At 41.3% G+C, this 256428-nt stretch overlaps 1 protein-coding gene and 1 non-coding gene across 2 annotated transcripts; both read left to right on the forward strand.

Moving 5' to 3' along the window:
- Nucleotides 1-6962: 6962 nt before the first annotated feature.
- On the forward strand, nt 6963-229823 carry LOC132899192 (A disintegrin and metalloproteinase with thrombospondin motifs 7). Its single transcript, XM_060940894.1, has 24 exons — nt 6963-7302; nt 11067-11434; nt 16953-17130; nt 17302-17480; nt 29176-29259; nt 32234-32358; nt 38777-38926; nt 61091-61234; nt 92430-92574; nt 107126-107218; nt 107432-107577; nt 110870-111039; nt 113505-113638; nt 118951-119071; nt 119297-119541; nt 130041-130188; nt 153928-154054; nt 155071-155284; nt 160188-161525; nt 164547-164699; nt 169849-170022; nt 170589-170735; nt 183117-183288; nt 229600-229823. Exons 1-24 carry the CDS (start codon nt 7194-7196, stop codon nt 229746-229748), a joined length of 5013 nt encoding a protein of 1670 aa, XP_060796877.1. The 5' UTR covers nt 6963-7193; the 3' UTR covers nt 229749-229823.
- Nucleotides 49150-49242, forward strand: trnai-uau (transfer RNA isoleucine (anticodon UAU)). The gene is given in 2 exon segments: nt 49150-49187; nt 49207-49242. It is a non-coding gene; the product is annotated as a tRNA-Ile (tRNA).
- Nucleotides 229824-256428: the final 26605 nt, after the last annotated feature.

Here is a 256428-nt window from a genome sequence, read left to right on the forward strand (position 1 = left end):
CATGTATGACTAGATTTCGTGAAATAACTGTTAACTATTTTGGCGTGCTGTCAGCGTTAGCTCCAACTACAAGTGATGCAGGTACATTTCTTAAGCCAAATTTGATTATATATAACCAGTTAATTTCTCCCAGTCACATTAAAATATGTTAGCTAAGGTTTGCATTTAAAAAAAAAAAAAAGAAAGGAAAGAATTATTACAGTGATGAAAGGGCATTGCAATTTACTTTTTTATTTTTATCATATTTATTTCATGTTTTATGTTTCATATATATCATTAATGTTTATACATCAGTGGCAGCTGGTAGTCTTTCAAACAGGGGAGGCTGGTCGGTTACGATATTTCCAGATTTTAAAAGAAAAAACATCAATTTTGCCCATACTCTTGCCTCTGATCTGGCTGATTGTTGGCAGCGTCACAAACTGTGAAATAACAGGTTCTTTTGGCCCATTAGCCTACTGTCCAATATACATGATGGTGGTGTTGGGGGGGTATATTTTAACATTTTATATTTTAAAATTGTGGCATGTTGTTTAAAAATTGATCATTATTGAAAGCAGCTCTTTGTCAGGAACCCCAGCAGTAGAGCTGGGTGCCACACATTTCATTCAATGACACTTTCCCTATATTTTACTTATTTTGACTGAGAAATGTTTTATTGACAATTTTGATAACCCTTCACTTTTAATCCAGGTCTGTAGTGTGAAATGTTCTCAGCTGTGTTTTTGTTTAAAAATGTTTTCCAAATTGTAGCTGTGTTTAATTCATATCCAGAAAAATATATATTCCAATATAATATACTCAGCATAAACATTTTAAATAGAGTCTATATTTTTGGTCCATCCATGACATTTTACTAAAGTAGCCTATTTACTGTTGTTGATGTGGGTCACTTGCTGTTAGCCAATTCACTTTCCCGTACCAGGAGAGCTGAAAGGAACGAGTATTATTCCCTACCTTTTTCACCAAGTCAATTTGAGGCGTTGGTCTACCCTGCTCTTTAATTTTAATTTTTTCCTCGAAAGGAAGACTGGCAAATGGCTTCGCCAAAATTAAATCAGCAATGCTTGGCATCCGTGCGCAGCTTTCTTGCTAGCTGACTAGCCCCCTCAAGTTCAAGTCCAGTCACTCAAATAAACGAAATTTCTGGAACTAAGATAGCAAACTTGACAACGCTATATTTACACTTTATTTACAATGAAAATATATACAAACTAAAAAAGCTGGTAGAAACCGTATGTAATGAATGAAATCGAAATGTAAGCTGATCTCTTACAATAGAGTGCTCCGAGATGATGCTTAAAATAGTAACACTGCGGTCCGCGCGGCCATCTTGGAAGTCACTCGCTCCAGAGCGCGCATAGAGTACACATCATAGAGTACACATTCACCCATTCGTTTCCGTGTTAGAGGGCTTAGAAGCTTGGATTTTTTAAGAATTTAGACATCTGAAGTGATGGAGCACTACTGTGAAAGTTTGGATAAGCAGGCACGGGAGCGTTATGCTGAGAAGGTACGTTTCATTGGGAATGTAGATCCATACACTGTTAGTGAGAAGGAATGGAAAGCTGACCCCAGCTTGTTGCCGCATGTGACATACATCGATCTTGTGAACTATCTAGTGTTTCACCCAAGTCCATTTTGTGAACTAAAGGATTTCCAGAACTACAAGAGTATGGAAGCATACGATAGATTTGTGTCCGGTTGGGTCCGCGATGTGTCGGTGTTGACTGCTGAAGACGGAGAGACAAAAGTGATCAGAGGGAAAGTGTTACACTCGCAGAGACTATCCCAGCCTAGTCTACACCCCTGGATAATAGTTGACAAGAGACATGCTATTTTGTGTGCACATTGCAACTGCATTGCTGGACTTGGGGAATGTTGCTCCCATGTTGCTTCCCTGTTGTTTTATGTTGAAGCGGCCACGAGACTGAGGGGAAGAACGACAGTCACACAACAGCCGGCATACTGGATGCTACCGGTAACTATGAAATTAAAATAACTATTTTAGTAACTATTTTAATAACTATTTTAGTAACTATGAAATTCAAGACAATATTAACCTACCTGTCACAAAGTGATCAGAACAAATCCGGATACAGTCAAGTTGTCCTAAATTTGAGCGGTTGATGGCAGCCAGCCACTGTCGTCTCCTCCGCTCGCTTTTCTCCTGTGCTGCAATTCCCTGGTTAGTCATGACTTTAGGGAGTCTGTGGAAGCTTTTGCCACCCTTTTCCCCCCGGCTACTACAGCCAACAATGACGCACGTATTCGGCATTGTCACCCCTTTTTGCTTCGCTGAACAACAACAATGCACTGACACAGCGACCTTTGACTTCCAATATGGCCGCCGCTGGGTTCGCGCTGACCTCGAAGCACTCTATACACCACAGCACTTACAAATCCGCATGGGACTGAATTGAGATTCACCGCTGCCTGTCTATAGTTGAAACGAGATGTCAATCAAAGAAAATATCCGGCCGCTTTCACCAATCACCAGTCTCCTCGCGGAAACTGCCATGTCCCTCCCATGTGAGGCTGGGAGTCCGTAGGCGGGCATTTTCGCAGTATTTGTCCAATAATCGTCTTGCATTTTGAGACTGAAAAGCGCAGAGCTCCCAAATGCCATTGCAGTCCACTGAGGCTGGGCTGCATCGCGCTGTCACGAGGGGGAGAAACTCACGCACACATTAAAGTTATAAGGCAATGATTTCGCACTGTAGTGGGTTGAGCACATATATTTCTATGATTCTGGACCTGAAATAGCAATGTTATAAGGTCGGCTATAACATAAGCCTAGCGCAATTCATCCTACACGATGTTCGTCATTTTTAGAGGAGGCTGAGCCTCCCTCGTTGTCTTAGAGCAATCGCCCGTGTTATACATGTACATGTTTTTAATTTTTAATACACATTTTTGATTTAACAAATGGTGCTGCAGTGGTTAGCGCTATCTCCTCACAGCAAGAACCTTCTGGGTTTAAACCTCGCGGCCAACTGAGGCTTTTTTGTGTGTAAGTTTGCATGTTCTCCTCATGCCTGTGTGGGTTTCCTCTGGGTGCTCTGGTTTCCTCCACTAAATCTAAATCACACTCTAAAGGTGTGAATATGAATGATTTCTGTGTTAGCCCTGGGGTAGACTGGTGACCTGCCCACCAACCAGCAAAGGGTTGTCACACCACATATTGACTTTGTTAAGTTTCTTACTGTTAACTGCATGCTTTCTTTGAAGAAGAAAGATTTAATTAAAATGTTTTAATTCAACTTGACTTTACAGCATTTCTTTGCATGTGCCTAAGATTTTTTTTTTTTACAGTAGTGGAGAGCAGGGAGACTTGGGACAGGTTTTCAGCTTTTGTAGATTGTGTGAAATTCTTTGCAGGTAGCGTCACATTCATATTGCATTGGAGTATTTACTGTATCCTCTTGCCACAACATTAGTTACTCAGCTTGTCTCATATACTGGCCTTCAGACTTCACTTTTTCTGTCATTCTTTTTGCAGGGAGACATGAGACACTGAGGGGAGACATGGGACATTATGTTGGGAGACTTGGGACAAAAATAAAATACGCAGGCCTATATGTTTAATTTTATTTATTATCAAAACTTGTAAGATATGGACTGGATGAACACACAATGCTGGTACAGCAATAGAAAAATGTCAGTTTACCCAAAATCTGACTCGACAAAACAGTTCCATTTTCAAGAAGGAATGAAATCAGTTTTACCCTCATGCAGGTACACGCCCACATTTTTAACAAACATTTTAAACAATTTTATATTTGTAAAGCACAAGAAAAAACCTATACTGTTGAACTGTCCCAACTCTCCCCATCTGGCCATGTTGAGAAAATCAAAATCCTTAAATGGTTTTCCCGGAATATAAGTATAATAAACAATACTATATTTGGTAACTCTAGGCTACATAGTTTTATTCCTAACAAATCCCCAATTCAGCATAGAATGGAGGTGAAGGCGAAGTAGAAAATACAAGTTTTGGTTTATAAAATATTGAACCGCACGAACCTTACTGCAGTCTCCAGCTTCATGGCTCCGAAGGAAGTAGGTTACTCTAAAGGGAAACATCTAACGGAATCTGAAACCTCCTTCTTCTTTCTCCAGCACTGTTGCCAGGTCAGGGTCCATTATTGGAGCATAGTTTTACGCCAGATACCCTTCCTGTAGCAATCCTCCCATTTCTGAGTTTGGGAAACAACCATTCACACATGGACAATTTAGAATAGCCAATTAATCTAACTGCAGGTCTTTGGACTGTGGGGGAAACCGGAATACCTGGAGGAAACCCACACAGACATGAGGAGAACATGCAAACTCCACACAGTAAGGCCCCTGTCAGCCACTGGGTTTGAACACAGGACCTTCTTGCTATGAGGCAACAGCACTAACCACCCCACCACCATGCTGCCTAATGGAAGCTAAAACCTGATTGGTTGAAATTAATTTATGGGAACGCAACAAACTGTCCCAAGTCATCCCTGTTCCAAGTCTCCCTGCTCTCACCTACTGTATATTGTTGGTCATATTGCACAGTGCCAGTAAGCTTGAGAGTGAAATTACTGTATGTATTTTAGATCGAGGGCGGTGTAGTGTTGCCTCACAGCAAGAAGGTTCTGGGTTCGAGCCCAGTGGCTGACGAGGGCTTTTCTGTGTGGAGTTTGCATGTTCTGCATGGGTTCCCTCCGGTTTCCTTCAGAGTCCAAAGGCATGCAGGTTAGGTTAATTGGTGGCTCTAAATTGACTGTGAGTGTGAATGGTTGTTTGTCTCTATGTGTCAGCCTTGTGATGATCTGGTGACTTGTCCAGGGTGTACCCTGCCTCTCACCCACAGTCAGCTGGGATAGGCTCCAGCTTGCCTGCGACCCTGTAAAGGATAACCGGCTACAGATAATTGATGGATGGATTTTAAATTGAGCCAATTATACATGCCTTCATCTCTAGTAGGGTTGACTACTGCAATTGCCTTTTCACAGACCTGCCAAAAAAGACCATCAAACGACTTCAGGTGATTCAAAATGCAGCGGCTAGGGTTCTCACACGAACAAAAAGAACAGAGCACATTACTCCAATTCTAAGGTCCCTTCACTGGCTTCCAGTAAGCTACAGAACTGACTTTAAAGCATTGCTGCTGGTGTACAAATCTCTAAATGGTACAGGGTCCAATTACCTCTCTGATATGTTGCAGCGGCCTAACCCAATCAGATCTACCAGATCGCAGCAGCAAAATTTACTGGTAAAATCTGTTGTTAAAACAAAGTGTGGTGAAGCAGCTTTTAGCTACTATGCAGTACAACTATGGAACCAACTCCCAGAGGACATTAAAAATGCTCCTGCTGTTGGCAGCTTCAAATCTAGATTCAAGACCAGGTTGTTTTCAGATGCTTTCTGCTAACTGATAAATATCATCATCTTTACATGTTTTAAACTTTACTTAACTTTTACAGTCTCTGCATGTTTTAAACTTTACTTAACTTTTATTCTATTTTAGTTCTGCTGTTTTTTTTACTGAACTTTTACTTCATTCTATTATTTTATTTCTACTGTTGTTTCCCTTACGAAAATCTACCATGGTTTACTATGGTTTTACCATGGTTTTTATGTAGTAACCATGATTCTACCATGGTATCTCATGGTTATTCTAAGTACTATGAACCAACCATAGTATTACTATGGTTCATCCATGGTAGTAACCATGGTTCTACTATGGTATTTCATGGTGATTCTAAGTACTATGAACCAACCATAGTATTAATATGGTTCATCCATGATAGTAACCATGGTTCTACTATGGTATTTCATGGTTATTCTAAGTACTATGAACCAACCATAGTATTACTATGGTTTATCCATGGTAGTAACCATGGATCTACTATGGTATTTCATGGTGATTTTAAGTACTATGAACCAACCATAGTATTACTATGGTTCATCCATGGTAGTAACCATGGTTCTACTATGGTATCTCATGGTGATTCTAAGTACTATGAACCAACCATAGTATTACTATGGTTCATCCATGGTAGTAACCATGGTTCTACTATGGTATCTCATGGTGATTCTAAGTACTATGAACCAACCATAGTATTACTATGGTTCATCCATGGTAGTAACCATGGTTCTACCATGGTATCTCATGGTTATTCTAAGTACTATGAACCAACCATAGTATTACTATGGTTCATCCATGGTAGTAACCATGGTTCTACTATGGTATTTCATGGTGATTCTAAGTACTATGAACCAACATTGCATTACTGTGGTTTATCCATAGTACTGCACTAGCTGTGGTAGCATCATAGTTGTATGTGTAATAGGTCATAGTAACTACGAAATTAGTTTAAAAAGGGATAGTATGGTTTTTAAAAGGATGCACTAACTGTAGTATTACCATGCTTTCGTCCAACAGTCAATGCTGTAGAGAAGGATCTCGATTAACAGCCCAGATACATTAACATTTACTTAGAACCTAAAAATTTAAGTGAACATTGAGGTAAAATGCACCATGGTTTTCATGGTCACCCAAAAAACCATGAAAACCATGAATAACTATAAACCATGGTTAAACCATGGTTAGTTTTCATAGTAAAACCATGGTTAATTTTTGTAAGGGTTAAATCTTATTATTTTTTTTCTCTCTTCTTCCCCCTTTATTTTATGTAATTTTATTTTCTATTGTTTACTGTTTTGCTTTTACCTCTGTAAAAGCACATTGAACTGCCATTGTGTATGAAATGCGCTATATAAATAAACTTGCCTTGCCTTGCCAATCTGGCAACCCGGACAGGGCTGGGATTAAAACCTCCTTGGGGACTGGAAGTGAAATTTGGCAAAGTTGCACATGGGGATAGTTCTTAGTGAATCTGGGCGGGTTTCAAGTCGCTACTGTGGGCTGGAAGTTTGGTGGAGACAATCTGGCAACCTCTCCCCCAGCCCTTGAGCCGGGGACTCCCGCTGCTCCGGGTTTGACTCGGGTTCCTTGGGATGGCTCGCGCTGATGTGCGCTGTAAAGTTTCTGCGTAAAAGCGCCGCATCTTGCGCCATGGCGTCACTCAGCCTGCGTGCTCGGTTAATGCAAACAGCTTTAAGGTGTTTAAAATGGCCTAACGTGTGTGTGTGAGAGAGAGACAGAGAGAGAGGAAGACGGTTTAGGCTTAGGAGGTTGCTCAGATTTGAGGATGCACTCGAAGCGCGGATTTTGCGCCTTTGGGTCGGCCTTCTTCCTCCCAGCTGTGCTCCTGACCCTTCTCCAGAGCGCAGAACCTCATGGGCTCAGTGACATTACAGGTGAGTTGGAGCAGCTTGATAGTTTTTGACCTTGAATGAATGTGTTTCTGCAGGGAATCAGTTCTGCTGTCAGGCTCTGAGCTGAACTGCTTTTTGCAAGCAAGAACATATATATATTTTTTTTATTGCAGAGTTCAAACCTGGAGAACACAAACTCTGTCATGCATTTATTTTGGATAACTGGATCAGCAGTTAATAGGCTGTGATTGTCATTATGTCATGCTCCATGCTTTCATTGATTTCTTCATCATGCAGTGGAGTGCAAAAGTTTGCACCTCCCCGGTTGTGTCTCGATGAAGCAAGCAAATGAATTATCTCATCTCATTATCTCTAGCCGCTTTATCCTGTTCTACAGGGTCGCAGGCAAGCTGGAGCCTATCCCAGCTGACTACGGGCAAAAGGCAGGGTACACCCTGGACAAGTCGCCAGGTCATCACAGGGCTGACACATAGACACAGACAACCATTCACACTCACATTCACACCTACGGTCAATTTAGAGTCACCAGTTAACCTAACCTGCATGTCTTTGGACTGTGGGGGAAACCGGAGCACCCGGAGGAAACCCACGCGGACAACATGCAAACCCCGCACAGAAAGGCCCTCGCCGGCTCGAACCCGGACCTTCTTGCTGTGAGGCGACAGCGCTAACCACTACACCACCGTGCCGTCCGGTAGAGGAGGTTATGAAAGCAAATATCGTGCTAAGAAAGAAAGCCCAACTTTATTCATCACACACTTGTGAAATTCCTCTCTGCATTTAACCCATCTGAAGCAGTGAACACACACATGCACACACATGTGAGCAATGAGCACACACACACATACCCAGAGCAGTTGGCAGCCATGCTAACAGCACCCGGGGAGCAGTTGGAAGTTAGGTGCCTCGCTCAAGGGCACCTCAGCCCAAGGCCGTCCCATATTAACCTAACCGCATGTCTTTGGACTGTGGGGGAAACCGAAGCACCCGGAGGAAACCCACACAGACACGGGGAGAGCATGAGACTTCATTCAATGGTATCTACGCTCACCGGCCACTTTAATAGGAACTTGTTCTTGATTCTAACACTACGTTCAGACTGCAACCTGAAACGACCCATATCCGATTTGTTGTGAAATCCGATTTTTTTGTTAGGCCGTTCACATTACCAATTATATGAGACTTGTATGCGATCTCCAATATGAACGGAAAACGACCCAAAAGTGCCCCGCATGCGCAAATTGACACGTAATAAGCACATCTACGTAATACGTAAACAAAAAAAAAGCGCACTCTTCATGTTTAATGATTTCTTTTTTTTTTTTTGTTTAATTATCTGGTTAGTTTTAAAGTGTGAGGTCTCATGTGTGTTTTTGTTTCTGAACTGAAATGAAAACGTGTAGCCTGGTAACGAGGGTTGACTCCTAAATATGTCTCTAATTTCTATATAAGTGCACTACATGTTACTAGGAAGTAATGGATTTTTAAACTCTATATAGTGCACTCGAGCTTCAGTAGGCGGTCATTTGGGATACGGCCGCTGTATTACCAAACTCTTAATTCAGGCTTAATAATTTGCACATATTTATTTCGTCATATTAATAAACTTTTTCTACATTTTTATAAATATTTATTTAGATTGTTTATAGCCAGCTGAATTCTGCAACTTCTCTCAGCGCTGGCTCAAGGTGCAGAAACACCAGTGCAGTTTGCTATGGAGATGAGGCGAGACCTGGCGATGTGGTTTTTGTGGCGGCGGCGGAACTCACACAATAATCTGATTAATGTGGGCAGCAGACTAATGAGACCGAAGGTGTCAAATTACTGGAAATTTCCAGAACAATCTTATAATCTTGTAATACAGGATGGTTTAAGTTATAAATCAGTTATAGAAACTGTTTTATTTAATCAGGCTAACAGATCAACATCCAGGTCCCTACCAAATCCACCATTAGCTTGATCAATTCTATAAAAGTCTATTTAAATTCTGAAAACTGTACAAATGTTGTTGTTTTCCACCAAAGAGGCGGGATTAGCCAACGCAGAATAGTGACGTTTGTCTCTTGTTGATGACGTGTAGGTCGCATGAATGCGACCTGTCCGGTCAGACTCCAGTCGCATGTGAAAATAACGGATATGCATCGGATTTAGGACCACATATCCAAGCGGCCTGGGTCGCATGTGAAAAAATCAGATCTGTGTCGTTCAGATTGTCAATAACAAATCGGATACAGGTCGCATATGGGCAAAAAAATCGGATATGGGTCGTTTCAGGGTGCAGTCTGAACGTAGTCTAAGATTCCTGTTCTTGGCTGGTAGGACTGGAACCCAATATGGTCATTCAAACTCCACACAGAAAGGCCCCCATCAGCCATTGGGCTCAAACCCAGAACCTTCTTGCTGTGAGGCAACACTGCTAACCACTACACCAGCGTGCTGCCCCTCAAAGCACTCTGCCTTTTTGCCCAAAAACAAACCATGTGTCAACAGTGAGTCAAAATCATTTCTCACCCTAAAAGAGAAAGCTTAAAAGGGGACCTGCCATGAAAAACTCACTTTTTTGGTGCTTGTGCACAAACACTCGCCGGCCACTTTAATAGCAACTTATTCTCCCATTCTTGGCTGTTGTTGCATGCTGAAATGCTTTTCTGCTCACCATGGTTGTAAAGAGTGATTATATGAGTTGCTATATGAGTTCCTTCCTGGCAGCTCGAACCAATCTGACCATTTTTCCTCTGATCTGTCTTATCAACAAGGTGTTTGTTTCCACCCACAGAACTGTCTCTCACTTGATGTTATGTTTTTTGTTTTTCGCACCATTCTGTGTAAACTCTAGAGACTGGTGTGTGTGTGTGTGTGTGTGTGTGTGTGTGTGTGTGTGTGTGTGTGTGTGTGTGTGAACCCCAGGAGATCAGCAGTTTCTGAAATACTCAAACCAGTCCATCTGACTCAAACCAACACCCATGCCACAGTGAAAGAAAGTCACACTTTGAGATCACAATTTTTCCCGTTCTGATGTTTGAAGTGAACATTAACTGAAGCTCTTGATTTGTATCTGCATTATTTTATGTATCGTGCTGCTGTCGAGGGATCGGCTGATTAAAGAACTGCATAAAACAGTTGCAGGTGGATGCATGGGTGTTCCTAATAGAGTGGCCGGTGAGTGTAGGTCATCTTCAAGAAGGAAGATTTAGGAGGAAAATTTGAAAAGATTTTTGCGATAGATACAGTATTTCAACACAGTTCGACAGTGTGAGCATCTTAAACCAGTCTTGTTTATCTTGCATGAATTAATATTTTTCATTTTTGTTTTTCAACCAGCCGACCTTCCAAAGTCTGCGTAAAATGAAATTTTCAAATGTTAGCGCTTGTGTGTGTTGTTTCCTATCTGATGGCCGAGATCGCTACACTCTGGCCAGTTGTGGAGAGGAAACTTCCTTGTCCTTTGTTGCTCTCTGCTAGTTCATGACATCTGGGTCAAAATTGGAACAATGGTCTCAGTTAAAAGAGTTTTATAGACAATGGAAGTTTCTGACTAAGCCTCTGGAGAAATCCATGAATAAACACGACGTCTTAAAGTTCATATGCTTCATTTTTGTTTTTTTAAGTTCGCATTGTTCCAGGCAGAAATGCTTTACTTTGCTTGTGTGGAGCTCAAAGCAATACCGTGGTCTGTTGTTTATCACTGTGAAAATAGCACATGCATGCAGTCTTCATTTATTCTTCTATTTAAATAAAGCAAAGTCTGTAATAACAAATCATAACCATCTGCTTGTCTTCTGCAGGTCTCTCCTCTGAAGGGTTTCTCCAGTATGAGATTGTTCACCCACAGAGAGTAGATTCAGATGGAGATTTTATCTCCAACCTCGTGTCCTACCATGTGAGTCGAGTCCGCCGGAGGCAAACTGTCGACAGCATCGAAAGCCTGCCTCATGTTTTCTACCATTTACAATACAATGGCGAGGACTTGCTTTTCAACCTCACCCTGAACCCATATCTGCTAGCTCCTGCTTTTCTCACAGAACGGCGACATGGTGGTCTCCGCAGCTCCACATTGCATTCTCCTGGCAATTCTCTGTGCTACTTCCTTGGAGAGGTTTGGAGTGAATCAGCTGCAAAAGGTCAAGCGGCTGTGAGCACCTGCGATGGCTTGGTATGCTAGCTGGATATATATGATAGGGTGATGTTTAATAAGGGAACAGCTTTTACAGTGATTCGCTTGCGTTTGTAAAAATACTCCTTAAATGCTTTCTCGTTTCATGACTATAATTACAAGATTATGCTTGTTCCTTTAGATTTCTGTAAAATATGGCAACCTACAGTAGGAAGCTTATTCTTTAATAGAAACGATAGACCCTCACTTTAATAATTGACTATTGCCATTTATACCACAGTGCTGTTGAATTCTCTTTTCTGATTGGTCAAAAAATGTAGGATGAGATTGATCAAAGGTGAAGTTTCCTGTGAGGAAATGTTTATGGAAGGAGTCTCCAGTGTCAGTGTCCGAGGTAAAGTTATAATCATGCAGAAGGGAACCGTCAGGGCCTTCTAGGCCTTCAGAGAAGACTCAAACATATCAGCAATTTCAAATATTATATTTAATTTCTTTCATTCTTTCATCATTTCATTATAATCATTCTCTCCTAATTCTAATTTGGCCTCATTTTCTATCAAATCTGCTTCAGAAATGAAAGGGTTACTGTCCTGAAAACATTAAAATCGAGTTATCCAATGAGATTTTTTTGTTTGTTGTCTCTAGGCTGAAAAGAGTTTAGAGCTGTTCACTCACTGGTTAGGACTTCGTTGCCGGGACAGAAGGCCATGGCGGTGCATGTTTATGTAGGAAGTGACAGATGAATTAATCAATCAGATTTTGATTTATAGTGGATACCAAAAATGTATCACCCTCGGCCTTCTTGAAGGCCAACACAAGCTTACCCGTGAGTTGGCGCCATCAGCGCACCAGTGAAGTTAAATGCAGAGGAGGAATTTCACTGTACTTGAGTGTACATCTGATAAATAAAGGCTTCTACTTCTTTTACCTGTACCGCTTATCCGTCAGGGTCATGGGGGAACCTGGAGCCAATCTGTCAGAGGAACCTGGCGCCAATCCCAGCTGACTTTGGGTGAGAGGCGAGGTAACCCTGGGCAGGTCACCAATCTATCACAAGGCTAACACAGAGGGCATTCCATAATCTCATCTCATTATCTCTAGCCGCTTTATCCTGTTCTACAGGGTTGCAGGCAAGCTGGAGCCTATCCCAGCTGACTACGGGCGAAAGGCGGGGTACACCCTGGACAAGTCGCCAGGTCATCACAGGGCTGACACATAGACACAGACAACCATTCACACTCACATTCACACCTACGGTCAGTTTAGAGTCGCCAGGTAACCTAACCTGCATGTCTTTGGACTGTGGGGGAAACCGGAGCACCCGGAGGAAACCCACACAGACACGGGGAGAACATGCAAACTCCGCACAGAAAGGCCCTCGCCGGCCACGGGGCTCGAACCCGGACCTTCTTGCTGTGAGGTGACAACGCTAACCACTACACCACCATGCTGCCCCGCATTCCATAATATGAAATGTAATTAGAAATGGATAAAAAGTTATTGTTTTCCGAAAACAGCATGCCCCTTCATGTTTTATTTCTTACATGCATACACTAGTATGGTATACACTGCAAGGAAGAAAGGCTTTTATATAGATTATATTAACATTTTCAGACACTTCAAGAAGTGAGTTCTGAAATCAGAACTCACCAGCTTATGTGTATGAAAGTATGGAGAATATTTGTGACATTTTATTTTACCCAAAACAATGTATACAGGAGCTAATAGAAAAGAAAAGATCTGCTTAGGCATCCTGTTAACATCATGAAACACTTTTCTCAGTGTCCTGGGTCTCATCAGGTATCGATACTATTAGAACTGATTTGACTTTAAAATCAAATAAATTCTTGCGAATGTTGAATCATAAATTGTGACTTGTATGGATCATAATACTATTATCATAATATCTTTGCCATATCTCCCACCTTTACAATACACACTGTCTGGTAAAGGTTTATACACATGATATATTTCAGCATGGGCGGCACAGTGGTGTAGTGGTTAGCGCTGTCGCCTCACAGCAAGAAGATCCGGGTTCGAGGGCCGGCGAGGGCCTTTCTGTGCGGAGTTTGCATGTTGTCCGCGTGGGTTTCCTCCGGGTGCTCCGGTTTCCCCCACAGTCCAAAGACATGCAGGTTAGGTTAACTGGTGACTCTAAATTGACCGTAGGTGTGAATGGTTGTCTGTGTCTATGTGTCAGCCCTGTGATGACCTGGCGACTTGTCCAGGGTGTACCCTGCCTTTCGCCCATAGTCAGCTGGGATAGTTTCCAGATTGCCTGCGACCCTGTAGAACAGGATAAAGTGGCTAGAGATAATGAGATGAGATATTACATCACTCTACCCAATTGAATATGTTTTTTGCGATACTGCATGGTTGTCAAGACAATATGACGTCACATGTTGGAGCTGATGTAATATTCAATGAGAGAGTTTTCTGCTGCGCATGTGTAGAAGCATTTCTTTTTTTGCCAGGAAAGAGAAAGACGCATTGAACAACCAAGGCTACCAAAATGTCATTAGATATTCTTCATGCATATTTACAAGCAGTGGTGAACCGTAACTATTAGAGCTGGGACTTGAGCCCAGCCAAAACTTAGCTGGACACCAAAAAAGCAACAGGGCAAAGGATTTTGCAAGGGATTCGCAGCAGGCTGTCAGGTCGCTCTGTTGTGTGCAACTGTTGATGATGATTTTAAAAGTAATTCAGTAAATTACACAGGGAAATGAATATTTAAGTCTGAGTGAAAAATATTGTAGCGAACGTTCAGCGTTGAAGAAGAGTCTGGAAACAGAAATCTTAGTTTCTCGGTCGTTAGCCTGTGCTACTTGCTCTTGATAACACTGGCTTGACCGCTTTATTTGCATTTGCTAACACTACTGATAAACGCTACATCGGCTGGAAGGTGACTTCACTGCTGCGCTGACGGCTCCTACTTGTGGTTAAGCTTGCGTTGGCCTTCGAGAAGGCCTAGGGCGAAAAATTTTTGGTCCCTCCCACTATAAATTAAAATCTGATTGGTTAATTCATCTGTCACTTCCTACATAAACATACACTGCGATGGCCTTCTGTCCCGGCAATGAAGTCCTAACCAATGATACCCCTTTTCCACCAAATCCGTTCCAGGGCTGGTTCGGGGCCAGTGCTGGTGCTGGTTCACAACTCGTTCAACTTGCGAGCCAGCTGAGAACCAGTTTGCTTTTCCATAGCTCGCGGTGCTAAGGGAAGCCACGTCATTACGTCGCTGTATACGTCAGTTATGTCATTGTATACGTCAGTTACGTCGCTACGTTTGCATAAACCTTGGCGCGAATATCGAAGCAAAAACAACACGGAAGAAGCAGCAGCAACAACTACAATAATAATAATGGATGACTTCGCGTTTGTACAGCTGCTGCTTCTCGTCGCTTAAAAATGGCGATCTTTCGCGGTCTTGTTATTGTTGTTGGTCTTAACAACTCCGCCCCCCTGCTGACGTAAGCGGTTCTTTCTTCTGGCCCAGCAGAGAGTTGGTGCTAGCCTGGAACCGGTTTTTCTGGCCGCAGAGCCAGTTCTTTGTCAGTGGAAACAGAAAACCCGGTTCCAAACTAAGCACTGGCCCCGAACCAGCCCTGGAACTGCTTTGGTGGAAAAGGGGCATGAGTGAGCAGCTCTAAACTCTTCTCAGCCTAGAGACAACAAACAAACAAAAAAATCTCATTGGATAACTCGATTTTAATGTTTTCAGGATAGTAAGTCTTTCATTACTGAAGCAGGTTTGATAGAAACTGAGGCCAAATTAAAACTAGGAGAGAATAGTTATAATAAAAGTATGAAAGAAATTTAAAAATGAAAGAAATTAAATGTAACATTTGAAATGCTGATATGTTTGGGCCTTCTCTGAAGGCCTAGAAGGCCCTGACGGTTCCCGTCTGGTGTATCATAATAAGAATAATATTGGCTGGCTTTTTTTCGTGGTATATCAGATATATTCCATTCAGCTACTCGTCTTCGAATCGTTCAATATCATACTAGCTGAATGGAATATATCTGATAGACCACTCAACGCCAGCCAATATTATTTAATTAATATTCAGTGGATTAAGAACTGATCGAAATGACTTTGTTTCATTTTATTGGACCGACCTAAATCTAATCTAGTTACAAAAGGCTGAAATCTTGATCAGTCTACCGGTATATTATACACCTCAGCCACCACATTTTTATGTTTTCCAGTTACTCCTAGTGCCACCTGAGTCTTTTATTTATAAGCTTAATGGTTTTACCCTCTATGTGTAGCAGCCTTTAAAAAGCACATCTAAGAGGAGACAGTTAATAAGATCTACAAGGCTTCAATTTCCACGTTTAAAGGAACAGTCCACCGTACTTCCATAATGAAATATGCTCTTATCTGAATTGAGACGAGCTGCTCTGTACCTGTCTGAGCTTTGCGCGACCTCCCAGTCAGTCAGACGCAGTCAGACGCGCTGTCACTCCTGTTAGCAATATAGCTAGGCTCAGTATGGCCAATGGTATTTTTTGGGGCTGTAGTTAGATGCGACCAAACTCTTCTGCGTTTTTCCTGTTTACATAGGTTTATATGACCAGTGACATGAAACAAGTTCAGTTACACAAATTGAAACGTAGCGATTTTCTATGCTATGGAAAGTCCGCACTATAATGACAGGCGTACTAACACCTTCTGCGCGCTTCGACAGCGCATTGATACGGAGCTCAGATATCAATGCGCTGTCGAAGCGCGCAGAAGGTGTTAGTACGCCTGTCATTATAGTGCGGACTTTCCATAGCATAGAAAATCGCTACGTTTCAATTTGTGTAACTGAACTTGTTTCATATCACTGGTCATATAAACCTATGTAAACAGGAAAAACGCGGAAGAGTTTGGTCGCATCTAACTACAGCCCCAAAAAATACCGTTGGCCATACTGAGCCTAGCTACATTGCTAACAGGAGTGACAGCGCGTCTGACTGCGTCTGACTGACTGGGAGGTCGCGCAAAGCTCGGAGAGGTACGGAGCAGCTCGTCTCAATTCAGATAAGAGCATATTTCATTATGGAAGTACGGTGGACTGTTCCTTTAACTGCTGTTCTGTATCACAGTAGGTGTTCCAGGTGTTCAAAAACTAGTAATGAATAAATACCTTATTAATAAAGCGCTCATTCAGAGTGTCATTAGGACAGGAGAGCTTCCTTAAATACAAAGATTTAAAACATTTAGATGTTTGGCGAAACTATACTTGTGTACAAAATCTGTAAGATATTTTTTATTTTTATCCATGGTGGTAAAAGTGATTCATCTGTAACAAAAGTAATAAAAAGTTGGCCAGGCAGTGTGGAAGGTTCGTGTGCTGCCTGTTTGAGTGTAATGTGTAATTCTTGAATTTGTCATGTGGCTCTGCTTCATGAAGTTCAAAATAGAAATAACACTACAGCCACAGTTTTTTCCCTCGAGTCCTTTTATATAGCCTGAGGGAAAATCCAAGTGGGGAGGATATGTTTTGGATTGGTGAGGCTTGTAATTAGTGTCAGCTTAGGCTGACCTTGGAGTTTTCTGTAGACAGGGCTGTTTAAACTCTCAGAGGAGGAATTCTTCATCAGGCCGCTGGAGCAAACACACAGATCAGAAGAGCCACAAGCTCATGTCATCTACAAGCGACATACTACTGAGACCAAAAGACAGCTGGTGCAGCCTTTATTCGATGGGAAAACATCCAACGGGACCTGTGGAGTCAAAGGTGAAAGACCTTTAGCTATTGTATATTTATCAATTGCTACCACATGTGTAGCAATTGTAAAGTGACTGTATTAATTTATCCATGGAGATAACATTGAGCTGAGGCAAATAAAGCCTAAAAATGTCCTGATTGATAACAGAAAGATACTGATTGAGACGTTTACTCTGTCAGATATTCAGGAAAGAGCAGAGAGGCAGCGAGAGCGTTGGGAGAAACGCCATCACCGGAGGAGACAGCGCTCCATCAGCAGGGAGAAATGGGTGGAGACTCTTGTGGTGGCCGACCCAAAAATGGTGGAGTACTATGGCAAGAACGGAGTGGAGAGCTACGTTCTAGCTGTCATGAACATCGTGAGTATATCCTTAATCTGTCCATTATGACTATTTCGGACTTCATAATTGTCAACCCACTTCGGAGTCCGGCCTTATAAACCCTCACAAAAACCCTTATTGAAGACAAAATATTATTGGATAAGTTAGGGGTTTGAACCCTAGAGGTGTTGGTTGTGTTTATTTAATCTTTTCATAAGGCTAAATGGTCCCTTTGGAGTCCCCTCCACAGTGGCAGTTGGGCCACTCCCAGTGCTACACCACCGGAACATTGGGGGAATCAAAGTTTTTTTTTTTTTTAGACACTATCTCTAGGAAGATTGTCAACCAAGACTAAATAAACCTTCCTCCCCATGAGACATGGTTATCCCCTGCCGGACACCAACCCGGTATTTCTAGACCACGGGGTAACTGGGGTAAAATTGGACTACTCTTTGTCTGGCCTCTTCCCTTCGACCTGTCTGGCTTGGGTGACCCTACCAGGAGCGATAACTCCCACCAGCTTAGCTCTCAGGATCATCAAGACCACAACAAGGTATGGTAGTAGTCTGCAGAGGGCATCCTTACAAACTAAAAATGAAGACAACTATATGTTGTTTTTGAGACATAATATATTGAAAAACAAGTGAGGAAAAACTTCAATAGCACTTTGTCCACATCATAATTTGCAATATGAAGTTCATGATCATGTCCATCCCATAATTCACTTCATGAAGTTCAAGATGAAGTCTGTCAAATCAATGCTCCTGATTGTACTCGGAGGCTGCACATCTAGCCAGATGAAGCTGATGGTACCATGGCACCACCTGGCAACACTGGTCTGTGTTGAGCTTGCACTGCAGTAGGGTTGTCAGTCAATGTGTCAGGTGCCATGGACTTTCTGCAGTCAGTCATAAGTTTCCTGACTTGGAAAACTTGGAAACACTTGTTCTTTTCACCAGGGTTCCCATGGCTTCTCTCTCTGTGTTGAATACTCTTTCAAAACTACTCGACTGGAAAAGCAGAATGGCTCCGGGCCCTTTTGTTCAGCTCATGGTGGCGCGAAATGTTATCCGGTTTCATGCGGACACTTGACTTTCAAGTATGATCTCAAAGTCTGAGTTTTCAAGCGCCTAGCAAACCTGGTCATGGGGTGATAATAGTTAAGATGCTCCGAATGATACCCTCTACCTGCATAACACAATGGTTTTCGGTTTGATTGTCTATTGCTTGTTTCATGCATAATGCACACTGTGACAACATGGAAAAAGTACTTGCAGAATAAAAAGGTTTTGGTGAAAAACTAGGAATCTGTAAGACTATTAGAATACGCCCATAAGCCTGACAAAAGAAAAAAGAAAAATCCGTAAGATTTATGGCTATTCCTTATGGATTGACAGGTATGACAGTTTTTAAACGTTTCCTACTTTTATAACTGAACACATTTGAATGTGGAATAATGTTCAACTTGCAAAAAAGTAAAGTGCAAAAGTTTGGATACCCTTTGAACACAATTAAGATGGATTATAGTTGGGATTGCACAGGGTGATTTTGATGTCATAGACCAAAATCCCACATTGTAAAATAATTTTTTGGTCATGAGTTGAGATCATTGGTGTCAGAACCCGTAATCTGACAAGCTAACCAGCAGCCAGTTAAAGTGCCATAATGATCAAAGATGGCTGATGGAACAGTTCTGGCAGTGTGAAAAAAATTAAATTAAAATAATTGCATTATTAGCATACACTCTTATCCAGAGCAAGATACTCAGAGAAGCTGGGGGTTAGATGCCTCACTTAAGGGCACTTCAGACATTTCTGCTGGTCTAGGGAATTGAACCAGCAACCTTATGGTCCCAAAGCCATGGCTTCCCCCATTGTAAGGGCTGCTATAATTCTTTATGACTTTATTTTCAGAAGGTGAAGCCTTCTAATCTCTCTGGGCTTGAGACCAGCACTAAGTATGCACTGTCTTGACAAAGACAAGTGGCTGAGTATTTTTACCAAATCTGCATGTCTTTGAGCTGTGGAAGAAACCAGAGCACCCAGAGGAAACCCATGCAGACATGGGAAGAACATGCAAACTCCACACAGAAAGGCCCCCATTGCCCATGAGGTTCAAACCTGGAACCTTCTTGCCGTGAGGTGACAGTGCTAACCACTGCACCACCATACACGTTAGATGCTTGCCTAAAATCTACCAATATACGTACTGTATGTGGACACCATGGGATTGTACAAAATTCAACACGATGGTGTCTATGTTGAAACGGAAATGAACCATGCTATAGACCCCTTTCACTGACGTCACCCGAAACCGGAAGTAAACAGACCCTGCGCCATTTTGGAAGACCAACAAACTCGTGATTAGGGGAAAATAACGGCAGCGGTATGTGACCCCACGAGAATAAAGTGGAGTGGCAAACGACTTAAACAAACAAATCTGAGCTGTTTTATTTATGATTTATTGGCCCAACAGTAGACTTGAAAGAAACCTGTGTGAGACTTGGCAAAAAACTGTGGATATAATGGATAAGTCTGTGCATGATCTGCGGACACTTTGAGGTAAGCAAACGCAAGAAATTCAGATTTAAAACATGCTAAATTGGCCTCAAGTTGATAACTGTATGAGGAGCAAGCCTCCCAGACTTCTACAATTTAATAATAATAATAATAATAATAATAATAATTTAGGATGGTTTGGGGCTTGCTCTCCCTCCTATTATATAAATAAAACATAGTTGTTGTGTAGGCATATATCATAAATACATATGTATAATTTGGATAAATTAACCTAAATTATGGATACCTTAATAGTAACAAAGTATTAATTTTTCAACTGAAAAGATATATTATTAAAAGATAAATATCAACAAGATTACCTTGGCCATAACTATGTGTAGGTTATTCTTAATAACAGCTGTAATATCACGAACCAAGCCACTAACAACATAATTGTAAGCCTGTAGCCCTTTGTAGGCTTTCAAGTCATCAGCAGTGTAGGCACTGGGTGTAAACAACAAATAGTTTACAATGTCTGGGTAGCAAACAGATGGCAGAATTGGTGTCCGGTCCTCCTTATGTATCTGACACGGAGAAATAATATAAATTGTGCTGCCTACCAGATTGCAGTCGTCTGTTTTACTGTATCAGTACTAGTATCACTTACTATACTCATCAGTCATAGATTAGTCCAGTACAACGTGACCAGCTTGCTTTTTTCCCATTTGACTGTCGCAAGTTTTTTCAGGCTGGTACAGTCAAAAATTGAAAAAAGTTTTGGCCTACTAAACTAGTCATCGATTCTACTAGTGCAGGGGTTTTCAAAGTGTGGGAGAGTCAGCCCCCCCTCGGAGAGCAAATAAACAACAGCGCCCCCCCCTTACAATTTTTGTTGTTGCTATACTTAATGTTCCATTCGTACAGTGGCGCTTGAAAGTTTGTGAACCCTTTAGAATTTTCTATATTTCTGCATAAATATGACCTAAAACATCATCAGATTTTCACACAAGTCCTAAAAGTAGATAAAGAGAACCCAGTTAAACAAATGAGACAAAAATATTATACTTGGTCATTTATTTATTGAGAAAAATGATCCAATATTACATATCTGTGAGTGGCAAAAGTATGTGAACCTCTAGGATTAGCAGTTAATTTGAAGGTGAAATTCGAGTCAGGTGTTTTCAATCAATGGGATGACAATCAGGTGTGAGTGGGCACCCTGTTTTATTTAAAGAACAGAGATCTATCAAAGTCTGATCTTCACAACACATGTTTGTGGAAGTGTATCATGGCACGAACAAAAGAGATTTCTGAGGACCTCAGAAAAAGCGTTGTTGATGCTCATCAGGCTGGAAAAGGTTACAAAACCATCTCTAAAGAGTTTGGACTCCACCAATCCACAATCAGACAGATTGTTTACAAATGGAGGAAATTCAAGACCATTGTTACCCTCCCCAGGAGTGGTTGACCAACAAAGATCACTCCAAGAGCAAGGCGTGTAATAGTTGGCAAGGTCACAAAGGACCGCACGGTAACTTCTAAGCAACTGAAGGCCTCTCTCACATTGGCTAATGTTAATGTTCATGAGTCCACCATCAGGAGGACACTGAACAACAATGGTGTGCATGGCAGGGTTGCAAGGAGAAATCCAGTGCTCTCCAAAAAGAACATTGCTGCTCATCTGGTTTGCTAAAGATCACATGGACAAGCCACAAGGAAGGAAAAATGTTTTGTGGATGGATGAGACCAAACTAGAACTTTTTGGTTTAAATGAGGAGTGTTATGTTTGGAGAAAGGAAAACACTGCATTCCAGCATAAGAACCTTATCCCATCTGTGAAACATGGTGGTGGGAGTATCATGGTTTGGACCTGTTTTGCTGCATCTGGGCCAGGGCGGCTTGCCATCATTGATGGAACAATGAATTCTGAATTATACCAGCAAATTCTAAAGGAAAATGTCAGGACATCTGTCCATGAACTGAATCTCAAGAAAAGGTGGGTCATGCAGCAAGACAATGACCCTAAGCACACAAGTCATTCTAACAAAAATGGTTAAAGAAGAATAAAGGTAATGTTTTGGAATGGCCAAGTCAAAGTCCTTACCTTAATCCAATGGAAATGTTGTGGAAGGACCTGAAGCGAGCAGTTAATGTGAGGAAACCCACCAACATCCCAGAGTTGAAGCTGTTCTGTACGGAGGAATGGGCTAAAATTCCTCCAAGCTGGTGTGCAGGACTGATCAACAGTTACCAGAAATGTGTAGTTGCAATTATTGCTGTACAAGGGGGTCACACCAGATATTGAAAGCAAAGGTTCACATACTTTTGCCACTCACAGATATGTAATATTGGATCATTTTCCTCAATAAATAAATGACCAAGTATAATATTTTTGTCTCATTTGTTTAACTGGGTTCTCTTTATCTACTTTTAGGCCTTGTGTGAAAATCTGATGATGTTTTAGGTCATATTTATGCAGAAATATAGAAAATTCTAAAGGGTTCACAAACTTTCAAGCACCACTGTATTTAAAAAAAAAAAAAGGTTGTTTTACACATTATTTTTTTCTTTTTCACATTTTAAACATCTGTGCTTTTTAAAACATCTTGTTTTACACATTTTAAACATCTCATAGCATAGTTAGCTAGCACCTCTTGGCAGACAACACACTGTAGCAGTGGAGCATCTTCAGATCCAGTCCATGAAAATCCAAGCTTTAAATAATTGTGGTCATACTTCCTTCTTTTTCCAGTCCCCCAGGATTCCGTGGGCCTTTTTTGTGATTGTTGTGGGCTAAAATGTCTGCTCTTGCGGGGGTTTCCAAAAAAATTGCGATGAAAGTTGCGGTGTTTAGGTTTTTGTTGCGATTACATTGCGGGAGGAAGTGAAAGTTGCGAGAAATTGTTGCGATTTTCTCTTTTTGTGATTAAAATTGAGTGATATGTTAAATATTAAGTTATTACTGAAAAACTATTGATTAAAAAACAAAGACACTGAGAAATGGTCCTATAAACAACTTTACTAATATAAAAGATTACCAGGACTACAAAAATGCAGAAAAATAGGCTTTACTTATCCAAATGCACCTGTTGGTTCAAAAGTTAAAGTGCAGAGAACCTCACAGCACAACATGAAGTTACCTTAAAATATAATATAAATGCCTCAGCTTTCATGTAAGAAAAAAAAAACTATTAATACTAGTAACGTGTGCAGGCAGTTTCTCCTGAAGACTAAATTAAACAATAATTATAAACTAATAAAATAAATGGCTCAGGCTTCATAGAAGAAAAAAAAAACAATTTGAACAGAATCTCACAGTATGATGCTGAAGCTGCCTAAACAATGGAAAATAAAATACCATTTTGGCAAAAATGTTGGCATCCATTAACTTCTTGTATTAAGTAAAAAAATAAAGTGCACACAGTCCTTCACTGTAAACATAACACACTTTCAGTAACAGAATTTAAGCCTATATAAACACTGACTCACACATCATGCAATGTTGCCAGATACTGCTGACGTTTTCCAGTCCAAAATATGTTCAAAACCCGCCAAAATGCACTTGAAACCTCCAATCTGGCAACACTGCGCGCATGCTGCTTCTCTTGAACATAGACATCCGGAAGTAAGGCGGAAGGTAGTTTGTCGATGTCACCTCAAGACGACGCCAACGATTGGTCAAATTTGCGGGAAAGTTGCGGTGATTGGATATAATTGCAGCACCGCCCTGAATTCGTGGGGATTGGTTGAATTTGCGCTGAAGTTGCAAATCGCAACATCCTGGAGGCTCTGTTTTTTTGCTTGGCCGTCTCCTCACTCCCTGTAGCTTTAGGTACTAAAAATAGATCCATTTTGTCTCTCACGTTGCGCCCCCCCGAAGAACTCTGGCGCCCCCCAGGGGGGGCGCGCCCCACACTTTGAAAAGCCCTGTACTAGTGTATTAATTGGAATCGACATGAAAAGGTTAGGTAAAAACTTTAAACCAGTACAATCTCTTCTTCAAAGTTTCACCAAATGGTTTTATTTATGCAATTTAAAGCTCATAATACTGTATAACTTTGGTCGAGTAAAAACACGGAGCAAAAACATGGCTGAATCCTGAATGACTCCTATTTGTTTAAATAGGGGACTACATAGGCGGCAAAATGTAGTTTCTTCTTCCCTGCCATGGAAGCGCACTTGTATACTGAGGAGGAAAGCAATTTGCATTACAGCCGTGAGGCGGCTCGGCTCGGTTTTCCCTTTTGGGCGTTCTCGTTTTCTGTTAGAATTTGGTAAAGAAAAAAAATAAATAAATATTATTTACCAGCTTACCGGGTCCATTAACATAAATCTGACAGCTGACAAGGTCAGGATATAAACGAACTTTTGCGTTAAACTGTGTGCTTGGATTCACATAATTATTTCTGAGTCTTATCATATGGGTCAAACCCATCAATCACAGCCAGTTTCTCCACATACCGTGCCCTTTCTGCAACTGGTAATGTACTCACATAACCAGAATTATCATCCATCGTGTCACTTTACTCTCGCTCGTACTTTGTTTTATATTGTGAGTGCATGTACTTGGTCTTCCAATATGGCGCCTAACAAAATCTCGCGGCGCGGTGACGTCATGTGAAAGGGGTCTATAGGATATAAAAATATCCTGATCACATCAGGTTACTTTGAAGAATGTTTCTGTTTAGTTGATGTTCCTGGCATGTTCAAGTACACAAGTAACATGGATGGCCAGATTGCATATTCTCGCACAGTAATAGTGAAATAGTGCATTACTAAATGCCTCTCTCGCAGCCTTATTTAATTTAACATTAACATTATCATTATTTTTCTGTGAAATGTGTTCTGTGATTTGGATTCTTGCTGTCATGAAAACAAATCCATTTACCATTTTGAAATCCTTGGAATTCTTTTTCATCTTTGGATTAAACTATAAAGTCAATCTGCTATTTTTTTAATTTTTTTTTTTTAAATCAAACTTCCAAAGTGCAGTTTCTTGGCTTTCATGTACCATTTCAAGTTGTTTCCTCTTATTCCCAACACCAGACGTCTGCAGATTCTGCAGAAGGCTATAGACTCCTCCAAGACATGTTTCCTTCTGTTGAACTGGATCCAATTCAGCTGACCTCACTGTAATACAGCTGCAGGCCCTTAGATACATTTTCCAAAATACACTTCGGAGTAACTTTGCCTGGCTGAGCTGTTGCTACTGAAAGCTATGTTAAAGGAAAAGACCTCATGAAACAAAGCGGTTTCCATTGCAGGTTGGCTTGGATGGGCCTGTTGTAAAGAGGAGATGTTCGATATCCACAATTTAATGTGAAGCAGCTTTTTAAAACGACTCTCCTTCCTTTGTACCTCTGGGCAAGTTTTTAAATAAGAACTGTCAGAACCTTGAGTGTGTCTGATGGATGTGAGTGAATGTCCAGTTTCTTGAGTGAGTGAAGACTGATTTGACAAATAACATTCCTCCTTTTTAACCAAGAAGAAAGGTTGAATATTTTCGGTGTGGTTGAGGCTGAAGAATAAACAAAGAACAAAGTCTATTTGACTTTTTAGGTTTGCCAACTCTGTTGGAGGAGGTTGTGTTTTCACCTCTGTTTGTTTGGTTGTTTGTTTATTTGTCTGTTCCCAACATAACTCAAAAGGTAGTGAACAGATTTTGATGAAATTTGGAGGAAAGGTGAGCCATGGGCCAAAGAACAATTGGAATAGATTTTAAGGCCATTATTAAAAAATGTTCTGTTTCCGGTCCACCGGCCGGGTGAGTGCCGTTTGTGCGGGTGAAATTTTTTTTTTTAACGCCGGTTTTTCGACATTTTTTTCGGGTTCGTAAATCTAAAATCGAACTTGACATTTCCGCATTCCCAGGGCTTTCCACTAAGGATCATACTAGCCAGCCATGACAAATAAGTAGCCGGGGGGGGGTAAACACAAAATAAACTCCTGTGCACGCAGTTCCCAGGGTTAAATGTATTTTCCACAGACCATTTATTTATTCACTTTACTCAAATACAAAATAAAATGGCAGTAAATCTTCTTTCTTTTCTTGCGTATTGCATCATGAGGCGTTCCTAGCTTGTAAATCTCTTATTTTGGGTGCATGACACATTCACGCAGCTGAGTGCGCGCGCACACTGCATGTCGGGGCGCGGATGAGTTACTCTCCCTTGATCAACGGTTCAGTTTAACATTATTGTCAGTCCATTAGATAAACATTTAATTTTATTAAAATCGAAAATTAATATTTAGAGCCTGTGGGCTACAAAAATAGTCATTAAAGTAGCCGGCTGGACTTAATTGTATGGCTGGCAGCCGGCGCTTGTGGAAAGCCCTGTCGAATCAGCTCTGCGCATGCGCCGTGCGGCACAAAAAAATGGCAGCCACCATGAAGGAAGGCGATCCGGAGTTTTCAAACATTTGCTGAAGTGTGAAATTGCCAAATGGTATTCTAGCGAACAACAAAATAGTAAAGATTCAGAAAAACAAATCATTCAGTGATCATTTTAATAGTGTAATTTCATCCGAACTAGGCCTAACGGCCGATTTAGAACTACAAAAAGTCCATGTGTCGGACATTTTAAGTACCTTTGTAAAAGTTTTGCAAATGTTGCAGTCAGCATTTAAAATGCTAACTTAAAGTTTTTGTACAAGTTTCAGTTGATTTAACTGTCATATTTTATTAAATGTGTCTGCTTTTGTAATAAAAAAAAAGTACTGAAAGAAAACGCAAACACAGCATTGTGATTTCTTATCTATCCATATATAATAAAAAATAATAATAAAAAAATAAATCCCTCCCTCCCTCCCGAAATTTTTTTTGCCCACCCGGTGGACAGGAAATGGATTTTTTTTTAAGGATGGCCTAATGCAAATCCAGATATGTATGCAGATTCATGCAGGATGAAATTTGGTGTACAGCTTTACCACGAGCTGGCCTAGTGGTTAGCGTGTCTGCCTCTTGACTGGGAGATTGCGAGTTCTACTTGTGGTCGAGTCATACCAAAGACCATCATAAAAATGGTACCTACTGCCGGCTGGCAAGGCACACTGCAATACAGAAGTGAGTGGGGAGTCAAACTCTTGTGGTTACCAGAGGACTAGCCCCCCACTGTAACCCTAGCTGTATAGGCGAGAGGCCAAGGGCTTATAGAAATGGAGATCAGCGTTGCCCAATGTGCCTTAAGGGCCTGGTTGGGAGACTGCCTGGGAAGGGCTTGGACATTTTTGGTGTACAGCTTTAGTATTAGCCCAGATTCAAGTGATTTGATGTTGAGATCTTGCTGATTCTGAAGCCATGGTCTAATGATTAGAGAAGCAACTTTGGGACCAAAAGGTTGCTAGTTCAATTCCCTGGACCAGCAGGAATGGTTGAAGTGCTCTTGAGCAAAGTACCTAACTGCTCCCCAGGCTACTCTGGGTATGTTGTACATCACTCTGGATAAGAGCGTCTGCTAAATGCCATTAATGTAATGTTGATAAGATGTGGCTTGGTGGAGCTATGCACTCTACTGAATGCCCTTCTAGGTATTTATTTATTTATTTATTTATATTTTTGCTCTACTATGGGTTTTTCATTCTTTTATTTTTTTCTTTGTGTGTGTGTGTGTGTGTGTGTGTGTGTGTGTGTGTGTGTGTGTGTGTAAAAACCTCCACTCTTTGCTGCTTGGAATGCTCTCAGAGACAAGCGATATTAAATGAGAACTTTATGTCTCGGGATAAGAGAATGACGTGACAGAGACAACAGCAAACAATTCCTAATCTTAGATAATAGCTAGGAATTCAACAAATAAGACAGTGCATTGAGGATTTTTTTTTTTTTGGTGCATCTAATAAGTAAGCATCTGTTTCCTATTACTAAAGAATTTTGTATTCATTGTTTTTCTGGTGAAAAACCATTGACCATAATTTACAGGCTGCAGAATCATTTGGAAATAATTCCCAATAAAACTTGCTGTTTCCTGACAGCATCTTTTCAAGCATGTCTTTCAATTCATGATCGTCTTTTAGGAATCCGAGCTGATTTTAGCATCACGCTCATGCCGATGTCAGCCTGTTATTGACCAGCGGCAGACATATGCCTCTTTAACCTCTTGTGATTTCTATGTCTTTAAGCCAATTTGCACATTTAATGAGCCTGTGCTGTTTGATCTGTTAACAGGTACTCTCATGAGTACGCTTTTAAGGACCTTAATGTTAATTAGCGTACATAGCCATGCTTTCAGTCAGTGTTTACGAACACAATGTTAATTAAGCTTTGACTGTGAAAGCAGCTCTCCAAAGACTCCAGAGCTCAGGATCTGTCCGCCATCTTATGGCCCTTTTCCACTACCCTTTTTCAGCTCGCTTCAGCTCACTTCAGCCCGACACGGCTCGCGTTTCGACTACCAAAGAACAGCACGACTCGGCTCGCTTCAGCCCTGCTTAGCCCCTAAAACTCGCACGGTTTTGGAGTGGGGCTGAAGCGAGCCAAAGCGAGCCGAGTGAGGCTGGGGGCGTGAGCAGACACTCCCCTGTGCACTGATTGGTGAGGAGGAGTGTCCTCACATGCCAACACACGCCCCGCGAGCACGCTGGGATCTGTAAACACCGTAAACCCGGAAGAAGAAGAATTACGAATTACGAGAATTTCTGAAGCCTTATGCGCCTCGCCTCATCTATACGCTCTTGCCAGTATCTGTTGGCGTTGTCGGTGACAACAAGCCACAGCACCAAGACCAGCAACACTAACGACTCCATGTTTATTGTTTACTATTCGGGTCGTGAGACTACCGCTTAAAAGATCACTGATGTCACTGTTTGTGCTGCTTAACGACATCACGTGACGTCCACCCACTTTCGCTAACTCCACCCAATGTGTCCACCCACTTCCAGCCAGCACGGTTCAGCGCGGTTGTAGTCGAAATGCAACTCCAACAGCCCCACTCAGCTCGACTCAGCCCAACTCAGCACGGCACGGCTCGGCTCAGCCCGACTCAGCCGCGTTTGCAGTGGAAAAGCGGCATTAGACCCTGAGGAGAAATGGTTGATATTCAGCCACTTCTCAGATATTAGTAGCGTTTTTTTAACCTGTCACTATGGGGTTTAACTATTTTAGCTTGTTCATTTTAGCCTCACAGCTTTTGACTGTTTCATGAAGCAGACTTTACTCCAAAAGTGTTAAAATGTTGCAGCCAAAGTGCCATTTTTGTGTTATACTATGTGTATCTTCATGAGTTACTCTACGTTTTTTGCAGGTTGCAGGGCTGTTTCATGACCCGAGTATTGGAAATGCCATCAATGTCGTGGTTGTGCGTCTCATTCTGCTAGAACAAGATGAGGTGAGCCAGCCAGTAAATAAAGAGCCATCCAGTGAATAAAGGAGCTACCCAGTACTGGGTGGATTTATATTAATGGATAAATTTAAAGCAACAAATAGTTATTTTTCTACATGCTAGTGCCTTCAATATTGTGGTTGTTTGTCTTGTACTGCTAGAACAAGACGAGGTGAGCCAGTCAGTACAGAAGGATGCTAGTCAGTAGTGGGTTTCAGTAGTGGGTATATTTAATATGACAAAATCGTGGTTATGCTTATAAATTATAGTTCCATCAATCGTGTTGTTAATCCCAGCCTCGGACCTCAGACCTGCACTGGTGTCCTATATTTGAGAGATGTGGCTGACTGAATGGGATAAATATCCTGAAAACAAATTGCACAAAATTAACCCTGTTATTAAAAAGACACCTTTTCCCCCATTTCAAAATAGACATGACCAAGTTGTATATATCAGGTGTCGGATTGGACACACAAGACCCACCCACGTTTTTTTTTTTTAAATTAAAGTGAGACTGCCTTTCAGTTTCATAAAATCGGTGAAATTTAGTTCCCTCTGAAATTTGGTCTTTGTGATATATGTTTATTTCTGTAATATCTCGGCCATTCTGTGGCTGGGAAGTTATTTAATTTGAGGGGATTCCCGAGCAAATAATGTTCATGAAATCACTCACTTCACGCAGTCGAGCAGACAGAGGAAGTCCGTGTGCGCATGCGCAGGTTTACCTTGACCATGCACTGACAGTTACATCATTCTGTCGCTAAATGAACAGCTGATCACACCGAGGTGCTCGCTGACCGCCGATATTTATTAGTTTGGTCTTGTGTTTCCTTTCCTTCGCAACATGACGTCTTTTCTTCTCACTTTCCGTTACTATAGTCGGTCTTTCATGTTTCATTCACACACTCGTCCTCCATTTTTCTCTCCTGTTTCACATTTGTATCCCACAATGCCTTGCGCAAACAGGGAAAGCCCACCATGTGATGCATGACGTAGTATCTTGAATTGGGTCATGGTGAAGTAGGAAAAAATAGTGAATTTAGGGCCACATGGTCCTAAATTAATTAATTGTTCTATTTTTAAAAAACCTAATAAAATTGGAAGTCTGTGATTCGAATTCGGTGTCGGAAAAATTCTTTTTATGACCTACACTTGAAAAATCTGATAGGTAGTCTACCTATAAAAGGTGAAGAATCACCAACATGCCATGTTTGCAAGACATTGCTAACAATCAAGCATATTTTACTCTGCTGCCCTGGGCTAAACGCCCCAAGAGACCTTTTTTACTCTCAAAATACCTTGGATGATGCTTTTCAGAAGGTGCGCCCCCAAAAGTCCAAGAGTTTCTGTCACGTGTTTTTGAAGCAGCTCATTTAGTTATGTCTCATCTCATTATCTCTAGCCGCTTTATCCTGTTCTACAGGGTCGCAGGCAAGCTGGAGCCTATCCCAGCTGACTACGGGCGAAAGGCGGGGTACACCCTGGACAAGTAGCCAGGTCATCACAGGGCTGACACATAGACACAGACAACCATTCACACTCACATTCACACCTACGGTCAATTTAGAGTCACCAGTTAACCTAACCTGCATGTCTTTGGACTGTGGGGGAAACCGGAGCACCCGGAGGAAACCCACGCAGACACGGGGAGAACATACAAACTCCGCACAGAAAGGCCCTCGCTGGCCACGGGGCTTGAACCCGGACCTTCTTGCTGTGAGGCGACAGTGCTAACCACTACGTCGCAGCATTTAGTTATGTTCTATTTTTAAATATATTTAACGTAATTTTATTTGTTTAAATTGTTTATTTCTAAAGTAATTGTAATATCTGTGAAAAATGTTTTTGCCATGATATAGCCTTAGGTGCTGACATGGCATTAAAAAAATCACTCACTCACTTAATATTGTTGTTATGTGATTCATTCTACTAGAACAAGATGAGGTGAGCCGGCCAGTAAATAGAGAGCCAGACAGAAAATGTAAAGACTGTACCCAGTACTGGTTATTGGTGGATTTACAGTAATGGGTATATTTAATCCTGTAAAATAGTGGTTAGTGTTCTACATGCTAATGCTATCAATATTGTGGTTTTGTTTCTCATTCTGCTAGAACAAGATGAGGTGAGCCAGCCAGTAAATAAAGTAGTGACAATTTCTGGATTTACAGTAGTGGGTACATTTAAAACTACAAGATATTGGTTGTGTTTTGTTAGTATAAATATAGAGGTGATTATAAAGAATCGCATGCACTGATTGGTCGAGAAATTCGGACTATTTCCTGATAATCACCTTGAGCGACTTGGCAAAATGGCGGCCAATCACTTTGTCACCGTAAGTGAGGAAGAATTACACATTATGAAAGAAAATGTTGTTCCTAAAAGCACTAAAGATGCTATGACGTTTAGTCTAAAACTGTTCGAAAGCAAGGTGGAATTGTGATTTAGTATATCGATTTCAAAACAAAGTATTTTATGTGACTCGGCCTAGATAAGTGACACGTCTGTATTGTGCCTTTATTAGATTTGCATGCAGCTTTTGAAGTTTGAAATAAATTATATTTTCAATACGACTTTTAAAAAAAATTAAATAATCACCTGTGTATTTATACTAAAACAATTATCCGCCTCAGGCTCAGTGAATATCGGTGAATAATAACCTCGACTTTGTCTTGGTTATTATTCACCGATATTCACTTAACCTTCTGCGAATAATTGTTAAATATTCTAATGCCTTTGGTATTGTTGTTGTGCATCTATGTTTGCGGTTAGATTATATGTTTTCTATGTGTTGTCTAGTAGCATTTTGAGAAGAAATGTGAAACATATTTTCCCCAAAAAGCTCCAGTAGTCAAGCTTTCATGAAGATACTTGAATCCACAGATTAAATCCTCTGTCTTTAATTTGCATTTTCAACTGTTTTAATAGCTTTAATAGATTGATTGCTATAAATTTTTTTGTATTTCTTGTTATGTTCAATCAGGAAGACTTGAAAATCACTCACCATGCAGACAACAACCTCAACAGCTTCTGCAAATGGCAAAAGCATTTAAATATAAAGGGAGACGAACATCCAATCCATCATGATGTGGCTGTCCTACTTACAAGGTGCTTATATAAATACTCTATATAGGTATTGCTTTATAGTGAGGTTTCCTTAACTAACCTTATTTAACAGGGGTGGGTTTCCCAAAAGCCTCTTAACACTAAGAGCACCTTAACTAGGAGAGAGAGTGTTCATTGTGATGCTCGCTCTACCATTTAACAATGATCTTTGTGCTATGATGCTTTTGGGAAACCCAGCCCAGATTAGCAAACATGAATAAATGATTAACTACAATATTAATACACCATTAGTAACATTATTAAAGTAATTCAAAAGTCCACAGTAACCAACATGAACAATATTTTAATTTTTTTTCAACTGTTAGCAGACAGAATGTTAATATTTACACGTGGCGACCAGATTTCAGGATGTTATCAACATTTACTAACATGCTTTAATTGATGTTTTTGCAAGTATAGATGAATTTACACAGCATGGATTAAATAAGCAGTCAAAAAGTCAAAGTCCCTCCCATGTAAGGACCTGGTCTTCCCAGGACGGCAGTCTCCTGTCCCAGTACTAACCAGGCCCTTAAGGCGCATAGGGTGGCGCTGATCTTCGTTCCAGTAGCCCTTGGCCTCTCGCATATTACATAACTAGGGTTACAGTGAGGGGCTAGTCCTCTGGTAACCAGAAGAATTTGACCCCGTACTCGCATCTGTATTGTGGCGTGCCTCACCAGATGGTAGTAGGCACCATTTTTATGATGGTCTTTGGTATGACCCAACCATGAGTAGAACTTGTGATCTCCTGGCCAAGAGGCAGACAAAATAAAGTCAATGCAGGTATATTTAAATGCCCATTACATTTGTTAAAGTGTTAAATTTGTTATTTTGTTAACATCAATATTGTTAAAATTAGTGATGCTGCCAAAGTTCATGGATTTGTTCATGTTAACTAATGCAGGAGATATATGATGTTATTCAAGGTATTAAGGTATGTATTAATGTATTAATTGTCATGAGAAAGACAAAAATAAATATTTAAATGATTGTGCTGACCACTGTATATTTTCTGTAGTAGCCACGGACTTTAACATCAGACTTAGCTAGTTAACAATTATTCCACGAAATCGAGTCGGACATGAGCTGATAGTCGACAAGGCACGTACCACGGAATCAGCTATAAGCCATGTATGACGAGATTGAGTGGAATAACTGTTTTATTCTATCGACATTCACTGGATTTAGAAAAATAGAGCATTTTTGTTTTTAGTTTTTGCAAATTCAATAAGTAAAAACTTTATACAAAACATCCGACAAAATCATTTCCGCTTAGAATGTAAACAAACCGGCGAAATGACAGTAGGAATTTGTGAAAAATGCGATAATAATAATTCTTGAAAAATAAAAAAAGATATGTCCTTACCATCAAATACTTTCATTCCATATTTTGTTGCTATTTTTTATTTTTGGGGTTTTGTTTTCGAGTAGAGTTTTTATTTCATCCTCGGTTGGTTCAGCAACATGCTCCGCCATTTTGTTTTTCTCTACTCACGGTATATGAGCTAATAGCCTAGTAGTAGAGTAGCCAATCAGAGCGCGTCATTGCTCATATCCAGTGAATGTGGATATAATAAAATACTAATATCAAATATTTTCATACTGCTGCTCATGCTGCATCACAGGTCAGGGTAACACACTCAGAGGAATGCGCTGTCTACCCTCTTCTACATCCAACAAATGAGCTGACAGACATCCATGATTGGGAACTGTGATTAACAAGGGTTTTGTTTAGGCTATTATTGAGTTATAACTCAATAATATGCCAAAAAAGAGCTGACAACTTACTTTTACTCATAATAAAAGCAGCAGATGAGCCAATTGATATATGATATATAAATCAGAAATGACTGACATGTCATTTCAGTAATCTGGGAAGTGGATATCATGAGGAGGAAAAAACAGTTTGTTATAAAGCATTAATAATATAGAAATGATAAATACCCATATATCTAAAATACTTGGTAACGTATGAATGGAATTATGACCAAGTGCAAAAGAGAAGTGTAGTTCTATCAAAAAAAAAAAATCCAGGTTATAATTCAGCTGCTGAATCATAACCTCAGGATTGACTGTTACAGTGCTAAAAGCTGCTTTGCCTTGTACCTGAACATAATACCATATAACCACTCAGGCCTTTTGTGTGAAATGCACTGTACATGTAAAGGATAAGCCTTTTTTATCCCCCACTGGCCAAAAGGCCTAAAGGGGGATTATGTCGTGGCGATGTCCATCCATCCATCAGTCCGTCCGTCTGTCCCAGGAAGGGTGCTCACCTTCTGAAATCAACTCCTCTCACAATTTTTGGAGGAATTTCACAAAACTTGGCAGGATTCTTTGTTATATGTGGGTAATATGCATATTGCAATTTTGTTAAATTGGGTCACATTTTACCAGATTTACAGCCCTTGATTAACAAAATTATACTTTGACAATTTCATGAGCGTATGTTTTCTTTCTGAAATCAACTCCTCTCACAATTTTTGGAGGAATTTCACGAAACTTGGCAAAAGGCCTTGTTATATGTCGGTAGTATGCATATTGTTATTTTGTTTAATTCGGTTGCATTTTACCAGAGTTGTGGCCCTTGATTAACAACCTTGTACTTTCATAATTTCATGAAGGTGTGCTCGCCTTCTGACATCAACTCCTCTTACAAATTTTGGATGAATTTCTCGAAGCTCGGCAAAAGGCCTTGTTATATGACGGTAATCCGCAGATTGCGATTTAATTTCGTTTGTGAAAATTTTCCCAGAGTTTTGACTCTTGATTAAATAATTTGTACTTTGACAATTTCATGAGGGTGTACATTCTTCTGAAATCAACTCCTCTCACAATTTGTGAGGAATTTCATCAAACTTGGCAGAAGGCTTTGTTATATGACAGTTATACGCAGATTGAAATTTCATTTAATTTGGGCAAATTTTACCAGCGTTATGCCCTTGATTATTAACAAACTTGTACTTTGGCAATTTCATCAAGGTGTGCTTGCTTTCTGAAATCAACTTCCCTCACAATTTTTATCCCCCGCTGGCTGAAAGGCCTGAAGGAGCATTATGTCGTGGCGATGTCTGTCCATCTGTCCGTCCATCCATCCCAGGAAGGGTACTCACCTTCTGAAATCAACTCCTCTCACAGTTTTTGGAGGAATTTCACGAAACTTGGCAGGATTCTTTATTATATGTCAGTAATACACATATTGCAGTTTTGTTCAATTCAGTTACATTTTACCAGAGTTATGGCAGAGTTGCCAGTGGGGGATATTGTGCTCTCAGACCACTCTTGTTTAGATATAATGCACTGTAAAAAATTATTTGTTGTTTTAACTTAAAGTTAGTGTCCGGGCTGCCTTAAAATTTTGAGTTCACTGAAATTCATATAGTAAGTTAAACTGTTCGCCTCATTGTGTTAACTTACTATATTAATTTCAATGAGCTCAAAATTTTAAGGCATCCCGGCACTAACTTTTTTAAGTTAAAACAACAAATCATTTTTTACAGTGTGGCAGGAGTGGACACGTGTTTTATACAGTATATATATATATATATATATATATATATATATATATATATATATATATATATATATATATAATGTGTGTGTATATATATATATATATATATATATATATATATATATATATATATATATATATATATATATACACACAAAACCCCAATTCCAAAAAAGTTGGGATGCTGTGTAAAGCATGAATAAAAACAGAATGAGATAATCTGCAAATCATGGAAACTCTATATTTCTTTGAAAATAGTACAAAGACAACATATCAAATGTTGAAACTGAGAAATTTTATTGTTTTTTGAAAAAATATATGCTCATTTTGAATTTGATGTCAGCAACAAGTTTCAAAAAAGTTGGGACAGGGGCAACAAAAGACTGAAAAAGTTGCATAATGGTAAAAAAAAAAATTATAATTTGGTTAATTGGCAACAGGTCAGTAAGATGATTGGATATAAAAAAAGCATCCCAGAGAGGCGGAGTCTCTCAGAAGTAAAGATGGGGCGGGGTTCACCGCTCTGTGAAAGACTGCATGGGCAAACAGCGCAACAATATAAGAATAACGTTCCTCAATGTAAAACCACAAAGAATTTGTGGATCACATCATCTATGGTCCATAATATCATTAAAAGATTCAGAGAATCTGGAGAAATCTCTGTATGCAAGAGACAAGACTGAAAACTGACACTGGATGTCTGTGATCTTCAGGCCCTCAGGAGACACTGCATTAAAAGCAGACACGTGTCTGTAGTGGAAATCACTGTATGGGCTCAGGAACACTTCAGAAAACCATCGTCTGTGAAAACACTTCATTACTGCATCCACAAATGCAAGTTAAAACCAGATATAAACAATATCCAGAAACACCGCCCCTTCTCTGGTCCCGAGCTCTTTTATGATGGACTGAGGCGAAGTGGAAAACTGTCCCAAGGTCTGACGAATCAAAAGTAGAAATTCTTTTTAGAAATCACGGACACCATGTCCTCCAGGCTAAAGAGGAGTGGGACCATTCAGCTTGTTATCAGTGCACAGTTGCACATGACATGAGTAGCTTGTACATCTGGGAAGGCATCATTAATGCTGAATGATATACAGTATACATGTTTCAGAGCAATATGCTGCCATCCAGACTAAATCTTTTTCAGGGAAGGCCTTCCTTCTTTCAGCAAGATAACGACAAACCGCTTTCTGCACATACAACTGCATGGCTCCATAGTAAGAGTCCGGGTGCTAAACTGGCCTGCTGCAGTCCAGACCTGTCTCCCAGTTAAAAAATTTGGCGCATTATGAAGTGCAAAATACAACAAAGGAGACCCCGAACTGTTGAGCAGCTGAAATTGTATATCAGAAAAGAATGGGACAACATTTCTCTTTCAGATCTACAGCAATTGGTCTCTTCAGTTCCCAAACGTTTACAGAGTGTTGTTAAAAGTAGAGGTGATGCAACACAGTAGTAAACACACCCCTGTCCCAACTTTTCTGAAATGTATTGCTGATATCAAATTCAAAATGAGCATATATTTTTCAAAAAACAATAAAATTTCCGGGCGGCACGGTGGTGTAGTGGTTAGTGCTGTCGCCTCACAGCAAGAAGGTCCGGGTTCGAGCCCCGTGGCCAGCTAGGGCCTTTCTGTGCGGAGTTTGCATGTTGTCCGCGTGGGTTTCCTCCGGGTACTCCAGTTTCCCCCACAGTCCAAAGACATGCAGGTTAGGTTAACTGGTGACTCTAAATTGACTGTAAGTGTGAATGGTTGTCTATGTGTCAGCCCTGCGATGACCTGGCGACTTGTCCAGGGTGTACCCCGCCTTTTGCCCGTAGTCAGCTGGGATAGGCTCCAGCTTGCCTGCGACCCTGTAGAACAGGATAAAGTGGCTAGAGATAATGAGATGAATGAATAAAATTTCTCAGTTTCAACACTTGATATGTTGTCTTTGTACTATTTTCAATGAACTATAGGGTTTTCATGATTTGCAAATTATTGCATTCTGTTTTTATTTAGTTTACACAGCGTCCCAACATTTTTGGAATTGGGGTTGTATATATAATGTATATATACAGTATATATCAGTCAAAGTCCTTTCCCACGCCATGTGGCGCATAGGGCAGCGCTGATCTCCGTTTCCGTAGCCCTTGGCCTCTCGCCTATTACATAGCTAGGGTTACAGTGGGGGGCTAGTCCTCTGGTAACCGCAAGAGTTTGACTCCCCACTCGCATCTGTATTGCAGCGTGCCTTATATATATATATATATATATATATATATATATATATATATATATATATATAAAAAGTCCAGTGTGCTGCACAGTCCCATGTTTTAGTTGTCCATAATAATGCATGACGAATTAGTTAGCGATTTAAGTGCATTAAAATAGACTAAGGGAAACTTTGTACAGAAAAAAAATGGATATGAAAATGACCATCTCTGAACAATGTTTTGAATGTTATGCATCATTTTATGCCCTGAACAAAAAGTCAGCAAGAATCCGACCAATGTTTTGGCTAGATTGGACGTGTTCTCACATAAACGATAGCTAGCATCTTTATTTCTTTACAGCAGGAAAGTTATATGACAGCTATACTGCTCGAGTTGCTGAATAAAAACTTGTGCTTTTGTAAAAGTCACCAAAAATATAGTCTCTCTTGTATCATCTGATATTCTATGGTACTAGTGCCTGTTATATGTTTCATTATATATTACTTTCTGCCTTTCAGCAATGTTTTGAGCTATTTCTGCTTGTAAGTTGTTGTTGCACTTGCTCTGCATAGCAATAAGAGGAATAAAGACTTCCAAACTGCTCAGTGTTTAGGGAATGAAATATGGCCAGGAGGTAAGATGAGTTCTAGGAGAGGTTTCTGTGCTTAATATAGGCATGAGTAACACTTCTCTTTGGCACAGGAAAGATATTTGTGCGTCCGCTAACAAGCCCTGTGAGACGCTCGGGCTCTCTCATGTGGCGGGAATGTGTCAGCCTCATCGCAGCTGCAGCATCAATGAGGACACAGGTCTGCCGCTGGCCTTCACCATAGCACACGAGCTGGGACACAAGTACGTCCTCCACTAACACTGATCATGCATTATTAATTACAGTATATTGTTAATCAAAGTGGAATGATACTGAAAATGATTTATTTTTGTACATGGCTCTGTTTCTCCAAGCAGGAAAAGATTTGAATGCAAGTTATTTTGAATAGAAATGGAAGTCAAATTGCAAAAGCTGGAAATCAGCAAGACTGACAGTAGTGATATATTTATACATAGGTATGATTTTCATATGAATTGGACGTGAATCACTTCCTGTCAAAAAATACAGCTTGTCTTGTTACTGAGAATCTGCAAAGCTCTCTGTCATGAGATGGAAATCATGAAGTTACAACTTTACAACCTTTGAGTTTTGACTGTTACAAAGCACTGACACTGGAGACTCCTTCCATAAATGTTAAATAAACATCTCCTCAGAGAAAACCTTGCCATATCCACAGTTACACATTTTTTAATCCCTTTATTACCCCTTTTTGACCAACAGGGAACGGGTTCTTGAACCGGTTCTGTTCAGGATTCTTTGAACCTTGGTACAGCTAGCGAACCAGCCTACGTATTCACCAGTTTTGAACGGAAACGTTGGAATCAAGGATGTGTCATGAATGGAGGGCGTTGCACAATTCGCAACGGGAGTAAACAGGAGTCGCAAAATGGCGATGCGCATTGATTACCTGCAAGCTTTTGTTCTGTTGTTGCAGATATTTGTTTTCGGTCCATTTTTTCTGAAGATGTATCCTTTTCCACTGTGTTCTCCATTACTGTGCTCCACTTCCTCTCCAAACTAATGACATGCCCACTGATGTCATCATGGTTCGTACTGGAAAAAAACAGCTATATTTTGGTTCCAGCTGGGAACCAATTTTTCAGCTTCCAAAAATCAACCAATTGATTTTTGACCGAAATGCTCTGAACGGTTCAAAATTTGATGTGTGAAACAGAACAGAACCCGTTCCCTGTTGGTTGAAAAGTGGTCTCTGTGGCGTATCCACCATATAAGTCCAACACAAGAGTGAGATGTTACTATCGAAACAATAATGTATTAGAACAGCACATGATTTAGTGTTATATACTGTTATTAAAAAAATAATCAGCATCTTCTGACCAATCAGTATGAAGAATTCAGTAGCACTGTTATATTTAAAGTCTAAAGTCCTTCCCATGCCATGCCCTGGTCTTCCCAGGCAGTCTCCCATCCTAGTACTAACCAGGCCCTTAAGGTGCATTGGGTGGCGCCGATCTCTGTTTCTGTAGCCCTTGGCCTCTCACCTATACAGCTAGGGTTACATTGGGGGGCTAGTCCTCTGGTAACCGTGAGAGTTTGACTCCCCACTTACATCTGTATTGCAGCATACGCTAACCACTCACGGTAGCACTCACGGAAGCACTGTTGAAAACCAGTATTAACGCTGTATGCCTTGTTTGAGGTGGGTAAGTGTTAAAAAAAGTCTTAAAGCCAAACAAGACCCAAAAAGTAAACTCCTTTATACTGACAGAAAATATCCATACAAGACATGTTCGAGTGTTCAACTGCGAAAAACAATGTCACTGGGCGCTGCCATCTTACTCTCTCCGAGGTTCAACTCGCCACATGATTTACTGAAACTGGCCTAGTGTATATACAGCGCTTCTAAATTGTTACAAACAACCCTGAAGATGCCCGAATGTCAGGCGTTTGGCTGTAAAAATAAACCTGATCATTGAAACAGTGAAAACACACACACACACAATTAAACAGTGAGCAGACACATACCCAGCCTTGGGAAGCCTTGTGCTGACTATAAACACTCGTTGCTCAGAGTGTTTTTTATTTTTTAAACTTTTTTTCTTTGCATTTTTATGTGACATGCTTTTCTTTTTTTTATTCACTGAGAAAAGCAATCTTTTTAGATGTCAAGAATCGCATTGCGATGACAGCGGACATTGTTTACTAGTATCTGTCAGTACTGCATATGCGTTATCTCGCTGAGTGAGATTTGAACTTCACAAAAGTGAAGTCTGTTGATTTGCGTATTTTGTTGCCAGTAAAAATCACATGATTACAGAAAATTTCTGAGTAGATTTTTAGAATTAGAAGCCATTATTTGTCACATAGACATTACAGCACAGTGAAGTTCTTTCTCTGCATTTAACACATCAGAAGCAGTGAACACATGCACACAGAGAGAGGGAGAAAGAGAGAGAGAGAGAGAGAGCACATAGCAGCACCTGGGGATTTTGTTTTAGAATTCATCTCATCTCATTATCTCTAGCCGCTTTATCTTGTTCTATAGGGTCGCAGGCAAGCTGGAGCCTATCCCAGCTGAGTACGGGCGAAAGGCGGGGTACACCCTGGACAAGTCGCCAGGCCATCACAGGGCTGACACATAGACACAGACAACCATTCACACTCACATTCACACCTACGGTCAATTTAGAGTCACCAGTTAACCTAACCTGCATGTCTTTTGGATTGTGGGGGAAACCGGAGCACCCGGAGGAAACCCACACGGATACGGGGAGAACATGCAAACTCCACACAGAAAGGCCCTCGCCGGCCACGGGGCTCAAACCCGGACCTTCTTGCTGTGAGGCGACAGCGCTAACCACTACATCACCATGCCGCCCTTTTTTAGAATTAGAAGCCTTTATTTGTCACATATACATGACAGCACAGTGAAATTCTTTCTCTGCATTTAACCAATCTGAAACAGTCAACACACATACAGACAGACAGAGAGAGACAGAGACAGAGAAAGAGCGTAGTGGCCCCTGGGGATTTTTTTTTTAAATTAGAAGCCTTTATTTGTCACATATACATGACAGCACAGTGAAATTCTTTCTCTGCATTTAACCAATCTGAAGCAGTGAACACACACACACACACACACACACAGAGAGAGAGAGAGAGAGAGAGAGAGAGAGTAGTGGCACCTGGGGATTTTTTTTAGAATTAAAAGCCTTTATTTGTCACATATACATTACAGCACAGTGAAATTCTTTCTCTGCATTTAATCCATCTGAAACAGTCACCACAGAGAGAGAGAGAGAGAGAGAGTGTAGTGGCACCTGGGGATTTATTTATTTATTAGAATTAGAAACCTTTATTTGATAGCTCTGTGTAACAAAGGCAAACAGCATACTAGTGAACCAGTTCCATCACAGGGAGATATCTGATTTCACTGCAAATGGTTGTGGTCGGGTAAGTAAATTTTCAGCAATATCATAACTTTTAAAATGGATAAGTTTTTGTTAGAATGCTTTATTTTTAATTTAATCGCGTGAAGGACACATCAGGGCACTTGCCATGATCAGCAAACAGAGTTTATTTTTGGGTTTTGTTTTCCTTTAACTAGCAAGCTTCTTTCAATCGAACAGTATGTATTCGAATACATTAACTTTTGCAGGGACTTTACCGTTTTATTTACCTGTTACAAGGGAATAGCAATAGCATAACAGGCATAAAGCGATTACAGTGGAGTGTAACGTGAGGCAAAGAGAGATAACTGTGAAGTGCGTAAAATGTGATTCTCCTGCTTTGATTGTTCTCATTTGTGTACACTGGAAGTACAGTGGGTGTTGTGTTGGACAGAGCGCTCAGATTAAACTTCATAAACAAGCCTGGGTTAAAGGTAATAGCAAGGGATCTCAATGAGTTGCCAATTTCCTATCTGTCTGATAGTGAGGAGTGGTGTCAGTTTCTGTGTCGGAGTCAGTGCCACCTCACCAAGCACATAAATGAGGTTTTAAAAGCGGAATCGCAGCACATCTGTATGCAGACGACGCATCATAAAGGGATGGGGGTGTGAAGTTGAATGTGGTTTTCATCAGAAGGATGCTATGTTATGTTTGATTTTGTCTTGCAAGGTGGTTTTGGAGGCGTGGGTGTTGTGTGTTTTCTTGTAACTCCTGTGATAAGTATTTGGGGGAACAGTCTAGATTAGATTAGATTAGATTAGATTAGATTAGATTAGATTAGATTAGATTAGATTAGATTAGATTAGATTAGATTAGATTAGATTAAATTAGATTAGATTAGATTAGATTAGATTAGATTAGATTAGATTAGATTAGATAGAACTTTATTGATCCCTTTGGGAGGGTTCCCTCAGGGAAATTAAAATTCCAGCATCATCATTACAGGATAAACAGAGAATAGAAAATAGAGAAAACTTCTAGATAAATTAAATTAAATTAAGTATTTACATATACAAATATAAAAAAGAATAAGATATGGAGAGGAAAAAAAAAGTCCAGCAGGAGAGGTATTGCACATTTATATTGCACATTGTCCAGTATTGCTTTTTGTCAGGCTAGGCTACTGCTCCTTCCCATCCTCTGTCCTCCTGTTACCCTTCCTCCCCCCCAGAGAGGAGTTGTACAGTCTGATGGCGTGAGGGACAAAGGAGTTTTTAAGTCTGTCAGTCCTGCACTTGGGAAGGAGCATTCTATCACTGAGCAGATTCCTCTGGTTGCTGATGACGGTGTGCAGAGGGTGACTGGCATCGTGTATATGATGATCATTATCATGGAGTTCCATGTCTCCATGAAAACACAGGAGATATAAATTACAATTAATATTTGCATCAATTAAATTTTCTTAAAAAACCAATCAAATATTGCTTACATCAGCTCTGACAAGTTGTAAGATAAATTACAGGTTTATATTAATGCATGCGTTCACGTATTCAATCCAGATCGTGTCTGGTCCGGTGCTGTGTAAACATTGAGAATACGTGGATACGCTGTGCTGAGCTCTAGCTGGCGTCGTCATTGGACATCGTCACTGTGACATCCACCTTCCTGATTCGCTGGCGTTGGTCATGTGACGCGACTGCTGAAAAACGGCGCGGCCTTCCGCCTTGTATCACCTTTCATTAAAGAGTATAAAAGTATGAAAATACTGCAAATACTGATGCAAATACTGCCCATTGTGTAGTTATGATTGTCTTTAGGCTTGACATCCTTCCACTTGCAAGTGGTAAGTGACGCGCATGCCCGACATGCACTGAGATCACACACACAGCGGCTCAGTCCCGAATCACTGCTCGTGCGCTCCACTCGCGCGCTCTGTGAGCTGCGCAGGGCCGGAGTGCGCACCCTCCAGAGGGCACTCGTTGTTCAGGGCGGAGTGATTTGGAGCGCAGGATGCCTGCGGAGCCGAGCGTATCCGTGTATTGGCGTTGCTGTGTGCACGCAAATCGTGTATTGGCGTTGCTGTGTGCACACTAATCGTTTTAAAAACGTTAATTTGATGATCCGCTGATACGGTCTAATGTAAACCCCACCTCAGTCATCCTGTAGGTGTTAGGGTCACTGGAGGCCAGGTGTGAATTGTTTTAGCAGCCTAGACTGTCATTAAGGTGATCTGTGGGTCACTGGCTCTCTCTGCCATCATGTGAGTCATTGAAGTCAGCTGAGTCTTGGTGTGGATGTGTATTCAGTTTTCTGGGAAGTGTGCCAAGGACTGCATTGTAGGTGGCTGATAAGTAGAAAGTTTTTTGGAAGTCCTCTTATACTCCTGCACCAGTCGAAGGGTTCTCATCCCAAAGTGCATGGAAATATGTCTGTGAAGGAGCTCAGTCATCCAGGTCATAGTAAACCGTACATGTAGATGCTAAAGAAGGCAACTGGACTTGCTTGAAATTCTTGAAGACGTTTCACCTCTCATTTGAAAGGCTTCTTCAGTTCTGTCTGACCACTTATCAGCCACCTACAATGCAGTCCTTGACACACTTCCCAGAAAACTGAATACACATCCACACCAAGACTCAGCTGACTTCAATGACACATGATGGCTGAGAGAGCCAACGACCCACAGACCACCCTAATGACCCTCTAGGCTGCTAACACCATTCACACCCGGCCTCCACTGACCCTAACACCTACAGGATGACTGAGAGGGTCAACGACCCATGTAACCTCAACGACTCTCCTTAGGGTTGCTTTTAGTCCACTAGAGGATAAATACCTGGAACTCCCCACTGGTCAGACAGAACTGAAGAAGCCTTTCGGATGAGAGATGATACATGTTCATGAATTTCAAGCAAGTCCAGTTGCCTTCTTTAGCACCTACGGTTTTCTGTAAGTAGACGTTTATTTATCATTTGTGGAAGGAGTCTCCAGTGTCAGTACTTTGTAACAGTCAGAGGGAAACTTTTCCTGAAACAAGAAAGTCTTCAGGATGACAGACTGCTTTCTAGCTCATCCGGCCATAGGCCAGGCCAGATGAGCCCATGCGATCGCACGTCATCTGCCATCCGTCCACAATTTACAAAAATTGTTACTCCTCCTATAGGATTGATCAGATTTCAATCAAACTCACATACAATGTTCCCCAGGTGGGTGTGCCTAAAAGTTGCCAAGATGGTGGTGCCACCTGCCATATTTACGATTTCATGGGCATCTTGGCCAATATGAGTTATAGCCTCATTGAGGCTATTTTTTTTGTTTGTTTGTTTTATTAACTTCAAGAGAGAAAGAAAAACCTGGTGAGGAAAAGACTAAAAAGTGAATAAACAGGATGATATGTCTTTGTTTAATAAATAATTTACTGGTAATTTACTGTTGTACAAAAGGAACAAAACCCTTCAAGAAATGCTCTTATAGGAAAGTAATCAACTTTAGGGTGCGAACAGGAACTCTGCTTTGTATTGAACTCTGTCGATACAGTGCTGAGCGTAAATGAGTCCACCCCCTTTGAAAAGTAACATTTTAAACAATATCTCAATGAACACAAACAATTTCCAAAATGTTGACAAGACAAAGTTTAATATAACATCTGTTTAACTTATAACGTGAAAGTAAGGTTAATAATATATCAAATCAAGTCAAATCAAATCAAGTTTATTTGTATAGCGCTTTTAACAATAAACATTGTCGCAAAGCAGCTTTACAGAATTTGAACGACTTAAAACATGAGCTAATTTTATCCCTAATCTATCCCCAATGAGCAAGCCTGTGGCGACGGTGGCAAGGAAAAACTCCCTCAGACGACATGAGGAAGAAACCTCGAGAGGAACCAGACTCAAAAGGGAACCCATCCTCATTTGGGCAACAACAGACAGCCTGACTATAATATTAACAGTTTTAACAGGTATAACCCTCAACTGTCCTCATGGGGCCGTCCTTCACAGGAGCGGTGCGATAAAACTCCGACCAGACACAGGGCACCAGGATGGATCAAGCAGGTCCGAGGGGCAGAAGAGGCCAGCATCTCAATCCCAGGATCAGCATGTAACTCAGAGGGACAGATTGGGGGGGGGAGAGAAAGAAAACACAGGTTGTTAGGTATGCCCTAAAAATGACAAGTATTAAATCTGTGTGGTAGGCTCGCAGAGATGAGAGTCTTTACATCAGGCATAACACACAACAATGGCATGTTAATATGGTAAAAAATATCATGACCTGCTCTGGCTGGATGCTTGATTGGGTGATGGGAGCACACTCCTCAGCAATGATGAGATGCAGATGGGACCCTTAGGGCTGGCCAAGACAATTCAGTTACATTTCACCAGGTCTGGGACATGCGACAGAATGTCTGACGGCCGATTCCCTGCAGGCTACGATAGCCAGTCGAGGTCTCCACCCTCTCCACCAAAAGATTTCCTGTTGACTCCATGTAACTCAGAGGGACAGATTTGGGGTGGGGGGGAGGGAAAGAAAACACAGGTTGTTAGGTATGCCCAATGTCACCTGAATAAGTAGGAGCAGTATACATATTGCACCGAGTACAAGCAGGGACTCTGGCAACTAACTATGACAGCATAACTAAAAGGAGAGAGCCAGAAGGTAACACAGGCATGAGGGAGCCCCGGGACATAAAGCAGCCAGCCACTACACCGTCAACAAACTCGAGTGAGCAAGCGAGTGGGGACTGACAGCATCCATACATCCCAGTTTACCAAAACACTCTATGTCTGAGGACCCTCCAGATCTACTCCTTTACCTCATAAACACCATTAACAAAAGGCTTGACTAAACAGATATGTTTTCAGCCTAGACTTAAATGCTGAGACTGTGTCTGATTCCTGAACATTACTTGGAAGGCTGTTCCATAACTGTGGGGCTTTGTAAGAAAAGGCTCTGCCCCCTGATGTAGCCTTCACTATACGAGGTACCAGCAGATAGCCTGCACCTTTTGATCTAAGTAGGCGTGGCGGGTCATAGAGGAGCAGAAGTTCACTCAGGTACTGTGGTGCGAGACCATTTAGTGCTTTAAAGGTCAATAGTAGTATTTTATAATCAATACGAAATTTGATTGGGAGCCAATGCAGTGTGGATAAGACAGGCGTGATGTGGTCATATTTTCTAGTTCTAGTAAGGACTCTTGCTGCTGCATTTTGAACTAACTGGAGCTTGTTTATGCACTTATTGGAACATCCAGACAGTAAGGCATTACAATAATCCAACCTGGAGGTAACGAAAGCATGGACTAGTTTTTCTGCATCATGCAATGACATTAAATTTCTTATCTTAGCAATATTTCTGAGATGAAAGAAAGCTATCCGGGTGATGTTATCAATGTGAGTTTCGAATGAAAGACTGGGGTCAGTAATCACTCCGAGGTCTTTTACTGCTGCACGTGAAGAAACAGAAAGGCCATCCATAGTCACTGTGTAATCAGAAAACTTACTTCTAGCTGTATGTGGTCCTAGCACAAGTACTTCAGTCTTGTCAGAGTTAAGCAGAAGGAAATTAATAAGCATCCAGTGTCTAATGTCCTTAACACATTCCTCAATTCTATTAATATAAACTTAGATTACACATTTTTCAGTTTTACTCAAATTAGGGTGGTGCAAAAATGAGTACACCCCACAACAAAAACTACTACATCTAGTACTTTGTATGGCCTCCATGATTTTTAATGACAGCACCAAGTCTTCTAGGTATGGAATGAAGAAGTTGGCGACATTTTGCAACATCAGTCTTTTTCCATTCTTCAACAATGACCTCTTTTAGTGACTGGATGCTGGATGGAGAGTGATGCTCAAATTGTCTCTTCAGAATTCCCCAAAGAAAATAATTTCTTTGCACCACAAAGGTGAAGGCTACAAGAAGATCAGCAAAGCTTTACTTATCAGTCAGAATACTGTAGCAAAAGTGGTACAAAAATTTAAGAAAGATGGAACTGCAACCGTCTCACAGAGACGTCCAGGTCGTCCACGGAAGTTAACACCTCGACAGGAGCGTCTTCTGATGAGAAGGGTTGAAGAAAATGGCATGCAAGTTCACTGCAGTTATCTAAAGAAGTAGAAAGCCAAACTGGGGTGACTATTTCCCGTGACACAATACGGCGTACACTGCAGAGGAATGGCATGCATGGATGCCGTCCATGAAAGAAGCCTCTCCTAAAGCCCAGGCACAAAAAAAGCCTCCCTAGAGTTTGCCAGGGCCCATGCTGACAAAGATGAAGACTACTGGGACTCTGGAGTGATGAGACCAAGATAAATGTTTTTGGAACTGATGGCTTCAAAACTGTATGGCGTCGCAAAGGTGAGGAGTACAAAGAAAAATGCATGGTGCCTATAGTAAAACGTGGTGGCAGTGTCCTGAGTGCTGCTGGTGTCAGGGAGCTGCATTTCACTGATGGCATCATGAATTCACAGATGTATTGCTCTATACTGAAAGAGAAGATGCTACCATCACTCTGTGCCCTTGGCCATCATGCACTTTTCCAACATGACTAAACACATCTAAGGCCACTGTTGGATTTCTGAAGAAGAACAGGGTGAAAGTGATTCAGTGGCCAAGCATGTCTCCTGATCTGAACCCAATCGAACACCTATGGGGAATTCTGAAGAGACTAGTTGAGCATCACTCTCCATCCAGCATCCAGTCACTAAAAGAGGTCATTGTTGAAGAATGGAAAAAGATTGATGTTGCAAAATGTCGCCAACTTGTTCATTCTATGCCTAGAAGACTTGGTGCTGTCATTAAAAATCATGGAGGCCATACAAAGTACTAGATGTAGTAGTTTTTGTTGTGGGGTGTACCCATTTTTGCACCACCCTAATTTGAGTAAAACTGAAAAAATGTGTAATCTAAGTTATATTATTAACCTTACTTTCAGGTTATAAGTTAAACAGATGTTATATTAAACTTTGTCTTGTCAACATTTTGGAAATTGTTTGTGTTCATTGAGATATTGTTTAAAATGTTACTTTTCAAAGGGGGTGTACTCATTTACGCTGAGCACTGTCAGTAGATTTCTGTAAGAGCACATCCTTAATGTTGCATTTGTCAATTAACGTGCTCCAGTGGCGCAATCGGCTAGCGCGCGGTACTTATACAGCAGTACAAGTGAAGCAATGCCGAGGTTGTGAGTTCGAGCCTCACCTGGAGCATGAAATTTTAAGATCAGTTGACAGTCTTGTCCATGCTAAATGATAGCTTTCATTGTAGCCAGAATTATACTAGAAGGTCAGGTGCTGAATTGTGAGTGGGCTAATCTATAAAGATCTATAAGACTTTGGAATACTTCTGTAAGACGTTTGGGGGTTTTAGTCCGAATGCTGTCAAGATGATAATCTTCACAAAAATGCTGTCATAGTGGAGCAAAGCTCCAGATGGGAATAAATCAACCTGATTCTTGATGGCTTTTGCAACCAAACAATGTTCGTATACCACCACAGGGAACTCAATCGTAAGTGCAAGGCAACTTGACCACTGGACAATGAAATTTGTATCTTTATTGACATAAGATAGTTGGGTTTTTATCCAGCGCTTATTTTTAACTTGCTTTTTAAAAAATAATGTGCGATTACTGGCTAACACATTTTACAGAACATATTGACGAAAAAATTTTTTGTTTTCATAGCAGGCAACGTATCTTTGCACTGTATGCTTTTTTAACCTGAACAATTTCTTACTCTGCACACTCATGTAAACATAATTACTGTATAGTTCAGTAGCAATTATGAGCATCTTTCCTTAGTTGTAGATAATCTAAACCTACCACAGATCGATCTCAATTAGTTCTTATGTCCGTTAATGTTCGATGGTAACTCTATAGTAATGATATAAAGTGAAAGCGCTGGTTCACTGCTGTCCACCAGGCACCCAGCAGAGTCACACCATAATAAATGTCATGGTATTGTTCCTGGCGCATGGCATGCAGTGTCAAAGGAATAAATATGCATTTGTAACTGCGATGCGTATCTCATTAGTGGTATCACGGTAATGTCACAAGACAGTGCAGCAATTTATTGACGCTTAATACGCTACACTACACAAGCGTAGTGGTTAGCGCTGTCGCCTCACAGCAAGAAGGTCCGGGTTCGAGCCCCGTGGCCGGCGAGGACCTTTCTGTGTGGAGTTTGCATGTTCTCCCCGTGTCCGCATGGGTTTCCTCCGGGTGCTCCGGTTTCCCCCACAATCCAAAGACATGCAGGTTAGGTTAACTGGTGACTCTAAATTGACCATGAGTGTGAATGGTTGTCTGTGTCTGTGTGTCAGCCCTGTGATGACCTGGTGACTTGTCCAGGGTGTACCCCGCCTTTCGCCCGTAGTCAGCTGGGATAGGCTCCAGCTTGCCTACGACCCTGTAGAACAGTATGAAGCGGCTAGAGATAATGAGATGAGATACTCATCAGGAGCTCCACTTTCAGGCAGTGCAGAAATATCTATATGACCTTACCCTCTGTTCTGACCTAACAGGCTGGGGATGATGTATGACATACTGTTTATTTGCTTCTTTTGGACCAAACTGGAGCAAAATGTAAACTTATCATTAAAATTATTACATTTGTGGAAAAAAAACCAATATTATACTGTACTGTATGTATATTTCATAATGGCTGCATTTTGAATGTTAACGACATTAAAATCTGTCTAATATTTCGTTAGTTCTCCTTCCATTGCCCAAGAGCCACCAGTCTGGGAGTATAAGGGTGCTTTTTAGCACAACATAAATCTGCCACATACAGCTTTTTAAACTGAGACAGAAACAGTGATCTCCTGACCCCCATGTCAAACACTTTACGAGTGCACCACTCAGGAACTGTGGGGGTTTTTCACTTCTTTTCATATGCTGTCTTTTCTTCTCTGGTCAGTCTCACAAGTAAAGTCAGGTCAAGGCACGTTATATAGAGTAAACTCTATACTGAGACAGTATGTTACACAATGGTGCGAAGATATGAAGTTTAACTTCGAGTGGTAAATGTATATATCACGAGTGAACAAGGGATATATTTTTCATCATAAGATAAACTTCATATTTTCGCGCCACCATGAAATGTTCTTTATATTATATGGACACATCCACAAAAAAATTACGCAAGTTAATCAAAAGAATTTTAATTTTAAACTGCTTCACCATTTTGATAGTGCGCATCTAGTCAGCAGGAAAACACTGGCAGTGATGTGATTGGAGTGAAATATTGGGAATGATTATACATACAGGACACTTTTTTGATGGAATAAAAACGTGTTCTGTTCCCTTCTAGTGGGTTTCATTCATTTGGTTTGATAGCATGTAATATTGTTAGCATATCACTTATCCGACATGTATTAAGTCACTATACGCAATGGAGAATGAGCGTTGAATATGGTTTATGATATTGCATGGTTGTCAAGACAACATGACATCACATGTCGGCGCTGATGCGAATATCCAATGAAAGAGTTTTCTGCTGTGCATGCACAGAACCATTTCCTTGTCCGCTGGGAAAGGGAAAGACGCGTTGAACACCTGAAAGGCTACCAAACCTTCATTAGATATTCTTCACACATATTTACAAGCAGTGGCGAACCATTACTATTAGAGCTGGGACTTGAGCTCAGGCAAAACTTAGCCAGACATCAACAAAGCGACAGGGCAAAGGATTTTGCAAGGGATTAGTGGCAGGCTGCCAGGTCGCTCCATTGTGTGTAGTTGTCAGTGTTGATTTTAAAAGTAACTAAGTAAATTACACAGGGAAATGAATATTTAAATCTGAGTGAAAAATACTACAGCGAGCGTGCAGCATGGAAGAGGAGTCTGGAGACAGAAATCTTAGTTTCTTGGTCATTAGCTTGTGCTGCTTGCTCTTGATAGCACTGGCTTGACTGCTGTATTAGCATTCGCTAACACTACTGATGAATGCTACACTGGCTGGAAGGTGACTTCACTGCTGCGCTGATGGCGCAGACTCACGGGTAAGCTCACGTTGGCCTTTGAGGATGCTGATATGTTTGGGCTTCTCTGAAGGCCTAGAAGGCCCTGATGGTTCCCCTCTGTTTACAAGAGAAAAGCATACTAGCGGACATTGAAAAACTGGAAAAGAGAATGTATAATAATAATAATAATATTGGCTAACTTTTTCGTGGTATATCAGATATATTCCATTCAACTAGCATGATACTGAACTAAAACTCATCTTCGACTTGTTCATATATACACACACACGCACAGTGGCATGCAAAAGTTTGGGCACCCTTACTGAAAGTGTCTGTTACTGTGAATAGTTAAGTGAGCAGAAGATGAACTGATCACCAAAAGGCATAAAGGTAAAGACGACGCATTTCTTTACAGTGTTTTCTGCAAGATTTGTGTATTATTTTTGTTTTGTACAATTGGAGAGGGGCGGCACGGTGGTGTAGTGGTTAGCGCTGTCGCCTCACAGCAAGAAGGTCCTGGGTTCGAGCCCCGGGGCCGGCGAGGGCCTTTCTGTGTGGAGTTTGCATGTTCTCCCCGTGTCCGCGTGGGTTTCCTCCGGGTGCTCCGGTTTCCCCCACAGTCCAAAGACATGCAGGTTAGGTTAACTGGTGGCTCTAAATTGACCATAGGTGTGAATGTGAGTGTGAATGGTTGTCTGTGTCTATGTGTCAGCCCTGTGATGACCTGGCAACTTGTCCAGGGTGTACCCCGCCTTTCGCCCGTAGTCAGCTGGGATAGGCTCCAGCTTGCCTGCGACCCTGTAGAAGGATAAAGCGGCTAGAGATAATGAGATGAATGAGACAATTGGAGAGTGAAAAACGAAAAGGAACACCATGCGAAAGTTTGAGCACCCCAATACATTTGAGTTCTCAGGTAACTTTTACCAAGGTTCCAGACCTTAATTAGCTTATTGAGCTGTGGCTTGTTCAAATTCTTCATTAGGAGAGGTCAGATGATGCAGATTTCAAAGCTGTATAAATTCTCTGACTCCTCAAACTTGTCCCTAAAATCAACAGCCATGGGCTCCTCTAAGCAACTCCCTCGCATTCTGAATAATAAAATAATTGATGCTCACAAAGCAGGAGAAGGCTACAAGAATGTAGCAAAGTGTTTTCAGGTAGCTGTTTCCTCAGATTTTAATATTATTAAGAAATGGTAGTTAACAGAAACAGTGGAGATCAAGGTGAGGTCTGGAAGATGAAGAAAACTTTCTGAAAGAACTGCTCGTTGGACTGCTAGAAAGGCAAATAAAAACCCTGTTTGACTGCAAAAGACCTTCAGAAAGATTTAGCAGACCCTGGAGTGGTGGTGCACTGTTCTACTATGCAGTGACACCTGAACAAATATGAGCTTCATGGAAGAGTCATCAGAAGAAAACCGTTCCTGCATTCTAGCCACAAAATTCAGCGTCTGAAGTTTGCAAATGAACATCTAAATAAGCCTGATGCATTCTGGAAACAAGTCCTGTGGACTGATGAAATCAAAATATAATTTTTTGGCCACAATGTGCAAAGGTATGTTTGGAGAAAAAAGGGTGCCAAATTCCAGGAAAAGAACACCTCTCCAACTCTGAAGCATGGGTGTGGCTCGATCATGCTTTGGGATTGTGTTCCAGCCAGTGGCACAGGGCACATTTCATTGGTCAAGGGAAGCATGGATTCGAATAAATACCAGCAAATTTTGGAAGCAAACATCACACCATCTATAAAAAAGTTGAAGTTAAAAAGACGATGGGTCCTACAGTAAGACAATGATCCAAAACACACCTCAAAATCTACAATGGAATACCTCAAGAGGCACAAGCTGAAGGCTTTGCCCTGGCCCTCACAGTCCCCTGACCTAAACATCATTGAAAATCTGTGGATAGATCTCAAAAGAGCAGTGCATGCAAGACAGCCCAAGAAACTTGCAGAACTGGAAGCCTTTTGCAAGGACGAATGTGTGAAAATCCCCCAGGTAAGAACTGAAAGATTATTAGCTGGCTACAAAAAGTGTTTACAAGCTGTGATACTTGCCAGAGGGGGTGTTACTAGGTACTGACCATGCAGGGTGCCCAAATTTTGCTTCGGGCCCTTTTCCTTTTTTGTCATTTTGAAAATGTAAAGGATGAAAATAAAAAAATGTTTTTGCTTAAAATATAAAGGGAATGAGTCATCTTTAACTTTATGCCTTTTGGAGATCATTTCATCTTCAACTTGCTTAACTGTTCACAGTAACAGCAATTTTGACCAGGGGTGCCCAAACTTTTGCATACCACTGTATATATATAATGTTGTTAAGTATCTCATGGTCACCGCATGCATTCCACCCATCTTCTTTTTTTTTTTTTTTACCTTTTTCACCATTTCTTGTAGTTACTCATGTTCTTTTATTGTTTTTATTGTTTTCTTGATTTATTTAGTGTTTTTAAGGCAGTTAAAGTGCACAGCCCGCATTACCTAAAATATGCTCCTTGATATGACATTTTTACCTTCACTAGCGAGCTGCAGGCAGCATGGTGGTGTAGTGGTTAGCACTTTCACCTCAGAGCAAGAAGGTTCTCGGTTTGAGCCCAGTGGCTGATGGGGGCCTTTCTGTGTGGAATTTGCATGTTCTTCCCATGTTTGTGTGGGTTTCCTCCAGGTGTTCTAGTTTCCCCCAAAGACATGCAGGTTAGGTTAATTGGTGGCTCTAAATTGATCATAGGTGTGAATGGTTGTTTGTCTCTACCGGTATGTGTCAGCCCTGCAATGACCTGGGGACTTATCCAGGGTGTACCCTGCCTCTTGCCCATAGTCAGCTGGGATAGGATGGATCTGCAAAGAGAGTTTTGGTCCCTGAAAAGGGGGTGGTGGTAGTATGTTTTTTTTTTATTTTTTAGTCATCCATCCATCCATCCATCCATCCATCCATCCATCCATCCATCCATTATCCATAACCACTTGTCCTGTGCAGGGTCACGGGCAAGCTGGCGCCTGTCCCAGCTGAGTATGGGTGAGAGACCTTTTTTAGACATATAAATTTGAATACAAAATATTATAATTTGCTTGGTCAAAATGTATATTTTATCTGAACATATTGTTTACTTTGACATATTGTTGTGTTCGATTTACCTCGGTACTGGGAAGTCGGAACTCAGAATTACATCATTGTTGTCTGTGCTTTCGAGTTACGAAGTGGGAAAAAACACGGATATCTCCAAGTACACCTTTTGTATGTGTGTATGATCAGTGTTACGGATTTAACAAGCTACTACATATATCTGTATGTTGATTGATCTCAGGCAAATATTTGTATATACATTATAACTCATTTGAAATCATAAATATATATGAGTTTGTTAACTGTCGACCTTCCCAAGTTTACAAGTAGGAATTCCAAATTGAAGGGGCGTTTTCTTTGGTGTTTCTAGTCCGAGGTTGGACATTCCACATTATATGCTTGGCGCAGCATCAACGCAGCATGAGCAGACCTGAATATTCTATATTTTTAGAAGGAAGTTTCATACTCACATTAATACGAAAGCATCGCAGTATTTTATTCCAAGCCGAGAGCTAAGAGAAGAAAGTAGAGAACATGCCCTAAGGGTGACACATTTCTTGAACCTTGCCTTAACCCACAAGCTTACTTTTGCAGCTCATCAGCCATGCCGTCAAGACAGAGCCCAATATATTCACTCTGCCCTGTATATACACCACAGCTGTGTGTATAAAAGACATGGACAGAGGTTGTAAATCTTCTGAATGTGAGAGACTTTTGATCATCACTTTCATTTATACAATAATGACACAATGAGTCACTCATTATATCACGTCATTCTGCGAATATAAACCACAGTATTAATTCAGTAGTGTAAATACATGCAGTAACCTTTAAACTCCAGTTCTTCAGCCTGGGATTACAGTGTATGGCATAAATATTCACCTCTCTTGGATATTTCCATATTTTGTATTTATGTCTCAGAATTTTAAATTATTACCTCCGTCAACTTTGTGTGAAGTTATGTTTTCACCTCCGTTTGTTTGTTTGCTCACTCAGAAATGTCACTCAAAAATTAGTGAAGGGATTTTGATTAAATTTTGAGGAAAGGTGAGCCACGGGCCAAGGAACAGGTGATTAGATTTTGCTGTAAATCTGAGTTTGTAGCCTGGCAGAGGTATGGACTCTGAGAGCCCTCCAATTTTTTTTTTTAAGTACAGACATCAGGCTAAATATCGAACCTCAGTTTGTCAGTATGGACTGTTTTCTTTCTTAAAAACCTGCTGCATATATTTTGAGAAAAAATTCACAATGTGTCCTGCTACATGGTGCATTGTTCACTTTATTATTGTGCATATGGAATAACTGTCTGTGTGTGTGTGTATATCTCTCATCTCATTATCTCTAGCCGCTTTATCCTGTTCTACAGGGTCGCAGGCAAGCTGGAGCCTATCCCAGCTGACTACGGGCGAAAGGCGGGGTACACCCTGGACAAGTCGCCAGGTTATCACAGGGCTGACACATAGACACAGACAACCATTCACACTCACATTCACACCTACGGTCAATTTAGAGTCACCAGTTAACCTAACCTGCATGTCTTTGGACTGTGGGGGAAACCGGAGAACCCGGAGGAAACCCACGCGGACAACATGCAAACTCCACACAGAAAGGCCCTTGCCGGCCACGGGGCTCGAACCCGGACCTTCTTGCTGTGAGGCGACAGCGCTAACCACTACACCACCGTGCCGCCCCGTGTGTGTATATATATATATAAAATATTTCCATCCACATTCATTGGATATGAGCAATGGCATATACCATGAGTAGAGAAAAACAAAATGGCAGAGCATGTTGCTGAACCAACCGAGGATGAAATAAAAACTCTACTCGAAAACAAAATACAAAACAACAACAAAATATGGAATAAAAGTATTTGATGGTAAGAATATATCTTTTTTTCAAGAATTATTATTATTATAGCATTTTTCACAAATTGCTCGTGTCATTTCGCCAATTTGTTTACATTCTAAGTGGAAATGATTCAGTTTGACGTTTTGTATAAAGTTCTGATTTCTTGAATTTGCAAAAAATAAAAATGCTGTGTTTCTCAAAATCCAGTGAATCTTCTTCTGGCTGCTCCCGATTAGGGGTTGCCACAGCGGATCTTTCGTCTCCATTGCTCCCTGTCTTCCGCATCCTTATCTACCACACCTGCCACTTTCATGTCCTCTCTCACCACATCCATGCATCTCCTCTTTGGCCTTCCTCGTTTTTGTGTGCCTGGAAGCTCCATCCTCAACATTCTCCTTCCGACATGCTCTGCATCTCTTCTCAGGATGTGCCCGTACCATGTCAGTCTCATCTCTCTTAGCTTAATTCCCAAGCTCTCCACATGTGCTGTCCCTCTGATGTGCTCGTTCCTTATCCTGTCCAACCTTGTCACTCTCATCGCAAACCTTAACATCCTCAACTCCGCCACCTCCAACTTTGCCTCCTGTCTCTTTGTTAAGGGTACGGCCTCCAATCCATACATCACAGCTGGTCTCACTACCGTCTTATACATCTTACCTTTCACTTTTGCTGGGACTTTCCTATCACAAATGACTCCCGAAATCCTTCTCCAACTGCTCCACCCTGCCTGCACTCTCTTTCACACCTCACTATCACAGCCCCCATTTTCCTTCCAAATGCATCCATCTCTAAGCACATGTGCTCTTTTTAAGCAAGCTCTCTCTCAGAACTCAACCAAAATGTCAGACTCTGTAGATGATTTACTGGAATTTTTTAATTTAAATATGACCCAAATTATGGATGATATTGCTCCATTCAAAATAAAAAGAGTCAATGATAAGCAGAAAGCACCATGGAAGCAGTACCCGGCTGTTAAACTGCTAAAGAGAGAATGTAGAAAGACTGAAAGAAAATGGCGCAAATCTAAACTTCACATCCATTATCAAATCCATAAAGAGATGCTTTGTAATTATAATTATGAAATTCGTAAAGCAAGACAGTCTTTCTTCTCCAATATCATCAGCAGGAATATGAACAATGCCCGTGTGCTATTTTCAACAGTAGAGAAGCTAACTAATCCCCCACCACAATTAGCACCTGAACTTCTCTCAGTTAATAAATGCAATGAGTTTGCATCCTTCTTCAAAGGTAAAATTGATAAAATACGGCAGAATATTTCTCATAATATATTTCAGTTGCAAAAAATTGAAAAACTGCAATCACCAATGACACAGATAGATAACTTCAACACAATGTCAGAATTTTGTTTAATTGATTATGAGACTCTTGAAAAAACTGTACAAAATCTCAGTTCCTCAACATCTGAACTGGACATTCTGCCCACCAACTTTTTTAAGTCTGTTCTTCATCTTATAATTACAGATGTGCTTCAAATTATAAATACATCCTTGGAGACTGGTGTTGTTCCTGTGTCCCTAAAAAAAGCTGTTGTAAAGCCCCTTCTTAAAAAAAATAATCTGGATCCTTCAGTGTTAAATAATTACAGGCCAATATCAAATCTACCATTCATCGGGAAAATCCTGGAAAAAATTGTCTTCAATCAATTAACTGCCTTCTTGATATCAAACAGCCGTTTTGATAATTTTCAGTCAGGATTTCGTGCCAATCATAGCACTGAAACAGCGCTGATTAAAGTTATAAATGACATACATCTTAATACTGATGCAGGCAAAACATCGGTCCTGGTATTACTGGACCTCAGTGCAGCTTTTGATACTGTTGATCACAACATACTGCTATATCGACTTGAACACTGGGTTGGATTGACTGGTAAAGTTATCAATTGGTTAAAATCATACTTAAAAGATAGAAGCTTCTTTGTTACCCTGGGAAATTGTTCCTCAACGTCAATGCCCTTGACCTGTGGTGTCCCCCAGGGGTCGATTCTTGGACCATTACTTTTCAACCTTTATATGCTCCCACTTGGGCAAATTATCAATAAAAATTCAATTTTGTATCACTGCTATGCAGATGATACCCAAATTTATTTTGCTCTATCACCAAATGATTATGCCCCCCTTGAATGTCTCTACCAGTGTATCGATCAAATCAATAGCTGGATGTCACAAAATTTTCTTCAGCTGAACACAGATAAAACAGAAGTAATTCTATTTGGAAAAAAAGATGAAAGACTCAGGATTACCACTATTCTTGACACAAAAGGGATTAAAACTAAAGAAATGGTTAAAAATCTTGGTGTTTTCATTGACAGCGAGCTAAACTTTGACAGTCACATGAAAGCAATCACTAAAACGGCATTTTATCACCTAAAAAACATTTCCAAACTAAGAGGACTTATGTCAAAACATGATCTGGAAAAACTAATACATGCCTTCATCTCTAGTAGGGTTGATTACTGCAATGGCCTTTTCACAGGCCTGCCAAAAAAGACCATCAAACGACTTCAGCTGGTTCAAAATGCAGCGGCTAGGGTTCTCACACGAACAAAAAGAACAGAGCACATTACTCCAATTCTAAGGTCCCTTCACTGGCTTCCAGTAAGCTACAGAATTGACTTTAAAGCATTGCTGCTGGTGTACAAATCTCTAAATGGTACAGGGCCCAATTACCTCTCTGATATGTTGCAGCGGCCTAACCCAATCAGATCTACCAGATCGCAACAGAAAAATTTACTATTAAAACCTGTTGTTAAAACAAAGTGTGGTGAAGCAGCTTTTAGCTACTATGCAGTACAGCTATGGAACCAACTGCCAGAGGACATTAAAAATGCTCCTGCTGTTGGCAGCTTTAAATCTAGGTTAAAGACCAAGCTGTTTTCAGATGCTTTCTGTTAAATAATTAATATTTTTACATTTTTTATAATCTTTACTTTCTCTGCATGTTTTAAATTTACTTTAATTTTATTCTATTTTATTCTGCTAGTTTTTTTTTCCCTTTCTCTTTCTTTTTCTCCTTTTTCTTTTTGGCATTTTAATATTTTATTTCTACTATTGTTTAATTCTTATTATTTTATTTTAATTCTTTTAATTCTTTTAATTAATTATTTTAGAATAAAGATGAAATTATTTTATGTAATTTTATTTCTCTATTGTTTACGGTTTTTGTTTTTACTTCTGTAAAGCACATTGAACTGCCATTGTGTATGAAATGTGCTATATAAATAAACTTGCCTTGCCTTGCCTTCCTGCACAGTTGACCCCAGGTACTTTAATTCACTTGAATTTTTCTCAAAATCCAGTGAATGTGGATAGATAGTTATTCCACTCACTCAATCTCTCAATCACTCAACGGCTTATAGCCAATTCACAACTTGTTCTTGATTCTAAGATTCCTGTTCTTGGCTGCAGGAGTGGAACCCAATGTGTTCTTCTGCTGTTGCCTGCTGAGATGCTTTTCTGCTCACCACAGTTGTAAGGAGTGATTATATGAGTTACTATATCCTTCCTGGCAAAAAAAACTTGAACCAATCTGGCCATTTTTCCTCTGACCTCTCTTATCAACAAGGCATTTATTTCCACCCACAGAACTGTTGCTCACTCGATGTTATGTCTTTTTTGTTTTTCACACTATTCTGTGTAAACTCTAGAGACTATTGTGTGTGTGAAAGCCCCAGGAGATAATCAGTTTCTGAAATACTCAAACCAGTCCATCTGGCTGAAACCAACACCCATGCCACAGTTAAAGGAAGTCACACTTTGAGATCACAATTTTTTCCATTCTGATGTTTGAAGTGAACATTAATTAGCTGAAGCTCTTGATTTGTTTCTGCATGATTTGATGCATTGTGCTGCTGTCAAGGGATTGGCTGATTAGAGAACTGTATCAAACAGCAGGTGGATGTGTGTGCGTGCAGATTCGTGACATACAATCTGAACTAAATCCCTTTTTTTCTTCATTGTATCAATATAAAATGTACAGCGGATGAATCAAAACCTTACATCAAGAAAATCAGAATTTTTGACTCCAGTGTCAGTGTTTACCAGCCATCTAACTTAAAGCTCTTCTTGTTGACCATTTTATGAAAAAGTGCCTGGAATCATATAATATAACATTGCCTTTAGTCAGTGCCCTGTCATATTATCATCCTCCACTCTGTGCTTCAGCTTCGGGATTGAACATGATGGCAACAGCAACAACTGCGAACCAATTGGGAAAAGGCCGTTTGTCATGTCTCCTCAGCTCCTGTATGGAACATCTCCACCCAACTGGTCGCGGTGCAGCCGCCAGTACATCACACGCTTTCTGGAGTGAGTAGCAATCTGCGTCTCTTTCTCTCTATAAATATCAGTCTTTTCCTGAGCAATCCGTCAGATTTTCCACTTTTTTTTTTTCAACGAAATAGAGTGCCCTTTTTCAGCTCAGCTGTGGATATAATAATCTCGACTTGAGATGGTTTGATTACAGGGTTTCAGATAGGATGCGACACAGGATGTAATTCATATGTTTGAGTTATAAATGGCTCTTTGGAGCACGTGGAGTAAAATGACTTTGCTCGGACTTCTCAAGTGTTAAACTGCAGAATTCTGGTTTGGTCTACGTGTATTATGTGGGTTTTTCTGTCATCTCAGAAAGCGGGTGTAAAAGTCATCTTGAGATCTTGTGATGCACAGGTTAGGTTTTGTTTACTGTGAGTCAGCCATTGGATCTGTTTTTGGGTTGTTTTTAGTCTGATAGATGAAGTTCGACACTGGACGAGTTAGCTTTGTCTATAATGGACTCCGCCAGAGAAGATCCAAACATCTCCGATTTCCCGAGCGACAGCATTGTTGATTCTCCTGTCGATTCTGCTCCGCCAGTTGGAGTGTATTAAGCGTAGCTCAGAATAGGTCAGAGTGGAGGGAGGTGAGATACCTGAGGGAGTATTTTACACAGCAGCCAGTGGCCTGGGACTGGAGCAGGCTGCTCACTACAGCTGGATCAGATCTATCCTGCTCTCCCACACACTACTTTATTCACTGTGGCTTGGCATTTTACAGCAAAAGAAACGAAAGTGATTTTTTTTTTTTTTAGACTGTTAAGCCGTTACTGAATTAACTTGTGAACGCTTATGTGATATTGTCTGCTCCAAATTGACAGTAACTGATCATGTATGCATGATCAGTTACTAATTATTGTATCACAGTGCTTTTGAATTCTCAACCAGGGAAGCTATGGCCTAATGGTTAGAGAAGTAGCTTTGAGACCAAAAGGTTGCTGGTTTGATTCCGTGGACCGCCAGGAATGGCTGGAGTGCCCTTGAGCAAGGCACCTAACCCCAACTACTCCTCTGGGTATGTTGTATGTCACACTGGATAAGAGCATCTTGCTAAATGCCATTAATGTAAAACCTGTGTTCAGAAGGTGTTGATTAATTTTCTATAGTTGCAGCTCTAATAGTTCTGGCTGCAAGAACTGTTAATATTAATGCGCTTATTCAAATACATTAAGGGTAGTATCTCACTGGGTTGCGACTAGTTGGAGACAACAATTGTGATACAATATGCGAATTAGCGACAATTTTCACTTGGAATCACACTGAATTGATATTCGCATATTTTATCGCAATTGTTGTGTCGCAGGCTGTCGCAGCCCAGTGAGATACACTCGCACTTCCTGTCTCACGGAAACTGACTTGAGAAGTGTTCGTGACGGCTTTGCGACACCAGCGACGCATTTTCGGCTATTTTGAGAGAAATTTTGTCGCACAAAGTTTTTGAACATGTTCAAAATTTCAGCAACGAAGGAGCGACACTTTGCGACTCATGCGAGGAAATTGAGAAGCCCCGCGAATGTTTCAAGACACTTTTGAAACTCTCTCACGAATGACGTTCGCAATTTGTCGCAAGCTGTCGCAGCCCAGTGAAATACTGAATTATCGTATCTGTCATTTCCAACAATTCAGTCTCAGGGACGTGTATGGTGGATATTCTGCATAATCGAAGCCTGATAATGAACAGATTAAAAACAAATGTGATTTAAATCACTAGTTGATAATTAATGTGCTCATTCTAACATTAAATGAAGAGTTTGGTTCCAAAAAACGCGATAATTCCACTGTGATAAACTTGAGAACAATAAAAAAGTATTTTCTTTACAAAAAAAAAAAATGGTAGCATGAAAACCAATATTTTCTGTTTGAAACTTTATTATAAAACTATGAGGTTGTAATAACATTAAAAATGCAAATCTAGATTTTGATTTTTAAAATTTTATTTAAAAAAAGTGATTATTTTTCCCAAAATGCTCTAAATCCATTATATCAGTAAAAAACATTTGTGTGTGGGGTTTCCGGTTATGGCCGTGAGCTAGAGAGTCACGTTCAACTCCGCTCCGCTACGAACTTGAACAAATCCTGATGTAAATTGCAAATTAGACCTTGAAAGAGTACAGGCGAACGTTGAATAAGACGAGGTGATGCCGAACACTGGGAAAACGAGCAGGGACAGAGGGAAAACAACAACGCAGGCGAAGTTAATTAGCTTCGGGACGCAAAGCATGGAGCGCAGCGCTAGCAAAGAAGCTAACTCCGACACAGCAGCTGCAGCTGTAGAGCAATGTGGAAGTGAGCTCTGTGGGGCTAAAGAAGAAATACTGATGGCAATAAACAACCTAAGGTCCGACTTTTCGACCAGATTGAATGGAATTCTGACCGCAGTTGAAAAAACGAAGAAAGAACTGGTTGATTGTACTGAAAGAGTAACAGAAGCGGAGATACGGCTGTCCACAGTGGAGGACGAGCAGACTAAGTTAAAAGAGACGGTTCAGATGCTGGAAAAAAGGAATACAACTCTGGAAGATAAAATTATCAACATGGAAACGAGATCGCGGCTGAATAATCTGAGGTTAATAAATCTGATCGAGGGAGCGGAGGTCCCAGATCCCTGCTCATTTCTGGAGAGCTGGCTACCGGAGGCGCTAGATCTGGCCCCTCTGCGAAGCCCAATAGTGTTGGAAAGGGCGCACCGAGTCGGACCGAGATGGGACACTGAAGAGCCACCGAGAACTTTAATAATGAAGTTTCAGAACTACAAGCAGAAAATACTTGTGATGAAAGCAGCCAAGTCGAAGAAAGACGTCCTTTACAAGAACAAGCACGTCCGATTTTACAACGACCTGGCAACTGAAGTGCACAGACAACGGAAAAAATATGACACAGTGCGACAGCAGCTGCAGAGCCTGGGACTCAGACACGGCATAATGCCCCCAGCTAAGCTGGTGGTGACTTACAGAGAGCAAACACACACCTTCAATACGCCGACGGAGGCGCAGGAGTTTGTAAACAAGATCAAAGAAGAAGCTGGAGGAATGAATGAAGAGAACTGAGTGACAGTTACTGAGCGCACGATGTGAGTTAAATAATGGCAGATGTAAGATCACACGCACGGCAAGAGGGACTGTACAGTAAGATAATTTTTTATCTCTTTCCAACAGAGAGTCGCCCTCAATTTTTTTATTTTTTTCATTTTATGGTGCGACTCTATTGAGTACTGCCCTCAGGCTTATTTCCTTATTCATCTACACTACCGTTCAAAAGTTTGGGGTCACTTTGAAATTTCCTTATTTTTGAAAGAAAAGCACTGTTCTTTTCAATGAAGATCACTTTAAACTAATCAGAAATCCACTCTATACATTGCTAATGTGGTAAATGACTATTCGAGCTGCAAATGTCTGGTTTTTGGTGCAACATCTCCATAGGTGTATAGAGGCCCATTTCCAGCAACTCTCACTCCAGTGTTCTAATGGTACAATGTGTTTGCTCATTGCCTCAGAAGGCTAATGGATGATTAGAAAACCCTTGTACAATCATGTTAGCACAGCTGAAAACAGTTTAGCTCTTTAGAGAAGCTATAAAACTGACCTTCCTTTGAGCAGATTGAGTTTCTGGAGCATCACATTTGTGGGGTCGATTAAATGCTCAAAATGGCCAGAAAAATGTCTTGACTATATTTTCTATTCATTTTACAACTTATGGTGGTAAATAAAAGTGTGACTTTTCATGGAAAACACAAAATTGTCTGGGTGACCCCAAACTTTTGAACGGTAGTGTATTTTATTTCAGTTCTGAATAACGTTAATTTACATGTTAAGGCTAAAAGAGATGCCAGTGTATTACATCCTGGTAACTAACGAAGCTTGTACATACACTATACATACCTAGGTGTGTTTATTCTTGCAGGTAAGGAGCAAGGAGGGTTGATTGTTTGTTTTATGTTTTCCCCTTTTTTTCTCTTTTGTGTATTTTATAACAAGAAGGCCAATAGGATTGATCCAGGGATCTATCCATACACTGTGCGATTTTTGGCCCGATTTTGACACGATTTTCACTCGTGCGACTATTTTGGAGATCGGGCCGATTTTTGGCTCAATCGTGCGTCTCGGATCGTGTAGTATACATGGGGTAACGACAAGCGATTAACACCTCACGACCTCCTCCCGATCGATCGGATGAAAATCAAACATGTTTGAAATCCTGGTCACCCATCGTGAGGCTATCGCACTGTTGAAGCAGTGTCACGAGCCGATTTACCTCAACCTGTCACACTACACATGCGCGAACACAAATACGGAAGAGAAAACAAACACTGAGCAGCACTTCCGGTCTCCTCTTCTTCTTCACGTTTAGAGATGGGATTTATGGCTCTTTGATGAGATCCGCCTCTTTGTGATCCGTTCTTTGAAAAGAGCCGTTCAAAAGACTGGCTCATTTGGCTCTTTTTTAAAATATTTATTCAGTTTTAAGAAGACAGCGTCTAAAGAAGCCAGATCCCTCTGCTTAGACAGTGACATCAATATTTCTGGACATACCTTTTATATAAAGCAACCTAGACTTACATTATTGTAACCCCTAAACACTCATAAATCAAATCAAATCAAATCAAGTTTATTTGTACAGCGCTTTTAACAATAAACATTGTCGCAAAGCAGCTTTACAGAATTTGAACGACTTAAAACATGAGCTAATTTTATCCCTAATCTATCCCCAATGAGCAAGCCTGTGGCGACGGTGGCAAGGAAAAACTCCCTCAGACGACATGAGGAAGAAACCTCGAGAGGAACCAGACTCAAAAGGGAACCCATCCTCATTTGGGCAACAACAGACAGCCTGACTATAATATTAACAGTTTTAACAGGTATAACCCTCAACTGTCCTCATGGGGCCGTCCTTCACAGGAGTGGGGCGATAAAACTCCGACCAGACACAGGGCACCAGGATGGATCAAGCAGGTCCGAGGGGCAGAAGAGGCCAGCATCTCAATCCCAGGATCAACATGTAAAACATAAATAACCATTAAAAAACAATGAGGGATTCAATGAATGTCCATGCAGAACGGCTTATCTGTAAAAAAAAAAAAAGAACCCACTCAAGAACATAGTTATCAAGAACGCAAGGATATTTTATAGAAAAACACTTGTTTTACAAAAATATTTAAGTCTGAGATACAAAATAGATACAACTAGACAAACAGATAAATAAATAAAATACACAAAAATAGAACAAACAAAATGACGATAGAATAAATTAAATGAACGTCCGTGCAAAGTAGTTTTCCCACAATATTATCATTAATATCACACAACAACATTATAAACTATCTGAAACACAGTACAGAAAAAGAACGACAGAAAGAACGGCTCCCCCAGCTCGAGACTCGGTTCTCATCGTTCATGCCTAGGAGCCGTTCAAAAGAATCGGTTCGTTCGCGAACGTCACAACACTATTCACGTTGCAGTTCCGGATACAAGAATCTGGAAGTATGGAAGTACAGTGTGAGCAGTCAGATCACATCCGAGCATCGGATCGTATAGTGTGAGAACAGGAATCGTAAGCTGCGTGCTGTTTACCCCTGCGATTCACTCGTACAGTGTGAGCAGCAGCTAAATACCGCGATTGAAAAAATCGCACAGTGTCTGCCCAGCCTAAGTAGCTGGAAGCAGCATAAGCTAAGGGGGGGCTTCTCATTCAGTTGGCGAAATGGGGTTCATTTTTTCTCATGGTTCAGTAAGTTCAGTGTATGTTTTAATGGTTAAATGTGTTGAACTTCTCAGTCACGTTTTACTAAGGGACCATTGTGCTGTAACACTCTGAATGTCTCAAAGGGTAGAACTTAAATGTATATCCTGGAATTGTAGATGTTTACAAAAAACTAAGAAAATCAAACAAGTAATGAATAAGCTAAGAGACATGGATCCAAAAATCGTCTCTTTACAGGAGACTCACACTTTAAAGGAAGACAATATAAGGATAAGTAGGAGATGGCAGGGAAACATCTATGCAGCATCATTCACATCACAAGCTAGAGGAGTTATGACTCTCATTCACAAATCAATACCCTTTCAAGTCTTTGATATAATTAAAGATAAATATGGAAGATATTTAATTATCCAGGGATCTTTGCTCTCTGTAAACTTGAATCTAGTAAATATTTATGGGCCAAATGCAGATGAACCCAACTTTTTTACAAATCTACTTCTCACGCTGGCGTCTCTCCCAGGAGATTACATAATAGCAGGGGACTGGAACTGCACACTGGACCCAATAAAGGACAGATCCACAGGTGTCGACCAAACTCATAAGAGAAGTAGAGTAATTATTAATCATCTTATTAAAGAGTTGAATCTGTTGGACATATGGAGATACTTTAAACCCAATGATATTGCTTACTCCTGCTACTCGAGTACATTTAAGACACACTCACGTATAGACTATTTTTTGGTATCTGCAACACTGGCTTCTAGAATACAAAACTGTTATTACAGTAGCATACTAATATCAGATCATGGTCCATGTTGTCTGATCTATGTGGATAAGAAGCTGGTAAAAGATCCACCTAGATGGAGCCTAAATAAGAAATGGCTACTAGATGAAAACTTTATTAAGTATGTCGGGAACGAGGTAGATAATTATTTTAAGGATAACACAAATGAAACAACAGCAGGTATTAAGTGGGATGCTTTCAAAGCCTTTTTAAGAGGACACATAATTAGTTATACCTCATCCAAAACTAGAGAATCGCGGCAAAAGAGACAGTAGTTAGAATCTAAAATAGAAACTCTCCAAGAACAGGTCTTTAAGAATAGAACCCCTGCTGTAGAAAAAGAATTACTGCTCTCAAGAGCAGAGTATAATCAACTATCTGCAGATAGGGCAGCCTCAGATATGCTCAGGCTTAATCAAACGTTTTATGAACAAGGGGAAAAGCCCGGTAAACTGTTGGCCTGGCAAATAAAACAGTTAGAAACAAGGAAAACTATTGCTTCAATTAAAAATAATAATGGGGATACAATAGTAGACCCTATTGAAATAAATAAGGAATTTATGAATGAATGAACCCTTTATTGTCACTGTTACCAGTGAAATTGACCATCAACCTGTCCTTACAGAGGGGGAACAGGACAGGAAGACAGGGATAAAAGAAAAAGAAACACAGTAGTAACATGAGGAAAGATGAGGAAAAAAAGAACACGCCCCCACTATGCTCCTATCAGGAGTACAGTGTGGGAGCATTTAAAAACCTCCGCACAAGCACACAATAACACAAGTACACTTTAAAACATGGGACTTGAGGGGGGGAAAGGGGGGATGGAGGGGACAATCAGGGGTGGGGGGAAGGGGTAAGGGGGGAGGAGGGGAGGAGGTAGAGGTAACCCAGCGCAAGCAAGCAGCCGTCCACTCCTGCAGCCATGCAAGCGGCGCTGGTCACACACTCGCTTGTCACACTGGGGGTGAAAAACGGCGACCGCGGAAAATTGGGGAAGGAATGTGAAGAATGCGAGAGTGTCTCCCAGCAGTGACCTTCTGGGGGAAATGTTGCCCCAGCAACGGCCTTGATCGAGGCCGGTGCTGTTCAGGGAGCCGAATGTCGATAAGATAGAGATTAATAAATATATTACGTTCATTATGTCTTCTTCATAAATCAAAATAATTAGTTTTTCTTTTGTTTCAGACATGTAAAAGCTTTTTTACCTTTACCTGACATGTTTCGACGTCGAAACATGTCAGGTAAAGGTAAAAAAGCTTTTACATGTCTGAAACAAAAGAAAAACTAATTATTTTGATTATTTTATTTTGAAGATAGAGATTGTTTGGTCTTTTGAACAGACGCAGTCTTTACACGTCCACACCACTCGTCACTATCTGTCCATTTTGTCCATATCTGTCAATTTCTGTTCAATTCAATTCCATTTGGTCTCCAAAATACTTATTCCTTGCAAAGCCAAAAGCATCTCCAAGATGACAACCATGTTGTGGTTCAAGTTCTATAGCCACAGTCTGAGTGCCGACAGCTTTGCCCACCACTTTAATCATATTGGGCAGCTTTGTGGGGCTTTGAACAGCTGTCACCGTTGTCTGATTTCCTCGATATACCAGGCAATGCTAATCCAATCAGCAAAAGTCTGGTAATCATGGTTCCGAATAGGTAGATATCTTCAATGTCCTCCACAGACGTTCCGGCAGGACAGGTGGGTTCCCCCGAACCCAGAAACTGTGTCAATTTCATTAAGAGACCAGTTTATCAAATCCATGCTTTTTTAGTTTAGAAATTCAATGCGGAGAGAGTCTCTCAAAAAAAAAAAGTATAGGCAGACGAGACAAAACAAAGAGCACAAGCAGGAAAAAAAGGAGAGGAGAGCAGAGAAATGCGACCGCCTTCCATGAGAGCATGGAGAAAATTTAGAAGATATTATGAAAATTTATATGAATCTCAAGTAGAATATGACCCGCAGTCCCAAAATTCATTCTTGGATAAATTGAAATTTCCAACTATTTCAACTGAACTTGTAGAAGAACTAGAAGCAGACCTAAAAGAAGAGGAAATAGGCATAGCTATTGATGGTATGAAAGCAGGAAAAACAGCTGGCCCAGATGGATTACCAGTTGATCTGTATAAATTACTGAAGCCATTACTAGAAGTGTTTTTGGAAGCATTCCAAAGTGGCAGTCTACCAAAATCAATGACCGGTGCGGTAATAACATTATTGCCAAAACCAGGGAAGCCCAACAACAGATGTGAAAATATGAGACCAATAAGCTTATTAAATTCTGACCTCAAAATTTTGTGCAAAATTTTAGCAAGAGGGCTTCAAGAAACATTACCTAGTATAATACATAGGGATCAAAATGGGTTCATTCAAGGACGCCAAGGATTCCATAACGTCAGAAGAGTCCTTAATGTTATTCAAGGATTGAGAGACCCCTCTGATAAGGCCCTCCTATCTTTAGACGCTGAGAAAGCTTTTGATAAGGTGGAGTGCCCTTATCTCTTTAATATCTTGGAAAGATTCGGATGTGGCAATACATTTCTAAAATGGGTTCAGTTGTTGTATGTAAACCCTACAGCAGAAATATTAACAAATAAAAATATATCAGAACCAATCACAATTAAAAGAGGATGCCGCCAAGGGTGTCCCCTGTCTCCGCTGTTATTCACTTTAGCGATCGAGCCTTTAGCAATAGCTGTACGAGCACATACTGAAATAGCTGGAATAACAATTGGTCAAACAGAGCATAAATTAGCGTTGTATGCAGATGACGTTATTTTGTTTGTCTCACAACTCTGTGGATCTATTCCTGTGTTGCTGGAATTAATAAAAACATTTGGTGGCATCTCAGGATACACAATTAACAACTCCAAGTCCTCAATTTTATTACTCGACGAGAGAGAGAAAGAAAATCCACTTAGAGAAGCTTCCCAATTTAAAGTGGTAGATCAGTTTACATATTTGGGAATAAAAATTAGGTCCATATTAGCTCCAATTGTAAAATCCAATTATGAATCATTGACTGAGGAAATAACAGAGTCAATTAATAGATGGACATCCCTGCCCTTGTCTTTGATTGGTAGAATCAACATTATAAAAATGAACATACTCCCTAAGATACTGTCTCCACCTGATGGTTTTTTAAAGGAAATTAATAAGTTATTTTCTGGTTTCATTTGGCAAAACAACAAAGCTAGAATTCGACTATCCCTGTTACACCTACCACATAGTAATGGAGGTTTAAAATGTCCAAATATAACATGGTATTATTGGGCAGTACAATTAAGGACTATTCAATTTTATTTTTCAACAAGGGATGTTCCACAATGGAAAGAAATGGAAGATGAATGTTTGCATTTGCCATTACCCCTGTATTTTTACTCTGATACAGTGCCAAACTTGATAAAACAAACCACTAATCCGATTGTCAAGAATATGATGAGTATGGTTTGAAGTACAAAAATTTACTAAAGAAACTAGTCGAATATCTCAGTACACTCCTATTTGGGGAAATCAGCGTTTTATACCAGGAAGAGCAGATGCTGTATTTAGAAAGTGGGCATCAAAGGGACTAGAAAAAATTCAAGATTTGTATTTGCCCAACTCAGATGACATGTTATCATTCGAACAAATTAGGCATAAATATCTCATCTCATTATCTCTAGACGCTTTATCCTGTTCTACAGGGTTGCAGGCAAGCTGGAGCCTATCCCAGCTGACTACGGGTGAAAGGCGGGGTACACCCTGGACAAGTCGCCAGGTCATCACAGGGCTGACACATAGACACAGACAACCAGTCACACTCACATTCACACCTACGGTCAATTTAGAGTCACCAGTTAACCTAACCTGCATGTCTTTGGACTGTGGGGGAAACCGGAGCACCCGGAGGAAACCCACGCGGACACGGGGAGAACATGCAAACTCCGCACAGAAAGGCCCTCGCCGGCCACGGGGCTCGAGCCCAGACCTTCTTGCTGTGAGGCGATAGCGCTAACCACTACACCACCGTGCTGCTGGCATAAATATGATCTAGATAAAAAACATTTCTTTAAATTCCTCCAGCTTAGGAATTACATTAGGACGAGCCAAAACAGTCTTTTAACCAGACCTCCAATTTCTGACTTGGAAAAAATCGTGTCTAAGGACAGCTTAAGTAAAGGTGCTATAGCCGAGCTATATAACTATTTGTTATCAAATTCGGTTGAAAATGCAGATCATAAACGAGAAGCGTGGAAGGAAGATCTAGGCACAGATATATCATTAGAAGACTGGCAATCTATATGTACTAAGGCTCACACCCAATCAATCAACACTCGATTTAGACTATTGCAGTATAAATGGTTGATGAGAGTTTATATTACACCAGTTAAATTAAATAAATACAATAAGAATATCCCAGATGTGTGTACAAAATGTACTGAGGAGAAGGGGACATTATTACATTGTGTATGGCAATGCAGTAAGATATAAAATCTTTTTGGGAGGAGGTTAAAAAGGCAATAGACCCCTTCGCATGTTTGTAAACAAACCGACCGTTGCCAGGATGCGCGCGCAGCCTGGACTCAGAAATAATGGCGCTGCCCATAGACCGGCATTATGAGCTGTCAGATTATGCAAAACAATTGTCGTTACAAGATCGAGAATGCTACATAAATAAGTTAACTCTAACAAGTGGACATCGCCTACCGGATCCGTATTTAATTAAAGAGTGGACGGACAATGTTAGTAAGTTCCCTGGTATACAATGGCCAGATATATACTCGTACCTTATTGACAAGACTTCAGTGTACACCCACGAAAAACTTCGTGCCTACAAGTCTTTAGACGCATATGATTATGTTATGTGCGGGCATGTACAACTTGATTAACAATGGGACATTCATATTCATTTTGTTTTAATCAAATTATGCCAGTGATGTGATGGCAATGTGGCTTTAGCTACAACAGCAAATACCAACACTAAACAGCAATTTGCAGGAGGTAATGGCATGAAAGGAATGATAGTGTAAAGAGTGCAGCTAAGAGAAATCAGAGCTGCGTAAAAAGCGAGAGGCAGAGAGCAGAAATGAAACTGAACGGGGCGGGAGCTAGGTTAGAGCAGTCAACGTAAGTTGGCATTTAGAGTGAGGGCACACAATTTTACCTTTCCATCCTTGCTTTAAAACTGTGATTTTCGTAATACACAAATAACGATGGCACAAAATCTGGACTGCTTGAGTCAAGCGAGACCTCTCCTACAAACAAAATTACATGCAAAGCTAAGTTAACATGCTAACAATATTCATTACATTGTGTAACTATGACCCAGCTAATCAGACAAACGTTACCAAAGTATTTTGCTACATCAATAAACGAAGACTAGAAAGAATAAAAAAGAAAGATTTAATAAATAGCCTGATCTTACCTGTGATGAAGTGGGCGCTGCAAACCCGCGCATTTTTGATGGTGCTTTCATCCCAGTCTACACGTTTGATGGCTTGTAGTCATAGACGTCGGCGATTTTTTTGGAATGGGTGAGATCCTACTGGAATTCTGTACATTTTAACCCCATCACTGCTACGATTCTGACACCCGACAACACAACAACTAGGCATTTCTGAGTCTTTTTTGAGTCCAGGCTGCGCGCACAATTTCCTCTTACGTATGAATGACGTTTACTGTGAAGGGGTCTATAGAAAAAATGATTTAAAAAAATATTCCAATGGATCCTGCACTTTTTGTCTTAGGACTTTATCCAAAAGGTCACAAATACAACAAAAGTGAATGAATATTAATAGATATGTGTTTGTTGCACTCCAAAAGATCCATTGCAATGTTTTGGAAGAAGACCAGCAGACCAAATGTTACGTATTGGGTGAAGCAAATGCTCACAACTTTGCCTTTGGAGAGAGTGACATATATACGAAAAGGAAGGCAAGATATGTTTGAAAAGATATGGGAACAGTTTAATGTGTATGTTAATGGTATTAATCTGGCAATTGACAATGAAGAGGAATAAGTAGTCAGATATGTAAACCTCATAGCAGAATTAATGAGTTCAAATTCCCGTGATTGTATAAAGCCATTAAATTATGTACAAATGTTTTGTGGCTGAGGAATGTATGTTTGTGATGTTTGTGATGTGTATGTCTATTGTTCATTTGTAATTTCGTTTTGTTATGTAAAAAATGTCAATAAATACCTCATCTCATTATCTCTAGCCGCTTTATCCTGTTCCACAGGGTCGCAGGCAAGCTGGAGCCTATCCCAGCTGACTACGGGCGAAAGGCGGGGTACACCCTGGACAAGTCGCCAGGTCATCACAGGGCTGACACATAGACACAGACAACCATTCACACTCACATTCACACCTACGGTCAATTTAGAGTCACCAGTTAACCTAACCTGCATGTCTTTGGGGGAAACCGGAGCACCCGGAGGAAACCCACGCGGACGCGGGGAGAACATGCAAACTCCGCATAGAAAGGCCCTCGCCGGCCACGGGGCTCGAACCTGGACCTTCTTGCTGTGAGGCGACAGCGCTAACCACTACACCACCATGCCGCCCCGTCAATAAATATGTTGTTTAAAAAAAACATTTGTGTGTGTGTGTGTGAAATATAACTAGAAACAAGAAGTAAAGTTCATCTCTCTCTCATTTCTCATTATCTGTAGCCGCTTTATCCTGTTCCACAGGGTCGCAGGCAAGCTGGAGCCTATCCCAGCTGACTACGGGCGAAAGGCAGGGTACACCCTGGACAAGTCGCCAGGTCATCACAGGGCTGATACATAGACACAGACAACCATTCACACTCACATTCACACCTACGGTCAATTTAGAGCCACCAGTTAACCTAACCTGCATGTCTTTGGGGGAAACCGGAGCACCCGCACACGGACACGGACACTGGGAGAACATGCAAACTCCGCACAGAAAGGCCCTCACCGGCCACGGGGCTCGAACCCGGACCTTCTTGCTGTGAGGCGACAGCGCTAACCACTACACCACCGTGCCATCCCAGAAGTAAAGTTGACACATATAACAGTCTACACATATAACAGCCTCTGAACTTGGACCGTCTCTTATACTGGACCACAGATTTTCCCAAATTACATTCATCTTGTCGTCTACAAGCCCCAAACTATTTTACACTCAAAGCTCTGAGGAAAGATAATAGACCCAGGCAAATGTTTACATGGAAACTTTTCCCTGAAAAAAGACAAACTTTTTATTCTGAACAATAGATTTAGAAGTTTGGACATCTTGTACAGCATGTACAGTTAAATTCATAGCAGAGAGAAACTTCATACTTAAGAGAATATGGTACATCATCGACCTGAATTTTGATGGCTTTTGTAACCACAGGGAACCCGACCATAAGTGCAAGGGACCATATCTCATCAACACTTGACCACTGGACAACAAAATGTGTATCTTTATTTCCATAAGATGGAAGATGGATGGGTTTTATCCAGCGCTAATTTTTAATTTGTTTTTTAAAAAAATAAATTGGGATTATTTACTAACACATTTAACACTCATTGGGAACTCTGCTTTTAGGATATATATATATATATATATATATATATATATATATATATATATAGAGAGAGAGAGAGAGAGAGAGAGAGAGCCCTCCACAATTATTGGCACCCCTCATTAAGATATGTTCTTAGGCTTCTAATAAATTCATTTTTTTAAATAATATAGGACAACAATGCAAAAAAAGAGAAAAATCCAACCTTTAATTCAAGTGCATTTATTCAGTGGGAAAAAATCCCACATTAAGAAACAATTCTTTTACATGAAATCATATGTGCCAGAATTATTGGCACCCCTGATGTTAATACTTTGTACAACTCCCTTTTGCCAACAAGACGGCACTTAATATTCTCCTTTAACATTTCACAAGATGGGAGAATACAGGGAGAGGGATATTCAACCATTTCTCTTTGCACAATCCCTCTAAATCATCCAGAGTCCTGGGTCCTCTCCTATGCATTCTCCTCTTCAGCTCACCCCACAGGTTTTCAATTGGGTTGAGGTCTGGGGACTGAGATGGTCATGGGAGAAACTTGATTTTGTGTCTGGTGAACCATTTTTGTGTAGATTTGGCCACATGTATAGGGCCATTATCTTGCTGAAAGACCCAGTGACAACCCGTCTTCAGCTTTCGAGCAGAGGCCACCAGATTTTGATTTAAAATGTCCTGGTATTTCAAAGAGTTCATGATGCCATGCACCCTAACAAGGTTCCCGGGGCCTTTGGAAGAGAAACAGGCCCACAGCATCACCGATCCTCCCCCATACTTTACAGTGGGCTTGAGGTGCTTTTCCGCATACTCATCTTTTGTGATGTATTAGAGTATTTGTTGCCAAAAAGCTCTATCTTGGTCTCATCTGACCAAAGCACATGGTCCCAGTTGAAGTACCAGTACCACTTAGCGAACTCCAGACGTTTACGTTTATGCTTGTAAGTGAGAAAAGGCTTTTTCCGTGGATGCCTCCCAAACAGCTTGTTGGCATGTAGATAGCGCCTGATGGTTGTTATGGAGACTTTGTGACCCCAAGATGCTACTCTTTGATGCAATTCTCTAACAGTGAGCTTTGGAGAACTTTTTACTTCTCTTGCCATCCTCCTCACTGTGTGTGGTGGCAAGATAAACTTGCATCTTCATCCAGGCTTGTTTGCCACTGTTCCATTTGTTTTAAACTTCTTGATGATTCCTCTGACTGTAAATATGGGCAGGTGTAGGCGAGCGGCTATTTTCTTGTAGCCACTGCCTGACTTAGGAAGGTCGACACACATCTGCCTTACTTGAATGGTGTGTTCTCTTGTCCTTCCCATGTTGAAGAGTGGATAAGAGAAATAGGCCTCTGTGTCACATCATATTTATACCCCAGATGAATTACGAATTAAAGGTTCCTAGATACTCTGATCAACTTGATAAACTACAGTAGAAATGACAGAAATGCTTCAATTACATTTATTTTCTAGGAATTGTTATGGGTGCCAATAATTGTGGAACAGGTGATTTTATGAAAAATAATAATTTCTTAGTGAGGGATTTAAATTTTTTTTTTTAATTTACTTGAGTTAAGGGTTACATTTTTCTACAGTTTTCAGTGTGAGATTATGCTTCTGCAATAAAAATTGAATTTATTTTAAGGCTTTTAACACATCTTAACCAGGGGTGCCAATAATTGTGGAGGGCGCTGTGTGTGTGTATATTTATTTATTTATTTATTTATTTATTTAAGTGGCATATCTAGATCCCAGAAGGAATCAGGTGCGCTCAAAGTGGAAAATAACGTCGGCCCACATTCTCTACTGGAATAATAATAATATAAAACTTTAAGATAAGAAATGTTTGATTCCGCCCTGTGATGACCTGGCGACTTGTCCAGGGTGTACCCCGCCTTTCGCCCGTAGTCAGCTGGGATAGGCTCCAGCTTGCCTGCGACCCTGTAGAACAGGATAAAGCGGCTAGAGATAATGAGATGAGATGAGATGTTTGATTCCATCAAAGTTATTCATTTATTTCATTCAGAATCTCAGTAAAAGACAGGGATTCTCCACGATGTTGACAGTCACTGGGAGCTGCTATTACTGTTTCTGTATTTGAATGGTGCGCTGTGATTGGTTCAACAGAAATATCGCGTTCACTGTAAAAAAAGAATAGTTGAGAATACTTGAAATTTCAAGGCAACAGTCTGCATTAAGAATTTTATGTTTTGCCAATGATGTGCCCATGATAATCCAAACTATGATAAAACTGTTATCTTTATTAAGAATTCTTAATTAAGTCAATTTTCAATTCCTCATTCTGCCAACATAGATTTCTCTTTTTGCTGAACAGTGGCATTCACAGTAGTACAAAAAGGCAATTGAGGTTATCAGACTTTTTTTGGGGGGGCTTTTTTCACCTTTATTTGGATAGGACAGTGTAGAGACAGGAAATGAGCAGGAGAGAGGGAGGGATTGGGAAATGACCTCGGGTCAGAATCAACCCCAGGTCCCCGGATTTATGGTATGGTGCCTTATCCACCTGAGCCATGACGCCATACCCACGATGTGGGTTTTAAAAACTTTATTTCAATATTGAAGTTTTGTAATTGTGTAGAACAATGAAAAAAGGCATGTATAGTTTAATGATAAATTGTGATAACCTCAGGGGCATCGTGGCTCAGGTGGATAAGGCGCCATACCATAAATCCAGGGACCCGGGTTCGGTTCCGACCTGAGGTCATTTCCCCGTCTCTCTCTCTCTCCTGCTCATTTCCTGTCTCTACACTGTCCTAGCCAAATAGAGATGAAAAAAGCCCTAAAAAAAAAAATTGTGATAACCTCAATTGCCTTTTTGCACTACTGTGAATGCCACTGTTCAGCAAAAAGAGAAATCTATGTTGGCAGAATGAGGAATTGAAAATTGACTTAATTAAGAATTCTTAATAAAGATAACAGTTTTATCATAGTTTGGATTATCATGGGCACATCGTTGGCAAAACATAAAATTCTTAATGCAGACTGTTGCCTTGAAATTTCAAGTATTCTCAACTATTTTTTTTTACAGTGTTCTGCTGAAGATCAGTAGTGGTGTTTGTCAGGGTTTGGAAACAAAGAGGATGTACAGTGCAGAAAAATATGGCTGATATCACGCTTTGCATAAAATTGATTTTGGAACTTTAAATTGCAATCAAATGCCAAACTTCTTTTGGCGGGAACTTGATTTTTTTTTTTTTAAATGGCGCTTATCGTGTTTTGGAACTAAACTCTTCAAATGTAACTATAAATGTATACAAATTACAATGATTAGTTATTGAACAAAGTGAAATGTAACTCTAATTTGTTTTTTGGACTGTAGAGTTCTGTTACATTATGCAGTTTGTGATTCGGATTTTATACCAAAATTTTGCATGTCAATATTCAGATCTCAGACTTCACTACGGACTTGAGTGAGTTTTTCCTAAAACAGTGGTTTATCTCAGTGATGCTTCTACTCAAGAAACATCTGAACTAACCCTAACAAAATCCTCTGTGAACAGGACCTTCAAGGAGGTATACAAGGGTGATTTGCATAATCTGAATCGGGCTTCCAGAAAGTCAACCTAAACATGTGCATAACCCGACTCTGAATACCTGTAACTTTCCCAGCAGAAATATTGACATGACTTTTAGACTTAATTCACCAATTTAGAATACTGCCACTTTTGGTTAATAGCAAAGGTCCCTGTGCCCTGTGGGATTGGAGCCCCATAATTAAAGATAGACTGCCTTTCAGATTTTTCAAATGTAGGCCATAAAAAGAATTTTCCCTGACACCCAGTTGTTTTTTTAGTGGACCAAAAGCTACTGAATTTGAATCACAGACTTCCAATTTTATTATTATTTTTTTAAATAGAACAATTAATTAATTTAGGGCCACATTGTCTTAAATTCTCCGCTATTTTTTCCTGCTTCACCATGACCCAATTCATGATACTACATCATGCATCACGTGGTGGGCTTTCCCCATTCGCGCAAGGCATTGTGGGATACAAATTTGAAACAGAAGAGAGAAATGGAGGGCACGAATGAAACGTGAAAGACCGACTACAGTAACGGAAAGCGAGAAGAAAAGATGCTATGTTGCGAAGAAAAGGAAACGCAGGACCAAACTAATAAATATCGGTGGTCAGCGAGCATCTCGCTGTGATCAGCTGTTCGTTTAGCGACAGAATGATGGAACGGTCAGTGTACGGTCAAAGGTAAACCTGTAGATGGCAGTAATGCAACACTGTGGATGCCAGCTGCTGTAAAACCCAAAAGAAGAGGAAGATGGTAAACCTGCGCATGCGCACACAGACTTCCTCTGTTTGCTTGACTGCGCGACGTGAGCAATTTCATGCACATTATTTACTCGGGAATCACCTCAAATTAAATAACTTCCTAGCCACAAAATGGCCTGATATTTTGTGAGATATTACAGAAATAAACATACATCACAATGACCAAATTTCAGAGGGAACGACATTTTGCCAATTTTATGAAATTGAAAGGCCGTCTAGCTTTAAGAGAATATGCATTGACCTAATTTTTGATGGCTTTTGACCGTATGACATCCATATATACAGTGGATATAAAAAGTGTACACACACCATTAAAATGGAAGGTTTTTCTGATGTAAAATAATGAGACCACGATAAATAATTTCAAAACTTTTCCCACCTTTAATGTGACCTATAACCTGTACAATTCAAAACATAAAAAATAAAAAACGTACAATAAGCTGGTTGCATAAGTGTGCACACCCTTAAACTAATACTTTGTTGAAGCCAAGTCAAGTCAAGTCAAGTTTATTTGTGTAGCGCTTTTAACAATAAACATTGCCGCAAAGCAGCTTTACAGAATTTGAACAACTTAAAACATGAGCTAATTTTATCCCTAATCTATCCCCAATGAGCAAGCCTGTGGCGATGGTGGCAAGGAAAAACTCCCTCAGACGACATGAGGAAGAAACCTCGAGAGGAACCAGACTCAAAAGGGAACCCATCCTCATTTGGGCAACAACAGACAGCATGACTATAACATTAACAGTTTTAACATGAAGACAGTTTCGTTGATGTTGTAACTCTTCATTGATGGAAACTTGAGTGCAAAACTGTTCATGACAACTGCAGTCCTAAAGTTAGCAAGTCAACTGTAGTCCTCAGCCATAAAAGCATTACTGTAAGAGTCCAGAGCATCCTCTAGGTGTAACCCTCAACTGTCCTCATGGGGCCGTCCTCCACAGGAGCGATGTGATAAAACTCCAACCAGACACAGGGCACCAGGATGGATCAAGCAGGTCCAAGGGGCAGAAGAGGCCAGCATCTCAATCCCAGGACCAACGTGTAACTCAGAGGGACAGATTGGGGAGAGAAAACACAGGTTGTTAGGTATGCCCTAAAAATGACACAAGTATTAAATCTGTGTGGTAGGCTCGCAGAGATGAGAGTCTTGACATCAGGCATAATACACAACAATGGCATGTTAATATGGTTAAAAAATATCATGACCTGCTCTGGCTGTATGCTTGATTGGGTGATGGGAGCACACTCCTCAGCAATGATGGGATGCAGATGGGACCCTTAGGGCTGGCCAAGACAATTCAGTTACATTTCACCGGGTCTGGGACATGCGACAGAATGTCTGACGGCCGATTCCCTGCAGGCTACGATAGCCAGTCGAGGTCTTCACCCTCTCCACCAAAAGATTTCCTGTTGACTCCATGAAACTCAGAGGGACAGATTTGGGGTGGGGGGAGAGGGAAAGAAAACACGGGTTGTTAGGTATGCCCAATGTCACTTGAATAAGTAGGAACAGTATACATATTGCACTGAGTACAAGCAGGGACTCCAGCAACTAACTATGACAGCATAACTAAAAGGGGAGAGCCAGAAGGTAACACAGGCATGAGGGAGCCCCGGGACATAAAGTAGCCAGCCACTACACCGTCAACAAACTTGAGTGAGCAAGCGAGTGGGGACTGACAGCATCCATACATCCCAGTTTACCAAAAGACTCTATGTCTGAGGACCCTCAAGATCTACACCTTTACCTCATAAACACCATTAACAAAAGACTTGACTAAACAGATATGTTTAGAGCCTAGACTTAAACGCTGAGACTGTGTCTGATTCCCGAACATTACTTGGAAGGCTGTTCCATAACTGTGGGGCTTTGTAAGAAAAGGCTCTGCCCCCTGATGTCACTATATGAGGAACCAGCAGATAGCCTGCACCTTTTGATTTAAGTAGGTGTGGCAGGTCATAGAGGAGCAGAAGTTCACTCAGGTACTGTGGTGCGAGACCATTTAGTGCTTTAAAGGTCAATAGTAGCATTTTATAATCAATACGAAATTTGATTGGGAGCCAATGCAGTGTGGATAAGACAGGCATGATGTGGTCATATTTTCTAGTTCTAGTAAGGACTCTTGCTGCTGCATTTTGAACTAACTGGAGCTTGTTTATGCACTTATTGGAAGCACCTTTTGATTTAATTACAGCATTCAGTCTTTTTGGGTCGGAGTCTATCAGCCTGCCGCATCTAGACTTGGCAATATTTGCCCACTCTTCCTTGCAAAAGCGCTCCAAATCTGTCAGATTGCAAGGGCGTCTCGTGTGCACAGCCCTCTTCAGGTCACCCCACAGATTTTTAATTAGATTTAGGTCTGGGCTCTGGCTGGGCCATTCCAAAACTTTTTTGGGGTCATTGTCATGCTGAAAGATGAAATTCCTCTTCATCTTCAGCTTTCTAGCAGACACCTGAAGGTTTTGGGCCAAATTTGACTGGTATTTAGAACTGTTCATAATTCCCTCCACCTTGACTAAAGCCCCTGTTCCAGCTGAAGAAAAACAACCCCAAAACATGATGCTGCCACCACCATGCTTCACCATGGGTATGGTGTTCTTTTGGTGATGTGCAGTGTTATTTTGCGCCAAACATACTTTTTGGAATTGTGGCCAAAAAGTTCAACCTTGGTTTCATCAGACCATAACACATTTTCCCACATGCTTTTGGGAGAGTTGATGTATTTTTTTTGCAAAATTTAGCTGAGCCTGGATGTTTTTCTTTGACCCTACCTCATAGTCCAGACATATGGAGAATATGGGAGATTGTTGTCACATGTAGTACACAACCAGTACTTGCCAGAAATTCCTACAGCTCCTTTGTTACTGTAGACCTCTTGGCAGCCTCCCTGACCAGTTTTCGTGGTGCTTCAACAAAGTATTAGTTTCAGGGTGTGCACACTTATGCAACCAGTTTATTGTATGCTTTTTTTCTTTATGTTTTTCCCCTTAACAGATTTATTTGTTTTTCAATTTAATTGTACAGGTTATAGGTCACATTAAAGGTGGGAAAAGTTTTGAAATTATTTATCGTGGTCTCATTTTTTTACATCAGAAAAACCTATCAGTTTAATGGGGTGTGCACACTTTTTATATCCACTGTATGAACAACCACCACGGGGTACTCAATTGTAAGTGCAAGGCAACATATCTCATAAACACTTGCTCACCGGACAACAAAATTTGTATCTTTATTTACATAAGATAGATGGGTTTTTATCCAGCGCTTATTTTTAATTTGCTTTTGAGGAAAAAAGTAATGTGGGATTATTTACTAACATATTTTACCAAAAATATTCACAACAGTTTCATATAAAGCTTGTTGAAACAATTTTATTAGTTCCACTAACTTGTTGGATCATTGGCAGTTTCTGTCGTGTAAGGGCGATAGCTGGATGTAATCGCAGGAAGAGTTTTAGTGAAAAGACGCTAGCAAACAGATCCAGAACAGAGACAAAGGCAGAGTCAAAAAACAGGCAGTGGTAGAGTGAGGTACAGACAGGATAATACGATACTCACAGTCCAAAAACACAAACAGGGTCAAAACCAGAAAAACGATACAAAATACAAGGCTTGGTAACATCAGACTCAGGGTACAGAGTGTATACTTCACAAAGTCTGTGTGACTGAGAGTCCTTATACAGTGGTGCTTGAAAGTTTGTGAACCCTTTATAATTTTCTATATTTCTGCATAAATATGACCTAAAACATCATCGGATTTTCACACAAGTCCTAAAAGTAGATAAAGAGAACTCAGTTAAACAAATGAAACAAAAATATTATACTTGGTCATTTATTTATTGAGGAAAATGATCCAATATTACATATCTGTGAGTGGCAAAAGTATGTGAACCTTTGCGTTCAGTATCTGGTGTGACCCCCTTGTGCAGCAATAACTGCAACTAAACATTTGTGGTAACTGTTGATCAGTCCTGCACACCGGCTTGGAGGAATTTTAGGCTGTTCCTCCGTACAGAACAGCTTCAACTCTGGGATGTTGGTGGGTTTCCTCACATGAACTGCTCACTTCAGGTCCTTCCACAACATTTCGATTGGATTAAGGTCAGGACTTTGACTTGGCCATTCCAAAACATTAACATTATTCTTCTTTAACCATTCTTTGGTAGAACGACTTGTATGCTTAGGGTTGCTGTCTTGCTGCATGACTCACCTTCTCTTGAGATTTAGTTCATGTACAGATGTCCTGATATTTTCCTTTAGAATTTGCTGGTATAATTCAGAATTCCTTGTTCCAACAATGATGGCAAATCATCCTGGCCCAGATGCAGCAAAACAGGCCCAAACCATGATACTACCACCACCATGTTTCACAGATGGGATAAGGTTCTTATGTTGGAATGCAGTGCTTTCCTTTCTCCAAACATAACGCTTCTCATTTAAACCAAAAAGTTCTATTTTGATCTCATTGATCTCATTGATGTCCACAAAACATTTTCCAATAGCCTTCTGGCTTGTCCACATGATCTTTAGCAAACTGCAGATGATCAGCAATGTTCTTTTTGGAGAGCAGTGGCTTTCTCCTTGCAACCCTGCCATGCACACCATTGTTGTTCAGTGTTCTCCTGATGGTGGACTCATGAACATTGGCTAATGTTAATGTGAGAGAGGTCTTCAGTTGCTTAGAAGTTACCCTGGGGTCCTTTGTGACCTCGCTGACTATTACACGCCTTGCTCCTGGAGTGATCTTTGTTGGTCGACCACTCCTGGGGAGGGTAACAATGGTCTTGAATTTCCTCCATTTGTACACAATCTGTCTGACTGTGGATTGGTGGAGTCCAAACTCTTTAGAGATGGTTTTGTAACCTTTTCCAGCCTGATGAGCATCAACAACACTTTTTCTGAGGTCCTCAGAAATCTCCTTTGTCCGTGTCATGATACACTTCCACAAACATGTGTTGTGAAGATCAGACTTTGATAGATCCCTGTTCTTTAAATAAAACAGGGTGCCCACTCACACCTAATTGTCGTCCCATTGAATGAAAACACCTGACTCTAATTTCACCTTCAAATTAACTGCTAATCCTAGAGGTTCACATACTTTTGCCACTCACAGATATGTAATATTGGATCATTTTCCTCAATAAATAAGTGACCAAGTATAATATTTTCATCTCATTTGTTTAACTGGGTTCTCTTTATCTACTTTTAGGACTTGTGTGAAAATCTGATGATGTTTTAGGTCATATTTATGCAGAAATATAGGAAATTCTAAAGGGTTCACAAACTTTCAAGCACCACTGTATGTATGCACTGTGATTGCACTCTAATCAGGAACAGGTGCTTGGTAATTGGTCCTAATGGTGCTGCATGTGTGGACGTGACGGTTGTAACCAGACAACTGTTTGACATATCAAGTTTGATATTGGATGGTAACTATATAGTAATGATGTAAAGCAAAAGCGCTGGTTCACTGCTGTCCACCAGGCACCCGCAGAGTCACACCATAGTAAATGTCATGGTGTTGTTTCCAGCGCATGGCATATGGTGTCAAAGGAAGGAATAAATATGTATTCGTAACTGCGATGCGTATCTCATTATTGATATCACAGTAATGTTCCAAGACAATGCAGAAATTTATTGACACAAAATACATAACACTACACACTTCGATGGTTCATATACTATAATTATTAGTGCTATTGCCATCATGTGACATCCGGCCGTCTGTCCACAATTCACAAAAATTGCTCCTCCTCCCTGAGTTTTCAATGGATTTTGATTCTGATTGTTTTGTTTGGAAGATCAAGTTGTTCTAATTGTTTTCATGAAGAGCAGCTTAGCTAATTATAAATGAGTCTGGTTTCTCGTGGTACGGCCATGTGAGCTACTGCATCGCTGACGCTCTGGTATTATTATTCTATTCAGATTGATTTTGTGCCCTTGCAAATATTTAGCTCATACACTCACTCATCAGGAGCTCTGCTTTTCGGCAGTGACTAAATATCTATATTTATATTTCTGGAACTGCAAACCATGAGTGACAAATTAAAGGAACCCCATCCCTCTAAAAAAACAACGTGTATTGAGTCACCTTGAGCTCCCAGAACAGATTGTTGCTCCTCAGTATAGATTCTACAAATCTCTGGAACTGTACTGGCACAATGAACACTGTTCTTTCGAAAACATTCCCTCAGTTGGTGGTTGTCGATGGTTCTCGTGCCAGAATCTCATGCAGATGTTCAACTGATAAGTGTGAAGATCATAGCATATGATTTACATCATTTTGATCCTCATCAAGCCATTCAGTGAGCCCTCATGACTTCACGAGGCAGAGCCACCCTGGAAGAGACCTCGAAGGGGACAAGTGAACTCAGACCATGGCGTTAATTAATTAATAAATGCCCCCTACTGCATATCAGAGCCACTGTTTTTTTCCTTTAATTTGACACACATGTATGTGTGAGCGCGGTACAGAATTCTTCAGAAAGCAGTCGGAACATACGTCATGCATTACATCATGTTAACGTTCGGTCAAGTGGTAAAATGCAGAGCCAGGATGCTATCCAATTCCGAGGAACTTATAAATGAGATGATAAAGAGACCAGGGACTTAATAAGCATTTATGTTTCTGTGAATACTTATACGCCAAATATGAATTATGGAGAGATGATTGAAGAGAGCTTATGTCTGGCAGCTTATTCATGATACAGTATCCAAAGCTTGTTACTCTTGAGAGGCCTGAAGGCTTTCCCAGGACTTTGGATTTATGCCACATCCTCCCCCATGTATGATGAAACATCCGTCCCTTCCTCCTTCCTCTAATGAAAGAACAGCATGGAGTATTGCGTGCTGTTGAGTGCTTAGAAGAGATTGTAGCAGAGATCAGAGTTAGAGTAGACGCTGCTGGGTTTTTTTGTTTTGTTTTTTTAAAGATAAGGAACGTGTTGGGGGAATGATTGAGGCTTGAAGCCCTGGGGTTTCATTAAATTAAAGACAATTGCCAGGTGTCTGAACATGGCACCTGCTGAAGAGCCAGCACACAGAGACATATCAGTGTGATTTGAAACCATTTCAATAATCTCATTTATTTATGATTTGGCTAGTCAGCTACATATTTATGAAATCTGCACTTGTTTACTGGTTTCATATGCAACGGCCAAGAGTTTTGCTCTGCCTCTGAAATGTGGATTTGGCCCTTTCCAGATAATCTGATCAGCATTCGGCTCAGGGAAGTCCTTCCTTCTTATTAATTTCCCAGCTGTTTTGGTCTTCATGGATTTCATCAATATGAATTTCTCAACTATTTTTACTTTTTTAGGAGCTTTTTTTTTTGTTAGTTATAATAGGCATATCAGGTGAAATTTTAAATGCAATCCAAGTTGCTTGAAACTGCTCTCACTGAATTCAGAATTGAATGCAGAACAACATACTTTTTACAGAATTAAAATATGTTTATTCGTTCTTGAGATACTACAAATCAAAGATTGAAAAAACTGCTTAATTAAAAAAAAAAAAAAAAACTGCCGTAATATTCTGTATGAGGATCACATGGTCCAAAATGGGCCTCATTAACGAATGAGATCAAATGTTTTTTCTTAATAACTTTTCTATTTTTCAAGATATTTACATGGAAATTGGCAGGCATATAGATGGTTGTATACTGAATACAAAGTTAGAAAAATTAGTAAAAACCTATTATGCAAAGGAGCATTTAATTGGCATTTAATTAGTGTTTCTGGCTTGCAGTTTTTATCCCCCGCTGGCCGAAAGTCCCTAAGGGGGAATTATGTCATGGCGATGTCTGTCCGTCCATCCCGGGAAGGGTGCTCACCTTCTGAAATCAACTCCTCTCACAATTTTGGGAGGGATTACACAAAACTTGTCAGGATTCTTTGTTATATGTCTATAATACACATATTGTAATTTTATTAAATTGGGTCACATTTTACCAGAGTTACAGCCCTTGATTAACAAAATTACACTTTGACAATTTCATGAGAGTATGTTTTCCTTCTGAAATCAACTCCTCTCACAATATTTGGAGGAATTTCACCAAACTTGATAAAAAGCATTGTTATACATCAGTAATACATATATTGTAATTTCGTTAAATTCGGTTGCATTTTACCAGAGTTGTGCCCCTTGATTAATAAACTTGTACAACCCCGATTCCAAAAAAGTTGGGACAAAGTACAAATTGTAAATAAAAACGGAATGCAATAATTTACAAATCTCAAAAACTGATATTGTATTCACAATAGAACATAGACAACATATCAAATGTTGAAAGTGAGACATTTTGAAATTTCATGCCAAATATTGGCTCATTTGAAATTTCATGACAGCAACACATCTCAAAAAAGTTGGGACAGGAGCAATAAGAGGCTGGAAAAGTTAAAGGTACAAAAAAGGAACAGCTGGAGGGCCATATTGCAACTCATTAGGTCAATTGGCAATAGGTCATTAACATGACTGGGTATAAAAAGAGCATCTTGGAGTGGCAGCGGCTCTCAGAATTAAAGATGGGAAGAGGATCACCAGTCCTCCTAATTCTGCGCCGACAAATAGTGGAGCAATATCAGAAAGGAGTTCGACAGTGTAAAATTGCAAAGAGTTTGAACATATCATCATCTACAGTGCATAATATCATCAAAAGATTCAGAGAATCTGGAAGAATCTCTGTGCGTAAGGGTCAAGGCCGGAAAACCATACTGGGTGCCCGTGATTTTCGGGCCCTTAGATGGCACTGCATCACATACTGTACAGGCATGCTTCTGTATTGGAAATCACAAAATGGGCTCAGGAATATTTCCAGAGAACATTATCTGTGAACACAATTCACCGTGCCATCCACCGTTGCCAGCTAAAACTCTATAGTTCAAAGAAGAAGCCGTATCTAAACATGATCCAGAAGCGCAGACGTCTTCTCTGGGCCAAGGCTCATTTAAAATGGACTGTGGCAAAGTGGAAAACTGTTCTGTGGTCAGATGAATCAAAATTTGAAGTTCTTTATGGAAATCAGGGACGCCGTGTCATTCGGACTAAAGAGGAGAAGGACGACCCAAGTTGTTATCAGCACTCAGTTCAGAAGCCTGCATCTCTGATGGTATGGGGTTGCATTAGTGCGTGTGGCATGGGCAGCTTACACATCTGGAAAGACACCATCAATGCTGAAAGGTATATCCAGGTTCTAGAGCAACATATGCTCCCATCCAGACGGCGTCTCTTTCAGGGAAGACCTTGCATTTTCCAACATGACAATGCCAAACCACATACTGCATCAATTACAGCATCATGGCTGCGTAGAAGAAGGGTCCGGGTACTGAACTGGCCAGCCTGTAGTCCAGATCTTTCACCCATGGAAAACATTTGGCGCATCATAAAACGGAAGATATGACAAAAAAGACCTAAGACAGTTGAGCAACTAGAATCCTACATTAGACAAGAATGGGTTAACATTCCTATCCCTAAACTTGAGCAACTTGTCTCCTCAGTCCCCAGACATTTACAGACTGTTGTAAAGAGAAAAGGGGATGTCTCACAGTGGTAAACATGGCCTTGTCCCAACTTTTTTGAGATGTGTTGTTGTCATGAAATTTAAAATCACCTAATTTTTCTCTTTAAATGATACATTTTGCCCTGTGATGACCTGGCGACTTGTCCAGGGTGTACCCCGCCTTTCACCCGTAGTCAGCTGGGATAGGCTCCAGCTTGCCTGCGACCCTGTAGAACAGGATAAAGCGGCTAGAGATAATGAGATGAGATGAGGTGATACATTTTCTCAGTTTAAACATTTGATATGTCATATAGGCTCCAGCTTGCCTGCGACCCTGTAGAAGGATAAAGCGGCTAGAGATAATGAGATGAGATGAGAGATCTATGTTCTATTCTGAATAAAATATGGAATTTTGAAACTTCCACAGCATTGCATTCCTTTTTTATTTACAATTTGTACTTTGTCCCAACTTTTTTGGAATCGGGGTTGTACTTTCACAATTTCATGAAGGTGTGCTCGCCTTCTGACATCAACTCCTCTCACAATTTTTGGATGAATTTCTCGAAGCTCGGCAAAAGGCCTTGTTATATGACAGTAATATACATATTGCAATTTAATTTCGTTTGTGAAAATTTTCCCAGAGTTTTGATCCTCTGGTAAAATAACTTGTACTTTGACAATTTCATGAGGGTGTACGTTCTTCTGAAATCAACTCCTCTCACAATTTGTGGAGGAATTTCACCAAACATGGCAACAGGCTTTGTTATATGACAGTTATAAGCCTATTGAAATTTCGTTTAATTTGTGCAAATTTTACCAGAGTTATGCCCTTGATTATTAACAAACTTGTACTTTGGCAATTTCATCAAGGTGTGCTTGCTTTCTGAAATCAACTTCCCTCACAATTTTTATCCCCGCTGGCTGAAAAGCCTGAAGGGGGATTATGTCGTGGCAATGTCCGTCCGTCCATCCCAGGAAGGGTACTCACCTTCTGAAATCAACTCCTCTCACAATTTTTGGAGGAATTTCACGAAACTTGGCAGGATTCTTTATTATATGTCGGTAATATGCATATTGCAATTTCGTTCAATTCAGTCACATTTTACCAGAGTTATGGCATTGTTGCCGGGGGGGGGGGGGGGGGGGGGGGTCTTCTCACATACCCCTTTTCCACCAAATCAGTTCCAGGGCTGGTTCGGGGCCAGTGCTGGTGCTGGTTCACAACTCGTTCAACTTGCGAGCCAGCTGAGAACCAGTTTGCTTTTCCATCGCTCGCAGTGCCACGTCATTACATTGCTATATACGTCATTATGTCGCTGTATACGTCAGTTACATCGCTACGTTTGCTTAAACCTTGGCACGAATATCGAAGCAAAAACAACACGGAAGAAGCAGCAGCAGCAACAACAACAATAATAATAATAATGGATGACTTCGCGTTTGTACAGTTGCGGCTTCTCGCCGCTTAAAAATGGCGATCTTTCGCGGTCTTGTTATTGTTGTTGGTCTTAACAACTCCGCCCCCCCGCTGACGTAAGCGGTTCTTTCCTCTGGCCCAGCAGAGAGTTGGTGCTAGCCTGGAACCGGTTTTTCTGGCCCCCGAGCCAGTTCTTTGTCAGTGGAAACAGAAAACCCGGTTCCAAACTAAGCACTGGCCCCGAACCAGCCCTGGAACTGCTTTGGTGGAAAAGGGGCATCAGAGCACTCTTGTTTAAAATATCTTTCTGACCACTAAGATCTCAATATTTTTCATCAAAACAACTACAGTTATATTCTAAAATAGTTATTTATTTACAAGAATCAGTTTTATTTTTTTTAAAAAAGTCGGTAAAGCTATGAAAACTCACTTCAAAGTCTCCCATAAATCCTAACGTCAAAACTACCTGACGGAAAATTTTGCTGAATACTTCATCAGAAACAGTGAGAGTGAGAGAACATCCCTATGAAAGTTATCTGATTGATATTCATGAGTAATCCAGTCGGAAACTGATCAGAAGAGAGAGAGAGCCTGACCGCTATCCCGTGACTCTAGAAGCACCGGCAGTTTCCCGACATCACGTGAGCAGAGAGTGGACTCTGTTATACCAACTTCAACCTGCCGTTACTCCCAAAGTACTGAACAGATCTTAACAAGATACATTTCTTTGGAAAGCAGAAATTATAAGCTGTTTAATGATAGTGTTGACGATAGAAAATATTCAAGAGTTAAGCAATGACAGGTTTGGAAACTTAGATGAGCGTCTGCTTGCAGAATTTTCACAGGACGGCCAGCGAGTGTCTGATATGCCTACTTATAATCCTAACATTGCAGTATTGTTATTTAAAAAACACACACACACACACAAGACTTCAATCAGTTCTCTGACCATTGTGAGTAATTGAGCTCTAATCTCTAAAAGTAAAAAGAATAATGTTTTCTTACCAACAGGAAGCAATTTGTTCTTCAGCCATTCAGTGATTCTGCTATGGTTTAAGACTCATTAAAATAAAAACACTTTGTATGCAAATGAATGCAAAACTGATGAATGTTAATAAAGCTAAAATGAGATCACCGTAGGGGATGAATTATGAAGACGTTAATGTCTCCACTGATTAAATTGGGTTGACATTTTTAATGAGATACAGCACCAGGTTTGTCATATAGAGCTAATTTGCAACACAGGAGTTGGTTATAATAATATAACAAATATTTAATAGTTACTCGTATTCCATGAAATCGAGTTGTACATGAGCTGATAGCCGACGAGGCGCGTAGCACCGAGTAGGCTGTAAGCCATGTACGGAGAGATTGAGTGGAATAACTGTTTTATTCTATCCACATTCACTGGATTTTGAGAAACAGCATTTTTATTTTTATTTTTTGCAAATTCAATAAATAAAAACTTTATACAAAACGTCTGACAAAACCATTTCCGCTTAGAATGTAAACAAACCGGCGAAATAACAGTCGCAATTTGTGAAAACTGCTATAATAATAATTCTTGAAAAATATGTTCTTACCATCAAATACTTTTATTCCATATTTTGTTGCTCTTTTTTGTAGTTTTTGGGGTTTTATTTTCGCGCAGACTTTTTATTTCCTCCTCAGTTGGTTCAGCAACATGCTCCGCCATTTTGTTTTTCTCTACTCATCGTATATGAGCTGATATCCTAGTAGTAGAGTAGCCAATTAGAGCATGCGATTGCTCATATCCAGTGAATGTGGACAGAATAAAACAAATGTAACCCATTTTTTCAAAACTATTTGACATGAAACTGTCATCAAATTCGCCCCTGTAAATTCAGTAAGGTGAATTTAAACCAGATGGCAAGAGAAAGGAAGTGTAAGAATGAGTTTTTGCAGGAGTTCTGTCACTGTATAAGGATAAAGTGTGTGTTTTCCTGCTTAACAGTCGAGGCTGGGGCTGGTGCCTGGATGACCCTCCTGGCAGAAACGAGCTGGCTGCTCAGACTATGCTACCTGGCGTTCTCTACAGCGCCACCCACCAGTGCCGCCTCCAGTATGGCTCCAGCTCGCTGCTCTGTGACGACATGGATGTAAGACATCAATTTTCTTTTCACTTTTCACACCCACATGGCCTCAGCGAACCCTGTCCACAGCTGCTCAATGCATTACAGACTTCCGGAAAGCAAGCATCCAAGCAGGGTCATCTGGTGCAAAACAAAATCTAATATTCATAGTCATGGGTGTGCAACTGAGACATGGAACCATAATGTGCATTATACAGAATAAATTGTTCTGGACATGTTTTCAGTAGGCCTAATTTGGTCAAATATGTAAAAATAGAACTAATAGTATATCGCATTCATGACATGCCTCGATAGCTCTTCGCACCATATTCAGGGTGAGCAACAAAGCCCAAGTTCTACGTAAGTATTTACACAAGGAAAAGTTACATGTATTCAGACTTAGGTTCGCAAATTTCCTGTGTGTGGTTTACAGCTCTGAGGCTGCTATATTTTTCCTGAGTAGGAACATTCGATTTTGGTATTAACTCTTCACTATAGTGTCTTGCAAAAGTATTCACCCCCTTGGTGTTTGTCCTGTTTTGTCACATTACAAGCTGGAATTAAAATGGCTTTTTGGAGGGTTAGCACCATTTGATTTACACAACACGCCTACCACTTTAAAGGTGCAAATTGTTTATTTATTGTGACACAAACAATAATTCAGATTAAAAAAACAGAAATCAAACAAAAACAGAAACAAAAAACCAGATGAGAATAAAATTTAACTTTTTGGCCATCATGGGAAACGCCATGTGTGGTGCAAACCCAACACCCTGAGAACACCATTCCTACAGTGAAGCATGGTGGTGGCAGCATCATGCTGTGGGGATGTTTTTCATCTGCAGGGACAGAAAAGCTGGTCAGGATTGAAGGAAAGATAGATGGCACTAAATAGAGGGCAATTCTGAAGGAAAACCTGTTTGAGTCAGCCAGAGGTGTGAGAATGGGACGAAGGTTCATGTTCCAGCAAGATAATGACCCTAAACATACCGCTAAAGCTACACTGGAGTGGTTTAAAGGGAAACATTTAAATGGAGGACGTGAGCGTGCGAATGAAACGTGAAAGACCGACTGCAGTAATGGAAAGCGAGAAGAAAAGATGTTATGTTGCGAAGGAAAGGAAACGCAGGACCAAACTAATAAATATCGGCGGTCAGCGAGCACCTCGGTGTGATCAGCTGTTCGTTTAGTGACAGAATGATGTAACTGTCGGTGCACGGTCAAAGGTAAACCTGCGCATGCACACACACACGGACTTCCTCTGTCTGCTTGAGTCCGCAAAGTGAGCGATTTCATGCACATTATTTGCTTGGGAATCACCTCAAATGAAATAACTTCCCAGCCACAGAATGGCCTGATATTTTGTGAGATATTACAGAAATAAACATATATCCAATGACCAAATTTCAGAGGGAACTAAATTTCACCAATTTTATGAAATCGAAAGGCCGTCTCGCTTTAATCAGCAATGAGCTTTTACCAGATATAAAGTGGTCACCACACACACACACACACACACACACACACACACACACACACACACACACACACACACACACACGTGGGTGTAATTAGCTTTTTTTCTCAGTTAAGTCCTTATGATGTATGTTTTTGATCCACAGTGTATGCATGGCGTTCTCTGGACAGTTCTTCATCTGTTTTGTCACGGTTTTGAATTATTTTGGAAATTTTGAAGAACCGTTTCTCTTTGTCACGAGTAGCATTATTACCGCAATTATATTCCGCACACAAAGGAGGCATTGTCTTTCTTCAAAGGCAATGAAATCAAAAGAAAATCACGAAGTGTTACAGCAGCTCACACGTGAAGCGCCGCTATCTCGGTTGTTGTTATCATCCAACATGGTAGACTTCTGGTTTGGAAAATAAGTGTGACGTCATGTGCACACGAAGAATACACGCAGAGGAAAGAGTTGATTTCTTCTTCTTGTGAACGAGACCCTTTACTTCTCAAATGCTCAGTTATATCCTGCCTCAATTCTAAGTCACTTTGGATAAAAGTGCAGCCAAATGAGTAAATGTTCTGTGGCATTCAAACTTCCCAGTGGGACAGTGAACGCATTTCTGTTGCCCTATTTGGGGACGTGATACTGTTTAAAATTCCACATTTATTATTGAAATTGCTATCATTTAACCATCACATAGTGCAGGGTTCTCCCTGGGTTCTGAAAAATATTCTCCACTTTTTTCCTTGAAAAATCAAGTTGAAGAATTATTCTTCACTTTTTCTGATTCTTTCTTCACTTAGTCTGTATTTTTTCTTAGTTACCAACTTATCAAAGTGGACTTAATACAGGTTTATACCAACCAAACTGGCACAATTCAAATATTTGTACAGGCCTCTTCATTACATATAGAATTTAGGCTCCACTCCAGCCTCTAATAAGAGACTTGATTTTGGGCGCCCCATGCACCATCAAGCTAAAATAAACCTCTTTAGTGTGAGCTTACTTAACCTCCTAGGGCTTAGCGGTCACATGCGTGGACAGCACTTTATGGAAATTCGGAACAAGAATCCACATATGTGGACATACTTTTTCTCTAAAAGTACATCTTATCAAAAGATGATGCTTAGTTTTTATTCTAATCAGGTTCTAATAAGCCCAAATAGCAAAGAGAAATAAAAAATGCATGTAAAAAACAGCTTGGGCCTTAGGAGGTTAAGGTTATTATAGCAGGGAATTATTCAAAAGAGGTATTCGGACTCCCTTTACCTTTTAACTTCAACACAAAACTTGATTTACAATTGAACAGAGTCAAGAAGAGTCTTGGACAAACCAGCAGTGAAGGAATCCGAATTTCCCGTTGATTTATAAGCAAACACAGGATGACATTGCATTTTACATCAAACATTCGCCATGGGAACGCAACATGCCATGCCTCCCGAAACATAGCTCCCTTCAGTCACTTGCCATCTGACAGCACTTTCACTTTGGCATATTTTTTTTTTGCCGACCCCTGTATTAGACACTGCCCGATGTGCTTAGGGATGGTGGTAGGGGCTCTGAGTGCGCTTCCCCCATGCCTGTTTCAGCCCTTAAATCATCTTCAGTGCTTGAAGAAGCCCCGCCCCAAAAAAAACGTCCTCAGCTTAGACTGTGCAATTGTTTGGTTCATGCAAAGATAATTACACCACCACATCAGGCCGATTAAGACGCACTGCGATTGATCAAAAGTTTGGCACTCATTTGGTCATTATGTGTAGTCGATTTTTATTGGTCACAAGCAAGTTGCTCATTGTTTACACTTTGGCTTCCTGCCATCTCTTCACTGCGGTTGGATTTTGGCAAATGGAGGGATTTTCTCGAAAAGACGACTTACAATAATGATAAAGATGACAAATACGTTCATCACTGTGATGACTGCTAGTAATTTTCTCTTCGTCACTGATGGATTATGTTCGTCAATGACGAGCGTGATGAGCGCCAGCAGGAACCCTGATATTGGTAATACTCTTATGTTAGCAAATTTGCACGTCTTTATCGGCCTTACAAAAATACTAAGGAAAAATCTGGACTAAAAGTTAAAGTAAAAGGGAAAAGTCTTTTTAATGCTTTTATTGATGACAGCTTTAATACATACAGCGACACAGCAGAAGCAGAAACAGAAACATGCTAATGATTAAAGCCGATGGGACAATTTGTTTGAGCTGGGATCAGGAAGCTTTTTTTAGCTCACCAGAGAGCGACTGAGTCGTACTCATTTATGACCCATGGTGTTCCTCTAATTCAGTGTTTAGTCATAACTGAGAATGAATAAAATCTCAGCATGACTTTGGCTGCAATTCCATTACTCCTTAATGGCTGCCATGACTGACAGGAACCTGTGGAGGACTGAGATGATTTACGATATCCTGCTGATAATTTCATACATTTCGATTCTCATTAGGAACCACGTAGATGCACCACAGAGCTGTTTCGTGTCATCAAAATGGAAGAGCAGCGATACACATGCCTACAGATTTGGCAGGAAAAGAACTGAGCTTGGACCACACACAGACAGACGTATCTTTTGCCTGACAGGAAGTCTCTGTATCCATTTATACAGATACCATAAGTTCCTCAGCATGATATGGGTTTAAGATTTCCTTTTTTGACCTGTAAACAAATACACCATTAGCCAAATCCAGACCGTCTTAAAATTCCAGTCGTGAAAAAGCAACCAATAAGCCATAAACCTTTTCATAAATCCCTATTTTTATCCTAAAGCCAGTTGACTGCACACACAGAACCAGGCTCAAGGAAAAATTTGGGTGTTTATTTGGACGGATGGTGAAATTGCGAACAAAAGGGCATCAGATCTCAGTCACTGTTTACAACTGAGATGTCCAGAGATGTCGCACAGCATTACCTTTGTGTCCTTCACAACATGAAACAGATTTTTAATGACAGTTTGAAGACCCTGACTGATTGTGCTTTTGGCATATAACAAGCGCCTCCCAATCATTTGTCAAAATGTCACAAATAGCATGCTGTTATCACTTCTGAGCTCATTCTGAAAATTGTCTTGAGCTCAACGGCCTTATCGGAGATGTGAGGTTGCTGTAAGGTTGCAGGTTTGTTCGAAATAAGTACTGTATGCAGTGATTTGGTCACCATCCCTGATCTTTTGGAGCTTTCTGAAGAAATTAAGAAATATAGAATGTATGTACAACTCCAATTTCAAAAAAGTTGGAACACTGTGTAAAACATAAATAAAAACAGAATGTGATAATTTGCAAATTATGGAAGCCCTATATTTGATTGAAAATAGTACAGAGACAACATATCAAGTGTTGAAAGAGAAATTTTATTGTTTTTTGAAAAATATATGCTCATTTTGAATTTGATGTCAGCAACATGTTTCAAAAAAGTTGGGACAGGGGCATGTTTACCACTGTGTTGCATCACCTCTACTTTTAACAACTGAGGAGACCAGCTGCTGTAGTTTTGACAGAGAAATGTTGTCCCATTCTTGCCTGATATACCATACAATTTCATTTGCTCAACAGTTCGGGGCCTCCTTTGTCGTATTTTGCGGTTCATAATGCACCAAATATTTTAAATGGGAGACAGGTCTGGACTGCAGGCAGGCCAGTTTAGCACCTGGACTCTTTTAGTACAGAGCCATGCAGTTTTAATATGTGCAGAAAGTGGTTTGGCATTGTCTTGCTGAAAGAAGGAAGGCCTTCCCTGAAAAAGATGTTGTCTAGATGGCAGCATATTGCTCTGAAACGTGTATATATCATTCAGTATTAATGATGCCTTCTTAGATGTACAAGCTACCCATGCCATGTGCACTAATGCAACCTCATACCATCACAGATGCTGGCTTTTGAACTGTGTGCTGATAACAAGCCGGATGGTCCCTCTCCTCTTTAGCCTGGAGGACGTGGTGTCCATGATTTCTAAAAAGAATTTCTACTTTTGATTTGTCAGACCTCGGGACAATTTTCCACTTCACCTCAGTCCATTGTAAAAGAGGTCGGGCCCAGAGAAGGTGTCCGTGTTTCTGGATATTGTTTATATCTGGTTTTAACTTGCATTTCTGGATGCAGTAATGAACTGTTTTCACAGACAGTGGTTTTCTGAAGTGTTCCTGAGCCCATACAGTGATTTCCACTACAGACACGTGTCTGCTTTTAATGCAGTGTCGCCTGAGGGCCTGAAGATCACAGGTATCCAGTGTCAGTTTTCAGCCTTGTCTCTTGCATACAGAGATTTCTCCAGATTCTCTGAATCTTTTAAGGATATTATGTACCAGAGATGATGTGATTACCAAATTCTGTGCAATTTTACATTGAGGAATGTTATTCTTAAATTGTTGCACTGTTTACCCACACAGTCTTTCACAGAGTGGTGAACCCCTCCCCATCTTTACTTCTGAGAGACTCCGCCTCTCTGGGATGCTCTTTTTAGACCCAGTCATGTTACTGACCTATTGCCAATTAACCAAATTAGTTGTTTTAGCATTACACAACTTTTAAAGTTTTTGTTGCCCCGTCTCAACTTTTCTGAAACGTGGTGCTGATGTTGAATTCTAAATGAGCATGTATTTTTCAAAAAACAATGAAATTTTTCAGTTTCAACATTTGATATGTTCTCTTTGTACTATTTTCAATGAAATATAGGGTTTGCATGATTTGCAGATTATCACATTCTGTTTTTATTTATATTTCACACAGCATCACAACTTTTCTAAAAAGTTCTATTTTGGTCTCATCCTTCCACAAGACATTTTTCCAATAGCCTTCTGGCTTGTCCACATGATCTTTAGCAAACTGCAGATGAGCAGCAAGGTTCTTTTTGGAGAGCAGTGGCTTTCTCCTTGCAGCCCTGCCATGCACATCTTTGTTGTTCAGTGTTCTCCTGATAGTGGACTCGTGAACATTAACCAATGTGAGAGAGGCCTTCAGTTGCTTAGAAGTTACCCTGGAGTCCTTTGTGACCTTGCCGACTATTACACGCCTTGCTCTTGGAGTGATCTTTGTTGGTCGACCACTCCTGGGGAGGGTAACAATGGTCTTGAATTTCCTTCATTTGTACACAATCTGTTTGACTGTGGATTGGTGGAGTCCAAACTCTTTAGAGATGGTTTTGTAACCTTTTCCAGCCTGATGAGCATCAACAACACTTTTTCTGAGGTCCTCAGAAATCTCCTTTGTTCGTGCCATGATACACTTCCACAAACGTGTTGTGAAGATCAGACTTTGATAGATCCCTGTTCTTTAAATTAAACAGGGTGCCCACTCACACCTGATCATCATCCCATTGATTGAAAACAGCTGACTCTAATTTCACCTTCAAATTAACTGCTAATCCTAGAGATTCACATACTTTTGCCACTCACAGATATGTAATATTGGATCATTTTCCTCAATAAATAAATGACCAAGTATAATATTTTTGTCTCGTTTATTTAACTGGGTTCTCTTTATCCACTTTTAGGATTTGTGTGAAAATCTGATGATATTTTAGGTCATATTTATGCAGAAATATAGAAAATTCTAAAGGGTTCACAAACATTCAAGCACCACTGTATGTATGGTATCAAGAAATTTTGAAAAACTAGTGTTCAAAGAAGTAAAAAAATAAATATACAGTATCACAGTTACTTTTAGAAAGAAGAAAAAGAAGAAGCAGAAGAGAAGGAAGCAGGGGAAAATAATGTCTAGATGAATTTTCTGGACTCTGTTCAAATGCTAATGAGACACTGTGCATTTAAACATGTTTTTTGATATTTATTTCCAACATGAATGGGTATACTTTTACTCCAAATTAAAATTCAGTAGGAATTTGTATCTTTGTGAACAACAATAAACAGTTCTACCAAAGTTCAAATGCAAAAATCTGTTTGACATTTCATTTCCAGGTCAAATTACAAATGCTATAAAAGCTATCTGTCTGTCTGTCTGTCTGTCTATCTATCTAAATATCCTTATGTTCCAGCAACCAAAAATGAAACACGTCTGTAATCCATGCATTTGCATTTTCACTGTCAACAATTGACTTTGTCAATCAAATGCTATGGGCGGGACTTTAAGAGGTATACTTTGGTTCATAGCAATGTCTACAGAGATCCTGGTATGTCACTCCATGTCATGCTGGCACGCCTTACAAAAAAGGTAAGCTACAAAAGCAGAAAGAACTCCAAGGAGAATGCATTTTTATTGCATTGGAACACAGATTTGAGGAGCTAACAGACCATTAACAGAAATACAACAGTTCATTGAAATGCAGAACTCGAGGGTGCCTCGTACTGCTGCTTCACATCCAGAGACCCATCCTGATTAAGGCCCACTTCAGTGCAGAGTCCTTACAGCTTGACACTGGAGCAGAATGAAGCTCAGAGTGGAAAGATGGAGGGAGCATAACACATCAGCAGCTGTTGCTCTTTTTCTGGTGTTAAGGCCCATGTATCCATCCATTATCTGTAGCCGCTTATCCTGTTCTACAGGGTTGCAGGCAAGCTGGAGCCTATCTCAGCTGACTATAGACAAGAGGTGGGGTACACCCTGGACAAGTCGCCAGGTTATCGCAGGGCTAACACAGAGACAAACAACCATTCACACCTACAGTCAATTTAGAGCCACTAGTTAACCTAACCTGCATGTCTTTGGGGGAAACCGGAGCACCTGGAGGAAACTCACTCAGACACGGGGAGAACATGCAAACTCCACACAGAAAGGCCCTTGCCGGCTGCTGGGCTCAAACCCAGGACCTTCTTGCTGTGAGGTAACAGTGCTAACCACTACACCACCGTGCCGCCCCGGTGTTAAGGTCTGCCTTGGCAAAATGAAAATAGGAACCTCGACCCAATTCAGCTGCACAAATACACTATCACTACTGAGCACTTTTACACAGCCTGTTCAAGATGGAATTATTACGCCTTTATTCCACCTCACATTCTGTATAAAATGTCCAAATGTGGAACCGGGGGTTTGTGCTATTCTGTCTCAGAGCCGGAATGATTGGTCGTAACAGAGCCGGAATTGACATCTGTGTAGAAGGGACAGCTGGCACAGTGGGACAGGGGTGTGACGTTTTTGATCTTGACATTCTACTTTCCGAGAGCAGCACAAATTCAAAAGTCTCCATCTACAGCGTCTAAGGTCCACACACCTTTCTGCCTCACATAACTTCCTACTCCTGTTCACTTTCTCCTCCAACATATTTCTGATTGCAAAAACATGTTGATCACATGCGTCTTTCCACTTTTCTCTTCCTCATTAACTTTCACTCTGATTCTCCCTCTTTCTCTGTCTCTCGTTTTCAAGTGCAGTTCTCTGTGACACTTTTTTCCCTCGAAAAGCCGGCTCAGTTTGTGCTCTAATGAACACAAACCTTATATATAGAAGCTGTTACTTCCCTTAAACATGAATTACTTTAAAGGGTGCGGTCACTGGAGGAGACACAAACACACATTAACTGACAACAGGTGTAATGACATGACCACTCACCTTCCCTGACTCCGCCCTGCATTCACAGACCGACGCTCGGTCACGCCCCCGCTGCCACATACCCCCACCGCCTGACTCAGGCCGGGGAGCCGTCCAGCCTGAAGCTGACTCCCCCCCAGCCCCTTGACTGGAGAGGAAGTCCGCCACCGCCATCTGTGCCCCCGGCCTGTGGACCACCTCGAATTTAAATGGCTGGAGTGCAAGATACCAATGGGTGATCCGTACGTTGGCATCCTTCATGCAGTGGAGCCACTGGAGGGGCGCGTGGTCCAAACAGATGGTGAAAGGGCACCCCAGCAGGTAGTACCGGAGGGCGAGGACCGCCCACTTGATGGCTAGGCACTCTTTTTCAATCGTGCTGTATCTGCCTTCCCGCATCGACAGCTTCCGGCTAATGTACAACACAGGACGCTCCTCCCCCTCCACCTCCTGGGACAGAACGGCCCCCAGCCCTCTGTCCGATGCATCTGTCTGCAAAATAAAGGGGAGAGAAAAGTCAGGGGAGCGTAACAGTGGCCCCCCACACAGTGCAGCCTTTACCTTAGAGAAAGCCTGTTGGCATTGCTCCGTCCACTGGACCGGATCTGGTGCTCCCTTTTTAGTGAGATCAGTCAGCGGGCTGGTGACATCCGAATAATTAGATATGAACCTCCGATAGTAGCCAGCGAGCCCCAGGAACTGTCTCACCCCCTTCTTGGTCTTGGGCCTTGGGCAGGCCGCAATCGCTGCCGTCTTATTAATTTGGGAACGCACCTGCCCATGGCCCAAATGGAAACCCAGATACCTTACTTCCACCCGCCCAATCGCACATTTCTTTGGGTTGGCTGTGAGACCCGCCCACCTCAGCGATTTTAGGACAGCCCTAAGGTGTTCAAGGTGCCGCGGCCAGTCATTACTGCAGATGATGATGTCATCCAGATACGTGGCTGCGTAGGTGGTGTGGGGGTGGAGGACCCTGTCCATAAGCCGCTGGAACATAGCGGGCGCCCCAAACAGCCCAAAAGGAAGTGTGACGAATTGTTGTAAGCCAAACGGTGTGGAAAAGGCCTTTTTCTCTCGGGGCAGAGGAGTCAAGGGGATCTGCCAATATCCCTTTGTTAAATCCAGTGTCAAATAAAAACGAGCAGTGCCTAATCGATTGAGCAACTTGTCAATGCAAGGCATTGGGTATGCGTCAAATTTAGACACCGCATTGACTTTCCTATAGTCCACACAGAACCGGACCGACCCATCGGTCTTGGAGACCAGGACCACTGAGCTGCACCAGTCGCTGTGGGACTCCTCGATTATGCCTATTTCGAGCATGGCTTCAAGTTCATCCCGGACCACCCTTTTTTTGTGTTCGGGCAGACGGTAAGGGCGGCTGCGCACTACCACCCCTGGGGGCGTCTCAATGTGGTGTTCTATGAGGTGGGTGCGGCCAGGCAGGGGCGAAAACATGTCGGAAAATTCTTTCTGCAACTGGGCTACCTCCGTGAGCTGGGTCGGGGAGAGGTGGTCTCCACAGGGGACCGGAGCGGTGGGCAATGTCAATTTTCTTTTTCGAACCTCCGGCCCCAGCTCCGCCTTCTCCGGAATTACTGATACCAATGCCACGGGGACCTCCTCATTCCAACGTTTTAATAGATTGAAGTGGTACACTTGCAATGCCCCACCCCTGTCCGTTCGCCTCACCTCATAGTCAACATCCCCGACTCGCCGTGTGACCTCGAAGGGCCCTTGCCACTTGGTGACCAATTTGGAGCTCGACGTGGGCAGTAATACGAGTACTTTGTCTCCCGGTGTGAGCTCCCTAAGGCGTGTGCCTGTCGTACAGTCGGGCTTGACATTCTTGCGCCTGCCGCAAATCTCCCGGGTTAAGTGCGTGAGTGTGTGGAGTTTGATGCGCAGGTCGAGAATGTATTGAATTTCGTTTTTACTAGGTGAAGGTCCCTCCTCCCAATTTTCACATAGCACGTCCAAAATGCCACTCGGCTTACGCCCATATAACAATTCAAATGGTGAAAAACCTGTGGAGGCTTGTGGGACCTCTCGTACTGCAAATAACAGGGGCTCGAGTCACTTATCCCAATTACGTGCATCTTCGCTTACGAACTTCCGAATTATATTTTTGAGAGTTTGATTGAACCGTTCCACTAAGCCATCCGTTTGTGGGTGATAGACGCTGGTGCAGATAGGCTTAATCCCCAGTAACCCATACAGCTCGCGCAGTGTGCGTGACATGAATGTAGTGCCTTGGTCTATCAGGATTTCTTTTGGAATCCCAACCTGGGAGATAAAGCGGGAAGAGTGCTTTTGCTATACTGCATGCTGAGATATTGTGGAGAGGCACTGCTTCTGGATATCGCATTGCATAGTCCACCAGAACTAAAATAAAGCGATATCCCCATGCTGACCGATCTAATGACGCGACGAAATCCATCCCAGTTCTTTCAAATGGGGTCTCGATTAAAGGGAGAGGGCGCAAGGGTGCTTTTAGAGTGGCCGCGGGATTTACTAATTGGCATTCGCGGCACACTGCACACCACCGACGGACATCCCCGCGAATCCCTGGCCAATAGAACTGGGCCATTATTCGGGCTAGTTCTTATCCTGCCCCAAGTGTCCGGCCATGGGATTAAAGTGAGCCGCTTGGAATATGAATTCCCGGCGGCTCTTTGGACTTAACAGCTGTGTTATCTTTTCGCCAGTTTGAGTGTCCTGCATCACTCGGTATAGCCTATCCTTAATAATAGCAAAGTAGGGGAAGGCCGGCGTCGCATTTGGCTGGAGAATTTGACCATCGATTACTCTCGCTTGGTCAAATGCATGCCGCAGAATCCTGTCTCATGACTGCTCTAATGGGAAATCCCCAAGGGAATCCCCAAGAGAGGGAGGAGGGGTGGGGCGCTCCTCACTCCGCACATCACCCTGATGCGGTGCTGACATAGATGGCTCTGTGACAGCTTCTCCCGCCAATGCTACTCTGGGGCTTTCCCTAGCTGAATTACAGCAGGACCCACTCTTCACTATGTGCGTCATTAATTCCTTAAACCCCGGCCAATCAGTCCCCAAAATTAGCAAGTGGGTGAGACGAGGGTTAACCGCTGCCTTTACACTATGTTTTTCCCCTCTAAATAGAATGTAGACAGACACTAAAGGGTAGTTGTGAACATCCCCGTGCACACACAACACCTTCACCATTCATGCTCTCCCCAATGCCTCACCTTGCACCAGGCTTTGGTGGATTGAGGTCTGGTTACAGCCGGAATCCACCAAAGCCTGATACGTATCCCCTTGGACACTTACTGGTATTCGATACACTCTAGCCCGATTGAGGGTAATTTCTGGCATGTCGGGGACCCGGACCACCGCGCCCACCTCCATCACGGAGCACTGATGTTGGAGATATCCTGGCTCTCTGCAGCACCAGCACACCGGCCCAGGCTCTCCCTCTGCACCGGTGTTACAGACATCACTCACCTGAGGGGGAGGAGACACAGACAAGGAAGGGGGAAACAGGAGGACACCACAGGCGCGCCGGGCCGGCTGGGGGGAAGCCAGCCCCCACCTCCGCGGTGGGGGAATGGGGCGAGGACAGGAAGTAGAGGGAGGGGGAGAGAGAGAAGAGGAGACATGCCATCCTGCCTTCGGAACGACCACCATGTGGTCCTCTGCCAGCTTGATTGCCTGGTCCAGCGACGCTGGGTAATGACACTGGACCCACTCCGCTGTTCTTTCTGGAAGTCGCGCAACGAATTGCTCCAGTGTCACCAGGTCGATCACTCCCTCGGCGTCGCGGTCATCTGCCCTCAGCTACTGTCGGCAGGCATCCTGGAGTTGCTGCCCGAACGCGAACGGCCAGCCTACCTCCTCCAAGCGCAGCAAGCAGAAGCACTGCTGTTGTTGTTCTGGGGAGCGGCCGACACGCTGGAGGATGGCTCTTCGAAGGTTCTCGTACACAAGCCGGCTGTCGGCGGGGAGCTGCAGCACGACCAGTTGTGCCGGGGCAGGAGGCGCACCGCGCGCTGGTCCACTGGCCAACCCCATGCCTCCACTGCCTGCTCGAAGAGCACGAGGAAGGCTTCCGGGTCGTCGTGTGGAGCCATCTTCGTTAGGGTGAGGTGGGGAGGGTCCGCTCCGGTGGCGGTCGTGGGCCCCTCTGACGCGAGCAGGTGCGGGAACGCCTGGCGGTCCTCCTGTTGGGCCAGCACCAAGACTTTGAACCATTGTTCTTGCTCCTTTCGGAGGGTGACCAGCGCTTGGTGCTGGTTTTGCTGGGCTGTGGCGAGGGCATGGGTCAGGTCCTTAAATGGCGAGGACTCCATGGGGCTGTTCCCTTCTGCACTCTCCCGGGTTTCAGCACCACTGTAGCGAGACTCTGAAGTGGGTGTAGCACAGAAGCATGGCAGGCGGTTGTTTGCGACTTAATTATTTTCTTTATTGCTCCTTTTCAGCACACAACTCAGACTCTCTCTCACAGACACACATATACACACACAGGCTACTAGCAAGCCCTCGGCACCAACCTCCCCTCGCACTCTCCTTTTATAGGGCGCAGTCACTGGAGGAGACACACAAACACACGTAAATTGACAACAGGTGTAGTGACATGACCACTCACCTTCCCTGACTCCACCCTCCATTCACAGACCGACGCTCGGCCACGCCCCCGCTGCCACACAGTGTTTCTCAACCACTGGGCTGTGGCCCAATAGTGCGTCTACCGCCACATACCTGACAGAAAACTTCACAAAGTCTCTGTTAAAACAGTGTCCTGATATGTGCGTGCTGATTGTGGTCAAATCAGCATCAAGTATTTCCCATAATGACTGAGTCCCAAGAGCATGTACAACGTGCTCCGAAGGATCCCTGAATGTAAATGCAGCTTTTAAGTCTTGGCAAAGGTCAGGCTTTGCCGAGCCGCTGTTTTGATGAGGCTCTCGTGAGCATCAAGGATATGTATTTGAGACAAATACATCTCAAGAGGCTTGAAGAAGGTTCTCCGAGCTTTGGGAAGTATTCCCAAACCCATCTGTGAGTATTCGCTGCTTAGTTTGCCAACAAAAACATGGCCACCAAATTTCAATGCATGCATTTTTGGCCACTCATGAGGCGGAGACACAATAAAAAAACAACTCGCGAAGCTCGGAGAACATTCACCATGTATTGCACAACTGGTGGCGATGCTACCAATTTTTCATCGCCATGGATTCGCAAACCCATCGCGAGCTGGAGTGTGACCAGAACCGAACAGCTATCCATTTATAATGTTATGCATTGCTGCTGCTTTCAGTAAATAAGTAAACAAGAAAAGTTGCACAAGGTTTTAACACCTGCTGTCTATCATTTCTTTCAAGATAGTAAACATCTTTAGCAGATAACAGGTTCTACAATGTGGAAAATAAATGTTTTATTACAAAGTCGTACAACCTCGGTTATGTACATAATGTTCCATTTTGCGTCAAAAAAATGTGAACGAGTCTCTTGTCCTACACTACTACCTATTCCTCACACACATTAAAGTGCATTATGGGTTTTTTTGTACTGTCCAGGATGCATAATTTGCACACTATGCTACTGATCAATAGGTCAGCAAATGGTATTGACTTTTGACTGAGTATTTTTTCTTGTTTTGTGTAGAACGTCTGCAGCACTCTGTGGTGCACTGTGGCCTCCACCTGTCACTCAAAACTGGACGGAGCAGTGGATGGCACCAAGTGCGGTGAAGGCAAAGTAAGCCCCTGGATGTGTTTTCTTTTCCCAGCATGAGCCTCGCATGTGTTTTCTACTTCATGTGCTTTTTCTCTCATGATGTAAACAGATTGCTATGTTCAACAGCTGTGTTCAGGTTTTGTTGTGCTTCCTCGTGCATGGTCTGTGTTGCTATCTTGGCTGACTCTGTGTGTGGTGGTGAGGAGTTGTTGTTTTTTTCCCCCCCTTTGTCAGTGGTGTTTGAATGGCAAATGTGTAACAGCTGGATATCAGCCAGAGAAAGTGAACGGTGGATGGGGGCCATGGAGCGAGTGGACATCCTGCACAAGGACATGTGGGGCAGGAGTGCAGAACTCGCACAGGGACTGTGTCAATCCCACGTACGTGAGTCATGCTTATACGTATATGCTTGAGAATTCATTTCAGGTGATTTAAACTGTGTATGAGCCATACGTTTACAAAAAAAAAGTTTAGACATACTAGATAGATATGGTAACCCCATTTCCAGAAAAGTTGGGGTATTTTCCAAAATACAGTAAAAACAAAAATCTGTGATTTGTTAATCCAGGTGAACCTTTATTTAACTGGCAAAAGTACAAAGAAAAGATTTTCCAATGCATTACTAACCAACTTAATTGTATTATCTAAATATAAATAAAGTTAGAATTTGATGCCTGCAACACACTCAAAAAAAGTTGGGACAGAGGCAAAATAAGACTGAAAAGTTTATCGGATATTTAAATAACACCATTTGGAAGATTCCACAGTAAGCAGGTTAATTAGTATCACGATTGGGTAGAAAAGGAGCATGCACCAAAGGCTCAGTCATTGCAAGCAAGGATGGGGCGTGGCTCACTCCTTTGTGCCAAAATTCATGAGAGAATTGTTAATCAATTCAAAATGAACATTTCTCAATGCAAGATTGCAAAGAACTTAGGTCTTTCAAAATCTACAGTACATAATATTGTGAAAAGATTCGCAGAATTCGGAGACATCTCAGTGTTTAAAGAGCAAGGATGGGAACCATTGTTGAATGTGTGTGACCTCTGAGCCCTTAGGCAGCACTGCCTGAGAAACTGTCATGCTAATGTGACAAATATAGCCAAATGGGCTCGGGAGTACTTCGAAAGACCGTTGTCACTTAACACAGTCTGCTGCTGTATCCAGAAATGCAACCTGAAACTGTATTGCACAAGGAGGAAGTCATTCATCAATTCTATACAGAAACATAGCTGATTGCTCTGAGCCTGAACTCATCTCAGATGGACCAAAAGACAGTGGAAACGTGTGCTGTGGTCAGGTGAGTCCACATTTCAGCTTGTTTTCAGGAAAACTGGACATCAAGTTCTCAGTGCCGAAGATGAACATGACCATCCAGTTTGTTATCAGGGAAAGGTGCAAAACCCAGCATCTGTGATGGTATGGGGGGCATCAGTGCTCATGACATGGGTGAGTTGCACGTTTGTGAAGGTACCATTGAAATATTGGGTTTGTAGGGAGACATATTCATCAAGGCAGCATCTATTCCTGGGAAGTCCACGCTTATTTCAGCAGGACAGTGCCAGGCCTCATTCTGCACGGGCTACAACAGCGTGGCTTCGTAGACAGAGTGTGTGTGCTTGACTGGCCTGCTGCCAGTCCAGAGCTGTCTCCTATTGAGAATGTATGGCACATCATGAAGAGAATTAGATAACGGCGTCCACGGACCATTGAGCAGCTGAAGTCTTGTATCAAGCAAGAATGGAAAAAAATTCCATTTGTAAAACTGCAACAGTTAGTATCCTCAGATCCTATATGATTAAAAAGTGTTAGTAAAAGGAAAGGTGATGTAACACAATGGTATTAATGCCTCTGTTCCAACTTTTTCTGAGTGTGTTGCAGGCATCAAATTCTAACTTCATTTATATTTACAAAATACAATTAAGTTGGTCAGTAAAATTATTGAAAATATTCTCTTTGTACTTTTGTCAGTTAAATATAGTTTCACATGAATTAACAAATCACAGATTTTTGTTTTTATTGCATTTTGGAAACTATCCCAACTTTTCTGGAAATGGGGTTAGTAAAATATATGTTTAGTTTGCGATAGCAGTGCTGGCACAAATTGTTACTCTCACTCAGGATCTTTCTACTTTATTATTATTATTATTATTATTACGGTATTATCGTAACGTTTTCTAAGACGCTATTTCTCCTTGAGTTTAAAACCAATCATCACCAAATTTCACATGAAGAATACTTCTGGGCTGAATTATGTTGCTATGACTTTTGGTGCTGATCTGGATCACCAAACCGGAATGATCCATGGAAAACGGGATTTTTTTTCAATCACTTATAACTCTGTCAATTTTCAGGATTTTTTTCAATCAGTTTTTTTTTTTGTTCAGGGCAGCAGGGTACAACTTTTTCTCACTAAGCGTCATTCTCTATCTCTTACTGTTCTGGATCTATAGGGTACAGTGACCAGATGTCCCGGTTTGTAACAGCTAGTGCAAATTACTATGACTTTAGTCACAGTATCTATCTAGTCTTTCTTGTCTTCATCAATGAAAATGTTCTGACAAAGGCTTTTGATTTAATCTGTTTCTCAGGCAAATTTATTTTGCTTTCTTTTTAATTCAAATTAAATTGTTTCCCTAAACAAGTAGTTTTCATTTAGAGCTCAGCTTATTTGGGAATTTTAAGAAAGTTGGACGAAGCTCCTCATGCACTAGTTGAGTGTGCAAATCTTCATGAGCAATCCTGTTTGAAATTTAAGTTTTGATGTGTTTAAGACATTTTTTTGGTCACTGCATAAGTCCGTATAATTCTGTTGCTAACGTCAGGGCCGCTTTCACCTTGTCACATGACATGCTTAAAAATGATGATACAAATTGCAAAAATGTCTGGATATTTTGTTTGATTACCGTATATCATATTCGGCACGTAACCTTTTTAGTTTTTGCAAATTTGTTTTTAACTGTTATACAAAAACATATAAACATATAAATATTAAAATTACACACCATTTTTTTCACATCTTTTTACTTCGAAGACATAATAAGTGCATGTTCACTTAAACACTTAAATGTTTGAGCTCAAACTTGTGCACTTCTCGAAGTAACAGTGAAAAGAGTTGTTTTTATATTGTGTTTTATAAGAGAACATGGGCGACAGCAGGGTTAAATGGTTTGCATTTTTTCCCAACCCAGTCATTTCTTTCCTGATAAGATTATGTGTATGCATGTGTCCATGTGTCCACATGTTTGAAGGACTCTCTTGTTTTTCAGTGTAATGCATGGTAATTGTGGTCGATGGTAGTATTCGTAGTATCACTTTTGGCCAATTTCTCTTAAAATCAAATGGCTTCTACTGAAAATCATAAGCTGCTTGAATATACCAATGGATAAAAAGCTTGTAGAATCTTTGTACCTTGTGTAGATTTTTGGCTTTTGTGTTTAAAACATGGTCCACCAGCAGTATCTGTGACTTTCAATAAGGAGAAAGAAGTCAGTAATGGCAGTGTGTAGAGGATCAGTCTATTCTATTCGTGACAAAAAAACTAATAACAGTGCATTCAAGTGGATTCAGTCTGTAATCTCTGAAAACAGCTCTGTGGTAACATCATATTTCTCATTGTAAGTACAAACACAATCTCAATACAGTGAGATCTCTTTCCTTTGCGTCCTTCAGCCCGAAGAATGGAGGGAGATACTGCCTCGGGGAGCGCCGCAGATACAGGATCTGTAACCGCGAACCATGCACTCGAGGCCAACCCAGCTTCAGATCCATCCAGTGCAGCAAGTTTAACACCATCCCTTATAAAGGCAAATTCTACCAATGGGTCCACATCAATAACCGAAGTGAGCATTATGTTGGTACATGCATGGCTTGTGCTTAATAGAAAATGAACAGCAACAAGATTTCATTATGGACATTATTGGTAGGCTGAATACCATTACATTTTGAAACCACAAATGTTATGCCAATGATCTCATTGAAAAACCGCAACAAGATCTGCCATTTTCTGTGAAAATCAAGTTGTGAAGTTGTATGCAGATACAATGAGATACTATTTATAACAGAGATGGTGACTCATCAAGTCTCAGTCAATTCCTTAATTTGCTGACTTCTTATTGCTGACCTGTGCCTCAAGTTGTGTAGTCATTAAGACCACCAAAACCAACACCAGGTCATTACCAAGATTGAGAGCTTGTATCGAGACCAAGACAAGACCAAGACTTTGAGGGGTTGAGATCAAGTCAAGACCAAAACCAAGGCAGGGTGAGACTGAGTCCAGACCAGTGAGTGTGAAGAGGGCAGGGCAGGAAGGGGTAACAACTGTTAACAGTAATGAAAGTTTCAAATTAGCAATGAGTCACATTATTGGTTGCATTTGAAGCAGGAAATTCCACATCCAATCACAATAACGATGTTAACAAATAAATCAGACAATGCACGGTTAATTGAGTGAAATCTCCACAGTTGTGGTCTTGACCGGTCTTGAAATAAAATCCAGAGTCCTCTATATCTGAGACCAAGTACTACAACACTAGCTTCAAGCGTGTCAGCTTACATCCAGAAAAATGTCATATGTTGTATAAATCATGCATTGTTTACTAGATTGAATTATATATGAGTGAACCTAATCAATTCACACAGGATTAACGTAAACCAGTTACATCATAAAATCTTGCAAGGATGTTTTCATTGACAAGAACGATACTATTATACAGTATCCATCCATCCATTATCTGTAGCCGCTTATCCTGTGCAGGGTCACAGGCAAGCTGGAGCCTATCCTCGCTGACTATGGGTGAGAGGCGGGGTACACCCTGGACAAGTCGCCAGGTCATCGCAGGTTTGACACATAGAGACAAACAACAATTCACACTCACATTCACACCTACGGTCAATTTAGAGCCACCAGTTAACCTAACCTGCATGTCTTTGGACTGTGGGGGAAACCAGAGCATCCGGAGGAAACCCATGCAGACACGGAGAGAACATGCAAACTCCACACAGAAAGGCCCCCGTGAGCCACTGGGCTCAAACCCAGAACCTTCTTGCTGTGAGGCGACAGTGCTAACCACTACACCACCGTGCCGCCCCATTGGGGATACGGTATATAGTATTAAATTAAAACAACTAACCTGTGTGTGGTAGGTTAGTTCAGTGGTAAAGCAGCTGTTCTAAGATGGCAATGACATTTCATTCAGAGCTTTGAAAATACATGATCAAATCATGTTGAATGTACAAAACCAAATTATGTTAATGTAATTCAATCATGTGGAACTGATGTACACATTTGAATTAAAGAGGGCTTTTTTTTGTGTACTCTGGACTCAATTTGGATCCTAGAGCTAGGGACTCAGGATTCAACATGGACTCTAAAGGTACTCTCAACTCAGAGCCTCAAACTAAGATCTATGGACTTTATGAGACTTTACAGTTTGGGACTCTGAACTCAATCTTGATTCTACAGTTCTAGACTTTAAACTCGATTCGGACCTTGTGTATTGGACTTAGTTTGCACCTTGTGTCCTGTCTCTTGGATCTCTGGACTCAGCTCGAGCAAGACAGCTTAGGATTCTGGACTGATAATGGACAACCTGTGACATGACTCAAACCTGTAAAGACTTAGGAAGTTTGCTGAAATATTGTTGTACCTAATAATAATAATAATAATAATTTATTTCAAAGCATTTTACATAGTCTCAATGCTCTAACAATAAAGACAATAATGATATGAACAAATAATAAATTATAACAAATAAAGCATATCTTTATTAGTGTTTACATGTATTCAGAATTATGAAAACAAATTAACCAAAATGAAATCATAAGAAAGATGCTCATAATTAATAATATTGTTCAAAAAGTAGTGCCTTTAGACCAGTCTTGAAAGTTTCATTTGAGTCAGCTTTATGAAAGGACAACGGGAGATTATTCCACGGTCTTGGTCCAGCTGATGAAAATGCTCCATCACTGTAATGTTTGGTGTTGGTCCTTGGAGCAGCCAGGAGTTTCTTCCCATTTGACCTCAGAATGCGAGCATTGGAATATACAGTTCCTCGAAGTATGTCGGAGCGAGTCCATATAACGATTTGTAGACCAGCATAAGTAACTTATACTCGATGCGGGCATTAATTGCCAACCAGTGTAGCCTCTTCAATACATTGATGACGTCTTCACCATTTATGAATTATTCAAGTGAAGCTATTTTTTATTTTACTTCAAGCAAATTATTTTCTCTGTGTGTGTGCAGTGTTTGAGCTTGCAGCATGCAAGAGTGGTACAAGAGAAATCTGGCCTTTTTTTTTCCCAGTAAATCCATGTGAGCTGCACTGCCGCCCGATGAACGAGTATTTCTCAGACAAGATGGTGGATGCGGTAATTGATGGAACCCGGTGCTACGAGGGTAGCCAGAGTCGAGACATGTGCATTAATGGAATCTGTAAGGTTTGTTGAACATTTGACATCCAACTGATGACTCCTGAAAAATCTCCAGTCGAAGGTCTTTGAGAACTTTCATTGTGCAATAAAGGAGAGCAAGCAGAGCAAGAAATGCCATTACTTACAGAATTGTCTGCTTTGGTTCTGAGCACACAATTTTTCAGCCCATTGTGCATTAGGACATTACAGAATGTCAGCAATTAACCCTCAAGTCTGCCAAGTGCCCTAAATGTAAGTTACTTTTATTTTCTTCTCACGTGCTCTCAGAAAAACATCTTATTCATAACTTGTGCATAAGTTGGGCCAGGCTTAAAAAATTTTTTGTTCGTGGTAACCCGGCCGGGTATAAAAAAAAAAGTCAAAAAATTTGCGGGTGAAACATTTGTAGTCAAAAAAACAAAACAAAAAACCTAGGGGCCATTCGGCAGGCCTAAATCGTACACTGTACCCGTATTGACTGTTGCCAAAACCAATACGTGTAGCGCCTAGTGATTGGTCCATTTGACACAGTGAAAGAAAGCCACCGTCTCATTGGTTGTTCAGCGTGTTTGCTAAAATGGCATCCAACGACCATGCCGACTGCAAGTTGTTTTTAATATCTATAACAGTGAATAACGACACTAAAATGCGCAATAAAATGGTGCGCTTTGATTGTTCTAAAACTTTCAAAAGTGTGTTCATGGAAAATGTAGGCAAATATCAAATATCGGATATTTGTATAGAAGAGGATACTGATCTAAGTCACGTACATGTTTTTGTTCGTACACATACTACAAGGGGGGAATGCGAAACCTACTGCCGGTGCTGATGAACTTGAGATTGACTTGACTTCTTAAGTTTCACATTTAACTATGTAGTTTAGATGCAATAACTGCTTCAGTATTACTTTCTGCAGATATTACAATGTCATGTTGTATGTTATAGGTTTGTAACATTTGATACTTTAAAGTTATATATTTCTGTGTCAGTCATAAATTTTTTTCTGGCCCTATGCAGTGTCAGAAAGATTACTGAAGTTGTTCAGTGCAGATCTATAGTTTGATTTAGATATCGAACTTTGTGTTGTGTGTCATTTTGATACTTAACATAAAGTTATGAACTTGTTCTGTGTCGGATATTAAATTTTTCTAAAGCGTTATCAGATTATTTGCATGTCAAATAAAATTATTTGCTGTAAAATGAATTACACTATTGCAAGGCTTGTAATGTATGTAATGTGTGGGTTTTTTATGTGGCCTGTTGGAAAAAATTTTCTCAGAACGGGCAACAAATTTCCTATGCAAATACCTGATGATCTTGAACGAGCAACAAATTTCCTACGCGAATACCTGGTGATCTTGAACGGGCAAAAAATTTTCCTACGCAAATTCATGGTGATCTTGAAGGGGCAAAAAAATTTCCTATGCAAATACCTGGTGATCTTGAACGGGCAAAAAAAATTCCTCCACAAATACCTGGTTATCTTGAAGGGGCAAAAAAATTCCTCTTCAAATACCTGGTGATCTTGAAGGGGCAAAAAAAATTCCTCCACAAATACCTGGTGATCTTGAAGGGGCAAAAAAAATCCTCTTCAAATACCTGGTGATCTTGAAGGGGCAAAAAAATTTCCTCCACAAATACCTGGTTATCTTGAACAGGCAAAAAAAATTCCTACGCAAATACCTGGTGATCTTGAAGTGGCAAAATATTTCCTCCACAAATACCTGGTGATCTTGAAGGGGCAAAAAAATTCCTCTTCAAATACCTGGTGATCTTTAGCCTGGGAAATCCCATGCTGCTTTGCACAATCGTTCCGATCTGAAAAGACAGCATGGAAACTATGGTCTAAAGGCTCGCCTGAGTTAGGGAGCCAATCAGAGAGTGGGGAGGGGTGGAAAGACGGTGACGCGTACTACTCGACAAACGGAAGCTTGTAGTTTATTTGGGACTGTTTACGGATCACATTTAACATGGCAGCGAGCGATACGAACCAAACTTTCGATCAAGCTTTAGACACTGTTCTGAATAGTTTAGAGCAGTAATCGTTCGGTGCCATTGTTTTCCTATTTTTGTTTTGCCTTCTCTTTCTCTTTCCTTCTCTTCTTCACCTCTTCGTCTTCTTCGTCGCTCTAACTACGTCACTGGGTACAACTGCCATGATTGGCCATGGGCTACTTATACGCCAAATGATAGACATTCGCAACGTCTAATAAACGGCCGTTGACAATCGTAAACCACACCTCCCCTACGAGAAATTCAATAGGCGGATTCCAGACCATATTTCACTTGTGATATGGTCTGGTGTTAACCAGACTAGGTGATCTTGAAGTGGCAAAAAAATTTCCTCCACAAATACCTGGTGATCTTGAACGGGCAAAAAAATTTCCTACGCAAATACCTGGTGATCTTGAAGTGGCAAAAAAATTCACTCCACAAATATCTGGTGATCTTGAAGGGGCAAAAAATTTTTTTGCTGCCTACCTACTGGAATTTTTCATACCATGTTACCACCAACAAAGAGTTTATTTAGGCTGGCCTTGTTCAGTATTTATCTCATATTTTGAATCCCTTCAACCCTGTAGTGCATTTATGCTTCTCAGACTCATTCGATAAAGTCTAGGATTTCAAATTCACACCCTTGTTAGAAAGCTGGACACAGAATTCGATACTTTGCTATGAAACTAACACACCCCAGTGTCAAATGAAGTGTGTTTGTTTTGGACAAGAGCTATAGTTTGAGCACAACACTGAGATCATATATTTTTTTACTGATTGAATTTTTTTTAATCATGCACTCAGTATTTTCAGGTGACTTGAAAGAATGTCTTGGCAATGCAGATGGGAACAATATATTCTGCTGGTGCAGTGTCGTGTCAAAGACTTTATCTGACTTGAATTCCATTTCCTTATATAGGCACTCAAACTTTAGGATCAAGGGTTGCTTTTTTGAGAGCACAAACATGCCCAAACTGCTGAGAAATGCAACTGTGGGCAATTTGAAATTCTGCTTGTACTGAAACAGCTCTCCTGAAATTAGCTGTCTGATGTTGGCTTTCCAGTTCAGTCTGTCAAATGGAGTGCGCATATTTTGGCAAGGATAGTCAGCTTCAGAATAAATTACACCCACCCCCACCCCCACTGTAACCCTAGCTGTGTAATCGGTGAGAGGCCGAGGGCTATAGAAACTGAGATCGGCACCACCCAGTGAAAGTTCACGGGACACTGCCTGGGAAGACCAGTGAGAGGGACTTCAGAGTTAATGGTACCATTGGTAAAGATGTGCAAAGGTGATATTCTGGGATAATTTCCTTTTTATTGCCTTTAGGTGACCCAGATGCCTATAAGCTAGGGATTCAACAAGTAACAAGATGCCTGAATTACAGCTATAATTTAAATAATAATTTCCCTAATCCAAACTGGAGGCATATATTATGTTTCAACAAGATAGGATAACAATTTGAAAATGTAAGTATTACATTAGAGGCATTTAGCAGATGCTCTTATTCAGAGCAATCTGCAACAAACCCACAGTAGCCTAAGGAGCAGTTGGGGGTTAAGTGCTTTGCTCAAGTACACTTCAGCCATTCCTGCTGGTCCAGGGAATTGAACTAGCAACCTTTTGATCCAAAAGCTACTTCTCTAACCATTAGGCCATGTAGTGATAAAGCAAGGATCCTAATTAGATAAACCATTGTTACCTCATTTAAGCTATAACAGTAACGGTTTGGCCTTTATATAAACTTTACAAGACTGACCTATCAAGACAATTTCAGAAAAAAAGAGAAATTCTACTTAGAATGTGAGTTAAATAAGTAACATTCCATCTTCCAACTCCTAGCTATTTGTTTTCTTGCCAAAATTATGTTAGGAAAGTGTTACTTTATTTATGCCTTAACTGAGAGAATGCAGTATATATACATTCTATCCACATTCACTGGATATGAGTGAATGTGCTCTACTACTAGGATATCAGCTCATATACCGTGAGTAGAGAAAAGCAAAATGGTGGAGCGTATTGCTCAACAAACCGAGGACGAAATAAAAACTCTACTCGAAAACAAAATACAAAAAAATCAACAAATTGTGCAATAAAAGTATTTGATGGTAAGAGCGTGGTGTTGTCTTTTTTCATTTTTCAAGAATTATTATTATTATAGCACTTTTCACAAATTGCGACCGTCATTTCACCGATTTGTTTACATTCTAAGCGGAAATTGTTTTGTCAGATGTTTTGTACAAAGTTTTTATTTACTGAATTTGCAAAAAATAAAAATGCTCTGTTTCTCAAAATCCAGTGAATGTAGATAAAATAAAACAGTTATTCCACTCAATCTTGTCATACATGGCTTATAGTCAACTCAGTGCTACGCGCCTCGTCGGCTATCAGCTCATGTACGACCTGATTTTGTGGAATAACTTAAATATATATGACCTGACATAATAATTTGTGTAACAGTATCCAAACATTTCAACTCAGAGCTTGTCCATCACTAACATTAGCTAAGTTTGCAAGTCAGCTTGCTAACAGCTAGTAAACTAGCACACATTTGCCACAGTGAATGAAGTTGCATTTGAGTATGTTTCAGAGTCTTGATTTACATCTTCATATTTTTAGAAATACATTTAACAGTTACCAAACCTATCAAATTATACCACAATCAAAAATATTATGTTTTTTCACTAATATTAATTTAATTAGCTAGCTAGCTATCTTAGCATGAATGTTCGTGCAGATAAAAGTTTCCCGGTATCATCAAATTTTCTAATCTGTTTAATACTGAGAAATTTGGATCGAAATTTAAAAAGAAACCTTGCCTTTAGTCTTTTCTTTAAATAACTGGACCTGTATTTAATAAATACAATATAATATTATATTAATATCTATGTAATCAGAATCCACCGTTTGAAAGGAGTTTACCATTACAGTTTTGATTTCATGGGTAAAATATGATCATTATCTTTCCAGTATTGATATGTCATGGTTTTAAGACAGAGATCCTGAGTAAACTTTTAGTATTTTTCCTGGTTAAAGAAAAATTCAAATACAAATTGTGGAAGTCCTATATTACTTTAGCATCACAGTGAGCCCAAAAAAAAAAATAATTACGGATTGAAACTATACTTTATGACAAATTCTAGCATAGCAAGTGACTTTGGTTTCTAAACACTCCTTACAAGCTTGCGTTGAAATGACTGACCTGTACCGTTTCCCAAAAGCATCATAGCACAAAGATCATCATTAAGTGGTAGAGCGAGCAGCACAATGAATGCTCTCTCTCCTAGTTAAGATGCTCTTGGCATTAAGAGGCTTTTGGGAAATCCACCCCTGTCTGTTGTAGAGTATTGGCTGCGATTATGAGATCGACTCCAACGCAGTTGAGGATCACTGTGGAGTTTGTAATGGAAACGGATCCACTTGTGAAACTGTGACGAAGACCTTTGAAGAGAGCGAAGGCCTGGGTATGACATGAATTTTTACTCATTAACATCTCAAGAAGGAGCTTTTGAACTGAATGTGTCATAAAACCTCAAGTTGGGAAATGATGCAGTTTCTGTAACTGCCCTGTGTGTCATGCTACAATTTCTGTCAGATATCTGAATCTGTTATTAGAGAACAGTCCTTTGACACTGAGGTTAAGTTTTAATAATAAGTGTGTGTGTGTGTGTGTGTGTTTTTTTTTCCAGGCTATGTAGATATTGGCTTAATTCCAGAAGGAGCACGGGACATTCGCATCGAGGAGGTGGCGGAATCTGGGAACTTTCTGGCTTTACGCAGCAACAACCCAGAAAAGTATTTTCTGAATGGCGACTGGACGATCCAATGGACCGGAGAGTACAAGGCAGCAGGGACGGTGTTCATGTACGAGAGAATGGGCCAACTGGAGAACCTGACTTCTCCTGGACCAACTATGGAGCCTGTGTGGATTCAGGTAGAGTTCAGATCTTCTGAAAACAGTGCACATTTTTTTAAGTGACAGGTGTTTTGTTTTACACTTACTAAACACTTTATTAGGAACATTATACTAATACTGGGTAGGGTCTCCATTCACTCAATTCTTCATGGCATGGATTCCACAAGTAGGCATATCAGACGCTCGCTGGCTGTGCTGTGAAAACTGTCCATGCAGACGCTCATCTAAGTTTCCAAATCTGTCATTGCTTAACTCTTGAATATTTTCTTTCATGAATACTATCATTAAAAAGCTTATAATCTCTGCTTTCCAAAGCAATGCATCTCATTAAGATCTGCTCAGTACTTTGGGAGTAACGGCAGGTTGAATTCGGTACAACGGAGTAAAAACTCTGCTTTCCAAAGAAATGTGTCTCATTAAGATATGTTCAGTACTTTGGGACGACGGGAAACTGCCGGTGCTTTTTGAGTCACGGGAAAGCGGTCAGGCTCTCTCGCTATCTGTCTTCTGATTGGTTTCCAATGAGATTACTCAATCAGATAACTTTTACAGGGATGTCCTCTCACTCTCACTGTTTCTGATGAAGTATTCAGCAAAAATTTCCATCAGCTAGTTTTGACGTTATGATTCACGGGAGACTTTGAAGTGAGTTTTCATAACTTTACCGACTTATTTTTTCAAATAAAACTGATTCCTGTAAATAAATAACTATTTTAGAATATAACTGGAGTTGTTTTGATGAAAAATATTGAGATCTTAGTGGTCAGAATGAGATTTTAAAAAGCCAGAAGTCAGAAACGCGAGTGTCAGTTTCAGTTCAGCTAATTGGAATTGTTTATTGGATGTGGATCACACAGTTTTTTCGAGGTTCGCCTTGAAAGCTATGAATATTATCATTTATATTATTTAATATAAACACTAGTAGGCCCTGCTTAGAAATACAAAGCCCTATAGAGCACAAAGAGGATATTAGAAATAATATTGTCTTACTTTTTTCTATTTTGATAGAGAATGGTGGATGTGGTGGCACGGTGGTGTAGTGGTTAGCGCTGTCGCCTCACAGCAAGAAGGTCCTGGGTTCGAGTCCCGGGGCCGGCGAGGGCCTTTCTGTGTGGAGTTTGCATGCTGTCCGCGTGGGTTTCCTCCGGGTGCTCCGGTTTCCCCCACAGTCCAAAGACATGCAGGTTAGGTTAACTGGTGACTCTAAATTGACCGTGAGTGTGAATGGTTGTCTGTGTCTATTTGTCAGCCCCGTGATGACCTGGCGACTTGTCCAGGGTGTACCCCGCCTTTCGCCCGTAGTCAGCTGGGATAGGCTCCAGCTTGCCTGCGACCCTGTAGAAGGATAAAGCGGCTAGAGGAGATGAGATATTTTTGATATTAAGAATGGTCAATAAAATCAATCAATCAATTATGCAGTTTTTATAATTAAGATTGATTTCTGCTTCTTTGTGATGTATAAATGAGAGTTAAGATCAGCTTTATATTGCACAAATAAAGCCATTTGGTGAAACTTTGAAGAAGAGAGTGTACCAATTTAACGGTTTTACCCATTTAGCATAATTACGACTAATTAAACACTAATTTGCATAATTCTTTTTTACTAATTTTTCAAACTTTGTATTCAGTACACAACCATCTATGTGCCTGCCAATTTACATGTAAATATCTTGAAAAATAAAAAAAAGTTATGAAGAAAAAACATTTTATCTCATTCGTTAATGAGGCCCATTTTGGACCATGTGATCGTCATACAGAATATTACAGCAGTTTTCTAAAAAATTAAGACGTTTTTTCAATATTTGATTTGTAATATCTCATGAACGGATAAACATATTTTAATTCTGTAAAAAAGTATGTTGTTCTGCATTCTCTCTTTTGTCCTCTTTTCTCTCTGTGCTCTCACGGAAGGCGGTCACATTCTCTCCCTCTCCCTTCCCTTATCTTTCCTGCTTCTGCTGTCTCGTCTGTCTAGTGTCTATATTTCTGAAAGACTCTCTCCGCATTGCTCTCCGAACTAAAAACCATGGAATTGATAAACTGGTCTCTTCACGCAATTGACACAATCTTCTCGACGAGAAGCCTGGGTTCGGGGGAACCAGCCTGTCCTGCTGGAACGTTTGCAGCCAGCTACACGATGGACGCATGGGAGAAGTGGCGGGTCGTATGCCTGGCGATTCTTTCTGTGGAGGACATTGAAGACATCTACCTATTTGGAACCATGATTACAGGACTTTTGCTGATTGGATTAGGCATTGCCCTGGTTTATCGAGGAAATCAGAAAACGGTGACAGCTGTTCAAAGCCCCACGACATGATTGAAGCGGTGGGCAGAGCTGTCATCACTCAGACTGTGGCTATTCAGAACTTGAACCGCAACGTGGATAATATCTTGGAGAAGCTTTCGGCTTTGCAATGAAAATTAGATCGTTTTGGAGACCAAGATGGACATAGTGGACATGCGGCATAGGTGTGCAAAAGAATGTGTCTGCTTGCTAAGACCAAACAAATTCCAATCTTATCTATTTCGGCTCCCTAGCCATCACTGGCCTTGGCCAAGGTTGTTACTGGGACAACAGTTCCCCTGGAGAACACTGCTATTAGGCTCTCTCTCATATTCCTTCCCCCACTTCCCGCGGTCGTTGCTTTCACCCCCAGTGTGACAAGCGGGTGCATGACCAGCGCCCTCATGGCTGCAGGAGCGGACGGCTGCTTGCTTGCGCTGGGTTACCTCTACCTCCTCCCCTCCCCCCCTTACCACCCCTGATCTCCCCCCTTCCCCCCAAGTCCCGTGTTTTCGTGTTGTAATGTGTACTTGTGTTATTTTGTGCTTATGTGGTTTTCATGTTGTAAAGTGTACTTGTGGTTTTTTTGTGCGTATGTGCTGAGGTTTTTTTAATGCTCCCACACTGTGCTCCTCACAGGAGCATAGGGTGGGGGTCGCTTTTTTTCTCCTCTCCTTTCCTTTTGTTACTCTGTAATTTTCTTTTTTCCCTGTCTTCCTGTCCTGTCTACTCCCCCTCTGTCAATTATTTGTATGTATGTAAGGACAGGTTGATGGTCAATTTCACTGGTACAGTGATAATAAAGGGTTCATTCATTAATTAATTCATTCATTCAATAGAGCAGTTTCAAGCAATTTGGATTGAATTTTCACCTGATATGCCTATTGTGAGAACCATAATCGGTCCATGTTGAAATGATTCAAGTCAAAGTCCCTCCCACGCCAGGATCTGGTCTTCCCAGGCAGTCTCCTGTCCTAGTACTAACCAGCTCTTGAGGCACATGGGTGTGGCGCTGATTTCCATTTCAGTAGCCCTCGACCTCTCACCTATTATATAGCTAAGGGGGCTAGTCCTCTGGTAACTGCAAGAGTTTGACTCTCCACTGCCTTGCCAGATGGCAGTAAGTACCATTTTTCTGATGGTCTTTGCTATGACCCAACCGCGAGTAGAACTCATGATCTCCAAGTCAGGAGGTGGACATGCTAACTACTAGGCCAGCATGCGGTCTGTTGACACAGTTGCTTCATGCAAAATTCCTGCAGATTCTCCCATCCTGTCATATCCCAAACGTGTTCTGTTGGTTTCCAATCCAGTAACTGGGAAGGCCAGTGAAGAACATTTCCATGAAACCAGTTGCTTTCTGACATGGTGCATTAACACAACTATCATGCTGGAAGTAGCCATTAGAAGACGGTAAATGTGGCCATGAATGGATACACATGGTCAAGAACAATACTCAAATCGGCTGTGGCATTCACCTGATGATTAATTGTTATTAATGAGCCCAGTGTGTGTCAAGAAAACATTCCTCACGTCATTACACCACCTCCACCAGCCTGGACTGTTGACACAAGTTATGTTGGGTCCATGGATTCCTGCTGTTGCTGCCAAATTCTGACCCTACCATCAGCAGAAATCAAGATTCTTCGAAACAAGCTACGTTTTATCCAGTATCTAAGAGTCCGGTTTTGGTGAGCTTGTGCCCACTGCAGCCTCAGCTTTCCGTTCTTGGCTGCCAGAATTGGAACCTGACATGGTCTTCTACTGTTGTAGGCCATCAACCTCAAGGTTTGATGTGTTGTACTTTCTGAGATGCTTTTCTGTTCAACACAGTTGTACAGAGTGGTGATCTGAGGTACTGTAGCCTTTGTCAATTCAAACCAGTCTCACCATTTTCTGTTGATCTCTTTCATCAACGAGGCATTTACAACACGGGCGATTGCTCTAAGACAACGAGGGAGGCTCAGCCTCCTCTAAAAATGACGAACATCGTGTAGGATGAATTGCGCTAGGCTTATGTTATAGCCGACCTTATAACATTGCTATTTCAGATCCAGAATCATAGAAATATATATGCTCAACCCAACTACAGTGCGAAATCATTCCGTTATAACTTTCCCCAGTTCGCCTAATGTGTGCGTGAGTTTTTCCCCCTCGTGACAACGCGATGCAGCCCAGCCTCAGTGGACTTCAATGGCATTTGGGAGCTATGCGCTTTTCAATATCAAAATGCAAGACGATTATTGGACAAATACTGCGAAAACGCCCGCCCACTGACTCCCAGCCTCAGTGGACTTCAGTGGCATTTGGGAGCTGTGCGCTTTTTAATATCAAAATGCAAGACGGTTATTGGACAAATACTGCGAAAACGCCCGCCCCACGGACTCCCAGCCTCACAGTGGGAGGGACATGGCAAAGCTTTCCGCGAGGAGACTGGTGATTGGTGAAAGCGGCCGAATATCTTCTTTGATTGACAGCTCGTTTCAAATATAGACAGGCAGCGGTGAATTTCAGTTCAGTCCCATGCGGATTCGCAAGTGCTGTGGTGTATTGTAAGAGATCAGCTTACATTTCGATTTCATTCATTACATATGGTTTCTACCAGCTTTTTTAGTTTGTATATATTTTCATTGTAAATAAAGTGTAAATATAGTGTTGTCAAGTTTGCTATCTTAGTTCCAGAAATTTCATTTATTTGAGTGACTGAACTTGAATTTGAGGGGGCTAGTCAGCTAGCAAGAAAGCTGCGCACAGATGCCAAGCATTGCTGATTTAATTTTGGCGAAGCCATTTGCCAGTCTTCCTTTCGAGGAAAAAATTAAAATTAAAGAGCAGGGTAGACCAACACCTCAAATTGACGGTGAAAAAGGTAGGGAATAATACTCGTTCCTTTCAGCTCTCCTGGTACGAGAAAGTGAATTGGCTAACAGCAAGTGACCCACATCAACAACAGTAAATAGGCTACTTTAGTAATATGTCATGGATGGACCAAAAATATAGAATCTATTTAAAATGTTTATGCTGAGTATATTATATTGGAATATATATTTCTCTGGATATGAATTAAACACAGCTACAATTTGGAAAACATTTTTAAACAAAAACACAGCCGAGAACATTTCACACTACAGACCTGGATTAAAAGTGAAGGGTTATCAAAATTGTCAATAAAACATTTCTCAGTCAAAATAAGTAAAATATAGGGAAAGTGTCATTGAATGAAATGTGTGGCACCCAGCTCTATGTTTGGCTCCCCAAGGTCAGTGCTTGTGCCTATTCCAGAACACTCTGCTGTTACTGCTGAGGTTCCTGTCAAAGAGCTGCTTTCAATAATGATCAATTTTTAAACAACATGCCACAATTTTAAAATATAAAATGTTAAAATATACCCCCCCAACACCACCATCATGTATATTGGACAGTAGGCTAATGGGCCAAAAGAACCTGTTATTTCACAGTTTGTGACCCTGCCAACAATCAGCCAGATCAGAGGCAAGAGTATGGGCAAAATTGATGTGTTTTTTCTTTTTTCTTTTAAAATCTGGAAATATCGTAACCAACCAGCCTCCCCTGTTTGAAAGACTACCAGCCGCCACTGATTTACAACCATGGAACTGCTGTTCTCTGGATGTTTTTTTTCTTTACTGCACCATTCTATGTAAACTCTAGAGACAATTTTGCATGAAAATCCCAGGAGATCAGCAGTAAACACAAAATAATCAACCAGCCCATCTGGCACCAACAATCATGCCATGGCCAAACTCACAGAGATTGTTTTTCCACATTTTGATGTTTGATGTGAACATTACCTGAAGCTGCTGGCCGATGTATGCATGATTTTATACATTGCACTGCTGCCATATGATTGGCTGATTATAAAATTGCATGAATGAAGAGGTGTACAGGTGTTCCTAATAAAGTGCTCAGTGAGTGTACAGTGTGAAGGAATGAGATGGAGCGTAGTTGACAATCCTAAAGAAGTAAATACTTTATATATTTATCTCAACTCTATCACATCACACATCACATCACATTATCTCTAGCCGCTTTATCCTTCTACAGGGTCGCAGGCAAGCTGGAGCCTATCCCAGCTGACTACGGGCGAAAGGCGGGGTACACCCTGGACAAGTCGCCAGGTCATCACAGGGCTGACACATAGACACAGACAACCATTCACACTCACATTCACACCTACGCTCAATTTAGAGTCACCAGTTAACCTAACCTGCATGTCTTTGGACTGTGGGGGAAACCGGAGCACCCGGAGGAAACCCACGCGGACACGGGGAGAACATGCAAACTCCACACAGAAAGGCCCTCGCCAGCCCCGGGGCTCAAACCCAGGACCTTCTTGCTGTGAGGCGACAGCACTAACCACTACACCACCGTGCCGCCAGCCGGCGAAATGTCAGTAGCAATTTGTGAAAAATGCTATAATAATAATTCTTGAAAAAAAAAAAGATACATTCTACCATCAAATACTTTTATTCCATATTTTCTTGCTTTTTTATTTTTTGGGGGGGCTTCTTATTCTTCTTCAGGGTCTTTTGGCTGTTGGCAAACCGACTTAAAGGTGCATTACTACCACCGACTGAGCTGGAGTGTGGAACAGAAGCTATTGGGGGGAATACCGATATTCTTTTAGTGAGGTCTGTTTCTTTGAAATACTTGATAACAATTTTTGGAGTTTTGTTTTCAAGTAGAGTTTTTATTTCGTCCTCGGTTGGTTCAGCAACACACTCTGCCATTTTGTTTTTCTCTACTCATGGTATATGAGCTGATATCCTAGTAGTAGAGTAGCCAATCAGAGCGCACAATTGCTCATAGCCAGTGAATGTGGATCGAATAAATTGACAATATACTGGACCAGATGTTTTGTTTTGTTTTGTTTCAATGACTGCCATGAATGTTCTCATTCTCATATTACATTAGACATATAATTAATAGTTATTCTACAAAATTGAGTCGTACATGAGCTGATACGTGCTGAGTCGGCTATAAGCCATGTACGACGAGATTGAGTGGAATAACTCTTTTATTCTATCCACATTCACTGGAGTTTGAGAAATGGAGCATTTTTATTTTTTACAACTTTGATAAAGGTGGCACGGTGGTGTAGTGGTTAGCGCTGTCGCCTCACAACAAGAAGGTCCGGGTTCAAGCCCCATGGCCGGCGAGGGCCTTTCTGTGTGGAGTTTGCATGTTGTCTGTGTGGGTTTCCTCCGGGTGCTCTGGTTTCCCCCAAAGACATGCAGGTTAGGTTAACTGGTGACTCTAAATTAGACCTGGGCATTCTATGGCCTGCAGGCCACATCCAGCCTGTTGTGTGTCCCTGTCTGGCCCGCGAGGCCAATTACAAAATAAATGGGGAAACCCCCATATTCCAAGTGCAATATAATGGTGCAACTTTTATTTTGAAAGCGCTACGTTCAGGTTTACGTTCGAACGTGCGAGCTGTGAGCTGTGCGTGAACGTCAACTGCAACAAGTGAGGATAGCCAGCACATCGTCAGTCAGGCATGTCAGCTAAATTGTATATATAATAAATAAATGTAAATAATAAATTGCACTGATTCAATGACTGGTTTTGTTTTCTTCTTTATATGTAGCCTACACCACAATTCCACATAGCCTATGAATAAATATAATATTAATTATGTATTGACATGAATATATATTAAGTAGGGTGGATTCAGGTAAATTGGGCCATCAGGTAAACTGGGCCACTTACGCACTGAGCTTTTCATCTCTTCCAATTTTACTGACCAATCACCACAACTGTATTTAAATTGTTGCAACATTACTACTTTATTTGCTTTAAGTCATTTGGATGCCATAATATTTCTGTGATGAATGAATGAATGAATCTTTATTGTCCACAAGTGTGGAAACTTGTCTTCAGTTTCACCACATAAAAAACACATATGACTCCATTTCATGTAAAAATAGTAAGGAATACTACTCTAATAAATAGATGATTAAATTAAGTGTAAAAATTTTAAAATGTAAAAATAGTAAGGAATACTACTCCAATAAATAAATGATTAAATAAATAAAACAAGACTCATCTTGGTTTGCAAAAGTCGCCTGTGTGTTGGATACAATTCCCACTTTGTTTATCATATTAACTGCATTGGGAACAAATGATTTCTTGTATAGGTTTTTAATGGCATTTGGTACTCTAAAACGCCTCCCTGAGGGTAAGGGGATGGGCTGGTGTACCCCTAAAAGGCAGGGGGGGTCTTTCCAAGTTTGCAAAAAAAAAGTGGCCCAATTTACCTGAATTCACCCTATATTAAAAAGGTGTGCCTTACATCTGGTCAATAAAATTACAACCTAAATTTATCGTGGCCCTCTGACATAATTTTGGTTTCTCATGTGGCCCCTTGTGAAAAATAATTGCCCACCCCTGCTCTAAATTGACCGTAGGTGTGAATGGTTGTCTATGTGTCAGCCCTGTGATGACCTGGCGACTTGTCCAGGGTGTACCCCGCCTTTCGCCCGTAGTCAGCTGGGATAGGCTCCAGCTTACCTGCGACCCTGTAGAACAGGATAAAGGGGCTACAGATGATGAGATGAGACAACTTTGATAAATAAAAACTTTATACAAAACATCCGACAAAATAATTTCCGCTTAGAATGTAAATAAGCCGGCGAAATGTCAGTCGCAATTTGTGAAAAAATGTTGTAATAATAATTGTTGAGAAATAATTTAAAAAGACATGTTCTTACCATCAAATATGTTCATTCCATATTTTGTTGCATTTTTTGTATTTTTTGGGGTGGTTTTTTTTAGTAGACTTTTTATTTTGTCCTCTGTTGGTTCAGCAACATGCTCAGCCATTTTGTTTTTCTCTACTCACGGTATATGAGCTGATAGCCGAGTAGAAGAGGAGCCAATCAGAGCACGCGATTGCTCATATCCAGTGAATGTGGATAGAATAATAAATAATATATTGGAAAGCTGCTTCAGTGTGCAGTGTTGCTTAGTACAGAATAAATGATCGATAATTTTTTTATCTTTACTCAAAGACTGAACTCCTAAAAGACTGCTTTAGATGTATTTGTAGTGTCTGGGATTTTTTTTTTTTTCTTGTCTAACACGGACAGGGTTTTTTTTTTTTTTGGCACGATGCATTAAATTCTGAGAATGTCTCATCACATTATCTCTAGCCGCTTTATCCTTCTACAGGGTCGCAGGCAAGCTGGAGCCTATCCCAGCTGACTATGGGCGAAAGGCGGGGTACACCCTGGACAAGTCGCCAGGTCATCACAGGGCTGACACATAGACACAGACAACCATTCACACCTACGGTCAATTTAGAGTCACTAGTTAACCTAACCTGCAGGTCTTTGGGGGAAACCGGAGCACCCGGAGGAAACCCACGCGGACAACATGCAAACTCCGCACAGAAAGGCCCTCGCCGGCCCCAGGACCTTCTTGCTGTGAGGCGACAGCGCTAACCACTACACCACCGTGCTGCCTTCTGAGAATGTATAAAACGAATAATCATAGCAGATTTGTGTTTTTCGAGTGAAATCCGTCTATCTTTAGAACGTTATATGATTCTGAGTGTTAGAAGAGGTCTTTAATTTAAACCAGAGTGCTGTGTTCTCACCACATGAAAGCGCAGACAGGATTCATTAGCGCAGCAGGTTCAACGTGGGGAGATGAGCAGGGACCCTGACTTAAAGGGCTTCCTCACACAGAGGAGGCATCTGCAAACGCTTGGCAAGCAGCCTGTGTGTGTGTGTGTGTGTGTGTGTGTGTGTGTGAGAGTGTCTTTGTCTGACATATGAGCCCTGACACCACAGTAATTATCCATCCTTCTTCACTACGTGCTCAGGGCTCCTGAGTGCTTCACATCAGTTTCCTTCAGTGTGCTTTCAGACAATTAATGAGCATTTGAGATCCCAGCATGTTGGAGTGGTTTGTTTTGAACCTACTCGTATGATGTTTTTCATCTCTGGTCAAGAGTGAAGAACAGAACGACTGTATTTTGAATCGAGAATCTATTTGTTATCCACTTGAATTACAGTTTTCACTCATTGGCATTTGTAGTAGCGTCAGATTGGAGCATGATCATCTCCCAGTCCTCCTCCGCACCCATAAGGAGGAACGGGAGTGCCTGGTGTTTTCATTGTCCAGGTTTGGTGTAGGATTGAGGCCTGTGTTTGTGTCTGTTTTGGTTTGACTTTGATGTGTGACGTAATCTAGTGTCTCTGTTCTCCAGCTGCTCTTTCAGGAGACCAACCCGGGCGTGAGGTACCAGTACACCATCAATAGAGATGTGCTGAGTGAATCCAGCAACGGAAGCCTTGTCTCTGATTTCCAGTGGAAACTTGGAGCATGGACAGAGTGCACCACCACATGTGGAACAGGTAGAATATTTAACCCTTTAGGGCCATATTCAGGATTGAACAGTTACTACAAGTCATATATGTATATGAATATCAGTAGTGTACCAAAAGTTACTTCGATGTTTATGGGGAAAGTCCTGTGTATTCATACTCGGCTTACACACATGCTTTCTGGATGGCCCAGGCGTCTCCAAGCCTGCCAGATTTTTATTGAGTATTGCTGTCCGATGCTTTTTTCACTAGTGTTTTTTACTACCACAATTAAACAGAAGCACTTGTTTTTAGTGAGAGTAAATGCCAACTGAGGAAGCAGATTGCGTTTTTCCCTTTTCTGTCAAATATAATGTACTATATTATTCTATCCACATTCACTGGATATGAGCAATTGTGCGCTCTGATTAGCTACTCTCCTACTAGGCTATCAGCTCATATACCGTGAGTAGAGAAAAACAAAATGGCAGTGCGTGTTGCTGAACCGACCGAGGACGAAATAAAAACTACTCGAAAACAAAACCCCCAAGAATACAAAAAAAAGCAAGAAAATATGGAATAAAAGTATTTGATAGTAAGAACATATCGGGTTTTTTTTCAAGAATTATTACTATAGCATTTTTCACAAATTGCTCCTGTCATTTCGCCGGTTTGTTTACGTTCTAAGCGGAAATTATTTTGTCGGACGTTTTGTATGAAGTTTTTATTTATCGAATTTGCAAAAAAAAAAAAAATGCTCCGTTTTTCAAAATCCAGTGAATGTGGATAGAATAAAACAGTTATTCCACTCAATCTCGTTGTACATGGATTATAGCCGACTCGGCACGTATCAGCTCATGTATGACTCGATTTTGTAGAATAACTATTAATTATATGTATGATGTACCGTAATATGAGAATGAGAACATTCATGGCAGTCATTGAAACAAAACAAAAACAAAGCATCTGGTCCAGTATATTGTCAGTTTATTCTATCCACATTCACTGGATATGAGCAATCACGTGCTCTGATTGGCTGCTCTACTATTAAGATATCGGCTCATATACCATAAGTAGAGAAAAACAAAATGGCAGAGCGTGTTGCTGAACCAACCGAGGACGAAATAAAAAACTACTCAAAAACAAAACCCCAAAAAATTATCAAGTATTTAAAAGAAACAGAAATAGGTAAATGAATATAGGTTTTTGGTTTTATTTTTTCCCCAATATCTCCTGTTCCACACTCCAGCCCAGTCGGTGGTGGCAATGCACTTTTAAGTTGGTTTGTCAACCACCAAAAAAAACCTCAAGAAGAAGAAGAAAAACACAAAAAAATAATTTCAAAACAAAGCAACAGAATATGGAATAAAAATATTTGATGGTAAGAACATATCTTTTTTTTTTCCAGAATTATAATTATTATAGCATTTTTCACAAATTGCTACTGAGATTTCACCGGTTTGTTTACATTCTAAGCGAAATGATTTTGTCGGATGTTTTGGATGAAGTTTTTATTTATCGAATTTGCAAAAAATAAAAATGCCCTGTTTCTCAAAATCCAGTGAATGTGGATAGAATAAAACAGTTATTCCACTCAATCTCGTCATACATGGCTTATAGCCGACTCAGTGCTACGCGCCTCGTCGGCTATCAGCTCATGTACGACTCAATTTCGTGGAATAACTGTTAAATATTGCTGCATGAATTTTCCGAACACCTTAGACAATGCAATAATGATTTAATGTATCAGTAGATCTTTCAGGTTGTTTAGAACCTGTCTTTAAAACAGCACGTGCTCCAGTACATCCTATTGTTTTTCAAGATGAACTAGAAGTATGGTGGAAGAAAGCATGAGGATTAGTCAGGGATTTAAAAAAAAAAAAACAAGCTCTATTCAGTGTTGAGAATTGTAGCAAGTGACTGGACAGCCCATGGTTTAAAGGAATATACAGTATATATTTCGGCACTGCCTAAAAGCAGAGCTCCCAATGAATGTAAAACGTGTGTGTAAGTGGCAGCCAGAGCTGTCATTCCATTCATTATTTACAAGCAGAACTGTCAGCCCAGGAAGCTGTATTTGTTATACGGTACTTCAGACGCTCGCTGCTGTGTTTATATTCCCCATGTGCCTCCGTCAGAGGTTCAGCACGGTATGTTATAAAGCTTTGCTGTCTGTCATTCTGATATGTCATTCATGCACAATGTAAAGTTTGTGTGCTGTTTATTGAGTGTGTTTTGTTTGTGTTCGGTGCATTGGTTGAACTGTGGTTTAGCACAGGATTTCGACCGCAGAGGCTAACGGTGCACGTTTGGCTAACTTGTAGAGGTTTGCACGATTCGTTAAGTAGAGCAAGGTGTGTAACGTTCAGAGTAAAGTCTGTACACATTACTCTGCAAAACTGTGTATTTGTCTACGACCATGTTATGTGAATTATTTTTCTTTTCTTTTCTTTAGTTTTCACAGTGTATGGTGTTTGATGTCCGGTGTTTGATGCTATCCTCGTGTTCAAGAGGAATAAAATGCATCTGCACCCGTCAGAGACTCTCTGTTGTTGTTTTTAATGCCAAGGGCTGCTACAGTGTTAGGATATAATCCCAAGTTATTTTTTTAAAATAAGCGCTGGATAAAACTGGGGATGTCCCGATCCGATCACGTGATCGGAAATCGGGCCCGATCACATGGTTTCAGACTCGATCGGAATCGGGCATTGCCTCCCGATCAGGTATCGGATATATATCTATATAATATATTCTCATTTTTAACACATCAATAGCTATGCGTTGGCACAGAGTGAGACCAGACCTCGTCTCAACACAGCAACATCAACACGTGCGGCATGACATCACTTTGTAGCGGAGATGCTATTGGTTATTGGCTGCCTGTTGCCGGCAAAGTTGAACACGGAAGCAGTTCGAAGCGGAAAGCAAAGCATGAGATCTTTTTTTTTTTTTGTTGGATGACAAAAGAAACGGGCTCAAACCTGAAAGGGTAGAAATGCTTGTTTTCATCAAGAAAAACGTTCATTTCCTTAATTGAAATTACTGTACACCACTGTGAGATGCGTTCTTAAAAGCAAATTACCGGCACTGTGGCACTTTATTTTTTTTTATTTGTTTAAATTCCTGCCAGGTATTTTAAGGTTATTTTTTTTAATTTGTTATTTATTGTTCAAACTGCCTCATGTAAGTACTCTGTTTGCTAACGGAGTTGTTGGATGTTAAAATAAGGTGTTAAATAAAAAATGAGGAACATCCTGGATCCGTTTCTTTCCTCGTCTTTATTTTTTATGGATTATAAGAAGTATCGGATCGGGACTCGGTATCGGCAGATACTCAAAATCAAATGATCGGTATCGGATCGGAGGGCAAAAAAACCTGATCGGGACATCCCTAGATAAAACCCCACCTATCTGATGGAAATAAAGATACAAATTTTGTTGTCTGGTGGTCAAGTGTTTATGAGATACAGTACGTTGCCTTTCACTTATGATCAGGTTCCCTATGGTGGTACACGGGCATCGTTCGTATGTGGGTCTGTCTCAGAAACTGGGTACTGTGGGGGTCCCCCACTAAATATACTCACAGTCAATAAACTATACGGTTTTGAATGGTGATGTTGGTTTTAATTTGAAATAAAATGATGAAAGAAATAATACAGATAAAACTAAATCTTTGATGTGAATACTCTGTTCAGAATTTGGCAAAAATTCTGCAAGTTTGTGGAAAAATGGCGGCTTGATCTGGGACATGATAAATCGTTGACTACATTGCATTCCCTTAAAAAGGTTGTAGTCCACTGAAAAGTCTACAGTTATCACTAATTGTATTTTAAGTTGTAACTTTATACACCTAAGGATCGGTGCACTCACAGAATAATCACAACCGTAATAAAACACCATGCAAAATATTTGATCACCTTCGTAACTCCATTTTCTGCAGACCCAAAACCAATACGATCGTGTGTTTTGATCTAAACGGAAAGCCTCAGGGTCGAGGTCACTACCTCACCAAAAGCAGTAACTTAAAATCACTACACCGTATAAACATTTAGTTATAAATCTGCGATTTTTGTTTTTTAAAACGAAAGCTGAAAGTTAGGTATAGAATATGTTTCTTACAGAATATGTTACGATGGTAGCTGGTCTTGTATGAATTTCTGAGCTATAAAATGAGTCGTGGTCTATTTTTTACCGTAGCGTGTTATTTGTGTGCGGGGAAGGACACACATTAACAATTTGCATGTGTAGAATGGAATTTTCCACTCCAACAGTTAGAAGTTGATCGTGGTTCCATTTGCGGTCTTTCTGTTACGCGGGTGATCTGTTCGGACGTTATCGCTGAAAAGGTGAGTTTTGACAGTTTTATTTTGTTTTCGTCTTGCAGTATAAGGCAATAGAATGTTTGTTTCTTTTTCATCTTACTTTCATATTTCGTAGTGTTTGCGTATTTTTGGCCAATATTTTGCAACCACGGTCAATTTAGATCGAACTTTTGATAGAATCTACGGCCAGTCATTTTGCCCCGCCCCCACCTCGCGCTCCGTCCGGTGCGGTAGTGATGTCCCGTTGCTCGCACGCTTTTTTAATTATGTGTCATTGGGGTGTCATGAGTGAGTGTAGTTATGTACATGATTTCTGTAGTAAAGCTTGAAATAAAAAGAAAGGTTCTGTATCTCTACATGGTTCTTATGGTTATTAAAGGAGAACTAAAGGCAAATTTTTTCTTATCAAAATTCTATTTATCTCATTTTATTAAATATCGGAATGCATTTTTGATCGCTACTCTGTCACTGCTGTAGCAACTTATGAGTGTTTGAAATATGCTCTGTAATACATCAGTCCATATGTCAAAGCAATGGCCGTAAACGAGATTCGTTGAGACCTGTGCGAGACATCGGAGGACGGAAGTAAAACGTACAGCGGAAATCAAAGTGACCAACATCTGCCAACGTTGTCAAAAGATGCGCGCGCCCTCTTTCGAATGTTGACGTAATCGAGCCGGAAGTTCTGTTTGTTTTGATAGCAATCAGGAAAGTTTGAAAAAAGTAGGCAGTAATCGTCATTTAAACTCGTTTTTGTGCAATATTTCGTTTGGAAAACAGTTTTCAAAATGGCGGCACTGACACCTGGCTGACACTTGACGTTTCGAAGTCTCGCACAAGTCTCGTGAAGATTGTGCGGATAAGCGACGCCTGCCGTGGACCAAACGAACTAAATTCAACACGGTTAAAAACCGAATAGGCCAATAAGTATAATATTTAATTACAATTAATTGCCAATACGAGTCACGATATAAGGTTACTAAAACCGAAAACGTAATTGAATAACACGTTAATTAAGAAATAATGCAAGTTTAAAAATGACTTCAGTTCTCCTTTAAGGTGTGATATGAAAGCAGCGTGAATCTCAAATAAAAGAATAACAAAAGAAAGGAGAAGAGCAGTGCATGAACTCAGAGTTGCTCACTCTCGTGAGGTTTGGATCAATGTACAATTGAATCAAAGATTGTGAGATGATTTCCTGTTGTTTCTGAGATGTCTGATTTGCTGGAGTCTGAATAAACTGAATTGAGTGCAGATGTTGATTTATAGTTGTCTCGCTATCGTGAGACGTGACAGAAAGCAAAGCTGGGTGTGGTTCAGTTTAGGTCACTTGTGGCATGTCTTTTTTTATTTATTCATTTATTTTATTCCATCTCATTCCTAGCATCAAACACAGAAGTGCTTAATGAGGAGAGACTCTTCGCACAAGAAGATTGACAAGCTGGATGATAGGAGTGCTGTTGAATGATTAACAGGAAATCGAGTTTGAGTGGTTGAACAAATGAGAGCAATGAAATCGGAGACTTTAATGAAGGGGAAAAAAGCTGCACTGGTGTTTTTTAAGCGAATCAACACATGATCCAGTGTAGCACAGAGCGGCGCTCCATACTTAACACAATATGGTGATGCATTGGCCGGATTTTTGATGGCTTTCGCGACCATACGAATGACATCCGTGTAACGCCACAGGGAACTCGATCGTAAGTGCGAGGCAACGTATCTCATAAACACTTGACCACCAGACAATGAAATTTGTATCTTTATTTCCATAAGGTAGGTGGGTTTTTATCCAGTGCTTTTTTTTAATAATGTGCAATTATTTCCTAACACTTTAGCAGCCCTTGGCATTAAAAACAACAACAGAGAGTCTCTGACGGGTGCAGATGCATTTTATTCCTCTCGAACACGAGGATAGCATCAAACACTGGACATCAAACACCATACACTGTGAAAACTAAAGAAAAGAAAAGAAAAATAATTCACGTAACATGGTTGCAGACAAATACCCAATTTTGCAGAGTAATGTGTACAGACTTTACTCTGAACGTTACACACCTTGCTGTACTTAATGAATCGTGCAAACCTCTACAAGTTAGCCAAACGTGCACCGTTAGCCTCTGCGCTTGAAATCTCGTGCTAAACCACAGTTCAACCAATGCATCGGACACAAACAAAACACACTCAGTAAACAGCACACAAACTTTACATTGTGCATGAATGACATATCAGAATGACAGACAGCAAAGCTTTATAACATACCGTGCTGAACCTCTGACGGAGGCACATGGGGAATATAAACACAGCAGCGAGCGTCTGAAGTACCGTATAACAAATACAGCTTCCTGGGCTGACAGTTCTGCTTGTAAATAATGAATAACGAGTGACCGCTCTGGCTGCCACTTACCGTACACATACATTTTACATTCATTGGGAGCTCTGCTTTTGGGCAGTACCGAAATATATTTATTTATTCTATCCACATTCACTAGATATGAGCAATCGCATGCTCTGATTGGCTACTCTCCTACTAGGATATCAGCTCATATACCGTGAGTAGAGAAAAACAAAATGGCTGGGTGCAGATATATCACTTTGTGATCAAGTATTTAAAAGAAACAGAAATAGCTAAATAAAAGAATATAGGGTTTTTTTTTCTTCCCCAATATCTCCTGTTCCACACGCCAGCCTAGTCGATGGCAGTAATGCACCTTTAAGTTGGTTTGCCAACCACCAGAAAAAGAAGAAAAGAAAATGGTGGATGGTGTTACTGTACCAACCAAGGACGAAATAAAAACTCTACCCGAAAACAAAACCTAAAAAAAAAAAAAATTAAAAAGCAACAAAATATGGAATGAAAGTATTTGATGGTAAGAATGTGTCTTTTTTATTTTTCAAGAATTATTATTGTCGCATTTTTCATAAATTGCTCCTGTCATTTTGTCGGTTTGTTTACATTCTAAGCAGAAATTATTTTGTCGGAAGTTTTGTATAAAGTTGTTATTTATCAAATTTGCAAAAAATAAAAATGTTCTGTTTCTAAAATCCAGTGAATGTGGATAGAATAAAACAGTTATTCCACTCAGTCTCGTCGTACATGGCTTATAGCCAACTCGGTGCTACGCGCCTCGTCGGCTATCAGCTCATGTACGACTCGATTTCGTGGAATAACTGTTAAATATATATGACCTGCAGTGTTGAGGATTTTTTTGTTTGAAAATGAAACAAAGGGGATGTTGCGGCTCAGGTGGATAAGGCGCCATACCATAAATCCGGGGACCCGGGTTCGATTCCGACCTGAGGTTATTTCCCGACCCCTCCCCATCTCTCACTTTCCTGCTCATTTCCTGTCTCTATACTGTCCTATCCAATAAAGATGAAAAAAGCCCCAAAAAATATCTTTAAAAATGAAACAAAAGTTATCACTCTGTCAGGAAGTTAAACATATTTGAACATGGCATATTTGACAATGCTTTGATATTAATTAACAGTCAAAGCTGTCAGGTTTGATTTGGCGGAAGATTTCATTTTGCGTATAGCCTCGGTCACAACCAGCCGTACGTGCTCCTACGGCCGGTCTACGTGCAAAAAAACGCAAGAAATGCATGGAGGGCGCGCGTGTGACGTGCTGATTTTCGAGCCGTAGACTGGCCGCAGACCGGCCGCAGAGGTTCTTTGTCATGTCAAACAAACTCTACAGGCGCTTACGTTTTTTTCAGGTTGCAAGACAAACTTACGGCCAACGCGCGTCTTTCTCCACGAACAAAAAAAACGCAGCGATTTGGGAAACGCCAAAAATTGCACGGCCAAAAAATCGTATGTCCGGTTGTGACCTAGGCTTATGTCATGCACTGTCATGGACATGTCCCACATCATCATGCTGACTCTTTAGAAAGAATTCTGACTTCACACAGAGATAGCGATACCAAGTTAGCCAGCTGATGTTACCTATATAGGTGGAAAGCAGTCCATGCCGGATTGGACTAAAGGCCTTAGTGTTTGGATGACTTCCACAAAACATATGATGTAATTGCAGACAAGATGGACATTATGTAATGGTTTCACTAATCTTCTCTTGCACATGACAGCTGGGAGAACTCCACGGAAGAATATGATTCACAACCAACATCTTATTGGTTGTTACAAACAAATCCAGCCCTAGCAGCAACCTCTGTTCCTGGAAAGTGATGCCATTGTGGAAGTGCTAAAATCTGCAGTTCCTCAAATGGCTACTTGAGGCTGGCTCCAAAAGCGAGTCAGTTCCCACAGACCCCCACGTTAACATGTCCAACTTTACAGCAAAAGTAAACATGTTTACAACCTGGTACGAAAAAAGGTTTCGGTCTGTATAGCTAGTTTCTCCCTTCATGTGGTGAATTTTTATCTCATCTCATCTCATTATCTGTAGCCGCTTTATCCTTCTACAGGGTCGCAGGCAAGCTGGAGCCTATCCCAGCTGACTCCGGGCGAAAGGCGGGGTACACCCTGGACAAGTCGCCAGGTCATCACAGGGCTGACACATAGACACAGACAACCATTCACACTCACACCTACGCTCAATTTAGAGTCACCAGTTAACCTAACCTGCATGTCTTTGGACTGTGGGGGAAACCGGAGCACCCGGAGGAAACCCACGCGGACACAGGGAGAACATGCAAACTCCGCACAGAAAGGCCCTCGCCGGCCACGGGGCTTGAACCCGGACCTTCTTGCTGTGACGCAACAGCGCTAACCACTACACCACCGTGCCGCCCATGAATTTTTATATAATTCAAAATTTATGCAACATTTCTGTAATATGGGCGGCACGGTGGTGTAGTGGTTAGCGCTGTCGCCTCACAGCAAGAAGGTCCTGGGTTCGAACCCCGGGTCCGGCGAGGGCCTTTCTGTGTGGAGTTTGCATGTTCTCCCCGTGTCCGCGTGGGTTTCCTCCGGGTGCTCCGGTTTCCCCCACAGTCCAAAGACATGCAGGTTAGGTTAACTGGTGACTCTAAATTGACCGTAGGTGTGAATGTGAGTGTGAATGGTTGTCTGTGTCTATGTGTCAGCCCTGTGATGACCTGGCGACTTGTCCAGGGTGTACCCCGCCTTTCGCCCGTAGTCAGCTGGGATAGGCTCCAGCTTGCCTGCGACCCTGTAGAAGGATAAAGCGGCTAGAGATAATGAGAATGAGATGAGTTTATTTCTGTAATATTTCACAAAATATCAGCCCATTCTGTGGCTGGGAAGTTATTTAATTTGAGCGGATTCCCGAGCAAATAATGTGCATGAAATCACTCTCTTCGCGCAGTCAAGCAGACAGAGGAAGTCCATGTGTGTGTGCATGTGCAGGTTTACCTTTGACCATGCACTGACAGTTCCATCATTCTGTCACTAAATGAACAGCTGATCACACTGAGGTGCTCACTGACCGCGATATTTATTAGTTTGGTCCTGCGTTTCCTTTCCTTCATATATAACATAACGTCTTTTCTTCTCGCTTTCCGTTACTGTAGTCGGTCTTTGACGTTTCATTCGCACACTCACATCCTCCATTTTCCTCTCCTGTTTCAAATTTGTATCTCACAATGCCTTGCACAAACGGGGAAAGCCCACTATGTGATGCATGGCATAGTATCTTGACTTGGGTCATGGTGAAGCAGGAAAAAATAGCGGGGAATTTAGGGCCACATGGCTCTAAATTCATTAATTGTTATATTAAAAAATGAATAAAATTGGAAGTCTGTTATTCGAATTCAGTAGCTTTTGGTCCACTAAACAAAAATAATTGGGTGTCAGGGAAAAATCTGAAAAGCAGTCTACCTTTAAGTGTTGAGTTTGCCTCTGGTGATATAACAAGCAATTGTGTTTGATATTTTGTAAAAGTCATTAACATTTCACACAATGGAGGATCCTAAGGTATGAAACTCACGTGTTATTTACTGTATTTGATCTGTCGAAACAAGTTTGGCATCAAAATTTTGCCCCTCTAGTTTTTCACTGAAAAATGACTGTAAGAATAATGTAGCTAGGTAATGAAATGCTATGTAAAATCACCCAATTAGTGTCTTGCAAAAGTTGATAGAAATTCATCAAAGCTTGTCTCACTTCTCTCACTTCACATCCTTTCTTCATATACAGCCTCTTGTTCTTTATATATACAGTTTCTGTTATCTATAATTCAGGAATTCCCTACTGGAAATATCTCCTCATTAGTAGTGTTCTGAACTTATTAAGTGTGACCTTACTGCACAAGAAGTAATGAAGATTACGGACATTTCTCTAGTCTGATTAAAGGCTCTACAGGGACATGTTGTTTGAAACCAGATAAATGGAAAATTAACAGTCATTGGTTCACTGTTGTCATGAAGCATTTCCTTGGGATTCTCAATGGGAATCAGTTGGTCTTTATGGAAACTCACGGGGTGCACATGAGATTCTAAGGTGCATTTATGGGAAATTATAGGCTGCATACCTCATGGTATTCCCACTTAGCCTTCCAAGGATAGCACGTAAAGCCCAGACTCACATGGGCTTATACACAGTATATGAAAGGACTCGACATTAACTTTTTAATCCACTTGTCCAATCGGACAAGCAGCAAGATTTTTCACTCATCCTGACCATAACCTTTTTATTAAAGGTACCATGGCATGAAATTTTCACTTTCTGAGGTTTTTTAACATTAAAATGAGTTCCTCTGACTTTCTTAAGTCACCCCAGTGGCTAGAAATTTCATAATGTGTAAACCAAACTATGCCCAACATTTGAGAATGGCGCGTCAAAACGGCACGTTGATAAACTCTTCCCTTTACTACATCAGCAAGGGAGATGATCCCCACGCCCCCCCCTCTGGATTCCCACCCACTGTATGAATTGCCCGCCCAGTTGTAGTGAGGAGACCATAGAGGACACAACAACATGGCATCACCTAAGCGAGCAAAACATGGAAATTGCGCTGTACATGGATGTGACAATACAGAAAAGAGTCTGTTTTTACTGCCGACGGGAGAGCCCCTGAAGACGCAGTGGCTTCATTTTATTTACTTCAATAATACGCCATCGAAGGGCGGCACGGTGGTGTAGTGGTTAGCGCTGTCGCCTCACAGCAAGAAGGTCCTGGGTTCGAGCCCCGGGGCCGGCGAGGGCCTTTCTGTGTGGAGTTTGCATGTTCTCCCCGTGTCCGCGTGGGTTTCCTCCGGGTGCTCCGGTTTCCCCCAAAGACATGCAGGTTAGGTTAACTGGTGACTCTAAATTGACCGTAGGTGTGAATGTGGGTGTGAATGGTTGTCTGTGTCTATGTGTCAGCCCTGTGATGACCTGGCGACTTGTCCAGGGTGTACCCCGCCTTTCGCCCGTAGTCAGCTGGGATAGGCTCCAGCTTGCCTGCGACCCTGTAGAAGGATAAAGCGGCTAGAGATAATGAGATGAGATGAATACGCCATCGAGTCTACCTAAGACGGTGTATGTTTGTCGGAAGCATTTTCCTGAGGAATGTTTCCACAACTTGGGACAGTACAGGGCGGGTTTTGGACATCAACTGTCACTGAAGCCTGGGTCCGTACCAAGCATCCCTGCCGCATCAGCCACAAACAGCGACCAAAAGTGTATAACTGTTAAGTCGTTTTGCCGTGTTTTAAAATCAGTGCCATGTTAGCCTTGCAATGGCTACATTAGCTGTGCAGCTAACCGCTTCCTGCAGTTAGCCAGGTACTCTGTGCTACAAAACCAAAAAGCATGCAGCATGCTCTGTTAAACTGAGTTTAGTCTGGAAATTGACTGTAACTTATGAGCTTATGTTTTGCCGTGTTTTAAAATCGTTGCCAAGTTAGCCTTGCAATGGCTACATTAGCTGTGCAGCTAACCGCTTCCTGCAGTTAGCCAGGTACTCTGCGCTACAAAACCAAAAAGCATGCAGCATGCTCTGTTATAATAGCCAATCAAAACAGTTTTTACAAAGACACCCACATTCTTTTTTTTAAGTCACTCGTTCATTTTATTTGTTTGTTTGTTCAGTAAAAACCCAAACATTTGTTGAATTTATTTTATTTCCTCGCGTCGCACCTTAATGACGTCAGCGCGCGGTATTTTTCCCTTCGCGGTTTGTTCCTTCTCTCTCACCATAGTAAGACACCCACATCCGCTTGTTCTGACCCACTGGAGGTAGCGTCACAGTGCTGTTAGCCAATCAGAGGTAACACGTTTACATGTCATGAATATTAATGATAAGACCCGCCCCCACCCTCTACCCTTCCCCGCCTCCTGCTTCTCATTAGCAAAACGACGCACTGGGAAAAGCGCTGAAATGGGGCTTTCTCCCAGGAGGCTATATCTACGTGCCGAGGGTTCATTTCGAGAAAGGCTGCGGATATAACATCCGGAAGCCTCCACGAGCCCGTTTAAAGCATCAACAATTCACCATGCCATGGGACCTTTAATATTTATTTACCAGTTCAGTGAAAGGAAAGTGATTAACAACGTTTATCAAAAAGCAGGTATAGTTATGATAATTATTATGCTTTAATGATTTATAATTTTTCAATCAAACCCAAACTTTAACTGTAACAATAAATAAAAGCTATCCAATGCCCCATTATGGTGCATGTGTTTTGTTATTGTTATAACCTGTTACCTGATCTGCAGTTTTCAGAGTTAGACTCACCCAAATTCAAAGCTTCTGGAGGAAATAAAGTTAAATCCTGATTAATCCAGTAAAACCTGAAGTATAAACTAATTTAAAGAAATTAAACCGAAAACAAGAAAACAAGTCGGACATGACAAGGGTGACAGAATCACGTTGTGAATGAAAACAAATCGTAAGTGAGTTCGGCACAGTCATAAAATTCCCACGAAATATTTTATGACATTTGTGATGGTTAATGTTAATGTGAACCATACAAAAGAAAAATACAATAAAATGTCTGAATGAAATGAAGATTCATCACAGATATTTATTTTATTCAGGTATTTGATCACCATTTCTCCAATTTTGATGAAGTCTAATAATCTATAATTAGATATTACGATGTGGTTATTTTTACACACGCACCTGCTGTATTCGGCTTCCCTGGAATTTCGTAAACAATAACACGGCTGGATCACTGACGGGCTTGAACTAGTTTTGTTGGAACTTTGTTGATGTAACTCTTGAATAATTGCAATAAAAATGGTGATTTTGACTTGTCCGGACCAAACATTTGGTTGTCCTGGACAGTCGGACGACCATTAATATCAAGCGTTGTATGACACAACCCTATAACCTTCTCATAAAACACTTAAAAGTAGACTGCTTTTCGATTTCATAAAATCAGTGAAATTTAGTTCTCTCTGAAATTTGGTCATTGTGATATACTTTTGTAATATCCAAAAAAAAAAAGAGGCTATTCTTGGCTGGGAAGTTATTTAATTTGAAGGGATTCCCTATCAAATAATGTGCATGAAATCCCTCACTTCGCGCAGTCAAGCAGAGGAAGTCCGTGTGCACATGTGCATGCTTACCTTAGTCGTCATCATCTTCTTCATCTTTAAGGTTTTACGGCAGCTGGCATCCAGTGTTGCATTATTGCCATCTACAGGTTTACCTTTGAGCGTGCACTGACAGTGACATCATTCTGTTGCTAAACGAACAGCTGATCACACCGAGGTGCTCGCTGACCGCCGATATTTATTAGTTTGGTCCTGCGTTTCCTTTCCTTCGCAGCATAACATCTTTTCTTCTCGTTTTCCGTTACTGTAGTCGGTCTTTCGTGTTTCATTCGCACACTCACATCCTCCATTGTTCTCTCCTGTTTCACATTTGTATCCCACAATGCCTTGCGCGAACAGGGAAAGCCCACCACATGATGCATGAAGGAGTATCTTGTATTGCGTCATGGTGAAGCAAGAAAAAATAGCGGAGAATTTAGGACCACATGGCCCTAAATTCGTTAATTACTCTATTTAAAAAAAAACTAATAAAATTTGAAGTCTGTGATTTGAATTCAGTAGCTTTTGGTCCACTAAACAAAAATAATTGCGTGTTGGGGAAAATTATTTTTATGACCTAAACTTGAAAAATCTGAAAGGCAGTCTACCTGTAAAATGCCACAGGATTTCCATGACAGAAATTAAAATCTATTATTTATATTATCAAAAAGTCAATATGAGGCTCACATCCTAGAAGCAAGTAATTATTGGCACCCCTTGTAAAGATTAGTAAGATGGTTAGAAAAATATCCAGTTTTGATGAAGGGATGACGAAAGGAATTTGGCCTCTGTGTCACCTCATATTTGTTCCCCAGTTAATCAGGAAGTCATGGATTACAGCTTGAAAGTTCCTACACACTCCAATCAACTCAAACCTGTACAATTTAAATGGGAAACATGCTTCAGGTACATTGTGTTCACTGTAAATTCTAGGGGTTCCAGTAATAGTGGCACATGTGTTTTTGTTGGAAATAATTATATCTTGACGAGGGATTTGTTCTTCTCTGAATAATTGTATTTCAATTAAAGGTTGGATTTTTCTCATTTTTTCAGTGTGAGATGAAGCGACTTCACCAAAAGGTGCATTTTTGTTTTCTAATCCTTTTCATTTATCTTTACAAAGGGTGCCAATAATTGTAGAGGACACTGTAAGCTGTTATTAAGTTCAAGAGAGAAAAAAGACAGGATGCTGACAGAGCGACTGTTTTTAGTTGTTACAACGTACAGTATGTGATGGCAGAAACGTAAAAATAAATGGATAAAAAACTTGTCAGCTTGTTGATCTTTAATAAATAAACAGTTGCTACAAGTCACATTGGTAAATTTCTGTGCTACAAAAAGAATGAAACACTTTGGGACGTTTCATGAGAGGAAAATAATCCATTTCGGTGTGGCGATCATAACTCTGTTGTTGATTATTTGACGATAACAGCATGTCCTGATGCATTTTATTCTTTATCGATGTATTCTTTACTGACTGCATAAAGGATGTCTACAAGAGTGTGTCCTAGATAATATTTAGATGCAGAGTTGCACTTTCACATATGTCAAGATTCAGCATGGAGCATGTCTAAAAAGTAAGAAAAATGTTTGTACGTATAAATGATAAGTAAGGAATAAAACATGACTGGGCAGTCCACAGCATTACCACCTTAAAGTTGATTATTTTCCTTTAACTGTGCATCCTGAAGTGATTTATACCTGTTATACAACAACAGTTTGCCTGTTAAAATTTGTTTAGTTAATAATGAACAAAATGAGGTGCTTTTTTATCTATTTATAGTTACATTTAATGTTGTGGAATGTCTATGAAACAAGTTAGAGTAGCTATAACCGGCCTCTCTTTCTTCTCTCTCTTAAAGTTAGTAAGACAAAAAAATGCAAGTTGTCATGTTATCATGAAATAAAACTTTCTGTCGTGCTGTCTTGAAGATGTTCCCATGCTTGGAAACCTCCTGAGTATTACACAAAACACTAATGACCCTTTCTGTAAACGTTGAGTTACATTACAGGGATTTAGCAGATGCTCATAACCAGAGTGACGTACAACAAGGGGGTACATGACACAGTGGAGCAGAGAGTTAAGGGCCTTGCTCAAGGGCCCAACAGTGGCAGCTTGTCAGTGCTTGTCAGGGGGGAAGCTGTGGCCTAAAGATTAGAGAAGCAGCTTTGGGAACAAAAAGTTGCTGGTTTGATTCCCTGGACTAGCAGGAATGGTTGAAGTGCCTTTTAGCAAGGCACCTGACCCCCCAACTGCTCTGGGTATGTTGTATGCCACGCCAGATAAGAGCATCTGCTAAATGCAGTGCAGGAGCTTGAACCCATGACCTTCAGATCAGTAACCCAGAGCCTTAACTGTTGAGCCATCACTGCCCCTCTATGAAGCTCCCTCTTCAAAAACTTTAGGAATTATACATTTTCCAACACGTTTTTACATTGGTTTATGATTAACCTTAATTTTTTTAAAGGTCGTGTAACATATAAGTCCCTGTGAATGAACTATTAGTGTCGAAACGATAATGTATAAGAACAAGTGCAAATCTGTCATTTGAATTATGGTCGATACTGCTGTACAGTGGTGTAGTGGTTAGTACTGTTGCCTCACAGGAAGAAGGTTCTGGGTTTGAGCCCAGTGGCTAACAGGGGCCTTTCTGTGTGGAGTTTGCATGTTCTCCCCATGTCTGTGTGGGTTTCCTCCCACAGTCCAAAGACATGCAGATTAGGTCAATTGGCTACTCTAAACTGCCCACTGGTGTGTATGTGTACCTGCTGCCAGATGAGGGTTTGGGTCCCTCTGGTGTGCAATAATCACCCAAGAATATTCAGGGAAGCTAGGTGATGGTATCCTGGATTGCTGACCCTCAAGTATGAGGATGGCAACAAACTACTCTTATAGAGTTATTGTAAGTAATAGGTTTTTATGCACTTCTCAGAAACATATTTAGTAGTTGTTGGCATATCAGTATTTTATAGTAGTCTGTTTTGCATCTGTATATGTTAAATGCTACAGTACCATCCATCCATCCAGCCATTATCCACAACCGCTTATCCTGTGCAGGGTTGCGGGCAAGTTGGAGCCTATCCCAGCTGACTATGGGCAAGAGGCAGGGTACACCCTGGACAAGTCGCCAGGTTATTGCAGGGCTGACACACAGAAACAAACAACCATTCACACTCACATTCACACCTACGGTCAATTTAGAGCCACCAATAGATAGTTTTCACTGACGTCACGGCATTCCGGGGAACGCCCTCCAGTCACCATCTTGTGGGGCAAACAAAACGGACCATCGCTATTACCGGCTACGTTATCTCGGACGAATTTATGAAGTTATATAGTCAGTTTTCTAAAATAAAGATCAATGTCGGCAAAATCAAGCAAACGGAAGTATATAGATACATTGGACGACATCTCACGACAACGGTATGCAGCCAAACTGGCCTTGATTGGGGGAATTGACTGACACCTACGAAGTGGACATAGATGCATTTTCAAGTGACTATGCAGGGCTGCCATCCATATTGTACCCTGATATTGTGAACTATTTTGTGAATAGTAAAAGTGCCTACACACTTGACGACCTCAAAGCATATAAGTTGCTGGAGTCATACAATTATTTTGTCTGTGGCTGGGTCCGTGAAGTCCACCATATAAAAACAAGTGACAGTCGTGTCCTGATTACAGCCAAGGTATGTAAACATTGGAATTTTAGAGCTCTCAACACTGCATATAAATATATGTGTGTGTATAATATCGAGTTGATTTAAATCGGAAAGCTGCGCAAATGTGCGCAGCTTTCCGATTCACTGTTTTTTTCTCATCCTTATACTTCCTATGTTTCATGGACTGTAACAGATTTGCAATTGATTGTTTATTTAAACAACTTACCACTTATAAAATGATCGGAGCAGACTTTGCTGTGTTTGGAAGGCTGATAATCCTTGCGGTTGATTCTCGCAAGCCATAGATTTCTCCTTTGTATGCTGAGTTTCTTTGTTTGCTCGCCTTCGTGCTCCTGTACAGTGGGAATTCCATAAAAGCTCCGCTTGACGTCATCATCTGACCTATTACGACAGCTGTGAATACAACAGGTGTGCACCATTGCTAGCTTTAAATAGCCTGCTTGGGTTCTTTTGAAGACTTTGTACTCGCGTGTTACAATGTGTGCTCAGTCACCCGTACGGTAAGCTTGACCCGCAAGATGGCCACCGCTAGGGAATCCCCAACTCTGTGACGTCATGTGAAAACTATGTATTAACCTAACCTGCATGTTTTTGGACTGTGGGGGAAACCGGAGCACCCGGAGGAAACCCACGCAGACACAGGAAGAACATGCAAACTCCACACAGAAAGGCCCCCATTGACCACTGGGCTCAAACCCAGAACCTTCTTATTGTGAGGTGACAGTGCTAACCACTACACCACCATGCCACCCCCTGGTACAGTACCTTTATGCTTTAAACATACAAAGACATTTATGGTAGATTTCAATCCAACACTCTGTACAGTTTGACGTTTTCCTGGTTCTACTTCACCTCATTGAGGAATAAGACATGTTCGTGCAGAGCTCTGAAGACTGTGGGCTTATCAGACACTGGTACTTAAAACCAGTTACCTTATCATATGTCTATTCTAGCCTTTGGGAAAAGGCCATTTTCCTGTTCATGACATAATCATTCTTTTTTCTGCAGTCTGTGGACACTTTAGGAGTTGCTGAAAAAGAAAAATGCCTTACTTCTTTTGTAATTGATTTCCTTTGCAAGTCCAGAATAGGTTACAAAGAAGTTACATTATGAGCATTTTATGAATTATACAGACTCTGGAGATTATTCCATGAATGATATTCTGAGAAAAACGGTTGAATGTAGTACCTCAGAAGGTTTTCTATTGTTTGGCTCTTGGGAAGACTTCATAAAGATCTATGTGCAACTTAGTCTTAGCCTTAGATCCTCTTCCCCTAATCCATTTCTGATTTTCAAGGTTTTGAGCACTCACTCATCCATGAAATTCATATATTTAGTACAGAATTTCCATCCACACACTTGCTTATGGGCTATGGGAAAGAGGTCTGCTGATGTTCACTGGAAGTTTCATTGGAAAGGCTTCTTCCTCTGAAAGTAGCCACTTATTAGAAATATTTATTCCAGAGGATCCAAATGAAACCCAAGAATCAAGAAGAAACCTACAGTGGCGCATGAAAGTTTGTGAACCCTTTAGAATTTTCTATATTTCTGCATAAATATGACCTAAAACATCATCAGATTTTCACACAAGTCCTAAAAGTAGATAAAGAGAACCCAGTTGAGATAAGATAAGATAAGATAAAACTTTATTATCCGTGATCAACAATAATGTTAAACAAATGAGACAAAAATATTATACTTGGTCATTTATTTATTGAGGAAAATGATCCAAAATTGCATATCTGTGAGTGGCAAAAGTATGTGAACCTCTAGGATTAGCAGTTAATTTGAAGGTGAAATTAGAGTCAGCTGTTTTCAATCAATGGTATGACAATCAGGTGTGAGTGGGCACCGTGTTTTATTTAAAGAACAGAGATCTATCAAAGTCTGATCTTCACAGCACATGTTTGTGGAAGTGTATCCTGGCACGAACAAAGGAGATTTCTGAGGACCTCAGAAAAAGCGTTGTTGATGCTCATCAGGCTGGAAAAGGTTACAAAACCATCTCTAAAGAGTTTGGACTCCACCAATCCACAGTCAAACAGATTGTGTACAAATGGAGGAAATTCAAGACCATTGTTACCCTCCCCAGGAGTGGTCGACCAACAAAGATCACTCCAAGACCAAGGCGTGTAATAGTCGGCAAGGTCACAAAGGACCCCAGGGTAACTTCTAAGCAACTGAAGGCCTCTCTCACATTGGCTAATGTTAATGTTCAAAAGTCCACCATCAGGAGAACACTGAACAACAATGGTGTGCATGGCAGGGTTGCAAGGAGAAAGCCACAGCTCTCCAAAAAGAACATTGCTGCTTGTCTGCAGTTTGCTAAAGATCACGTGGACAAGCCAGAAGGCTATTGGAAAAATGTTTTGTGGATGGATGAGACCAAAATAGAACTTTTTGGTTTAAATGAGAAGCATGATGTCTAGAGAAAGGAAAACACTGCATTCCAGCATAAGAACCTTATCCCATCTGTGAAACATGGTGGTGGTAGTATCCTGGTTTGGGCCTGTTTTGCTACATCTGGGCCAGGACGGCTTGCCATCATTGATGGAACAATGAATTCTGAATTATACCAGCGAATTCTAAAGGAAGATGTCAGGACATCTCTCCATGAACTGAATCTCAAGAGAAGGTGGGTCATGCAGCAAGACAACGACCCTAAGCACACAAGTCGTTCTACCAAAGAATGGTTAAAGAAGAATAAAGATAATGTTTTGGAATGGCCAAGTCAAAGTCCTGACCTTAATCCAATCGAAATGTTGTGGAAGGACCTGAAGCAAGCAGTTCATGTGAGGAAACCCACCAACATCCCAGAGTTGAAGCTGTTCTGTACGGAGGAATGGGCTAAAATTTCTCCAAGCTGGTGTGCAGGACTGATCAACAGTTACTGGAAATGTTTAGTTGCAGTTATTGCTGCACAAGGGGGTCACACCAGATACTGAAAGCAAAGGTTCACATACTTTTGCCACTCACAGATATGTAATATTGGATCATTTTCCTCAATAAATAAATGACCAAGTATAATATTTTTGTCTCATTTGTTTAACTGAGTTCTCTTTATCTACTTTTAGGACTTGTGTGAAAATCTGATGATGTTTTAGGTCATATTTATGAAGAAATATAGAAAATTCTAAAGGGTTCACAAACTTTCAAGCAGCACTGTAATTTGGGGCCCTTTACTTCTGTTATCATCGTCACTGTGAACCATGCTTGGTTGACTTGGCCAGAATTGCAGCAGCAGGGTGGCTGGTTCCTTTCTGTGCACTCACACCTATGGGCAATTTAGAGTAGCCAGTTAACCTAACTGCATGCCTTTGGACTGTAGGGGAAACCGGAGCACCCCGTGGAAATGGGGAGAACATACAAACTCCACACAAAAAGCCCCCCGTCAGCCACTGGGCTCGAACCCAGAACCTTCTTGACGTCAGTATAAACCAGTGTACCACCATGCCATCCCCTTTACTCCCAGTAATGCTATACCATCCAAAAACACCCCAGACAATTGGGTATTTCCAACATTGTGGCAACAGCTTGAAAACGAACCACATGGTCTAGTGTCCACATACTTTTGGCCATACAGTGTGCATTGTATAACCGTACAACAGAATATTTTTTCCTTTCAGAAAAGTTTCCAAATAAATTCCTTTTTGAAAATCTAGAACCATCTTGAGGAACCATTTTTAGCCAATCCCAAATACCAAATTGGAAGATTTTGGAAAGTTTTCTTTTGAGATTGTTTATGTACCTAGAAGCAGTCTTGTGCTTTCTATTGACTGCATTGTGACTTTTCCAGTCTTGAATTTGCTCTTAAATTCTTTCAGACTCTCTGTTGACGCTGGACCTGTCTCATTTCTGCCTCAGTAATTTTGTCTGTGGTGCAGTGGTTAGCACTGTCACCTCATAGCAAGAAAGTTCTGGGTTCAGACCTCATGGCCAATGAGGGGCCTTTCTGTGTAGAGTTTGCATGTTCTCCCCTTGTCTGCATGGGTTTCCTTTGGGTGCTCTGGTTTCCCCCACAGTCCAAAGCCATGCGGTTAGGCTAATTGGCTACTCTAAATTGTCCATGACCAAGAGGAGTGACTTGCCAGCTGTACTTACTTAGCCAAGAAACCCTAGGAAAGGGACCTACCTCTCCCACAGAACACACTGGATGGGTGAAGAAGATGAAGAATTTTGCCTGTCAAATGAATTATGAGACATGGCAGTATTCAACTGTATTTGAATGTAGGAGGAATTTGGATTATGCCATCGTTAGATTGAAATTTGGTGCTGCATTCCTTAACTCACTGTTTAAATCACTATGACTTTCACTGTTCATCACTCGAGTTGAGTATGACTATCCTCCATGCAGCCAGCTGTTGGTGGGTAGCATGGTGGTGCAGTGGTGAGCACTGTTGCCTCACAGCAAGAAGGTTCTGGGTTTGAGCCCAGTGGCTGATGGGGGCCTTTCTGTGTGGAGTTTGCATGTTCTCCCCGTGTCTGCATGGGTTTCCTCCAGGTGCTCTGGTTTCCCCCAAACACATGCACTTAGGTTAACTGGCTACTCTAAATTGTCTATGGAGCACTTGCATGTGACGTCACAGCCGATCCAGATTGTGACAGACGCCATCTTGTCGGTCAAACGCCATGTTTCTACTTCTGCTTTTACTTCTACCTTTTCTTCTGGAAAACCCTACTATATACAATTCTACTACAACGGCTGCGGCTACAAGCTCTCCCTACCTGTGCACATTTTTTATGTTTTTTGTGTGTATTTTTGCGTGTTGTTCGTCTGTACCGGACTTCAATATCCACTACAACCATATGGACTTACTGGACATTGGTTTCCAGCAGAAAATGACGGTTTGTAGCGATTTCCATCGCATGCACAACATTCCGGACGAGAAAAAAAAAAACATTCCGGACGAGATAGCGAGACCAGCGGGGTCTCCGTGGATTGTTATCGGAAGCAAAGCGAAGGAGGCGGCGTCGGGAGCGGAAGCAAAAGCAAGGCTGCAGGCAGAGCCGGCCTGTTGACTAAGCTCAGAAAACAGCCACTCAAACCTCCACTGCTAAGCCTCTCTCTCTCCAACACCAGATCCATGTAAAGAAGACGGACGATTTGGAATTACAGCTGGAATTACCTTATTCTATTCTATAATCGGCTGGTCAGTGCATCTAGTATCAGTACTAGTAATACTTAAGTGACTTACCCATCCAATGAGGATTCTTGTTTACAAGATGCCACATCTGAGTCGCTGACAAATCCTGAATTTCTGTAAAGATAACTGTGCAGAGATTTATAAGCATGCAGTGCTTCACCACTGAACAGCGAGGGAAAGTTAATGAGGTAATTATACACGTCTGGGTATTCCGCTGGCAGTTCAAAATCCGGTCGTGAAAACTCCGTCCGGAAAGCCATAAGGGTCACTAATCTGTAGATCATTTATTTTAGACATATATCTAGTTATCTGTTCATTAGAAAAATGAGCCGTGTAGTCCGTCGGTTGAAATCGATCCATTCTGTACACGAGTGCAGCAGTATTCAGCGGTGTTTTTGACCGACAAGATGGCGGTTGTGTACTTTCCGGTCACGTGACTGCAAGATCTCTATAGGTGTGAATGGTTGTTTCCCAAGCCTGGAAATGGGAGGGTTGCATCCAGTGTAAAACTATGCTCCAATTAATAGGACATGTAGATCAATAGGGTCCACATGGACCCTAACCTGGCAACAGTGCTGGACAAGGGAAAAGATGATGAGTCAGCTGTTGGTAGGTCTGTAGATGATGATAGTGGTTGATCTGTGACTCACATGTTCTGAAGCAATGTCGAAAGGTATGAGTGGTTGATGTGGTTGAAAGTTGGACCTTGTTGATTTTCCATTGCTTACAGAGCAGCCATGTTTTCTATGTGGTCATGACTCCTTGGATGGTTTCTTCCAGACTAAAGGGAACTTATTCCCCCATTGATGTTAATTTTTTTTTCTGGTGGTTTCTGAGGTTCCTTTAAAGGGCTTTTTATGTCCCCATGGACATTGATGTCCTCCCTTTTAAGTCATGGTATAAAGCATATCAGTAAATGTTGACATTAGAGCTCTTCAAGATTCTTACTGTCCACACATCTCAGCTAGAGTCTTCAGACTGCACTCATCTTTTGGGTATAGACCTTGCAGCTCTACTGATGATTAATGCAACATTATTCATTACCTCAAGCTCTGATCGTGATTCGGAATACGATTTGCCAAACTACATAGACTAACTGCATTCATATGTAGAACAGAACAGCTTTTAGCATGCAAGCCATGATTTTTAAAGCTTTATTTGCTGCTCTTTAGACTGCAGAAAATTTGGGTTTTGTTCCAGGTGTCAAGAGACAAGTAGTGCATTGTGTCGAGCGAACATTTGGAATTGTGGAGGAGCATTACTGTGACCCGTCAACTCGGCCAGACGAGAATCGAGTAAGCTGCAATGCTGGATTATGCCTGCCCATGTGAGTGTACTCATATCCATAGATTGTACATTTGTTCTTTATTTGATCTTCTAACAGTGTCTTGAAATAGAATTGTCCCTCAATCCAAAAGTATTGGCGCCCCTCTTTTTCTTTTTTTTTTTATGGGCGGGGGGTTTCCCTGATTCAAATTTCACCCTCAGTTGAAATTGGACGCAAGTAGCATTTCTTACAAAAATTATTAACAAAGTAATTAAAAAAAAATTCAATGTATTTTTTCTTTTTAAAAACTTGGCTAAATTGTTCATATCTCATCTCATCTCAAGCTGCTTTATCCTGTTCTACAGGGTCGCAGGCAAGCTGGAGCCTATCCCAGCTGACTGCGGGCAAAAGGCAGGGTACACCCCAGACAAGTCGCCAGGTTATCACAGGGCTGACACATAGACACAGACAACCATTCACACTTACAGTCAATTTGGAGTCACCAGTTAACTTAACCTGCATGTCTTTTGTAATGTCATTATTTTATGTAATTTTATTTTCTATTGTTTACTGTTCTGCTTTTACTTCTGTAAAGCACATTGAACTGCCACTGTGTATGAAATGTGCTATATAAATAAACTTGCCTTTGGGGGAAACCGGAGCAAACCTACGCGGACAGCATGCAAACTCTGCACAGAAAGGCCCTTGCCGGCCACGGGGCTTGAACCCAGACCTTCTTGCTGTGAGGCGACAGTGCTAACCACTACACCACCGTGCCACCCTGTTGTTCATATAGTTTACAAAATATCATTTGTTGCATGTTGTCTTCATTTTTGCAGATTTTTCATGAAGGGTGCTAATAATTCTGGAATGTATCATTAAAGTGTACAATATCATAGCATGATACAAACCAAGCACAAAGATGAGCAGATTGAGCTTTATGAGCTCACAAAATTCGGATCATGAGCTCAGAAATTTATCCACTATCGAACTTCTCATGATGCTTAGAAGCAGCAGATGGGTTTTTAAAGCTTCTCAGGGCTCACCAGGATTCGAATTGCTGTAATATTCTACAGATGGTGGACTGGAGAATGGCAGAAGTGCTCAACGAGCTGTGGAGGATCAGGCCTTACTAAGAGAACAGTGGTGTGTATTCGGAGTTTGGGGCTTGAAAAACATGAAGCCCTTCTGCCGTCTGAATGCCATCACTTGCCGAGGCCTGAGTCGATCTCCCACTGCAACACGCACATTTCCTGTCCTGCTGACTGGACTACAGGAAACTGGTCAGAGGTAAGATTTCATCTGGTGTAGGGAATTGTGTGATAGGGTTTCTGGAATTAGATTGAGTTTTTGTTCTACACTAAGTGCTTCTTGATTGGTTCAACAGTAAAGTGTTTGTCCTGTCATTTGGAGATCGATATGATGCCACAGCCATCCTTAGCCAGGAGTCCAAGAGAGTAAAACTGATTGTGCTATCTTGGTGGGAGGGGTGGTATAGATTCTTCCCTGTCAGTCACAATGAAATTAGCCAATCATAAGTGTTTTTGAGTTCATGTATGCAGAAGAGGGTAGATAGCACCTTTCTCGAGTGTGTTACATTGTTCTGTGATGCAGCATAAGCAGCAGTTTGAAAAGGTGCAGTTGGCTGGCTTCACCTGGCACAGATTAGCCATATTAGTGGATGGGAATTGGCCAAGACCAAATTAGGGAAAAGATAGAGAGGGTGGGGAATCAGGTAATGGCAACAAATCAGGCAGTATTTATATACATGTGCATAATCTGATAAAGAGAATGCTCTCAACATAAAAATATATGCTCATTTTGAATTTGATATCAGCAACACATTTCGAAAAAGTTGGGAGGGGGCAACAGAAGACTGAAAAAGTTGTGTAATTAAAAAAAACCCCTAATTTTGTTAATTGGCAACAGGTCAGTGGCATGATTGGGTATAAAAAGAGCATCCCAGAGAGGCGGAGTAAAGATGGGGAGAGGTTCACCGCTCTGTGAAAGACTACATGGGCAAAAAGTGCAACAATTTAAGAATAATGTTCCTCAATGTAAAACTGCAAAGAATTTGGGGGATCACATCATCTATGGTCCATAATATCATTAAAAGATTCAGAGAATCTGGAGAAATCTCTGTATGCTAGAGACAAGGCTGAAAACTGACACTGGATGCCTGTGAGCTTCAGGCCCTCAGGAGACACTGCATAAAAAACAGACACGTGTCTGTAGTGGAAATCACCGTATGGGCTCAGGAACACTTCAGAAAACCATCATCTGTGAAAACAGTTCATTTCTGCATCCACAAATGCAAGTTAAATCCAGAAACAACATCCAGAAACACAGACACTTTCTCTGGGCCCGACCTCTTTTACGATGGACTACGGTGAAGTGGAAAATTGTCCCAAGGTCTGACAAATCAAAAGTAGAAATTCTTTTTAGATTTCATGGACACTACGTCCTCCAGGCTAAAGAGGAGAGGGACCATCCGGCTTGTTATCAGCGCACAGTTAAAAAGCCAGCATCTGTGATGGTATGATGGTGCATTAGTGCACATGACATGGGTAGCTTTTTCATCTGGGAAGGCATCATTAATGTTGAATGATATATATACACATTTCAGAGCAACAGGCTGCTATCCAGACAAAATCTTTTTCAGGGAAGTCCTTCCTTCTTTCAGAAAGACAATGCCAAACGCTTTCTGCACATATTAACACTGTATGGCTCTATAGTAAAAGGGGTACAGTTTACATAGCTACATAGCGTCCCAACGTTTTTGGAATTGTGGTTGTATTTAATACCACCCTCAAATACAGTTAGGCTGAAGCCCAAATGGCTTTATATTCACTATTTATGTTCCCTACACATCGTATAATATAATGTTTTTGTTTGTTTGTTTGTTTGTTTTTATTCTACACTATATGCCCATAGAATAACCTTTGGTACTTAGATATAAAAAAAAGTAATACTCTTAATGAATGATGATTATGGTCACACTGAATATTCTACATCCTTCAGACACACTTCCTACTGTTAGTCTTTATTCCCTAAAACTAGTGTAATGATAAAAATCCTGTGGCACCCAAAAAAGAATGGATTCCATTTAGAGTCTAGTTCCTCTCAGAATTTCTTCCTCATGCTGTGTCAAGGAGCCTTGCTTTCCCCTCTCTGGATTTTTACATCCAGATTTTTGTAAAGCTGATTTTGTGCAGAGGGGAACCTTGAGGGCCTTCTCGCCCTTCAGAGAAGACCCAAACATATCAGCATTTCAAATGTTATATTTAATTTCTTTCATTCTTTAATTTCTTTAAGTCTTTTATACAACCCCGATTCCAAAAAAGTTGGGACAAAGTACAAATTGTAAATAAAAATGGAATGCAATAATTTACAAATCTCAAAAACTGATATTGTATTCACAATAGAACATAGACAACATATCAAATGTCGAAAGTGAGACATTTTGAAATTTCATGCCAAATATTGGCTCATTTGAAATTTCATGACAGCAACACATCTCAAAAAAGTTGGGACAGGGGCAATAAGAGGCTGGAAAAGTTAAAGGTACAAAAAAGGAACAGCTGGAGGACCAAATTGCAACTCATTAGGTCAATTGGCAATAGGTTATTAACATGACTGGGTATAAAAAGAGCATCTTGGAGTGGCAGCGGCTCTCAGAAGTAAAGATGGGAAGAGGATCACCAATCCCCCTAATTCTGCGCCGACAAATAGTGGAGCAATATCAGAAAGGAGTTAGACAGTGTAAAATTGCAAAGAGTTTGAACATATCATCATCTACAGTGCATAATATCATCAAAAGATTCAGAGAATCTGGAAGAATCTCTGTGCGTAAGGGTCAAGGCCAGAAAACCATACTGGGTGCCCGTGATCTTCGGGCCCTTAGACGGCACTGCATCACATACAGGCATGCTTCTGTATTGGAAATCACAAAATGGGCTCAGGAATATTTCCAGAGAACATTATCTGTGAACACAATTCACCGTGCCATCTGCTGTTGCCAGCTAAAACTCTATAGTTCAAAGAAGAAGCCATATCTAAACATGATCCAGAAGCGCAGACGTCTTCTCTGGGCTAAGGCTCATTTAAAATGGACTGTGGCAAAGTGGAAAACTGTTCTGTGGTCAAACAAATCAAAATTTGAAGTTCTTTATGGAAATCAGGGACGCCGTGTCATTCGGACTAAAGAGGAGAAGGACGACCCAAGTTGTTATCAGCGCTCAGTTCAGAAGCCTGCATCTCTGATGGTATGGGGTTGCATTAGTGCGTGTGGCATGGGCAGCTTACACATCTGGAAAGACACCATCAGTGCTGAAAGGTATATCCAGGATCTAGAGCAACATATGCTCCCATCCAGACGACATCTCTTTCAGGGAAGACCTTGCATTTTCCAACATGACAATGCCAAACCACATACTGCATCAATTACAGCATCATGGCTGCGTAGAAGAAGGGTCCGGGTACTGAACTGGCCAGCCTGCAGTCCAGATCTTTCACCCATAGAAAACATTTGGCGCATCATAAAATGGAAGATATGACAAAAAAGACCTAAGACAGTTGAGCAACTAGAATCCTACATTAGACAAGAATGGGTTAACATTCCTATCCCTAAACTTGAGCAACTTGTCTCCTCAGTTCCCAGACGTTTACAGACTGTTGTAAAGAGAAAAGGGGATGTCTCACAGTGGTAAACATGGCCTTGTCCCAACTTTTTTGAGATGTGTTGTTGTCATGAAATTTAAAATCACCTAATTTTTCTCTTTAAATGATACATTTTCCCTGTGATGACCTGGCGACTTGTCCAGGGTGTACCCCGCCTTTCACCCGTAGTCAGCTGGGATAGGCTCCAGCTTGCCTGCGACCCTGTAGAACAGGATAAAGTGGCTAGAGATAATGAGATGAGATGAGGTGATACAAGGGGATGTCTTACAGTGGGAAACATGGCCTTGTCCCAACTTTTTTGAGATGTGTTGTTGTCATGAAATTTAAAATCACCTAATTTTTCTCTTTAAATGATACATTTTCTCAGTTTAAACATTTGATATGTCATCTATGTTCTATTCTGAATAAAATATGGAATTTTGAAACTTCCACATCATTGCATTCCGTTTTTATTTACAATTTGTACTTTGTCCCAACTTTTTTGGAATTGGGGTTGTAATTTCATGATAATTATTCCCTTCTAATTCTAACTTGGCCTCATTTTTATCAGATTTTATAAATCAGATTTTGATTTATAGTGGGAGGAACCAAAAATTTATCACCCTAGGCCTACTCGAAGACCAGCGCTAGCTTACCTGCAACTCGGCACCATCACCGCAGCAGTGAAGTCACCTTCCAGCCAGTGTAGCATTCATCAGTAGTGTTAGCGAATGCTAATAAAGTGGTCAAGCCAGTGCTATCGAGAGCAAGTAGCACAGGCTAACGACCAAGAAACTAAGATTTCTGTCTCCAGGCTCTTCTTCCACACACACTCGCCATAGTATTTTTCACTTATACTTAAGTATTCATTTTCCTGTGCAATTTACTTAGTTACTTTTAAAATCAACATTGACAACTACACACAATGGAGCGACCTGGCAGCCTGCCGCTAATCCCTTACAAAATCCTTTGCCCTGTTGCTGGTTTGGTGTGTCTGGCGAAGTTTTGGCTGAACTGAAGTCCCAGCTGTAATAGTAATGGTTCGCCACTGATTTGTGACTATATCTATTATTAAAAAGAAAAAATGCTATTTACATAAAATTGAACTAATTTTAATAATAAAAGGATGAGCATATGCTAATATAATGAAGTCAAAGTACACATTATTCTTTTTAACGCAGCTTTTAAAGTACTTTTTAATGACCAGGTTGAACTTCTCCAATTCAAATGATGATGAAGTTCATTCAGAGAAGGATTAGTTTGAGAGGAAAAATCTGACTGCATTTTAAGGAATTAGCCCGAAGCACAAACCTTACAAAGCACCCACTGTTGTACTTCAGTTTCCCAACACTCCTTTAGAGTAATGAGTGACATTTAGCTGTATGCTTCACTCCCTGTGGACTTGCTCAAATGAATTTGCTCGGGTCAAAAAGCTATTTTAATAGTTTGAAATGGTATTAGTCCCAAAAGGGCTTGACAAAGTGCAACATACAGGCTGTTATTTCACTGTTCTCGTTGTGTCTGTGATTTGCAGTGCTCTGTGAGCTGCTCGATTGGCGTGCAGACACGTGAGGTGACGTGCAGCTGGAACACAATGGTTGACTGTGATCCTCAAGCCAAGCCTGCTTCTGTTAAGCCATGCAACGTTCAAGACTGCCCTACAAACATGGATAGTGACTGGTCTGGAAGTGGCTCATCAAGCAGAGAAGTTTTCAATGAGATAAACCCGATACTTGAAGACAACCAGTTACCGAAATCAATTAGCCTTCAGCCACGAGAAGGCAATACTCTCAACAGCATAATCGAAAACGACTTCTCATATCACAATCAAATTGAAGCTGACAAATCAGTCAAAAACAATGTTATAGTTGATGATTTTTACTATGATTACAACTTCATAAAGTTTCACGAGGATCTCTCGTATGATTTCGACAATGAAGGAAATGGTGCATCCGATTACTCAGGAATTCATTTGAAGCAGGAACCCAATCCCAGTCTTAGCACAGTTTACAGGGAAGGAGCAAATCCTTCTGCAACTACCTCATTTGCAAGCCATACTATGGTTCCACCAATCACCTCTACTTCTGAGAGTCCTCGTATTAACCAACCAGATGAGAACGTCTCAGAAGATGATTTAGTTCTTTCCGAGGACTATTTCCTACCTGTTGGTACAACCGCCAAGCCATGCTGTCCCATCACCAGATTCTCTCAAAAACAGAAGGTGTTAGATGTCCAAACTCAGGACTTTGACACGATACAAAGCCTGTTACCAACGGATGAGGTACCATCTGAGGGAACACTAACACCAGATGATGCCATATCAAACATTAATACAAGATCTGAGCCTGATAATGATTATTACAAAGAGATTCAGACAGACAATAATGCAACCGAGATGCCTGGAAGTCAAAAAGACAATAAGGGTGTGACTAAAAGTGATGCAGAGGGTGAGAAGTTGCCTGGTCAAGGGGGTACAAACCAACAGGAAGAGGCAACACAGCAAGATCTCCATGCTTATGAGGATACTTATAAGTGGAATATGGCTCAGACTATTTTACCTCTAAGTACAACTGTTGAACCACTGGCTTCCCAATTGGATGTTGACATTGGTACAAAGCTTGAAACATCCATGGAGCCACTTTCAAACCTCGAGAACAGGAGGATTACAACTCCGGCCCCTTGGCCTGCCTGGACAGAGATCAGCTACAATAGGTTCATTGTTCCTTCATTGCCATGGTTCAAAGAATACACATCCTCTCTTCCATCAGTGTATCCATCTCAGGGTCCTAACAGTCAGCCTCAAGCCACCACTGAGCCGGTTATACCCTCCCTGCTCTCAACTGCCTTCTGGACCACCAGCAACTGGAGCTCTGTAAGTACCGTAGTTCTTCCCTTTATACTTGCAGACTTGAAATGCTGACTATCTAAACTTGAAAATGTACTAACTCATAATGAGATAAGGAAACAGTGAACAATTTGTATTATTATAACCCCAATTTTAATCATAATGTACTACAGGCATCTCGAAATAAGGAATAAAACACGACAGGTCTCATCAGACTATATAAGTGTTTCTGATTATTTTCAACATCAGCACATGTCAAAATGTTTATTCTGGAGCAATTTTATATCCAGTATTTAGTGAAGGCATGTCATGCTTTCCATTAATTTATAGTTATGGTTAATGTGGAAATACGCTGCATGCCAAAAAAAAGTCACACACTATTTCTAATATTTGGTTAGACTGCCTTTAGCTTTGATTACAGCATGCATTCGCCATGGCATTGTTTCGATAAACTTATGCAATGTCACAACATTTATTTCAGTCCAGAGTTGTATGAATTTTTCACTCAGATCTTGTGTTGAGGACGAGAGAGTCGAACCACTGCGTAAAGGCTTCTCCAGCACATCCCAGAAATTCTCAGTGGGGTTAAGGTCGGGACTCTGTGGTGGCCAGTTTATGTGTGAAAATGATTCCTCATGCTTCCTGAACCACTCTTTCACAATCTGAGCCCTAATTTTATCCCCATGCCATTATAGAAGAAAAATTCCATTGATGAGATGAGATGATAACCTGGTCATTCAGTACATTCAGGTCGTCAGCTGACTTCATTTTATTACCCCATAACGTTGCTAAGCCTCGACCCGACCAACTGAAGCAACCCCAGATCATAACTCTGCCTCCACTGGCTTGTACAGTGGCCACTATGCATGATGTGTGCATCGCTTCATGTGCTTCCCTTCTTACCCTGACGCCCATCACTCAGGAATAGGGTCAGTCTGGACTCATCAGACCACATGACCTTTTCCATTGCTCCAGACTCCAATCGTTATGCTCCCTAGCAAATTGAAGCCTTTTCTTCTGATTAGTCTCATTTACAAGTGGTTTTCTTAGAGCCACACAGCTGTTTAGTTCCAATCCTGTGAGTTGTCACTGCACTGTGAGTGTGGAAATGCTCTTAATTTTACGATTAAACATAGCCATGAGTTCTACTGTCGATTTTTTTTTTTACGATTCAACTTCATCAAGCATTTAAATGATCTCTGATCGTGGTCAGTCAGGATCTTTTTCCAACCATGTTTTTTCTACAAAGTTGATGGTTCATCACTATCCTTCCAGGTTTTAATAATGCATTGGACAGTTCTTAACCCAATTCCAGTCATTTCAGCAATCTCCTTAGATGTTTTCTTTGCTTGACGCAGGCTGATAATTTGACCCTTCTGAAACACAGTAACATCTTTTCCATGAACATGGGATACGTCTTCCAACATGGTTGCTAGCTCATCTGGCTGACAAGTGATGAGCTTATGCCGTCATGTATTATCTGTCGTCTGTCTGTCATCCGTCGTTGTCCACATTTCACAAAAATCGCTTCTTCTCTCTCAAGTCTCCACCAATTTTTATTCTTTTTGGCATGAAGGTAGGTCTGCCTGGGGTGCATATAGCTTCTACCCAAATTTGCATAATTGCAATTAATATTGAAGATATGGAGTAATTAAGCCCTAACGAGCAGTTTCCACACAAATTGCTTCTTCTCCTTCAATTCTTCACCGATTTTGATTCTTTCTGGTATAAAGGTAGGGGTACCTAGGATGCATATAACTTCTACCCAGATTTGCTCAATTACAATTATTAATGAAGTTATGGACCAATTAAGCCTTAATGAGTAGTTCAGCAAAAAAAAATTACTTCTTCTCGGTCAATTCCTCACCGTTTTGGATTCTTTCTGGCAAATAGGTCGGTATTCCTAGGGTGGATATAGCTTCTATATATAGCTTGTATATAGTGTATATAGGGCGGCACGGTGGTGTAGTGGTTAGCGCTGTCGCCTCACAGCAAGAAGGTCTGGGTTCGAGCTCCGTGGCCGGCGAGGGCCTTTCTGTGCGAAGTTTGCATGTTCTCCCGGTGTCTGCGTGGGTTTCCTCTGGGTGCTCCAGTTTCCCCCACAGTCCAAAGACATGCAGGTTAGGTTAACTGGTGGCTCTAAATTGACCGTAGGTGTGAATGTGAGTGTGAATGGTTGTCTGTGTCTATGTGTCAGCCCTGTGATGACCTGGCGACTTGTCCAGGGTGTACCCCCGCCTTTCACCCGTAGTCAGCTGGGATAGGCTCCAGCTTCCCTGCGACCCTGTAGAACAGAATAAAGCGGCTACAAATAATGAGATGAGATAGTGTATATAGCTTGCAACATTTATTGCACAAGGTGGCCCACTTTAGATCATTCCTTCTGGATTAGACGGGGCCAGAGTGAGCTACACCATCATTGATGGTTTCGTTTAAGAAATGAGAAGCTACTCACTGCATCAACTAGGGTTAAAAGAATTGCTGCCAGCTGAAACACATTAATCAATGCAGTAATTATCCAGTCAAAGGCTCTCATATATTTGCTTATTTAAATCCAAATGGCGACTTTTGCGTCAGCCGGGCAGTGTAAATTACTTCATGTTATGACCTAGCTTCAGTAAACAGTCATTCCCTGACTTTCTGTTGATGTAAATAAGACAAAAAAAATGCAACTTGGTTCTACAATATTATCTATCAATCACCTTACCTCTGTTATAAAGTGTTGCAGATGTGTTTAAGTAACAACATGTTATAATCTGTTTATTAGAGGTGTAGATTATAATATCCGAGTTAATTAGCTATTATGATGGAAAGAATAATATATTAAACCCAGCGCAGTAATATTAACCTGTGATTTGCCTTGCAGCAGGCACTACTGTCAGAGCTACTGTTATGAAACTTAAACACCACCTTCTGACCCATCAGAATCGAGAATTCGGCAAGGCTGTGGTACTTCTTATCAATCATGCAAATACTTGAAGGAAGGCTCTATGGTTTTGCAGTGGGTCATCTCCTTCAGGATCTACCCACAATGCTCTTGTGTTGCAGTGTTCTACCAGCTGTGGGCTTGGTGCCATTTGGAGGTCAGTGCACTGCAGCACGGGGAATGACTCGGACTGTGATATGGCGAAGAGACCATTACCAGCACGACGCTGCCACCTCCGGCCATGTGCTATCTGGAAAGCAGGAGCGTGGAGCAAGGTAAGGTTATCTACAAGCATAGTGAATTTCTGAACCACATCAATGTCTGATAATGCTGTGAAAGTTGTGAACCTGATGTAATAAATAGAGTTAAAAAGCCCAAATATTTCAAAATGTTATTTGTGGCTGTGGTGCAAACATTAGCATATAAATAATTCTGCCTACTTGGGAATTCGTGGCATTTGGAAGGCATCCATTGAAGTTTTAATTGAATGATTGTGTAGAATCATGCCTTCTGAGTCCTGTCAGTATCTTGTGTATGTCATAATCCTTTGTGTCAGCTTGGACAAAAATTTTAGCAGAAAAAACATGAGATAGAGCAGTTTGTAGACAAATAAATTATCTCTAATAGTTTTTTCCTGAAGATTTTATAACCTCCGCCAGCTTTCTTGGAGGAGGTTATGTTTTCACAATCAGGATATGTCTGTGGATCCAGGATTTCTTTTGTCTCTTCCCAACGGAACTCAAAAAGTATTGAATGGATTTTGATGAAATTTGGTAGACAGCTTTAGTATTATCCTAGGTTCAAGTGATTTGATTTTGATGTTGATAATATCTGGCTTGGCAGAGGTATGCACTCAACCGTGTGCCATACTAGTTTCTAATGAAATATGGATTGTGTAGTCATGTTTGTTCTCTATAACAGAGTTTTGGGGTTAGTGGCCATGTGTATGTAAGTATCTTGACAAAACTGTGAGATATGTTTTCTTAGAATCACATCTGTGACCTCACAGGCACATTTGTAGCTGTCAAGTCACTGCCTGCATCTGGACTCAGTATTTACTAACAACGGTTAAGTATCTATTACATAACTGTAACTGTAGTATACGAGTGAGTAAGGGCCCGGTCCCACAACACCGATAACTATAACTCCAACTATGTCTATACCTCTGCCTGAATTTAGTTCCAGTCTGGAGCAGTCACACCACAACTATAATCCCGACTATAATATCGCTTGGTCCTGACACTCAGGTAAATAAACACATGCAACTTAGGAATAGTCATGGAAGTTTTTTCCAAGTAGTAGCACATTATTCCAGGTCATACTGTACAGCTTGGACTTCAAAATCACCCACACACACACTCCGGTGGTTGATAAAATACGGATAGATCACAGATTACAGAAATATAATAAAAAAGGATACAAAATACGGAGTGGTTACGGATTTTAATACAGATGCATCACAGATGCTAATAATTTACAGATCGGTCACAGACGTTTCAGTGTATTACAGACTGGTTACCGATTTCATACAGATGATGCATCACGAATAAAAAATTAAGAAATCTAAAACAATTAAATGTTTGGACTGTTGAAGTTCATAATTTAAATATCTTACCTGCATTTATATGTTTACTTTATTCATTTATCATTGATATTTCATAGAAAATCACATATCCGTGAGTAAAAGATCTGTGCTTTGTATTATATTTTTTATTTTCCGTGAATCCGTATTCCGTGACTTCATGATGCAACAAGGATGTACAAAGATGCCCAGGGAAAACAGCACGTGCTCAGACAATGTCACATGTAAATACCAATTCCCTGTTTGGTCAGATATTTTATCAGGTCAGGTCCAGGCCTGGAAAAATGGCTCCAGAAGCAATCTCACTGAGACGGATAAACCCAGGCCTGGGCTACAGGTATCGTTATCGTTATCGTTAAAGGTTCACAATCTTTCAAGCACTATTGTACTCTGTTGAAAACGTATCTGTACTCTAACCTAGATGTTCAGAGATAACGTATAAAGGCCTGATGAGGGCCTTTCTGTGTGGAGTTTGCATGCTGTCTGCATGGGTTTCCTCTGGGTGCTTCGGTTTCCCCCCAAAGGCATGCAGGTTAGGCTAATTGGTGGGTCTAAATTGACCATAGGTGTGAATATGCTTGGAGAGGAGATGGGCACCACTAAGCAATCCAAGCCCAGAGAAAAGACATGAGAGATGAGTGGCTATGTCAGCATCTCATGCCTCCCTACAACCGCAATGTGGAATGAACGGAATGAACGGAACAGGAATGAACAGAATGGTATTTCTGCAACAGCGGAAATGTTTAAACAATTCCTGATACATTTGTACACTGCTCCAACAACCGGCTTTGCTTTGAATAGCCATCTTCTTTCTACTTTTCCCAGTGGAATTCTTCCTCTTCAGTTATTCAGAGGCTTCAGTTGAATTATGGGGTATCATAGTGTACTAAATTGTGGTACGTTTGCATACTATGGATGTAGATCATCCAGGTACTGTTTGACTACTATTAAATGCCTACTGAGTATTTGAAAATCCCACATACTGCTTTTTGCGTACTAATAGTACAGAATTATGTGTATTCGGACACAGCCATTGACTTACCAGCAAAGTCAGCATGGCACCAAGGCATATTTAGATCATGAGTCACAGTAATCATTACATCTTGTCACATCCTAGTACGTCAGAGTGTTTACATTTGGACTTGATTAAAACACAAAATGATTAGCTTTTTGTGGCTACTGCCTCATAGAGGCGGAGCCATTATGCCATCATGTTGTACGAACATAAGAATGAGTGTACACTGCGCATATGCATAAGCATTACAATCACCAGAACGGTGAATCGTGATCTCGTGATACGAAAAGTTGATCTCACATTATCAAAGGTACACACGAACGAGTGGCAAAGCCACTTTGTCATTGTGTTGTAAGAATGTAAGAATGCATGTAACAATAGCGAAACTTTATAACCAATCAGCACTTATCTTGATCAAGTTCGATTACCTGTTCCACTTCTTGATAAACTTCGGAACTAATCAGAAGTAGAAACGAAATAAGAGAAACCTCGTTATAACTTCATAGTATCGGAAGATAATCGTCAGATAAAAAGAAACGAAATTCACCTCGTGGTTTGCCAAGGCTACTGATTCGATATAAAGTAAGTGGTGTTTATTTTTTAGAAAATTTACCTTTTGATTATCACAGCTTTTGTTTGGTCCTTCTGAAATGTCAAATGAAAGGTTTTGTAAGTTTTGGGGGGGAGTTTTTTAGCGATCCGCTCGGTTTACAATTACAAAAGTCCCATGTGGGAATAAATCAGCTCCTTTGTGAAAACTAAGAGTAAAAGTTAAAAGTATAATTGGTCAAGCTTCTGCTATTGGTTTTAGTTTTTTAATTAAATTTATTTTTATTTTAGAGTCTTTACACTACACTTGTGAAACAAAATGTGCTCATTAGTACTAAATAATGCTTCGAAGACAATTCATGAACAAGTGCTCATCATCATCATCATCTCTAGCCGCTTTATCCTTCTACAGGGTCGCAGGCAAGCTGGAGCCTATCCCAGCTGACTACGGGCGAAAGGCGGGGTACACCCTGGACAAGTCGCCAGGTCATCACAGGGCTGACACATAGACACAGACAACCATTCATACTCACATTCACACCTACGGTCAATTTAGGCCAAGTTTACATTAGACCGTATCTGTCTCGTTTTCTTCGCAGATGCACTGTCCGTTTACATTAAACCGCCTGGAAACGCCGGGAAACGGGAATCCGCCAGGGTCCACGTATTCAATCCAGATCGTGTCAGCTCCGGTGCTGTGTAAACATTGAGAATACGCGGATACGCTGTGCTGAGCTCTAGCTGGCGTCGTCATTGGACAACGTCGCTGTGACATCCACCTTCCTGATTCGCTGGCGTTGGTCATGTGACGCGACTGCTGAAAAACGGCGCGGACTTCCGCCTTGTATCACCTTTCATTAAAGAGTATAAAAGTATGAAAATACTGCAAATACTGATGCAAATACTGCCCATTGTGTAGTTATGATTGTCTTTAGGCTTGCCATCCTTCCACTTGCAAGTGGTAAGTGATATGCGCTGGGATCACACACACAGCGGCTCAGTCCCGAATCACTGCTTGTGCACTTCACTCGCGCGCTCTGTGAGCTGCGCAGGGCCGGAGTGCGCACCCTCCAGAGGGCACTCGCTGTTCAGGGCGGAGTGATTTGGAGCGCAGGATGCCTGCGGAGCCGAGCGTATCCGTGTATTGGTGTTGCTGTGTGCACGCAAATTGTGTATTGGTGTTGCTGTGTGCACACTAATCGTTTTAAAAACGTTAATCTGATGATCCGGTCTAATGTAAACCCCACCTTAGAGTCACCAGTTAACCTAACCTGCATGTCTTTGGACTGTGGGGGAAACCGGAGCACCCGGAGGAAACCCACGCGGACAACATGCAAACTCCGCACAGAAAGGCCCTCGCCGGCCACAGGGCTCGAACCCGGACCTTCTTATTGTGAGGCGACAGCGCTAACCACTACACCACCGTGCCGCCTGAACAAGTGCTTTCTTACTATTTTGAAAATATATCTAGTTCACAGCACTGTATTTTGAACAAAACACAGTAAACAAAATTGGTAACTGAAATACTATAAGCCCTGATGCTGCTCACAGCTTGGTGATGCTTGCAAGAGATGAGGTGAGTATAACGGAGAACATGTATATATACTATATTTACTGTATGGACATGGTATCAGAAAACAATTTTATTTATAAGCAGTAGCCACATGTACCCATAGGGTACCTAGTTTTATAATTATAGTTATAACACCAACGAAACTGACTTCATGTTAAAACTGTTAATGTTAGTCATGCTGTCTGTTGTTGCCCAAATGAGGATGGGTCCCCTTTTGAGTCTGGTTCCTCTCGAGGTTTCTTCCTCATGTCGTCTGAGGGAGTTTTTCCTTGCCACCGTCGCCACAGGCTTGCTCATTGGGGATAGATTAGGGATAAAATTAGCTCGTGTTTAAAGTCATTCAAATTCTGTAAAGCTGCTTTGCGACAATGTCTATTGTTAAAAGCGCTATAAAAATAGACTTGACTTGACTAGTTTTGAGTTCTGTGGTTCTGTGAGTTCTGGTTCTGGCCCTCATCTCTTGTTTGTGTGCTGATTATGGATCCTGTCTTAAGCCTGACTGCTTGTATATTGATCAATGCTACTGATCTTCTTCTTCTTCTTTTGGCTGCTCCCGATTAGGGGTCGCCACAGCGGAATCAGTGCTGCTGATACTGATTGCAATTTCTGGATTGGCCACACAACATCAATGTGTTATTCAGTACTGTAAAGACCTAACTGAGAACAGGACACAGATTTGATTGAATAGAGACTGTGTTGTCCTAGTGCTCGAAGAACTGTGGAGGAGGCCTGAAGGTGCGAGAGATCCAATGTTATAACATGCGGGATCAGAGGCCATTGAGGCCTTTCCACTGCCAGGTTGCGTCTCTGAGACCCGTCACCCACCTGTCCTGCAACATCCAGATGTGTCTGGACTGGTACACTTCCTCATGGGGACAGGTGAGACATATTTCTCACACCTTTTTGAGACACATCTTTTCCCAGCTCCCTTCCACTGCTCACCAAAAGTACGTCTCGGACACTTGAAACTGAGGCAGTTGATGCTTAAAGTAACCCATAAGCCAGGTGCAGGTGGATGTCCATGTTATCCTTTGCCTAAGTTTGTGACAGGGTGATAAATAACATATCTGTGATGATGTTTAATGTGTAATTGCTAGTGTAGGAAAACAATAGAGCAAATTTCCATCCCAAAATTGAAGCTATGTCAGTTTGAGTAGAGGAACTGAAGGTAATGTTGAGACCAAAGTTTGTGCTCAAACCAACATGTATCATGTAACTATTTAACTTCTATTAAACCCATTAAATGATTTTTTTTGTTTACATTTTGAACATTTTTATAATTAGTACAGCAGATTCATGCACACTCTGACCTCACAAGGGAAAAGGATCACTTGTGCTTTGATTGTACGTCATTCGCAGAGCTCAGATCTCAAACATACACCTGTTTCTTCACATCTTTGATGAATAAATGACACAGCCTCCAACTGCTCCATTTGTTCCTCCAGTGTTCAGAGCTGTGTGGTGGAGGAGAGCAGCAGAGGATGGTCACGTGTCCCGAAGAAGGGAGGTGTGATGAGGAACAGAAGCCCAGCTCAATTCAGAAATGCAATACTCAGCCCTGTGCGCAGTGGATCACCGGATCCTGGGGTCAGGTGAGAATCACATCATGACTCTATCAGATAGTCAGTTTATGACCTGCTGGATGTAAAGACACATTAGAGAATGGAATTCATTTCATTCTTGAGTATGTGTTTGGAAATAAACAGAAGGTTTTAGAATTTTGACAATTTTAAAACAAAGAAAGTGTCTTGAAGATTTAATATTCAAGATTCTGCGCTATTTTTTCAGAAGCACAGACAAATTTATTGGCCGAGTATGTTGATACACGGGCGGCACGGTGGTGTAGTGGTTAGCGCTGTCGCCTCACAGCAAGAAGGTCCTGGGTTCGAGCCCCGGGGCCGGCGAGGGCCTTTCTGTGTGGAGTTTGCATGTTCTCCCCGTGTCCGCGTGGGTTTCCTCCGGGTGCTCCGGTTTCCCCCACAGTCCAAAGACATGCAGGTTAGGTTAACTGGTGACTCTAAATTGACCGTAGGTGTGAATGTGAGTGTGAATGGTTGTCTGTGTCTATGTGTCAGCCTTGTGATGGCCTGGCGACTTGTCCAGGGTGTACCCCGCCTTTCGCCCGTAGTCAGCTGGGATAGGCTCCAGCTTGCCTGCGACCCTGTAGAAGGATAAAGCGGCTAGAGATAATGAGATGAGATGAGATGTTGATACACACAAGGAATTTGGTTCCAGCAGTTGGTGTCTCTCTAGCGATACAAAAACAAACAATTTTAAAAAATGTACAACCCCGATTCCAAAAAAGTTGGGACAAAGTACAAATTGTAAATAAAAACGGAATGCAATGATGTGGAACTTTCAAAATTCCATATTTTATTCAGAATAGAACATAGATGACATATCAAATGTTTAAACTGAGAAAATGTATCATTTAAAGAGAAAAATTAGGTGATTTTTAAATTTCATGACAACAACACATCTCAAAAAAGTTGGGACAAGGCCATGTTTCCCACTGTGAGACATCCCCTTTTCTCTTTACAACAGTCTGTAAACGTCTGGGGACTGAGGAGACAAGTTGCTCAAGTTTAGGGACAGAAATGTTAACCCATTCTTGTCTAATGTAGGATTCTACAGTAGTTGCTCAACTGTCTTTATCCTGTCAACAACAGGATAAAGCGGCTAGAGATAATGAGATGAGATTATACATACACACTCTCTTCATATCAGCATTCTCGAAGGCCAACATGAGCTTACCTGCAACTCGGTGCTGTTAGCGCGGCAGTCCAGTTCCCTTCTAGCCAGCGTACCATTCAGCAGCAGCATTAGTGAAGGCCAACACGAGCTTACCTGCGACTTGGTGCTGTTAGCACGGCAGTCCAGTTCCCTTCTAGCTGGCATAGCATTCAACAGCAGTGTTAGCGAAGGCCAACACAAGCTTACCCGCGACTCGGTGCTGTTAGCACGGCAGTTGCCTTCTAGCCGGCGTAGTGCTAGTGCAGGCTAATGCTAGCACAGTCAAGCCAAATATTATCACTATTTTCCCTGTGTAATTTACTTCATTACTTTTTAAATCAACATCGACAACTACACCCAACGGAGCGACCTGGCAGCCAAAATTCTCTCAAAATCTTCCTCTTTTAATGAAATAAACCTCACGGCCATGTTTGTTTACAAACAGTCACTCGCTCACCTGAAAATTTTACATCTCCGACGTGTCTCTTTTCCAGTTTTCCGATGTCTGTTGGTATGTTTTTCTCTTGTAAATATGCGTGAAGAATATACAGTAAAGTTTTGGTAGCCTTTCGGATGTTCAGCGCGTCTTCAGTTTCCAGTTTGTTTATTTAGTGCTTAAATCTAGCACTGGATTAACCCCGTCTTCTTTCTTATCCGGCTGACAAAGAAATGATTGTGCGTATGTGCAGCATAAAAGTTTTATCATTAGATTTTCGCATAAGTTCTGACGTGCAACGTCGTGTTGTCTTGACAACGTGCAATATTATAACAATATTGCACGCTCATTCTCCATTGGGGAGAGTGGCGTAATATATGGAGGATAAGCGATATGATAACAGTATTGCATGTCACCAGTAAACCCGCTAGAAGGGAATAGAATACATGTTTTTATTCCATGAAAAAAGTGGCCCGTATGTATAATAATCCACAATATTAAACATAAACTATAAACAGATCAAAAGTATCAGGTGCTATTCTTTAATAACTATAACATTTCTGTTGTATGAGAGAAATAAAACATGCTCTTATTGGAAAATAATCAACTTTGGAATAGTAACAGTAGCCTTCCTTTTTGGCATTGTTGATTATTTTTCCTTTACCAGCACACCTGTCATGTTTCCTTTCTTGTTGAACTACTTCTACAGTATTTTGTGTGCAGTTAATTTGCTTTCAGCTAAAAATTTGGTAATGCAGTCTTATCAATACAGCTTATCAATACAGCTGAGCCAAGTTGCATGTTTGCAGAGTTAAGTCCAGAAGAAGAAAATAATTTGATTTCACAACAAAATCAGAGCCAGAGTTTACTGAAGAGATGATGATGGAGACAAACCAAGACAATCTCAGTTATAGTACACAAGTAAATCTACTTTATTATGCTCCAGGCAGCTTTGCGAACCTCATCTCATCTCATTATCTCTAGCTGCTTTATCCTGTTCTACAGGGTCGCAGGCAAGCTGGAGCCTATCCCAGCTGACTACGGGCGAAAGACGGGGTACACCCTGGACAAGTCGCCAGGTCATCACAGGGCTAACACATAGACAACCGTTCACACTCACACCTACGGTCAATTTAGAGTCACCAGTTAACCTAACCTGCATGTCTTTGGACTGTGGGGGAAACCGGAGCACCTGGAGGAAACCCACGCGGACACAGGGAGAACATGCAAACTCCGCACAGAAAGGCCGCCCTACTTTGCTAACCTGAAAGAAACAATTTGAAATGGGTCATTTGTTATCAATTGCCTGTTATGTGTGCCCATTACCCTGCATTTGTGTATCTGCAGGGTGAATATGCTTGAAATTCCTAAAAATGCTTGATTTGTAGTGTTGGATTTGAAATGCACTGAATTATGAATGAATGACTGGAAATTGCTTGACTGTTCCATTTGAAAAAAAGGAATAAATTACAGTCTTTCAGAATTTTGGAAGTTCATTGGGATGTGATTAGCAGCTGTTTGATTAGCAGTTAGCACTTGGCATCAGGCAAATCATTGTACCATTGTGATTTAAGTGAGCCATTGTGATGAATTGATGTAAATTATGAAGTGACTACCATCTAGCAATCTTTCAAAGCTTTCAGAATCAGGACCTAATGTTACCCCATGTTTACATTAGACCATATCAGCGGATCATCAGATTAACGTTTTTAAAACGATTAGTGTGCACACAGCAACACCAATACACGATTTGCGTGCACACAGCAACACCAATACACGGATACGCTCGGCTCCGCAGGCATCCTGCGCTCCAAATCACTCCGCCCTGAACAGCGAGTGCCCTCTGGAGGGTGCGCACTCCGGCCTTGCGCAGCTCACAGAGCGCGTGAGTGAAGTGCACAACCAGTTATTCGGGACTGAGCCGCTGTGTGTGTGATCCCAGCGCATATCACTTACCACTTGCAAGTGGAAGGATGGCAAGCCTAAAGACAATCATAACTACACAATGGGCAGTATTTGCATCAGTATTTGCAGTATTTTCATACTTTTATACTCTTTAATGAAAGGTGATACAAGGCGGAAGTCCGCATCGTTTTTCAGCAGTCGCGTCACATGACCAACGCCAGCGAATCAGGAAGGTGGATGTCACAGTGACGTTGTCCAATGACGACGCCAGCTAGAGCTCAGCACAGCGTATCCGCGTATCTCAATGTTTACACAGCACCGGAGCTGACACGATCTGGATTGAATACGTGGACGCTGGCGGATTCCCGTTTCCCGGCGTTTCCAGGCGGTTTAATGTAAACGGACAGTGCATCCATGAAGAAAACGAGACAGATACGGTCTAATGTAAACTTGCCCTTAGTCTCCTTTTTCATCATGTTTTCATATCGGGCAAAGGGGTGCATTCGGCCTCATACTTTTTTGCTTTTCAAAAACAATTACATGGCATAAAGAATGTAACTTTATTAACAGTGGAATAGAGCAAACAAACACATAATTAGAAATTAACTGGCATCAAATACAGTGAGAAAAGTGCAAAAGTTTTCCAACAAGTCAACATTTTTAGCTCACCAGCCATAGGGCGATGAGCTCTTGCCATCACGTGGTGTCCGTTGTCCGTCCGTCCACAATTCACAAAAATTGATACTCCTCCTTGAGTTTTCAATGGGTTTTGATTCTGATTGTTTTGTTTGGAAGATCTAATCAGTCTGCACAAAAGTTACTCCCTGTTTTTTTTTTTTTGTGATTTCTCATTAACAAGTTGCTAATTAGGCCGGTTAACGAACTTTCAGGAAAATCGCTACTCCTCCCTCAGTTATCAATGGTTTTTGGTTCTGATTGTTTTGTTTTGAAGATCAAATTGTTCTAATTGTTCTCATGAAGAACAACTTAGCTAATTATAAATGAGTCTGGTTTCTCATGGTACGGCCGTCTGAGCTACAGCGTCGCTGATGCTATGGTTACAGTAATCTAATATCCCATGCACTGAGAGGCTCCAGTTGAAATTATGGATTCTCTGACATGACTACACCCCTCAGAAAATGGTACTATGCCAGTTACTGAAGAGAATCCATAATTCCTGGAGCCTCTCAGTGCACGGTATATTATATTTATAACACCTGTCAAAAATTCCAAACTAAAAGTGTTAAGCTTGAATCTCGGCATAAACTCACTGGAGGCAGCCATGTTTGTTTGTTGTTTATGTCGGAGCGACCTTCAACCTGTGCATGTCCAATGTACCGTGCTTTCGCCTGCCTCGCTAGGCATGATCATGATCTGTAGATCTACACACACAGAAATGCTCATGGAGCCACAGCTGTGACTCGAGTCGACTGTATAGCTTGAAATTGTGACATCAGTTCATGGTATATCCAGGATATACCATGACTGACTCACACCATATCCTTTTTTTTTTTTTTGACATCACGAGATACATTGCTGAATCAATGGTGGAACTATTTTATATCAGGTGAGCCATCCTTGGCCAATCCCTGCATGGGAATTTTTTGATAAGGGATATAATCAAGCCTATTCCCCACAGGTGTGGGGGAATAAGCCCCCAGCAGAAGAGGCAAACTTTTCATTTCTATTTCGTTTTATTGGGTATACGCATTCCGATTGGCTCCTGAGTAATCTGCAATAATGCCTGAGATCAGAGTCCCTCCCATGTCAGGACCTGGCCTTCCCAGAAAGTGTCCTGTCCAAGTACCGGTACTAACCAGGCCCTTAAGGTGTACTGGCATGTTGTTTCTCTCGCCCTCAGCCTCTCGCCTATTACATGGGGGGGGGGGGGGGGGGGGGGGGATCCTCTGGTAACTGTGAGAGTTTGATTCAGCGTACCTCGCCAGATATAGTAGTTACAGTGGTGCTTGAAAGTTTGTGAACCCTTTAGAAATTTTCTATATTTCTGCATAAATATGACCTAAAACAACATCAGATTTTCACACAAGTCCTAAAAGTAGATAAAGAGAACCCAGTTAAACAAATGAGACAAAAATATTATACTTGGTCATTTATTTATTGAGGAAAATGATCCAATATTACATATCTGTGAGTGGCAAAAGTATGTGAACCTCTAGGATTAGCAGTTAATTTGAAGGTGAAATTAGAGTCAGGTGTTTTCAATTAATGGGATGACAATCAGGTGTGAGTGGGCACCCTGTTTTATTTAAAGAACAGGGATCTATCAAAGTCTGATCTTCACAACACATGTTTGTGGAAGTGTATCATGGCACAAACAAAGGAGATTTCTGATGACCTCAGAAAAAGTGTTCTTGATGCTCATCAGGCTGGAAAAGGTTACAGAACCATTTCTAAAGAGTTTGGACTCCACCAATCCACAGTCAGACAGATTGTGTACAAATGGAGGAAATTCAAGACCATTGTTGCTCTCCTGGGGCGGCACGGTGGTGTAGTGGTTAGCGCTGTCGCCTCACAGCAAGAAGGTCTGGGTTCGAGCCCCGTGGCCGACGAGGGCCTTTCTGTGCGGAGTTTGCATGTTCTCCCCGTGTCCGCGTGGGTTTCCTCCGGGTGCTCCGGTTTCCCCCACAGTCCAAAGACATGCAGGTTAGGTTAACTGGTGACTCCAAATTGACCGTAGGTGTGAGTGTGAATGGTTGTCTGTGTCTATGTGTCAGCCCTGTGATGACCTGGCGACTTGTCCAGGGTGTACCCCGCCTTTCGCCCATAGTCAGCTGGGATGGGCTCCAACTTGCCTGCGACCCTGTAGAACAGGACAAAGCAGCTACAGATAATGAGATGAGATGAGATGTTGCTCTCCCCAGGAGTGGTCGACCAACAAAGATCACTCCAAGAGCAAGGCGTGCAATAGTCGACAAGGTCACAAAGGACCCCAGGGTAACTTCTAAGCAACTGAAGGCCTCTCTCACATTGGCTAATGTTAAAGTGCATATTCTGGACCAATTTTGTTTTTTTTAATATGAAAGAATGTCCCTTTACACACTCATCCAGAAGGGTAATTTTGCACAAGGCCATCTGTCTACAGCAGAAAAAAATAAAATAACAAAACGCGTCTGGAAAAATCCCAAGGGAGTCTGGAGCCAGATTCGTGACGTTACCTGCGGAAGCACCAGCAGGCTGTGAGAGCTTGCACAGTTTCAGTGTACAGCCTGTGTAGACCAAGCACTCCCATTTCTCTCTCATTGTCCGGTCTTTTGGGAAACGATGAGTACTAATCCCATCAAGATTGGTGTTGCTACACCCTCCTATGATGCATCTGTTAACCATTTTAATAATTACATGATAACATTGAAGAAATTTGCAGAAAACCACCAGGTCGTTTTCTCATAAACAAACCAGCGCTGATGTAGGATTCAGAGGGAGGCGTCCCGCACATGACGTCATGAAAATCAATGTTTGCCGGGAAATCCAAATGCCAAGTTTTTTCAGAGGCGGACCAATTCGCCCCAAATGGCTTGATTTCAACTGAATTTTTCTGGTATTGCGCAAGGTAAAAAATTGCACAAAATGCAAAATGTGACAGATATTTGACCAAAGTTTAATATAAAACAGGAGAATTTTATTGATTTTGCTCCTGAATTTACCCGTGATATGCACTTTAATGTTCATGAGTCCACCATCAGGAAAACACTGAACAACAATGGTGTGCATGGCAGGGTTGCAAGGAGAAAGCCACTGCTCTCCAAAAAGAACATTGCTGCTCGTCTGCAGTTTGCTAAAGATCATCTGGACAAGCCAGAAGGCTATTGGAAAAATGTTTAGTGGACAGATGAGACCAAAATAGAACTTTTTGGTTTAAATGAGAAGCGTTATGTTTGGAGAAAGGAAAACACTGCATTTCAGCATAAGAACCTTATCCCATCTGTGAAACATGGTGGTGGTAGTATCATGGTTTGGGCCTGTTTTGCTGCATCTGGGCCAGGATGGCTTTCCATCATTGATGGAACAATGAATTCTGAATTATTCCAGCGAGTTATAAAGGAAAATGTCAGGATATCTGTCCATGAACTGAATCTCAAGAGAAGGTGGGTCATGCAGCAAGACAATGACCCTAAGCACACAAGTCGTTCTACCAAAGAATGGTTAAAGAAGAATAAAGTTAATGTTTTGGAATGGCCAAGTCAAAGTCCTGACCTTAATCCAATGGAAATGTTGTGGAAGGACCTGAAGTGAGCAGTTCATGTGAGGAAACCCACCAACATCCCAGAGTTGAAGCTGTTCTGTACGGAGGAACGGGCTAAAATTCCTCCAAGCCGGTGTGCAGGACTGATCAACAGTTACCGGAAACGTTTAGTTGCAGTTATTGCTGCACAAGGGGGTCACACCAGATACTGACAGCAAAGGTTCACATACTTTTGCCACTCACAGATATGTAATATTGGATGATTTTCCTCAATAAATAAATGACCAAGTATAATATTTTTGTCTCATTTGTTTAACTGGGTTCTCTTTATCTACTTTTAGGACTTGTGTGAAAATCTGATGATGTTTAGGTTATATTTATGCAGAAATATAGAAAATTCTAAAGGGTTCACAAACTTTCAAGCACCACTATATGTGATAAACAAAAAGTGGGTAAAAAAAAATGTTTGAATTATTATTTGTTTTTAAACCATGACTTGGTTCATTGTTTTGGATAGAGCTCTGTGGATGAACGCAGAATCATTTAAAGATTTAAGAGTGTTTGTTTATGTATTATCCCTAAATTCAAACATCCTTTGCTCAGCATATTATCTGAGTCAGAGACACGGAAAACATTGCTCCGTAGTCATTCGTCTGGTGTTCCGGGTAAATAAAGTGCAAAAGTCGTCTGGAAGATTTAAGAAGTAATACATCATACCATCTGGAATTAAATATTGTAATCTCATGCATATATTTTTTATTTCATTTAATATTGCTTCCAAGAGTGTTGACCTTCCTTTCACTGCTGAAACAATATCTGTAATCCAAAATGAAAGGAAGTACTGTAGATAGACAGTCTGCTAGTTGCTAAATTTCCATAAATAAACACTGGATACGAATGATATACACATAATGCAACATGATGTCTAAATTGCTAGCCAAATCTCATAAACTTCTCCACCTTCCCGCCATGATTTCACAAACTCCTTCAGCCTTCTGTTATGTAAACACACTTGTAAAACCCTCTGCCGAATGAACAATTGGTTTAACGTGGCAGACGTCTAGACTTTAAATCTATACTGTCAGCATTCATCCAACCCAGGAATGTTCACTGTTTAGAGTTTGAGTTAGAATTACAAAAGTCATTCCAGTTCTTGACACGTAACTTAGTTTGCTTTTTACCTCCTTTACCTGGAGAGATTTTGAAAGACCTGGAGCATTTCTGTGCCGTGAATCATTAAAGAGCCCGTCTTTGAGTGTGTGTCGTCTGGCTTGCTTGTTTTTGTAGTTTAGCAGTTTGAAGAAGCCATTAGTGGGTTCATTGCTTTCTGACTCATTGTGCATTCTCAATAAATTTTTCTCATCTGTGCAGATTTTCCAACTCTAATCACGTTTCATTTGGCCATGTTCGCCGTACTGCATAAATATTATCTCCTTTGTGTTCATGCACATGGACTAATTATAAATTAATTAGCTAGATAAGCTCCAGTGTGCTCCCCAGTCCTAACTGACCAGGTTAAAAAATGGTAACTAACAAAGTTATAATGTAGGCAGAGCTAGTTAGCGAGATGCATGCATGAAAAGCAGAGTAGGTCATTTTGGAGAAAGCAGCAAGAGTAAGATAGATTTTAAAAGTATCCAACTGAAAAATCCCACCCCCTCTCTTCAACGCTCCATCCAAAGCCACTCTTCCAAAACACATGAACGTGCACTGCCTGAGTACTGCTGGAGGACAAGTCCATGAGAGAGAGCGTTAGGAAGAGGGGCGTAGCATGTCATTCAGTGCGTTTACATGCACATCCAAATCGAGCTACTGTCGGTAATCGAGCTAAGGGTCCCAGCAGGGGTGCCAGAGAAATCCAATCCTACATGCACACAAGGAACTCAAGCTATTGTGTGAGGTACATTGTGCACCCGAACCACAGGTGGCGCTACACGCCCCATCGTGTTGGTACACTTCTGGTTGTCGTCATGAAGAAGAGCTATTCAAGAGTGTAAACAAAGTTATCAGTTCCGTGTTCACAAGAAGAACGACGACGAGGACAGCAACATCAAGAGATGTTTTTCCTCCTGACCTCTTCTGCTGCTCGCTAGTACTACTGTTGTCATGCCGACCGAGGCTGTTGTGTTTCCCGCTTGTGGTCTCATCACTCATCACTTCCGGAAGGGGCAGTGCTGAAGTAAGTAGCTCGACTACGTAGCTCGATAGGGTTTACATGCACTAAGTAGCTCGGCTACAATCGCATAATCTAGGTCGCGTAGCTCGATTACGAGAAATCCAGTTCGGTTCGATTTCCATGGCATTTAGAACTTTGATTTCAGTCGAGCTATGGCAGAAATTCGATTTTCTCTATGTGCATGTAAACGCACTGATTGTTATATCCAACTACCTCATGTCTCATTCACATGGAAGAAAAAAACGAACATTATCATAATGAATGTAAACAATGACCATGGATATGTTAGTGCTCACAGCTGTGAACTAGGTCACTAGCAATTATGTTTGCAGTATATCTGTATATCTGCCTTGCTTTGTGGAAGGCTCTGATCATACTCAGTACTGTGTTGACTGGTACTGTATATTTAGCTTTATTCTATCCACATTCACTGGATATGAGCAATCACGCTCTCTGATTGGCTACTCTACTACAAGGCTATCAGCTCATATACAATGAGTAGAGAAAAACAAAATGGCGGAGCGTGTTACTGAACCAACCGAGGACGAAATAAAAACTCTATTCGAAAACAAAACCCCAGAAATGATCAAATATTTAAAAGAAATAGAAATAGTTAAAAGAATATACTCCCCCCCCCCCCCCCCCCCCCCAATATCTCTTGTTCCACACTCCAGCCCAGTCGGTGGCGGTAATGCACCTTTAAGTTGGTTTGCCAACCGCCAAAAAACCCTAAAGAAGAAAAGAAAATCCCAAAAAATACAAAAAAAGCAACAAAATATGGAATAAAAGTATTTGACGATAAGAACATATCTTTTTTAATTTTTCAAGAATTATTTTTATCGCATTTTTCATAAATTGCTACTGTCATTTCGCCGGTTTGTTTACATTCTAAGCAGAAATGATTTTGTCAGATGTTTTGTATAAAGTTTCTATTTATCGAATTTGTAAAAAATAAAAATAAAAATGCTCTGTTTCTCAAAATCCAATGAACATGGAGATGATAAAACAGATATTCCACTCAATCTCGTCGTACATGGCTTATAGCCGACTCGGTGCTACGCGCCTTCGTCAGCTATCAGCTCATGTACGACTCGATTTCATAGAATAACTGTTAAATATGATTTTAGATGGCCATTTTGTCCCAAGTACTGTTTATTCAGATATTTGCCGTACAAATATCTGGCAACAATAATAATAATAATAATAATAATAATTTCAACATGGGCGGCATGGTGGTGTAGTGGTTAGCGCTGTCGCCTCACAGCAAGAAGGCCTGGGTTCGAGCCCCGTGGCCGGTGAGGGCCTTTCTGTGTGGAGTTTGCATGGTGTCCACGTGGGTTTCCTCCGGGTGCTTCGGTTTCCCCCACAGTCCAAAGACATGCAGGTTAGGTTAACTGGTGACTCTAAATTGACCGTAGGTGTGAGTGTGAATGGTTGTCTATGTCTATGTGTCAGCCCTGTGATGATCTGGCCACTTGTCCAGGGTGTACCCCGCCTTTCACCCATAGTCAGCTGGGATAGGCTCCAGCTTGCCTGCGACCCTGTAGTGCAGGATAAAGCGGCTAGAGATAATGAGATGAGATGAGAATTTCAACATATATTGCGCCTTTCTCACACAAGGTTGCTTTACATTTACCAAAAAAAAAAAAAGTCCACCAAAAGAAGGTCAGGATGTAATTCCGGTGGCGTAGCTACCCATAATCCCACCAAAAGGTGCATGAAGGTATATCCCACACTACCTGCACAGCCACTGGGCAACATTGCTCGGAACACTACACCATGGATCCAGAAAGCGAGCACAGAAGCACCTCTGCACAGAGCACTGGACAATCCCGATGTTAGAAAGAACAACAAGCTCACTGCTGTCCATAGTGAGGAGCACAGGCATCACCCATGGTGGACCAAGGCCTGATGAAACCAATGCCCAAAACTGGGTCTGGAGCTACACCACAACTGGTGGACAAAAAATTCAAATAAAAGCAAACATCAACCCATACAGTCACAAAAAGAAAAAAAGGGCAAAAAAAGAAAAAGAAAAATCTCCAGTGAGAAGCACAAATGTACAATATCGCAAAGGAGCTGTATATCAAGCTTTACAAAAACTAATGAGGCAGAGAGATACTCTGGGCACTCAGTTTGGTGAGTCATGGTGGGTGTCGACTACAAGCTGGAACAAAACCAAAGCTTTGATTCAGAGGGCAGCCTCTAATCCATCTCCATGTCACCATCCCTGGGAAGCTTTTCTGTTCTTCAGCTCCCAACACACGGTGAACTCACGCACTGCTCAGCATGAGCCAGGTTCCATTGTTGCGTGGATACACTGTGTGCATGCCTATGTGTGTGCAGTTCAGCTTTTAATTAAAGCTGCTCTCTGATGAGTGTAAAATCCTCCCTCAGGCAAACTTGTCACAAGGACATTTTATGGAACACAATCATTTTTATTTTTGCAACTTAAAAATAGCACTCATAGAACCATGCAGAATGGTTAAGTGTTAAGTAAAGTGTGTGCTGTGTTTTGGCAGTGCTCGGCGTCTTGCGGTGGAGGTGTACAGCACCGTCTCGTCAAGTGTGTGAACACAAAAGCAGAGCTGGAGGAGGAAACGGAGCAAGACAAGGAGGCCCAGTGTGATCACGAGCCCTGGCCAGAAAACACACGCCAGTGTAACCTTCACGACTGTGATAGCGACACATCTGGTGAGTCATGCAGTTTATTATAATATCATTCCCTTAAACTGAACTCTGGTGTAAAATGGTGGTGTAGTGGTTAGCACTGTCACCTCACAGTAAGAAGGTCCTGGGTTCAAGCCCAGCGGTTGGCGAGGGCCTTTCTGTGTGGAGTTTGCATGTTCTCCCCGTGTCCGTGTGGGTTTCCTCCGGGTGCTCCGGTTTCCCCCACAGTCTAAAGACATGCAGGTTAGGTTAACTGGTGACTCTAAATTGACTGTAGGTGTGAATGTGAGTGTGAATTGTTGTCTGTGTCTATGTGTCAGCCCTGTGATGACCTGGCGATTTGTCCAGGGTGTACCCCGCCTCTCGCCCATAGTCAGCTGGGATAGGCTCCAGCTTGCCTGCGACCCTGTAGGACAGGATAAGCGGCTACAGATAATGGATGGATGGAAGGATGGATGGTTGTTTTGATGGCAGGCCAGATGAGCTGCTACGTCCTTGACGTTCTGCTTTTATGCATTGTGCTGCTGTCAAGGGATTGACTGATTAGAGAACTGCATAAAACAGCAGGTGGATGGGTGTTGCTAATCAAGTGGCCAGTGAGTTCAGTCAATATTGTCACTTTTTTTAAAAAATTACAGTATTTATTTCCCAAATGGCTCCTTTGTACAGATATTGTTCATTACTATTATCGTCGCAGTCCAGTTAACTGTTTAATGTTTTTTTTTTTCAATCACGGGTGATTTAATAAAGTAGAATGCACACGTGTGTATTTATATTTTGCAGACCCCATTTCTCTTCTATGTTCTTTAATCCCTACGGTGGTTAAAGTTTGCAGAAGCTATCACTGATGCATATTTTCATTGAAGCAAAATACCTCCATGCAGCTTTCATTTACATTTCAAGCAAGTGATATAAATACAGTGATGTACTCTTACCTAACCGTGCTGCGCTGTGCGAAATGTTTGTATTTTATTGGAATGCAAATCAGCCAGCAGAGCAACAACCCATTTCAAAAGCAGGAAATGGCTGAATTATTTCTAATAATATTCAACTTGTATACACTGTTTCAATAAAGCACTCATTACTTTGGAAATACTGATGGGATTTTTTATTGGAAAGTTTTCCGTTACATGTCAGTGTAGTTCCTCAGTCTTGACGGTTTGTGAAAGGTTGTAGTTTGGGCTGTTAGGATAAGTGGCAAGTTCTGCACTTGGCTTTGTATAGATAATAATTTCAAGCTGTCATCAGAGGCAGTGGGCACGGTATCCGGTTATTTAGCACAAAAGTCTTTTAGCACAAGTTCTAAAGTCTCTTAGAACAACTCTAAGTTCTTTAGCATTACTCTGGATTATGGTCACAGTAATTGGAAAAAAATACTCATCTTGTTATAGGAAGGGGTTTATTATCCCCCGCGAAACGGATTCCGTCTGTCTGGCTGTCCGTCTGTCCGGTCACGTTTTCGTTTCTGGGCCATGTCTTCAAGGCTACATCCACACGACAACGGCAACGAGATTTTATTTTAAAAAATATCGCGTCCACATGGGCAATGGATCAGTAAAATATCAGGTACATATGGCAACGCAACGCTTGCTGAAAACGATGCAATACACATGCAACACCACTAGGGGCACTGTAAGACGGCCCCATCGGAGACACCAGAACAATAGAAGTAGTAAACGCATGCGCATAAACCCCTTCTTCTACCTGGTGTGAAGCACTGTCAGGAACAAACACACAACAACAACAAGAAGATGGCTGCGACTACGCGAGGAAATCGTGCCTTCTGTGTGTACAAATTAGTTTTATTAGTGTGCATAGTTTTATATAACTTAATTTTCTTATTGTGTGAACATTTTGAAAAGCATTTTTATATAATTTATATAACTTTTTATATTGTGTGTGAACATTTTGAAAAGCAGTCTTATCCAATAAAAAAAAGAAATTCAAGAAATGGTTCAGTTACTTGTTTATTTAAAAGAAAAGCTGTATACAAAAGTGAATGCAATGCAGTGGTTCATACAAAACAGCGAGAGTGCTGCTTGTTCTAGTCATGTGGTTGTGACGTCATCGTAAACAAATCCGTTCTACTCATCCAGACGACTTCGCAATGGCGCCGTTGCCAGATTTTTCCACTCTGGAACCCGTTCTCAAAAAATATCGTTGTGGGGCACCCAAAACGCCGGTGCCGTGTGGACGCCAGGCTGAAACGATAAACAATTTTATCAGATTCACCTGAATCCGTTGCCGTGTGGACAGGGCCTAAAACTACTGAAGATATATTCATGAAACTTTGTATACACAACAAGCAACATGTGAACTGGTGCCTTTTGCTATTTTGGATTTTTGGAAAAAAGTACTTTTCAAATTTTTACATAGAAAATAGATTTTGACTTAGTTTCTACAGTAAGAGCAATGTCGTTTCCGGAGCATATATCCAAAACTATTCATGATACGGATTTGAAACTTGGTATACATGTTAACAAGGTGATGTAGATGTGCCTTTTAGAAACGGGTTCCGTACATCCGTCTGGCTGTCCGTCCAGGGGATATAAAAACGGGTTCCGGCTGTCTGTCTGTCCGGTCACATTTTTGTTTCTGGCCATATCTTTAAAACTCTTGAAGATATTTTCATGAAACTTTGTATACATATCAAGCAACATGTGCACTGGTACCGTTTGCTATTTTGGATTTTTGAAAAAAAGTATTTTTCAAATTTTTACATACAAAATACATCTTGATTAAGTTTCTAAGAGCAATGTTCGTTTCCGGAGCATATATGCAAAACTATTCATGATACGGATTTGAAACTTGGTATACATGTTAACAAGGTGATGTACAGTAGATGTGCCTTTTCATACTAAGAAATTAGAGAATTTAAAATTTTTCATGTTTCCATGGAAACAATTTCAGACTTAGTCTCTCAGGTTAGTCTTAGGGGTAGGTTTTGTGTCCAGAGCAGAACTTGAAAACTATGAGCGGTGTGGTCTTGAAAGTTGGTATATGTGTTGATTAAGTAATCTATATGTGCCTTTTGATCCTGAGAAATGTGAGAAGTTTTAATTTTTAGCTCACCTGGACCAAAGGTCTGGTGGGTTATGGGCTGCTGAGGTCAGTGTAAAGAGGTAGGGTTGGTTTCCTGCAGCAGAACTTGAAAAATATGACAAATAATATCTTGAAACTTGATATATAGTTGGTATATAGAGCAGGGGATATAGATGACTCTGTCTTCTTGTTATGATTGCTTCGGGACTGGAAGCTGGAATTTCTGCTGCTGTGCATGTTAAGGATCAGTTGTTGATCCATGAAACGTGGACTGAAAATCCGATTCTTTGGTGTCTTTGGATATTTGTAGTTAAGCCGTAACAAGCCTTGAATTGTGGGCACCTTCATAGATAACTTCAGTCACATCTGATCATATCACAAATTCAACTGACTGTCAATACTTACCAGTTTGCCAAATTAATTAACTGGGGGATTATGTCTCTTGCCCTGCTCGACAACGTGTTTTGCCGACTAAGAAGTAACCAACAGTTATGGTATGTAAACAAATGAAAGAAACTTCCACTAAAGTATTGCTTTTGTGCTAAATAACCGTAAGCCATGGGCACATCTTGTGTGCTTTTAAACAGCATGTTGTGTTTTGTATTGTTTACTCTGGAAGGCCTTTAACATTATACAGACACACAAATTGCTGCGGCGGCACGGTGGTGTAGTGGTTAGCGCTGTCGCCTCACAGCAAGAAGGTCCTGGGTTTGAGCCCCGGGGCCGGCGAGGGCCTTTCTGTGTGGAGTTTGCATGTTCTCCCCGTGTCCGTGTGGGTTTCCTCCGGGTGCTCCGGTTTCCCCCACAGTCCAAAGACATGCAGGTTAGGTTAACTGGTGACTCTAAATTGACCGTAGGTGTGAATGGTTGTCTGTGTCTATGTGTCAGCCCTGTGATGACCTGGCAACTTGTCCAGGGTGTACCCCGCCTTTCGCCCGTAGTCAGCTGGGATAGGCTCCAGCTTGCCTGCGACCCTGTAGAAGGATAAAGCGGCTAGAGATAATGAGATGAGATGAGACAAATTGCTGCTAGCTTGTTTTCTTGATGCTTCCCAGGATCTCTAAATGCCATCTACTTTGAGAAATCAAATACCTATATGCCTGAAACCTCTTTTATAGACCTCACTCTGACATTTGACAAAGTATTGAGCAGTACGTTGCATGCTGTGGTGTATTTTCTATTCTATAGTCGCAGTATGTTGGAGTTGAAATTAAATAAGCGTAGCCTTTCAGCTTTAATTTGAGGCAGCAGTATTCACATGCAAATTGGGTGAACGATGTACCGTAGTTGTTTGTTCATGAGGTGTTTTGCCTGCAGTTTTGTCTTCAGCAAGTGAAATGCATGCTCAGGTGATGGACTTGACCATTGCAGAACATTTCACTTCCTTGCTTTAAAAATGTCTTGGGTTGCTTTTGAATTATGCCTCGGATCATCGCCTATCTGCACTTGAACTAGAAAGTGCCGCCCAGTGAGTTTTCAAGCATTTGGCTGAATCAGAGAAGACAGATATTTCACAATTCATGCTTTTGTCAGCAGTCACATCATCAATAAATACAAGGGAAGCAGTTCCACTGGTAGCCATGCATGCCTACACCATAAGATAAGGTGGTATGCTTTTGATCATGAGCTGTTTCTTCTCTTCACCATGCTCTGTTTTCTTAGTATTCTGGTGCAAGTTGATCTTTATCTCATCTGGATCTTTGATCTTTATCTTTATCTGTTTGCACTGTGGGTCAGAGAGGACTGAAATTTCATCTGTGCTGTATGTCGAGCATGTATAGCATATTTGACAATAAAGTTGACTTGACTTGATCTTGATCTTTGTCTCATAGGATGTTGTAGAACTGAAGACATTTTGATATTTTTGGCTAAATCTAATCAGATCTTCGTGTTTCTGAGGCTTCCTAATGGTTTCCATCTTGTGGTATTTACCCTGGTGAAGTCCTCTCTTCATTGTTGATGTTGACACAGATTTGCTTACATCCAACTTTTGTGGCCTTTTGGTGTTCCTGAGCTCGCCAGAACATTTGTTTTTAAGAAGAAGAAGGCGACGAATAAGCCTTTATTTATCACATGTACACTTAAGCACAGTGAAATCCCTCCTCTGCATTTAACCCATCTGAAGCAGTGAACACACACACTCAGAGCAGTGGGCAGCTGTGCTACAGCATCCAAGGAATATTTGGTGGTTAGATACCTTGCTCAAGGGCACTTCAGTCATGATACAGAGGGAGGGGAAAGTGCTGTTCATTCACTCAACTCCCCTCACATTTTTCCTGCCGGGCCTAGGACTCAAACCGGTGACCCTTTGGGCCCAAGGCTAGTTCTCTCACCTTCAGGCCATGGCTGCTAACGTTTCTCTCTGCTGGCTTTGATTTAATTTGATTTTATTTTCCAGCCTAATGATATCTTGATTCACTGGCAGTGACAATTCTTTGGACTTTCAAATGCAAATACAACACTTGAAATCAACTCTAGACCTTTTACTGTATCTGCAATACTTACCTGTAAGGGAAATAACGAGACCATCAATGACGGCGGCGGTCACTCCGGCCCCATCTAGTCCAGAAGGAACAATCTAAAGTGGGCCACCTTGTGTAATAAATGTTGCAAACTATATACACTATATACAGACGCTATATACAGCCTAGGAATACTGACCTATTTGCCAGAAAGAATCCAAAACGGCAAGGAATTGACCAAGAAGAAGTGATTTTTTTTTGTTGTTGTCGTTGTTGAACTGCTCATTAAGCCTTAATTAGTCCATAACTTCAGTAATTGTAATTAAGCAAATCTGGGTAGAAGTTATATGCACCCTAGGTACCCCTTCTTTCATGCTAGAGAGAATCAAAATCGGTGAAGAATTGAGGGAGAAGAAGATATTTGTGTGGAAACTGCTCGTTAGGGCTTAATTACTCCATATCTTTATTATTAATTGCAATTATGCAAATATGCATAGAGAGAAGAAGCAATTTTTGTGAAATCTGGATGACGAACGGATGACAGACAACACATGATGGTATAAGCTCATCGCCTGTCAGCCAGATGGGCTAACAAGGGAATATCATACACTTGGCCATGGAACAACTGAGCAGATGATTGTCCAGTTACTTTTAGCCCCTTTAAAAGGAGTGGGACGACATCTAAAAAGTGCACCACATACCCAATTTGGATGTAAATACCCTTGAAATAAAAGCTGAAAGTCTTATTTTTTAACTCCAGTATATTCTGGTAGACAGCTACAAAATTGAATGAAAGCATGCGAATCATATCTGGTGCCATCAAATCAACACCAGTAGAATGGCTACCAACAATGAGCAACATTGCTCCACCATATCTTCGCAGAGAAGAGATCACTCAAAAACAACATCAGCGCATCTCAAACACAGAAAGTGCCATAACAGTCAAACAAATAATAGAAGTCACACCTACCACCTCAAGATTAAAATCATGAACACCCTTCTATAAGACCAAGAAGGAAAACTTCCTGGAGAGAGGAATGGAACCAAAATGTTCCCAGAGATGGGGAACTAATAGAGGACCCCACCAATCCACTATCTGGCTTCCTCAACCAAACTAGAAGACAGTGGACTCAAGCAAACAGGCTTGGATCAAGACATGCCAGAACAGCCGCCAGTTTGCATCATTGGGGCTATATAGAGTCCCCTGTATGCTCTAAATGTCAGGACTCCCCACAAGACACTGACCACCTAGTGTTGCACTGCCCAGTAACAGCAGTGCCGGGGGCTACGCCACTATACGTGAAGGAGGCGACACCTTTAACAACTGGCTTAGAGATGCTCAACTGGAGGTGTGACACCGTACGAAACTACTAGCTACAAAATAATAAATTTGTTGATGTCTAAATATTTATGGACCTGACTGTATAGCTTTTCCCAGGCTGCCACACACACATAGATATTTTTAGCCTTATACAGCTTATACAGGACCTATGATTTCCATTTTGCCTTTGGTTGACTTAAATAATCACATCTGTCTTTGTGTCCAAAGATCAATACTGGGAAGAGTGTCCAAATGTCTGGGAAAGGCAAGCCTTCTGGTGGCTGAACAGACCGATCCTTTATCTGCATGGTCTGGAACAATTTGGGCAAGGGAAGACCTGGTCGCTACAGGAAGATGTCTAAGTGGCTGGCTCTTTTTGTTGCCTGCACTTTTCCTGGACAGCTCATACTCTTCTCTCCTCGAAGTTCTGGACAGCTCTACTGGTGGAGGACCTCCAAGTACTTCTATCTGTCGCCAGCGACTTCCAGTTGCGGTGATCACTGCCAGTGCAAGCCAGCTGCTGCCTCAGCTGGTCTTTGTAGCGTCTGCGTGGAGCTCCTATGCTGTATTTGCCATCACGCAGCCCACCGTAGAAGACAGCCTTTGACATTCTGAAGTTGTCTATGTGCATGATGTGGCTGGCCCAGCGCAGCTGTTGCAGCATCAACATGGCCTCCATGCTTGGGAGATCTGCTTTCTCCAGAACCTCCGTGTTAGTGACATAGTCATGCCACTTTATACCTGAGAAGGGACAGAGACATCTTTGATGGAAGCGTTCCAGCAGCTTGATGTGCCTCCAGTATAGGACCCATGTTTCAGAGCCATACAGCAGGGTACTGACAACAACTGCTTTATATACCTGGATCTTTGTAGAGAATCTCAGGGAGTGATTTTGCCAAACTCCCGTGGTTACCAGAGTACCAGCCCCCCACTGTAACCCTAGCTATGTAATAGGCGAGAGGCCGAGGGCGACAGAAACGGAGATCGGCGCCGCCTAATGCGCCATATGGTGCAGGAAGGACTTTAGACATTTATGCCGCTTTTCCACTACAAACGCGGCTGAGTCGGGCTGAGCCGTGCCGTGCTGAGTCGAGCTGAGTGAGGCTATTGGAGTTGCATTTCGACTACAACCGCGCTGAACCGTGCTGGCTGGAAGTGGGTGGACACATTGGGTGGAGTTAGCGAAAGTGGGTGGACGTCACGTGATGTCGTTAAGCAGCGCAAACAGTGACATCAGTGAGCTTTTAAGCGGTAGTCTCACAACCCGGATAGTAAACAATAAACATGGACATGGAGTCGTTAGTGTTGCTGGTCTTGGTTCTGTGGCTTGTTGTCACCGACAACGCCAACAGATACTGGCAAGAGCGTATAGATGAGGCGAGGCGCATAAGGCTTCAGAAATTCTCGTAATTCGTAATTCTTCTTCTTCCGGGTTTACGGTGTTTACAGATCCCAACGTGCTCGCGGGGCGTGTGTGGGCATGTGAGGACACTCCTCCTCACCAATCAGTGCACAGGGGAGTGTCTGCTCACGCCCCCAGACTCACTTGGCTCACTTTGGCTCGCTTCAGCCCCACTCCAAAACGGTGCGAGTTTTAGGGGCTAAGCAGGGCTGAAGCGAGCTGAGTCGTGCTGTTTTTTGGTAGTCGAAACGCGAGCCGTGTCGGGCTGAAGTGAGCTGAAGCGAGCTGAAGTGAGCTGAAAAAGGGTAGTGGAAAAGGGCCTTTAGATTTTGCCACACTCTATCCTGAAGGTACCCAAAGGAGCTGCTGGCTTTGGAGAGGCGATGGTCCACACCTTTAGTGACTGTGGTGTTGTTGGAGATGACACTGCCTAGGTATGTGCACTGGTCTGTGGCATTTAGTTGATGACCATCAATGGAGATTTTGGGTGGCATGTACGTTCCTTGAGGAGGTGGCTGGTACATGACTGCCGTTTTCCTCGGGTTGACGGCTCAGCCAAACGCTCGAGCTGCATCAGCAAAGTGATTCATGGCTGTCTGTAGTGCTTCCTCAGTGTGAGCAAGAAGGGCACAGTCATCAGCGAAGAGCAGTTCCAAGATCAGCCCCTCGAACATACATGCATATCTGGATTTGCATCAAAATCTAATCAGTTGTTCCTTGGCCCATGGCTCACCTTTCCTCCAAATTTCATCAAATTCTGTTCACTACTTTTTGAGTTACATTGGGAACAGGTAAACAAACAAACAGAGGTGAAAACATAACCTCCTCCAACAAAGTTGGCAGAGGTACTAAAAGGGTGATGATTTTTCATGTCTGTGTTGACAAGCAGTTGGTTCAATAATAAAAGCGCAGCTTAAATCTGCTGTGCATCAGCATTTAAAATTTCATCTCACATAGTTAAAGTCGGCCTATCATTTTCTTTTGCATATATTAAGTCATACTACAAGTGGCGCAATGGTTAGCACTGTTGCCTCACTGCAAGAAGGTTCTGGATTCGAACCATCGACCAGAGGCCTTTTGTGTGGAGTTTGTATGTTCTCCCTCTGCCTTTATAGGTTTACTCTAACAGTCCAAAGACATGTGGTCAACTGGCTACTCTAAATTACCCATAGGTGTGAATGTGCTACCCTTTTCCACCAACAGGGAATGGGTTCCGTTCTGACACCAAATTTTGAACTGTTCAGAGCATTTAGACCAAAAATAAATTGGTGCAACAAAGATATAGTTGGTTTTTCCATCACAAATCATGACGACATCAGTGAGTTTGTCATTACTTTGGAGAAGAAGCAGAGCACAGCAATGAAGAATGCACCAGAAAGGGATATATATTCAGAAAAAAATGGAACGAAAACAAGTATCTGTAATAACAGAACAAAAGCTTGCAGGTAATCGATGTGTTCCACCATGTTGCTACTCCTGTTTACTTCCATTGTGCATTCACATTTTAACGTGTTTTGCATTCTTTTCTGCTTATCATAACTGTAAAGAGTGGCCATGCATTCTCCCCTGACCTGTCTAATCAAGAACGTGTTTCTGCCTACAGAACCACTGCTTACTGGCTGTTTGTTGCTTTTCACACTATTCAGTATAAAGTGTGTGTGTGTGTGTGTGTGTGTGTGTGTGTGTGTGTGTGTGTGTGTGTGTGTGTGTGTGTAAAAACCCAGTAGTTTCTGGGTTCTGAATTCACCAATCAGATTTTGATTTATAGTGAGCAGGACCAAAAATGGATCACCCTCGGCCTTCTCGAAGGCCAACGTGAGCTTAAGTGCGAGTTGGCGCCGTCAGCGCAGCAGTGAAGTCACCTTCCAGCCGGTGTAGTGTTCATCAGTAGTGTTAGCGAATGCTAATAAAGCGGTCAAGCCAGTGCTATTGAAAGCAAGTAGCACAGGCTAACGACCGAGAAACTAAGATTTCTGTCTCCAGACTCTTCTTCCATGCTGCACGCTCGCTACAGTATTTTTCACTCAGACTTAAGTATTCATTTCCCTCTATAATTTACTTAGTTACTTTTAAAATCAACATTGACAGCTACACACAACAGAGCTACAGTACCTGGCAGCCTGACGCTAATCCTTTGCAAAAGCCTTTGCCCTGTTGCTTTTTTGGTGTCTGGCTAAGCTTTGGCTGAGTTGATAGTAACAGTTCGCCACTGCTTGTAAATATGCGTGAGGAGTACCTAATGAAGGTTTGGTAGCTTTTCGGGTGTTCAACGCTTCTTTAGTTTCAGTTTTCAGATTGTTTGTTTATTTAGTGCTTAATTATAGCATAGCTAATCCTAGCACTGTATTAGCCTCGTCTTTCTCTTTCCCGGCAAACAAAGAAATGGTTCTGTGCATGCATTGCAGAAAACTTTCTCATTGGATATTTGCATCAACTCCGACGTGTGACATCCTGTTGTCTTGACAACGTGTAACATCGTAAACCATATTCAACGCTCATTCTCCATTAGGCAGAGTGACGTAATACATGTAGGATAAGCGATATGCTAACAATATTGCATGCTATCAAACCAAACGAATTAAACCTGCTAGAAGGGAACAGAATACATGTTTTTATTCCATCGAAAAAGTGTCCTGGATGTATAATAATAGTGCATACTTCTTGTTAATACTTAATTATTATGTGCAATATTGAGTATGGAAGCCCTGCATTGGATTGGTGACCTGGTCAGAGTGAACCCCACCTCTTTCTCCTGAAGTCATTTGGGTTTGGCTACAGTTTCCTCCACAACCTTGATGGATAAGTGGTATAGATGGATGGATGGATGTATTGGGTGTGGAGACAACTCGGACTGTTCAAGCACTTACAGTGGTGCTTGAAAGTTTGTGAACCCTTTATAATTTTCTATATTTCTGCATAAATATGACCAAAAACATCATCAGATTTTCACACAAGTCCTAAAAGTAGATAAAGAGAACCCAGTTAAACAAATAAGACAAAAATATTATACTTGGTCATTTATTTATTGAGGAAAATGATCCAATATTACATATCTGTGAGTGGCAAAAGTATGTGAACCTTTGCTTTCAGTATCTGGTGTGACCCCCTTGTGCAGCAATAACTGCAACTAAACATTTCTGCTAACTGTTGATCAGTCCTGCACACCGGCTTGGAGGAATTTTAGCCCATTCCTCCATACAGAACAGCTTCAACTCTGGGATGTTGGTGGGTTTCCTCACATGAACTGCTCGCTTCAGGTCCTTCCACAATATTTCGATTGGATTAAGGTCAGGACTTTGACTTGGCCATTCCAAAACATTAACTTTATTCTTCTTTAACCATTCTTTGGTAGAACGACTTGTGTGCTTAGGGTCGTTGTCTTGCTGCATGACCCACCTTCTCTTGAGATTCAGTTCATGGACAGATATCCTGACATTTTCTTTTAGAATTCGCTGGTATAATTCAGAATTCATTGTTCCATCAATGATAGCAAGCCGTCCTGGCCCAGATGCAGCAAAACAGGCCCAAACCATGATACTACCACCACCATGTTTCACAGATGGGATAAGGTTCTTATGCTGGAATCCAGTGTTTTCCTTTCTCCAAACATAACGCTTCTCATTTAAACCAAAAAGTTCTATTTTGGTCTCATCCGTCCACAAAACATTTTTCCAACAGCCTTCTGGCTTGTCCACATGATCTTTAGCAAACTGCAGATGAGCAGAAATGTTCTTTTTGGAGAGCAGTGGCTTTCTCCTTGCAACCCTGCCATGCACACCATTGTTGTTCAGTGTTCTCCTGATGGTGGACTCTTGAACATTAACATTAGCCAATGTGAGAGAGACCTTCAGTTGCTTAGAAGTTACCCCGGGGTCCTTTGTGACCTCGCTGACTATTACACGCCTTGCTCTTGGAGTGATCTTTGTTGGTCGACCACTCCTGGGGAGGGTAACAATGGTCTTGAATTTCCTACATTTGTACACAATCTGTCTGACTGTGGATTGGTGGAGTCCACACTTTTTACAGATGGTTTTGTAACCTTTTCCAGCCTGATGAGCATCAACAATGCTTTTTCTGAGGTCCTCAGAAATCTCCTTTGTTCATGCCAGGATACACTTCCACAAACACATGTTGTGAAGATCAGACTTTGATAGATCCCTGTTCTTTAAATAAAACAGGGTGCCCACTCACACCTGATTGTCATCCCATTGATTGAAAACACCTGACTCTAATTTCACCTTCAAATTAACTGCTAATCCGAGAGGTTCACATACTTTTGCCACTCACAGATATGCAATTTTGGATCATTTTCCTCAATAAATAAATGGCCAAGTACAATATTTTTGTCTCATTTGTTTAACTGGCTTCTCTTTATCTACTTTTAGGACTTGTGTGAAAATCTGATGATGTTTTAGGTCATATTTATGCAGAAATATAGAAAATTCTAAAGGGTTCACAAACTTTCAAGCACCACTGTATATTCATGTAACAATTGTACACAGTAAGCTTGTACACTCCTGTGCTGGCTGTTTACAAGTCCAAATATTCAGTTCAACACTATATATTTTTCATTTATTCTATTGCCATCCCATCCACTGAAATACTCACAGGTTTTTTTTTTAAAGTTCTATTGTTAATGTTGGCATCTCTGTGAATAATACAGATTCCTTCTCCATTTTTTTCTCTGACGCCATCGGTGAGTCTGCCTCACAGCATGCAGGTGTCTTTTGAAACATCTCAACCTGCTGTCATTCCTGCAGCCTTGAGAGAGTTTTCCCTGTGTGATAAAGAAAATCCTTTGTGCTGTGACGCTGTGCAAATATATACTTTACATTTCACACAGGCTCTGCGTAAGCCAGAAATCCGTGCCTATTCATGCGATAATTCTTCAGGGTTCAGTTGGAACTGATGACGAATGTTTTTTTGTTTGTTTGTTTCTTTCTCAAGGATTTCGCTTCTAAAATTAACTTAATAACAGCTGATGTTTACCCTGTGGATCTCTGTGGTAAAAAGTTAGGAGTAAGTAAGTGAATAGTCAGTACATTTAGCAGCAGTTGCTGGGTTTCAGTCACGTGACTTTTCTTAGCGGTTTTACCGGAAGTAAAATAGCTGGTGGTCTAAACGTCTGCCGCAGTGAAAACAACTAGCGATAACTTATCAGAGTATGCTCGTAATCTAGAAGCCAATGCTGGCTTTAGATATATTCAGAAGATTGCTATGTGCAATGGAATCGACCCCTACAGTCTGGGAAAGAAGGATTTGTCATACGATCTCGAAAACTACCCTTCAGTCGAGTTCCCCGACATCTCGAACTATCTGGTGTTGCAGACGTCCTTCTACACCGCAAAACACATGAAAGCATAGAAGAGTATGGAGGCTTACAACTTTTTTGTATGTGGCTGGGTAAAGGACCTCGGTATCAAGTCGCTGCTGAATGAATCCTGTATTGTTTTTGCCCATCTAAGTATGTGGGGTTTTTTTAAGCTTTTCGTTCGCGTCTTTACAACGAAGCGCTGCAAGTTGAAGTGTAAACAAACAACAGTTGGCTTGATTCTCACTTGTGTTGGCTCTTATCTCTCAGGTAAATCATTCACAAAGATCATCAGAAACCCCTTTAAAGACCTGGATCTTAGTTCAATAAGACGGAGAAGTGATCACGGCGCATTGTAACTGTACGGCTGGGGAAGAATTTTGTCGCGACCTTCATGCATATGGACTTTGTGAGGAGGAAACAAAGAAACAGCTGGGGACTTTAGTGCTTTGTGACTAAAAAAAAAGTACTGTAAAATAATAACACATAGCAAGAAAAGTACAAAAAAGTTGACAAAGTACAAATTGTAAATAAAAACGGAATGCAATAATTTACAAATCTCAAAAACTGCTATTGTATTCACAGTAGAACATAGACAACATATCAAATGTCAAAAGTGAGACATTTTGAAATTTCATGCCAAATATTGGCTCATTTGAAATTTCATGACAGCAACACATGTCAAAAAAGTTGCGACAGGGGCAATAAGAGGCTGGAAAAGTTAAAGGTACAAAAAAGGAACAGCTGGAGGACCAAATTGCAACTCATTAGGTCAATTGGTAATAGGTCATTAATATGACTGGGTATAAAAAGAGCATCTTGGAGTGGCAGCGGCTCTCAGAAGTAAAGATGGGAAGAGGATCACCAATCCCCCTAATTCTGCGCCGACAAATAGTGGAGCAATATCAGAAAGGAGTTTGACAGTGTAAATTTGCAAAGAGTTTGAACATATCATCATCTATGATATGTTGATCTGTTGATCTACTGTTGATCTATCATAATATCAAAAGATTCAGAGAATCTGGAAGAATCTCTGTGCGTAAGGGTCAAGGCCGGAAAACCATACTGGGTGCCCGTGATCTTCGGGCCCTTAGACGGTACTGCATCACATACAGGCATGTTTCTGTATTGGAAATCACAAAATGGGCTCAGGAATATTTCCAGAGAACATTGTCTGCAAACACAATTCACCGTGCCATACGCCGTTGCCAGCTAAAACTCTATAGTTCAAAGAAGAAGCCGTATCTAAACATGATCCAGAAGCACAGATGTCTTCTCTGGGCCAAGGCTCATTTAAAATGGACTGTGGCAAAGTGGAAAACTGTTCTGTGGTCAGACGAATCAAAATTTGAAGTTCTTTATGGAAATCAGGGACGCCGTGTCATTCGGACTAAAGAGGAGAAGGACGACCCAAGTTGTTATCAGCGCTCAGTTCAGAAGCCTGCATCTCTGATGGTGTATATATATATATATATATATATATATATATATATATATATATATATATATATATATGTGTGTGTGTGTGTGTGTATATATATATATATATATATATATATATATATATATATATATAAAAATCTCCTTCTCACCCCCGGCGGGGGGGTGGTATCCATGTCATCCTCAAGCTCAGGTCCTCTACCAGAGGCCTGGGAGTTTGAGGCTTCTGTGCAGTATCTTCGATGTTCCTAGTACTGCGCTCTTCTGGACTGAGGCTTCAGATGTTGTTCCTGGGATTTGCTGAAGCCACTCTCCCAGTTTGGGGGTTACTGCCCCAAGTGCCCCCACTACCACGGGGGCCACGCAACCCTTGACCTTCCACATCCGTTCCAGCTGCTCTTTCAACCCTTGATACTTCTCAAGTTTCTCATGTTCCTTCTTCCTGATGTTGGCGTCAGCTGGGATCGCCACATCTATCACCACCACCCTCTTCTGCTCTTTGTCTACCACCACTATGTCCGGTTGGTTAGCCAGGATCTGTTTGTCAGTCTGGAAGCTGAAGTCCCACAGAACCTTGGCCGTGTTGTTCTCAGCCACCTTCTGTAGTATGGCCCATTGGGACTTGGGTACTTCTATTCCATACTGGTTGCAGATGTTCCTGTATACTATCCCAGCCACTTGGTTGTGCCTCTCCATGTACGCTGATCCAGCTAGCATCTTACACCCTGCTACTATGTGCTGGACTGTTTCAGGGGCTTCTTTGCACAGTCTGCATCTTGGGTCTGATCTACTCTGGAAGATCCTGGCCTCTATGGCTCTTGTGCTTATGGCCTGTTCTTGTGCTGCCATGATTAGTGCCTCTGTGCTGTCTGTCAGTCCTGCATTATCCAGCCACTGGTAGGATTTCTTGATATCAGCCACTTCCTCTATCTGACGGTGGTACATGCCATGTAGGGGTTTGTCCCTCCAGGTTGTCTGTTCCTCCTCCTCCTCTGCGCTCTCATCAGGGTTCTGCTGCCTGAGACATTCACTTAGCAGTTCATCCTTTGGGGCCATCTTTCTGATGTATTCTCGGATTTTCGATGTTTCATCCTGGACCGTGGTCTTGATGCTCACTAGCCCTCGGCCTCCCTCTTTCCGCTTAGTGTATGGTCTCTGGGTGCTGGACTTGGGGTGGAACCCTCCATGCATGGTGAGGAGCTTTCTAGTCTTGATATCTGTGGCTTCTATCTCCTCCTTTGGCCAGTTTATGATACCAGCGGGGTATCTGATGACTGGTGGTGCATACATGTTGATGGCTCGGACCTTGTTCTTACCATTCAGCTGACTTTTCAGGACCTGCCTTACTCTCTGGAGGTATTTGGCTGTGGTTGACTTCCTTGTGGCCTCTTCATGGTTTCCATTAGCCTGTGGGATGCCAAGGTACTTGTAGCTGTCTTGGATATCACCTATGTTGCCCTCTGGTAGGTCAATCCCCTCAGTCCGGATCATCTTTCCTCTCTTTGAGACCATCCGGCCACACTTGTCCAATCCGAATGACATCCTTATGTCATCGCTGTAGATCCGGGTGGTGTGGATCAGCGAGTCTATTTCTCGCTCGTTCCTGGCATACAGCTTGATGTCATCCATGTAGAGCAGGTGGCTGATTGTTGCCCCACTATGGAATCGGTACCCGTAGCCGCTCTTCGTGATGATCCGACTGAGGGGGTTCAGGCCTATGCAGAAGGTGATAGCGCATCTCCTTGGTATATGCCTTGGTACATTTCCATTGAGTTCTGGATGAAGGTCCTTAGGTTCCTGTTGATCTTATACAGTTCCAGACATTCCAGTATCCATGTGTGTGGCATTGAGTCGTAGGCTTTCTTGTAGTCAATCCAGGCAGTGCACAGGTTGGTCTGTCTCTTCTTACAGTCTCGGGCGACTGTTCTATCGACCAGTAGCTGGTGCTTGGCTCCTCTGGTGTTACTGCCAATCCCTTTCTGTGCCTCGCTCATGTATTGAGCCACATGCTTACTCATTTTTGCCGCAATGATGCCTGACAGGGCCTTCCATGTTGTGCAGAGACAGGTAATTGGCTTGTAGTTGGATGGGATGGGTCCCTTCTGGAGGTCCTTCATGATTAGGACTGTCCTGCCTTGGGTTAGCCATTCTGGGTGGGTCTCATCCCTCAGCAGCTGGTTCATCTGTGCTGCTAGGCGTTCATGGAGTGCAGTTAGCTTCTTCAGCCAGTGCTGTCCAGCTCTTCATCTTTGACACTCTTTCTTGGATGTCTGCCATTGAGATGGTTACTGGTTCTTGTTCTGGTCAGCTCTTAGGTCCACTAACCATTATCATATATATATATATATATATCCCGGACAAGCCCCCAATCAGCTGGATGGTACAGTGGTAATGCTCACTGACTACGATGCGGGAGATTGGGGTTCGAATCCCGGTCGGGGCAAAACATCATCCAGTAAGGGTCCTTAGGCAAAACCCCTCATGATATATCAGCCTACCTCAGGAGTGAGTGAAGACATAACTGAGTCATACTGGCTCAGACGTTGCCCGGGTCAACAAGGTCTGCATCAGTTGCTAGGGAACCAGGGCTACTGGAACAAGACAGCAAGACGAGGACAGAAAATACGGATTTGCTGGAATGCTACTATATATATAGGCGGTGTAGTGGTTAGCACTGTCGCCTCACAGCAAGAAGGTCCGGATTCGAGCCCCGTGGCCGGCGAGGGTCTTTCTGTGTGGAGTTTGCATGTTCTCCCCGTGTCGGCATGGGTTTCCTCTGGGTGCTCCGGTTTCCCCCACAGTCCAAAGACATGCAGGTTAGGTTAACTGGTGACTCTAAATTGACCGTAGGTGTGAATGGTTGTCTGTGTCTATGTGTCAGCCCTGTGATGACCTGGCGACTTGTCCAGGGTGTACCCCGCCTTTCGCCCGTAGTCAGCTGGGATAGGCTCCAGCTTGCCTGCGACCCTGTAGAACAGGATAAAGCGGCTACAGATAATGAGATGAGATGAGAATATGCATATTCATCCATCCATTATCTGGAGCCTTAAATATGCATATTCCCATTTGCAGTTCATTAATAATATAATTATAATTTGATTCTAAAAATTTGACTTCATTAGTTGTAAGACTTGATGGCTGATAGGGCAACAGTCTTAAAATTGTTTTTGTTTACTTCATTGGTTATTCATAAGTTCTTCCACATTACTACTGTCCTTGGATAAAAGGAGTACTTATAAACATTATTAAATACACTAAGTTGGTGGAAAGGACGACTGTAATCAGTAATGACTGAGAATGTGAAATTAAATGAGATGCTTGGCTGTTTATCGTCCTTGGCAGCCATCTTTGTAGTGTGTTCTAGGAGATGGAGTTCAGCGCTGATTCCGGCACTAACATGACAGATTTTCACACCAACGCCATTTCGGTTATTTTCCTAGCTGTGCCCTGGCTTGCTCAGAAACTTTATAACTCCGACATCTGATTGTTTCATAGTGAACATCAAGAATGACTTATTCTGGCTCCAGGGTTGCTCTTCACGATACATGCAATTCAGCAAATATTTAGGCAGGCATTGAAACACAGTATTCAAGAAGAGACTTGGAACATCCTGTAACATGTAACCTGAGAATTTTTTTTTTTAAATGGTGGTTTGGTCATGCTGTGTGTCATTTATTTCTGTTGCTAGCATGATTTGACTTCCCTTAGAGCGAAGGGTTACTGCAGTGCAAAGTTCACAATCAGTACCAGTTTTTTTCTCACTGATTATCGTATGAAGAAACATTTCTGATGGGAGTGGCCTCTTCTGGGATAACTCCACCCCCCTCGCACAGGGCACTGAATGTTTTTGATGAGGATGAAAATGATGTCAAACATAAAATATGTTATGGCACACACACATACACACCAGGTTAAGATCTCAATTGAAGTGAACACTTGTGGGAGATTTTGGAGTGACATTGGTAGACAGAGCTCTCCACCACCACCATCATTATCAAAACACCAACTGACGGAATAGCTTTTAAAGGAATGCTAATTGTCGCTCCAGGAGTTTTGGAGATCAGCCAAAACATTCAAACTACTGACATGTAAAGTGAATTACATTGATTATGTTGTTACAATAGCAGTTTGTGCTACAGTAGCCGTTCTGTGGGATTGGACCACATGGGCTAGCCGTCATGCCCCATATGAATCAGTGAGCCTTTGCCACCCATGACCCTGTTGCCAGTTCACCGGTTGTCCTTCCTTGGACCACTTTTGGTAGGTACTAACCACTGCATGCCAGGAGCACCCTACAAGATGTGCCATTTGGGAGATACTCAGACCCAGTCATCTAGCCATCACAATCCAGCCCTTATCAAAGTCGCTCAGATCCTTACGCGTGCCCATTTTTCCTGCTTCCAACACATCAATTTCAAGAACTGACTGTTCTCTTGCTGCTTAATATAGCCCACCCCTTGACAGGTGGCACTGTAATGAAATATTTAAGTTATTCCATGAAATTGGGTCGTACATGAGCTGATAGCCGACGAGGCGCGTAGCACTGAGTTGTCTATCAACCATGTGCGACGAGATTGAGTGTAATAACTTTTATTCTATCCACATTCACTGGATTTTGAGAAATGGAGCATTTTTATTTGTATTTTTTGCAAATTCGATAAATAAAGCTTTATACAAAATGTCTGACAAAATCATTTCCGCTTAGAATGTAAATAAACCGGTGAAATGAGAGGAGCAATTTGTGAAAAATGCGATAATAATAATTATTGAAAATTAAAAAAAAAAGATACAAATCAAAGTTACAATCAAAGATTTTTATTTCATATTTTGTTGCTTTTTTGTATTTTTTGGGGTTTTGTTTTCGAGTAGAGTTTTTATTTCATCCTCGGTTGGTTCAGCAACACGCTACGCCATTTTGTTTTTCTTCTTCTTTCGGGTTTTTTTTTTTTTTTGGCGGTTGGCGAACCAACTTAAAGGTGCATTACCACCACCAACTGGGCTGAAGTGTGGAACAGGAGATATTGAGGGAGAGACGACGGCTATATTCTTTTAGCTGTTTCTGTTTCTTTTAAATACTTGATACCGCCATTTTGTTTTCTCTACTCATGATATATGAGCTGATAGCCTAGTAGTAGAGTAGCTAATCAGAGCGTGCGATTGCTCATATCCAGTGAATATGGATAGAATAATCAATGTTATTCATTTCACCTGGCAGTGGTCATGGTGGTGTAGTGGTTAGCCCTGTCACCTCACAGCAAGAAGGTTCTAGGTTCAAGCTCAGTAGCCGACGAGGGCCTTTCTATGTAGAGTTTGCATGTTCTCCCTGTGTCTGTGCACCAGTTTCCCCCAAAGACATGCAGGTTAGGTTAACATGGGGTGGCCTTTGGCTGAAGTGCCCTTGAGCAAAGCACCAAATGCTCACCAGGTGCTGTAGCATAGCTGCTCATTGCTCGCATGTGCTTGTTCACTGCTTCAGATGGGTTAAATGCAGAGAAGAATTTCACCATGCTTAAGTGTACATGTGATAAGTAAAGTTGTTCTTCTTCTGATCGGTGTATCCTGTATGTCAAGGTTGCTGAGGAATCACTTCACCTCTAATACTGTTCTAGAAGTTTGCTCTTTAGGCCAGTTTGATGTATCTCTCTTTATTACAGGCAAGCCGTGCAGCCTCATATCCTTTATACATCGTGACGAAAACACTTCCATAGAATAGAATATATTCTCAGGAGCTTTGAGTATTGCCTAATTTCCTGAAGTGATGCATACACCCATTGTTCCATGCATCTGCTTCGGGGCCTGTTTCCTGTCTATGAATACTTGATGAGTAAACAGTTTTTTCCTTTTACACTTTTTCTGATAAAGACCTTACTTCCGTCCCCCCCCCCCCCCCCCCCATGGCTATTAATAGCACTGCCACCGTTTCTCTCTGACTTGACAGACATATTCTTTCGATACCACATGTTGAACCTGCGATCTCTCTTCTTTCCATTTTAATATTCACCACACAGTTTCTATCGAAGAGTTTGCAGAAGAATGATACCAACCAACTGTTCGTTTTTGTTTTTTTGTTTTTATTAAAAAAAAGGAATAAAACACGGGAATGTTTTCCATAAAAGTGTTAGTAAATAATCCTACATTATTTTAAAAAAGCAAATTAAAAATAAGCACTGGATAAAAACCCATCTATGTTATGTAAATAAAGACACAAATTTCGTTGTCTGGTGGTCAAGCGTTTATGAGATACGTTGCCTTGGACTTACGATCGGGTTCCCTGTGGTGGTACACCGGCGTTGTTCGTACACTACCGTTCAAAAGTTTGGGGTCACCCAGACAATTTTGTGTTTTCCATGAAAAGTCACACTTTTATTTACCACCATAAGTTGTTAAATGAATAGAAAATATAGTCAAGACATTTTTCTGGCCATTTTGAGCATTTAATCGACCCCACAAATGTGATGCTCCAGAAACTCAATCTGCTCAAAGGAAGGTCAGTTTTATAGCTTCTCTAAAGAGCTCAACTGTTTTCAGCTGTGCTAACATGATTGTACAAGGGTTTTCTAATCATCCATTAGCCTTCTGAGGCAATGAGCAAACACATTGTACCATTAGAACACTGGAGTGAGAGTTGCTGGAAATGGGCCTCTATACACCTATGGAGATATTGCACCAAAAACCAGACATTTGCAGCTAGAATAGTCATTTACCACATTAGCAATGTATAGAGTGGATTTCTGATTAGTTTAAAGTGATCTTCATTGAAAAGAACAGTGCTTTTCTTTCAAAAATAAGGACATTTCAAAGTGACCCCAAACTTTTGAACGGTAGTGTATGTCCGGACATCGTATGTTCAAGCCATCAATAATCAGCATTACTGTATTCTCTGAAGTATGGAGTTCTGAGAATAAGTTTCTTGACTTTTAGCCCAGGAGTAATAGGGTTATACCAGGAACAAATTAGTAACAAGCTGAAAATTTCAGAATATGTTCAGAATACCTTTAGGAATAACATACTAAAAGTCCCCGGAAATCCCCCTTGTGCTCTCTGAGAAATTCAAGATGGCGTCCAAAATGGCCGCCAAATGGAGATCTGCCCATATCTCAGGCCCAAAACAAAATATTAATGCAATTAAAAGGTCAGAATATATGTTTTGTAGGGTAGGAGAGTAAATTCCAACATGTGTGTATTAATTACATTGTGTATTAACATTATATAATAACAATGTACACATTATTATAACAGCATATTTGTGTATAATGTGTTCGCTTGCCATGTCTGGTTAGATTGTCATATTTTTGGCACTTCACCAGTTCACATTTATGAATGTGCACAGTACTATGAATGTGTGTAGGTTTCATCCAGTCCGATCCTTGAATCAAGTATCAATCTTGAAACGCCCTGGCCCATAAATTCACATCCAAGAAGAAATAACAATGACTGTTATGACAAAATAATCGTTATGGTATCATGAAGATATCTCATATGTTTTTGAAATGGCTTCAGTTCTTAATGTTTAGGACTAATAATTACAGACTTATAATTGTAAATCTATACATGTGCTATTTAATGTACAAATCTATACATGTGCTATTTAATGTACACTACCGATTATAGAGTGTGGATCCATTGGTTACTCGTTCACTCCGTATCATCCTATTCTGTTCACAAAACAACAAACACAATTACTAGGGGTTGGAGCACTTATTTTCATTAATATTAATTAAAGTAAATTGGGGGCGGCACGGTGGTGTAGTGGTTAGCGCTGTCGCCTCACAGCAAGAAGGTCCTGGGTTCGAGCCCCGGGGCTGGCGAGGGCCTTTCTGTGTGGAGTTTGCATGTTCTCCCCGTGTCCGCGTGGGTTTCCTCCGGGTGCTCCGGTTTCCCCCACAGTCCAAAGACATGCAGGTTAGGTTAACTGGTGACTCTAAATTGACCGTAGGTGTGAATGTGAGTGTGAATGGTTGTCTGTGTCTGTGTGTCAGCCCTGTGATGACCTGGCGACTTGTCCAGGGTGTACCCCGCCTTTCGCCCGTAGTCAGCTGGGATAGGCTCCAGCTTGCCTGCGACCCTGTAGAAGGATAAAGCGGCTAGAGATAATGAGATGAGGTGAAAATGAAAAATGGCATGTTAAAAGGTCATGCTGAGTTCAGTCATTTTTAAAAGGTCATGCTGAGTTTAGTCATTTTTTGTCCGAACACACTGGCATTGCTAGTAGTAAAGACTGGCGCTAGAAACTCAAAGATTAATTTTTTTCCACCCTTAAACAAGCTTGAATAAATTCCCTACTTCATTGATGGTACAACAAAGGTCCAAGCATTACAACTGAGGCACTGAGAAGTGTTTAAGTCTACTCATTGTTTATAAGCAAGAGCTTTTATTGAGGCAGACCTTTTTGTCATGAAAGTCGCCGGAATGTTGAAGAAGTGGACTGAAACAGCTTGCCATTGTAGTTTTAGAAGATAGAGTTCTCAAATTTAATTTACCTTTAATATTTTATCAAAGCTTAAAGATGCACTAAATATTAAGGAAATTGATGTCTAATTGTTGTCTTACATTATGTTCATGTATGTAGGTAGCCTACTAAGCTAATCTGTCAATCATGTCAACCATCAAATTCCATGTAATTTCCACATTAATGACCTTGTAATCTTGGTTAATTTTAATTTTAACAGTGTGACAATGGTGAATTTGCATTGCTTATATGAGAGAACATATAATTTAACATTTTAATTGCATTTATATTATGTTTTATCCCTGAGATATTGAAAAATCTCCAATCAGCGGCCATTTTGGACGCCATCTTGAATTTCTCAGAGAGCACAAGGTGGATTCCCGGGGACTTTTAGTATGTTATTCCTAAGGGTATTCTGAACATATTCTGAAAAATTCAGCTTGTTACTAATTTGTTCCGGGTTGGACTCAATTTTGAGCTAATGCTCTTGGGCTATTTGAATCCGGTGGCTGTTTGAGTGAAGTAAAATCCTGAATCAACACTGTTAACGTATCACTCTGTCTTTGTGTCAGGTTTGGACTGAACCTTAAACAAAGCGTTTCTAGTTCTAGAAAAATAATATCCGCTAAATAGTTCATATACAAGGTTGGATGTTTACAGAGGAGTTGTTGAATATTAATGTGTTTGACATCGGCAGTTTTTGTGAAATTTTTTTTTCTAGATTACCGAATTTCAGATTTGTGTCTTTCTTCTGTTTATCTTCTGTAAATGAGTAGTGATACAAAAACGATACCCTTGAGAGATGCCTGCATGTACCTGTCACTCATACTTCATTAAAACCGACCCTACAGTGAAGAGTGATCTCTGAAAGGACGGTAGTCACTTTCCACCAGGCTTGTAGTGCCCTAGTTTTAAGGACTTGTGACTTGACTTGGACTTGAGCACTGAGGACTCGGACTTGGACTCGGACTCGTGCATTAACTGCATTCGGACTCGTAAATTGGAAACGAGGACTCTGATTTTTTCTTAATTTTTTGTAACATGCCATAATAATTTGGCGTAAGATATTTATATCTACATTAATTTTTTACACTAATTTCGTGCAAGAGAATGCACATTCACCTGTTCATTCACATGTTCAGGAACAAACTAACATTAATGGCGCTAAAATGCCTGGACAGAAGCCCCTAGGATTGTCCACTTTGCTTACACAGACTTCTCGTGCAGTGGGAAAAAATGCCCTGCTATGTGTTCCATATGTAGAAGAACTATCGAGGAGACGACGGGGACAACCTCGAACTTCAATCGTCATTTGGCGAGACTCCACCCAGAGAAGGAAGTGACACACTATGTTCATTGCTCTGTTGATAGTGGGCGGGGCTTGCTTGCTGACAGATGAACTAGCTAGTGTTAACCCTCTCTCATGTTATTTGCCCTGTTGATGGTGGGCGGGGCTTGCTGAGCGACGAACGAGCTTTTTATCTGTAGCCTGATAACTAAAATGAGGCAGTCGAGCAGGAATGTTAGTCCAACACAGTAGCAGAGACGGTTTCACATAAAGCCAGCAACAGCCACCGTCAAATGGTGCGGGTGGAGTCTCGAAATTTTCTTGAACACTGGGGACTCGAGACTGGACTCGGACTTGAAGTTTAGTGACTCGACTACAACACTGCTTTCCACTTCCTAACAGTGGTTTTGTCAGTACTGTTTGAGTCAAAGCATCCTTACAGGATCCAGCTTGCATTCTGATGTTACAACTCTCAGTACACACTTGATCTGAGGATGTGTATGTTGTGATACAGACGCAGTTGGGGTTTTTTGATGATTATTTATTTCCAACATTATCCCTCTCATAGGCACCAGTCTGCCTTAAAGGAACAGTCCACCGTACTTCCATAATGAAATATGCTCTTATCTTAATTGAGACGAGCTGCTCCGTATCTCTCCGAGCTTTGCGCGACCTCCCAGTCAGTCAGACGCAGTCAGACGCGCTGTCACTCCTGTTGGCAATGTAGCTAGGCTCAGTATGGCCGATGGTATTTTTTGGGGCTGTAGTTAGATGCGACCAAACTCTTCCGCGTTTTTCCTGTTTGCATAGGTTTATATGACCAGTGATATGAAACAAGTTCAGTTACACAAATTGAAACGTAGCGATTTTCTATGCTATGGAAAGTCCGCACTATAATGACAGGCGTACTAACACCTTCTGCGCGCTTCGGCAGCGCATTGATATCTGAGCTCCGTATCAATGCGCTGCCGAAGCGCGCAGAAGGTGTTAGTACGCCTGTCATTATAGTGCGGACTTTCCATAGCATAGAAAATCGCTACGTTTCAATTTTTTTAACTGAACTTGTTTCATATCACTGGTCATATAAACCTATGTAAACAGGAAAAACGCGGAAGAGTTTGGTCGCATCTAACTACAGCCCCAAAAAATACCATTGGCCATGCTGAGCCTAGCTACATTGCTAACAGGAGTGACAGCGCGTCTGACTGCGTCTGACTGACTGGGAGGTCGCGCAAAGCTCGGAGAGGTACGGAGCAGCTCGTCTCAATTCAGATAAGAGCGTATTTCATTATGGAAGTACGGTGGACTGTTCCTTTAAAACTTATTCCAAGGCTGAGAATAAACACAAGGGGAGCTTCATACGGTATATCCGGCCATTTTGGCTTTTCCTACAGGATGTGTGTGAGTGTGTATGTTTGGGTGGGGGTGGGAGTACGCAGCAGTTGGAGATAAATGACCTGTGTCAGTGGCTGAGGGTCACAGGACTGTTATTTTCTCAGAGTGGAATAAATGATGCAAATGCAGGAAGTGTGTGTGGGGGGGGAGATGTGTATGTAAGTGCACTGTAAGTGAAAATCTTTTTCACACACTCCACTACTCCTACATTTCCTACATCCACAATAATCGTTCTCCTTGCCACAAGGAGAGGAGGATGCAAACAGATGCCATTCTCTCAGTTAAAAAAGACAAATCTTAGGTTTTTTTTTCCTCCATCCCATTTGGATTAAGAACATATGAAGCATTCTTCATGTCAAACCAGTATACGGTTAGTTTAAGGCCTTTGTGCATCTACTGTGGATCTTTCTTCCTTCTTCTTGATTTTTCTTTCTCTTTTGTTTTTCCTTTTTCACATTCTTTCTTTCTCGTTATTTCCTTCATTTTTAAAAATTTGCTTTATTTCTATTCTTTCTGCATTATTGCATTTATTTCTTTTCCTTCCTGTTTTTTCCCTTTTGTTTTATATTGTCTTTATTCTCTCTGTCATGCCTGCTTTTTATTTCTTCTTTGCCATGTCTGTTTCTTTCTTTCTATTTTATTTCCTTCCTTCCTGTCATTCTTGCTATTTCTTTATTTTCATCTTTTGTCCTTCCTTTCCTTGCTTTATTCCTCATTTTATTCTCTCTGTCATGCCTGCTGTTTGTCACTTTTCTTTTCCTCCATTTTTCTTTTATTTAATCTTTCTTTCTTTCTCTTTCTTTCTTTTTCAGTCATAGTTTCAATATTAAAGCTATACTGCCTTTCAGATTTTTCAAGGGTAGGTCATAAAAAGAATTTTCCCGCAACGCAATTATTTTTGTTTATTGGACCGAAAGCTACCGAATTCGGATCACAAACTTCCAACTTTATTAGGTTTTTGTTTTCCCTAATAGAACAATTAATGAATTTCGAGCCACGTGGCGCTAAATCCTCCGCTATTTTTTCCTGCTTCACCATGACCCAGTACAAGATACTACGTCATGCATGACGTGGTGGGCTTTCCCCGTTAACGCAAGGCATTATGGGATACAAATTTGAAACAGGAGAGAAAAAGACTGTGCGTTCCTTTTCATCCATTTTTTCTTTTATTTAGTCTTTCTTTCATTTTTTCCTCTGCATTCTTGCTATTTTTTCTTTTCTGTCCTGTTTTTTCTTTCCTTTCTTTTTGTTTTTAGTGTCTTTCTTTCTCTTTATTGCCTGCTTTTTATTTTTATTTTTCATGACTCTCTTTCTTTCTTTCTTTCTTTCTTTCTTTCTTTCTTTCTTTCTTTCTTTCTTTCTTTCTCTTTCCTTTCCTTGTTTTATTCCTGTGTTTCTTCTTTATTCTCTCTGTCATGCCTGCTTTTTATTTCTTATTGTTCATGTCTTCTTTCTTTCTTTCTTTCTTTCTTTCTATTTTATTTTATTTCCTTTCTTACTGTCATTCTTGCTATTTCTTTCTTTTCAACTTTTTTCTTTCCTTGTTTTTCTTCTTTGTTCTCTCTGTCTCTCAGGCCTGCTCTTTCCTTTTAATCCATTTTTCTTTAATTTAGTCTCTTTCATTTATTCATTTCCTCTCATTTTTTTCTCTGCATTCTTGCAATTTTTTTCTTTTCCATCCTGTTTTTCCTTTCCTTTCCTTTCCTTTTGTTTTTAGTCTTTCTTTCTCTTTATAGCCTGCTTTTTCTTTCTTGCTTTCTTTCTTTCTTGCTTCCTTGCTTTTTCTTTCCTTGTTTTATTCCTGTCTTTATTCTGTCATGCCTGCTTTTTATTTCTTTATTTTTCTAATGTTTATTTCTTATTTTTCATGTCTTTCTTTCTTTCTTTCTTTCTTTCTATTTTATTTCCTTTCTTACTGTCATTCTTGCTATTTCTTTCTTTTCATCTTTTTTCTTTCCTTGTCTTTCTTCTTTGTTCTCTCTGTCTATCAGGCCTGCTCTTTCTTTTTCATCCATTTTTTTTCTTTTATTTAGTCTTTCTTTCATTTTTTTGATTTCCTCTCTTTTTTCTCTGCATTCTTGCAACTTTTTTCTTTTCCATCCTGTTTTTCCTTCTTTCCTTTTGTTTTTAGTGTCTTTCTCTTTATTGCCTGCTCTTTCTTTCTTTCTTTCTTTCTTTCTTTCTTGCGTTTTCTTTCCTTGTTTTATTCCTGCCTTTCTTCTTTATTCTCTGTCATACCTGCTTTTTATTTCTTTATTTTTCTCATGTGTATTTCTTATTTTTCATTTATTTATTTATTTATTTCACAGTGTCTACTTCTTGCACAAAGTTTAGTTTCGCAATATAAGTTTAGCAAGTAATAAAAGTTTTTATGCCATAATGATATAAATTACTCAAACCAAAACAAATTAAAGTGTTAAAAGCTCTAAAAGAAGTTTCTGTCAACTGAATGTTTATTGTACAAACAATAAGAGCTGGACAAACTCACGACTGAGATTTAGCTCTGAATGCATCATAATGATCACTTTTGAGTCGTCGTGTCAGTATATTACTGTATAACTTTAGAACTGTGTGATATCACAGGATTAAAGAAATGAGAATGGAAGAGCGATGTTGAGACATATTTCAGTTTCATAAAAGGATGAAGTTTCCAAGCAGCTACAGATTTGTTTTGGTTTGAAACGTCTGTTCATCGGTGTGTATGAGGCTGTTGGTGAGACTTTACGATGAATCCACTTCTCTTTCATATCATCACATCTGTGGGCTTTCATCAGCATCCTGTACTGATATAGATCTGACATCTCACAGTAGACTGGTCCCAGCCGCAGGCGGTCACGTCCCGGAATGTGTGTCACTGGGCAGGAAGGGGTGCATCGTGGGAGCTCGATGTAGCTGTGACCCCAACCCTGACCTCGACCCCAACCCCTCTGCCCTGTCAGCATAATGCATGACTTGGCAACATGGGAAAATTACACTGAGTTTCAAGCCCTGATGTGAACGAATCCTTCTGTCGGAGACTTCAGCAGAACAGCGCTCAGTTAGACATGGAGGAACTCGTTAACGATAAATAAGCCTGAATACATTTCTAAATATGCTTTTTTTTGGGGGGGGGGGGGTAATCAAACACCTCTGGGAAACAACTGTCGATTTGGCTGAAAAAAAGAAATATATATTAATTGAATAATACATTCTTCCTTTTTATTTTTATTTATTATGCTCCCTTCAGATTTCACGGTAGTACAATAAACATTTCCAAACTTGTCTTTCACATTTCTCAGCATTCTTCATCTCATCATCACAACCACATCTGTTATTAAAATGACATCTGTCAGAAACACAAATCTCCAGACATGCAGCCAGCTCTCTGACATATTGCTGCATTTTTTTTAACTTTGGCCTTCAGATTCAGATCACTTAAAACATTGATTTTTTTTTCCCCCCTCAAACCACCCCTCAAGATGATTTCCCTAATATACTTTTTCACCAACAGGGAATGGGTTCTGTTCTGGTTCTCGCACCAAATTTTGAACCATTCACAGCAAAAACAAGTGTTGCCAGGCAAAATAAACCCTGCCCGGTAGCACTTATGATGAATATGAAGGAAGATATTCCAAAAAAAAAAAAGATTTTGACCTTTTTGGTGACCTTGACCTTGATTTTGACCTTGTGTGTGAACATACTTGGGCAATAAACATGGTTCTGATTCTCTGCTGCTGTCAGCCGATCAGAACACACCGTACTGCTCTCAGCCAATCAGAACACACCGTACTGCTCTCACACTGTACTGCATGATTGTTACACTCTTACATTCTTACAGCACGATGACATCGTGGCTACTGCCTCTATAAGAAGCAATAGCCAGAAAAACCTTGACCGGATGACCCCCAAAATGTTGGAGGTTCTATTTAAGACCAATGGCCATCTATCCTGAAAGTTTCATGAAGGTTGGTCTAGCAGGTTTCCCATAACATCATTAACAAAAAAACAAACAAACCCCACCGAAAACAATACTTCGCTCCCTGGTGAACTCCATCCCAGGCGAGGTAATAAATTGGTTCAGAACGTGAAAAGTTGGTTTCCAGCTGGAACTAAAATATAGCTGGTTTTTCCAACGCGAACAATGACAACATCAGTGGGCATGTCTTTTTAGTTTGGACTGGAAGCACAGCGCAGCGATGGAGAACGCAATAGAAAAGGATACATGTTCAGAAAAAATGGACCGAAAACAAATATCTGTACCAACAGAACAAAAGCTCGCAGGTAAGCAATGTGCACCGCCATCTTCCTACTACTGTTTACTCCCATTGCGAATTGTGCAACACCATCCGTTCATGACGCATCCTTGATTACAATGGTAACACAAAACTGGTGAAAACGTGGGCTGGTTCACTAGCAGGCACCACGGTTCAAAGAATCCTGAACGGGTCCAGTTCAAGAACCCGTTCCCTGTTGGACAAAACACAGCTTGAGTCTCAAATGCTGAGGAACAGTGGCGTGCCAAGGACTGGGCTATTAGGCTGAAACCACAAATAAATAAATATATATATATATATATATATATATATATATATATATATATATATATATATATATATATATATTATTATTATTATTATTATTATTTTTTATTCTATCCACATTCACTGCATATGCATATGAGCAATAGTGTGCTCTGACTGGCTACTCTACTTCTAGGATATCAGCTCATATACCATGAGAAGAGAAAAACAAAATGGCAGAGCATGTTGTTGCTGAACCAACTGAGGACGAAAAAAAAAACTCTATTCGAAAACAAAACCCCAAAAATACAAAAAAAGAAAGTAACAAAATATGGAATAAAAGTATTTGATGGTAAGAATGTATCTTTTTTTAATTTTCAGGAATTATTATTATTATTATTATTATTATTATTATTATTATTATTATTGTTAATGGCCTGAAGGGGGGATTATGTCTTGGCGACGTCCGTCCATCCGTCCCGGGAAGGGTGCTCACTTGCTGAAATCAACTCCTCTCACAATTTTTGGAGGAATTTCACGAAACTTGGCCGGATTCTTTGTTGTATGTCAGTAATATGCAGATTGTAATTTCATTCAATTCAGTCGCATTTTACCAGAGTTTTAGCCCTTGATTAACAAAATTTTAATTTGACAATTTCATGAGTGTGTTTTCCTTCTGACATCAACTCCTTTCACAGTTTTTGGATGAATTTCTCGAAGCTCAGCAAAAGGCCTTGTTATATGATGGTAATACACATATTGTGATTTAATTTTGTTTGTGAAAGTTTTCCCAGAGTTTTGACTCTTGATTAAATAACTTGTACTTTGACAATTTAATGAGGGTGTACATTCTTCTGAAATCAACTCCTCTCACAATTTGTGGAGGAATTTCACCAAACTTGGCAAAAGGCTTTGTTATATGACGGTTATACGCAGATTGAAATTTCGTTTAATTTGGGCAAATTTTACCAGAGTTATGCGCTTGATTGTTAACAAACTTTGGCAATTTCATCAAGGTGTGCTTGCTTTCTGAAATCAACTTCCCTCACAATTTTTATGCCCCGCTGGCTAAAAGGCCCGAAGGGGGATTATGTCGTGGCGATGTCCGTCCGTCCGTCCATCCATCCCGGGAAGGGTACTCACCTTCTGAAATCAACTCCTCTCACAATTTTTGGAGGAATTTCACGAAACTTGGCAGGATTCTTTGTTATATGTCGGTAATACGCCTATTGTAATTCTGTTTAATTAAGTCACATTTTACCAGAGTTATGGTATAGTTGCCAGTGGGGGATATTGTGCTCTCAGACCACTCTTGTTCTTTCTTTCTTTCTTTCTTTCTTTCTTTCTTTCTTCCTTGGTCATTTATGTTCTTTCTTTTGACTTCCTTTCTTTCTTTTTTTATTTCCTTTCTTATCGTCAATCTTGCTATTTATTTATTTATTTATTTATTTTCAGCCTATTTTTCCTTTCCTGTCTTTCTTCTTTATTCTCTGTCCTGCCTGCTCTTTACTTATCACCCTTTCTTCAATTAAAAAAAATCTTATTGTTTCTTTCTTTCTTTTTCATCCTGTTTTTTCTGACACAACACTATGGAGCAGGCGGCACAGTGGCATGGTTAGCGCTGTCGCCTCACAGCAAGAAGGTCCGGGTTTGAGCCCCGTGGCCGGCGAGGGCCTGTCTGTGCAAAGTTTGCATGTTCTCCCCGTGTCCACATGGGTTTCCTCCGGGTGCTCTGGTTTCCCCCACAGTCCAAAGACATGCAGGTTAGGTTAACTGGTGACTCTAAATTGAGCGTAGGTGTGAATGTGAGTGTGAATGGTTGTCTGTGTCTATGTGTCAGCCCTGTGATGACCTGGCGACTTGTCCAGGGTGTACCCTGCCTTTCGCCCGTAGTCAGCTGGGATAGGCTCCAGCTCGCCTGCGACCCTGTAGAACAGGATAAAGCGGCTAGAGATGATGAGATGAGATGAGATGAGAACACTGTGGAGCATGCAGTTATAGAAAACTAATCAACAACAGGATGGAGTTATGCAGCACAACACAGATCAGGTTTGAGGCTGATTTCTTTTTCAGTAAAAAGAAAAGGGAAAGGTTAATGATTAGTAATAGTGGAACCGGACCTGTAATGACGGGGCATGGTGTTGTCGGGAAATATAACAGTGCTGTAATAAGTGGGAGATTTTATTCCTGTTAGTCCAAACACACAGCTTTTCATGTTACAGAGAAACCACAGAGCGTCTTTCCTGAAGTTTGGAGGGAAAAAAACGAACAAAATCTGTTCTGAGAAAACTGTGAAAACTTCACCTTCACAACAACAGTTCCACAGTTTTTAGACTATTGTCATGTGGAGCATTCACAGGAACGTCTGTGTTAGTGACGTTTGCAATGAGATGTTTATTAAGCATTTTTGGAAGAAGACTCCAGTGTCAGCGTCAACTTTTTTTTTTGTCTGAATAACTTCAAAAGAAAGAGCTTGGTATAAGAGGAATAAAACACACCTGGATGTGCTGTTATAGGAAAATAATCAACTTTGGGCTGGTCACAGTGATTGCATCAGGCTGCATCACAACATCTTGTCATCGTGTCATTGATTGATTGGTTATTTTTCCTATAAGCCCACCTTCAATAGCCTGGCTAACGCGACTTCAGAGCTCTCCGAGCATTTGGTCTGGCCAAGCTATTAAGCCCAACCGTTTCCCAGAGCCCGTGGTTGACCCGCCTCCCTGAAATGCCTCAGTTTGCGACTGGTCGAAGCCAGAAAAGGCTGTGACGAAGCTTAAACCAATCACATCACTCTTTCCTCTGACGTATGCGACGCGACGGGGCTAACTGGTAGATTAAACTCTTACCGAAGCCGGTCGGGAGCAAGGCGAAAACGTCCTTCCTTTCAATAAATACCTCCAGGGCTGCTCTTTGCTCCGTTTTCAATGAGAACTTCCCGTTGAATGCTTTCAATACAGCATCTACCGCTGTGTTAAAGGCTTGCCGCTGCTCCATGTTCGTGATGTGAATGAAGCACTTCCGGCATAGATTCTGTAAACAATCTATGGCTTCCGGTCGCAGTTCTACTACGTCACTGCCTTGAACACGCCTCTACCCAGGGCCGTTGGAGATGCTCAAAGTTGATTGGTTCCCGATTTTTCGGGAGCTTGGAAATGCTGTAGATAGCCTGCCTGGCCAGACTAAGCTCGGAACAGGCCCTCGTGTTGCGTCACGCTTAGGATGGGCGGGCCCAGGCTACACCTTCAAAGTGTTTTGTTTTTTTCTCAGTTTCCATACATGCAAAGCTGATGCATTTTGTTTCGAATTAGAATAATCTACTTTCTCACGGACACATTTGTTGATTTTATCTTGACTAACTCCGCCCTCCTCTTTACATCTCAGCTTTATCACTGGTGGCAAATTGCTTGCTTGTCATTATCAGCAAATCCCCCTCATTAAAATATTGCCACACTTTCATCTACAGAGCAATTACCAGTCTAAACTTACATTATCACCTCTCCCAATCTGGGCGAGTTATAGGGTCTGGAATGTGAGTCTTGAATTTGAGATGACATTCTTTCTTTTGTATCACAACTTAAAGTTTTTCACTTTTTTTTCTTTATTGAGCAGAGGTGGACAGTAACGAAGTACATTTACTTGAGTACTGTACTTAAGTACACTTTTTGAGTATCTGTACTTTACTTGAGTATTAATTTTTTTTGGCAACTTCACTACGTTTGAAAGACAAATATCGTACTTTCTACTCCACTACATTTCTATCAAGGTCCTCGTTACTCGTTACTATGAAGCAGCTTTTAAAGTGGATGTTTTTTTTCTTTTCTTTTCTTTCCGAAAACGTGATTGTTTTTTTCGCAGGTGACACTGAGACAGCCTATCAGTAACCACTAGGGTCACGTCACGTCCATAGACTGTATAAAATCAAGTTCAATTATTTCTCCGCAGCATTATTTAACACAATCAATTGATGGCAGAATGGAAGGAGGTGGTTCTTCTGGGGAATGCACGCACTCATGGCCATACCTACGGTATAACCCATGTTTCAGTTTTCTGAAAGGAATAAAGAGTTGTTTCATTTTAAATTTTTGCTTTGTTTGCCTAAAATGAACCACATCACGGCCTACAAAAACTTGCCGTCTGACCTGCGGAAGCATATTGACATCTTTAAACGTTTTATTCCAAAAGAAAGCTTGCAGTGAAGTTTTATGAGCTTTTAGAGCTAGCAATAACGTTGCAATAGCTATGCAGTCTGACTAGTCAAATGACTTTCTATGGATTTGCCCACCAAGTTGCCATCGCCTTGTCCACGGCTAACGTTAACACATAGCTAGTTAACTTGGACACTGTTAGTTAGCATGTAAAAACGGAGTTAGGTTAACATGAATAACATTAACTTATCTGAAGTGCTTTCAGAAATGTTTTAACATCTCATCTCATTATCTCTAGCCGCTTTATCCTTCTACAGGGTCGCAGGCAAGCTGGAGCCTATCCCAGCTGACTACAGGCGAAAGGCGGGGTACACCCTGGACAAGTCGCCAGGTCATCACAGGGCTGACACATAGACACAGACAACCATTCACACTCACATTCACACCTATGGTCAATTTAGAGTCACCAGTTAACCTAACCTGCGGGGGAAACCGGAGCACCCGGAGGAAACCCACGCGGACACGGGGAGAACATGCAAACTCCACACAGAAAGGCCCTCGCCGGCCACGGGGCTCGAACCCGGACCTTTTTGCTGTGAGGCGACAGCGCTAACCGCTACACCACCGTGCCGCCCCATGTTTTAACATAATCTTGCCAAATAAATAAAATGTAGAAATCTTTCTTTTCTAGTAATGTTAGCTACCCAATATGATTTCAAGTTTGAAAAGAGTTTGCTAGCATGTCAAATGGAGCCTCACTGACTAGCTAGCTTAACATTAAACCACCATGATATGTGCATGAATACATACACATGTGAGACCTGTGAGATGGACAGTATTGTACTAGTCAGTCACAGCAAATTGCTGGAATTTTTTGTTTTGATTTCAGATGATGGTCTCGCAGGGCGGCACGGTGGTGTAGTGGTTAGCGCTGTTGCCTCACAGCAAGAAGGTCCTGGGTTCGAGCCCCGGGGCCGGCGAGGGCCTTTCTGTGTGGAGTTTGCATGTTCTCCCCGTGTCCGCGTGGGTTTGCTCCGGTTTCCCCCACAGCCCAAAGACATGCAGGTTAGGTTAACTGGTGACTCTAAATTGACCGTAGGTGTGAATGTGAGTGTGAATGGTTGTCTGTGTCTATGTGTCAGCCCTGTGATGACCTGGTGACTTTTCCAGGGTGTACCCCGCCTTTCGCCCATAGTCAGCTGGGATAGGCTCCAGCTTGCCTGCGACCCTGTAGAAGGATAAAGCGGCTAGAGATAATGAGATGAGATGATGGTCTCGCATTTTTTTTTTTTTTTGTCTTGCTTAAAGCAGTGTTGCTGTTGGGCAGTTATTAAGCTCAAGGTGTGGACCTGGGTTTTAAGCAGGTTAGATTGTCATTTTTATTTTCTGAGCAACCTGCATTTACAGCTGTTCCACTGTCTTCCTGATTAACATACACATACATGTGTGCACATACGGTACTGCCAGAACTGGGTCAGAACACTACCATGCTGCTTTGTGGGGGTGGGGAGAAGTGTTACAATTTTTAAAAAAAAAAGGAAAATGACAATGGCTCTTTTTCAGTTCAGTTGTGTTTCATTTTGTAACGTTCTACCAGGCGTTTATTCTACAGGTTCTACAAGTTAGTCAGTGAATCCAGTCGGTTGCTTCAGAGGCATTCGGTTTTGTAAGCGTTGTGGCAATAATACAACAATGCGTTGACAGAAAATGTACTTTTAATACTTAAGTATTTTTAAAAGCAAATTTTAACTTAAGTAAAAATTTGACTGGACATCCATTTTTCTCTCCTGTTTCAAATTTGTATCCCACAATGCCTTGCGTGAACGGGGAAAGCCCACCACGTGATGCATGATGTAGTATCTTGAATTGGGTCATGGAGGACGTGTGTGGGTGTGCGAATGAAACGTGAAAGAGCGACTACAGTAACGGAAAGAAAGCGAGAAGAAAAGACGTTATGTTCTATACGAAGGAAAGGAAACGCAATACCAAACTAATAAATATGGGCGCTCAGCGAGCACCTCGGTGTGATCATCTGTTCGTTTAGCGACAGAATGATGGAACTGTCAGTGCACGCTCAAAGGTACTTTCACTTGTATCGGAGTAACATTTGACCAGTGGGATCTGTACTTTGACTTAAGGAATGAAGTTGGGTACCTTGTCCATCTCTGTTACTGAGTACAGGCTACTGTTTAAGTAAAGTTTATTTGATAAACCTTTTACGTTGTGCTTAAATGTGCTGGTATTCTTGGTATTTACCTTCACTGGACACTTTATTAGGAACACCCATACATCCACCTGCTGTTTTTATGCCGTTCTCTAATCAGCCGATCCCTTGACAGAAACACGGTGCATCAAATCATGCAGATACAAATCAAGAGCTTCAGTTAACCTTCACAATGTTCAAACATCAGAACGGGGAAAAATCGTGATCTCAAAGTGTGACTTTCTTTCACTGTAGCATGGGTGTCGGTTTGAGCCAGATGGACTGGTTTGAGTGAGTATTTCAGAGACTGCTGATCTCCTGGGGTTTTCACACACAAACAACAGTCTCTAGAGTTTACTCAGAATGGTGCGAAAAACAAAAAACATTGAGTTGAGTGAGCAACAGTTCTGTGGGTGGAAACAAACGCCTTGTTGATAAGAGAGGTCCGAGGAAAATGGACAGATTGGTTTGAGCTTTGTTGCTAGGAAGGATATAGTAACTCATAGCAACTCTTTACAACCGTGGTGAGCAGAAAAGCATCTCAGCATGCAACAGAGAGAGAAGACCATATTGGGTTCCACTCCTGCAGCCAAGAACAGGAATCTTAGAATCAAGAACAAGTTCCTATTAAAGTGGCCAATGAGTGTATGCTTTACAGCAATATGTCAGGCCACGTCTCTTCCACAAACATCTCGAGATTTAGTGCTAAATGTACGGTTTTAACAAACACAACCTTCATTTTCCTTCTAAGCCGAGGTGGAATAGAGTTCACTTCAGGTCTTCCAGCTGGAGTTTGGCCTTCTTGGTGTTGCCAGGTCACTGCTGAGGAAACTTCTAGACAGTTTCAGTCTGTTTAATACATCTTCAGTCTGCAAACTTTATCCAGAATTATAAAATGTTCCAAATGAAAGTCTTTTACTCACCACTGTCTGCTTTTTGGGAGTTTTGATTTGTTTGGGGTTTTTTTTATCTATAATTTAAATGATAATACAGATACTAAATCGTGCAACCAGGTAGAACTTGACCTCCAACAGAGTCGAGTTACTGAAATTTGAACTAGTAGTCTCATCTCATTATCTCTAGCCGCTTTATCCTGTTCTACAGGGTCGCAGGCAAGCTGGAGCCTATCCCAGCTGACTACGGGCGAAAGGCGGGGTACACCCTGGACAAGTCGCCAGATCATCACAGGGCTGACACATAGACACAGACAACCATTCACACTCACATTCACACCTACGGTCAATTTAGAGTCACCAGTTAACCTAACCTGCATGTCTTTGGACTGTGGGGGAAACCGGAGCACCCGGAGGAAACCCACGCGGACACGGGGAGAACATGCAAACTCCGCACAGAAAGGCCCTCGCCGGCCACGGGGCTCGAACCCAGGACCTTCTTGCTGCGAGGCGACAGCGCTAACCACTACACCACCGTGCCGCCCTGAACTATTAGTGTGATGATAAAATACAGTTAAAGCCTAGTATTGGAAGAGTAGGATTTTATGTCGAAAAAAAAAAATTTTCATGACAGATTCTCACTGGGGCGGCACGGTGGTGTAGTGGTTAGCGCTGTCGCCTCACAGCAAGAAGGTCCTGGGTTCGAGCCCCGGGGCTGGCGAGGGCCTTTCTGTGTGGAGTTTGCATGTTCTCCCCGTGTCCGCGTGGGTTTCCTCCGGGTGCTCCGGTTTCCCCCACAGTCCAAAGACATGCAGGTTAGGTTAACTGGTGACTCTAAATTGACCGTAGGTGTGAGTGTGAATGGTTGTCTGTGTCTGTGTGTCAGCCCTGTGATGACCTGGCGACTTGTCCAGGGTGTACCCCGCCTTTCGCCCGTAGTCAGCTGGGATAGGCTCCAGCTTGCCTGCGACCCTGTAGAAGGATAAAGCGGCTAGAGATAATGAGATGAGATGAGATGAGATGAGATGAGATGAGATGAGATTCTCACTGGCCACTTTAATAGGAACTTGTTCTTGATTCTAAAACTCCTGGTCTCGGCTTCAGGAGTGGAATCCAATGTGTTCTTCTTCTGTTGCATGCTGAGATGTTTTTCTGCTCACCATGGTTGTAAAGAGTTGCTATGAGTTACTATATCCTTCCTGGAAAAAAAGCTCAAACCAATCTATCCATTTTCCTCTGACCTCTCTTATCAACAAGTTTGTTTCCACTCACAGAACCGTCGCTCACTCGATGTTGTGTGTTTTGTTTTTCGCACCATTCTGTGTAAACTCTAGAGACTGTTGTTTGTGTGTGAAAACCTCAGGAGATCAGCAGTTTCTGAAATACTCAAACCAGTCCATCTGGCTCAAACCAACACCCATGCCACAGTGAAAGAAGGTCACACTTTGAGATCACAATTTTTCCCGTTCTGATGTTTGAACATTGTGAACGTTAACTGAAGCTCTTGGTTTGTATCTGCATGATTTGATGCATTGTGCTGCTGTCAAGGGATCGGCTGATTAGAGACCTGCATAAAACAGCAGGTGGATGTATGGGTGTTCCTAATAAAGTGGACAGCAAGTGTATATTATTACGTATAAGTGTATGTTATTCTGTTGAATAACCTGAAATTGCATGAAGAAAACCTCATTATCTAAGGAATAAAACACCTGGGTTACTGTTACTGTTGATTATTTTCCATCACCGTACAATGTGAAGTCTCTCTCTCTCTCTCTCTGTGAAAGTATTTTACCAAAAAAAAAGGAAAGTAAAAACGCCTCTGTCCTCCAGAAATTCCCATCTCAGAAAGCTTGGTTACCTTAGTGAGCCTGACCTCAGACTGTTCCAAAGCACAGACACTGGAAACTCCGTATACGAGGGTAAGTCAAAAAGTTCTAAGACAGATGTTATAATTTCCAAAGGGATTCAAAAGAATTCAAAAAAGGAATACAAAGAAGGAATTCTCCGATGGAAACATCGCTTGCAGAAGTGTTTAGATTTAACTGGAGGATATGTAGAGAAATAGCTTTGTTATTTTCATAAATCAAGATTTTTTTTCATTTGTCTAAGAACTTTTTGACTTACCCTCGTATAAATGCGAAATAAACTTCTCACAGAAAACCTCACCATGTCAACAGTGACGTGTGCGTAAGTTGTTGCGAAAAGAAACTACAACATCAGAGTCGTGCTGTTCTAGAAAATTCGTAATCACCGGCTTCTGTCCAATCCTGCGCTTTGAGAATTTCACAGCGTTGTGGTATAAGGAAGAACAAGAACCCTTTATTTATCACATGTACACTCAAGCACAGACACGGTGAAATGTTTCCTCTGCATTTAACCCATCTGAAGCAGTGAACACACACATAAGTGAGCAGTGAGGAAACGCATACCCAGAGCAGTGGGCAGCTATGCTACAGCACCCGGAGAGCAGCCGAGGGTCAGGTGGCTTGCTCAAGGGTACTTCAACCCAACCTCAGCCCATGGCTGCCCCATGCTAACCTAACCACATGTCTTTGGACTGTGGGGGAAACCGGAGCACCTGGAGCAAACCCACGCAGACATGGGGAGAACATGCAAACTCCACACAGAAAGGTCTCCGTCAGGTACTGGACTCGAACCCAGAACCTTCTTGCTGTGAGGCGACAGTGCGAACCAATACACCACCATGCCACCCCATATTGTTGCTGTTTCCTCACTAGTTTCATGGATAACAAATGGAAAATTTGAACTTAATTTGAGCTTTTCATATCCACTGATATTTTTTTCACATTTCTAAGAAAATAATAAAGATTTGAAGACCTTGTGTCCTCATCTATTCTGCTCTGGAAGAGGCACACACAAAAAAGGTGTTATTTATTTATTTATTTATTTATTTATTTATTTGGTCAAGATGTCAAGGCTGCATCATCACCAAAAGCAGGATGGACGAGGACACAAGGTCATCAAATCTTTATTAAGGCCCGGTCCCACTGGCCGATGGACACAAAACGTATGCAAAAAGAACACAGCGGACGAGCAAAATTTCGGGGGTGGCTCTATCCGTTTTCATCCGCTCCAGAAATGGACAAAATTGGCGAAAATTGGCGAAAACAGAACGGAAAAGAACAGACGTGGGTAGTATATAGCGGGGATGTTAAACGCATGTTCATAGGAAGCCTAGCGGATGAAAGCGGATGAAAGCGGATGGAAGTGGATGACAGCTCCGAAGGGGTTACCGGTGATAACTGAGAAGCGGACGCATAGCAGAAAGAGCGGATGCATAGCGGATGAAGGGGATGCATCACGTACGCCTAACGGAAACAAAGGGGATGTTGCGCGGATGTATATCGGATGCAGACCGATTGTCCACTAGGTGTCCTTCTACATACTCTAGACATACTCCAGACATCCTAAATATACGAGATACATCCCAGACATAAACGCTTTGTCCGTTTTGAATACTTTATATACGAGATGCATACGCTTACATCCTTTCTATTTCCGTGCTACTAACGATGAATAGACGTTTCATGTACCTTATCTTTCCTCCCTCTTTCCGTTTTCAGCTGCAGCGGATGTAAGTTGCGAGGATGCCCAGAGGATGCAGAGAGGATACAGCAGACGTTTAACGGATGATAACGGACATAGAACGTTTGTTGCTCGTATATGTCGTGGATTTACATCGTACACGGCGGAAAGTTCATCCGTTCTAAAAGTTTTGTGCAGCTCAAAACTTTTTGCGCGGATGAAATCACAGTGGACGGACGCTCGATGGATAGAGCGTATGAAGCACGTATGCAATGAGTACACAACGGATGCATAGCGTTTTCCAACGGATGGCAAAGATTTTTTTACGTTTTACATCCTCTTTGCATCTATAAGTGCAGTGGGACCGGGCCTTTACTTTCTTAGAAATGTGAAAAAAATTAACCCTGTGTTTTCTGTTATAATTTCTTTTATACAGTGGTGCTTGAAAGTTTTGTGAACCCTTTAGAATTTTCTACATTTCTGCATAAATATGACCTAAAACATCATCAGATTTTCACACAAGTCCTAAAAGTAGATAAAGAGAACCCAGTTAAACAAATGAGACAAAAATATCATACTTGGTCATTTATTTATTGAGGAAAATGATCCAATATTACATATCTGTGAGTGGCAAAAGTATGTGAACCTCTCGGATTAGCAGTTAATTTGAATGTGAAATTAGAGTCAGGTGTTTTCAATCAATGGGACGACAATCAGGTGTGAGTGGGCACCCTGTTTTATTTAAAGAACAGGGATCTATCAAAGTCTGATCTTCACAACACGTTTGTAGAAGTGTATCATGGCACGAACAAAGGAGATTTCTGAGGACCTCAGAAAAAGCGTTGTTGATGCTCATCAGGCTGGAAAAGGTTACAAAACCATCTCTAAAGAGTTTGGACTCCACCAATCCACAGTCAGACAGATTGTGTACAAATGGAGGAAATTCAAGACCATTGTTATCCTCCCCAGGAGTGGTCGACCAACAAAGATCACTCCAAGAGCAAGGCGTGTAATAGTCAGCGAGGTCACAAAGGACCCCAGGGTAATTTCTAAATAACCGAAGGCCTCTCTTACATTGGCTAACGTTAATGTTCATGAGTCCACCATCAGGAGAACACTGAACAACAATGGTGTGCATGGCAGGGTTGCAAGGAGAAAGCCACTGCTCTCCAAAAAGAACATTGCTGCTCGTCTGCAGTTTGCTAAAGATCGCATGGACAAGCCAGAAGGCTATTGGAAAAATGTTTTGTGGACAGATGAGACCAAAATAGAACTTTTTGGTTTAAATGAGAAGCATTATGTTTGGAGAAAGGAAACCACTGCATTCCAACATAAGAACCTTATCCCATCTGTGAAACATGGTGGTGGTAGTATCATGATTTGGGCCTGTTTTGCTGCATCTGGGCCAGGACGGCTTGCCATCATTGATGGAACAATGAATTCTGAATTATACCAGCGAATTCTAAAGGAAAATGTCAGGACATCTGTCCATGAACTGAATCTCAAGAGAAGGTGGGTCATGCAGCAAGACAACGACCCTAAGCACACAAGTTGTTGTACCAAAGAATGGTTAAAGAAGAATAAAGTTAATGTTTTGGAATGGCCAAGTCAAAGTCCTGACCTTAATCCAATCGAAATGTTGTGGAAGGACCTGAAGCGAGCAGTTCATGTGAGGAAACCCACCAACATCCCAGAGTTGAAGCTGTTCTGTACGGCGGAACGGGCTAAAATTCCTCCAAGCCGGTGTGCAGGACTGATCAACAGTTACTGGAAACGTTTAGTTGCAGTTATTGCTGCACAAGAGGGTCACACCAGATACTGAAAGTAAAGGTTCACATACTTTTGCCACTCACAGATATGCAATATTGGATCATTTTCCTCAATAAATAAATGACCAAGTATAATATTTTTGCCTCATTTGTTTAACTGGGTTCTCTTTATCTACTTTTAGGACTTGTGTGAAAATCTGATGATGTTTTAGGTCATATTTATGCAGAAATATAGAAAATTCTAAAGGGTTCACAAACTTTCAAGCACCACTGTATATGTTCTTCATTGGGCGGCACGGTGGTGTAGTGGTTAGCGCTGTCGCCTCACAGCAAGAAGGTCCTGGGTTCGAGCCCCGTGGCCGGCGAGGGCCTTTCTGTGTGGAGTTTGCATGTTCTCCCCGTGTCGGCGTGGGTTTCCTCCGGGTGCTCCGGTTTCCCCCACAGTCCAAAGACATGCAGGTTAGGTTAACTGGTGACTCTAAATTGACCGTAGGTGTGAGTGTGAATGGTTGTCTGTGTCTATGTGTCAGCCCTGTGATGACCTGGCGACTTGTCCAGGGTGTACCCCGCCTTTCGCCTGTAGTCAGCTGGGATGGGCTCCAGCTTGCCTGCGACCCTGTAGAACAGGATAAAGCGTCTAGAGATAATGAGATGAGATGTTCTTCATTTCCTGTGATTCATGGACACCAGTTAAAATCTGTTCTCCACTTGCCTGTCGGCTTTTCATTCATTCATTCATTCATTCATTCACTTGTTTGTTTGTATAATAATAATAATAATAATTATTATTATTATTATTATTATTATTATTATTAATGGATTTTTTTTTATCATTTTGGTTGCTTTTAATAAATTTAAAATTAAACATAATTATAATTAGTAGTTAATAATATTGTTTGATAAATAAATAAATAAATAAATAAATAAATAAATGGGCTTTTTGAAATCTTTTCTTGTACTTTTGGCAGTTAAATAAAGGTTTGTGTGAATAAACCAATCACAGATTTTTGTTTTATTACATTTTTGAAAATATCCCAAATTACCTCCCCCCAAAAAATAAAATAATAATAATAATAATAATAATAATAATAATTAGTTTTGCAAAACATTGTACCTGCTAGAGAAAAAGGGGTTGTTGTTGTTGTTGTTTTTTACTTATTTAAAATCAACTTTTTTTTTTAAATCAAACTTTTTTTCGGACTGTATTTAATTATCGTAAGTAATTAATTAAAATATTTTCCCTTTTTTATTAGAGAAGTTGTTTTTAATGTTAAATTACAGTTTAAACCTACCGTTTGCTTAGATTCTAAAATGATTATTTTATTTTATTGCTTTTATTTTAGTATCGAAACAACTCTCGGGACTGTTTTTAATTTGAATTGTAATTAAATGAAAAGTGTTTTGCAGTTTTACTTTTATGTGTACCTGCTAAAGAAAATGGTTTTAATGTGAAGTCTATTTTAAACAGACTTTTATTTTTTATGATGAAAATCTAAAATCTTCAGTGGGACAGTATTATTTTAACTGAAATTGAAAATTGCAGATTTATTTGGTTTGTTTGTCGTGTACCTGCTGGATTGTATTATAGAAATAATTATTTGCGGACAGTTTAAATTTTGTTAATGAAATTAAGTGTTTTTACCTTGACATTTAGAAATTATTTAACTTTTTTTCCCCCTTATATTTATGTTCAGGAGTTTGTGAAACTCAGAATCCCCCCTGGGGAAAAATAACTTCTAACAAGCACTGTTTTTCAGAGTTTCTTTTCAGACTTGTTTGTTGTATAGAGATGTGTGAAGCAATTTGAAAAGGTGGTTGTGTGTAATGCTTGACAGCAACTGGGGGCAAAAAAGCCAAACAAAAAAAACAAACTCAGGGTAAACGAGTACCTTCCTTTCACTGTATGGTGAAAAGAACACAGGGAAAGAATGTAAAAGGCAGTCAATATCTCCTTTTTCTTTCAGGAGGTAAATTGTTTTGCTGCTGTTGTCCTCGTTGTCTTTGACCTGTCGGTCATCTTCAACAATCCCAAGACTCTCCTGTCTCCATGAGACTTGGAAATGTGGAACAGCACGACAATGGTTTGCTTCTTACCTGGAGCGGCAATCATGTCCAATATGGAGGTGGAGGTGATCCTCGACGTTCCAAGTCTCAGTGCTGTTTCCTGTTCTCTTCTCCCTCTATACCTTTTTATCCTGCTCTCTTAGTGAAGTTAAATCACTAACATGGATTTTTTTCAAACTACGGCCATGCTGAGGACATCTCTTTTCCACTCCCAGCCACTTTTGTTTCTGCTTGAAACTCAGCATGAAACTCTGGAAGACCTCTCATCCTGGATGGCAGCTCATCAACTGAATCTTTATACCACAGCAGTACCGAGCTGCTCTGTATTCCTGGAGCTACATCCTGGGACAGCTCTCAGATCACACCACACCCTCTGATAGCCCACACAACCTGGGGGTAGTTTTGGCCAACCAACTTTTCTTCTCTCTTTACATTTTTAACATCAAATGATCATGCAGGTTTCTCCTTTACAACATCAGGAGGATCTAACCTTTCCTGCCCACAGGTGATTTTTTTTAATCTCTTCTCATTTTGACATGGAAACTACCCCATCTCACTCCTGGAAGACCTGCCTTCATGCACCATCCCTTTGTCCCTCGCAAAAGATCCAGAAGATGGTTATTTTCAAGACTGCATCACCACGTTGTTGGTTTCCTATAGCTGACTGCATGAAATTTAAAACACTCGTGTAAAATGTGGTGGTGTTTATATAAATGGTTTAGAACCCCTGTTGTTCTTTACAGAGAGATCTGTAACGCCGTTTGAAAGAGCTGTTTATCATGAAAAAGGCTTGATGGCAATCTGGCGGGAAGAACATCAAAAAATGTGACTTCAGTCTAAGGGTAAAAGAGTGCATGCAATTCAGAGTACACTGAAAAAGATCATCAAAAGCTCTTTTGCTTAATAATTTAACATCAGGAATCAAATCGCATCTCTCAAGTCATTAATGGAGACTTTATCTTTGACAGTGCAAAACAATAGTGACGTGATTGACCTTATTCTGCGTCTTGTGATCCTGAAGGCCATTTTTTGTAATGCGATGGGGTTTTTTTCAGCAGCAGTGCTCTCGATCGGATTCTAACAGTTTGCTGTTTATTTTCCAGGTCAGAAGTGTTTACGTGACCGTCTGACATTCCGCTTCTGTCAGAAGCTCCAGTGGCTCGGACGATGTCAGCAACCTACAGTTCAATCGCAGTGCTGCAAAACCTGCCAGCAAGGAGGTCGCGGTAATGAGCGAGCCAGCCGCCGCTGAGACAGGAGGAGGATCTGGAGGAACTTTTTTACACCAGGGGAATTCTGACCTTTTTTTTTTTAACCACACACACATGCACAGACAAACACACACACACCAAATCTAGGTGTTAGGTTTTGATCTTTCTGTACTGAAGGAGGTCAAATTGAAAAAGTATGATCTAGGAACATAGACCTTCAGAAGAGATTCTGTCTCACGGATCGTTCCTGAAGCAAGCAATCACTGACACAGAAACAGCTCCTCAGAGATGTTTCTCAGTTTATTGTAGGACAAACATGAGTATATATTCACATTCAAGAGTGTGTTGTAGCTATGAGATTGGATGATGATGTGATTGACGAAGCTCAGTTATCTATGTATAACATAAATGGGTGATGAAGCATTACATCACTGGTTTAGACGGCACAACTTCATGAAATAAGCGAGACATTATGTACCATTATATCACCCGTCACACTGTCAGAAATAGGGGTACAGTAGGAGTCCATTTCTGTCCCCCATATAACAAATTACCAGTGTTGTAGTCGAGTCACTAAACCTCAAGTCTGAGTCCAGTCTCAAGTCCCCAGTGTTTAAGTCCGAGTCAAATCCAAGTCAATAAAGAAAATGTTGAGTTGAGTCAAGTCCACTATTGATCAGAGTCGAGTCAAAGAACAAGACTCCAACCATACCATTTCACAGTGGCTGTTGCTGCCTTTATGTGAAACCATCTCTGCTACTGTGTTGGACTAACGTTCCTGCTCGACTGCCCCATTTTAGTTAATAGGCTACAGATAAAAAGCTTGTTCATCGCTCAGCAAGCCCCGCCCACTATCAACAGGGCAAATAACATGAGAGGGGATTAACACTAGCTAGTTCATCCGTCAGCAAGCAAGCCCCGCCCACTATCAACAGAGCAATGAACATAGTATGTCATTTCCTTCTCTGGATGGAGTCTTGCTAAATGATGATTGAAGTTCAAGGTTGTCCCTGTCGTCTCCTCGATAGTTCTTCTACATATGGAACACATAGCAGTGCATTTTTTTCCCCACTGCATGAGAAGTCTGTATAAGCAAAGCAGACAATCCTAGGGTCTTCTGTCCAGGCATTTCAGTGCCATTAACGTTAATTTGTTCCTGAATATGACATATGAACAGGTGAATGTGCATTCTCTTGCACGAAATTAGTATAAAAATTAACGTAGATATAAATATCTTATGCCAAATTATTATGGCATGTTACAAAAAATAAAGAAAAAATCTGAGTCCTCGTCTCCAATTTGAGTCCGAATGCAATTAATGCATGAGTCCAAGTCCAAGTCATCAGGGCTGAAGTCCAAGTCAAGTCATGAGTCCTTAAAATTAGGTCATGAGTCGGACTCTAGTCCGAGTCCAGGACTCGAGTACTACAAGCCTGCAATCTACACTTGTGTACCCCTAGGGCTCATTATTGGACTTCAAAGTAACTATTACCCCTTTTCCACCAAATCAGTTCCAGGGCTGGTTCGGGGCCAGTGCTGGTGCTGGTTCACAACTCGTTCAACTTGCGAACCAGCTGAGAACCAGTTTGCTTTTCCATAGCTCGGGGTGCTAAGGGGAGCCACGTCATTATGTCACTGTATATGTCAGTTACATCGCTGCATTTGCATAAACCTTGGCGCGAACATCGAAGCAACAACAACACAGAGAAGAAGAAGCAGCAGCAACAACAATAATGGATGACTTTGCGTTTGTACAGCTGCTGCTTCTGGCTTTACGGTGCTTCATTCAAAATGGCGCCCTCTCGCGGTCTTGCTATTGTTGTTGGTCTTAACAACTCCGCCCCCCTGCTGACATAAGCAGTTCTTTCCTCTAGCCCAGTAAAGAGCTGGTGCTACCCTGGAACCGGTTTTTCTGGCCCAGAGCCAGTTCTTTGTCAGTGGAAACAGAAAACCCGGTTCCAAACTAAGTACTGGCCCCGAACCAGCCCTGGAACTGATTTGGTGGAAAAGGGCTATATGTATACCTTTTTAGGGTCAAAAAGGTACATGTATGTTCCCAATGAGTATATAAATGGCAGGAATAAGTACCTTAGAGGGTGATGTTCATCCTTCAGGGTCAAAGATGACCATGACTTCAATTTGGTGGGTGGTGGTTGTGGGTCCAGAGGTGACTGATGAGGCCAATCCGGGCTTTGAAAGTATGCCCACATGTCGGGCATACATGGGTAGGTGCTGTAGTGGGGGCGGTGATAGTTTGAGCCTTCTGTGCAGCTCATTTCTTCTGGGCCTCGGCGATGCATTTTATCTCTGCTGTATGTGCGCCACTGGTGAGCTTTGCTTGCCATGCTGGACAATCTTGAGCAAGTGACTCCCAGGTATTGAATTTGAAGTCATGATTTGCACATGACTTAGATTACAGTGAGGGAGAGTTGTGCAGCCATCAGCCTCTCTCTCTTGTCCCGACCTAACTGGGTCCAGGGGCAAGACAGAATCAAGATGGCTGGAGCTAGGTCAGGATGCAATGGATGGCCAACAGTGTTCTACGTGTTGCACTGTGCCCTGATCGCGCTCCACAAATGCTTTGCTGGGTCCGCCTTCCTGCCCGTTGAACCACCAGGTGGTGGTCTCCTCCATGCAGTCTGCTGAGTCCAGTCTTCGGTCGTAACCCTGACCAGGGGGAGTGAGGGGTTGCTAATGCTTGCTCAAAGCACCACCCCAGGCTAGTGGAGGAAAGGAGACACCTTACTACTCCATTGCATGGTGATCAAGGATGGCACATGCCCACTGCCCTCACCTCAGAGGGTACTGCCCCAGCGACAAGCCGTTGTACCCCTGAAGGTACAATAACGTACTTTTGTTTTCTGAGAGTGCAGGATCATAATCTTATGAAAGAAGAAAGACATTACTGGTCAACATAACCTTCACTAAGTAGAGAGCAGAATGTGCGAGCAAAGATAAATCTCAAGGATTTAACTAACCAAAGCAAGTAGCGATCAAAACAGCTAGCCTGTTCCAGTTTCAAGAACAAGTGGCAATCAGACCAGCCTGTACCAGTTCCAAGCATGCCAAACGAATATTTCTATCAATGCCCTCTTAGATCCTGAAAGGCTCTGATGCATGCTTGATCACCCTGGACTTTCCGAATATCCATGAGGCAGAATCTCTTAGGCAGCAGAGGTCTACGTTTCTAGATCATACTTCGTCAATTCAACCTCCTTCAGTACAGACAGATCAAAACCTAACACGAGGACAAACCTTAACAAAAGCTTTGTGTTCACTGACCTGCAGGATCCTGCCAAGGTACCGAAGCTTTATCCTTTATTCTGTAACAACAAATCAAGACTTCGTAGATGTTGTAGCACTCGTCCGAGTTTTTAGCTTTGATGAAGCACCTCAGGTGAAGATCCTATCTTCAGGTGAATTTTTTTTCCCCAAGATTATACCTAGTTCACTAATTCTAGATATTGAAAACCTTACTACACAGTAGACATGGAGGATTTCACATACTACCATAGTACTGAGTGAAGGAAGCTTATTAGCCGAGGGCCAGATTTGTAATTCATCGTCATCTATCTTTTCGTAGTAATTAATTTGGATTAATTCATCTTTATTTTCAGGTGTACATACATAACCCAATTATGGCAATTTTTTTTCACCTTCTTAATTTTTTACTCATAAACTCACCATAAGGACTGAATTTCTGTCTAGTATTCTAGATAAGCATGTAGTTCTCTTGATTAAACTTCTTCTTTTAAGACAAGTTACAAGCTCCAACAATGCTTTCTATTGATTGCAGCTATTACCTAATCAATCTATAAACCTACAGGAAGTGTCATAAAGAAAGAGTGCTGCCAAAAAAAAAAAAATGGTGCTACGGGTCGTGTTATGACCCAAACTCAAGTCAGGCGTTTTAGGGGCCATGTCTTCATCTACTTGAAAAAATGATCTAATGTAAATGTGTGTTAAGAAGCTTTTAGGTTTACTTTGGTACTAAATATCAATTGGGAAAATGACACCTATGTGATTTTTAGCCATTGCATTGTTTTGGGAAATTAGTTCTAAATGTTAAGAGTATGAGGCTATTCTTTGGTCTTGAAAGTAACATTTGTGAAATTTGCAGTCCTCAGGTGAATTTAAAATCCCACTTTTTGCAGTCTTATTTGTTTCTGTGTAATGTGTATCAGGTAGACAGGAATGCTTGACCTTATCTCATCACATGCATGCATATATATGAAACTAATCCGAGCTGGGTTTCCCGAAAGCCTCTTAAGGCCAAGAGTGTCTTTAATTACCTCCTAAACTCCATCTCCAAGCTAACGTGGTTTTCCCAAACAACATCATAGCCCAAGTAGTCCTTAATGGCCCTTTTCCACTACCCTTTTTCAGCTCACTTCAGCTCGCTTCAGCTCACTTCAGCCCGACACGGCTTGCGTTTCGACTACCTTAGAGCAGCACGACTCAGCTCGCTTCAGCCCTGCTTAGCACCCAAAACTCGCACGGTTTTGGAGTGGGGCTGAAGCGAGCCAAACCGAGCCGAGTGGGGCTAGGGGCGTGAGCAGACACTCCCCTGTGCACTGATTGGTGAGGAGGAGTGTCCTCACATGCCCACACACGCCCTGCGAGCATGCTGGGATCTGTAAACACCGTAAACCCGGAAGAAGAAGAATTACGAATTACGAGAATTTCTGAAGCCTTATGCGCCTCGCCTCATCTATACGCTCTTGCCAGTATCTGTTGGCGTTGTCGGTGACAACAAGCCACAGCACCAAGACCAGCAACACTAACGACTCCATGTTTATTGTTTACTATCCGGGTCGTGAGACTACCGCTTAAAAGATCACTGATGTCACTGTTTGCGCCGCCTAACGACATCACGTGACGTCCACCCATTTTCACTAACTCCACCCAATGTGTCCACCCACTTCCAGCCAGCACGGTTCAGCGCGGTTGTAGTCGAAATGCAACTCCAACAGCCCCACTCAGCTCGACTCAGCCCAACTCAGCACGGCACGGCTCAGCCCAACTCAGCCGCGTTGGTAGTGGAAAAGCGGCATTAGTTTGCTTTGAATTTACGAAGGACCCGGACCACTCTTTCAAAGCAAAGAACGACTCGCTTGCAGCCGAATACACAGAATTTGCGTGCGCCTCCAAGGGACTCTCATAATCAACGGGCAGAGATTGGTGTTGAATCTGCTGCCGGGATTAAATGATTTTTCTTGTACATTGCAAGTACATCGAGAACAGGATAAAGCGGCTAGAGATGATGAGATGAGATGTTATGGACTTACGTATGGATATCGTAATGTAACATTGATATCGCCACAACCACTAATGCCTCTATCAAGGCCGTGCATTGCAAAGACGCTCTTTGTCCTGGTGCTCATTAGACTCCTTCTTGAGAGTGAGTTTGGGAAAATCATGTACAGAGACAACATCCATTGCTTAAGAGAGTCTCTCAACTCACTCTTTAGCCCTAAAGGGCAACGTTATTGGGAAACCTACCCCTGATCTTTAAGGGCCTGGTCCAACAACACTGATAACTATAACTTTTAATATAACTATACTTCTAACTACAACTATAACTATATCTATACCTCTGCCTGAATTTAGTTCCAGTCTGGAGCAGTCACACCACAACTATAATCCCAACTATAATATTGATTAGTGCTGCCACTCAGGTAAATAGGAATAGTCATGGAAGTTTTTTCCAAGTAGTAGCACATTATTCCGGGTCATACTGTACAGCTTGGACTTCAAAACAACCCATGTACACACTCCAGTGGTTGACAAAATATTTATTTTGTTTACTTTATTGATATTTCATGGAAAAATCACATGTCCATGAATAAAAGATCCGTGGTTTGTATTATATTTTTTATTTTCCGTGAATCTGTATTCCATGACTTCATGATGCAACAACGATGTACAAAAATGCCTGCCGAAAAATAACACGTGCTCAGACAACGTCACACGTAAACAATTACCTGATTGGTCAGATGTTTTATCGGATCAGGTCCAGGCCTGGAAAAATGGCTCTAGAAGCAACCTCACTGATATGGATAAACCCAGGCCTGGGCTATAGGGATCGTTATCTGTCTGGTGTGACCACCAACCACATAAACTGCAGGGGACTGATTTATTTATATTTATAGTTATTGGTATCGTGGGACCAGGTCTTTAGGCAAAACACTACAGGCCGAAACAACAATTTTGTTCACACCAATAAAATTATCAGATTTTTGAATACATTGTGTAAAGTGTGTACTCTGAAGCTGTAGTCATAAAATGTCAAAACAACAGAGAAATGTTTTTCAAAAATCTGAAACTTGGCAACCTTAACAAAGGCCTTAAGCTCCACCCACTCCACAATTGTTTGCTTCCTGATATGTCTACTTGTTATATATTCATGTCAGTTTCTATATTAACCTTAGAAAAATCACACTTACAAAATCACTGTTTTTTTTTTTTTAATCTCCGACAACTTTTGTTGGAGGAGGTTATGTTTTCGTCTCCATTTTGTTTGTTTGTTCGTCTGTTCCCAACGTTACACAAAAAGTGGTGAATGGATTGTGATGAAATTTTGAGGAAAGGTGAGCCATGAGCCAAGGAACAGTTGATGTAGATTTTGGCGCAAATCCAGGTATGTAGCTTGGTGGAGGTACACACTCTACCAAGTTCCCTTCTACTCAAACAAACTCGATTATTTTCGATATTCAGAACCAAAAGTCAAAAATGACTGGATTTTCTATAGATAACCTACATTCATGAAAATTTACTTGTTCTTTCCTATCCCTAATTAGAAGACATGTTACAGAGGAATTTCCCAAAATGTTGATAATTGTTGAAGTGATTTATGTCATTTTTATACGAAAAATGGTCTTTAAAACAATTTTAAATCAATACATGGTATTTTCTTGATTTAATAATAAACAAATAATCTTTCAACAAACTGTTGTGTAAAAGTGTGTTCATAATAAAATGAGCATTTTAATTCTAACACCATCCAAAGACAAGATTTTGGGTTTTGTAGACTATGCAAATTCTTGCCTGCTTAATTAGACGAAGAATCATTTGCGTAAATAAATGAGAAATGTTGTGTATCTTTGAATAGAAAATAAAACAAAAATATTTGTAAGACTCAGTCAGGAACTACAGTATCTCTATTGCTGTAAAAACAAGAAAGACTATTAATCTGTCGTGCCTTGCCTTGAATTATGGTAATTAGGGTAATTTTATGGTAATTTTGGTCTTTTTTTTTGTGTGTGTGTGTATTTGCAGCACATTCACACCTGTGAAGCTAATAACTTTGAAAGAGGCTGTGAAGAGATTTTTTCTTTTTTTTTTGGTCTCTGTCTCTCATGTCTATTCTTCTTTAATTTGGCATTGTTAAAGGAAAGACTGCCTTTCAGATTTTTCAAGTTTAGGTCATAAAAATAATTTTCCCTGATGCTCAATTATTTTTGTTTAGTGGACTGAAACTTACTGAATTTGAATCACAGACTTCTAATTTTATTAGTTTTTTAAAAATAGATCAATTAATGAATTTAGAGCCACGTGGCCCTAAATTCTCCGCTATTTTTTCCTGCTTCACCATGACCCAATTCTAGATACTACGTCATGCATCACGTGGTGGGCTTTCCCTATTCACACAAGGCATTGTGGGATACAAATTTGAAACAGGAGAGAAAAATGGAGGACATGAGTGTGCGAATGAAGCGTGAAAGACCGACTACAGTAACGGAAAGCGAGAAGAGAAGACGTTATGTTATATACGAAGGAAAGGAACCGCAGGACCAAACTAATAAATATCGGCGGTCAGCAAGCACCTCGGTGTGATCAGCTGTTCGTTTAGCGACAGAATGATGGAACTGTCAGTGCATTTATATCTATCTATCTATCTATCTATCTATCTATCTATCTATCTATCTATCTATCTAGTTCATTTTCTTTTATCATTTAATTAAAAAGGGTAAACTTTCAAGTATTTCTATATTCATTACACAAAGTGAAAGATTTCAAAGCTTTTTTGTTTTAATTTTGATGATTATGGTTTATAGCTCATGAAAATCAGCAATCCAGTATCTCAACTTATTAGAGCATTTCATTTCAAGTTTGAGTAAAACAGTATAAATACCGTGCATCTCTCAGTCTAGTTCAATACACACAACCACAATCATGGGGAAGACTGCTGACTTGACAGTTGTCCAGAAGACAATCATTGACACCCTCCAGAAGGAGAGTAAGCCACAGAAAGTCATTGCTGAAAAGGCTGGCTGGAAAAGGTGCACAAGCAACAGGGATGACTGAAGCTTTGAGAGGATTGTCAAGAAAAGTTGATTCAAGAACTTGGGAGAGGTTCACAAGGAGTGGACTGAGTCTGGGGTCAGTGCATCAAGAGCCACCACCATAGATGTCTTCAAGAAAGGGGTGACAACTGTCGCATTCCTAATATCAAGCCACTCCTGAACCAGAGACAACGTCAGAAGCGTCTTACCTGGGCTAAGGAGAGAGAGAAGTGGACTGTTGCTCAGTGGTCCAAAGTCCTCTTTTCAGATGAAAGTAAATTTTGCATTTCATTTGGAAATCAAGGTTCTAGAGTCTGGAGGAAGAGTGGAGAGGCACAGAATCCAAGGTGCTTGAAGTCCAGTGTGAAGTTTCCGCCGTCTGTGATGTGCGGTGTCATGTCATCTGCTGATGCTGGACTGTGTTGTATCAAGTCCGAAGTCAGCGCAGCCATCTTCTAGGAGATTTTAGAGCACTTCATGCTTCCATCTGCTGACCAGCTTTGTGGAGATGCTGATTTCTTTTTCCAGCAGGACTTAGCACCTGCTTAGAGTGACAAAACTACTACCAAATGGTTTGCTGACCGTAATTTTAAAGGGCTTGATTGGCCAGCCAAACATGCCTGACCTGAACCCCAGAGAGAATCTTTGGCCTGTTGCCAAGAGAAAGATGAGAAACACTTGACCCAAAAATACAGACGGAGCTGAAGGCCACTATCAAAGCAACCTGGGCTTCAATAACACCTCAGCAGTGCCACAGGCTGATCGCCTCCATGCCACGCCACATTGATGCAGTAATTCGGGCAATCAGTGAACTTGATTAAACACAATAGACCAACACCAGCAGATGACATGGCACCCCAAATCATCACAGACTGCAGAAACTTCACACTGGACTTCAAACACCTTGAATTCTGTGCCTCTCCACTCTTCCTCCAGACTCTAGGACCTTGATTTCCAAATTAAATGCAAAATTTACTTTCATCTGAAAAGAGGACTTTGGACCACTGAGCAACAGTCCATTTCTCTCTCTCCTTTTGTATATTTTGTTGGCTGTAAAATAAGTTTAGGTTATGAAATAATCTCCAAAAAATATGAATGCATTTATAATATTAATAAAATCTATTAAAAATTTTATAATCTATAATACATTTTAAAATATTATTTAAATGTTTTGTTAATAATATGCATTCTATCTATCTATCTATCTATACAGGCTAAGGATGCTCTGATCCAGAGTGACATACAACATACCCAAAGCAGCCTGGGGAGCAGTTGGGGTTCAGGTGCCTTTTTCAAGGGCACTTCAGCCATTCCTGCTGATCTAGGGAATTGAACCGGTGACCTTTTGGTCCCAAAGCTACGTGCATATCTCATCTCATTATCTCTAGCCGCTTTATCCTGTTCTACAGGGTCGCAGGCAAGCTGGAGCCTATCCCAGCTGACTACGGGCGAAAGGCGGGGTACACCCTGGACAAGTCGCCAGGTCATCACAGGGCTGACACATAGACACAGACAACCATTCACACTCACATTCACACCTACGGTCAATTTAGAGTCACCAGTTAACCTAACCTGCATGTCTTTGGACTGTGGGGGAAACCGGAGCACCCGGAGGAAACCCACGCAGACACGGGGAGAACATGCAAACTCCGCACAGAAAGGCCCTCGCCAGCCACGGGGCTCGAACCCGGACCTTCTTGCTGTGAGGCGACAGTGCTAACCACTACACCACCGTGCCGCCCGCTACGTGCATATATTATTTATAATCACAATGGCACGGTGGTGTAGTGGTTAGCGCTGTCGCCTCACAGCAAGAAGGTCCGGATTCGAGCCCCGTGGCCGGCGAGGGCCTTTCTGTGCGGAGTTTGCATGTTCTCCCCATGTCCCCGTGGGTGTGCTCCGGTTTCCCCCACAGTCCAAAGACATGCAGGTTAGGTTAACTGGTGACTCTAAATTGACCGTAGGTGTGAATGGGAGTGTGAATGGTTGTCTGTGTCTATGTGTCAGCCCTGTGATGACCTGGCGACTTGTCCAGGGTGTACCCCGCCTTTTGCCCGTAGTCAGCTGGGATAGGCTCCAGCTTGCCTGCGACCCTGTAGAACAGGATAAAGCGGCTACAGATGATGAGATGAGATGTCTTCATCAGCTGCAAACTCAGAGCCAGAAATACAAAACTCTCCAAAGAAATTGTGACTTAAAATTATAGTCTCACCACAAGGTGGCGCTGTTTCACGTCTCCAGACCTCTAGACAGGTCAGCTAGGATTTCTTATTGCAGAAACTGATCTTTTAAAACAGGAAAACAAGATGCATTGCCCCCTTTAGTTCACTGTTAAGCTTTCTCTCAGGTACTGAAAGCTACTGAATTAGAATCACAGACTTCCAATTGTATTAGTTTTTTTAATAGAACAATTAATGAATTTAGGGCCACATGGCTCTAAATTCTCCGCTATTATTTCTTGCTTCACCTTGACACAATACAAGATACTATGTCATGCATCACGTGGTGGGCTTTCCCCATTTGTGCAAGGCATTGTGGGATACAAATTTTAAACGGGAAAGGAAAATGGAGGATGTGAGTGTGCGAATGAAACGTGAAAGACTGACTACAGTAACGGAAAGCGAGAAGAAAAGACGTGTTATACGAAGGAAAGGAAACGCAGGACCAAACTAATAAATATCGGCGGTCAGCGAGCACCTCGGTGTGATCAGCTGTTCGTTTAGCGACAGAATGATGGAACTGTCAGTGCATAGTCAAGGTAAACCTGTAGATGGCAGTAATGCAACACTGGATGCCAGCTGCCGTAAAACCCAAAAGAAGAAGAAGAAGATGCCGAAAGGTAAACCTGCGCATGCGCACACGGACTTCCTCTGTCTCCTTGACTACGCCAAGCAAGTGATTTCATGCACATTATTTGCTCGGAAATCCCTTCAAATTAAATAACTTCCCAGTCACAGAATGACCTGGATTTTTTTTTTCAGATATTCCAGAAATAAACATATATCACAATGACCAAATTTCAGAGGGAACTAAATTTCACTGAAATTGAAAGGCCGTCTCGCTTTAGACTTTAGGTTTGTTTGTTTGTTTGTTTGGGGATTGGTAGGGAGCTTTGGTTTTTTTTGTTTTTTTGCATCTCAGCCTCAAATCCTCATGCATGATGCATTAATTACCAAACATTTGGCAAGTTTTAGTTTTACTCTTCTGGGAGTCTTTGAGATCTGAACTTGTCATAACCACTGAGAACACATAACACACACACACACACACAATTATACATATAGTATACACCAAAGAGCCATATGAAATATTCTCTGCAGTTAATAATTATAACTTTGCTTGATGTGATATTTTTATATCCTGAAGCTGGAATGTGTCGTGTGTTAGTTCACATTTTTAGCGTGTTATATCACGTTTTGGGCGGCACGGTGGTGTAGTGGTTAGCGCTGTCGCCTCACAGCAAGGAGGTTCCAGGTTCGAACCCAGCAGCCGGCGAGGGCCTTTCTGTGTGGAGTTTGCATGTTCTCCCCGTGTCTGCGTGGGTTTCCTCTGGGTGCTCTGGTTTCCCCCACAATCCAAAGACATGCAGTTAGGTTGACGTGGGGCGGCCTTGGGCTGAGGTGCCCTTGAGCAAGGTACCGGACCCCTGACTGCTCTGGTGTGGCTGCCCACTGCTGTGTGTATGTGTGTATTCACTGCTTCAGATGGGTTAAATGCAGAGGATGAATTTGACTGTGCTTGAAGTGTGCATGTGACGAATAAAGGTTTCTTCTTCATCATACAACTTCATGGCCTTATCAGCTTCAAAGTGTCTCCGCTCTTGCTGTTCCAGCGCTCAGATCCCCTAAAGAGAGAAGTCGGCTTGCGTTCTGCTCATGAACATGTCCTGAACTATGACACATTCATCCTGGACTTCTTCTATCTTATTAGATTGGGATTAGGCTCTAACCTTTTTTTTTTTTGTGATTATTCAAGAAAATGCCTGGTTAGTAAATGTGTTAAATGATGCAAACATTTCCTTTTTTCTTCATACAGATGAGATGTTTTACCATTTTGGCATCTTCATTTTTCTTATTTGTAGGTGACACAAAAACTCATGACTGCAATGTTTCCTTTTGTACGTTTTGATAACATCTGACATTCTTTTGCAACTTTTGATTAAACAGTGATTAAAATCAACAACTCTGGAAATTTCTCTTTTCTCTTTCCTTTGTTTTAAAATACAGATCAGCATTTTATACAAATTGTAATCCTTAAAGCTAAAGTAGGTCATTTTTTCGAAGCTTTTTTTAAAAATATATTTCTTGAAATGTATTTACATTCTGACAGCGATGAATAAATCAAGTGGTCTGACAATAAAAATAGAAAAGAAAAAAAACCTGTCATCTATCCAGGCATTTCCCTCTGCCCGTGCCTTCATTGGTCCTTATTTATCAATCTAACAGAGAACACCGTGCAGATCTGAGTACAAAAATCATCATACAACAGGTTTCACATGTGATTCCTTAAACATTCGTATCTCAACAATCGTAGTGTAAGAATAATTGTTGTCAGGGACCAAGCAGTGAGGCAAGAGGACACGGGAGTTTTTGGCTCAAAAGGCAGGGTTGTATTTACCCAAAAAAGTTTTTTTTTTAAGTTTACAAAGACCAAAATGAATAATAACTAGGCATTGTCAGTAACGGCATTGAAAACACAAGCTCGGAACAGCCTCCAAACATGGCTGCTCCAGACTACAACACCCAAGAGTCACAGCACCTTCTGTCACCTGATTACTAATTGCACCTGTCTCTCATTCCTCAGCAATCACCTCGCCTACTTAAAGAGGAACTGAAGGCAAATTTTGTATCATCAAAATTCTATTTATCTCATTTTATTAAATATCGGAATGCATTTTTGATGGATATTGTGTCGCTGCTATAGCAAGTTATGAGTGTTTGAAATATGCTGTGTAATATATCAGTCCATATGTCAAAGCGACGGCCGTAAACGAGATTCGTTGAGACCTGTGCGAGACATCGTAGGACGGAAGTAAAACGTACAGCGGAAATCAAAGTGGCCAACATCTGCCAACGTTGTCAAAAGATGCGCACGCCCTCTTTCAAATGCTGACGTAATCAAGCCGGAAGTTTTCCCCGTGTCCAAAATCGCAACCCTACTCACTATATAGGGCACTAAATAGCAAGGACGCCATTTTGTAGTGCCGTCAGAAACCTTAGTGAGGATTATGTGGGAAATGCGCTCAGTATAATATGTATTTTTCACAAAAATACATGCATGTATTTATTATTTTGAAAACCCACCAGCCTCCTGGGCACGGTGGTGTAGTGGTTAGCGCTGTCGCCTCACAGCAAGAAGGTCCGGGTTCGAGCCCCGTGGCCAGCGAGGGCCTTTCTGTGCGGAGTTTGCATGTTCTCCCCGTGTCCGCGTGGGTTTCCTCCGGGTGCTCCGGTTTCCCCCACAGTCCAAAGACATGCAGGTTAGGTTAACTGGTGACTCTAAATTGACTGTAGGTGTGAATGTGAGTGTGAATGGTTGTCTGTGTCTATGTGTCAGCCCTGTGATGACCTGGCGACTTGTCCAGGGTGTACCCCGCCTTTCGCCCGTAGTCAGCTGGGATAGGTTCCAGCTTGCCTGCGACCCTGTAGAACAGAATAAAGCGGCTAGAGATAATGAGATGAGATGAGACCAGCCGCCTGATCTGGCACGTTTTAATTGTGCGACAGTAATGACGTAAATACCAGCGCGACAGACTAGTCCTTATCCTGTCGTCTTTCCAACTCTTCTCAACTCCACGTTGGTTCGAAGTCGTATGGAATAATCTCCATATCACGTACATGAGGGAGGCGGATGTATGTGCAGAAGTATACAGTTTAATAAAGTGCAGAATATATATACAATGAGATAATATATACACAGGCAAACAATCCAAAATGGCAGGCTAGATCAAAAACAAGAATACAGGCAAAAGGGTCGGTCGAGGTGCAAACAGTACATCAAAGGCTAAGTGAGGACAAGAACAAGAAACAGGCACAAGGATCGTGAAACAGGAAATCAAGACAACGGGTAGAAAGGCTCGGTAATGCGGACATGCGTATCATAATACTTCGCGATGCAAATGCATCAGCACAGTCCTTAAATAGGCAAACACATAGTTCCTTAATTGAGCTCAGGTGCGTCTTGTTCACGGTGCGCATGCTGGAGTCCACTCGGCGCACACGCAGCCCGAGGCGTACCTTCAGGTGCATGCGCCACAGCACGCAGGACTGACACTCCATCACTGATGAAGCTGGCAAATCTTAAAATTAATCTAAATTGGAATGATATGGCGATCTGGCCGCCATGTAAACAGTTTTCAAAATGGCGGCACTGATACTTCACGTTTGAAGTCTCGCACAAGTCTCGTGAAAATCGCAGATAAGCGACTCCTGCCGTCGACCATATGAACTACATTCAACATGGCTAAAAACCGAAAAAGCTGATAAGTGTAATATAATATGCCAATACGAGTTACGATATAAGGTTAATAAAACTGAAAACGTAATTGAATAACACATTAAGTAAGAAATAAAGCAAGTTTAAAAATGACTTCAGTTCCCTTTAAGCCCAGCTCTCACACACCCACATCGCAAAGTATCATTTAGTGTTTCTGTGCCTAACTTTACTGAGCTGTTTACTTTCTGCCTGACTTCCTGTGTTTCACGTTGGCTTGAAGATAAGTTTATCGCTAATATATAGAGAGGATCGAGCAGCACGGTGGTGTAGTGGTTAGCGCTGTCGCCTCACAGCAAGAAGGTCCGGGTTCGAGCCCCGTGGCCGGCGAGGGCCTTTCTGTGTGGAGTTTGCATGTTCTCTCCGTGTCCGCGTGGGTTTCCTCTGGGTGCTCTGGTTTCCCCCACAGTCCAAAGACATGCAGGTTAGGTTAACTGGTGACTCTAAATTGACCATAGGTGTGAATGCGAGTGTGAATGGTTGTCTATGTGTCAGCCCTGTGATGACCTGGCGACTTGTCCAGGGTGTACCCCGCCTTTCGCCCGTAGTCAGCTGGGATAGGCTCCAGCTTGCCCACGACCCTGTAGAACAGGATAAAGCTGCTAGAGATAATGAAATATAGAGGATATGACACGGTGTGAAAAGATATGAAGTTTATCTTTGAGTGGTGAACATATTCACGAACGAGTGAAAACATGAGAAGATAAATTTCGTATCTTCACGCCACCGTGTAATGTTCTTTATATTATATGGACACATCCACACAAAAAAAATGCAAGTTAATCAAAAGAATTTTAATTTTGAACCAGTTTGCCATTTTGACGATGCATGGAAATGTCATGCTCAAAAATATATCACTCGTTCATTTGTGAAATATACATTCACAACTCGAAGAATAACTTCATATCTTTGCGCAACCGTGTAATATCCTCTATAGATTATATGGACACGGTGTTTTACTGGGAAAGACGCCACTCATATTTTTCATACGAGCTACATCTGGGACACGGAGAACCAAAACCGTGACACATCTCTATCATACCTGTCAACTTTGAGGTTTGAAAAAAAGGGATATTTCCCAGATTTTTAACTCAAAATAAGGGAAAATTTCGGAAAGTCATACCCTTCACCAAAAGTGGGTGTGTAGTTGAATGGGGGGCAATTTTCTATCTAGTGTTTGTGATTTTCTGTACTCTGGTGCATGTTGGTGATAGCCAAGACCCAAACTCAATATGCTTATGGTTTATAGAGTGCATTTGTGAATAAACTATACATTTATTTTTATTTGCTTTCAGTGGTACCAGTTATTTCCCAAATTAAGGGCTAAAATACGTATCTTATGTTAAAATAAGAAAGGTCATTATATAACCAGTCAAATTCAATTCCATTGCAATTTATTATGGTTTTACGGCCTTGGAACATTAGATAGATAGATAGATAGATAGATAGATAGATAGATAGATAGATAGATAGATAGATAGATAGATAGATAGATAGATAGTAATATAAGATATTAAACCAAGAGTAATTTAAAATGGGTAAGTTTCAGACAGAAAATGAGACAATGAGTGGATAAAACAGTTAATACACCAATTAGTTTACACTAGGCTATTTATGAGGCCTTAGCCAGGACATACTTAATGTAACATTGTGTAGCTTACCTTTGATTATTTGGGAGGCTTTCATTTTCCCCATGGAAAATTTCTTTGCGATGGAAGAGTCTGGGAACATTCCAGCCACGCACTTGTTGAAATCATCAAAGACAGCCCAAAATATGTTCAAAACCCGCCAAAATGCACTTGAAACCGCCCAACTTGGGCGGGAAAACGCTCAATCTGGCAACACTGGACCTAATCACTTGTTCAGCCTCACCTCCGGATGTAGTTATGTAATTACTGATGCCTGAGAGGGCGGGGACGTGAATTCATGGCCCGACTTCCTGCTGTAAACTCCTGTCAGAGGCGCGTCATGAATTCTGGACCTACCGACTTTTTTATATTGTGAAAATACGGGACTTTATATAATGTGAAAATACGGGATATTTTCGGGAAAATAAAAAAACGGGAAGACAGCGGGAAATAAGTCAAAATAAGGGATTTCCCGGGAAAAACGGGAGGGTTGACAGGTATGATCTCTATATGTCACTCGTGAGGAAATCGATGAATTGTTTCGATAAATTTGGGTACTTTTTGTTTGTGAATGTGTCGATATAATAAAAAGAACATCACACGTTGGCTTGAAGATATGAAGTTTATCTTCTCATGTTGAAAAACTCGCATTTTTCATACGCAATACATCGCGGATCTGAGTGACGCGTTTCCTGATCTTTCACTCCGATGACATCACTCCCAGTGTTTTCCCGCTGCCTAGACATTTCCACGCGTTGTCAAAATGGCGAACCAGTTCAAAATTAAAATTCTTTTGATGTCCTTACATTTTTTTTTTGTGGATGTGTCCATATAATATAAAGAACATTACAGAGGGGTGTGAAGATATGAAGTTTATCTCCTCGTGTTGAAAAATATTTTCACTTGTTCACTTCACTCACTCGTGAATATGTTCACCACTCAAAGATAAACTTCATATCTTCGCACCACCATGACATATCCTCGATATATGTTAGCGATATATGACACATACTACTAGTCAATGTAGACCTTTAGAAAATATCTTTTTCCATACACTATGTATATTATAAGCGATGAATATGTGGCTGCTTAGATGCCAGTCAGACTATATGGTCTAAAACAATTCTCCACTCAGTCAGATTTGCTGTGCTGCACTAGACATCCACGCTGACTCGAATCTTGCGTGCATGAGGCAAGGCTTCACATGAGATTTGATTGTATACACCCAGTTTTCTGTCACACGTTCATTTCATAAATGATGGCCATTACACGTGACTTGAGTTTTCTACAAAGTGAGGCAGGCATATTGCTAAAGCTAGCAAGCTAGTCAACAGCTGTGTGCGTTGTTTACATTCGTTATGAGAATGTTAAATGTTTTCTTACATGTGAATGAGACATAAGGTCGTTGGATATGATAACAAAATGCTACACTCCTCTCCCCAACACTTTCTCTCATGTACTCTCATGCCTCCAGCGGTAATCAGGCGGTGCGCGTTCATATGTTTTAGAGGAGTGGCTTTGAATGGAAGGGGTGGGATTTTACATTTGGATACTTTCAAACTCTAGCGTAATCTTGCTGGTTTGTTCAAACTCTAAGCTTTAACAAGTACTGTACAGATACAAAACTATCTGCAGTATTTGAAGCCAAACTTGATTTGTTCTCTGGGTTTCATAAATTATTGACGAAAACATTATCAGTCATTTTGTTAAACTGTACAGACCTCATTCTAATCCCAGCCAACATTTATTCATCTTCTGACAGCACTTTATTCTGGTCAGGGTCACGGTGGATCCAGCGTCTGAAATAACCAATGTTCTCATCGCTATAACTATATGTCACATTATATAAAGCATTACCCAGAAGGCTCCAAGCATACATCTGTGAGAATCATTAGGTATGTTGGATAATAGTGCAAGTCATGGCTAGACATTATAAATCCCTGAATGGAGCTTTGAAAAGGATATACAGCTTAGAACCTTGTTGCATAACAACTGAGCAACACAAGTGCCATTTAAGTGAATTATTACACTTGAAATCATGCTGCATATTGATCTGAGCACCAGATACAAAAAAGGGATGTTACATCACAACCCAGACAGAATCAGACACTATTATCCATGATTCATGCTCTTTGTCTTATTTCTGTCATACACTATGGACAGTCATGTAAAATATACAATATATAAAGTTGTGGTATTTTAATATACAACCCCTGGCAAAAAATATGGACTCACTACTCTTGGAGGATGTTCATTCAGCTGTATTACTTTATAGCAAAAAAACAAATCACAGATCCATCCATCCATCCATCCATTATCTGTAGCCACTTATCCTGTACAGGGTCGCAGGCAAGCTGGAGCCACATATACATTACTTAATCAACATATATACCAACTTTCAAGACCACACCACTCATAGTTTTCAAGTTCTGCTCTGGAAACAAAACCTACCCCTAAGACTAACCTGAGAGACTAAGTCTGAAAAATTGTTTCCATGGAAACATGAAAAATGAAAATTTCTCAAATTTCTTAGTATGAAAAGGCACATCTACATCATCTTGTTAACATGTATACCAAGTTTCAAATCCATATCATGAATAGTTTTGGATATATGCTCAAGAAATAAACATTGCTCTTACTAGGTCAAAATCTACTGTATCTATCCATCCATAGCCGCTTATCCTGTGCAGGGTCGCAGGCAAGCTGGAGCCTATCCCAGCTGACTATGGGTGAGAGGTGGGGTACACCCTGGACAAGTCACCAGGTCATGGCAGGGCTGACACATGGAGATAAACAACCATTCACACTCACAGTCAATTTAGAGCTACCAATTAACCTAATCTGAATGTCTTTGGGAGAACCAGAGGAAACCCATGCAGAACATGCAAACTCCACACAGAAAGGCTGGGCTCAAACCCAGGACCTTCTTGCTGTGAGATGATGGTGCTAACCACTACACCACCATGCCACCCAAATCACAGACATGACACAATTTAACAGCTGAACATTTTGGCTTTGTAAAATGTACCTTAAAAAATTAAATGAAATTGTTGTAATTAATGGCACTTTTTTTTTAAGATCAAGTAGAGGAAAAAATTATGGAATCACCCTATAACTTGCATTTCTAAAACAAATACCCACACAAGCCTAAATATGCAAATGGATCTGCATTTAAAAAAGAGAGTGTTTGTAGACCTTAACGAGCTGTTATACCTGGCTGATTGACAGGAAACATGGCCCCAACAAGAGAGCTGTCAGTTGAAACAATGGAAAGGATTATAAAACTCTTTCAAGAAGGTAATTCAACACGGATTGTGGCAAAAGATGTTGGTTGTTCCCAGTCAGCTGAGTCTAAAATCTGGAGCAAGTACAAACAAAATGGGAAGGTTTTAAAAGGGAAACATACAGAATCAGAAAACACTTTATTGCCAAGTAATTGTTGCAACTACAAGGAATTTGGCTTGGAGTTAAGGTGCTAAATAAATAAATACTAAATACAGTCTATTCTAATAAAGGAGCTACATAAAAATGGTCTATTCTAAGATATTAAGAAATAAGTAATAAAATAAACAAGATAGAAATAAATAAACAACTGTGCAAATCAGGTAAACATCTATCCATCATCTGTAGCCAGTTATCCTGTACAGCAGGGGTGTCAAACCTGATCCATAAAGGGCCTTGTGGCTGCAGGTTTTCATTCCAGCCATGCAGCAGCACACCTGACTTGGCTCATTCAATCAACTGAACTGTCTTCACACAGTCAAATACTTGCAGCCACACCCACCCTTGATTAAAGGGTGGGTGTGTCAGTTGATTGAATAAGCCAAATCAGGGTGCTGCTGCATGGCTGGAATGAAAACCTGCAGCCACACGGCCCTTTATGGATCAGGTTTGACACCCCTGCTGTACAGAGTCGCAGGCAAGCTGGAGGCTATCCCAGCTGACTATGGGTGAGAGGGGGGGTACACCCTGGACAAGTCGCCAGGTCATCACAGGGCTGACACATAGAGACAAACAACCTTTCACACTCGCGGTCAATTTAGAGCCGCCAATTAACCAAACCTGCATGTCTTTGGACTATGGGGGAAACCCATGCAGACACGGGCACAACATGCAAACTCCACACAGAAAGGCCCTCATCAGCCACTGGGCTCAAACCCAGGACCTTCTTGCTGTGAGGCAACAGTGCTAACCACTACACCACCGTCCCACCCATCAGGTAAACAATAAGTTAAACAGCTGTGCAAATCAGGTAAACAACTGGGGGGGGCAGAGTCAGTGGGGGTCATTGGTCTTGTTTATTGAGGTGGGGAGGGGGGGCAGTGTGGACCAGGAGTTTGAGGAAGGGTACTGGTGGGGAGGAGGCAGAGCAAGTGGGGGTCACTAGTCATGTTTATGAGGCCAGCAGCGGTAGGAAAGAAACTGTTTCTGTGGTGTGAGGTTTTGGTCTTGATGGACCACAGTCTCCTGCCAGAGGGGAGTGTCTCAAAGATTTTATGTCCGGGGTGGGAGGGGTCAGCCACAATCTTTCCTGCCTGCCTCAGTGTCCTGGAGGCGAACAGGTCCTCAAGTGAAGGCAGGCTGCAGCCGATCACCTTCTCTGCCAAACAAATGATACCCTGCAGTCTACTCTTGTCCCTGGCAGAGGCAGCAGTGTACCAGATGGTGATGGAGGAGGTGAGGATGGGCTCAATGATGGCTGTGTAGAAGTCCACCATCATTGTCTTTGACAGGTTGAACTTCTTTAACTGCTGCAGGTAGACCATTGAAGACATCAAAGCGTAAGGACAGGAAACTCAAAGCAATATGCCTTGAAAATAGAAAAGGCACAACAAAAGAAATGAAAAACAAATGGGCAGAAACAGGAGTCAATGTTTGTGACCGAACTGTAAGGAATCGGCTGAAGGAAATGGGATTTACATATAGAAAAGCCAAACATAAACCATCATTAAACCTAAGCAGAAGAAAACAAGGTTACAGTGGGCTAAAGAGAAGCAGTCATGAACTGTGGATGATTGGATGGAAGTGATATTCAGTGATGAATTACGAATCTGCATTGGCCAATGAGATGAAGCTGGAACTTTTGTTTGGTGCCGTTCCAATGAAACATATAAAAATGACTGCCTGAAGAAAACAAGCAAATTTCCAGTCATTGATGATATGGGGTTGCATGTCAGGTAAAGCAGTGTTTCTCAACCACTGGGCCGTGGCCCACTAATGCGCCATCTAGTGGGCCGCAATTTTTTTTCCAAGTTGAAGTTAATTTTTTACTCATAGTAGAGTACAATTATGGTGGTGTAGTGGTTAGCACTGTCGCCTCACAGCAAGAAGGTCCTGGGTTTGAGCCTAGCGGCTGGCGCGGGCCTTTTTGTGTGGAGTTTGCATGTTCTCCCCATGTCTGCATGGGTTTCTATAGTCTACTTGATCTTAAAAAAATGTGCCATTAATTACAACAATTTTATTTACATTTTTTGAGGTATATTTTAAGCCTGGCGCACATGGGCGATTTTCCGTCACTTGGTCATGCAACTTTTTGACGCAAGCGAAAAATTGCTTCATGTGCGGATATTTGCGACGGCGGTTTTTTGTTCCTTGCGATAGATCACAGGTATCAAACATGCTTGATATTCTGCGACAAAAAATCGCCAGTCACTGACTTGTTGCAAAGATATCGCTGCATGTGCGTGTCTTTGTGATAACGAAGCAATCACCTCCAAAGGCTAAGCCAATCCCCGCCCGCAAAGTAGTGACATGATTTCCACATGACTTGCATCCCCCTCCCCAAATCGCAGATAACGCACATGCAGCTACCCGAGAGGGGAAACATGCGTCCAAAAATCACAATACGCTTGCGATGAGAAGTCACCCATGTGCACTGGGCTTCACAAAGCCAAAATGTCTCATCTCATTATCTCTAGCCGCTTTATCCTGTTCTACAGGGTCACAGGCAAGCTGGAGCCTATCCCAGCTGACTACAGGCGAAAGGCGGGGTACACCCTGGACAAGTTGCCAGGTCATCACAGGGCTGACACATAGACAACCATTCACAGTCAATTTAGAGTTACCAGTTAATCTAACCTGCATGTCTTTGGGGGAAACCAGAGCACCCGGAGGAAACCCACACGGACAACATGCAAACTCCGCACAGAAAGGCCCTCGCCGGCCACAGGGCTCGAACCCAGACCTTCTTGCTATGAGGCAGCAGCGCTAACCACTACACCACCGTGCCACTAGCCAGAATGTTCAGCTGTTAAATAAAATAATTTTGTGTCACATCTGTGATTTAGGTGGTTTTTTTTTTTTTTTTTTTTGCTATAAAGTAAAACAGCTGAATGAACATCCTCCAAGAGTAGTGAGTCCATTTTTTTTTTTTTTTTTGCCAGGAGTTGTACACTATATGGCCAAAAGTTTGTGAACACCTGGTCATCACATACCTAATATTATGTGCTTGTTGAACATCCCATTCCAGATTTAGTCCCAGTTTGCTGTTATAATAACCTCCACTCTTCTGGGAAGGCTTCAACTAGATTTTGGAGTGTGGCTGTGGGGTTTGTGCTCCTTCAGCTACAAGAGCATTAGTGAGGTCAGGCACTGATGTAGGGTGAGGAGGTCTGGGATGCAGTCAGGATTCCAGTTTATCCCAAAGGTGTTCAGTGGGGTTAAGCTCAGAGCTCTGTGCAGGACATTCAAGTTCTTCTCCACCAGTCTTGGCAAACCATGTCTTTATGGAGCTGTGCTTTGTGCACAGGGGCATTGTCATGCTGGAAGAGGTTTGGGCCTTTTGGTTCCATCTCATCTCATTATCTCTAGCCGCTTTATCCTGTTCTACAGGGTCGCAGGCAAGCTGGAGCCTATCCCAGCTGACTACGGGCGAAAGCCGGGGTACACCCTGGACAAGTCGCCAGGTCATCACAGGGCTGACACATAGACACAGACAACCATTCACACTCACATTCACACCTACGGTCAATTTAGAGTCACCAGTTAACCTAATCTGCATGTCTTTGGACTGTGGGGGAAACCGGAGCACCCGGAGAAAACCCACGCGGACACAGGGAGAACATGCAAACTCTGCACAGAAAGGCCCTTGCCAGCCACGGGGCTCGAACCCGGACCTTCTTGCTGTGAGGCAACAGCGCTAACCACTACACCACTGTGCCACCCTCCTTTTGGTTCCAGTGAAATAAAATTGTAATGCGACAGGATACAAAGATATTCCTGACAATTGTGTGCTTCCAACTTTGTGGCAAGAGTTTGAAGAAGAACCACACGAGTGTGATGGGCAGGGCAGGTGTCCACAAACTTATGGCCAAAAATGTATTTTTTTAAAATGTCTTGCAAAACTGGTTTCACACTCAGAATTAATATTTGATGAAGCCACAGCGAGAGAGAATGAAGCTGATGTGTTTGAGGAGAGTGGGCAGATGAGGACATCAGAGAGCTGGATAGACTACAGGACTAAAGCGCTGCTGCATCACTCTCAGTTTAGGTACAGATGAGGCAAGGGTTCAATCCCATTGCAGATTGTTGAACAGCATTGTGGGTAATGTCGGGAACAGTTAACCAAAGTGAAAATGGACTAGCATGTTGATGAAGTCAATTTAGAGTTTTAATACAGAATAAAACTTGAACGTCTTAGAAGATTTATTATAAAGATTCAGTCAATCATTGAGCACACTCGTGTACGTTAGATGTGCTTTCTCCATTGATCTTGTTGATCCATTATATTGGGAGGCGCCTCTCTTAGTAAATTCATATCTCATTCCATCTGCTCTGTATACGGTAGGTTGTTCCTGGGCGACCCCTGCTTTGTTTACCATGCCTTGGTTCCCAAAACAAAAGCTGTGATGCAACTTCATTCTTACTCCTGGGAATATGACCAGAAAATTTTAGTCTGTGTTGATGGGTATGTGGGGATCTTGATTAGGATAATCTAACTTGAAACCTCAGGGAGTCATAAAATTCTTTCATGGTGGATTTTTTTTTTCTTTAAAGCTAGACAGCCTTTTGATTTCATAAAACCAGTGAAATTTAGTTCCCTCTGAAATTTGGTCATTGTGATATATGTTTATTTCTGGAATATCTAAAAAAAATATATACAAATCCAGGTCATTCTGTGGTTGGGAAGTTATTTAATTTGAAGGGATCTCATCTCATTATCTCGAGCCGCTTTGTCCTGTTCTACAGGGTCGCAGGCAAGCTGGAGCCTATCCTAGCTGACTATGGGCAAAAGGCGGGGTACACCCTGGACAAGTCGCCAGGTCATCACAGGGCTGACACATAGACACAGACAACCATTCACACCTACGGTCAATTTAGAGTCACCAGTTAACCTAACCTGCATGTCTTTGGACTGTGGGGGAAACCGGAGCACCCGGAGGAAACCCACGCGGACACGGGGAGAACATGCAAACTCCACACAGAAAGGCCCTTGCCGGCCACGGGGCTCGAACCCAGACCTTCTTGCTGTGAGGCGACAGCGCTAACCACTACACCACCGTGCTGCCCTAATTTGAAGGGATTCCCGAGCAAATAATGTGCATGAAATCACTCGCTTTGCGTAGTCAAGGAGACAGAGGAAGTCCGTGTGCGCATGCGCAGGTTTACCTTTCGGCATCTTCGTCTTCTTCTTTTGGGTTTTACAGCAGCTGGCATCCAGTGTTGCATTACTGCCATCTACAGGTTTACCTTGACTATGCGCTGACAGTTCCATCATTCTGTCGCTAAACAAACAGCTGATCACACCGAGGTGCTCGCTGACCGCAGATATTTATTAGTTTGGTCCTGCGTTTCCTTTCCTTCGTATATAACGTCTTTTCTTCTCACTTTCCATTACTATATTCAGTCTTTCATGTTTCATTCGCACACTCACATCCTCCATTTTCCTTTCCCGTTTCAAATTTGTATCCCACAATGCCTTGCGCGAATGGGGAAAGCCCACCACGTGATGCATGACGTAGTATCTTGTATTGCGTCAAGGTGAAGCAAGAAAAAATAGCAGAGAATTTAGAGCCATGTGGCCCTAAATTCATTAATTGTTCAATTTAAAAAAAAAAACTAATACAATTGGAAGTCTGTGATTCTAATTCAGTAGCTTTCAGTCCACTAAACAAAAATAATTGGGTGTCAGGGAAAATACTTTTTATGACCTAAACCTGAAAAGTCTGAAAGTCAGTCTACCTTTAATATTTTCCTTCGAGAGACAAACAAAGAACTTTTAATGGTTCGACATTTACCAAGAGTGGAGATTTGCAGGCTTTTTCTTCCATGAAGCTGCCTTTTTCATGAGACGTGTTCATCTGACGGTGTTCAGAAACGTTTGATTTAAATGTGGCATTTAAACACAGCAGCTGTAGCCGAGTTGGTGAGGTTCAGGAGATGGATTTCTCTCAGGAAGAGTTTCTTTCGTGCAACTCTTTCATGCAACCCTAAACAGTGCACGTTCGATACCTGAGAGAAAGCTTAACAGTGAAGTAAAGGGGGCAATGCATCTTATTTTCCTGTTTTAAAAGACCAGTTTTCTGCAATAAGAAATCCTAGCTGACATGTCTAGAGGTCTGGAGAAGTGAAACAGCGCCACCTTGTGGTGAGACTATAATTTTAAGTCACAATTTCTTTGGAGAGTTTTGTATTTTTTCTGGCTCTGAGTTTGCAGCTGATGAAGACATGGTGAAGACAAAAAACATTGTCTGGTGACTTGAATTATTTTTCATCGCATGTCTGCCAGGGTGTTCAAGCAGTCCATCTGTTCTGGACTAAATTGTTGAAAAAAAAGTGTTAAAATGAACCAAAATGGGGCAGCACGGTGGTGTAGTGGTTAGCGCTGTTGCCTCACAGCAAGAAGGTCTGGGTTCGAGCCCCGTGGCCGGTGAGGGCCTTTCTGTGCAGAGTTTGCATGTTCTCCCAGTGTCCGCGTGGGTTTCCTCCAGGTGCTCCGGTTAACCCCACAGTCCAAGACATGCAGGTTAGGTTAACTGGTGACTCTAAATTGACCGTAGGTGTGAATGGTTGTCTGTGTCTATGTGTCAGCCCTGTGATGACCTGGCGACTTGTCCAGGGTGTACCCTGCCTTTTGCCCGTAGTCAGCTGGGATAGGCTCCAGTTTGCCTGCGACCCTGTAGAACAGGATAAAGCAGCTATAGATAATGAGATGAGATGAACCAAAATGGCTTCCATTAGTATATCATTGCTGTTAAGTGTGAAATTGTGATTATAAATAATATATGCACGTAGCTTTGGGACCAAACGGTCACCGGTTCGATTCCCTAGATCAGCAGGAATGGCTGAAGTGCCCTTGGACAAGGCACCTAAACCCC

The sequence above is a fragment of the Neoarius graeffei genome, chromosome 15 (assembly GCF_027579695.1).
Source record: "Neoarius graeffei isolate fNeoGra1 chromosome 15, fNeoGra1.pri, whole genome shotgun sequence".
NCBI classification, from domain to species: Eukaryota; Metazoa; Chordata; class Actinopteri; order Siluriformes; family Ariidae; genus Neoarius; species Neoarius graeffei.

Coding starts and splice junctions, on each gene's coding strand:
- LOC132899192 (XM_060940894.1), top strand. CDS start 7,194: ATGCACTCGAAGCGCGGATTTTGCGCCTTTGGGTCGGCCTTCTTCCTC. Junction 17,131..17,301: donor CGGGACCTGTGGAGTCAAAG/GTGAAAGACCTT, acceptor TTACTCTGTCAG/ATATTCAGGAAAGAGCAGAG. Junction 183,289..229,599: donor CTGTGATAGCGACACATCTG/GTGAGTCATGCA, acceptor TTTATTTTCCAG/GTCAGAAGTGTTTACGTGAC.